Source organism: Amia ocellicauda, chromosome 2 (genome assembly GCF_036373705.1).
Source record: "Amia ocellicauda isolate fAmiCal2 chromosome 2, fAmiCal2.hap1, whole genome shotgun sequence".
Taxonomy (NCBI): domain Eukaryota; kingdom Metazoa; phylum Chordata; class Actinopteri; order Amiiformes; family Amiidae; genus Amia; species Amia ocellicauda.
The window spans coordinates 24,878,063-25,164,469 of record NC_089851.1 but is presented as its reverse complement, the minus strand read 5'-3'; the positions used below and the strand labels follow the sequence as shown (position 1 = coordinate 25,164,469).

Here is a 286,407-nt window from a genome sequence, read left to right as displayed (position 1 = left end):
GAACCATTGAAATGTGTGAAAGTGTTGTATATTGAGTGTTGGTGTTTGTGAACTGGAGAGCTAGTGAATGAGCTACACATTCAAGACCATTGACTGTTTTATTATTTATGTTTGTATTGGTTGAGTGTTTCACTATTTTATTAAAGATGGATTTTATAGTTTTCAAATATAGTTCTTGATTTACAAATTTCAGCTTATTAGGCAGCTAACATCTTGGCAGCAATTAGTTGTAATTTGTGAAATGAAGATATAAAACAAGTAGTAATTGAGACACAACTGCCAAATAACAGACTATCAGATTCAAACTTCTCTATTGTAAATCTTGGGTATTTTTCTCCAATGCATTTACTAGAAACTTGATCAGGTGCGAAGATGTTCCCAGTGTTATAAATCCCAGGACAAGGACTATAAAACCTCAAAGCAATTCATTATAAATTCCTGATATTGAATGCCCAAGCAAGGCTTTCAGTTTTGTGGAAATGTATTTACACTATTTATGCTTTCACAGGTGCAATCAAATCAATCAAATCAAATTCCTAACCAAGCAGTAATGTTAGTACGGGCTACCATATTCCCTTAAAATAAGTAATTCATACTCTTACACCCTCTGTGGCTACCTTGTGAAGGGTGCTATACAAAATAAATTGATTGATTGATTAAACACGTCTTTTGGCAATGAGAGATAGGTATGGTTTCTGAATACTTGTTGAAGAGTGTAGCCTATAGCAGGGGTGTCAGACTCCAATCCTGGAGGGCTGTGTTGTCTTCTGCTTTTTGTTCCAGCCCTGCTCTTGGCTTCTTAGTTTGTCTAATTAACAAGATAGATTTAACACTTTTCTCTAGACTCTGAAATGCTCTATGGTACAATATTTTTTATTAAAATATGATCAGCTTTGAAACTAAAATGTGAAAGTCTTAGATTAGCCTACCTGAGAAAATTAATACATTTAACTGAAAAACTGAGAGCTCCTGACCCCTGGCGTCAGGCATTATTGATATGTACAGTACCATGAAATATATTTAGTCTACTCAAAAATACATATGCTTTGCTCAATAGCAAATGTTCAATACAAGGTAAAATCGTGTTGTATTCCTTAAATAGTCCCTTGTTTATTTTTTATTAGTCTGAAGAACCTTGCAAACATTCACCTTTATAAGCTTATGGAAGATTTAAAAGTCTACGTGAGGGACTTTGAATCCGTGATACTAGGGGGTTAGAGTTTCAGACACCCTCAGAAAGTCTCTGATCAAGAATTTACACATCGAAGGCTGTAGATAATGAATTAACTGTTGTTTAATAGAGGCCTGCTGACACTCGGGCTTCTAGCGATTTAGTACTGCACTTAAAACCTCATTCTGCTTAATAGATCTGAAATAGAATTACTTTCTGGGCCATAGCTGCTTCATTTCTGTGGGGCCATCGGGGGACAGATATCAGAGCAAATGTAGAAAGTTGTCAAAGGAATGCCAGCCGAAGAAAAATTCTCCCCATCACATCAGTAAGATTTCACTCATGGGCTTTAGTTTTATGGAACACCTTGTGAAGATCAGACAGATAAAGCCCTGCTAGGGTTGAAGAAACCAATTTAGATTTCCAAACACAAAATAGAAAAATGGTTGTGCTATAATTACATTCTACAGTATGTTGGCAAAGCAGATTTCAGGATTATTGACTGTATGCTCCTCTTTCAAACCTTGTAATCCTACAGTAAATAAAACTGATTTCTTTAAGTATAACCAGAGTGAATATGAAATATGCTTTTATCACCCTACAGGAACAGTAGTTTAGCAACAAAGGAGAAATTCTTTAAGATACCCAGAATGCTTCAAACTGTGTTGTCTGTATATATAATATTCCCCTAAACCAGGAATAAACTCATTGCTCCTTATTTCCCCACATACCTACAATTTAAAAATATTTTTGCACATTTTATCAATCAAACGTGATGCAGTTACACAGATGTAACGATAGGTTGTAAATGCAACACCGGTTATCTGAAAAAGGAAGCACTGCCCAAGGGGGAGGGGTTTCTGCGCACTTCCGTTGGAACCCAATTGAAACCTCTCGCTTTCAAAGCTGCTATTGGCCTCTGTGCCCATCACTCAAACAGGTCCCTTCCTACTTCCTGTTTGTGTAAAAGGTCTGCACAGGAACTTCCTCTTTTGTCAGGAGACTTGGACTCCTGCTCGACCTTGAAACCCTTTGGCAGTGTTTCCTTTTTCAGATAACCGGGGTTGAATACGTGCATTCACAACCTATTGTTATCTTTCAAGTCGGAAGCACTGCCCAAGGGGGAGGGGTTTCTGCGCACTTCTGTAGGAACCTGTATCAAAGTTGCCATTGGCCCCTGCGCACGTCACTCAGAACAGGTCCCTTCCCACTTCCTGTTCTGTAAAATGTGACGTCTGCGCAGGTTCGTCCTCTTTTTCCATTTCGCTGGACCCGAGAACGTGAGCTCTCTGTGTCTGTGTGTTGCATTAGACCTTAAAAACTCCATATTTCGGCTGGATGGCTTCACTAATAGTATTGTTCACCACTGTTTCGCTACATCTCTGTCTCTATTGTGTGTCTTATTAGTTATAGTTATAGCTGATTTCGATTCTGTCCGTCAGTGCACCAGAGCTTCTGCTGCGTTTTCGGTTTCAGTTTCGTTTCACAAATAGAGCATTTTAATATGTTATATGTTAATATAGTGCCATATATTATTCAATTGCTTGCTGTGTTGTTTTTCATCCTCCACAGCAGGAGCACTAGCTGCAGCAGTAAAATTCGAGGCCTGGCCGCCCGGCCTAAGCCTCGGTCTGTCATAAGAGATCTCGCCCATGAGCAGTGTTCCTCAACCGGCTTGCGTCCACACTACAGCCCGTAGCTGCGGCTGTAGGAGATCTCGCTCTCTCGGCTTGCTGGGATCGAGCTCTGCTGCACTCCACCATCCATGGGCGGGGCCCTGGTTCTAGGCCCCGCAACAGCTGGTGGTCTACTACCTTCGGCCCCCTCAGACCCTGGACTCCACGTCACCTGGTGTCCCCAGAACCCCCGACACTCACAGTGGCCTCGCAGATTCTGGTTCGCAGACCTGATCACCCTCCTCCACAGAGAGCCTTGGCAGCTCCCAGATTGGCCCAGACTGGCCCAGATTGATTGATTGATTGCCTGGGGTCTGTCAGATGTGGTAGTTGCTACTATTCAGTCGGCAAGAGATCCCTCTACGAGGTCGCAGTACTCCTACCGCTGGCAGACTTTTAGCACCTGGTGCCAAGACGGCGATCAAGACCCAATTAATTGCCCCATTGGGGTTATATTACAATTTCGACAAGAGCTGTTGGACCAGGGCAAGTCCCCTCAAAGTGTATCTGGTGGCCATCACCACATTTCATGTCCAGATTGATTGTCTCATTTCCTGGCTGTGCAGTTTCTAAAGGGAGCTCGACGGCTATGGCCTCCTCGAACCCTTTCACTGCCCGCATGGCGCCATGATGTAGTACTGGACACACTTTCCCAAGCCCCATTTGAGCCACTGAACTCAGCTGAGCTGAAGCTGGTGTCACTTCAGACTGTGTTTATGCTGACAATCACCTCTGTAAAACGCGTGAGCGAGTTACACACCCTGTCCATACACCCATTGTATGTCCGTTTTGTTGGAGATGGCTCCAGGGTCACGCTACAGCATAACCCTGCGTTCCTCCCGAAAGTGCTGTCTCCATTTCATGTCAACAGGCCTATTGAGTTGATGGCTTTTCCTCCTCCTACCTTTGCTTCAGAGCAAGAGAGTCGGCTTCACCTGCTCTGCCCTGTGCGGCCCTCAGGTGCTCTTTGGAACGCACTAAGGACATTCCGCGCTCAGACCAACTGTTTGTGTCTTATGTAGTGCGGACACAGGGTGGCCCACTTGACTCAAGGCTCTGTTCTAGCTTGTGTAGACTGGAGCTCACTGCCGCTGTTCCCAGCTGATGGTGCTCAAGTTGTTCTCACTGCCTTACTGTGCATATAGTTCCTTGGTCACCAGGTCTGTGGCCACTCTTGCTGTGTACCATAGAGCAAGAGACCACTGCTGCTGTCCTTAGCGGTAAGCACTTGAGTGGGCTCTCGTGTTCCGCTGTGTACATAGTTCATTTGTCAGCACAGTAGAGCTAATGTTGTCCTGCGTTAGCTGCCACGTTAATGAGTGGAGGGCACACAAGTTGCTTGATTGCCTGCGCGATATATTGTGCAAGTAGATATACAGCCTCGCTCCTAGATGCACTAGTAGAGCAGCCAGCCTTGCTATTGTGAGTGGAGGGCGTAAGAGTTGACCTCTGTAGCCCCGCTTTGTATATGCTGATTCTAGACAGTTCCCAGTAGCGAGTGCAGTCCTTGCTCCTGGGCAGCCCAGGTTGGTCCCAAGGGGCCTCTGTGGCTCCTGCCTGGAGTTGTGCTGACGAGGCCCCCAAGCGGTCACCTCGGGGCAGGCTCTCTTATCAGCTCGCTGCCTCCTCCCTTGCGACGGTTTTGTTATACAGTAACCCCTCCCCCTTGGGCAGTGCTTCCGACTTGAAATATAATGATAGGTTGCGTATGGAACCCCGGTTATCTGAAAAAGGAAGCACTGCCCAAGGGTTGCAGGGTCACTGCTCCCGGTAAAGGAGGATGAATCAGCACTGGATCGCAGAAGATAAGGCACTGGGTCATTTGCAAATTAAATTAATTAGTTTTAAAACAACATTACACACTTACTTTAAACTCGGGCCAGTTACTTGTATCTCAACAAACATGTGCGAACTGGGATTTTCGACTTTGATGAGGTTAAAAACAAAAGAAAGAAACCGACTCAACGGTGCACCTGACATTTTTATCCTGTGACCTGGATTAGAGTGAGATCATGAACAACAGGCAGGCCCACCACTCCCATTAATTATGTGAAACTTACCCAATGGTCTTTTAAAAAAATATATTATTATTATTATTATTATTATTATTATTATTATTATTATTTATTTAAAAACGGGTTTACAAGTAACGTCACAGTCTAATTTTAATTATTACTTAAAGTCAAGCAGTTAAAGCTGGTATGTATCTATTGTGATGTTATGAAAACTCTGTTCAGAAGATACAATTGTTTTGGTTTGGAACATGATTCAGCCAATCAGGTTGCAGATATTTAGCAAACCATTTAGCAAATTACAAGTATTGTGCAGAGTTTGCCTTTACACAACTGTATACACCAGTATGTGTCCTTGCTTTGTTACATTCTTTATCATAGTTCCAAAATATTTCCAAATAACACTTTTAGGTGGCCTGTTGCCTTTCTATCTGTTGTCTTAAGTGTGGTAGGCCTCGGCAACTAAAAGTAGTAGTTTTATATGTTCTATACATAAAACAATTACATTTATTTTTCTGAATTTTTGTATGAAATGTTATATTTGCATTTTTTGTTTGTGCTCCTCATAGAGATAACATGACATAGTTCAGATTCCTTACCTTCTTACCCAGTGCTTCTGCCTGTTACCCTTGTTTGTCTTGCTTTACATTATTTTTTCAGTACTTCCCATATGCATGTTTTGATAGTTTAAGGGGCAGCACAATGTGTTTCAGATGACAAGGCTATGATTCAAAATAAACTGTCAAATCAAATCTTAATATGGATGTCTCCAACCTGAAAATGTAATCTGTTTCCAGGTGTTTTGATCTCCATAAATGCTCAGCAGGTGAGGTTTCTGTGCTGTAGTACCTATCATTTCGCTGGTTGTTGTTGTTTTGTAAGATATTATCCATGTGAAGCCATAAATGAGCTTGAATATGCAGTACACAAATTACTATCGCTCAAAAAAGTAATCTCCAGGGGGCTGTAGCCTCAAGTAATTTTGATTTTATTTATTTATTTAATGTGTCAGATTGGGGGCAAAAACAAAACAAACAAAAAACTGGCTGCACTTTTTACCCCACCATAAAATTATTAAATAATGAATGCATAAATAATTGAATAATAAAAAAGAAAACAAGAAAAACATTGGTAAAATATGAAAGCAAATCAGACCAGACTCCAAAAATTTAATTAGTCATTAAAACTAGTTTGTTTGAAACTCAAGATGTCATATTGAAATGTTACATATATATACTGTTTGTCAACTTAGGTGCACTTAAAGAAAAATGCACAGAGAGGATAAGAAAGTTGTGATTGAGCACCATCTAAGTGTATGATAACAGCATTACAACAACTTCTACCGCAGTGGAGTCAACATTTCAAATCAAAGTGTTTTTTTGTTGTTGTTGTTGTTGTTTTTTTTGTGTTTTCAGAATAATGTTGGTTCCTTCAAACACCAAATATAGTCAATATGCATTTGTCAAAATTGTGCTCATATATGTAACATGTGTGTGTATGCAATGATAATAAATGATGATTGAAGGCATTAATCCCAGAAGTAATGCCAATTTAAAAACGTTAAATACAGTTTAACAAATTGATGTACGGAATTTGAAAGCTGATGCATGCAGCAGGCAAGATGATATCAGACAGAATTACAGTGGAATAAAATATACATTGTCATAATGTCACTGCAAATGACAGGAATTTTAAGGAGAAATCATATATAAATATTTTGGAAACAGAAGTAACATTGTTTTCAGGAAAATGAAATGGAGGCATAAATAGTCATATTAAAGAAGCACCCTGGGATGTACCTGTATGTGGGCCTTAACCAGATTGACTGTTCTTGTAATGGAGAGTGTATTATCAATATGTAATCTAAATAATACAAACTTGAGTCTATCTTTTTAGCTGATAATCTCCTTGTCAAAACTACAGAAATCACAAGCTTGTAATGCTTGTAGTTCTTTATAACTATAACTGACAAACAATTTTTATGTTGATTGTGCGACTGGAGTATGAGAATAATGGTTGTGCAGCAGAGAGAATTGATTATAAAAGTAAAGTTGTATATTACAAAAGCTCATTGTCATCTATCATACAAAAATGTGTTGATATGATACCATTTCCCAGTGAAGAAACTGTAGCAGTCCGTGGTACAATGGACATTCAAAGACTCCTATAAAGTCAATGTGAAAAGAACGGGGGAAAATAATCTTAACAACTTGCTTTGTTGGTAGAATTCATAGTGAGTTGCATTCAATCAAGAAAGAAAAGGCCACTCGTAGCATGCAATTTAAAGAGACTGAAATGTGAAACTAGAGAAGAAGCAGCAGAAATACATTTATATGCTAGTGCACAAAAACCTTTCCAGTCATTCCCACCACTTCAGTAGTCAATTTGGAAATATGAAAATAAAATAAAACATAAAGCAAAGAAAGAGAAGAAAAAGGCAAAGAAAGGCATGATTAGGGAGGGGTGCACGATGCATTCATTTTTCTATAATAGTTATCGATGACAGCCAGAATTACAGCTGCTGAGCTACGTGCTGGAGTTTTGTTTATTTTCTTTAAAAAACTCTTCTGAATAAACTAAAGGTGTGGAGTTAAAGCTAGTACATCTGCACTTTTGGTGCTTTTACAAAATTAACAGCATTATTTTCCATTATTGGATTTAGCCAGTTCAACTAAACAACTGGTATCTGGCACTGGTCAGTACCTATTGTTTTATATAGTTCATGGGATGTGGGGAATATTGAAAGTACGTTATTTTTCAGCAGCTTTACTTTTGGTAATTTATATAGAGGTATGTCAATGTCAATACTCTGACAATAATAAGTGATAACACTCAAATGCAAATCTGCTGTATTTGCATCCTCTGTTTTTCTTGTCAGATATGCTATCAGTGATCACCAGTCGAATACACAGGCAAGAATAAACTGTTTGAACCCCACAAGCCATATCTGTTTGGTTTTGATTACTTTGAGTAACTGGGTCCTGAGCAACTTGAATGTTCCCCTCAAGGAATAATTTTTAGATACATTTTTAAAATGGCTTCTTTTCATTTTGAAACATCTAGTCCTTGTCCTTCCTATCGAACACTTTTCAAATGCAATCATTCTTGACAGAACCACCTGTCCATTACTGACCTTAGCAAAAGTGTTGTCTTCACAAAAAAAGCTAATTACATTTTCGGAAAAAGGAGTAATTTTCAAATTTTATTTGTAGATAGATTAACTCTGTCAGATTTAACCGCAAGACTGGAATTGCTTTTTCTGTGATAATGTTTCCTTTATTGTCTTTTCTAAGTGAATATTGATCTTTAAATCTTATTATTTCAATGTGTTTTTACGTTGTTGTTTTTTTAATTAGAAAGCATTGCACATTTTATATTTTAGGATAATATACTGTAGTTCCAACAGTCCAACTATGTAGGGGTTAGTTGTTTTAAAATTGAATAATTTGGGAATGTATTTACCAAGTCTGAGTGAGTCAGATGTATTATTCTTATTCTTAGTATCTTCATTATTATCAAGAACTTCCTAAATGCAATCACATCAAAAAAATAAAATGTTGTCAATGTCCAGGATAAGTGATTTGAAAGTTCTTTTTGTAAAGGTTTTATTTGAAAAGGTGTGTGATTGCAAGTAAGAAGTAGTGGCTTTCCTAAACTGACTGTTTATTTGAAGTGCCAGTGATACAGAATACACACTGGCCCTGTACCAAATGTTTAGCTCAGTGTTTAAAACACAAAATAATTCAGATTGCAAAACAGGAATGAAAAGGACATTGTTATTTAACACAGAATCATAAAACAAAGAGACCATCAGATTCCTGTATTTTTGAATTTTGAAATGTGTTGTCTGGGTTACAATTTACTTTGTAAAGCACGCATTTCTCTTTTTCAGTTTTGAAGGTGGATTTTGGTATTCATCATTCTTGAATACTCACACCATTGTTAACTACTTTTATATTTTCTTCTGCTTTGTGCCACACAGTGCATCAAAGTGGAAAATAAGAATACAGTTGTATTTGCTACAGTTGGCCATGTAACAGTTTAAAACAGCCTTTCAGTGGCACACTTTATCTTGTGGTATTCTTGTATGGTAATTGGTGTTGCATTAATAGTGGTGTTGTCCCTAGACCTGATTAAAACAGTGCCAGCTCATTCAGCTGCATCCAGTCCCATCGCCTTTAAAATGCAAAACCTTGAGTACACAGTCCTTCTCCAGCTTTGTGGCTAATACATTTCAAATGTAAACTTTCTTAGCACCAGTTACAAAAAAAACAATCTCTCTTTAAGTGAGCCTTATGGGAGAAGCTGCAACACGTTGGAACTTTAAAAATCCTCTTCATTAATTTGTCTGTCCCTTTATTGGGATTAACCAAGTTGGTTTTGCAATTCAGTGGCATATGTTTGATCTGCTTTTTTTTCATTAATAAAAAAAAAGGAGATGGTTTACTGCAGCTTTCAACTCTAGCCATTTATTTCTCTTCTTTTTCATGAACTTTGCCATCATTCATCTTTGAAGCTCATATAAAATCAATATCTTGCAGCATGCAATGTCTGCTTAGTCAGGGGGTTTACAGTTACAGGAGTACTCATGGTTTCCATAACACCTGAACCCAACATGGAAATACACTTTCTTAGAAGGCATTATTGTCCAACAGGATGCACTATGATGTAATCCCTTTCCTTCAGATTAATTAATTCTGCAGTAATAGAGCTAGCCTGGCTGTTTTCCCAGTACATAGATCTCAATGCAGAAAATGATCAGCTGCCCAAGAATCCCAAACCATTCTGATTGTTGCCATGTGCCTCAGCTGAACTGTCTGCACTTTATCTCCATGTGTCTAATTCATCCTGCAACCATATACAAAAATAACAAAACCGCTGCCTGAAAACTGCTTTCGTTTTTTTCTTCTTTGGTGTCACTACTTAAAACACTTAATTAAATAATAGTTTGACACAAATGCTCACCACCAATACATGGCTCTGAAATTGTCATTTTCCTTAAATACCCAACACCCCCACTTGTTATTGAAAATGTTCACTGTAGAGAATTGATTGTTTCCTTTCAAATCCATTGTGGTTGTGTACAGAGCCAAAATGATGACAATTGTGTCACTGTCCAAATATTTATGGCCTAACTGTATATCCTACATGGGTATTGAACCCTTTGTTATCTAAATAGTTGTGATTAATTAGTTAGTAGACTCTGACCTGACACTGCATAAATACCACATAAACAAGTTATTAATACAAGAAAAGCATTTATAACTCTTGCTCTTGGTATGACAGAATCAATCTGCATCAACATGGCTTTTTCAAGGCAAGATCTCAGTTCCTATCAAGCAAACTACACAAAACAAAGCAAATTCTCATTTAAATGGAGAATACTCTTCGCTAAATTGATCCTTCCTCAGCTAAGGCAAATAGCTGAATCTGTCCTTGCCCTTCGGAGGTATATATTCCTGGGGTAATTTAGTGACAAGTTTTGTGTGTGTGTGTGTGCGTGTGTGCGCGAGCTTAAAGGTTTAGTCAATACCAGATTAAGATTTTATTACTATTATTATTATTTTTATTTCTTGGCAGACGCCCTTATCCAGGGTGACTTACAACATAAGTGCAAAAATACAGTAAGTACAAGGCATTAATCATTACAAATTCAATTTAACTAAAACATAGCAATTCAAAATAATACATTTTACAAATTCTAATTTACAATTTACACAATCAAGGTTAAGATTTTAAACAATAAAAGTCTTCACAACTAAGAAAAGAAAAATCACTTGAGGTTTCTCCTAAATAATAATAAAAAATGATTGCTTAGAAAAGCAAAAAAACATTTAAAGGCTTACTTCTATTTAAACTTACAATTGCTCATACTACAAGCCTGTAACAAAATGACTAGTCATTTTGTCCTTTTATAGACTGTTCTTTTGTGTATTGGAAAACAGAAGAAAGAAATGGTATCTAGGGGAAAAACACTGTGTAAGATTGGTCAAGGTAATTTCAATTCTAATAGAAGGAGCACAATTTATTTTAGGCCTAAATTAAAGAAAAATATAAAAGGGAAAATGTTTTTTCCTTTGTTTTGTCCATATGAATTTATCTTTAGAAAGCTGTAACATACCAATAGTTTTTGAATGGAAATAATTCACCCTCTGAATTGCACACACTCAGAATCCCCAGGTACCCGCCTACCTGCTTTATATACCGTAGTCTGAGCATGTGATGCTGTGACTGACTGCAGTGTCTATTTCATTGAAAGGGGAGGTGTACCTCATAAAGTGCCAATCAGTGTGTGTGCTTGTTTTGTAAAATTCCTCAATATGATGAAGTCTTTGTTGTTATTTATCATATATTACATTTTGTTGTATTTAATGTTGAAAAGCTAAGATAATGAGTTTGCAGTCTTAAATACATTTGTGTTAGGATTTCCAACCAATATCAATTTTCTTCACTTCTGATGTAGCTTGAAGGCTTTTGAAATCTAATGGAGAGTGAGAACAGCTTTAATAAGGCACAGTGCCAAGACTGCGGTGTCCATTAGAGCATCCTCTCGTATTTCTGTGGGCACGTCTCAGTCTTCATCTCTTGTTTGGTTTATGTCCTGCTATGCAATGCTGTCATATTGTGGGAACTCAGATTACACATCTCTAGACTTCCTAGGCTTTTTGACCCTATAATGATGCGAATGCTGACAGTCTAGGCAGTTCCAGTCCTCCAGGCATGCTAGGTTCCTGCAGGTTTCTGAGGTGCCTTTCAATCAGCAACTAATTAAGGGCTGGAATAAACAGGTGATTTGATTCTTATCCTAATGATGACTCCAATTAAGTAATTAAGTCCTGAGGTTCGTGAGCAGCTCATGAGGACTAGATTTGCCCACCCCTAGCTTGCAGTCTTCAATAATCAGTATAGTGGTTTTACGTGACAGACAAGATCTAACAGAAATTACTTATATTGGATCATTTTGGACAATGTACCAGTAGCCTAGACTATTAATATAAAGGACATCTCTTAGTACTGGAAGAATGGGGGGTACAGAATATTTGTGTAATTTAGAGGATTTTATTTGCAAATTCTTCACCTATCAACTTAACCTAAAGGATAAGAAGAAAGAGAGTGCATTTAAATGTGTACTTTGTTGGATCAATTGCCATATTCAGATGAAAATTCTGTTGGACATTTGTGTAATGTGATTTGTGCTAGTAAGTTGCTGTGTTTAGCATCATCTCATCTAATCTCACCTCAAACAAGGAAGCACCTCAGTTGTTTACTTCATCTGCATTTTCTTTTCCCTGGTTAGATGAAGTTGTGCTGCTGTGCTTAATGAGGTGTCTTTCTCTGCCTTATTCTGGAGTCTCTGAAATAGCCAAAACTCGGCATCAGATTAATATACCTACAGAGCTATTTAAAAGGATTAGGTAATCACCCCTATTATTAGCAGACATTTTCCATAAAACCATGTGGGGGGAGGGTGCTGGCAATTTGTCAAGTTTGGAATGCTGGAGATCGACTTAATTCGTTATAAGAAATTCTACGAGTGTATATGCAAGATCTTCCAAAATTACATGGGCTTATGGCATATGCCTGTGTATTCCCTCGACTACACCACTGCTTCTAGTGAACTTTAACAATACAGATACGACCGTGCGTGTCTCTTTGATATTAGAAGTCCATTCCTTCCCATTTCATTTCTATGGCTTTAGTAGTTGTCCAAGAGCTATGTTATAGAATACAGAATCTAATGAGTTTTGTTTGTTTTTGAGAATCTAAGGGGGGGGGGAAATAAATCTATTCTCAAAAGAAATGTTCTTTGTACTTGCAATGTTTCTTAAAAGATTTTCTATTACAACAGTCTCTCCTATTGAAAATGCTCCAGCTTTGTCCTGCCCTGGGACTCTCTGTTGTATCAGTTCTATTAAAAAGCTGAAGGCAAAATGTGCGGGGACTTTTACTCCGCCTTTGTGCTGGGCCCGTTTCAGTTGTAAATTCCAGATTTGTTTTTAAGTTATCACAACACTTTTTCATTGCATAAGTATTCAGACCCGTCAACTCAATATTTGGCGGAAGGGCCAAATATGCTTCAAATATACACATTGTTTCTGACTTCAAAGTGTCATGAAGCAATCAAATGTGAAAACTGAGAGAGGGTCTGAAGGTGCAAGGCACTGTATTCTTCTATTAAAATGTTGCTCCAAATCAACTCTGAACCCAATCTGAACATATATTTCATGTATTCTACTCAGTGTCGAGTCCAAATGTTTGTAAAATTAACCAGTACAAATAAACACTAAGAGGAACCTCCAATTCACCAGTAACTAAATCAGAGCCCTCATCAACTTATTAACTGTACCTCCAAACTAAAGGGTCAGCAGAATGTGTGTTGGTGTGAACTATATAATTAATTTGCTACGGACTTAGAGCAGTGGTGCAAATAGATTTTAATTCTTACCGGTACGCCAGCTTCCACCCACCTTCTCAGCTGACAGAATTGGCTCTTCTGTGGCTTTGTGATTTATCTGTTGCTCATCTTTCATCTTCCTTTTAGTTCTACTTGCTGCACATTTGTCTTCTGCTTTACGCTTGAACATTTTTAGTTAGGTTTGTTGCACCAGCATTTATATTGCCTCTTGCTAAACACTAGCACCATTCAATTAATCAATTCAGCCGCCTTGAGTTTCACTCTGGTTCACTTATCTCGTTCACTACAGAGCACCAGTTGGGACATTGCATATTATTGAATGATGCAAATGTATATTAAGAGATGCTAGTAATGATTTCAATAATTCTATACTATATTTGATCTTTAATATGTATGTATTTAAAGTATATGTTATGCAACATAGCAACACATTCTTAACTCTTCATATAGGCCTAGTCTCTTATTGGTATGGCATACTGGCAACAGATGTTTTATGGATGTCTGTATCATACAGCACCTTACGTAACTGGCAAGTCAACTAATTTTACGGGACGCTGGCTTACTTGCACCACTGGCTAGGAATGCAAGGAGGGCAAAAAAGGCTGATTTTCAATTTAATTTAGTGTCATATGGGCGTTGAAACCAATTTTATTTTATGTATTTGTTTATTTTTGCTCCAGTACAAGAACTAGAAAGTGATAAAAGTGTGATTGAATGAGCCAAGGCTCTATCAAATCCCTTTATATTTTTCCATATGTCATAAGGGTCTCTAGTGACCAAGTGAAAGTGACCTGCACTTAACAAGAGCACAAGGCAACAGGAAACACCAAAAAGGTTAACATCATTTTTATCGTTGTGTAGTTCCATCTGTACACATATTTATAGTGGTGTTAGAGAAAATAAAAGTATATAACAGAAAAAAATACTTATAGCCCTGTTCCAATAGAAATGAATGTATAAAACTGAAGGGCACATTTTGACTTTCCTCTCCCGGAAGCCCAAAGACATCCAGTGAATAAATCGTTTAGATTAATAACCCTAAAGGTCTCAAACAAACTGATCAAAGTTTTACATCTCCAAGGAAGCACAATGCCTCCTTTTTTAAGGTATCATAGCTGACAACAGATTGGGTACCAGTTTAATAATAGGCACTGTGGATCTAGAAATAGCAGAATTAAAATACGTAAATTGAAATTGATGCATACAATGAAATAGATGTAATAAAATACAATAACCACTAGAGGGCACTCCCAATATAGACTTTTAGTTTAACACATGTAATCTTACCCTATTACAGTTGAAACATGTTTTAAGTGTGCAATTGTTTATATATCTGTGTGTGTGCATGTATCTTTATATGTAAGTATATATATATATATATATATATATATATATATATATAATATACAATACTGTGTGAAAGTTTTAGGCAGGTGTGAAAAAATGCGGTAAAGTAAGAAAGCTTTCAAAAATAGACATGTTAATAGATTATATTTATCAATTAACTAAATGCAAAGTGACAGAACAGAAGAAAAATCTACATCAAATCCATATTTGGTGTGACCACCCTTTGCCTTCAAAACAGCATCAATTCTTCTAGGTACACTTGCACAATGTCAGGAATTTTGTAGGCATATAGTCAGGTGTTTGATTAAACAATTATACCAAACAGGTGCTGATGATCATCAATTCAATATGTAGGTTGAAACACAATCATTAACTGAAACAGAAACAGCTGTGTAGGTGGAATAAAACTGGGTGAGGAACAGCCAAACTCAGCTAACAAGGTGAGGCTGCTGAAGGCAGTTTACTGTCAAAGACAGGGGTTTCCAGATGTGCTGTACAAGCTCTTTTGAAGAAGCACAAAGAAACGGGCAACGTTGAGGACCGTACGCAGTGGTCGGCCAAGGAAACTTACTGCAGCAGATGAAAGACACATCATGCTTACTTCCCTTCGCAACCGGAAGATGTCCAGAAGTGCCATCAGCTCAGAATTGGCAGAAAACAGTGGGACCCTGGTACACCCATCTACTGTCTGGAGAAGTCTGGTCAGAAGTGGCCTTCATGGAAGACTTGAGGCCAAAAAGAAGAACAAACAAGAACAACGACCCCAAACATACAGCGACAGTCATTAAGAACTATCTTCTGTGTAAAGAAGAACAAGGAGTCCTGGAAGTGATGGTATGGCCCCCACAGAGCCCTGATCTCAACATCATCCAGTCTGTCTGGGATTACATGGAGAGAGAAGCAACTGAGGCTGCCTAAATCCACAGAAGAACTGTGGTTAGTTCTCCAAGATGTTTGGGCCAACCTACCTGCAGAGTTCCTTCAAAAACTGTGTGCAAGTGTACCTAGAAGAACTGAGCTGTTTTGAAGGCAAAGGGTGGTCACACCAAATATGGATTTGATGTAGATTTTTCTTCTGCTCACTCACTTTGCATTTAGTTAATTGATAAATATAATCTATTAACATGTCTATTTTTGAAAGCATTCACACCTGCCTAAAACTTTCACAGTACTGTATAATGTGTGTGTGTATGTATGTATGCATGTATAAATACACATATATGTATATAATAAAAGAAACTAACATTTTAGCAGACTGGGTGTGATTTAGTGATTCTATTTGTGGTTGCCTGAACAGCAGCAGCTGCCTGTTCTAAAGTCAGCACAAAGGTTTGTATTTAATTTGTATTCATCCTTGCATGGATCAGTATTAGATGTATCCAATATTTTTTTGAATGTACATAACATACATCTAATCTTCAGCTTGGTTTAAAGGCATAGCTGTGCTCTACACAGCAGGTCTGTCATAGCTTCAGTTGCCTACACCCATCTGTTATCTGGGGCAAAATGGCAATTAGCCTGGATCTGGGAAATGCCACATCTTTCTTACATTTTTTATCCTTGAAGGGATCTAGAATATATCTTCATCTTATCACACCCTAATTGAGAATGATGGCAGGTAATGTCCTGAACAGGACTGATGCACACATGGACAGACATGCAAAGAACTAGAAACTACTGCAAGACAAAGAATCAACTTCCTAAGCTACTGAAACTTAAATTCTAGCTACTAGATGCGTTTTCCTATTCAGTACATGCTCAGTGGTCAAGCATAATGACAAATTGTTTAAACTTATAAATTATAATTCTGAGACAAAACTGTCTGGTACAAGGATTAATTTGGCAGTGGTTGCTTTTTCTGTCCAACAAGTCAAATGGAAAGGAAGTAATTGGGCATGTTTAAACTGCTTTTGTTTGTGTCTTAGGACAGCATTTGTAATACAATGTTAAAAGGATCATAAGTGGGTTCAGTTTACTAAATGTACATTTCAGAGCCTTCATGTCTCAGTGATGACCACCCAAGATATGCCCCCTCATCTCAGATTTGTTTTTTCCCCAATAGCAGATAATGTGAATTAGGATGAGTATTCTACCTAAACAATTATTGAGATAGCTTGCTCGCTTGAGTGAATCCCAGTATCATATAGCAGCCATGAAACATTGAATGATTGGACATTTTTATTCCACCTCAGTTTAAATCACAAGTAGCTTATAAACCTTTCAAAAAGAGATTAAAATCTATACATTTGGATGTGGCTGTTCCAAAGACCTCTACAGGGATATATTCATGTCCCTTTAAGGTAGTCGAGGGCACCCATCAAGTGTATTTGTACTGTAAACATTACTAATTGAACCAGGGTCTGCCACTCCCCAAAAGCTTCATCTAGCTTCTGCAGAGACCAGGTCCACAGCACATGCACTTTAATTCTGCCCTAAATTACATCTCCCGTGCTTTGATAATTTAATTTCAGTAAGGGACACTGTAGCTCTCCAACAGCAGATGGAGACCGCTGCAATCAATCAAGTGCAACAGAGTGAAAAGTTACTTGTACTTGAATGTATTGAGAAGGAAGAGGTTCTGCTATGAAGCTGTAACCAAAACCTTTCATTTCTGGTCATCTGTAACACTCCTAGAGATGACCCTTAGCTTTGTTCCAAAGTCTAATATTTGTTTTTCAACCCCTTTCAGATAATCAGTTGCTTCAATTTGGAAAACTGGTCAGCACCTCCAATACATACGAGTCCCACGACCCCCAAGAGGGGAGAAAGCTGGTGACTGTGAGGACGGACCAGCCGCTGCTCTGGAGCATGGGCATTCGCAAGAAATAGCCCCCCGAGCTCATTGAGCTGTACTGTGCCTTCTACCTGCCTGCGAAGAAGAACTGTAAGGAATGTCAAAAAAACAACTACTTTTGATTCATTTATTAACACAGCAAAATACAAATATACAATGAATGTAAAAAAACAGATCTCTCTGCAATCCCACACCCACCCCCATCACAGGTGTTCAAATCCTCAGTCGATCCAGTTGGTCAGCCATCAGGTGAAAGATTTAACCTCCACTGAAACAGAAAGGGAAAGGTCCTTTAGTGAAAGATTTACAAGAACAAAACTTATTCAGGTTACTAGCGATTCAGCAAGGTGATGGATCTCCAAACAAGTAGGTTGCCAATGTTTACACAAGGCCATGGTGCAGGATAATCAGACACTTAAGAGCAGGTTAACAATGTCTCTCAGGTCATTTTGTGTTTGTACATTTAAAGCATCTTCCAAGGCTGTCCTGGCTCCTACTAAAATTAATCATGTTCTAGTATTTATACTGAGTTTTCTTCCTTGGAGACCATTGCCTTTGTTGATGAGGTTTTAGTGCCATCAAGTGCAGATACAGTATCAAATGTTGGAAATTGTCTACAAATGTTTAAACTCATTAATAGTACATCTTTAGAGAGCATTTACACATATTCCTGTTTTACACAATAATCCATGGTAAACAATTCCTATTTTTTCCCAGGGACAGGTTTAAAAGTTTGTGCAACCATTTTCTATAAGACATATTGAATTGTTGTGGAAAGACATATACAAAGTAACATCAATAGATAGGTCTTCAATTGGTTTAGTTTTTCACATTGCATGGATTGAAAATGCATAATAAACTAGTTTTGCATTTAATCCCTAAATGAAGCACTATAATAGAATATTAATTTCCTCTAGTCCTCTAACCATAGACACTGCCCCTAATAAAATTGTAAATCCCATTAAAAAGAGGAAAAATATATGCAAGAAAAATGTACTTGTTCAAATAATAAGGGGAACTTTGACAAGGGAAAAGTTAAACATCTTAAAGGTGAACAATCACTTTGTATTTTCTTTTCCATCTCAATCAACGTACTGTGAATCATTAAACTCGGCTGATTATTTTTACAATAAAGAATACAAAGTTTTGTTTTGTTGATAAATCAATCTTGAGAATTCAGCAGTTGAGTCTGCTTGTTCATGTGTTCTTATATTTTGTAAGTCACCTTGGATAAGGGCATCTGCCAAGAAATAAATCATTAGCTTGAAGACAACAATGCTACCTAGACAGTCAATAAATTAATAGAATTTTGATGCCAGATGCACTTACACAATGATGTTGTTGATGGGGATGTGGATTAGTTTGACAAAGAAGCCGATGAATCCCATAATCGCAAAACCAATTGCTGTTGCCATGGCAATCTTCTGGAATTCTGAAAAGTGAAGTTTAAATTTTCAGTCAAGCAAGTCAACATGCCTCTCATTGTATAAACATATATAAATACTGTGCACAATGTAGCAAAACAAAATGAACAGTTTATCAGTTAAATGTTGAAGTTAAATCACAACTTCTAGGACAATAAATAAAATTCATATTAAGTATTTTGTTGCTAGGCAACAGGAAACATCCCAGAATCGGACCGTCTGCTTGCTTGTTTTGGAATCTCATTAAATGAAGTATAGAAATCCAACTCTCCACGAACAGGATTTCCTTTCAACATTTTATGACCATCTTTAAGTGTCAGGGCTTACCTTTCCGGTCTGGCTTGGTACATCTCTTCACAAGCCTTATCGAGTCCTTCACGAACTGCCGGCTGGGTTCAACAAACTGCATCACCTGGTCCATTGTGTCCGATTGAGATTGGCTGCAAAAGGGAACAAAATTAGGCTCAAAAATTAATAAAATGGAATTTGTATAATCATATTAAATTATGCATCTTCATAACATTGAAATACTGTAAATAAGAATGGGTAGCACCAGAATACCGGAGACGCTGCATGAGAATCAGTGCCGCTGAAACGTTCGATTCCGAACACTCCTGAAGGAACGCCCAGCACCCGCGTTCCACAACAAGCGCAGATTCTCTCTCGGGTTCTCTCTGCCACACAATTATGATCTTAACAAGCCAGCGGCCTCTTTGCAGGGCAATTAACTAGTCAGAAATTAAATATAATTCCACTACAAGTTAACACTGCATTTAGAAGACTTGTAGTGTACTTTATTTACTTCGCCTTCAAGCAAATGGGGTACACTTGAACGAATAACGTATCAGTAATCTCCAGTCTTCCCCAATGTAAACCACATAAGTAAACCCCATTACTATTAAAATATAGGTGTTTAATTGAGCTGCTAGAGAACACTTGGGCTGACGGGTTTTAAACATGGGTGTCCGAGAATACAGGGACCCCAAGTTCCCAAAAAAAACGACATACGTGGCACAAAAGCAACTTGTGACAACATGCGTTACCATCAACACTGTGCAGGTCTCAAAATGCACTGAATGTGAATGATTTGATGAAAATAAATTTAGACAAGTCTACATCCGGTGTCCAAGCCAATTTTACCAATAAATCACGACCTAAACAGAAGTACCCCAGTATCCGTTTACCAAACAGCACATCGACTCCGCCAGTACGTGAATTGAACGTATGCTACAGTTTCAGCCATTAACTCGGCAATAAACTCGTTTCAAATCAAGGTAAATGCACAAACCCTAGTTTTATTTTAGAAATGAAAGAAGATTGCCATTTTGTTATCGATTCATAATACAGAATGCAGATATGCAGGACTAGACCTTCGACACTATTAAGAGTATTTTAGTCGTCTAAAACACGGGATATGTTATAACCTAAGCGGTCAACAACACCGATATTACACACAATGTGATCAACTGCACCACCGGTCATTATAAAACCCAGTTACCGAGGCAGTGCGAACTCCGATTTCTCATCTGCTGCTCAGGCCTTAAACTGCGAGTAAAGGCACTCTGATAAATAACATTCATTTGGGTTTGCTTTTAAGACATACTCGCGTATTTCTGTATATTTTACCACGTACCAAACTTGCCTATACATTTCTACAGCCTGAACATCAACAGGTCTTACCTGTGTTGATGTAGAAAAGTACGAGCAGCGTCCGACTCCTTGCTCTCTCCTGCCTAGAAAAGCCACGTCGCTCTGAAGGCTGTTTTAATGCAAGTAAACGCTGACGTCGATTTAGGATACTCCCGTAGTGCGCATGTGCACAACGGAGTTTAACCTGGAAATAATCCTGCTTTCTCCGCGCTTCCTGTCGTGTGCACCGGAAGCAGAACTGTTATTGTTGCTGAATGCCGGCTTCCCATGCGGCTCTGTGCACAGGCAGGCATCCGTGACCGATCACGCGTGAACTGGTGATGTTGTCGGGTTTTAATTGCCTGTATTGAACGTGTCAAAATTAAAACAGTAATGGGGCAAGTGACTGGGACGTTTCAGTTATAGATACAGAAAGGAGAGTAATACCACAGAAATTGCTGATTTACATTTAAAAATTGACTGGATAGGATCCTTGGATCACTTCGATATTAATGGACACCAAACGAGCACGATGGGTGTCAGGTTTTGTCCAGTATGCCACGTTTGTGAAGGGGTACAGATAATGGGATATATTACACGGATCAATCTGAGAAAATGCCTTTACTGACTTAGGCACAGAGACTCAAAATAAGTTATTTTTACATAGAGGAATGGAAAAAAATGCTTCTACACACAGTCATAATAGTGAAAACACAAAACTAATTTTTATTGAAAGGGATATTTACAAAAATATAAAAGCTAGGTTTCAAGATTTGAAACCTACAAATATACAACTACAGCATTCTGCATATCTGTTATTGATGGTACAGAACTGTAGATGCACATTATATGAGAAAAAGCAAGTCTCCAGTCTCCCAATAATAAATTAGAACCAAAACCATGTCTGATGCACGTCTTAGGAGTTCAATACAAGAGCTTTGGTTTGTTTGAAAAAAATATATTCTATTGAAATACAACAAAATGTAAAAGCCACATTTTCTGACGGTACATATCTTATTTTCCAAGTGAACATTAACAATTTTGGATTCATTATTATAATTATTGTGCTCTTTTAAGGAGAGACCTGTACATTGTACATTTCAACCTTTTGAAAAATCAAGCCCAATATAGGTAAATGTACACAGTACTGGTGCAATACACCTTACATGAAAACTGCATTTTGGCTGTCCAAGTCTATACATCCACATCTGTATAAATGATAGTGTTGTAGCTTATCATTCGATTTAGTAAATCTTTGAGCATCTACAATATTAATAAATGCAATTTATTTAAAATGTTGATAGAGTCCTGGTTCTCTGTTATCACTCCCATGTTATTCCAAGCATCTGGCAGCTGAGGTCCCAAAGCTTCTTTGCCATTTCATCATCGTTAGCCGCTCTAGAGCAGCTTGCAGGGGCACAGTCACTGTGATAGAGTGAGCAGAGAAGTGTTTTTGGAGTTAATTTCAAAACACAGTTAATGTATATTTACAACACTTGGGAAAGGTGTGTGTTGTACCGCCATACCCTGAGAAAAAGAGGGGAACAAACATGTACTTCTTTGTGCACCTGCAACCGTCTCCACCAGAGGGCACACTAGCATTAGCATGCAGATTTGTGGTTGATGTACAACATAAATATCATCACTTAGTCGACTGCTTAGCTGTTGTAAACATATTACATTGGCCTGTGTGGAACACTTACATTTAAATGGCATAGCCACATATTATATGATGCGTAATGTGATTTGAACTAGGGGAAAAAAAAGCCACCCCTAACAGAAGTCCTCAGTGCTAGTATATTCTGTGAACACACCTGCGAGATATTTGGTTTTATATTGTGTTGTTGTATGAAGCATAATGGAGTAGCGAGAATAAAGGCAGCAAGTGTTGAAAACCAAGAGCAGCTCAAGATGAAGAGCACCAACGTACCTATAATATCCGCCACTTTCATTCTCCAACTCTGGGGCCACTGCGCAGTAGATGGATGTTTGAGCGCCTTGTACAGAGGTCTTGGTGAAAGGCTTGGCCATTTTCATTACCACCTGCATAGCACCGTTGAGGTGTCTGGCCAGTTCGGTCTGCACCACACCTGGGTGTAAGGAGTACACAGTCACACCAGTGCCTTTTGGAGAAAGAAAGGAAAACCAATTGAAGGTGATCTAAAATAGTAAATATATATATTTAACTATACATATACATTTATTATGCATTTAATTTTCACATTACCTGGGTTAGAAAACAATAAACTAGTATCGCTTCATATTTTTGATGTTAAAGTGAAGGTTTTCATTTCAGTTTGAACAAAACTTGATAAGCAATCATTTCTACAAGCAATAATTATGATAAATCTGGTATTACAACGTATGTAGGTGATGCAGTCACCTCAGGCTGGAGTTTTGGGTCAGCATTTATTTTAAACAACTCTTATTACAAACGACAAAACAAATGACTGTGCACATTGTATTGGAATAAGAGTTATTATTTAGCTTGCAAAACACACTAACATACATTATTGTGCATTAGCCTAGACACAAACCAGCATTAGGCAAGAGGCATGATTCAAAATGTTTCTCCTTTTTTGAATGGGGGAGTTTATTGCACAATTTCCACTGTGTATTAATCTCTGTTGGACAGGAGAAAATAACGTTTGTCTTCTCTGTTTTTCCACACAGTCATGCACACTAGAACAATTCACGTTGTCAGGCAGTATGACTAATACTCAGTTGATCTGACAGTTGATCTGATAATGGGTTGAGTTGCTGCAGGGAAGACATATCTGGTCCTTTTATAGATTTTCCACTATCCAATAAGTTATGACAACATCCTGAAACACTGAAAGAGCATACATGACATCCACCATTACTTGACAAGTTTAAAATTGAGGGAGACGCTTGCCTTGCAGGTTCTTTGCCAGGTACCGTGTGTAGAGGATATTGGCCAGCTTGCTCTGGCCATAGGCCTTCACTGAGTCATAGCTTTTCTCACTATTGATATCATCCAGTCTGATGTTGCCAAAGCTATGTGCCATTGAGGAGACATTGATGAGTCGGGCTGGGGTGGAGCTCTTGATCAGATCAATCAATAAGTAGGTGAGCAAGAAGTGACCTTGAAGAATCAGCAGAAGTTACAGTGTAAGTGGTGTTGCTGGACAATCAAACTCAAGGATTGAAAATTAAACAGGAGAAAGGGTTACATGACACTTTGTCAGATTGTTGTTGTCATATTACATCAGATTCTGAAACTAAACAAAATAGTTTTAAATTATTTTACACAGATTCTTGGAATGCATTTTGTTTTTATTGTTTACATGTTTTACTACTGAATGTAAGTAAGGGAATGTCTGGTCCATAAAAACATTTTGCCTAAAAATAATCTAATTTAAAAAAGGGTATTTTTCAACAGAGAAATATATGGTAGATATTATAAACAAAAACAAAACAAAAACTATACAAGAGGTAGCATTCCATGCATCAATCTTCACTCTTACCCAAGTGATTGACTCCAAACTGCATTTCAAAGCCATCAGCTGTCTTAGAGTAAGGACACATCATGATCCCAGCATTGTTAATCAGTATGTTCACTTGCTTCTCCTCTGCAATACAATTTTAGATGTGTATATCACATGCCACTAATAGAGACTAATGCTAACACCCTTGACAAAATATTTAAAATGTAGACGACAACTAACCAAGTAAGACTCCGAGCCGATACAGGACTAATCCATTTGAACTTCAAAGGAAGGCTTTAAAAAGTACAGATTGGCATTGTTTTTTGAGGCCATTTATTTTTAAATTCTTCATTACACACATCCAAACATTAAAACTAGGTGACATTAGACTTTTATAATGGTTAGTTAATACTACATTTAAAAGAACAAGTGTTTAAAAATAAAGAGCTTTGGACATAATTCGAACCACCCAGTCAGTTTTAATCTAATGTACCCAAGTTTAGTTCATAAAATTAAATGATCATACCATATACTGTATATCATCTGTAACTAGCTTAAATATATTTCATAATATTTTACTTATGTCTACCAAGTAGTCCAATTATTTTAACAAACCAGCAAGTCATATTTGATCTACACTGCTTTATATATAAAAACTCATAGAATACAGTTTAATGGAAATTATGAAATGCAAGTGTTTTATCTGCAGTGTAAAAATATCATTAAGGAGGGTCTCCGTTGGATGTAAAAGCTGAACCACTGAACATCCAAGTTAAGAAATTATCAGACAATCTGTGCAGAGGTTTCCTTAGCTGTAGCATATTCACAGTATATCACAATTCATGTATTGATTTTTGTTGAAAAATAAATAAATACAAAAATGTTAGCTAATGAATTATGTTACCTTAAAGATCTAACTACTATACTATTGAATTTAATAGAAAAGAAAGCACTCAAACTATTGTGACATTCATCTCACTTACCTTTGTTAATTTGCTCAGCAAATTCTCTGATTGACTTGGTATCAGATAAATCCAGTTTCTTAATGACAACATCCTGATTTCCAGAGACTTCTATGATTTCTTTCTGTGCAGCTTCAGCTTTCTCCATGTCTCTGCAGGCCATTATTATTCTTGCCCCTGCAAAAAGATCAGAAAATATACATGATTCAAAGATAGCGATTTGATAAAATACCTAGATGGGAAAGAGACTTAAACAAAAAACACATTGAAATAAGATTAATTGCAATGCAAGTCCAGATCAATCTTCACTTAAATTACAATATGAAAGCAGTTAGCAGCACTTCAAGGGGGTCATATCTTTAAGTTATAATTTCATCATATATAAGCTTATATTGTCCACCTTTCATCCATCCATATATCGCTTCAATTTTTACACACAAACTGTCTTACATTGAGTTCTAGAGATTGTGATTGTCAATCAATGTTGATTTTATCATCCTGTAATCATATGAAAGTCCATTTGCAACCAGCGCCTCAGCTTCTATTCAGATTTTCTTCCAATGTAATACCTAAATATACTTTGGAATTCATCTATCATTTAATTATAACAAGGACATCAAGACTGGGGGATGCAAAGCAAAACCCATACACCTATATCTATCAAAGAGGCGATAACATTCTCCTCTACACTACACTGTGCAAAATGTGTATTTGGATTAGGATAACTCCCATTGAAGTCAATCTCCATTCTTCATAACCAACCAAAATGACTATATAGCATAAAAGGATAACATACATTAAAACACTGCAGGAATGCAACACTGCAGATTATATATAAAGCTTCACAAATACACTGCAAAATGTGGATATATTGTTATCTACGTCATTTTATAACAGGCTATGAAAATACTGACTTCTCCCTAGGTTTGTGACAATTTAGCAACCTTCACATTGGAAATTGTAGCCTCAGTTTGGAGACATGTCTGAATGTTATAAGCACTCCATTAGCTAACTAGCTGCCAGACTAATATATATATATATTTTTTTTCCAATATAATCATTTTAAGTCATAGGTACCTCTAGTCCCCCAGACAGATATCCCTCAACTTGAATTAAGTCACACACAAACACATGGTTAGAAAAACATTCAAAGACAGTCAAGATTAAATCTAATTAAGCTACTTAGGAAAATGAACTTCTTTGCTGACAATCTATAAAAAGACCACGATACAATTATAGTACTATATTTGATGTGGGTTGCAGATATATTAAGCTTGATTATGTCTGGGTAGTTTTTTCATTATTATCAATTGCAGAAGTTTTGCTTTGTCATAGTTATGCAATCACGGTTGCCTAACATATGTTGCAGTAATTTAAGCCCATTTACTCATTTGATTTCTCCGTTACATATTCCTAAACCACAGAAACATTTGTAACTTTAAGTTATTTAACCACATATAAATATAATAACCCCCTGAAACATAATGAAAAATTAAGATCATGATATGTTTATAAAGCCTTACGTTGATGTTTAGTCCTCGAATAACAGAATGGACTCGTCTTTGTACAGCTCATTGTTGTATTTCATCATGTATTACAAAACAAAAGAATGGCCAGAATTCATTAACATTGTAACAGAAGCCAATGTGATTGTCGCAGTTGTTTCTGGTATTCGATCAGTATCCCATGATGCTCTACACTACAATTAAGTGTCTGTGATGGCTCATTTAATTGTGTTGCACAACAAAATGTCATAGGTAGGGAGTTTAGGGATCAGATTATTCCCTCCCCCACAGTTTGAACAGGACCAAAGGCATGCGTAATGTTTAAAATAAGGGGGGCTGATGATGCAACAAGCTCAAATTGCTGGTGAAAACTGGTTATTGAAAACAGTTCTGATTGCATGTCCTTACCTGTGCATGTATAAATAAGATCACTTTCTCATTGTCTCACTGTGCTATAGTTCAACCCTGATACCCAGAAGAACAGGGTTTGACAAGAACCAGTTTTCACTAGCAATTTGGGCTTGTAGCGACTTCTAGTCCATATAAAAATAGAAAACTAAAACCAAGTACTCAATGGTGGCCCTCTTCTAATTGTGTGTAGAGCCGATATCAAGTAAATATTAGTAGAGTGCCATTTGCAAGTTGGTCACATTTGGATTCATTCTGGCCCTGTGGTTGGAAAATGTGTGCAGCACAATACCTCTCTTTGCTAAATCTTTTGACGTTTCCTTGCCAATTCCAGTGTTGGCCCCTGTTATCAGTACAGTCTTTCCTTCAAGCCTTACATCGGAGGACCACTGAGCCCTGAAGAAGTTTCTGGAAAATAAAATACATGCATAAATGTTTCATACATGACCACTTCATTTATTTTGAAAGGTGGATACTAGTTAACTAAAATATGAAACCAGAAGAACCAGTGTCTCCAGATTCTTCCAATAAGATGTGAGGTAAATCTAGGGAAACAGAAGCAAGTGGGCATGTAAAATCCCAACAATAAAGAATACACTGAATTAAATAAGCAATGATTCAGATCAATCGACTAGCTGACAAGCAGGACATATTCAATTTCTAAAGGCATCTTCTAAAATGTACTGAGCTTTCAAAATACAAGATAGGATCCGCTCACTTAATTCAAGGTGTAACGCTTGCCCAGCTGTATCAATGGGTAAAATGGAAAAAAAAAAAGAGAGATATCTTGTAACAATTGTAAGTCACTGTGAGGGTGTCTTCTAAGAAATTGAATCTTGGATTTATTCGTATTGGTTACAGATAACTCTGTGAAAGCGGCGTCTTCGCTGACCAGTTGAATATATGAATTGGCAGTATCCTTACTACACGATGGCGTAACATAATCACAGAAACAGGATGGTATTGAACGGCAAGTTATTTAACACAGAGCTTTTTCTTACGGAGCGTCACGATGTTACAACAAAGTATCCATTATAAGGTTCCAAGTACAGAATGCAACATCAGTACAGACTCTCCGCCACATTACATTACAAGAAAGACGTGCTTTACCTGAATGATTGCATGACTTTGGATTTCAAAAGGAGGTAACGAGTTTCCCTCCCTGCGCTTCCAGCTCGTTTAAACCCACTGACTACAACGCGTTTCTGTTCAATTCAATTCAATTCAATTCAATTCCGCGTCCTGCGGCTCCACAGCTGTTCCGCGGTGTCAACACGCAGGTGACGTCACACCCAGCCAATGAGCGCTCGCCGGGCTGTGCGCCTGAGTGCTGAACTTGAACTGCAGGGGTTGGTTTTAATTGGTGTTGACAGACCAATTCTTACCATTGATAAAAACATGCCAATTTAAATAACACTGTTTTTTTTTTAAGAACTAAAAGCGCATAAAAAGAATCACATATTACAAGAATGAAAGCACTGCTGTTTCAGACAGAAACGAGGGAGGTGGCATAACTGTATAAGGAACACGTGTAATATATCTACAATATAAACTAAATGGCCATCTTTATTATTATATAGATTGAATGATTCAGCTTATTTTCTCTTGATAGTTTAAGACCCTTTTGTATGCATCATGTGCATTCAGTTAATTCAGTCAAGTACAAAAGGCCAAATACATAAACAATAATCGGTATTTAGGCTTGTTTTCTTATCTTGTACCATAATATCCTCCAACAATACTTTATTCTCAGTCATAAACAGAATCAAATACTAGTCTTTATCCATAATAAGAGGGGGGATGAACTACCACATGAACTTCTGGAATAAGACCAAAAACATACTACTGTTATCAATTAATCTGTGTAATAGGGTAAAGTGATTGAACAGTGCTGTGTTATCCTTACTTTAATTGCATTATTCCAATCAACTGATCCGAAATGGCAATTCACCAATTATTTGGTTTGTTGTAAATCCTGGGTTTATTTTGAAATATTTGTATTGTTTTTTTTATATTTGGGCAGCACTGTGGAGTAGTGGTTAGGGCTCTGGAGTCATAACTGGAAGGTTATGGGTTTAAATCCTGGCTGGGGAAGTGCTGCTGTACCCTTGAGATTGCTCTGGTAAAATACCCAGTTGTATAAATTGGTACAAATGTAAGTCACCCTGGATAAGAGTGTCTACTAAATGACAAATAATGTTATGTAATATTTGAAATTGCTGTGTTGGAATTGTGGTTCTTGTATTTGTGTTTATTGTATGGTTGATTGTGGTATTCTTATGAAGGTTACTTGCTGTTAGATTATAACAATTGTTTCTATGTATGAGGAATGAGTCAACTATGACATTAATGGATATTGACTTCTTATGAATTGCCTTTTGATACCATGAGTGTGTTCCATTGCCTAAATTGCACATCATGTACCCATCTTTTATCTATCTGTTTATTAAAGAGACTGTTATATATTCCCTCCTGGCATTTCCTTCTCAACAACTACCTCCAGCTTCCAGGGTTATTTAACCAGACCATCCCAGTAAAAAAAAAGGTGATGGCAGTGTCAAATCCAGTTAGAACACAACCTTACTAGGACAGGTTGAAATATATTTTGGAGATGATATATTACTGACACTCTCAGATCCTTCACACTCCCTCCCAGCTATTCTTGATCTCATTAAATGTTTTGGTTGACTCTCTGAATGCAAAATGAACTGGAGTAAGGGGGACATGTAAGGGCAATGCCACTAAATTCCCATACGCATCGTAGTGACCTGACAAATACTCCTTTCACTTGGAAACCAAAGAGAATGAAATATCTTGGGATCATAATTAATTCCCCTCTAAATTCAATATTTAGTCTGAATGGACCACAAATTCTTAAAAATGTACGGGATGACCTTAAAAGATGGATTGGGCTTCCAATGTCCCTGTGGGGTAGAGCCCAGGTTAAGATGAATGTTCTTCCCAGACTTACATATGTTAATATGTATAACTATCCCTCTTTGCTTCCCACATAACTTTATAATAATGTTCTGATTGGACGAGATCCTTTGATCACTTAGTGATTAATGGACAGCAAACGAGCATGATGGGTCGAATGGCCCAAGCGGTTGATTATGTCACTTAGGGATAGAAACAGCTGTGCATTCAAGAAAAGAACTCCAGTAGAAACTTTGTGGTTTTAGTTTACACAGGTTCATTTACACACTCTGTACACTTTGGTTCTCGTGCTGGAGGTGTGACATGTGCCGCATTCCCATCGCTGGTGTGCTTTTTCCCCAGAGTGGAGTGCGTCTCCTTGTGAGGGGGTTTGGTCTTTTCCACCAGAGGGGGCGGTACCAGCAGTCCAGTTCATGTCCTCCCGTGGAACCACTGGGTGTACAAAGGCAGATCTGCGAGCGACTTCTTCCTCTCGTGGTGTCTGAAATGCAGACCTCTAGTTAATATCACAATATTCCTGACCCCAGTAATAGACCAGGGCCCAGCTTTGGCCGAAGAGCAGCCATGGTGTGTCAACAGGGCCCTGCATTGCGCTGGGCTTTGTAACCAGGTACAACGCAGGGCCTGACCTATGACCCCTGGGAGTCCATGAACACCAAGGACAACACCCAGAGGCACTGTGAGTGTGTACCTCCAGGATGCCCAGGTTTTGCCTTAGAGCCAGCTTAGACCTGCCTTTTGAGGCATGTCTCCCAGTGGGAGTTTCTGGAATGCTTGGGAGAGGCAGACAGGGGGTCTCCAGCCTTGACCGTCCCTACCGTCCCACCCCCGGCTTGTTTCACCCTTGCTGGTGCGTGCGTCCCTCTCAGATGCCTCCCAGGTCACGCAAGCCTCGTCATGAGGTTCGTTCTTGACTGGGGTCTCCTCTGGCTCACGGCACTCCTACAGGGTACAGGGCACCAGCCTGGGGTCACTGAGGCAGCCGATGGAGACAGGCCTGACTCCAGGCCTGGGGGATCACCCCCTCAACCCCCTCACCAACAGCAGCTGGGAGGTGGCGGCCCGGAGCCGAGAGAAGAAGCCGAGGACCCTCTGCCACCTGAAGGGGTTTGTGGCCGTGGCCGGCACCTCATCCTCCACCGTCCAAGTGAAAGCTTGTTGAACTCTGAACTCGTTTCCGTTCAAGTGCCACCGTGAAGCACTGCCCAAGGGGGAGGTTCTGTAGGAACCCGATTGAAACGTCACTCTATCAAAGCTGCCATTGGCCCCTGCGCTCGTCACTCAGAACAGGTCCCTTCCCACTTCCTGTTCTATAAAATGTGACGTCAGCGCAGGTTCGTCCTCTTTTGCCATTTCGATGGACTCAGGAACATAAGCTCTCTGTGTCTGTGTTTGTAATAAACATTCAAACTGCATATTTCGGCTGGCTGGCTCACTTTATAGTGTTGTTCACCACCGTTTTCGCTACACATCGTCTCTGTCTTGTGTGTGTTTAGTTATTATTGATAGCTAATCCCAATTCTGTCCCGTCCGTGCACCGGAGGTCCGGCTGCACTTTCCGTTTCAGTTTCGTTCACAAGAAGAGGCTTGCGCCTGCACTACAGCCTGCGGCTGTGGCTGTAGGGGATCTCGCTCTCTCAGTTCGCTGAGAACGAGCACTGCTAGCCCTCCCGGCACTATGACGCTCCACTGCCGGCTCACGCCGCGCTGGTAGAGCCTTTGGGGAGTCTGTCTGCCCCATCCCAGGAGGAAGCAGGGTTGGGGAGCGGTCTGTGACGGATGTCCTGGAGTTACAAGCAGTACTCCTTGGACTGTCTCATTTCCTGCCGGTCCTGCGGGACAGACATGTGCTGGTTCGGACAGACAACACAGCGGTGGTTGCCTACATCAACAGGCAAGGAGGTCTCCGGTCACGCAGACTGTACTGTCTAGCACGCCATCTGCTTCTGTGGGCGCAGCCACGGTTCTGCTCCATCAGAGCAGTTCACCTCACAGCACCTGTCCAACACAACGGCGGACCTCCTCTCTCGGGGAAGCCCCCCGGTCTCGGAATGGCGCCTCCACCCGCTTGTGGTACAACAACTGTGGAGCCGGTTTGGCAGGGCGGACGTGGATCTCTTTGCCTCGGCAGAGTCCACACACTGCCCACTATGGTTCTCCGTCTGAGACCGCTCAGGAACCCTAGGGATCGACGCGCTAGCCCACATGTGGCCGCACTGTCTCCTTTACACATTCCCACCGTTCCCCCTTCTCCTGGTGCTCCTGGAGAAGGTCAGGATAGAACGAGCGACCCACAGCCCCACAGGGGCCTCGCAGATTATGGTTCGCAGACCTAATCGCCCTCCTCCATGGAGAGCCTTGGCAGCTCCCAGTGAGAGCAGATTTGTTGTCCCAGGTGCAGGGCATGCTTTGGCACCCCAATCCGGGCCTCCGCCAGCTCTGGGCCTGGACCCTGAGTGGGAGTGATTGATTGCCTGGGGTCTGTCGGACACGGTAGTTGCTACTATTCAGTTGGCGAGAGCTCCGTCTATGAGGTCGCAATATTCCTACTGCTGGCAGACGATTAGCACCTGGTGCCAAGACAGCAGTCAAGACCCAATTAATTGCCCCATCGGGGTCATACTGCAATTTCTACAAGAGCTGTTGGACCAGGGCAAGTCCATCTCCACATGTCATGTCCGGATTGATGGCGAGCCTCCTGGGTCTCATTTTCTGGCTGCGCAGTTTTTAAAGGGAGCTCGACGGCTTCGGCCTCCTCGAACCCTTTCACTGCCCGCATGGCGTCTTGATGTAGTGCTGGACGCACTTTCCCAAGCCCCATTTGAGCCACTGAACTCAGCTGAGCTGAAGCTGGTGTCACTTAAGACTGCGTTTTTGTTGGCAATCACCTCTGCAAAACACGTGAGCGAGTTACACGCCCTGTCCGTACACCCATCGTGTGTCCGTTTTGCGGGAGATGGCTCCAGGGTCACGCTACGGCCTAACCCTGCATTCCTCCCAAAAGTGCTGTCTCCATTTCATGTCAACAGGCCTATTGAGTTGATGGCTTTTCATCCTCCTCCCTTTGCTTCAGAGCAAGAGAGTTGGCTTCACCTGCTCTGCCCTGTGCGGGCCCTCAGGTGCTATTTGGAACGCACTAAGGACATTCGGCGTTCAGACCAACTGTTTGTGTCTTATGGAGCTTGGACACAGGGCCAGGCGCTTTCAAAGCAGCACCTCTCGCATTGGATTGTGGACACCATTACCATGGCCTACGAGTCTACCGGGACCCCGGTGCCTGATCACCTGGTGGCCCACTCGACTTGAGGTGTCACCACATCTTGGGCCCTTTTTCAAGGTGCCCCCTTGGCAGACATTTGTGCGGCTGCAGCTTGGGCCTCGCCGCTTACATTTGCCCGGTTCTACATGTTGGATGTGACGGGACCGGTCCCTTCCATTGGGAACCCGGTGTTGGCTGCAGTCGAGCCACAGTAGCCTGCAGGCTCTGGCTCCTGCTTTTCCTCTCCCAGTCTGCCCCTGTAAGTGCATGCTGAGGGAGCTAGTGAACCGTGTCTTTCCCTTCCACCGGACTATGCTTTCCAGTCGAGCACCCACGCGAGCTGCTCCTGGATTTACTGACAGCCCTGTCGATGTGTTCCCAGGGCTTGTCGTGCGGCCTACAGGCATGTTGCCTTACGAGGCCGCCCTGTATATAGTTTGTTCATTGTAATTGTGTTGTGGTGGTGCATGCGTCTGGCCTGTACCCAGCTCTGTATATATTGGTCAGCAGGTCTGTGGTCCGCTCTGGCTGTATTACGCCATGGAGCAGGGGACCGCTGCTGTTGTCCTCCAGCGGAGGGCACTTGAGTTCTCCAGTGCCCTGCTGTGTACATAGTTCATTTATTCACATGGTAAGAGCTGTAGTTGCCCTGCGTTAGCTGCGCTATTCGACAGGTGTCAACTGCTCCTGTGTTCCACGTGTGGCGCATGAGCCAGCTCCTGCACCCCGTGATGTATATATGTGTATATATGTATTATGTGTTAAACAGCAGGACTGTGGCTCCATTCTAAAATTGTTCACTTCCGCTGTTCCCAGCTGACGGCGCTTGAGTTTCGCTGCCTCGCTGTGTATATAATTCCTTTGTTAACACAGTAGAGATAATGTTGCCCTGCGTTAGCCGGTCTAACCAGCAGGCGTCAACTGCTCCTGTGTTCCATGGGCGGCGCATTAGTTAATTCCTGCGCCCTGTGGTGTATATAGTTCGTTTGTACGAAATCTGAATTGTCAGCACAATGGAGCTCTTCCACTCTGTACTGTTTAGTTGAGCTCTTGTACTGCGCGCTGACAGCATGAAGGTCTTGCTGTCACGCAATATGTATATATTGTATATTGGTCAGCTCGGCTACTCTGTTGACTAGCCAGCTATGTATTATGTTGTATTTTTCTCATTGGGTCTGTGGCCCCGCTCCTATTGGATGAGGGGTCCACTGCCATGATATTGCGCGGAGGCCGCACAAGTGCTTGATTGCCCGCGCCAGACATTGTGCAAGTAGATTACAGTCTTGCTCCTAGCTGCACTAGTAGAGCAGCCAGCCTTGCTCTAGTAAGTGGAGGGCATAAGAGTTAACCTCTGTAGCCCCGCTTTGTATATGCTGATTGCAGACAGTTCCCGGTAGAGCGTGACTACGGTCTTCGCTCCTGGGTGGCTCAGGTGCGGCCCTACGGGGCCCCTGAGGTTACTGTCTGGAGTTGTGTTGCCGAGGTCCCCTAGCGGTGCACCTCGGGGCAGGATCCCTTATCAGCTCGCTGCCTCCTCCCTTGCGACAGTTTTGTTATACAGTAACCCCTCCCCCTTGGGCAGTGCTTCCGACATGAAAGATAACAATAGGTTGCGAATGCAACCCCAGTTATCTGAAAAAGTAAGCACTGCCCAAGGGTTGCAAGGTCGCGTGGGAGTCCTGGCTCCTGGCAAAAGAGGACGAACCTGCGCTGACGTCACGTTTTACAGAACAGGATGTGGGAAGGGACCTGTTCTGAGTGACGAGCGCAGGGGCCAATGGCAGCTTTCGATAAGGTTCCTACGGAAGTGCACAGAAACCCCTCCCCTTGGGCAGTGCTTCCTTTTTCAGATAACCGCATTCGCAACCTATTGTTCCCTTTCAAATCGAAAGACAGCCATTACCTAATGGGAAGAGCCTTCTTACCTGCCAATCATTGAAAACATCTACCAAAGCTGCCCAATAGGGGTCCTGCTGTCAGGAGAGACCTGCTCCCGGCGTCTGTGAAAAGTCTCCTCCTGACTCCCTGCCCCTCCTTTCTTCTTTCACTTGCCAGTGAATGTGCTGACAGTTTCCGTTGCGATCCTAAAGCTTGAGAAGTGCACTCCCCTACTCTTTGGAGTTCGGTTCCTCATCGGATTATATCCTTTGAATATTCACGCTATTCGGAGCTCAGACTAAGGTCTTTTTTTGTATTATTGCTGCACTCTATGGCGACTCGACTTCCGGTGGATGAGCATGTTTCCCGTCTCCTGTCTCAGCTGCCACCCCCACCGAAGAAGCGCTGTCCCACGTGGTGTTGCACTCAGGCATATCGGATCCTCCATCCTTTACAGAGGAGACCAAGGTGGCGAATTCCATGTTGGAACATTTTCAAGGCCAGTTTGGAATTTAAAGCCCTGATGAGACGTGTGGCTATGGCAGTGGACATTCCCTGGTGCCCCCAGGAAGAGGTTTCCAAAAACCGGGTTTTGAGGGAGAAGACTGCGGAGCCTTCCCCTCCTTGATCATAAGAGGACATTGTACAGTCCACGTGGAGCCAGCCGGCATTGCTGACTTGCTGCGAGAAGGGGCAAAGGCCATGGGGAGATCCCTCGCATCTATGGTTGCAGCCAGACGTCATCTGTGGCTGACACAGGCGAAGCTCCGGGACAAGGAGAAGTCCACCCTCCTCGATGCTCCCATCACCCCGGGTCAGATGTTTGGGAGACTATCGTGTGGTCGGTGAAGGCAAAGGAGACAGCGTCCAAATATGCTGATCTCCAACAGGCTAGACAGCCGCCATGGCAGCGTCTATGAGGATCCCAGCAACCCGTCAGGCTGAGGCAGTGGAGGCCTCAACCCAGGCCGCCACAGCCTAGTGGCTGGCAGCCTGAACACCGCAGAAGCCAGCCGCAGACGAGGGGGAAAAACAGGTTCCCCAACTGGAAGCCTAAGGGCAAGACAGACACCCGAGAGCCCCCTGTGACGCAGGATTGTACCTGAAGGGACACGTCCACCATCGCCAACCCCACCCCCCCACCAGCAGACCGACCGGACTCGACCAATGGCAAGCCTGCACCCAGGACTCCTGGGTGCGAACAACGATGACCCACGGATACGCCCTCCAATTCCACTCTGCCCACCCACCTTCAGAGGGGTGCTGCCCACTACTGTCGGATGGCCCGAAAGGGCTCAAGCTCTCTCTCAGGAGATCGCTGTGTTGCAGGAGAAGCGAGCGATACGACTAGTGGCCGATGAAGACTCTCGAGCAGGCTTCTACTCGGGGTACTTCGTGGTTCCAAAGAAGGATGGAGGCTTCCGGCCCATTCTCGATCTGAGGGGCCTCAAAGTGCATGGATGCAGCCATGGCCCCCCTCAGGACAAAGGTGATAAGTATCCTGAATTACCTGGATGACTGGCTGGTGTGCGCAGACTCCAGGCTTCAGACAGAGGAACACACAGCGGAGGTCATACGTCACGTGACGCCACTGGGTCTCGCAGTTCATGTAGAGAAAAGCTCCCTCGATCCCGCACAGTTTCTTGGGAATGAAGCTGGACTCTCAAAAAAATGCTTGCCTACCAGTCCGGAGACAGAATCGAGTCATTGCAGAAATGCCTGGTGTAATTCAGAAGGGCATTGATTCTCCAGCTGGTCCATTTTCAAAAACTGTTGGGGCTGATGGCAGTCGCCTTGAATATTCTCCACTTGGGCCTGCTGCGCATACGCCCACTGCAATGCTGGGTAAATGCCCACAAGCTACACCCAGCGAGACACAAACACCACCCACTGACAGTGACCACGATGTGCTGGAAGGCACTGTCCCGGTGGAGAGATTGGAACAATCTGCACCTCGGCTCCCCCCTTGGATGCCGCACAGACGGGAAGTCATCACCACGGACGCCTCCGGAACAGGTCAAACGAGTGTGGAGTGGGACTGAATCCTCAGTTAGTGGAGCAGATCTGGGAGAGGCCGGGACAAGCTCGGGTCGACCTTTTTGCTACACAGGCAATGACCAACTGTCCTCTGTGGTTCTCCATGAAGATGGGAGGCAGCCCGCTGGGCATGGACACTGTTGCTCACCCATGGCTGCTGTATGCCTTCCCTCCACTGCCACTTCTTCCACTGATGCTGGAGAGGATTCGATAGGACAGAGCTTGACTTCTGATCGCTTCCCGGTGGCCAAGACAATTGTGGCACAAACACTGGCACAGATGATCAGCGCGGATCCATGGCAGCTTCCGCTTCGATTGGGATTACTGAGTCAGGCAGAGGGACTGTTGTGGCACCCCAACCCAGCACAGCAGCAGTTGTGGGTTTGGCCCCTGAAAGGCACCATCTGATGTCTCTGGGGCTGCCTGTGAATGTCGTGAAAATGCTGCAGTCGGCCAGGGCCCCCTCCACCAGAGCCCAGTATACTTACAAGTGGTCTGTTTTTCAGAACTGGTGTATAGAGAGGCATGTGGATCCTGTGTCGTACCCCATATCGACAATCCTGTGCTTCCTGCAACAGCTGCTTGAAGATGGAAAATCTGCATCCACGTTGAAAGTTTATCTGGCTGCTAACTCGGCATGTCATGATAAAATTGACAATGTCTCCCCAGGAGCACATGTCCTGGTGATCCAGTTTCTGAAGTGTACAAGATGCTTGAGACCACCGATAAAGGACACAATTCCAGCCTGGGACTTGGAATTAGTGCTGAATGGACTGAGCGGTGCTCCCTTTGAGCCCTTCTCCACAACGGAGCTCCGCTTCCTCTCGCTCAAGGTAGCTTTTCTACAAGGAGAATTGGTGAAATTCACGCCTTGTCTGTGGATAAAGCCTGTCTGATCTTCTCAGGAAGCAACCATAGAGTCACTCTCTGGACGAACCCAGCCTTCCTGCCCAAAGCTGTGTTGGCGTTTCATTTAAATCAACCTATTGTCCTGGAGTCTTTCCATCCCCCTCCACATACATCGGATGAGGACTGCAGACTACACACACACTGCCATGTCCGGGCTTTGAGGTGCTATATGCGTAGGACTGCGCAGAGCCGCAAATCCCACCAGCTGTTTGTCTGCTATGGTTCCACCACCAGAGGGCGGGCGGTGGCAAAACAGAGACTGGCGCACTGGGTGGCGGTTGCGATCTGGCTCAACTATGAGATTGCTAATGTTCCCATGCCTGAACGAATTTCAGCACACTTAATGAGGGGACAAGCCAAGTCGTGGGCTCTTTTTCACGGTGCCACACTACAAGAACTGTGCAATGCTGCAACATGGTCCGGTCAACAGTCCTTCAAAAGGTTCTACCGCCTCAACGTGGCAGACCGGCTGCCCCAGGCTTGGGCTCCCAGGTACTTCAAACTGCTAGCCCTCAGGTGTCCTGAGGCTCTGCTTTCCTTGTCATTGTGGGTTTAGGCTTAGTCAGGTGTCAGGACTTGCGACAGCTCTGGTATAGTCTTCCCATTGGGTAATGGATGTCTTTCAATTTGAAAGGGAACGAGAGGTTATTATCATAACCCTGGTTCCTTGAAAAAGACAGACAGACATTATTCTTCAGGGGTCGCTCGGCCAGACGACCTTCCTGATGAAGAAATGGCAGGGAGCTGCAGTCAGGAGGAGACTTTTCACAGATGCCGGGGGTGGGTCTCTCCTGACAGCAGGGCCCCTATTGGGCAGCTTTGGTACATGTTTTCAATGATTGGCAGTTAAGAAGGCTCTTCCCATTCGGTAATGGCTGTCTTTCTTTTTCAGGGAACCGGGGTTATGATAATAACCTATCGTTTCAATGGCAGTAATACCCAGAGATCACTCAGTACATACTGTTGTAATAGAAACACTACACATACAAACTGGGTCTTGAATCCACAAATAGTTGCACCCCCTGCATATAGGATATAACATTATTTATAATATATTTTTTTAAATAAATATCTCTGTAAAGGCATTGCATCTCTGTAAAGGCCTGGGTCTGTACATGGGCACCCGCAAGACCGGGGACTCACATCGGAGGAAAGGCCGATTGTTAACGTCACCTGCTCCATGGCCGTGTTCCGCATCGGCAGCTTCAGTGGGCCACGGCAGGTGGGGCAGCTCCGCCGGCATCTCCACTTCTTGTGGCAGGGTGCGCAGAGGAGATGCCCGGCCTGGCACTGCATCATGGGCACTGCAACGAAGCCCAAGCACAGGGTGCAGCGGAACAGCTCCGGGGTGGCCGAGTCACTGCGGGTCTGAGGAAAGGTAAGGACAAAAATACGTCAGAAAGGATCATTAGCCTAATTAAGGGAGAAATTGACTCATCGTCAATGAAGGAAAAAAACTCACTTCTTTGAGTTATTGCTCCCCATCTCTTGATAGACGAACAATGCAAACATGTCAAATGTTCTAGACAGAATGACTGTCAGGGTAACCGGGCAGTTCATAAACTAAGCTTATGTTGTGGACATCATTGTGACATCACATTATCGACAGCTTATGATAAAGGAACGTGGTTAACAATATAGGCCTCTTCCTCTTCCACAATCCCAGCAGCCCTTGCGGCAGTCCTGCGTAATCGTATATATTAAGATATCCATTCATTTTAATGAAGGACACTCGCTGGGTAAACTACGTTCCTGCAGTATGTGGTGTTTGTACAGATGATGGCTTTGACTTTGTGCGTGTGAGAATATATTAAATCCATTATTCGATTGCAGTTTAAGAAACATATGTCCGTTTCTGCGTCTGCAGCAAGTGATGAACACACGCCCCACACACCCAATAATTACCTTACAATTAAAGCAAGTACAACGTACTGTACCATTGTTCACGTATTTACAGTATTGCTTGTGTTCATATTTCTGACTATTTGATGAAGGACTTGGCAAGAACATAGACTTGCTATGAAAGCAGAAAGACAGTGAAGGTGTTACACTGTGGAAGCAATCAATCCTCAAGCATATGTACTGGTCGTATTATGTTATACAATGTATTTGTAGGAAATGCACCACAATCGTGTATTCAATTGTGTTTGTCACATATACAAATACATCACTACTTACTAGATTTAAAAGTAAAAAAAAGTTTTTACATCAGACAGGAAAGTTTTCCAAATAATGGGATGTTATTCAAAGGGGTGAATAGCAAAATTTATGGTCTTTTCACAACATTTCACAACATTTTTCATAAATCATTCCTAAATAAAGAAAGAGTTCATGTAAATATACTGAATGTGGGATGGACTAAAAACAAAAAACGCTCTATTCATGTAAAATTACATTACAGCTTTTATTATAACTGTTATATATTCATGAAACAGATATATCATTTTAAAAATGATGTGACACCCATCCCTCAGTGTGGTGCATTGTGTCCCAGCATGTGCAAATTAAATGTAAATAATGCATAATTATATAATTATTTGAATATCAAAGAAGTCCATCCAAATTAGGATATTTTCAAATAATTGTAATTAACAGACAATAGTTATCAAGAAACTGGAAATGTAAGTTTAAATGTAATGTGTTTCAACATTTGGCCTTTTTTTTTTAGATACATAAAGATAAAGATACATCAAAATGTATTTTAAAATACGATACCAAATACCTTCATTTTAAGTGTATCAAAATAAACTACAAAATACAGCAGCCACACCATATATCAAAATAAACTACTGTATTTTTGTATTTTAAAAATACTAAAAATACTTTTACAAGGCAACATGAAATCACTTTCAAACCTACCTTCTATCGGCCTATTTGATCTCTCCCTTCACCAGTAAACTGACTCAGCTGATTAAGTAGACAATGTTTGATAGCAACAGCTTTCCTCTGCCTAACGAGTCGTGCGATAAATCTGACATATGCAACCAGTTAACAGATCAAATATTCACATATCCCTGTGATCACCCAGATGAAGGTTAGTTTTAAAGTAACCAACAGTTTAATGTTTAACTAACAGTTTGCTAATGACTCATAATTGTATCTTAATTTAGTTACTTGGTGTTTGGTAATGAAGGGCCTACTTTTCATCAGCAACACTGACTCAATGACAAACAAGTCATTCATAAGAAGACAACTGATGGCACCTTTATTCATAGCAACTAGTTTCTAAGTAATGAATCATTTGATTGTTAATCATAAATATAATACATTGTGTGTCAGGCAGTCATTCATGCAATGGTATTCAAAATCATGATCCTACTGAACAACTACTTCAATTAGGGTACAATCATTTGCATTCAATTATTTATTTATCAATCAGTGGACACCTATTTGGAGGTTGAAAACAAACATTTTAGCACTTTGTCAACAATTATTAAATGATCAATATGTTTTGATTTTAAATGTAGCCAGAAATGTAATCCGAAAGTAGCAACAGAGCTTGTCAAGGAGTGGCGGATGGGTTGACAACCTGCTCTTTATTGGTGTTGCAGCACAAAGTTGTTAATGACAATAAGGCACACGTGTGTGCATTTAACAAGTTACACCATATCATGGCATTATAATGTAATATTGTACAACACTGAAACGCTTTTATTTTTTTCATGCACAACCAACAAAAACTTAACATAGGCTGAAAGTAGCAAGCTGACGTTAACTGTGAGGGCTGCTACTCGGGTCAAATAGTTAGCTAGAACATTATGTAAATTGGTAAACGATTTAGCCTAGGCTACTAAAAGAACACCAAAACTTAACATGAACTGTTAAAAATTTTAGCAATTTATGCTAAAAATTGATGGAAAGCTAGCAACCTACACATTTCTCACCTTGACCTTCTTCTTCGTATCATAAATACTGCCCATCCCTGCTTAAGTCAAAGCAGCAGACAACATATTGTAAGCCCACTTTCAACAATGAGGCTTTATTTTTTCACAAACAAGCTGTGTTTTGTCAACCATATTATATAATTTCAATAGTAAACAAGAATTGCATTTGACTCAAGTGTATCGGAATGGTTTCACAGAAGATCTGATAATTATCTGCACTCCCAAAGTCTCTAAGGGGAATTGTCTTTGACTAAAACCCTGTCAGTAAACAACATTGAAGACAGGATGACTTGCATCAGCAAACCTAGTTACACGTTTTTATAAGAAGAAAAACATTAAATTAGGTCACCCACTTCTATTAATTTATTAAAGCCGATAAATAAAATGTGTTCAGAAAGTAGAAGCATTCAAAATCCAAATTAATTACTTGTTTAAAGTATTCAGGACCCTAGCTTGTAAGAATTGCTTCCCTTGTCAGGAACATTCACTCATGTGCTTTGTTTAGATATACAACTGTAATAGTGTAATGAAATACTTCAAATACCTTAGCAAAAGAAAAGCTTGTCAAATTAATTTGTATTGTAATGAGTGTGTATGTGTGTGTGAATTGGACAATGTGTTATCTAGTGAAAACAAATACAGGAAATATGGTTTCCAGAGTTTGCTCTCAATCTTCAACATGAGGAAATCCAGGTTGGACTTTATAGGTATTTATTTATAGGTCTAACACAATCAGGGTTGAAGGGAACTGTTTGAAAGTAGAGATTGTGATGTTTGAAGATAGACCTGCCCATGAACATAATGTTTCACCTTTGCCTGGGTAGATGTCTTCTGAGGCAAAGGTCATCTCAGATCAAATTCTTTAATGCTAGGCTAGTAAAATTAAGACTGTAAACATTCATTAGGTGGTTATTATTAATACCTACATTGTAAAAGGTTGCATGTTTATAATGCCTGATTTATTTTTCTATGAGAACAATTAGTATTATTATTTCACCATTGCTACAGCCTTAATAAACACTGACAGTTAAATATACTGAAACCTAATATCATTTATGTATGTATGTATGTATGTATGTATGTATGTATGTATGTATGTATGTATGTATGTATGTATGTATTTCTTGCTTTGTTGTTAACCTACTGTACATACTGGTATACCATATCATATCATCCTTTAACCCTGATTTACTGCATTGGGTGTATTAGGGCTGCAGCTCATTTGCAGGATTGTGGACATTGTATGTGATCACTCACAAAACCAAGAGATTCATTGTATATTTACTACATGAAATGTAATCATTAGGAAAGGAGGTTTCTTTTAAAATAGGTTTTTATTTCATTTGTGACGTTTTCTATCTTCTTTTACTTATTATTTTTTATGTTACATTCAGATAACTCTCTTCATTAAAAGGTACACAGAGTCCTCTAATATTTTGGTTGAAATTTACTTTGCAATGTACTTTTTGTAATTATGACATTAAACATTAGATTTCAAGTTGTCTTAAACTACTACTACTACTACTACTACTACTACTACTACTACTACTACTATTACTACTCATAATCATCATAATAATACATGCTACATTGTTAATTCTACTTATTTTTATAAGAAACAAAACCTGTTGGACATGCTATTAAAAAGAGAAATTACAACAGGCCAAAGGCATTATTTGGTATTTAATTGCAAGTTACAATAATATAAAAACTGGCAATGTTGTAATAACAAATAATGTGTTCATTAAATTAGGTAGATTGTTTATGTCGTTAGTCTGCTCAGAAAGTGGCCCTGTTTTGTAGTTTCTTTAATAAAGTAGAAAGTATATATTGGACGGTAGTTCAGAATATTGTTATTGTCTTCTGCAGGTGTCTTGAGATGTGATGCATCATCTCCACCGTATTCCCAGCAAATGACAGCTGAGGTCCCACAACTTCTTAGCAGATCTGTCATCGGCTGCAGCTCTGGAGCAGACGGTCGGGGCACAATTGCTGGTTTAAGAAAGAAAGACACTTATATAAAGATGTGCTGCACCAGTAAAACTATACCACCTCCTCACACTAGGCTGGTATTCTAAAGAAAGGTTTTCAAAATGATATTTCACAGTTTATTGATTGTGTATGAAAGCTGTATGACTTTGCACAGTAGGGTGGTGGTTTCCATATCAAGCGGTTCAGTGATATAGCAGAGCACACAACCATAGCAATCACTTCTTGGTGAAGCCAGTGAAGCTGAATTCAAAATTCTTAATTTCACATGATCTAACATTAAAGACACATTATTATTTTGTCTAATTTAGGGCTCAAAATTTAAGTTTCAAAATTCTCTACATAAATGGTCCAGTGCAGTGATACAGTACTTAACATAATCCAAAAGAGCCAGAATAGCTTGAATTCATTTTTTGGTGGATTATAATATGATATATACATTTTCAAAAGGTATGATGGAAAATTTTTAGTTTAAATATTAGCAATGTTGTAAGTAGTGCAATTATTAGTAATCACACGTTATTGTGTCTTTTTATTTATTTATTTATTTTAGTTTTCGTTAAGGATAAGCCACACATATCAGAATGGAACATGTCCTCATTTACTTTACCCATTTCTCTTTGATTAATAAAAAAGTGCTTTTTGTATTATTTATTTATTTGTATGTTTTTACCTGAAGTAGCCTCCATTCTCCAGATCTGGGGTTAAGGCACAGTACAGTGTGGTGTAGGCTCCCTCTGCTGGTGTTTTGATGAGGAAGTTAAATGAGGTTATGAAAATCTGGATGAATTGTTTCATGTGTCGGATTGCTTCAGTGTAAACTGCACCAGGATCTACAGCATACACTGTTACTCCTGTGCCTGTAAACATGATAGTGAACAGGAAATTAGTTAGTCATTATTCACCAATAATTTTAACTGATTCACAAGTGAACGAGCAAGTCATAGTTTTGATTTGATTTAGATTAGTATCTTATAAATGGTTCAGAGAGTAAATATATATCTGTAAGCATAGCTACATTATAAGAAACTGTGGCATGCACCTCAAAATAATTGTTTTATTAAGTTTCCAACTCATTCATGTAGAATTAATTATATAGCAGATAAACTTAATGTCAAAGTAAGGATTTCATCATGTTCAAGATGCATGGTGGTGATTTCTATCCTGTAGTACACTGTCCTGTGACATATGAAGCAGTGAATTGTGAATTGCATATTCATATATTCATAACAGTGACAGAAATATTCTCAGGCAGCTATGGGCAGAGCTGTTGATACAACTATTCAGACCTTAAGGAAATAAAAGTAGAATTATATGAAAATGATTATATCTTAAAGTTTCTGTATTCTGCCTCTATTTGATTATCTTTATACAGAGAATTATACAGTATTACATAAATCTTCCCTATAACCATGACAAAGTACAATAGTTTCGATGAGCCTCATTATTCACATTAACAGAGAATCATGAGGACATTCTAGAAGCAAGATGTGACAGAAAACATCATGCATTCCTGATGCTGAGACCAATGAATTCTACATGGATTTAAATCCATTTTAAAGTTGTATATGACCTACTTACACCAATAATTCAGATTGTCCATTATAACTATTAAGTAACTGTGCCACTGGTTAACAAAATTGTACTATTATGTTCACATTGAAATGCCTTTACCTTTTCGTGAAGCAGAAACTTTAGAATGGTGTGAAGCCCCAGTGAAGACAGTTGAAAACAAATGCAATGTGGGATAAATTTGTGGGCACCACAGTTTATTAAACTGTGCCCATTCATTCCAAACTAAGGCAATGTATTATTTGTTGATGGTCGATTGTGATTTATTAATACCTATGCAAATATTCATCAGAATTCAGACTTTTCTCTTAACAGCTAAGGCCCAGATCTAACTCAAAGTTCACCCATGTACCGATTGCAAGTCATACACCAAGAGTTAGCGTAGTAGTCAGGGCTTTGCTCTATAAGCAGAGAAACCTTGGTTAAATCCTAGGTTAGATACTGCTCTTATACACTTAAGCAAGATATTTTACCCAGTTTGTAGAGTTTTGATGCCTAATTACAGTGCTTGACACACAATTCCATCTACTCAGGTTTTGCACATTTACTGATTGTGATAAGTTATTTTCACTCAATCAGCTTGTAATTAGTAAGCCCACGTAACTACAGCCTGGCCAGAGAGCTGACTGTTTTGGTGCAGCAGTATTGTACTCTGGAGATGCTATGATTGCATCCCCAGTTCGGCACAGTGGAGCAGCACCATAGCATTACAATTTTACAATCGGACCGAACTGCCTCCCTCAAGTGTGTTGCTGTGGTATGAAAACCACATGCACAGGCAACATTGGCCTTGGTTGACTACTGCTTGGGGCAATATTCATCTGGATTTTTGCTTCTGTCTCTTAATTTAGGGTAAAGCTTTAAATAAATACCATATACCATAGTGTTTTAAGTTTACTCATCAGAATTAAATACTGATTAAATACTTTTTTGTTTATGTATAACTTTTTTTGTTGTTATTGTTTTTGGTTCCTGACCAGTCATTTTCAAGTATTAAAGGCTTACCGCGTAGCTTTCTCGACAGCTCCCGAGTGAAGAGAACATTGGCCAGTTTGCTCTGCACATAGGCTTTCACTGGGTGGTAATCCTTCTCACTGTTCAGGTCATCAAACTGAATCTTTCCCATGTAGTGTGAGACTGAAGAGACATTGATGACTCTAGAAGGAGCGGACTGCTTTAATAGGTCAAGCAGTAAAAACGTGAGGAAAAAATGGCCTGGGAAATTAAGGAACAGAGGAATGTTTGAGTATCAGCTTGAAAAGAATGATACATTTAAAATCAGAAACACATATCTTACACTACAACATAACTTGTGTAAGATAAATAATCTTTATTTTATTTTTTGCATTGGACTCTTGTAGACCTGGACAAATTAAAACTCTGACCCAGCCATCACTCACAAATGAAGAAAACAATATCTGATTGTGTATTAGCATTAGGTATAAAGAAGAGTCATCTTGTCAATCAAACATCCACCATGAATTATTTTATGGTAATCTCACATTGAAGGGTCATATTTTTGCATGGGAAAGCATGTTCTTCTGCCACCTTAATATGTACAGTTATACCAAAGAGTAATACACCTTCAAACACTAAACATAATGTACATCCTAAACCACTCACAATGTAGATAGATAATCCTACAATAAGCAGTTCCTGATAAATTGACAGATTTATATATATATATATATATATATATATATATCTATATATAAAGAACATCTAAAATAACACTTTTCCATGTGCAACAATAACAAAATGTATTTGCTATTTGCTATTATTATTATTATTATTATTATTATTATTATTATTATTATTATTATTATTATTATTATTATTATTATCATAATTTCTGCTAGTAGATATGTATTTTAAAAGGCACAACTTGACTCCCTTAATGTATTACTCTTTCTGCAGATTTGTAACTGCAAACAACACTTTTTGCTGTATTATTTGTAATTTACTTAGCAGACGACTATAACCAGGTCAAGTTACAGTTGAAACAAATTACACACGTTTCACGATTAATCATACAGTCACGGCACTTCACCGGGTCATGTAAAATCTGTGTTTGGCAAGTTTTTAATACACTCGGATATTAACTGTTTGTGGATTTCACTCCATGCTGCCAGGGGTGTTGCAAGGGGGTAGGCATCCCAGGCAATTGCCTGGGGCCCCAGGCTGGGGGGCAAATGGGAAAACTCCCCCCCCCCGCTCCCACCGGCGAAAGCACCGTCCGCCCCCCCGTCAGGAATTATTTTGCCTGGGGCCCCCACATATTCTAGAACCGCCACTGCATGCTGCTAATAAAACTAATTTCTACAGACGGTGGAAACAGGGCATAAGTAGGCATGGGAGTGGTGCTTAAATGGATATCCCCTTTAATTCAGTCTCTATACTGTACATACCAAGATGATTGACTCCAAACTGCATTTCATACCCATCAGCTGTAGTGGTATAGGGGCACATTGCCACTCCCGCATTGTTAATTAAAAAATGAATTGGCTCCTCCACTGAAAGAAATTGCAAAAAAAGTTGTGCATCATATTTTGCATTATATTATATTATATTATAGGTTTCTGGGGAAATATACATATAAAGTATAAAAATACAGGCACCTTAGGCTAGAGGTCCCGCATTGCCTAGATAATGTAACATAGGCCTTGCATTAACTAGATGAAAGAATCTTCAGACAAACAGCTTGCCAAAAAGTATACTTTTATTTCCAACTGCCATGTAGGATGATGTTCTGATCTTGGCCAAGCTTCAGTTCTCTCCTTGCAGAACTATTTTCAGAGCTGCATTAATTCTGGAAACATAAACAACACTGCACAAATGCTCTTAAACTATAAATATGCAATATCATAGTGCTGTTAATGTCAATATTCTCCAGTATTATCAGCTCAGTTTGTTCTAAAATATGTAAAAAACTGCAATACACATTTAATATGCATTAGTTTTAAATGCCTAAACCAAAGGCCACCTCGGAAAACAAAACAAACACTTACTGTTGTAGATTTGTTCTGCAAATTCACAGATGGACTTGGTGTCAGAGAGATCCATTTTGCACGGAATGACCCGGTCATTCCCGGTTTCTTCTATAATCTCATTAACTGCCACTTTAGCCTTCTCCATATCTCTGCATGCCAGAATCACCCGAGCTCCTGTAGAGGACAAGGGATCTTCTCTAGTGCTAGCCAGTACAGATCATGTATTCTTTACCCGCACTGAAAGAGCAGCTCTAAGTTTACTCTTTTCACATGAAACAGAACAATTTAAAAATACACACAAAGCCACTAGATGATCAGATCAAGTGCTCTATACCTGGAGAAATAGTCTTACAAAGAAAGACATACTGTAAACTGTTCACCAATTATTAAATTGCCTTTTTAAAATGTAATTTTAAGTTTAATTTATTGTAGGTAGGTTATAGGTAGAGCCCTGCATTTTATTTGATTTGCTTTCCTCCCCAGCAGCACAGCAGCTATGGAAATTTAATTAAGGGTACATACATCCCTTTATTACTAAAAGTGTTATTGAATATTATTAGTTACAATGTGTACAAAAATAATGTAAATGTTTTAAAGGAACACATTATTTGTTAATTAAACAGTAAAAACAAGCAAAGAACAAAAAGCACTAATTCCCATAGAATTATATAAAATACTCAATTCATAACATCAATGCTGTAACATATTACAAAGATAATATAAAAATCGAATAATAATCAAATATTCAGCAGTGAAAAGGCTCAATGGAGTACAGGGTTTGTACTTTGAGATTGGAGAGTGAGTTAAATGTTGGTTTAATCTGTGCACTGCATGCTCTGAGATTTACTGAGGTGAAACACACTTACTACCAGGTTAGTGCTATGCGTGTTTAATATTCTGAAGTTGCTCTACTAGCACAATCCTGCTCATTGGAAAAAGCTATCAAGTTCTACTTCATCAACATTTACACTGATCTGTGGTCATCAATGAGTTTTGACCAATTTAATGACTTCTCATATGCATCACACTTACTCTGAAATGTATATGACTGAACCTTTAAGTATGCTGTATTTCAGTCACGTAAAAGATGTAATTCCAAGACAGAAATCTACACATTTCAGTACCTGATAAAAACAAAAGAAAAAAAAATGTGATATGTACCCCTCCTGGCCAGGTCCTTTGCTGTTTCCTTCCCAATGCCAGTGTTGGCTCCAGTGACTATTGCTGTCTTTCCATCAAGCTTGACATCGGAAGACCAGCTCTTCGCAAAAACGTTTCTGAAAGTGGATAGTAAAATGGAATAGGATAAATTACGTAACTGGGACAAATATGCGTTATACTTCAATTAACTACGTTGTTGTTATACAATGTTAATAAACATTTTTGGTAATGCAACCTGAATAATAAACAATATCCTAAATAGGTTACATTAAAAACCACTAAAAGAGGTGCTGCACTGAATTTTACTTATTACAGGAACACTACAATATATAATTTAAAAATGTTTTCAATAAATATTTTGTTTTATATCAGAATGTGATAGAGCTACATATACAATAATTACAATACATTATTGCAAACACATGTTAATAACAAATGAGAATGTGGTTATTATTAATAATAACATAAATACTCATAGATATGTGTTGTTAGTAGTTTATTTGTATTATTTGTAATTAATAAAAACTATTACACAATACCAAATATATACACACACAAGCTTACCTACTGTAGAGGTCCGGTCTACCCCATTAAAATAAATGATTGCATATTTAATGTACTGAATGTCACAACTTTGAAATATCCTCTTACCTGATTGCATTCATCTCTGTATGAGCCGTAGTCACTCTGAAGTAAAATGGATAGATCTTAGCAGAGCCAGTCCCTAATTTAGCTTGGACGATTATGGTTCAATGGAGGAGAAGGAAGAATTTTGCAGTATGAGGGCATAGTGCGTAGAACTCAATTAAGCGACTGACATTTCTGCAAGCTACACACTCGTTTAATATTTTGATGTGAGGGGTGTTTGATACCACATCTTTTATTCTTGCTCAGGACAAGTGTTCTATTATCTCGATGAAGGAAAAGAAACCCCCCTTTGAACATGGAAAATGTGACTAATACTTTAAAGGATATCATTTTATACCCATGAAACTAAGTTAATCCATACACATCATGTGTGGAAGAAAACAGTGTCCTGCTCTGAGCTGAGAAACAGGGCTAGAACAGATAAGGGAGTCTTGGATTCAGAGGATATATTTAGGCTTTTACCTTCTCACACTGAAAACCAGTAGGTTACAGAACGCCCCGGTTCAGTCATCATAAAATAGGTGGAGGTTGATACATACCATCATGAATTTGGCCATTTTACTTTTGTATTAGTATTTGTATTTGTCTGCTTTTCGTCACATTATTCAATAAAGTAATCTAGAATCTAAAAAGCTTACAGCAACTTCATTGCTACAGTCTTTAGTAGTCCTGTAAAAAAAAAATCGTAATATGTTTTTATAATTTCACTAGAAAGTGAAGTCGTATGTAATTCCCTTTTTGTGGCAGGCACGTGGTAATGCATGTGACACATTCTTGGAAATACCACTGGTGTTAGTATAGATGGGATGGGATGGGAAGGGACAGCTCGGCAGATTCCTAGATTAAAATGTTGTGTTCTGCGACAGTGAGTTATGTTTTGTGTAAATGACTCAGACGATGCAGTTTAGTGATTGCTTATATTGTTTTTATTATTATGTTTGTATACATGTATGTATTTTTTGATGAACATTCTTTGCTTTTATATTCCATGTATTTCCATACAGATACTACAAACATATTAATAATCATAGCAAAGTAGAGTTCATTCAGTTTATCTTGCTCATCCAAATTTGGTTTCTAAAGACAAAAGTTATAGTTTGTGAAGCATCAGTTTCCTTCATGGATTCATGATAATGAAAGTTTGTTTTCCAGACATTCAATTTTTCTCCTGCTTATGTATGCCAAAGAAAATGTGTTGGAATTCCTTGTGTACTCTTGCAGCGTTTGTATTCCTGATTTTCAATAAGATAAATTTGTGTCTTCTTGGCCAGGAAGACGCATCCATTCAAGTTCCATTTCTGAAAGAAAATATAGGTGCTATAATAAATAAAGTCAGCTCTTTGTCCTTTAAAAACACTGCCCTATTCATAGGCTGAACAAAAGCTCTGCATCAATACATTGTGGTGCTTCTTGTGTCTGGGTGAATCTCAACAGAGATAGAGTTTGAGTCATACAATCACTGTTCCCCCCTCCAAAAGCCATTGAATTATTGATGCTGATAATAAATCATTGTGCTCAGGGAAAACATAAAAATACCTGAAAGGATTTATTCCCTTCCCTCCTCTGTTTAGATATGATTTGAAAGCATAAGAAGCTTTAAAAAATTATCTAAAACAAATACTTACATATACCAAATACAAAATGATCATAGTTGGAAACAATGCCATTAAGCCTAACGTGCCAACAAGGTACATCCTTTTATTCTGGCTTTCATCCGTCAAGCTTGAACAACCTATATAAGAGAAACAAAAAGTTTATAACAACATAAAAAATACTTAAAACATAATTACAAAAAAAAAAAAACTTTATGAAGCAAAAAAAGCTAAGTTAACTGAAAACACTCCACTCCACTCCACAAATTGAGCACATTCAATTTCTTTATACAAATATGCCTTTTTATAGTTTCAGGGACATTACATTGACAAATCTTACAACTGACAAATGATATCTATTCTTTTCAAATGATATTATTACTATATTTACTACTATGAATATTAGTAGGTATGGTAGTAGTAGTATGAAAACATGTCAGCTCTCATCTCTTCCCATTCATACATAGTATTGACTGTGTTGGCCTGTATGAGCTCTATGTCTACTGCTGGTTACTGGGGCAGAGAGGGAAGGTGTTTAATCAGTCCTGCCAAGATAAGGCCGTGTGTTTACACGATGAGCGCTGTGTGAATCACTGTATGATAAAGCCAAAAATAATAAAACATCAAAGGAATCTGCATTATTTTTTAGCAGTACAATATAGTGAAGTACATGGTCAGTGGCTTATCCAAGCTTCTTATGGTTAAGCTATTGAAATACTTCACAGCTAACATGGAGAGAGACAAATCTCCTTTCACATCCACCTTCATGCTGAGGGAGAGTCTCAGTCTAATCTTCAGAAGGGGGTTTAACACATTACTTCATTATTAATTTAAATAAAGAATGAATGAAGAGAGAAGAATATGGTATTAACTTATGAGAAGTTTAAGAATTAACAACAATCATTTTCATGAATACAGTTTAGCCACACATAGCTGTTTTTTTGTATCAATCTCTTAGTAAAAGAGAACTTGTGTTCTTAGTCATGTGTAATGAACGGATTGACATTTTTACACATCAATTTTGAGTGTACTGTTAGCGACTTCACAGTCATGTTTAGAAAAAAACCCCAGATATTTTCCAAAGGGGCTAATAAGTTGGTAGCAATGTTTTTTCCTAAATCTTCATCCACCTGATTTAATAAACTAGTTTATTAATTTATTTATTTCATAAATCATATCTTTAAAAGTTTTACCAAGTCCACATAAACGAATTTCGACTGCCAGACTTGTAAGGTGATTTCCAAAAAAACATGAACTGAAACTTGAGCCTTTCCATGGTTAAAAAATATATATTATGTGGGGTGGAGGTGGTCTTGATTGCCATGAAAGTACCTGTGACTGTTAATCTGATATCTTCTTCCTTGTTCTGTTGTCCCAGTGGCGCCCACAGTGAGCACCTGTAGATCCCACTGTCTTGCTGGGTCAGGTTTTTTAATTCCATTGAGAAGGCATCCCCTGATGGTAAACTGACTTTGTGTCTGAAACCACTGTACACACTAATTGAGTTGGTTCTCAGATTCAAACGGATTATCCCATTCAAGCCATTGTTTTCAATCACCTACAAATTATACAATAGTACAATAAAAGCACTGGCAACATCAAGTAACAACATTACATGTGTCGAATGTTTATGAAGCCAATCTTATTAACCAAGTCACTTTGCATAAACTTGTTAAAAGGATAATTTTGTATATATATATATATATATATCTTTACACTCCCCATTTTCGCCTGTTAGAACTTCTTAGAGGCGCAAGTCTTTAATATGGACATAATTAGGAATACAGGTATGTGACACCTATGAAATGAAAATAGGCAAACTATTATAATGTTCTGCATAAGTGATCATGATTAGACAAACCATATTACAGTACTACCAAGTTTTTTCACAAAATCATGAATGCGTTTTTAGAAATTTTGACATTTGTGACCATTAAAGTCTGTTGAAATACCCCTTAAATTGAAACTTGTAGAAGTTGTTAGGTGAAAATAGCATACAACATGAAGGAATAATGTGCATTTGAAAGAGCCTAGCCTATGTGTAGAAAAGTCTTGAGAAAAATTGTACCATAAAATTCGCACAAAAGGGCCATTATTGCATTATGCATGTGGGACCACTCAAATGAAAGCATACAAACTACAGAATCAGTTTCTGCATTGTGGATCGTGATTAGAGACACTTTATAGCAACACTATCACCTTTTTTCAAGATAAATAATAGCAAAAGTTTGAATGATGAATTATGACATTAATGATTTTTATGAACATGTTTTGGACAAAATGTTTTGGATCAGACACTGTTTTCTTGGAGTGCTAGTAAAACTATAACTGGGTGAAAAATTAAGGAGTAATAAATTAAAAATACCAATTCTCGAACTCAAGTAATTTGTTTTCCTCTACTTTGCACGATCTTAACAATCTTGCATCATTTGAAAGCCCCACATCTCTAGTTTCCAGGGATGTAAGGGTTGTATCCGGCTATAATAATGCCAGAGTTATTAATAGATATATTTCAACCCACTGGCGGGTTCAAAACAATGGGGCTGAGTGTAAAGAGACATAGGTGATGGGCAAAAAAAAAATCCACAGGCCAATGAAGTGGGAAGGCAGTGGTTCTGCATGGGATGAGAGACTAAATACAGTCCAAGGGTTTGCTGTGACTGATCAGATGTCTGTCTACTAGAATGGCGAGGTTGCCATGTGTATTCTATGTGTGTTTGCATTTCTAAGTTTATATACACAAAAAGTCTAGTTCTATACTCAGTTTCTTGCACCCAGCTCTGGCTTCCTTTCTCCATTATTAGGTACAAATTTGTTTGATAAAATGTATAGGCCTACTGGGCAAAGTTACTTAATTTCAGTTTCAACTCCTTCAGTACATAAATCACACATATTTTCTTTGCATCATTGCTGGGTTGTGCTTTTGAGTCAGTTCAACTTGTTTATCGTTAGTTTTTAGTTTCCAGCCTTGTCTATATAGGGAAAGGAATGATATGTGCACTACAATCACTATGTTTTTTTGGCACATACATATTCATATTAATTACAAAATTTTTCAAACAGGACCTGGGAGCCTGATATTTATTTCCAAAGGGTTCTCCATATTTCATACACATACATATACAGTACAGTGATTTTTATTAAACTGAACCCTTATCAAAATGATAAAAAAATATAAAGTTATATATTTAATTAATCACCATTAAATGTGTGCATGTAATCATTTATTTATTCTTACCTTGTACCAGCTTAATGCTCTGTATTGGATTTGTTGTTCAGACTTCATTGGACAGGTGATTATAGTGTCTTTCCCACAATTTGCAGTTATCTCAGCGATGGCTTTACTACAGCTTAAGAGATACAGAAAAACTACACAAGCACTTATAATGTTAGTTATTGTGAAAGACTCACACAAAAACTATGATATTAATTATATGAATTAGAAAAACTGAGAGAGAGCAACCAAAAAATCATAATTTATTTGAAAATGGTTTAACAACTCATCTGTGTATACAGTGGGTGAAAAAAGTATTTGATCCCCTGCTGATTTTGTACGTTTGCCCACTGACAAAGAAATTATCAGTCTATAATTTTAATGGTAGGTGTATTTTAACAGTGAGAGACAGAATAACAACAAAAAAATCCAGAAAAATGCATGTTAATGAGGGAAATAAGTATTTGACCCCTTCGACTTAGTACTTGGTGGCAAAACCCTTGTTGGCAATCACAGAGGTCAGACGTTTCTTGTAGTTGGCCACCAGGTTTGCACACATCTCAGGAGGGATTTTGTCCCACTCCTCTTTGCAGATCCTCTCCAAGTCATTAAGGTTTCGAGGCTGACGTTTGGCAACTCGAACCTTCAGCTCCCTCCACAGATTTTCTATGGGATTAAGGTCTGGAGACTGGCTAGGCCACTCCAGGACCTTAATGTGCTTCTTCTTGAGCCACTCCTTTGTTGCCTTGGCTGTGTGTTTTGGGTCATTGTCATGCTGGAATACCCATCCACGACCCATTTTCAATTCCCTGGCTGAGTGAAGGAGGTTCTCACCCAAGATTTGACGGTACATGGCCCCGTCCATCATCCCTTTGATGCGGTGCAGTTGTCCTGTCCCCTTAGCAGAAAAACACCCCCAAAGCATAATGTTTCCACCTCCATGTTTGACGGTGGGGATGGTGTTCTTGGGGTCATTCCTCCTCCTCCAAACACAGCGAGTTGAGATGATGCCAAAGAGCTTGATTTTGGTCTCATCTGACCACAACACTTTCTCCCAGTTCTCCTCTGAATCATTCAGATGTTCATTGGCAACTTCAGATGGGCCTGTACATGTGCTTTCTTGAGCAGGGGGACCTTGTGGGCGCTGCAGGATTTCAGTCCTTCACGGCGTAGTGTGTTACCAATTGTTTTCTTGGTGACTATGGTCCCAGCTGCCTTGAGATCAGTAACAAGATCCTCCTGTGTAGTTCTGGGCTGATTCCTCACCGTTCTCATGATCATTGAAACTCCACGAGGTGAGATCTTGCATGGAGCCCCAGACCGAGGGAGACTGACAGTTATTTTGTGTTTCTTCCATTTGCGAATAATCGCACCAACTGTTGTCACCTTCTCACCAAGCTGCTTGGCGATGGTCTTGTAGCCCATTCCAGCCTTGTGTAGGTCTACAGTCTTGTCCCTGACATCCTTGGACAGCTCTTTGGTCTTGGCCATGGTGGAGAGTTTGGAATCTGATTGATTGATTGCTTCTGTGGACAGGTGTCTTTTATACAGGTAACGAGCTGAGATTAGGAGCACTCCCTTTAAGAGAGTGCTCCTAATCTCAGCTCGTTACCTGTATAAAAGACACCTGGGAACCAGAAATCTTGCTGATTGATAGGGGATCAAATACTTATTTCCCTCATTAACATGCAAAACAATTTATAACTTTTTTGAAATGCATTTTTCTGGATTTTTGTGTTGTTATTCTGTCTCTCACTGTTAAAATACACCTACCATTAAAATTATAGACTATATACTATTAAAATAATTTCTTTGTCAGTGGGCAAACGTACAAAATCAGCAGGGGATCAAATACTTTTTTCCCTCACTGTATATATATATATATATGATGTATATATACAAATGGAAAAGGCCCCAGTGTTACTGCAAGTCTAATCAATAATGTCTACTTCACATTCTGTTTTATTTTTAATTTATTTTTTATCATAAGAAAATGAAGTGAGCATACAGGTAATTACATAATTTATTTCAAGGTATAACATCAATTGAAAATATAATACTTACAAAGAAGAAATGACATTCTCAGCAGTTGTGCTTACAGTTACAGGTACAGCAGTAAAATGAAAATGAAATCATTGTGTCTATGTAGTCATATTGAAACTGGAAGAATGTTTGTGGATAACACCGTTTAAATGTAATGTGAGTTACAGAATTCATACTTGTACTGCATGACCTCCCTCATCTCGAGATTTAAATTAATCAACATTATAATAATATGACTGGTGCCATGTTTATTAACATGCAAAAAAATATGTAATTTGATTAATTAAATGGTGAATTAAATAACAATATCACAATTTGGCCATTCTGTTTTGATATACTTGTATTCATTGGATAGAACACATTTTTTAAAATATATATTATTTTGTCAGACTTACAGAACATTACATCCTACAGACAGGGCCAAAATTGAACGTTCTCCTTGGTTGTGAGTGTACTTAATTAAACAAATATCCATCTATCTATCTAAATAATTCTAAACAACCTGACATGTTATGTATTCATATCACACATTTAAATTGCTTGTTATTACTCCCAATAGACAAAAAGGCTAAACAAATATCACATTTATGTTATAAAGTATGACACCTCTGGGAACTGAAAGAGAGTGTACAGTAGTGTAATTTATCTAATATGTTTTACTTTAATTATTCATAAGAGTGCATATGATCTGCCAATGAAAATGTAATAATGCAAATTAATGTTAAGTGATACGAAAGATACATTACCTCCTGAATTTATGGAAATGCACATATGTAGCAATCAGGCATTTTAAGTACATAGTATCTGTTATTTCAAATAACAGATTTTATAGGTTACACGATTTCCTTGGAAACTATAATACTTGGGGGAAAGATAAGTAACGTTCATGGTGTAAACAGAGTATCAAACTGCAAACCTGTCACATATAACCTACTCCAGATTGTGCTGCTGGTGTTCAGAGGGAAATTGTTTGTGCAAACCAGTGCAAACAGTATCACCTCTCACTTGTTTTAAAACTAACATGTACCAGCAGATGGCAGCAGAAGTGTAAAACACTGAGATGTGTGTCAGCTTCATGATGAGTAAACCACTGTTAAAAATGTTAAATATACCTTTCATAACATATTTTAAAATATATGGCACAGAGGGGAGTGTCGACCATGCTCTTAGTCTTGCCAGACAAGGTGCACACCTCTTGTAAACATTAAGTCAAATAACTCACCTTTGCATGTATGTACACTGAATAACATGCATATCTGGAGTCATACATACAATGTGTCCATTTTTATTATGTAATGCTTTTTTTCCCTTTGTGAATATTGCATCAGCCAGTCGAGGAGTTTGAATTGGGGTGGCGGTTCATGGCTGGCCAGGTTAAGCCTAGGGGGTTAAGGGCAGAAAAAGGTTTAAGAATCCCTGCTTCAAACACATCCACCACTATGGCGACAGGAGACACTAAACTGCTACATGATTATTTTTCAAGTGAGAGATTAAATGGGTCATGACAAGTGCTTTTTAAAGACTCCATTCCTCCATTCAAAAGTGTAGGGCTGTACTTCAGGCTTTGTCTGATTCTTATGATTTTCTCTGTAGTTTATTTGGCCATGTAATTCCTCATATCAGCTTTTCTACTGCGTAGTGAAAAGGTAGTGTCAAATGGCAGGTGTGTGTCACTCCATTCATTCATTCAAGGTATTATTATTGAGTACATTATTGTATATGACCTCATTTAATGTATTGTACCGGATTCTTGTAGCTACTTAGTAGTCTTCATGTGTAAAGTTCAGTATAAATGTAACATTTATTCAGTTTTAAGTTACTAAAAATAAATCAACAACATAAAAGAAGTCACAAGCTACACTACACATTAGTAAATTCCCATAATACATAACTTAAAATAAATGTTTACCAAGAATGATACTTCATAGTCACATGCTGTCCAGGAACAATTCCGTCATACCTTCCTGTTTGCTGTACTTCATATTTTTGATAATCTTCTTTACATTTGTAATTAACATTATACAGGTTCAAGGCAGTGATTGTTTGTTAATTGCAATGAAAATAAAACTATTAAGATGAAAGATATAATTGCCCATGCTTTGTTTTTTGATTTGATATGTTTGAACTGCACTGCCACCACTGGGTGCATGCTGCTGTCATTTATTTAACACTAGATACTTCCCAACACAAAACCAGCCCCTTTTTAGCCCAAAACAATAGCGGTTTAGCTGTTTAAACAGCTGTTTCTCTTGAATAGGTCATCTCATAGACCTGCTTAAAAACCAAGATGTTGCAGAAGCTTTTCAAACAGTCAGAAAGTTTCAGAACTGTGGCAAAGAACAATGTGCATTCACACAACATATCAGTAAGTAATCAAATTAAAACAGCATTGACCAAAAACATTTATAAACATTAAACAATACAAAATCAAAATGCACAGCTCTTTGATTTTTCAATGAAGGGATGTGTGAATACCCCATGTCTGCAGTCATGTGCAAGGTTGACGTGATGATTTTGAAACTGTAGTTTTCTACATTTGCACTTTAAACATTTAAAATTACCTTTTGGAGGTTTTGTTCTGGAGGTAGCTTTTTCAAGAACACATTTTCATGGGATTACATCGGGGGTTATTTTATTTCTGTTACTTAAGGCCTTTCCCAATTCTTGGCAGTGTTCTCTTCCCTGATTAAAGGCACAGACTCCACTGAATTTAAAGTCCATTAAGACCAAATACCTCTAGAAACACAGTACATTTTCACTGTACTATTGCAATTGCATATACAAAGCATTCACTCACTTCATCCCACAGTTTTATCATGGTTTACTATAACTCTCCATACCTTACCGATATGTCACACACGGTTACTGCAAATCTTCTGCAGTACACAACAGTAAAACCTTTATAAGGGTTGCTCTAGCACAACTTCAGTTGAAAGTCTATTTCCATACACTCATCTGGGTATGTTTATTTACCTTGTCCAAGTAAAGTTTTTTTGACAGAATGTGTTTAACATTGTATCTAGTGTATTTCTTCCCTGTGACAATTTTAATATGCTAAAGGAATTTACAACAGCTTTCTCAGTAAGAACATCACACTAAACAATTTCATTTCATTGCAATATTTCAATCAAACAGTCATTGATTTGTCAACACGTCTTTACCAGTACTATTAATGGTAAACATAACTGACCTGGAATTACTATATATATATATATATATACATATATACACATTAGCTTCTGTTTAGTAAACAAATGCATAGCATTTAACGTATTTCAAACTTGCCCCTTGAGTTTTAAAGCAAGCCAAAAATAAAATAATATTGTGAACAGAATTTACAAGATGTCCAGGAGTAGGTTCTTATCACAAATTTCCTTCCACTTGCTGACTGGATGTTTTAGAAGCTTCAGTAATGAGTATTTACAAAGCCACAAAAACACTATATCTTAAACGCATTTATGTGGTGTCCATTCATTGCTCTCCTCCTGCACTGGTATTCCTGAGTTCCTGAGGGCTCCTGCTTTCCTTTGCTGTGTTTCCTCTTGCAAAGGGTGGGCCATGTTCTCCTGGACTACACTGTCCTCCTTTGGTTTGTGGTCTTCCATAGGAGTGTCACCATTGCTCTCCTCCTGAACAGGACTTGAGAAGCTCTCTGCTACTCCAGGGCTGCTCTGAGAGTCCCGACTGACGTACACAACTATGACTTCCCCGCTGAAGTTCATAACTTGTCCATTTGAAATGAATGTGGTGTTATTGCTTCCTGTCACGTTGCCTGAAAAACATAAATGACAATTTATAATACCAAATGGATACAGAAGTATTGATAATATTAAACTGTGTAAAGATACAAATATGACTCTTATTTTTATATAAAACATTACTCAACTCCTAGAATTTGAAATGCTTTGAAAACATCAGACACCTATTAAAAAAGAAGAAAATACATAGGGAAAATAATGTAAGGTTAAAATAATAATGCAATTGAATCATTTTATGTTAGCCCAGAAAAAATATAATTTCTCCCCAGGAAAAAATAACTACTAGGAATCCTGTCTTCCACAAAATGCCTTATTCAGCAAAGGCAAAGGAATTGTGTCTCTAGTTTTCAACAGAGATGATTCAACATTTCAACATTCTCCATCAATAAACCGGTTAAAATTCAACAATGAAAATAGGACACGGGGTCATACATCAAAATGACACAGCAGATGTGTCTCTCACTGGAAACAGGAGGCACTTCTTTATAAAAAGGGATGTGGCAATTTATGAATCAATACAAAGTCATGTACGATATTTCAGACTGTCTCTCTGTGTGTCTGGATGAAATACTGTGGTAGATTAGCTACTACTACAAATAAGCATGCAAGTGTGGCTGAATTGCCTTCTCTTGTATGTAACGTGTATTGTGTTCTGTAGGCACTGTAAACCTACACTCATGAGCTTTTGAATTGTGGAAAAATTGATAGGTTGCAAATGCAACCCTGGTTATCTGAAAAAGGAAGCACTGCCTAAGGGGGAGGGGTTTCTGAGCACATCCATAGGAACCCGATCAAAACGTCACTCTATCAAAGCTGCCATTGGCCCCTGCGCTCATCACTCAGAACAGGTCACTTCCACTTCCTGTTCTAAAAAACGTGACGTCTGCGCAGGTTCATCCTCTTTTGCCAGGAGCTAGGACTTCCGCACGATAATCTATTGTTATCTTTCAGGTCGGAAGCACTGCCCAAGGGGGAGGGGTTACTGTATAACAAAACCGTCGCAAGGGAGGAGGCAGCAAGCTGATAAGAGAGCCTGCCCCGAGGTGCACCACTAGGGGACCTCGGCAACACAACTCCAGACTGTAACCTCAGGGGCCCCGTAGGGCCACAACTGGGCCGCCCAGGAGTGTGGACCACTGTCACACTCTACCGGGCACTGCGGGGCTACAGAGGTTAACTCTTATGCCCTCCTCTTACAATAGCAAGGCCGGCTGCTCTACAAGTGCAGCTAGTAGTGAGGCCATAATCTACTTGCACAATATCTGGCGCAGGCAATCAAGCAACTTGTACGGCCTCCGTGCATTATCATGGCAGTGGACCCCTGATCCAACAGGAACGGGGCCACAGACCCACTGAAATACAATATAATACACAGCCGGCTAGTCACAGAGTAGCCGAGCTGAAAACAACAATATGTATCGCGTGGCAACAGGAACATTCATGTGGGGTCCGGGGTACGAGGGAGCCGAGGCCACCAGCCGAAGTGGGGGCCTAAAACCGAGGCCTACACACACTGAAGGGAAGGCGTAGCAGAGCTCGATCCCAGCAATCTGAGAGAGCGAGATCTCCTACAGCTCTGGACATTTTCGAATAGGTTCCTAGTGAAGTGCACAGAAACCCCTGCCCCTTGGGCAGTGCTTCCAACTTGAAAGATAACTATCCATCACATTTAGTATTTACAAATGCTTGACCAAATCAAGTTGGTAATGCAATGAAATTGGCTGCATGGGGCTCAAATTCGAAATTGGCTGCCTGTGAAAAAGCATGTTTATTAATTCCGTTTGGTTGGCTAACCACATTTGATGCTATACATCAATTTTAGCCATTGGTTCAGTTATTAAGATAAGTGTGCTAATATCAGTTACAAAAGGTCTGCATGTGTAAAAGCAACTGCAGTTGTTAATATGGTTGTTGGGGTCACTGCAGCATGCGTGTATGAGTCTAAGACTGTAAATCGATTAACAACATTTAGCAGTTCAATGGAGCTATTTTAGAAACAGGATTATCAAGACAGTATGCCTGGCACTGACCCACAACAATCGTTTTTCAAATCAGTCTTTAAAAATGTTAAATTCAGTATGTATGTGATTTTTTTTGTTTATTAGGAATTCAGACCAAAATCTTTGGATCACTAATGGACATCAAACTAACATGATGGGACGAATGGCCTCCTCTCATCTCTAAACTTTCTTATGTTCTTAAAATGTAGTTATCTTTCGAATCAGGCCTGGGAAAAAAAAAAGTTTTGCTTCCATTCAAGACCATGGATTTCGACATCACACATTTTACTAGGTTCCTGTTTTACTACGCAGACAGAATGTGCTTCCTAAGTTTAATAATATCTATATCCACTCATACAGACCGGCTTCAGAAGTCCAGTGACTAAGTGTTCATCTATTACTTAATCATCATCAAGTGTTTCACAACGTTGCAAAAAATATCCCAGGATGTAGCAAAGTTTGTTCACTTTGCTTCAAGCAAACTCAATATTTTTTTAATATGAATACAAAATGAAGTTTCAGACTGGGTAAACAGGTGACACAGTAACTTTTAGTAAGGCAAATCTCTGAATTGAAAGGTTATGCCAATGTAGAGGAACTAGAAATTAGAAATTAGTGGCTTATTTGGAGTTCAATCAGACACATTTTCAAATGTTACAGCCACAGGATCGGCCTTGTTGAAAATATCCTATTTTCATTGTAATGACCATAAATAATTTCAACACAGAAGCTCACATATTGTATTAAATGAGAATATGGCCGCTTCAAGAATTTTTCAAGCTCTGTTAAGTATTTTTGAAAACAAAGTCAAGGACGTTTCCACACAGTCATCAGGGTCAGCTATTCGAATGCAGCTGCTTGGATTAGTACATTTTGGTAAATGTTATTTGCTGAACTGCCATTATTTCAATCAATCAATCAAAACCTTTATTTATGCAGGAAAGCCCAATTGAGACCGAAACATCATTTTTAGTGGGGCTACAAAGTTAGGAGAGGAATGAAACATAGGCTAGTATAAGGAAATACAACACACAACAGACACATGTACATAAACATACAATCAAGCATAACAAGAACAACTTTGAGTTGGCTATCTAATTAGACCCAAAATCATTCAAGGGAACTAGTTCTGTAGAGCTGCGGATTTTGAAAATCATTTCAAACCCGAGTAGCATTAAAACAGAAGGATTTCTTGCTCAGACAAGAAGAAGAAAATTATATTTAAAAATATTTAGAATATCTGTGATCATTCCAATTTCCAACATGACATTTACATTTGAGAGGTAAAATATGAAGGAGGAAAGAGTAAGCTACCAAAAGAGGCTTGCAGTATAACTCACCACGTGTTGGATAAACTGTGTATGTCTCATGGCCGAACTAGTGTATTTTATGGTTCAGATACTAAAGGGTATTTAAACTTACAAGTTATAATTTGAGTGCCATTGTCAGGTGTCATTCACACTGAGGCTATCTAACTTGTATTATAGGACTGAATAATGCTTATCTGTAATACAATTTGTGAAACTCAAAGTTAGAAAGTACTTACCAGATGCTAAAGGAGGATCTGAGCAGTATTTGGGAAACTGGGAGTCGGGGGCCTGTTGATTACTCTCTGCATGAGGGTTCTGTTCATTGCAGTCGTCAAGGGAAATACATTCAAAATTGTCACTGAGTGAAGACTGAACTGGGCCATTCAGAGAGTCAACGCTGCAGCAGCAGGGCTCATTGTGTCTGTTATTGTTCGCACAGCCTTGACTTGCGACTGCACTCTCGCAGCACAAACTGCTATATAAGCAATCCCCTTGGAAGGCTTTGACTTCCCAGGTCACACTGTCGTTTCCACATGAGCAGTTTCTTGAAATACCTGTCGCCACGACTTGGCTACAGTCCTCATTCTCTCCGACCTCCATGGGCTCTTTCAAAGACAGCACACAGCTACAGGAACTGGACGTAGTGGGAAGTGAGGGTTCAGACGCCGATTGTTCACTGTGGTTTCCTGTCAGTTGTGAATCTTCATCTGGTTGAGCTAGCGCTGTCATTTCATTTAAACATGTGTTTCCACAATTCGGTATCTTCTCATCATTTTGGATTAGGTACGTGTTTTCAGATCTGGAACAGTCTTGAATCCCGTGTTTGAAGGAAGATGATGTCTCCTTTGTAAAACAGAGAACGAAAAATGTCAAATTGAAAGTCTGTCTTGGTCAGAAATGCTCAGTGCTGCTCAATTTTGACAAACTAAGCTGAGTGACAATCAATTAATTGTCAAAGTGCTTTTTTAAAGACTACCTGTTGACTAACCTTTTCATATATTTTTCTTCATAGCAGTCACTTACACATTTTATACCTATGTTTTATAATCATTTAAAAAATCTTTGTTACAATTATAACAAATAATGGGATATCATTGTTAATTAGTTACATTGTGCAGTGTGCCACACAAAATACATTATTTTCATCTACAAAACAGTGACATTATTCATTTTAAGATTTGAAATGTGATGCCCAACAATATACTTATGCTGCAAGGTGCTTAGTTCTTCTTTCTCTCATTCTTTATTTAGTCATGGACAGTATTTTTCTTTATTTGGCTTATTTGAATGTGATTGTTTAACTAGCATTTGCTGAGGCAAACCATAAGATTAAATACACCAATTGGATTTAAAATAGCCTAATGTGTATATATAGATCCAATTATAGATTTGCATATTTCCCTCACCTGTTGTTTCCGGCTTCTTTTCAAATTTAGAACACAGGATCGGAAATTGTCTGTGGGGAAAATAGGTGCAATAATGTCAGAGAAGCACTATTTTGGTAACATACTATATTGCCTGTCAGATTACCAACGAAATGAATAAAACCCTATGCTGAACTTAAGTTAAGTTACAGTTACGTTTTCATGACTTTTATTTTCTTTCATTAATAATAATGAAAACAAAAAACACATATATATAAGAATTATTATTATTATTTGTATTATTATTATTATTATTATTATTATTATTATTATTATTATTATTATTATTACTACAATTATTATTTTGTTTGTTATTTTTCAGTATGTTATTGTTGTTATTGTATTTGTTATAGGATACCACTTACCAGAAAGAGGTTTAAGCTTATAGCAGACTAGGAACAGGATGACCATTGATATCACAATTATCACTGATAAACCTGCCACTAGTCCCCATAATGCTGAGTTTCCTAAAATGAAATGAAGAAAGGAAAATTAAATTATTTTATTATTATTATTTTTATTTCTTGGCAGATGCCCTTATCCAGGGTAACTTACAACATAAGTGCAAAACAAAGTGCAAAAATACAGTTAAGTACAAGGCATCAAACATCACAAATTCAAATTTACATTAAACAAAGCAATTAAAAATGTAATACATTTTAGAACTTCCAGATACACAGGTAAGTACAGTAAGTGAGGTCATACATGCTGGAAAGTAAAAGCTAAGTGCCGTCAAGATGTAGGGTCACAGTCAAGGGCTACGGGAAAGGGAGCAAGGAGGAAAACAATCAATAATACAAGTATTAGTAATGCAAGAAGCATGGTCAAATGCTGTGAAGCGCTATCTTACAAAATGTTATGCTTAAAACATTTTATGCTTTTCAAATCTACAAATACTCATTTAGAGTGTCTGACACTTACGCTGAGCTGTATAACTTCTATAGATTGATATAACAGCAAAGACTTAATAAACAGAAGCATGTGTGGTGACAATGAAACTTGATCCTACCTTTTTGAGTACATATTTAGTCTCCTTTTTAGTTTCCAAGAAGGTACATTTAAAATATATTTTGTACACTTATCTTCTGTGTTATGTTGAAGATACACTTCAATGAAAAGATTACATTTTGGACTGTGCAGATACTCCTCACAGCACCGTATGAGGCGTGATCAATAGGAGTCACGTCATGTATGTTTGCACTTCAGCAATCAGCTAAGAATGTCTCTAGATAGCACCATAGAATGGAGTCAAACCTTTGGAAGCTTTACCACAGTAAATGTGCTTGATAATTTGATATTGGAATTTTCCTAAAGTAGTTTTTATTATTATTATTATTATTATTATTATTATTATTATTATTATTATTATGTTTGTTCCATGTTGTACTATACCTCTATACTTTACAACAAATTCATTTTGCTTTCTCCTACTTGGCATACTACAATGAATTATTCTAAGGAAAGAGGTATCAAATAAAAATGTTGATTATTAAAATAAAATACAACGTATTTAAATAGTTTTCTGATTTTAGTTTTTTTGTTCATCAGACAGAAGTTACAGTAAAAGGACTTGCATTTGGGCTCTGATTCACACGCACTTCATTAAAGACAGGCCATGTCCTCTGTAATAAGCACCATAGATCATAACTGAGCAGATACAAGACACAGGCAAACAAAATGCATACCTGGAACTGGTGGAATGACAGTCCCACATATCACATCTTTTTTTGCATTTCCAGGCTGATCTTCAGTCTTTCCAAGTGCTTTGCAACTGGTGGAAATAAAAAAAAAAATGTGCTGACTTGCCTTTTCTATTTTCATGAGCTTCAATTGTCGCAGTCTGGCATTCACCACAAAAATAACTGGCAAAAACTCTTTCCAGGGGAAGTGGTTCAGTGATTAGTCACAATACCACACAGCGGTAAGTCTGCGGGAGCATTTAAAGCAGTGTTTTCCCTTGACCTGCAAATTACATTGAGGAAAACCAGGCAGAATAAACTACTCGAGATACTTGGTAGTTAAAGTCAAAATGAAGGCAATCTAAAACTGTAGCCGCATTTTGTGTGCTGAAGCAGGTGCAATGAACAATTGCAAATCTGTGATGTTGATCTATACTAAAAAAGGAAGCGTAAAAGGGCACTCACTCAGTCCAGGGTCTGCAGGGCTCTGTTGGGGAGGAGACATTTGAGAAGAAGCCATTGGAACAATTCACACAGCCTGCTGCTGTGGATGAAAAATATGTGTTAGGGGTGCATTGGTTTGTTATTAAATCAGCACCAATGAAGGAAGAACAGCTATTGTCTTTTTTTGGTCATTGTAGTAGATAATGTTTATAGATACTTATGCCAGGTGTCACGGTGTGATGTAAACCATGAGACAGTAGTGTATTTTTGTGACATGCACCAGAACAGTTGATTGCAAGCTGTGTAATGCAAATATTAATGGCAGTAAAATTAATAACAACACACTTAACAGATCAGCACAAGATGCGCCACGTCCCTGAATACAATGACTACTTCAAGATAGCCAGAAAAAAGAGATTTAGAACAGGAAAAATCCCAAACAACTATCATTACCTAAAGCACAATCAAATAAATTAGAAAGGGTTTAATGAAATTTACTACATTGGACAATCAGACATTTTCCCAAAAGCAATTTTCCCATTTGGAGTGAAGGTGCAGATAAGTTTCTCTCTGCCATCTGCAGCTGTGTTGACAGCGTATGGCAGATTACAATAACCCTAATGAGAAGTGGAACAGGCTTATCTGCGACCCAGCAGAAGTGCTACTGTTTGTAAAGAAAAATCTGCACTAAGCTAACAGTAAGCAACTGTAATATGGAGCCATGATATGTATAATGTAATTGCTTTTTCAAGTTAAGTAAAATACCAAGTTATTATTGTGCATTCGTGCCTAATAGTCATCTGCCAAATAGTTTTCCCTTATTTCTTAATTTTTTCTCTGTGACTAATTTTGTTTCACAACTGTTTCAGAATAGTTCATACAGTGGAGCTAGTTGTATTCTTAATAGTTTGTTTTGGTGTTCCTGATAAAAACCTTAAATGTATTAAATGCCCTTTTTCTACAGGACACATTTTATTCATTGTGTAAAAAAAAGTTTACAAAATATTTACATCTTAAAAAGCTGGATACAGTGCAGAGAGCAGGCGTGTCAGTCTGTGCTTCTTCTCATTGTCAAGTACTAATTCATTATTGAAATATATTGCAAACTATCATTTTCAAAGTAAAAGTTTTAAAGTGAATGTGTGTTTGCTTCCAAAAGTATCTAGAAACACAAAATAATCTCTGGGTGTTCTATGAAGGCAAACAGAAAACAATAGTATATTTAAGTAGTTTAAATGGCCTTGCACTATAAATAATATCAGTATCTATCTATATAGTGGGAGTAATCAGTGATCTGTATCTAAACAGAAAACCCCTAAAGGAGCAGAAAAATACCTAAGAACCAGAAGGAGAAAGTCTCAGAAAAGAAAGTGAATGGCCTTGTTGTGCATTACCTCCTTCTGAAAATCCTTGCCCAGGACTGCATGGTGGCATTTTAACACAATACTCGCAGTTGAGATTTTCTGAGCACTGGAACCCTGAGAGACACTCACAGGGCACTGGCGCCGTGCGGATCTCTGTTTTATTTCTCGGCTTGAAGCCCCGTCCTTCAACAGAAAATACAGAATTAAATCAATTCACTCTAACTGACTACAGCCAAGGACGAACCATGCAAATTACAAACATGAACTATATTGCTCTTTAAAAGCATATGTAAATATTTTGGACAGATATGCTATCGACATGTTATACAATTAATTACTTTTTCTGCATAGAAAAATGCCAAATATACATTTGTATTTTCTTGTAATAAATATAGAGGCCACTGTATGTATACAAATATCAGTGCTTAGATATTCTGGCCTGTGACTGGTACAGATGATATATCAGTGTATTTCAATTACTTTAGAATTAAATGGTATTTACTCAAACTGAATTGCACTTCCACACATCTTTATTCCAATAGCATTTAAAAAAAGGCTTAAATATGAACTAAAAAAGAAACCAATAGGTCTTTGCTTTAATTTCAAATCCATAAAAGTAAAAGTATGGATGTTTATTACAATTTTAGAAAAGCTTCTGACTAATCCCACTGAAATTATTTTATAATGGTTGAAACACAACACAATACATGTCCTGGCTGATACTTGGTGGAGATGCCATCATCATTTACATAGCAATTTAAATGGTGAAATCCACTACATATCTGATTACAGATTTAATAAAAATTACTACGCTAATGTTAAAGTACTTTTAAATCCAGTACATGTGTGCTTTTAGGCAGCACTGTGGAGTAGTGATTAGGTTGTGGGTTCTAATCCTGGGTGGGCAGTGCTGTTGTACCCTTGAGCAAGGTACTTCACTTAGATTGCTCCATAATAATAATAATAATAATAATGGTTATGCAAAGATTTTCTAGAAAAGATCATTTTTCTGGTTTTCTTGGCAACTCAATAATCTGAACAGAAGCAGAGAGATCATGTCACTGGACAACAATTACAAGTACAACAGGGACAGAAAGAGCATTTGAACTACTTTATTTAGATGTACATTTACCCTTCATGACTGTTTATTAAAACGAGTTTGTGTGTCACAAGGGAAGCAACCCTTGTCTTGTTGACTTTCTTTCTTGAGAAAGTAGTAAAGGAGTTTAACCGTGGCTGTCACATGACCACTCTATTCCTGTAAATGTCACAAGGATATCTGAAATGTTGATCTCCAGGTCAAGTGATTGAACTTGAAATATGTATATACACTCACCTAAAGGATTATTAGGAACACCATACTAATACTGTGTTTTACCCCCTTTCGCCTTCAGAACTGCCTTAATTCTACGTGGCATTGATTCAACAAGGTGCTGAAAGCATTCTTTAGAAATGTTGGCCCATATTGATAGGATAGCATCTTGCAGTTGATGGAGATTTGTGGGATGCACATCCAGGGCACGAAGCTCCCGTTCCACCACATCCCAAAGATGCTCTATTGGGTTGAGATCTGGTGACTGTGGGGGCCAGTTTAGTACAGTGAACTCATTGTCATGTTCAAGAAACCAATTTGAAATGATTCGACCTTTGTGACATGGTGCATTATCCTGCTGGAAGTAGCCATCAGAGGATGGGTACATGGTGGTCATAAAGGGATGGACATGGTCAGAAACAATGCTCAGGTAGGCCGTGGCATTTAAACGATGCCCAATTGGCACTAAGGGGCCTAAAGTGTGCCAAGAAAACGTCCCCCACACCATTACACCACCACCACCAGCCTGTACAGTGGTAACAAGGCATGATGGATCCATGTTCTCATTCTGTTTACGCCAAATTCTGACTCTACCATCTGAACGTCTCAACAGAAATCGAGACTCATCAGACCAGGCAACATTTTTCCAGTCTTCAACTGTCCAATTTTGGTTAGCTTGTGCAAATTGTAGCCTCTTTTTCCTATTTGTAGTGGAGATGAGTGGTACCCGGTGGGGTCTTCTGCTGTTGTAGCCCATCCGCCTCAAGGTTGTACGTGTTGTGGCTTCACAAATGCTTTGCTGCATACCTCGGTTGTAACGAGTGGTTATTTCAGTCAAAGTTGCTCTTTAGGTGAGTGTATATATTTAAAAGCAGAATCTTCCTCCATCACTAGGACACTTCCCCTTTGAGTTCTCATTTGAATTTCCTCTTACAACAGAGCTTTTCACAACTGCCTTCTTTGCTCAAGGCATATGTATATAGATAATTAGGACACCTTTAGTACAAAGAAAGATTACTGTTCTATAACTTAATTCATGGGTCCAGTACTTTCTATGTATTTATTGCAATGGAAGCAGAAGGGGAAGAGATAAGATGTTTGGCTACTTCCAAGAGATAGAAGAGATTCTTCCTTTGTCTCTAGCCAGTGTCTGAACATCAGGGCTTGGTTTATTATCAGGTATCACCAAAAAGTACTACTGTAAAAAATATCTTATTATAGTTTTTTGAAGATAATGCTTGACTCACCTCCATCACAGTATTTTTGTGTGTGGCATCTCTCTTCTCTGTTCCACTCCGATTGGTACTCATTGGATGGACAAGGAAGGCATTTAGTGTCTGATTTGTTGGTGCACAGTTCTAATGCATACTGCCCTGCATCAAATAATTCAAGGTTATTAGTTTATATAAATTAGCAGAACAATCAAAGAGAACACATATCAAAGCACTATCACTTTGTATCAACTTGCACCTTAACTCCTGTCTATATAGTCTGATCCATCATATCATATGTTCCTCAATAACCTTAGATGTTCCCTTTGAACCATTCCTCAATAAAAACTCATAAACCCTGACATATTGCCTGACATCTTTGCTGTGTTCCATTGTCCCGTCCAATTCATTTCAAAACAAACAAGTGCTTGGAAAAACAGTTGATCGAATTATACCAAATGATATGACACAATTAAATATTTGTAAAAAGTACAATAATTCTCCACAGCTTATTGAATTCTATTAGGTTCCAACATATATAGGGCTATATATGAAAAATCTTGCATTATAGTGGAGTTTTGTTTTGAACTGTTATACTGTTAGTGTGTAAATATGTTCCTGTTTCAATAACTGTTCCTTTTTCTTTTCTAATTCTGTACATAACAGACACAGAACATACAATATTTCTGTAATTTCAAGAAGTTGGAGTAATATGTTGAGCAGTTACGAAAGACTAATGTCTACTGTTATTCATTCTTCCACATGACATGCTAAGCTAGGGCTAGTCTAACCTGCCAGCAAATCGCAAAGTACAAACTGCACCCTATCGCAGATTAATTTGTTTGTTAGAAGTGACTTTATACTATTAATAAATCAAAATGCTATCAGGTACAAATTTGTAACTTGCAATTCACGGGTGGGTCAAAGTTTTCATTTGGTCTAGCCTTAAGTAAAGATACACATCTGTCTGTTTTAAACTTCTAAAACACAGAGACTCCTAATCAAATCTCATCTCCATACTTCACGATTCATTAGCTTACACAGACTTTAATTTAAGTAGACTGAAAGAGCTTCAAATTTAGATCGGTCTACACTTAATGCTTTTCAGCCCTTCTCACTCACATATTGGCTAAAAAAATTGGTTAAAATCGGGCCTTATTATTTCAAACAGACTCTCAGTTATTTTGTATTATACTCTGAATGAAATGTATAGTTTACTTAATAATATGCAAAATATGGTTTAAATGTAATTAAAAAGGAAACAATGTTGTTTTTGATACCTCTAAAGGTTGTAACCTACTGGTTTGTTTAATTTGCCTTATTCATTTTAATCTAATGAGGAGAATGTAATGAATCATCTGCAACAGTGGACAGTGAAGTATCATAATAATATGTGGGAAGGTCTGACTCTTTCACAAACAGTTTTACTGTAGCATTGATATCAGTGTTGGTAGTGTAAGTGCTCATCTGTGAAAAGTCAGATAAGACTGAGAATAAATCAAAAGGTCAAATAAGGTCAAGATAAATCTATCTCAGTTGCAGTGTTGGCTCTGTATCTTCACTAAACTACATCTTCCCATTCTCATATTTTTAGTTCACTGGAATCACTCCTTTCTGTAGACAACACACTCACAACCGCCCTCCTGATCTGAGCTCCTAAACCAGTTAACTGCCCTCATCAGCAACTCACACATTCATAGAAGAACTCAACTTGCAGGAGAACTGAAATACCCTGCGATGTTTCAATATAACTTTCGCATCAATTCTAATAATTATGTCACGTCTTTTACAATACATTTTCCTCTTACCCAATAAGGGAAATTACAACAGTCCTCAAACCACAACATACGTATTTTAATTTTTTTACATTATCGTTCTATTTGGAATAATAGGGAATGCTGGTAAAGATATATTAACTTCACAAATGACTGTAAATCTTCTCATACCATTCAGATTTTTAAAATAATGTATCTGATGGAGAACAGGACAGACCAGTTAGTTCTGCTAGTGTATTTAATGTGGAAACTGCATGGATGGAATTCTTGACATTCATCCCCTGTTCAAGGCAACAATGTAACCCAAGTGTCAGACAGTTTACCTGGTTTACACTTGCTGCAGCACTTCCTGCCATGCAGATATTGGAACTGGTTGCAATCTGGATTCTCTGGGTTTGTCTGGAAAACAAGATTTAAAAAAAAGCATAAACTAAGTGATCTATGTTTATTTTTTTTCCTTTCAGATGGGGAAAAATGCATGGACAAGTGTACAGTAATGATACATGTAAAACTGTACTATTTCAGTACAGTTGCAGGCTGCGGACTGTGTCCTGTTGCACACTTATCTTGGAAAAACACTGTGTGTATTTGGTTGCATGTTGACATAGATAATATATTTTGTATTCAAGTTGAGTGACGCCCTAAAGGAGGCACCCAGCATTTCTAGTTGTGTTAGACTATTAATTGACTACATTTTTTCCTCAGCATTCACAATAAATACATTAATGATTAGATTTACATTAGCGTGAGAAGGCTAATAAGATGTATAACAACACAATGTTATAAAGACTCCACAGGCTAAAAATAATCCCACATTTTTTCACATTTGAAGACACTTATTTTTTTATTTTTAATTAGCCTTGGCTTCCAAGAAATACATTTTTGTTTCGTATCTTCTGAAAATTTAACAGACGTAGTGTGTGTGTTTTAGTGGATACAGCTATTGAGCAATGGCAATGTTTATTTTATAGGTTATTAAAATAGACCCTAAAAAACAGGGCTATTGTGTCTCTGAAAGATGTTAACTCTGCCATGTAGTATGACACCATCTTCAAGATATCAGAGAGCTGTTGCATTCATTCATTAAAATGAAAATAAATTACTCATACTAATGAAAAATGACGATTTACATATTTAAAAATTCAGCCCTACTACATGCTTTTTTGAAAACTTAAACAGACTTTTAGTGCAAATTGCATCTACATAGCTTCTCCCATAAGTACACAGATTTCCCTTTCAGCAGACTTTACTCAATGCTTTGATGATAATTGAATTGTTTGTTCAGACAGAGTGTGTGGCTGCGTTGGCTGGCAGACTAAATACTTTTCGTCAAGGTTTATGAAAAAAAAAGAAAAGAAAATACCAATCAGAAGGAGTACCGTGTAAAGGAATGAATTGCTACCATTCACACCCTACGCCATCTCCTTTCACAAGAGCAATCATTTCAGGAAATTTTGAGAGTATGCAGACATTTTTTTTAAAGTATTTTAAGACTTCCTTGTTGCCATTAAATCATTGTATGTTATTTAACATTGATAAGAAGCTAGTTGAAAGTTTTAGAGATTTTGTTTTAGAGATTTACAATTGTTTAATTAATCTTAATGAAGCTCAAAACATCACAATGACATCCCAAGACCACAAAGGAAGATGCTGCTAACACATTTGTTTTCTTCAATTGGGCTCCAACTGGAAAGGTTCACATCTGCACTTCAAAACAAGCGAAGACAACATGGCTTTCGATGTCCACGTCTACTCTGTGTGTTGTGAAACTACCCTCAATTTCTATATCGTAAATCTTTTTTTTGTCAGTTATCTGTGCTAAAGTGGTCTTCGTTTGTTAATTAAAACAGGCGTTGCTCTGAATGGTTTGCGGTGGGCTGCAATCCCCTTCAGATGCATAATTTCACTCAGACAAGACAGTCTCGACAACACCGCAACGCCTACAGCTGGCGTGTTTTTTTCCTTTCTTTTGTTTTTTAAATAACTACGATTGTGAGACTTAGCTCTTATGTATGTATATATATATATATATATATATATATATATATATATATATATATATTGCATAGACTATAGAAGAACATTTTCATCACCATTTGTTATTTTATTGGTTTCACATTTGGGTTTATTTTGAGCGAGTTTCACAATCGTGTGTATTTTGAGCCATAGCTTGCAGCAGACTAAGTACTGGTTCTCAACAAGGAAGTGGCAACTAAGCAAGGAAGAAGCTGGAATGACAGCGATCTAATACATTACAGGAAACCAAAACGACAGATATGAACAGGATAATTTTCCAAGTGCCTTTCTGATGTACAGATAAAATATGAACCAGCTGAATGTGACTAGACTGCCATTATTTTTAGAAAGTACATTATTTTCTGCTTGTATCGCTATAGAAAAACAAAGGCCGAGAAATAATTATTACATCTGAAACATGAATCAAGTTATATTTTACAGGTTTAGACTGACATGGATTTGAGTTATATATATATTATTTATTTATAACTTGTAAAATAATTTCTGAGATCCAGTCCCATAAAAACAAGTGCTACTCCACTAGACATCCCCCAGGCCTCTTCCTGACTATTTTTTTATACTGATTATTGAAGATACCATAACCATTCGGAAGTAGATTCTTCATTGCCACCACAAAATAGTTTTCAGCCAACACATTTGTAATGTCTTTTACATGCCAATAGGCATTATACACATCTCTTTTGATGTCTATAAAACTCTATACCCTATTTTTTTCTCTCTTGAGGTTTCTGTAAAACTATATAGTCTACCCAACCGCAACTGAGAGAGAAATACAAAAATATTGTACTGCTATGACACATGATAAAGGCTTGTATAATAACAGATCAAAACCACCTTCAACACAAGTTTAAAAATCCATCTGTCATAAAATTTATACATTTCTTCCTCTCATAGCCACTGTTAAAGTAAACTATTCCTGGGGATTTCTAGAAAAGGACTGTAGTCTCTTTCTTTCGTGGAACTGAATGAGTGATCTTGGTTTCCATATCACGCATTTCATTCCTAGAGTCAGATTAAAACCAATCTGCAGTTTTATTCCTCAAATTCTACACATCATGAGAGAAGTATTTTGAAATACTTGGTTTTAGTTCTGCTTTTTTATCATTTTGTTTCCACTAAGAAACATGTAAGCAAATATAAGCAAAGTGAATATTTGAAGAAAAAATATAAACATCATTCAAGATATCCAGGAATTTAAAAAATGCAATTGCACAATTTAAGAATAAATACAATGACAAATATAGGAATATTAAGTTTTACGTAATATCATATTCAATATTCAGTTCAATCAATATTAACATTAACTGTCTCGGGTTCTATAAACAAAATACTTAAAGGGAAATCAGCTGGGATGCACTATAGAGAAGAAGTTTGACTATTTCTAAGAACCTAGATATTTTTTTTGAAACTGGAAACTAATTGAAAATAAATCTACCTACAAAATAAAGAGGTTATTTCTTAGTGTCAAATCTGTTCATGCTATTCCTTTAAGAAACATAAGGCATACAGTTGCCCATTAAAGGTGTTGTGGCTATTCAATTAAATATCATTACTTCTATCTTATAAAAGAAATTTTTGTGTGTGTGCACTTTGCCTGTGTTTTTGAAGTACATTTTGTTAATGATTTGCAGACATGCAAATGAGTTTCACTTCAGAAATGTCATGGAATGTTATGCAAAATAGAGGGAACTGGAGTTAATAGACATATTTTCTGACCTTTGACACAGCACAGTAGCCCACGTTCTCTTTTATAGTCAGTTCTGATTATTTTCTCACAAGCTATGATTAAATACAGGACACCAACATGAATGTGGAAGTCAGTAAATACGCATAGTTCCGTGCTGTGAAATGTTTCTGATTCAGTAAATATACAAGGGCATGGTTTGTGACGCCCATAATAATTACATGTTGGAGTTTGTTTCTAGGACACCAAGATTATATGCAGACTTGAGATGGTATTTTATGCCTTTGGTCTGGAGAGTTAAACAATGGTTATTTCTGAAGTGCATAATGTAAATCTCTAGTCCGTTCTTGGATCTAAGATTACAAACCCCATACAAAACAAAGTGAGCAACCTTTTGTCTTCCATATAGCAAACAAATATGATTTACAACATGCAAAAGAAATACTGTTAACAAAGATTCTCATTATATTACAGTGTCACGTCAATATTTGTGAATGATGTACCAATTTATTTATGTTTATGCCATAGAATGTCTTATGCCATAAAAACTGTATAATACCTCAATTGCAGATTTCTTAAAAACTCTCAATGTGTTGTCAAATGTCTCTGACTGCTTCAGTCTGTACACAACAGCTTTATTTCAAGATCAGGAGTTGGGTTTGATTCACAGATTGGGTCAAGGTTGAGTGTAGAGATCTGTAGATACTGCAGAAGCGTGTGATACTCCAGGACAGTCCTGTGACTGAGCAGAAGATCATAGAAAGTGCATGCCACGTGTTTTAAAATAATCAATGCTATTAAGATTCCTGGCAAGCGGAAACGCTGCGGACTGGGCCTTTACCCTACGTCTGGCCTTTGTAAAACAGGGAGAGACTAGGTGTCTATTTGAATTTCAGAAACCAACATCTGCAGACAATACCAAAACATTGGTTTAAATTAACTAATTATACACATAGGCCTATATTTTAAAAGTTACATTTAAAAAGCAAAGTGTTTGTAAGGGTTTTCAAGAACCGCTTCTGATAGAAATACATTAAAAAACTGCACCTCAGTCTTAGCCACTATACACAACCATAATTGTAACTGTAAAATGTTAGCTATCATTATCACTTAGGGGAGAACAACAAACTTTAAGTTATAATCTCATAGCTTCCGACATATCAAAACAAGCTTGGTCTGGGACAGCGACAAATTCTCTGAAATAAAATCTGAGAAAATCTGAAGTCCATCTGCCCTGTGGGTAATAACTATTCTGAGCAGATAGTACTCAGGTCTTGTATATTTCCATATTTATGAAAATAAATATACTAAAATACGAATTATTTATTTTTCATTAATAATATTCTTAGGTTCCAGAAAAAATAAATAAGAACATTCAAAATAATAAAACAGATTTCATCCAATGGTTGGAAGTTATTTTGCAAATCCAATTGTAATGGTCATCTAAGTACTTAGAAGCTTAGAACAATACAGAATCATTATGTGAAGTGAAATATATAGAAATAAGAAAATATATTAGTACTGATTCTAATGACAACAACATGAAAAGATGGATAAAGTACAGGTTATATACCAAAGTGCAGGTATTAACAACCAATTAAAAAAGTTGAATTTATATTTGCTTGGAGTTTCCAAAAGCACATAGATTAATTTCCATTGGGTCTAGTCATCAAATTATTTAATTCACAGCTCTCATTTTACACTTTCCTAGCTTTTGATAATAGCAGTTAGGAAGCAGCAATCATAGAAGCAGTAAAAAAGGTTGGAGATCCTTTTGTCATTAATCACACTGTCATATGGAAGAACAGTCAAAGAAAGAGTCTAAGGTTTTCTTGGATGATAATTTGCATAACTGCCATAGCTGTTAAAACCTGGCAAAGTATATCAGCTTAACACTTTGTCAAATATGACATGACTATTATATGAAGGTTGTCATTATAACCCATTTTGCAATATTATAAATTCATACTTCACTCATCTAAAGTGAACAACAAATTTAATTGCATTAGTTGTAGTTATAGGTGTGTGTATGTGCTGTCTGAATTTGTCATAAACCCATCAGACATAAAATGTTCTTATTCATCCTATTATTATTATTACTACTATTATTATTATTTCTGAAGAATAAGGTCAAGTGAAGTTTCTACCAACACAATATCAAATCATTTTAATTGGGTGAAAAGGGAAATGTTACATTTGCCTATAGTCAATAATGAAAATGTTAGTATATAAGTATAACAGCTATTTTTTTTTCTCCCTAGTTATACAGGCTGTAACACGCACAGCAATAAACTGATATACAGCAGGCCTCTCTTATCATGGGACCTTTGGCATGAAGACAAACGTCAGAGGAGCACATACTTCTGAAACCTGCAGCACTGATAGCAAGTTTAGCAGATCACATGATTTCTGCGAAAATACAGAGCCAAGAAAGTGGTATATTCGTTTCTAGATATTTCCTTTTTCAAAGTGAATTGTTTAGAAAAATAATAGATTTTTATAAACCATCAGTCATGTCTCCATACCATATATGTGTCGTTTCTCAAACAGGTGTATAGTTATGTCTCAAAACTGTGTTTCAGACAGCCTTGAGTGCTGAAACTGCAACACTGCAGTACATTTTAGTTACAGAACAGCTATTTTGACACATTCAGGAACTATTTGGTATGTCTAGTAAATGTATTATTATTATTATTATTATTATTACTACATTGGAAGCCTATTATTATTTTAATGGCTTTCCAAAGTTGTAAAATTATTCTTAATTTCTTGTAGTTATTGTATATATGGTGGTACACATTTTAGCTATTATTGTTTCCTTCTTGGACAGGCATAATTCAGTTCTGGTTTCTGTGATTGTGGACACACTAAAAGCAAATTCAACCAAACTGGAGACATTTCTTAGGAATAAGACAGTTGGAACAATACACAAAAAACATTCTGCAATAGTAGGCTATACTTATTTACTTAGAGTAAAAGCTAAAGCACAACACAATTCCCTATGTGTAGACACTGTTTAAAAAGAACCAAAATAGTATAACTCGCATCTTGTGAGGGCCACAAGGACCACAGACAAATCATGAAGATTTATCAAGCAAGAATGCAAACAAAGAAAGTCACCATGTTGTGCTCGGGAAATTGGCTGGATTACTAACCACACATACTGTATAAAACCAGAACAAAACAAACAGAAATGCAGCAACATCTCTGAACAGCAGTGCGAGCCGGAGGTGGCGGTCAGAGCAGCTCCAGCACAGACGCGCACAGCAGACGTAAACATTGCGTGCAACGGGGTATTTGAATGAGCTGAGCACCTTCAAAACTAAGACAACAAGTCCAATATATATATATTTGTATTTATTTACATGATTTATTTATTGTGTATGTGTTTATTTTGTTTGTATGATTATTTATATTCAATCTGTAAATCCCTCTGTGGCCACCCTGCGAAAGGCGCTATACTAAATACAAATCGATTGATTGATTGATATAGGCTATAGGTTTCCACTACAGTTTATATACCACACTTACTGTATAATGTATACAAGTATATATATATATATATATATATATATATATATATATATATATATATATATATGTTAAGCAACACAGTCGGACACTTTCATGTTAGTACACTTAGCAAAACAGATGCACATTATCTTAATACACACGTTTCATCATTCATAGTCAATTTACCTGTGCACAAAGAGCCACCAAGAAGTACGTAATCCACCCCCGGAATATCCAGCTGGCTGTAAGATCCACTCTCATGTCTATTCCTTGACGCAAACTGTCCAGATGAAATAGTGACAGGCCGAAATATAGTGTATATTTGCGTGTGTGTGGCGTTTCGATGCTGCCTCCCTTAATGTAGAAACGGACACGAATCTTCCCCGAACAGCCCACTGTGAGTATCTGACAGCCGCCGCGCCTGCGCCGTCCCGCACTGCGCTCTCCACGTCCTCTCCACACTCCCAGGACAAGAGCTGCTCAGCAGCCTGCTGGTGAAGGAGCTCCTCCTCCCAGTCTCTAGTGTCATGAAACAACACTTCCTTTGAGCAATTCCAGATAACTATGTCGTGTTTTTTTATGTTTTTATCACAGTTGTAAAGGGCACTGTAACTGTAAGGTGATGATATACATCAATATGAGTAGTTTACACAAGGCTGAGTATTGAAAATAATAATAATAATAATAATAATAATAATAATAATAATAATAATAATAATAATAATAATAATAATAATAAGGGAATAGGTCACTCCTGAAAAATAGTGTCTAGAAAAATAAAAAGCAGAACTGAGTCCTGTGACTTAAAGGATTTGTCCTGCTTTCCAACTATATTTTTAATTAAACAGCAACAACAACAAAATCATTGTGACTTTTATGTTGTATAAATAATGGTTACACTTAGATCTAGATATACAATTACTTAAATTACTTAAACGTATAGATTAACAAATGCAGGTTTTGAATAGCATCTTACATGTTACTAATCTAAATGGGAATTGTGTAGTTTATATTTGATATGGAATGTATTCATGTTTTTTTCTGATTTCTTTTTTTCTGTCACTGTATGAGGGGGTTGTCGTCATCTGTGCACTGAAGCACTCGCATGCTGGCGCACAAATAAAGCAAATCTCTGAGACTCCATCTGAATTATGTAAGGTCTTTTAGTCTCCATCTTTATGGAAAGAGTGACTTTCATAACATGGAAGACAACAACAACATCAACAACAACATACTGTACTGCCATTTGGTGGTAGAACAGCTCTGCACTGGAGGGCTGCTGCAAGTATTAGTATAATCGAGACTGAGGCATGATGATGGTCCCATCTCCAGCTTCTGGACTAATGGTGGACTAGTGGACATGGGAGAGGGCAGTGGCTGTAGGTAAATAGTTGTGGGTGTAAAGTTGGTGCTGACCTTTGCCTGTCACATCCTATGACAGAAAGTGTCTGATTCAGCCCTTCTATCTTTCCTCTGCATCTCAGAAGTCAGTCTTTCTCAGAACCAAGGAAGAGCAGGTTTCTGGGGAGGTCCTTTTGAATGCCAGAGTACAGCGTGTGTTCTGTGTGCATTCAAAACTATTCTTTTTTTTTTGCTATTTGTGAATATTACTGCTAAAAGAGAAAATGTATTTCCTGTTTATAACAAAAGCACAGCACAGCATGCACTCAGACACAAAAGTGCATTCTTATCGTTACAATGCACTTCCGGCAATTACTCAAGACACACCTATTCAGACTGTACCTGTAATTTAATTATTTCCCTGTGTGGCTCATCTCCTGTAAAATTGCACTTTATATCTAGTTTTCATTGTACAACTTGCTTTTACATTGCTAGTACCCGTGTTGTTTATATTGTTTGCCCCCTATGTCCCCTTCCCCTGAGCTATTAACTATGACTTGTCTGCAATTATTAGCTCACAATCTAGGATGTGGGAATTAACTTATATGCTAACTGTATAATGATCTCTAATTTTATACTGTATTGCACTTTTATAATGCTCATGTTGTAAGTCACCCTGGATAAGGGCATCTGCTAAGAAATATATAAATAATGCTACTAATAATAATATACCAAGGACATGTGAAAAATACCACTTAAATTGTATTTTATTTTTCTCATTTGTGTTTATTTAAAGAACAAATGATTCAAGAGGCTACTCAAAAGTTGCCCTGAAATAAGGCACTGCAGCATCAATATATTCTACAGCTAACAAACATGCCAGGGAAGAAATTCAAGACCCATTTATTGCAGATTAGTTTAGGTGACCTTTGGCATATTTGGGAGAATTTGTTTTTCAAGGGACTATTTAAAGAATTACATCTTTAAATCTAATACTTTTACTTCAAATGCATTACAATGCATATTGCATCACTGACAATATTGACAATATCCTGCTCCAACAAAAAAGATGCACCTTGTAACATCCAGATTATGACTCTACCACAATTTTATTAGTTTTTAGCTGTTTTCAAAAAATGAACAGCTCTTCTATATAATATCACTGTCTTTTGATGATGCCAGTTACAGGAGACTGGAGACTGGAGACAATATATTGGTGTGTAGTCTTTGTTTGGTTCTTTGCTTTAATATGGGTGTCTAGGAAGCGATTAATTCAAAGGATATTGCATTACTTGATTAGGACTGGCTGAGCACTTATCCACAGGACAGGAAGCAGAAAAGTCTCAGTGAAAAGACAGTGCTAATTCTTTGAGAAATAACCTGACAAGTTAAAGCATTTCTAAATGATCTGTGATCCAACGCTATCAGAATTCTGCTGCATGTGTCTTTTATGCAAAGTACGAGGGAACGATCCCACAGTGATTTTCAGAACATGTCTTGATAAGTTTATACTTGTTTGCCTACCTTTTTCTTCTTTTCTCAGAACAGAAATGACATGTTTAAAGTTAAGAACCCTAAAAGGAAGTTACTCAAATTACATGACATAGTTTGCATGGTAATACGGTCCATCTGAGTGCTGCCAAATAAACTTTTTTAGCCATTTTAAGAAAGGCAACAGATGCTGTTTCTATCATTTAAACTCATTCCATACATCAGAAACATCTAGAATGATAGAAAGATAGAATTCAATTCAGCACCCTTAAATCATGCATCATATAACATGTCCTTTTAGACCTCAAAGAACAAATTTCCTAAAACTGAAGTGGAAACATTTTTAATGAGAGGTGTAAGTGACAGATGTGTACTATAGCTGTGAACTAATATTTCAAATGTTCCTTGCTGTTAAGTTTCCTCCACAAAGAGGCCATAAATATTGCAGTTTAAAGCCATAATTTAATTAAATTTCACATTTCCTTATTTGTATGCATTTTGTTATAATGCAGGAGAATAAATAAACCTGTCATTGCCTCCTATACATTGTGGTTTGAATAGCAGCCAACATTTAAATGATCCCCTGTTGGTCACATGCTCCCGTGAGTTCTTTGAGATGGTAGAGCAGCTTTCCACAAGCATTTAATGTTTTGAATAACCGTCAACTCAGCTTTCCATTGCCCTTTTCCACCCTTGTGACCATTTATTTTCCTCTCAGTTTTCTCTTTAAACCACTGTATGCCATGATGCAAATCAAACCCACATTTTTCACTAGCACACCATCCTACAGGGTCTTGCACATTAGCTACTTATTTCCTGAATGATTTCTCCCCTGGCTGTTATACACAGTAAGGATTTACAGCCATTCAAACATCATTATCTGTATCTTATATTCTATAAACACTTTTTTTCACATTATCATTATTTACTACTACTACTTTGTTAGAGTAATAATAAGGTGAAATAAAATGAGTATATACAGGACTCAGTCCCAATTATTATTATGATGATTATTATTCTGTTCTGACAATGTATGATAAATAATTAGAACAATAAAAACAATATCAATGAAAATAATAATAATGCTTACATATACTTATACTATCTTAAATACTATCCTGAAAAACATACTGCTATTATACCACAGCTAACCTACTTAATTTTACATAACTTAATGCAAACTACTTCTAACCTAAATTATATAGTACATGCATAGTGCCATGAAATAATACAAATCCAATCATGCACAATTACTGTCACATACAGACACAATACCTTCAGATACTGTAAACTATGATTATTAGTATAGTAGATTACTTTTAAAAAGAAATGTCAATTAATACATTTTTGGTGATTTACACATAAATGTAAATCAAGCAGTTTGAAGTCCATTCTGACCATGAAATGTTTAGATGTTCAGATGTCAGTTCTTCATAAACAAAGGGGTTAGATGTTCTTAAATATGCACTATGAGTGTTATCACAGTAGATAAAGGAAATCTTACGCTTGTCCTGGGACTGCTGCACAAGTACATGTCAATCTTTTTGCATTAAGTGAAATTATGCAGCTGTTCTGTTCATTGGAAAAATGTTACAAAAATTACAGTATTTCTCTTATGTTGCATTTCCAGTATCATCCTTTGGATTTATCACATCGGCACAATCCTAAATGAAAAAGGGGAGTGTGTTTTATTGTTGGAGCAAAAAGATGTTAAAGTTGCACTGTTAGAATGGAATGCTCTGTTGCACAAAAATGAAAAGGTAAAATGTAAAATAGTGATAAACTCCAAATATCTGGGGAGAAATAATCTTATTGCATTATTCATCTATCCCTGTATAAACCCTATATTTTGGTAGATTTGACTTGCGTAATGTTATGTACAAATGGCTTTACAATGTTTCAAATTTTACATATTTCTTTATCTTACTCACAGTTTGTTACTTACTCACTTTTGTAGGCTAGCCTTACTCTCTGACTCATCCCGATTACCCATGTTTCTTTATGACTCAATAATTCCTCCCAACTGTATATTAAACTCTTGCCAAATGTAACACCAGATAGTGATTATATTGTATTATTCAAAGGTCCATTTTGCCAATAATTTCCACCTGACTCCAGGCGGTCAGCATCTCCTAGCTTCAGGTGACAGGTGACTTGTCGAGCAGGTTTTTGAGCTTTAGCGTTTTTGTTGGATTTGGCTTTATAGCATTGTGTTGGCAGCATTGTCCTAAGTTTGTATCCCATTAGAAGCTCTGAAGAGCTGACGCATGTTGCAGTGGAGGGTGTAGATTTTTTTTTTTTGCACTGAGGTTGATGTGGGCTGGTTGTAATGTCAATCATGCCACCACAGAAGGGTACCCTGCAGAAAGAGGATGTACCAAATTGAGTAATGTGTTCAATCTCACACGGTCTTGGTGCAGATAAGCTAGCATCTTCCAGTGCAGAGTGGACTATTTCTATGCAAAGCTTGGAAACAATCCAGCTTCTGTACATGCATTATATGTCGTCTAAAGAGAGTATTATGATTATTATACTATTTTAGAATAAACTGTTTGCATTCTAGTATTGGAACAGCTGTGGATTTCCAACAGGTCATTGGCTGGTGTGAGGTTTTTGTTAACCTTCTAGCTTTAATCAGGTCAACTCTTCCAAGACTATTCTCACAATGAAGGAATAGGCATACCAGAGCACTGCCAATGGCTAGCTTGTTCCAAACTCAGATTCTTTAGCTAATTTAAATCAGCTGAAAGATTTGTAATTTGTGTGATACTGGATATGGTATAAACATGAGTATTCTTTCGAAATAAAATGCTTTGTATGGTAGCTCAGTGAGGTATCTCCCCTAGTATTTAACAGAACTGGAAACTAGGAAAAACATAATTGTATTTGTGAGGAGTTGAGCAACATGGTACAGAAAAAAATGTTTCTCCACAACTACACTTATTTGCCTGGTCTCAGTATTTGCATAACCTCATGCAGTTTGCCAACCCATGCAGTTATGCAGTGTGGACTTCCAAAGTAATTTTTCTTCCTTTCTTTTTTTTTTTCTTTAATTACATGCAATAATCTTCAACAATGTAGTGTGTTTGTTTTTGATTCCATTGAGGAAGGCTGGCTGTATCGAATTGTGAACACATTTCCATGATGCTCTTTTCACATCCTATCTTGTCAGGATGAATACAAATTTCGTGTTGTCAAGCAATGAGGGAGGTGTTATCTACACAGATCAGCCATAACATTATGACCACCTGCCTAATATTGTGTAGGTCTCCCTTTTGCCACCAAAACAACCCTGACCCATCGAGGCATGGACTCCACTAGACCTCTGAAGGTGTGCTGTGGTATCTGGCACCAAGACGTTAGCAGCAGATCCTTTAAGTCCTGTAAGTTGCGAGTTGGGGCCTCCATGGATCGGACTGGTTTGTCCAGCACATCCCACAGATGCTCGATTGGATTGAGATCTGGGGAATTTGGAGGCCAAGTCAACACCTTGAACTCGTGATTGATCAGACCAGGCCACCTTCTTCCATTGCTCCGTGGTCCAGTTCTGATGCTCACGTGCCCATTGTAGGCGCTTTCGGCCAGCCTTCGCTTCCCACGTGCATCAATGAGCCTTGGCCGCCCATGACCCTGTCGCCGGTTCACCGCTTTTCCTTCCTTGGACCACTTTTGATAGGTACTGACCACTGCAGACCGGGAACACCCCACAAGAGCTGCAGTTTTGGAGATGCTCTGACCCAGTTGTCTAGCCATCACAATTTGGCCCTTGTCAAAGTGGCTCAGATCCTTACGCTTGCCCATTTTTCCTGCTTCTAACACATCAACTTTGAGGACAAATTGTTCACTTGCTGCCTAATATATCCCACCCACTGGCAGGTGCCATGATAACGAGATTATCAGTGTTATTCACTTCACCTGTCAGTGGTCATAATGTTATGGCTGATCATTGTACACTGTAAGTAATATCAATCACCAAAGAGAATAAGACAATCGTGTCTTGGAATTCTAGCCAATTAAATAAATGCAATTACTTTTTCATTAAAAGATGTGAAATTATTCTGCAGTCACAAAGAATTCCACTAAGCTATTATTTTGCTTTATGTAGGAATATCTCGTCATCTAATGACAGGGGTCTAACTTTCTAACTTTGACCTATCAAGACCATCTCCTTTGAGTCCACCTAATAGTCAGACTTTTCAAAATAAAAATGTAACTGATATTTTCCCCCTGAACTTTAAAGGAATAAGGCTATGCAGTATATATTTTTTATTTAACATTACAAGTTATAAAAAACTCAACGGATGGTGGATTACATTAAATGCAATATAATTATTCTGTTACGTGAGTTTTTCAAAGTTGTCAGAAAACACACCAATTTGAAAAAAACACTATAAACCAGATACAAGGCAGAAAATAAATATAAAAGAAGCAGAGCATTAGAAACATGGTTTAAGTACACAAGTGTTCTCCACTTTTATTACTTCATGACATTTACTTCAAATTTACATTATATGGGCACCATCCTAATAATTCAGTGTATTATACAGATATTTACTTTTAGAACAAATGCAAAATCCAAACAAAATAAAGAATCCCAAAATATTACCACCCACTGTTAGAATAAAAAAACAAAAACAAACAGGAGACACTGCAACACAAAATTAGCACAGGACAGGTAGGAACTTGATTTAAAAAAAAAAAAAAAAAAAGGGGAAGTGGGTAAACAATTATATGAAGTGCAAATTTCTTTGGAGTTTGGAATAAAATGGTAACAAAGGAATATAAATTAAAAATAAAACACAAAAAGACCAAAAAAAAAAAGGCAATGATTGACTTCAAGTATGAGGTGGTAAGGTGTGGGCAGTCCTTCCTAGTGTCAAGCTGGGCCGGGCTATTTTTTTCGCTGGAACACATTGGCCAGCATGGCTCCTGAGGTGGTCAGCTGCCCCATCTTGTTTAGGAACTTGGTCTTTGCATCTTCACTCACAAGACTAGCAGCAATTGACATTGAACTTCAAAAGGGAAGGAAGGAAACAAAAAACAACATCAAAAGAGCACAAATGACTCAAAGGGAAGATATGTGATTATAGTAACATCTCAGCTTCCTTTTGCCAGTTCATGCTGTACTTGACCTTTGATAGATGTTTTTATTTTTTATTCTAGTCATTAACAGAAATTGTTAATGGAACTTACCAATAGCTAACAAAGGCTACACATTATTTAAAAGACTTTATAAAGACAGTCTTTACTAGTTTGCATGTAAGAGAATATTAACATCATGTAATTAAAAAAAAAGTGAGATTGCAAATTATTTTGAAATTAACAGTAACACAAAGATGCTCAAAGAAATTTGTAACAGAACTAAACATTCGTTAAATAAGCACAAAGGAGAAGAAAATGACTGACAAGCTGGTAGTCTTGCTCTGAAAAGGAAATTAGCAGTTGTGCCTCATATATATAGAAAAGGAGTAGAACATTGAATTATCCAAAACCACAGGGCGGGGATACTGGCACAAACAAAGAGAATTTGAGAGAAAATGACCCGAGTGCTTGTCAGTGTTACTCACTCCTGTACTATGACTTGCTCACACATGACTTATTTTATTCATATGAAATGACATCTCTGTACTACTCTACTTTTACAATTTCCTATATGTCTATCAGTCTGAGGTTATACCTGATAATTCTAGTTTACTATTGCAGCATTCCAGCACTGAGCAAAATGTCAAGCTGAAAAATCTGTTGGTTTTCAATTTTATTATTCAATTGAAGTGACTGACAGCCAGATGTATCCTAACACAGCAGACACTTAAACAGCCTCACAGTTGTTAACTACTTAAGGCCGATGCTAAAACAGATTTACAATCCAGTACCGATTAGAAGAACAAAGTTTACAAATGAGGACATTCGACCCATTGTGCTCGTTTGGTGTCCATTAGTATCTAAGTGATCCAAGGATCCTATCCAGTCTATTTCTAAATGTTCCCAAATGTTCAGCTTCAACCACATCGCTGGGGAGTTTGTTCCAGATTGTGACAACTCTGTGTGAAGAAGTGTCTCCTGTTTTCTGTTTTGAATGCCTTGAAGCCCAATTTCCATTTGTGTCCCCGGGTGCGTGTGTCCCTGCTGATCTGGAAAAGCTCCTCTGGTTTGATGTGGTCGATACCTTTCATGACTTTGAAGATTTTAATCAAGTCCCCACGTAGTCTCCTCTGTTCCAGGGTGAAAAGGTTCAGTTCCTCAGTCTCTCAGTAGGACATTCCCTTCAGACCTGGAATAAGTCTGGTTGCTCTCCTCTGAACTGCCTCTAGAGCAGCGATATCTTTCTTGAAGTGTGGAGCCCAGAACTGTCCACAGTATCCAGATGAGCTCTAACTAGTGCAGTACAGTCTGAACATCACTGCCCTTGTTCTCAATTCTACACTTTTGACAATATACCCTAACAACCTGTTTGCCTTTTTTATTGCTTCCCCACATTGTTTGGATGGAGAAAGTGAGGAGTCCACGTAGACTCCTAGGTCTTTCTCATGCGTTACTTCATCTAGTTCTATTCCTCCCATAGTGTAATTATAGTGGACATTTTTGTTACCTGCATGTATTACCTTGCACTTGTCCACATTGAATTTCATCTGCCAGGTGTCGGCCCACAACTGAATATTATCCAAGTCCCTTTGAATAGCCTGTGCTGCTGAGATTGTATCTGATGAGCCTCCTATTTTAGTATCATCTGCAAATTTGACAAGTTTTCTAACAATCCCAGAGTCCAGATAATTAATATAGATTAGAAAAAGCAAAGGCCCTAGTACTGATCCCTGTGGAACTCCACTAACAACCTCACTCCAGTTAGAAGCAACTCCTCTAATCGACACCCTCTGTTTCCTATACATCAACCAGTTCATAATCCATCTACTTACATGACCCTGAATGCCTACAGCTTCCAATTTGAGGATCAGTCTTTGGTGTGGAACCTTATCAAAAGCTATTTGAAAATCTAAATATATCATATCATATGCTTTCACGTGATCTACAGCTGCAGTTGCACGAAAAAACAACTAATACAAACAAAACAACAACAACAAAAAAATTGGAAATCAATATTACTAACTTGAGGCCTATACACATCCTAAATTATGTGAGGTCAGGTCCTTATTAATTATGATCTTTAATTGGTACATGTATGCTCCTTGAGAAGTGTACTTACCCCTGTGGCTCCTGTACAGTCTTGTTTTCCACCTTCTGTTCACATTCCTTAATCATGGAGCTTAAAATAACCTGCAACAAGAAGTGCACGAGATTAAGGATTGAAATAGTTGTCTTGTCAGTTTTTTTTATTTTATTCTCTCTCTCAAAAACAAATCCCATCCAGCCTTCACAGCAGTGGTCAGTAGTCATCTGGTGATTAGCTGGCATGGGAATGTGGCCATGTGATTATTTTCTGTATAAAATAACCAGGAGTCTCAATCGCAGATCATTAATATTTTAGTTATTGGTTTAGCTCTAAACATGGTTCTGCAACGGTTTTATAGTAAACAAAAAGCACTTGCCAGGGAAATATGCATCAAGATTCAACACTAACAATTTACTTGTATTAATAATAATAATAATAATAATAATAATAATAATATTATTATTATTATTATTATTATTATAATACACAATTGTCACAATATACTTGTCAAAGAACTCAAATATGGTAAAGGCTTATTGGCTGCTGATGAGCAAGTACAAAGACATCTACAGCCTGCAATCCTGAAAACAAAGCTACAAAACCTGTTCCTGAGAAGTTTCAGTTTGGACAGTTATTTAAATGCAGAAAAGTGTCGCAAAAAATTAATCCCATAAATACATGTCACAAATTAAAACAGTAAACAAAAACACATTCATAGGCAGTTGTGCCTTATAATAATACATACAAATACACTTATTTTTTAATTCATTATTTAAATCCCGTATTCAATTAAATACAGAGTAGTGTATTGCAAAAACTCAAACCTAGGTGTAACATATTGATATGCAGTATATAAAAATAAAGCTTTTTTCCCCATTCCTTAATGCATACACACATTTTGTAAGTTACTATTTTTAATTAACCATAAAAAAAAATCACACAAGATATTAAACCTTTTAATCAATGCCTCACTAGAAACAAATCTCCAGTTTCTAGTCTCTAAATACCAGAATGCTAAAACTAAGCACTGAAGGCTGCAGAGAGGAAGTACAGTTGAAAAGCACTGTTTCAATAATATCTCCTGACTGGGCCCTCCCAGATTACCACAAAACATAGTGACCACTGATGAATGTTGCAGCAGGTTTAACTTTCTTAACTGGAGACAGATGGCTCAACTGCCCAACTGAGCTGAAACGGGCTGTTTTTGTGAGTGTGTCCTCAAGGTCACCTGCAACCAGGCTAGAGCCGCAAAGTCTGGTAGGATGTGGTATGAGAGGTTTTAACATATGACATGTGTGGCTTTCCTGACAGATTTACTAGCCATCTGAAACTGTTTTACAGAGGCCTATGAAAACCATTACATTCATTAATTTATTGGCATTTTCAAATGTATTATCTCATTCACAGTGAATGGCTCTTCTCCACCAAATTGTTTTTAACTATATTCCCTTCTGGGTCATTCCACAATATCTGTAACTTTTCATAATAAAATACAGTAGCCACAAGTTTAAAAATGAAGGTTAAAGTGAGGCCTGACTCACAGTAGGGTGAAACACACTTGACCCGTGGCGTGAGGTGACGCACCTTGAGAAGAATGGGAGCGCGAATCCAAGAGCAGCGAGACACAACAGGAGCAGGAGTAATGTGGGAGGAATCCTAAAATGCCAACGTTACCACAGGTTGCCCCTGACATTCAGTAGCTGAAACATTTTCACAGGTTTAAATGTACTTACTTCGTGCTCAGGGGAGAGGTGCTCCATGTCGGTTCTTAGACACCGCAAACCAGGCAAAAAATGGTTCACCATCAACTCCTCTGAAATGACTGAAGCACTGCTGTTAAGGGAAGGCAACGTGAATCTATTCCACTGGTTAACACAAAAAGAGCTGCAATAGCAATAAAAGGAAAAACAACAACAACATGCACAGTATTATTTTTCAATTTTATCAGTAAAACAGTCATTGCAGTCTACACATTAAAATCAAATGCATGTATTTAACATGATCATTGGAATGTTACAGAGTGTTAGAGAGGTCGTATCTAGCTAGACGTTGGCTCTGCTTACTGTTAGTTCGTTATGATATCAGTCATATCTAAATCTTGTAATAATTACACAGAAAAACAAGGCTGGGTCCTGAATGATGCAACAGCCCCACATCCTCTGTATAAGGGACAACTAAAAAACAATTTGATCAGCTGGAATACTGTAGGAGTTCTGGAGAGCTTACAATAAAATTACCAAGTCCGCCACACAGCTATTGGTAAACCTCACACAGCTGTGTGCCGACCAACATTGCCAACTGCAGAGTTCATTACGACCTGTCAGGGGTTTGCTATTTTGTGGAAAACCTACACAAGGCTTAATTCTGGGAAATCTGACCAAGAAGACAGTCTTTTCCTGCTTTTGAAGGGCTCTCCCATATAACTAAAAAACATCACAGAGTATTTTGTTTTGGATTTCAACGTCAACCCTGCAATTTAGTATAAATATACGTAGAGAGAGAGGTTTATTTTCACTTTGCTGTCATGGGACAGTTGAGAACAACAACCAAAAAGGCATCTTATCTCAGCTGGCATTTGTTCTGACATCCAGTCAGAGATTGAGGCAGGGCTTTAGAGTCCATGGTCTGAATGTATAAAAGCAATGATTTTCATTTGCAAGTCACAATGTATTAGTATTATCATAAACATGTAAATTAATAGACATTTATCAAAAAATTATAGACTCAGTTGAAATATATGATGTAGAGATGACAGCTGGCAAAGCTGGAATGCTCCATCAGATACTATTTTGAAGTTTTACCTAGCTGTATGTTTACTAAATTCAAGTACATATGTAATATTTCTAAGAATATCAATATACCATTGGCTTCCTGTTTGTATTGTTTCTCAGTTTGTTATTGCTAGTTACCATGATGCAAGGAATTAAACATTTATTTTGGGTGTGGGCATCTCAAAGACAAATTTAGATTGATCTAATTTACATGTTAGAAAAAATATGTCAAAATTACTACATATTCTTAAAAGGAAAGCCTCAATTAAGCTTGAAGAACTTCTAAGATTAATGCTCAATTGTACACCACATGCATATATATTTATTGAGAAGTTCTTAAATGACACTTCAGGTTCCACAATTATAACTTGAGACTCTGAAGTTTCTCTTGTCCGTAGACAAGACTGCTCAATGAACCAGACACAGAAGGATACAACAGCAGGACAGAGCACTGTAGGCCTCAAACAGTTGTGTGGCAATATCTAGTCTCTTGGTTTCCACAGTCTGCATGTTGTTACCCAGTGCCAACTTGTGCAAATGAGGAAGAACAACTGAAAAACAAAAACTAAAAGTTAATTACAGATGATCTATAGGACACAAGTTCTCCAATAATTACACCAATATGATACCATGACTTCCTTATGAAACTAAAACACAAAGAACAAGATTGTCTTCAATATAGTAGAAGAGCAAATTGCTTTGTGTGACAATGACAAAAGCTACTGCCAATCCAAGCTTTTATTTATTTACACTCAATATAAAATTGGTAATTAAACCCTGGTGAGACTGGAGTGCACTGTACCCTAATGATTATAACCAGTTGTATTTCAGAACATATCTGCATTCAAAATGGCTATTTCTCACTTTTGTCATTCTAGCCAGGTACATTATGTCACTTTCCAAACTGCATCTTCATGTTTTTAAATTTTCTGTTCCTGAGGTTTTGAAATGGTTAAAAGAACACCTGCAGGAAGTGAAAGTTCAACAATCACTTCAGTGTGTTTTATTTGTGTAGATATTTGTTCCCTCTGCTAATATATACACTCACCTAAAGGATTATTAGGAACACCATACTAATACTGTGTTTGACCCCCTTTCGCCTTCAGAACTGCCTTAATTCTACGTGGCATTGATTCAACAAGGTGCTGAAAGCATTCTTTAGAAATGTTGGCCCATATTGATAGGATAGCATCTTGCACTTGATGGAGATTTGTGGGATGCACATCCAGGGCACGAAGCTCCCGTTCCACCACATCCCAAAGATGCTCTATTGGGTTGAGATCTGGTGACTGTGGGGGCCAGTTTAGTACAGTGAACTCATTGTCATGTTCAAGAAACCAATTTGAAATGATTCGACCTTTGTGACAGGGTGCATTATCCTGCTGGAAGTAGCCATCAGAGGATGGGTACATGGTGGTCATAAAGGGATGGACATGGTCAGAAACAATGCTCAGGTAGGCCGTGGCATTTAAACGATGCCCAATTGGCAGTAAGGGGCCTAAAGTGTGCCAAGAAAACATCCCCCACACCATTACACCACCACCACCAGCCTGCACAGTGGTAACAAGGCATGATGGATCCATGTTCTCATTCCGTTTATGCCAAATTCTGACTCTACCATCTGAATGTCTCAACAGAAATCGAGACTCATCAGACCAGGTAACATTTTTCCAGTCTTCAACTGTCCAATTTTGGTGAGCTTGTGCAAATTGTAGCCTCTTTTTCCTATTTGTAGTGGAGATGAGTGGTACCCGGTGGGGTCTTCTGCTGTTGTAGCCCATCCGCCTCAAGGTTGTACGTGTTGTGGCTTCACAAATGCTTTGCTGCATACCTCGGTTGTAACGAGTGGTTATTTCAGTCAAAGTTGCTCTTCTATCAGCTTGAATCAGTCGGCCCATTCTCCTCTGACCTCTAGCATCAACAAGGCATTTTCGCCCACAGGACTGCCGCATACTGGATGTTTTTCCCTTTTCACACCATTCTTTGTAAACCCTAGAAATGGTTGTGCGTGAAAATCCCAGTAACTGAGCAGATTGTGAAATACTCAGAATGGCCTGTCTGGCACCAACAACCATGCCACGCTCAAAATTGCTTAAATCACCTTTCTTTCCCATTCAGACATTCGGTTTGGAGTTCAGGAGATTGTCTTGACCAGGACCACACCCCTAAATGCATTGAAGCAACTGCCATGTGATTAGTTGTTTAGATAATTGCATTAATGAGAAATTGAACAGGTGTTCCTAATAATCCTTTAGGTGAGTGTATATATAACTATACTATTTATAACACATAGCATAAAATTCAAGCCATAGGTTAGAGATTGACATTGCCTTTAAACATACAAGTTTAAATTTAGTTTTTATTCTTTCCTGCCAGTGACATTACACCATCAGTTATGTGCTTCTGGTTATTGACATGAAGTTTGTTTTCACTTGAAATTAATTATCACCACATATCTTTCCTCCCAACATCAAATACCAAATTAAATAACTTTCATCATAATAACACATCAAGATGCTAAACAAAACTATCATGTATATGTATCGTCCAGTTCCAGAAAATGCCTTATACATACTTATTTTTGGATTTATACAGTACCTAGATACACACACAGATAAACAAAACACAGACTGATATCATATCATATTTATATAATCTACAGGAAATAAAAAAAGTGAGATGAGGCTACATGTTTCTCTTTAAAATATCTATTTTCAAAACATGATTTTTTTGGGGTAAGGTTATTAAATATTAATACATTTTGAACTTTTGCTATTATACAAAAAATAATAAAGTATCTCTTGGAATAATAAAAGGTACACAGACTTACATTCGTCTCTGAACCTGGGCTCAGCATTTGGGCCAACCCTGCCAAATGTTTTTATAATCTCCATATGCAATGAATGTTGATCTTGATACTGAGGATCTTCCAAAAAAGAAGCTAGCTGCATCTTCACTCTTTCCAGCAACTAAAAAAAGGATGTAACCATTTTACATATATACTAAGTTTTAAATATATATTTTTGCCAATATATTCCATCCACCTGAGAGGTGTGGCATATCAAGAATCTGATTAAACAGCACAATCATCACACAGGTGCACCTTGTGCTGGGGACAATAAAAGGCCTCTAAAATGTGCAGTTTTGTCACAACACAATGCCACAGATGTCTCAAGTTTTGAGGGAGTGTGCAATTGGCATGCTGACTGCAGGAATGGCCACCAGAGCTGCTGCCAGAGAATTGAATGTTCATTTCTCTACCATGGCCGCCTCCAATGTTGTTTTAGAGAATCTGTCAGTACGTAGAACCGCCTCACAACCACAGACCACGTGTACCACGCTAGCTCAGCACCTCCACATCCGGCTTTTTCACCTGCGGGATCGTCTGAGACCAGCCACCCAGACAGCTGATGAGTCTGTGGGTTTGCACAGCCGAAAAATGTCTGCACAAACTGTCAGAGACCGTCTCAGGGAAGCCCGTCTGCGGCTCGTCGTCCTCACCAGGGTCTTGACCCGACTGTAGCTCTGTAGCTCTGTAGCTCTGGTGGACATTCCTACAGTCAGCAGGCCAATCACACGATCCCACAAAACTTGAGACTTGAAATCCATAGATTAGGACCTAATTCATTAATTTCAATTGACTGATTTCCTTATATGAACTGTAAAATCTTTGAAATTGTTGCTTGTTGCGTTTATATTTTTGTTCAGTGTATATATAAAATCAGAAGTTACCTATAATTTACTAACAGTATTTTAAACAAACCAATCTTAGCTTATTTCATAATCAATATTGTATTTGAAACAAAACCTCTGACAAATTAATTGTCTGAGATATGTACCTCTTTTTGTGTTACGGTTTCCATGATTGTACCAAAAGCAGGTATTGTAGATATCCTTACAGAACTGAAAAAATAAACAAACATGAAAAACATGTGTAAACATATTACTTGCAAATTCAAGAACATAACAACAACAAACAACAACAAAAACATGATACAACCAAATACTTAACTGTAATAATTAGTATGCAAGCATGGATTCAGTTACATGTTCATTCAGATGTCAGTAAAATTATAACCAAAACAATGCTCAAGAAACAGGTTGGTACTTAAGGTCTTGTGTCTGCATTAACTCACAATTCAGGACCACTGGACAAGGTAATAAGGGCCGGGGCTACTCGCTTGTCAATTAAGGCTTCGCTCATGCCTCGTAGAATCAGCTGCAACCAGTCAAAATGCAAAAGAGAAACGGGTGGGTAAAAACAAATGAGCGAACACCTGGGTTTGCATTGACTGCAGGTTGGCTGGCAGACTCGCAGCCACTCATGCGAGGTGTGGTTCAATGCCTAACATGCATTCGCTTAAGCCGGTGGTTTAGTAGGGGCGCTACCTGTGAGAAATATTAGTTGGTACATTACAGCAAAGCCCACTCCCTCCCACCTTGGCTTCAAAGAAGAACTCGGGGACAGACCAGCTCCAAACATGGCAGCCCAGGACTAGGGGTTTGTCTTCAGGCTGTTAGGGAATTGGGTTCATAGACATTTGTAACCTGAATATACTTTAAGATTACTTTTTCCAAACGGTCTCCAAAAAAAAAAAAAGTTTACATGGTCAAGAAATGGGGACAGGTAGCACCTAAATTTAGTTATTTTATAATGAGTGCATTGCTCTTTTTAGACCAAGAATACAAGGTCAAAGCATTTATCATATCGCTCTACTTAAGTATATACCATATCAACAAATGACTGTTTAGAATAGGGTGTAATTTAGTTTATTATTAAAACAATAAATGTGCATTAAACACCTTTGATGTAAACACTATTTGTGCATGCTGGAGTTTTAGTTTGGTATTAGCAAGACTTTTTTTTTTTTTTTTTTTTTAAAGTAAGTGTTTCTTGCTTCCAGAAGTACATAGTGTGAAAGGGAGAGTCGTTTCTTAAGAAGCCAAGGCTGGAGGAAGTGCCAGATGAACAAGGCAGGAGTAGACTTACATTTCAGGATCACTGGAGAGAGTAATAAGTGCAGGAACAACTCTCTGAGCTACTAGAGTTTCATTCACCCCCTTCACCAACAGCTGATTGGTCAGAGCAGGGTGATGTCACACAGGATGCATGGAAAGAGCGAGCACAGTGTCATGGCACACCGCAGAGAGAAAAGGAAAAAAAATAAAAAATAATAATACAATAATAAAACAAAATTACTAAACAAAAGTTCAAATCAAACCAGAACAAACAAAACTAAAACATAAGCGAAAGAATAGCAAACAAAAAATAAACTGAGAGGCCAAGCAAATACTTCTACGCTACGGCTCAACATGGGAGTGGGAACATGTGGAAGACTGCCATTCTCTAGCACTCCTCCTCACCTTTCATATCTTTGTTTGGGGGATGTTGTTTAGAAAGGGGTTGGTTTTAAAGAAAGTAGCAAGCAAGTGCTGCAGCCCACACTCAAAATAACCTCTGTGCTATTACATCAATTCACTTTTTAGAATATGCACTCTCAAAAATAAAACCATTGCATGAATAATGGCTGTATATAAAAAGAACATGCTAACAGATCTGATCATATGTTTATCTTCCTTCTTCCCATGACATGATCTATTCCTCAAGAAACTGACCAGAAAAGGCAGGTATAAAGAAAATCCCAACTGAAAAGCCAGAGATAGGAGACTAAACACTTTGGTACAGTAAGTAAGAGTCACTGTTCAAGCTAGGTAAGCACAATTTTAGTCAGCCTTCTGGGATAAAGCCCCAAAAGGCATTGTTGTTTTCAATTATTTTGTACACTTGCCATTTCTAGCTTGGACACTGACCTCCCAGATGATAACTATATATATTTATTTCCTTATTTCAGGGGTATATACAATGCAACATGCATTAGGTGTAGGCACCAGCCAGTGGCAGCTATTCAGCACACTATAGTGAGTGCTCTCATGAACAGAAAAAAACAAAAAAAAAACATTTTGTATCTAATTTGTATACATTAGAAACTTTGTCACATAGTGCCTCTTGACGCTGACAGGTTATTGTATGCTTCAGTGCAGATACAGTATAGGAGACATATTTATAGACAGACTTATGTAAGATTATGTATATATAATACTTATGTATATTAATTAAATATAATTTAAATTAAACTGGGGTTTAAGGTTTCAAGCCAAATGCTCTATCATACAATATAAAACCAACATATATTTTAAAATATAAAAATGTAGTAGCATACTAACTTAATAGGCATGTTCGATTAAAAACCTTTAATTTCAACTAGAAAGCCCCTTACTGTATACTGCTTTATAAATAACAAATGATGATGTAACGACTTACCTCAAACATTCTAGCTGCAGTGCAGCGAACGAGAGCGGATGTATGGACTACTCCATACCAAAGGACAGTTAAAAGTAACTCGTGATAGGCTGGGTTGGCGCTAAAGAGCAAGGGATATAGTTGTTAATTAAAATTGTATTTATATAAAGGACACATCCAAGATAATGTTGAATTAAAGGTAAACCGCAGTACTACAGAGTTCTCAACAATCCTGTAAGTAGGAGCTACAAAACATGGGGGTGGTATATCAATAAAATGGGAAACAACCTTGCATCTTGTTGTTGGGCTCTAAAACTAAACCAAAATTATTTATAAAAGTAAGTTGTACATGACAAAAACGAGATTTTAAACTAGATGAGAACATATCACCACCAATGCCACCTGAAAGTTCATGAAATAACAGGGATCATTACCCCAGCTCCACAAAGGATGCTTTGAGGCTGTCCAGAGGTGCATGTGACAAAGAAAGCATTGTCATTACATCCTCCAAGAAGCCCACTAAAAGCTTGCGATCTTCTTCCTAAAAGAGAAAACATGAACTATGAGTGCTTGATTGTCCCTTTGTCTTATGGCATTTTGAATCACTGGTAGAGGCCTCTTTTTACCTGATTGTAGCATGTGAGAACACCCGTTGCATAAATGGGTACTGTGGCCTTTGTTAGAATACCATTTCCAGCTGTCACATCTAAAAAATAATATTAAATAAAACAATTAGCAACATTATTGATACCTACATTTTGGTCGCTGTAATTGCTGCATAAATAAATACTCACCTGAAAAAGAATAGTGCATAGTCTTGTTTTACTAACAGCATTGGGCATAATCTTGCCCCTAGTGGGTACCATTGGAGTTGGTTTAAATCAACACCTTGCTTTTTAAAGCATAGTTGCATGTTTACAAAGAACTAAATACTGCATGGAAATCATAAGGTTTCAAATACACTCAATGTTTCAGAACCAAATATCTGACTTAGACATTCTCTTAATAGGAATAATCGTTTGAATGCAGAAAAAAAAAAAAAAAAAAAAAAAAAAAATTATATATATATATATCTGTACCCTGACTGCACTACACAACCTTCACCTGTCACTGGCAATTTTCGATATAAAGGTTGTCTATTTTAAAACTGCTTACTTTAATGTTGATCAGTATTTACATCCTACTTGAACACAACACAACGATAGGTTGCAAATGCAACCCCGGTTATCTGAAAAAGGAAGCACTGCCCAAGGGGGAGGGGTTTCTGCGCACTTCCGTAGGATCCCGATCGAAAACGTCACTCTACCATTGGCCCTTGCGCACGTCACTCAAAACAAGTCCCTTCCCACTTCCTGTTCTATAAAACTTATCATCTGCATAGATTTGTCCTCTTTTGCCAGGACCCAGGACTCCCGAGTGACCTTGCAACCCTTGGGCAGTGCTTCCTTTTTCAGATAAATAGGGTTGCATTCGCAATCTATCGTTATCTTTCAAGTCGGAAGCACTGCCCAAGGGGGAGGGGTTACTGTATAACAAAACCATTGCAAGGGAGGAGGCAGCAGGCTGATAAGAGAGCCTGCCCCGAGGTGACCGCTAGGGGGCCTCGGCAATACAACTCCACAGTCACGCTCTACTGGGAACTGTCTAGAATCAGCATATACAAGGCGGGGCTACAGAGGTTAACTCTTACACCTTCCTCTTACAAGAGCAAGGCCGGCTGCTCTACAAGTGCAGCCAGGAGCGAGGCCGTATCTACTTGCACAAACTATTTGACACGGGCAAATCAAGCAACTTGTGCGGCCTCCTTGCATTATCATGGCAGTGGACCCCTGATCCAACAGGAGCGGGGCCACAGACCCACTGAAAACAACATAATACACAGCCAGCTAGAAACAGAGTAGCCGAGCTGAAAATCCAACAATATAGATCGCGTGGCAGCAGGAACATTGATGCTGCCTCCGCGCAGCACAGGAGCATCCTACTCAACTGAACAGTACAGAGTGGAAAGCTCCACTGTGCTGACAACTTAAAATTCCGTACAAAGGAACCATATATACCACAGGGAGCAGGATGTCATGCGTCTCCCGCGAAAGAGACCTGTTTTGAGTGACAAGTGCAGGGGCCAATGGCAGCTTTGATAGTGACATTTTCGATCGGGTTCCTACGGAAGTGCGCAGAAACCCCTCCCCCTTGGGCAGTGCTTCCGACTTCAGAGATAAATGCAGCTTTTCAATTCCTTGTTTCTGTATAATTTTAAATTGCCTCTTATATTCACTTACAGATAACATATATGTGTTAAATAGCATCTGCACTATATTACATTGTGTGCAGATTTCAGCATAATCATATGAGTTAAGTATTATTTTGAGGTCTCATCCATTAACATCTATGACCGGTAGCCTTTATGGTTACATGAAGTAACAATATTAGTACTTACCAACATTTTCTTCAGAAAGCCTGAGAATTTCTTGAAATTGTGGTTTTACCTGAACAGACAAAGAACCTAGACTTAAAAAAATCATGAATAGCAAAATACTTCTTACAGAGCAAGATTCCAGATTAATTGTGGGGATATGCAAAAAGCAAATAGTAAACATTATAAATGCTTAAGGAAAATACATATACAGTAAATAGATAGTATTATGTGATATTATGTGTAACTTTTCAAATTAGAAACTTGTGGCTACAACACAAAAAAAAGTCACATACCTTAGTGTTTGTAAAAATCTTGCCAAATGTTCTACATAACCTCCAGAAGAACCTGGAGAACTCATGGACGCAGGTTGTTGAGGCGACATTGATCCTGCCCACTATTTCTATCAGCTGTGGCAAACTGTTGATAAAGCATAAAGAGGTTTAGCAACTCAGAAAATAACACAAAATGAATCTGGATGGACTGAGAATGTCAGGGTCTATAAGAACTGATCAAATATTTATGAGCATCCAGAAGACAAACTTGTGAGTCACCTATTTTAACAAAAATAATTAGGCTGAAGCACAAACTTGGTGCTCCGATAGAATTAAATAGTTATTTTTGATAACAAATAGCATTAGAGATCCTGGATTTCTTTCTTTTGGACTGATATTATATTGAGGTTCTAATTGGATAACTTTAGAGGCTGCGACACACTAACTGTCATTTCACAGAAGAACAATCTGAGAATGTACCCCAGTTATCCAAGTGTTCACATAATTATCCAAGACTCAGATCTTCTGTGTTATCTCCACTTACAGCTGATTGACCACCCACAGCAGGCTCTCCCAGCCTGTGGTTCCCTCGTGTTCCAGCTGATGGTCGTACAGCTGAAGCAATGCTGCCAGCTGCTCCCGGCTGCCGATGATGGTCGCCACATCCTGGAGAGGGGAGGCAGGCCGCGGGAACCTGGTGACTGAAAGAGAGCGCCGGCAAAGCAGAGGTCAAAGAAATGTTCATTTTTCATTTGAACTGTCCTGTGTAGACAGACAGCCCTACACATCAGTAAGACAGCCCAGCTTTGCTTACCTTCTATGGGCTGTATGTCTCCCTGGAGCTTAGCCCTGCTGGTGAAAGGGGCGTTTTGCAGCACCACAGCAAATAAGGGTGGGATGAGCGACTGCAGAGCAGACAAGAAGATGTGGAGCTTGTGCTCGTCGAGGCTGTGCTCTCCTTCCTGAAAACCACAAACAAATGCTTTCATTCCTGCTAGCCTAGGATACATTTTCTAATTAACGGTCACCACAGAAAGGTCACAATCACGGTAAAGCGGTTCTCTCTGGTTTCAGACAATGCTTACTGCAATGCAAATCAGCTGACATTGAGGATCACTTAGGAAATCAAGCAGGACAATGAGAAAACTATTAGAAGCCTGTTTTTTTTTTGTCTTTGGGCTTCACTGTTAGAGCGAATCCTTCTGTGCCTACAGCTGTGATTGGGAATGTGTTAATGTTTGGGCAGAACACCAGCCTACCCTAAGCAGCTTCTCAATCCTGCTGAGCAGCGTGGGAATGAGCTGGGACTGCAAGTTCCCCAACTCCGTTGTCCAGGCGGCAAAGGCCGGGATAAACACTTGGTGGACGGCACTGATCACTCGCTCCGAGGGGTCCCCCAGCGCCAACAGCATCAGCTCGAAGCCCTGACAAACCACAACAAGGAGGACACTTACACACTCTTACTCGGAGAACTCAATGTTGAACAATACAAATTCTTTTAAAATACAGAGGCCAGATATGCAACAGGCAGGAGACTAACTGGTGTGGTAAATTATTCCATTGAAACAGAAATTATTACGTAATACCATGGAGGATGATTGGACACCTACTGGCGAGTATTTGTCAGGGTCGTCAATGTATCCCATGATGATCCCCAGGCTCTTGACCACAGCTTCTCGCACCATGTCAGCTTTGTCTTCCGCCAGCATCTGCTGCAGCATCGACAGGACCAGCGAACTGCGGATCTCCTTCTGAAAGACCAATTACGGTTAAAACTTCAGGTGATTCACCATTTCTGAGGAACACAATGCTCAACACTGGATAAACTGAAGTAAAGTTACACCAGTATGGGAAACAAAAAATGCAAGCTTGGGCAGTCATGGAAAGACAGTCAGTGCGTCAACAATGTAGAAGCCATTTTCACTACAACGGAAGGCTGTTTCATAAGTAATGAAAATATCAGACTGATATGCAAGTTATAGGGTTTATTACTCTGTGCGGAACTCTGTGCGGAACTCTGTGCGGAACTCTGTGCGGAACTCTGTGCGGAACTCTGTGCGGAACTCTGTGCGGAACTCTGTGCGGAACTCTGTGCGGAACTCTGTGCGGAACTCTGTGCGGAACTCTGTGCGGAACTCTGTGCGGAACTCTGTGCGGAACTCTGCTTCAAATGAAAAAAATAAGGCTCAGCTGAGAAAGGGAAAAAGCAACTTGAGACACATGAAAAAGGTTTTCCCCTCATGCACTTTGGTGTAAACCCTTGTTCAATCAATCCAGGCAGATGTTCTTACAGGCAAGTACGGCGCAAGAGCCCCACAGGATTCAGCCACCAGGAGCCTCCTCTCAGGATACTTGTGGTTAATCTGAAAGGGTACATTTATAAGAATGAAATTGCAGTACTTTCCTGGAATGTGTCACATCGATACTTTCCCTTGAGGACTGACAGTAAAGTATATAGTGAATCACCCCCCAAAACATGCACAACCCTTTTGTCTGCAAACTTTGAAGAAAGTAGTTATTTCTATTTAACCTTTCTTAATTATATATATATATATATATATATATATATATATATATATATATATATATATATGTACACACACATATATTCATTTCATATACCTTGAATATATTTTCATTATATATACCAGAGTTGAATGGGTGATATGTTCCACTGTCCTAGAATAGAATTATGACAATGGAAAATAATAGAATATTGACCACACAAAAGATTAAAAAAAAAGTAATACACACATTGGAAATTCTTATGAACACTCTATTAATACACTCCTTAGCACAGCTGTCCTCCTGCAAACAAGAGCATACTAACTGAAGGTCTTTGTAAGCTCCAAAAAAGGGGAATTAAAATAACTTTCCTGTTATCTATATCTTTCATCAATTCTTTGGTTTTAAAATGGAGTAGAAAATGTTTAACCACATTACTGATACTAATTAATCAATACTGACCCTAACTAGTCTATTTCTTTATTAGTACTAAGATTTTGTCTTGTACATATAGTATATGTATTCTAAGTGTGCAACATTATTGTCAGGATCCAGAACATTAACGGGTTAAAATAAAATAACATAAAAAACAGGGTCAAGTTAAAGTCATCACTTTAATTCAACAACAAAATACATTATATGCTAATATGAATACTGGCTAGTTCTATGTAACAATGGAGAGATTTTTTTTAAATAAAAAGTAATATAAAATTATACAGGTATATGAAACTGTCTATAAAACAATAATAATCATGATAAAGTAAGGAAGAGCAAGCATTAATAAATACATGTTGATGATACTAGAAAAAAAACTGCTCTGAAGTTGTGATTCAATGTTTCTTACTTGTTCCCAGCATTGTGGCAGGAGTTCTGCTTCAACCCGTGTTGGTCCTACATGACGAGCAAAAGCCACACAGCCTGTCAAGATCATCTGCCTGGGAACACAGTGGCATTCAGGTGAGCTCTTATTGAATGTGTAGGATGAAACAAAACTGGTGATGGCCTATACATCTAAAATCATCTAAAAGAACAAAGATGAACAAATACTGTACCCTATTGATTTCATATATATATATATATATGTTGTCTTATTTTTTTATCAAAGTATTCACATATGCACGTATGTGGAAGTATGTTTAGGTCTAAAACTGTTCCCCATCTGTATTAATCGCGAACATCACTACCCTTGTATTCCTCAAGCCCAGGAATGTGAAGTGGGTGGAAACCTACCATCTCTGCTAGAACACAACAAAAACATGCGTAACCAATTAATAAAATGCATCCTAATTCAAAGTATAGAATAAGAAACAAATAGGCCTACAGAGAGTTGATTTATAGACCAACTTAAAACAAACCAACAGACTTAAAATACTTGAGGAGACCAACTTTTTTTTTTAAGCCCCTAAAGGTTACGAAGGAAGTAGTACGAATAAATATACAATATCCAGTCTGTATAGGTTGAACAAATCCCCTCACCTCTGTTCATCATCTGGCCTCTTGATAAGATTAAACAGGATGTGTAGAAGCTGATCTCTTTCCTTGGGCTCAGGGTGAAGGCAGGCAGTGCAGAGAATAAGTGGGATCAGTTCCTATGGAGGAAGATGGGATTAGTGCACACAAAACTTGACAGATCATCAGTTAGATTAAAAAAAAAAAAGTGTCTTCGGGGAAAGCTGGCAATAAGGAAGGGGAGCATCTTGGGCACAAAAGGAGATGGCCTTTAAATAACTGAATATTATTGACATGTACTTGATTAAAATGAAATGGGATCATCATTGATCATATTTCTTTTGTGATTTTACCAAAGGGATATGTGTGCGTGTGTGCGTGTTTGTGTGACAATTTGACGTTTGTTTTCACTTGTATTTAAAACTGGCCCCAGTTCCTGTCATTCACATTACTGCTTTTTGAAATAAAGACTATTTTGCGGAATCTACTGAATAAAAAACATAAAACAAAATAAAACACACAAAAAATTAGGAAGCCCTAAAACCTTATGGGTGGAAACAAAGGAATTATGGCCAGAGAACAAAATGAAAACTCAAGACACTGTTTGAGCTGGAAATAAGGGTAAGTGTACCTTATCTGTCTGTGTGGAAGGCTTATGTGAATGTTGGCACTCCAACTGTGAAAAGGCAATATGCCTGGTTGTTTGCGACAACTGGTACATTACTGACCCTTAGCATTAACCATTTGAAGTTTAACACTGCTTCCTTAGATTTTTTCATAAAATAATATAGCAATTAATATGCATATATTTTACAGCTGTTTAAAGATTTAATCAAGGGCAGGATTAAATCAAAAATGTTCACAAGGTGCGAACGCAAAAAGTCGCAGAAGAGTTGCAGGAGGAATCTCGCAGCTGAGCTTCTTGCTGAATTAAATCAATATGAGGAGCTGCGAGGGGGAGGGGCCTGTTATGAGGGCGTGGCTTCCTGGATGGGCGGGCAGCGCGAGAGAAACTGCGAGCCAATCACAGTGTCTGAAACTGAAGAGACACCGGGGGGCGGAAGAGCAGGACGGGCTGCGAGAAGCAGCGATGGGTCAAAAAAGCAGAGAAACCCAGCGATCTGCACTCTGTGCTGTGAATCCACAGCATTAATCTCCCTGCTGACACAAAACTACAAGCCTATAGTTATTATTATTATTATGATTATTGGCAAACGCACTTACCTAGATAGAGCGAGTGGATCAATGGTGTGTTGGGTGAATAACAGATCAATGTAAATATTTTATTCAGCGTCCACTTCCCAGCAAACACACAACGTTGTGACAATGTGAATCACACTGCAACAATGTTGTGGAAACACTGTGTGTTAGCTGGGTTGTGTGTAGTGGTGCAGATTAAAAACAAACTGACACACCATCTAAAAAACTCATAGTGATTATATGTATTATTGGAAGAAATTAGTAACTGAAAATAAGCCGCAACTGTTCATTGGAAATCAGCTGTTTCAGCCGCAATTTTGGAGTTTCTATGTGAATGCAAGTCTCCTGTTTTGACGTCCGAATTCATAAATAACATCAACAGACATTGGTGTGAGTCCTTATGTACAGGTGCGCTGCCATAAAGGCTTCTTCTGTCATAGTCATAGTTTTAAGTAGTTTTAGCTCACTGAACATAACTTGTAATATGAGCACATTACAAGTGACATAACCCTCCAAATGAATAAGTACAGTGTTAAGCCACCCACTTACACATCTGCCTGATTGGCCTAGCGGGTGTGACAGTATCGGACCTCTGAGTGCCTGAGGTAGCGGTTCGAATCCCGAGAGGGGAGCTCTGTCTGTATTTATTTTTTCAAAATTGCCATGGCGCTTATTAAACTAATGCCAAATGTATCATGCATGGAAACACCCGCCCCTTATATACGATATAGGCTGAATATACAGGACTTTGTAGTGAGTACGAGTGAGAATTAATATTTACTCGATAGTAGGCACTACTCCCACGAAAGACGTGTAAAGAAGGAAACCATTTTTAAGACATCACATTTTTTTTTCAGAACAATGAACAAAGAAACAGCAGAATAAATTAATGAGTGAATTAAACAAATAAGTCATGAAAAAATACATAAAAAACAACACAAATGAACACTGACACATTACTGAACAAAATTTAATACAGCTCTGGAAAAAAATTAAGAGACCACTGCAAAATTATCAGTTTCTCTGGTTTTACTATTTATAGGTATGTGAAAAATTTACATTTTTGTTTTATTCTATAAACTACAGACATTTCTCCCAAATTCCAAATAAAAATATGACTGGAATGGAATGGCTGCCATACATGTAGAGATGCTGAATTAAGAAACAATTGCAGTGGTCTCTTCATTTTTTACAGAGCTGTATAAAATGACATTCAATAACATATATTCTCTCTGTGCATGAACAATAGGCAACATTTTGTTTGTATGGACGTTTTTTGCAACATCTAACTGTTACCTGCACTGTACACCTGTATTGCGGTTACTGTAGCAATAAGCAGTTATTTCCACTGAATGGAAGCACGTGAATAAACCCAGAGCAGCGCCTGTGCAAACCTGTGTCAAACCGGCTTTCTTTAGACTTTGCCACAACCACGAGAGGCTTTAGACAACTTCAAAATCCAGAGAGAGCATTTTCAGGTTGTTTTCTTGCAGAAACGTAATACAGTTAAAATGTAACCACTCCCACTGTATTGTTGGGTGGGATTAAATACAACTTTAAACAGCTGATAATAGCAAACTACAAAACTGTACATCATGGGATTTACATTAAAAATTAGAAGAGAGTAGCATCTAACTAAACATGAAAGCACGAATGAGTGGTGTACAGTGGTGTAGTGTTGTAGTAGTGGCTGTGTGAAAGCTGCGTTTTATTTTCTCGCGTTGTGCAAGAAAGGAGCTGCGAGAAGGTAATTTTGCAGCGCATATCGGGTCAGATTTAATACCGCGATAGTTTAGCAGCGCGATTTTTTTATTTAATCCTGCTCCAAGTATCAATGCAAACTAAAAAAGAAATTAAAATAAAAGAGTTAAACCTAAACATTATCTAAGTGTTAGGTATATGTAACTACAGGTAAACACGAAAGTGAGGGTTATTCATTCAGGATTATTAAACATACAAGTAGAAAGTGGTAAACCTGTTAGTTTTTCCTACCGTGTTGGAAATAGTTGACTGCTGTAATTATTCCTGCTTACACAAACTGATTTTTTAAAAGATCATTCAAATCTAACAGTCTATTTAAATTAAAATGTAGAGTTGGTTACTTGCAACTCCTGTGTCCTTTGTTTACTCTTTCACTTAATAGAAGCAAACTTTCTATTCAAAGTCTAAGTTCAAAAACAACAAATAATTGTAATAAAGTTTGTCTGCCTGTGCAGGGCTTGTTCAGCTGTTTGCCCTGATCGAATTAAATACTTTTTAAATAAGAATTTTTCTTCAAATGTTTTTTTCATACATAAGAATGGTTTTCATATGTATTACAAAGGTTTGACACTGACACTAATGAAAAAACCAGGCCTACATGTTGACTAAATATAATAAAGAGTAATTGTCTTATCTATTGTATCAAATTCAAACGGTTTACTGATTGTTTTTTTATTGATTATTTTTTAAAAGTTAAATCACATTCATGGTAAAGTAATAACTAATGTAGTTCCACCTTCATACTAACTGCATGAGTTAGTCACATTCTTTCCTCTCTGTGCTGAGAACAAAAGCTACTGAACTATTGAGCTATATAACACTTTAATTGTTAATTATTAGAAAAGCACACTTTGTATTTTGTATTACTATACTCTAATACAAAGCCAGTTCTGCAGTGCCATAGTGTCTTTACATTTACATTTATTCTATTTTGTTATTATTTATTTCTTAGCAGGCGCCCTTGTCCAGGGCGACTTCCATTTGATCTCTCTCTACTTCATTCAACTAACTAACTAACTATTGGGTTATTTGGACCAGTTAAGTAACATTTCCCGGTTCTTTACGTGGTGACGATAGACAGAGAACTATAAAACCTGGTGGAATATTGCTCTCCAATACTGACATTTAACACTACTGGCTAAACAGGTTTATTTTCTAGTTCTATTGAGATAGTATTGAGCATCATCAACGTGCATCTTCCTCAGTACATTATAATTCAAAATTATGAATTTATTTTGCTAGTGTTATGCTAATGTCATAATGCATTTTCTGCTGTTTATCAAATTAAAAAAAATAGATGGCTCAGAGAAAAAAAAAAAAATCTGCCACATATTAAAGGCACAGCAGTGAAAATACATTTTAGCATTCAGACTACATACCAATATCACATTGTACAAAGGCAGAACTTAAGGAACTCTTTTCCCAGTGAAAAAAATGTAAATGTTCTGTCAGCTTTAATTTTGATGTAAGATATTAATGATAAGGGAGATCCCACCTGGACACCACTGAAAGAACCACATTATTCTTATCGTGACCTTGTCAATTACCAAGATTAAAACTCAAATTGAATGAGAGCTTTAAAAGGGAAGTGGTTCCAGGTCCCTTAAAACCTTTAGGCAAGATAAGCATAAACTTATGCTTGTAAGTGGAATGTATACAGAGACCCTATTGTAGCAATATCACCTCTGAAAGGAAACTTGTTTTGAGAAAGCCTTTTTTCAGCAATATTTGCTTTGGCAGTTGAAGTCAGAAGGGTGTCTAATTACAGTGCTATTGACTATTGTTTCAAACCAAACAAGAGCTGCTGAAGTCACAGCCAGGCTAATCAACTTTTACCCAGTGAGGCATGACAAAAAGGGAACTATGATGCAAGCTTTGAACAACACTGAAAGCCACACCGAGATTCATGCTTTGAGATATACAACATCTGCCAAACTAATTAAGCTACCTCTCACATTTGATACAGAGGGTAATAATTGTGCCAAGAAAATGTATAATCCATATTTGGAATATAATTGAAATAAATAAATACAAATGCATATGGTATATGAGTTTTGCTTGCTCTAGTAAGTGCTAAGAGCTTTTGGAGTACAATATCCATGAGGCATGGTTTAAACAGATGCATTTTCAATTCCTGATTATTTATTTATAAATAATGGTGAATATTTTTTCCAATACGGTTATTATAGCTATACAGAATATGTCCAAAGTGGTTCAGATAATGTTTCAGTCTAGGGTGTGCAACAACATGTATACAAATAAAACACTACAAAATAATTTTACAACTCTGCCGAAGGCTGTGCGTCAAACACAAATAACAGATATTTAGGCATTTCTGAACACACTAGATTTGTTTATACAACTCCAAGAAACATATGCTCCCATATCTGATATACACTAATCAAAACAGAAGAGATGCAAAAGTGAAGAAAACTGAACTGTTGACTAACATAACTGACTAAATTCCATTTCCTAACTCCAAATCCTATTCCTATCCTAGAGTTTTCCAAAGAATATAGTGTACACCGTGTGCTTCTACAGCGCCAGGAATGAGGAAGTTTATTTAACTCAAAAAGGTCTGGTACAATTCAAGCCCTTTTTTAAACTGTCACTTACACTGAAAAACATTTGCTATGCAAATTCTCAATGCTGCTCGAAGCGCTCTGTACACTGTTTTGTTTTGCTATAGTGATTCAAAACATTACTGCTACATTAAATGGTTGCTAACGTGCCTGTAAGATACATTCAGGGGATTTGCTGAATACATTTCATAGGCAGCAATAAACTGTAATTAGTTGCAGTGCCGCAGGTTAATGTTTTGCATATTTTTTTTATTTGATTCATTTGAACTAGAAATAGACAATTTTCTTCATTTAAAAACATATATATATATATATATATATATATATATATATATATATATATATATATATATATATATATATATATATATATATATATAAATATTTTTATAGGTCTATGGGTAGCAATTCAGTTTCTACAAAGAGACCACTTAGATGAAAACATGAAATTCTACCATCCGCCAAGTCTTAGGGGTAGTGATCACATTTTCAGAATTAAAATTGTTGACTGCATATATTGCAAGTTATGTTATTAATGTTATTTATTCCTAAACTAAATTAGTATCTATTTAAATATACTAAATTAAACAAACAGGGTTTATTTACATCCTATAGATGAATATTACTTTTGGAGTATTAGATCATATTTCACTAAAACTCATTCAAAAAAACAAATCTATCAGAGTCTCCTAAGATTAAATGTTCTATGAATATAAATAGACACTTGTTAGAAAAAAAAAAAACATACACAAACTACCAATAATAATAAAGATTGATTTAAGCAAGAAACATCTTGGTTGTTTGTTATTATGAAAACCAATTCAAACTTAACTAAAATGTTTCAACAAATACAACCACACATACTACTAACATCAAAATTAAAACAATAACATAAAAATAATATTGTACCATTTACAAATACTGTAACACTACTACTAATACAACTATGACCACCACCACCACCACTACTACTACTAATAAGATTAAGAAGTCGAGTCTGTACATTTGGCTGTTCATATTATTTATTGTGTTAATAATAATACTTCAATATAGATTTTGTATATGGTATGTACTCAGTACAATTAAATGACAATAAATGAACACGTCTGGAATGGTAAAATAAAGTAAGATGGACTGATGAGCAATGCACACAGAAGAGCAGGAATGCAGAAGGCCTCTTATTAGTTAAGAGCAGGATTATGATGGAAAATATATATTTTTTTAATAGATGTATTTTAATAATAATAAGTACTGTAAGTATTACTATTGGCAGTAATATATGTATGGACATTAATTGGTATGAACAATATTTAGTTTTGTTATATCATGTTAATTTATATTACAGACTAATTACAAATATGACATTTGTAATATCCGCATTTCAAGGATCTTATGTTGTTTGTTTAGGTTCAAAGACTTTTCCTTTTCTTTTTGACAAAATACATAAAAATGAATGTGACTAAAAAGTAGAAAGGGTAAAAACACTTGTTGGAAAGTAAGTTTATTGTAATTTTGGGGATGTAGTCAAATACCTGCAAATTTCATTAAAAAATGAATAAGTATTAGAGAATTATATTACACTTAGTTTATAAGAATTCAGCTATAAAGGGACTCTGATTTTAACAATACACATTTGTTAAATTAATTATAACGGTATATGCGCAAGAAAAAGTTTTCTAAAAAATAACACTGAACATGCAAAATAGTCAATCAAGACTTCCAATTACAAATATGTATTAATTGGAATGATTGTTTGTGTAAATATTTTGTGTACAGCCAGATAGTGGAAAGGGATGTGTTACATATTGTAGGCAATTATAAATAGTTATTCTATAAATTAGTATGTTACTTGTGCTTGCTGTACTGCTTGCAGTACTTCAGGCAGTCTTACTTACCTAATGATGCAAATGGATTTTGAACTTCTTTATTCAACCAAGCTGTGTTGGGATTGTATTTTAAACCTGTGATATTTAATCTCAAATAACCAAGGTGCCTTGTGTGAACAGAGCCTTCGCAGGTAGCTTTCACAAGTCAGCCAATTAGCACACACACAAAAATGTCAAATGGGGTGTAATCGCTTTCCTCTAACTATTGTTAAATATTTATTCTATACCGCACAATTATTTTTCACAAAAAACAATACAGAAGGCTGTGTCTTATTAAAATAAGAAAAAGTGAATTGGGGGGCCCCCTTGTGCTGCACTTGCTTAGTCTGCTTACACCTAGCGCCAGCTGTATGTGTTTGAAAGTGAAATATGGCTGTATGATTGATACAAATTCTGCAATATGTATACACATATATACATATGCACAAATGTTTAATTTAAGTACATACATATATATATATATATATATATATATATATATGGAAAATGATGAGATTTTAGACTAAAGCTTGGTTGTTCAGAACTTTGATTTGGCCAACAGCACACAGATAAGCATTAAATTCAAAGCAAAGCAAAATGAGAGCATGCAGTTGTGTTGAACTCACCTGACAAAGATGCACAACCATTCTCTAGGAGCAGAGATGCATGCACAAAAGTAAGAATATGATTGAGAGTAACAGACTCACAAAGTGGCGAAAAAATGAGCATAGGTGAAACAGTCAAATCAATGCAGATTGCAAACTAAAGATATAAAGCCAAAAAGAAAACAAACAAACAACAAAACAAACCAAAAAAAGTGAAGATTCAAGGACCGCTTGAATTTACCTCTCGTTTTGCTAGCAGCACGTTGGGTACGATGTGTGGCAGGCAGCGGCCCAGCATCAGCATAACGCTCTCTTCACTGTCAGCAATGCGAGACACCTGCATCGGGAAGAAAACATCAGCCTGGCAGACACTGTCACACACAAGCAGGTGAGTGTTGTGGAATACTAAACAGATAGCAGGCAGATTCAGCATTACACTTCTGTTCCGAAGGGAAGTAATTAATAATGTAGAAGAATAAAGTAATACCTTTATTATTAATATATTATGTCCTGGTTTATTTAATGGAGAAATGAGTTGCAATGTAAACAGTTAAAATTAATGTTCATAGCAGATTAAAGCAAAAAATGTAAACTAGGGTGCCCAACCTCAGTCCCGGGGTGCTCCAGTGCAGCTAGTTTTATAGGTCACACTTAAAATAAATGTATAAATCGTTGGAAACATTTAATTTGGTTCACTCTTACCAGCAGATAAGATGAGTTGATCAATTCTGTCATGTATTTGGAACAAACACCTGCATATCCAATAAGCATCAGATTTCCCTTAACTCACTGCTATGAGTCACTGCAAGAGCAGGGGTTGGGCACTACTAATGCAACCCTATCAAAGATGATGACCGATGACCTAATGACCGAGGAAAAGATAAATAACATTCAAGATAATGCGGATTTCTGATTCTACTTTTAGATAGTGCTGAATCACAAATTCCCCAATTATAGATTTTCAAAACATGTAAATCGGCATGTTTTATTTAAAGTTCCATAGATTTTCATCTGCTTTCAAACAGACTAAATTTGTGCCACCATTTTTTTTCAAGTGCAAGATGCATTAATGCACCTCCGGCTCTGCTTGTAGTTTCCATGCCAACACCCCACGCACATTCATCTATCCTGCTTGAAATTAATCAGGAGGTGTTAAGCTGTAAAATGTTTCATAATAGAGATGTATGCACCAAGGCCGCAATTAAGTCTTTCAAGACAGTTCTTGGCTGCTGGACTAGCACAAGGGTTTTATGTGCAAAGGATGTACTTGACTTCTATCAAAGCATGAGCTATAAATCAGAATAAGGTCATACGTTAGAATAAACTGACTGATAATAATAGATTACATTGTATTCAAGCATGTGGCCAACAGCTGAACTGTTAACATGAATATAGACTTTTAATTCTCCTTCAAATTAAATGCATTGCTTGAGGAAAGAAATGGAAATGCTTTAGCTGTGGAGCACAGCACGGGGAGAAAACAAAGCTCAGAATAAAACTGACATTAATTGCTCATTTGGAATTTTAATTCAACACTTCCAGCTGGCAGAAGAACCTGTTGGGAAATGCGGTACATTAAAGCTTGAAACATCTGAAGTCTTTTTGTCGTACCTCTGAGCCAAGCCGACTGTCAGCAGACATCCTACAGAATGATAGCAGTGCTTGGTGGAATGCAGGAGACAGCTTCCTACAAAGCAAAGCAGCATTTATTGTCATCAACGGCAGTTCACGTCATTAGATATCAGAAATAATTGCAAATGCTACTATTGATCTTGCGCATACATGCCACATTAACAGTTTTACTAAGGGAATAAACCAGATTGTTATAAAAATAAATTATTCTCATTCCTCTATTCAAATATATCACAGGAAAGAGTATTGTCCTCCACCAACTGTTAACCACCTTAATAATATAGCATGGACTTATTTGGCATTCCCTCTCAACTAGGGTGTCCTTTTTGATACCAGTATCATCTTGTATCATCTTGTTTTAAACCCTATTTGTTATGAAGCACAATGTCTCCCTCTAGGGGTTTGTCTATAGATTTAATTGTTCACTAAGGGTTTCACGTGGTAGACCTAAAGCATGTCTGAAGATCATAACAAAGGATCTCAATGAATCTGAGATCTGGCAGAAGGAGAAGAAGGATCAGAAAAAGAAGAAACAGCAGAAGGGTTTGGGTTGTGCCAGTTACACAACAGTTTCCCAGAATTCAAGGCAGAAAGAACCACCTACTCATAGCAGGAAATTGACAAATAGGGTATCCACTGAAGAAGAATAAATAAAAACAAATTATAGCAAATATATGGTACTACTATCTAACAAAACCACTGGGACTATCTTCAGCTCCTATAATCTCTAACATCTTACCTGTTCGGCCGGTCAAACTGAACGGGCACTTTACTCTGCGATGCCTGACTTTTTAACTTTGTGTAGTGTGTGGACTGTGTTTCAGCAGGAGGAGGGGTAGAGTCCATATTAGTGTTTATCACTATGGAGTTTGTGACACATTCTTGTTGAGTTGTCCCCTTAACAGAATCAGTGCCTCGGATATCCAGGTACTGTCCATTGTCCACATGGTCTGGAAGAGACACTTCATCTGATCCAGGCTTCTCTGAAGGTGGGATGACAGGTACAGACGCGTGATTCTTCTTCTTCAGTGCCTCAATGTCACTGAAATATAGGAGAAGATATGGAATAAAAGTGTCAGGCCTTCACAAAATAGACTGAAAAAGATCCTTAACATTTCCCTCAGCTCTCCTTCTAGATCAGACACTGTGAACCAACTCAGTTATATTTGCCAATAGGAGAACCAAATTTGCACATTCATGATTTATTTAGAAGGGATGCAATTCCATAACCTTTCTAATATCATTATAAAAAATTGGATCTTTGGAAATGTGTCCAACAGTTCCAGAGGAATCTCTGAAGGCTGTTCTCTGTAATGATAATAAAGTGTGGTTAGAGACCTCCCATGACGGAAAGAGACTAGGGTGGATGAATGCAAGGTTTAATATAAATTCTGTAAATAACTGGAAGTCAACTTTACTAGAACAAACCCTGTTGGCCTAAATACAAAAACCACAGTACCACTGTGTTCAAGAGCGCCAGAGTGTGTGAAAGTGGATGGTTGCCTCCCAAAGTAGGGTAATCAAATTCAAATTCTGGATCTCTGTGCTCAAATTCTAAAACTCAACAACCAAAAAGTCTTAACTATATGCAATACCTACCTCTGAAGCTTTTTGATTTGCTCTGCCAAACACTGCTTCTCACTGTTCAAAAGGCTGATCTGGTATTCCAGCTCCTGGACAACAGCAGTTGGCTGAAACCAAAGCAAAAGACCTATTATTAGTGCACAACGATACAGTGAGGGAAAAAAGTATTTGATCCCCTGCTGATTTTGTACGTTTGCCCACTGACAAAGAAATGATCAGTCTATAATTTTAATGGTAGGTGTATTTTAACAGTGAGAGACAGAATAACAACAAAAAAATCCAGAAAAACGCATTTCAAAAAAGTTATAAATTGATTTGCAGGTTAATGAGGGAAATAAGTATTTGATCCCCTATCAATCAGCAAGATTTCTGGCTCCCAGGTGTCTTTTATACAGGTAACGAGCTGAGATTAAGAGCACTCTCTTAAAGGGACTGCTCCTAATCTCAGCTCGTTACCTGTATAAAAGACACCTGTCCACAGAAGCAATCTATCAATCAGATTCCAAACTCTCCACCATGGCCAAGACCAAAGAGCTGTCCAAGGATGTCAGGGACAAGATTGTAGACCTACACAAGGCTGGAATGGGCTACAAGACCATCGCCAAGCAGCTTGGTGAGAAGGTGACAACAGTTGGTGCGATTATTAGCAAATGGAAGAAACACAAAATAACTGTCAGTCTCCCTCGGTCTGGGGCTCCATGCAAGATCTCACCTCGTGGAGTTTCAATGATCATGAGAACGGTGAGGAATCAGCCCAGGACTACACGGGAGGATCTTGTTAATGATCTCAAGGCAGCTGGGACCATAGTCACCAAGAAAACAATTGGTAACACACTACGCCGTGAAGGACTGAAATCCTGCAGCGTCCGCAAGGCCCCCCTGCTCAAGAAAGCACATGTACAGGCCCGTCTGAAGTTTGCCAATGAACATCTGAATGATTCAGAGGAGAACTGGGTGAAAGTGTTGTGGTCAGATGAGACCAAAATCGAGCTCTTTGGCATCAACTCAACTCACCGTGTTTGGAGGAGGAGGAATGACCCCAAGAACACCATCCCCACCGTCAAACTTGGAGGTGGAAACATTATGCTTTGGGGGTGTTTTTCAGCTAAGGGGACAGGACAACTGCACCGCATCAAAGGGACGATGGACGGGGCCATGTACCGTCAAATCTTGGGTGAGAACCTCCTTCCCTGATCCAGGGCATTGAAAATGGGTCGTGGATGGGTATTCCAGCATGACAATGACCCAAAACACACAGCCAAGGCAACAAAGGAGAGGCTCAAGAAGAAGCACATTAAGGTCCTGGAGTGGCCTAGTCAGTCTCCAGACCTTAATCCCATAGAAAATCTGTGGAGGGAGCTGAAGGTTCGAGTTGCCAAACGTCAGCCTTGAAACCTTAATGACTTGGAGAGGATCTGCAAAGAGGAGTGGGACAAAATCCCTCCTGAGATGTGTGCAAACCTGGTGGCCAACTACAAGAAACGTCTGACCTCTGTGATTGCCAACAAGGGTTTTGCCACCAAGTATTAAGTTGAAGGGGTCAAATACTTATTTCCCTCATTAACCTGCAAATCAATTTATAACTTTTTTGAAATGCGTTTTTCTGGATTTTGTTGTTGTTATTCTGTCTCTCACTGTTAAAATACACCTACCATTAAAATTATAGACTGATCATTTCTTTGTCAGTGGGCAAACGTACAAAATCAGCAGGCGATCAAATACTTTTTTCCCCTAACTGTACACAGAACAAGTTCACATCATGGAGAAACATGCCCCTTACTAGAGAATGACTTAACAGCAACCCAACACATGCAGCAGACATTTTAATTTTTGATGGCACTGGGTTGCTTTTTGTAAGGTGAGCACCACTTCAAAGCACTTTAGAAAGTAATGTTCCAAAAGGGAATATCATTAACCTGATTCAGAGATCAACAGCATATGTGCATATAAAACATATTGCAAATAAGGCACTTACTAAACCCCAAAACAGGAAATAACTGAAATAAACTTAAACTGTCTATTAATCCAGAATGACTGAGGAACTCCCAGCTTGTGCTAAAGAAATGGCTGCACAGAATTATGAGATTTAAGCAGAGAAACACCTGTGTCTGCTCAATGGTCTGCGAGGCCTCTTTGGTGGTGGACAGTTCAAGCAGGTCATCGGCCTCCATCCCAACCGCGATGTCCACGGTTTCCTTGGGGGAACTCAGGCAGCTCCCACAGCTGCGGTAAAGCTGCAGCAAGTCGGGGGGCTTTGGAATGTTTAACCCAACGTCGTCCCACAGCTCAAAATCCTGTCCAGAATTTTTTTTTGTACAAAGACACAGAGTGACCGGGTTACATACATTTCTTTTCCTGGTTTTAAATCTTCCTCCATTTTGAGACATTTTTCAAGATTGTAAACTGCATTTAGAATTGATGCACCTCACACAAAACAGCTTCATAAAGCCCATCTTTACACAGTGTTATAAAGATATTTGGCAGATTTGTACATGAAAGGACATTTTTAAACTAGGTCTATGAAACAAGCATTTTTCTGACACATGTAAAAGAATATATATTTTTTAACATTACAGTAAAAAATTATATTTGTATCAACAGCAGAAACCATGAACCCCTAAAGACAGGCTTTCCTGTCTTCTTAAACAAAAGAAAGAAAATCACTGTATCATGTAACATTACTCTTTATCATCTTTATAAATTGTGTCAATGTTAATCAGAAGTAGGAATTTTATAAAAGCAAGTAGAGTACAAGTAATAACATATTTCTTATCCTCAAAGTACGAGCTTTCTAGGTTTTTACAAAACTGTTCACTGGCAATCAAAACCTATTCCTAAATACCTGAAAAGATCAATAAAATGTGGCGATGTATAAATGGCAGATTACCTGATCATCATTTTCATCTGAAAATGTGATGGATGACAGTTTGTGATTATTCTTTAATAAATATTCATTCACTAGAAAGTTCAATGCTCTTTTTTCAAGAGGTCGGATGGGTTCCTGGAAATAAAAACAGAAATTAATAAATTAAAATGGTAACATTTTGTATTTTGGGAGAATGTATTTAATTTAAAATCCAAAGGCCTCATTTTTTGAATATATATGATGAAGAAACTCTTAAAACAAATAATTTGTTTTTCTATTTAAAATAATAACGCACCTGAATTTCAGGACTGGATTTAAAGTTCTTTCGTTCCTGCATAGGAACCTCACTCTCTGCAAAATAAAAGACAATATATGTGTATGCACTCGCCAGACTTTCACCCAGGGCTTCAGCGGTTCTCAAAGCAGAAAGACTAAAGAAGTAAAAGTATAATGTACGCCACCTGCTGCCTGAGTCAAGTTGGCACGAAGCGCCTGAATGGTCTCCTTGGCTTTCCGTAGTTCAAACTCCAGGACTGGACAGGGAGTGGATTAAACACACACAGGCATCCAACCAAGAAAAGGGAACAAACAAATAATAAAAAACAAGGATGGCCATGAAAAAAATAAATAAAAGAAAACAAAACAGTCTATTGGAAACAAAAGCAAAACAACAAGCTAAATAAACAGAAGAACATGCAAACTATGAAACTCATGAACGCATGCAGCAGAGGTTATTTGAAAAGCAGACTGGTGATAGTTTTTCCATACTCTTTGACATGACCCTCAGCTTGCCATTATCATCAACATGTTCAGCTGTCTGACAAGGGATCTCTGCATTAACTACCGTACAACAGGGTTCAATTTGTGCTTCTCAAACAGAAGGCCAGATTGTAGAACTGTATTTAAGAAAGGTCTCTGGCTGTTAAGCTTTTATTTTGTGTAAATGGATACAGCAATCCCGAAGATCAGTCTGTGATGTTTGAATGAAAAAAATCCAAGCCACTTCTTTAAAGTTGGAATTGCATACATTATCCCAAAGTATTAACTGATGATGTCAGCACCATGTCCACAATGTACCAGGTGCAGTGTGCATCAGTGCCAAGGGCTCAAGTTCCTGGCCATGGAAAGGTGATAATCATGGCAAGGGGCTTGCGTGTTTGGCCTCCATTCTTCCCTTGCCTTAGGGAGGCACTGGGTAGAGTTGATTTGCATAACAGAAAATCCAGCTACATGGGTGTCTCTTGTATGCATGTGAAAAGCATTTCATATTTCTTTAAGGCTCAACAGGTTGGCAACATCTGCTACTTTGAGATTGCCGTGTGAAAAGAGGAAACATTTCGATATTCAGCTCGGAGAAAACCCACCTTCAACTTCATTCATTCACAACTGAGGGATTTAAAAGCTTTTAGTTTATTTATCTAAAGCTGGCAAATTATCATTGAGAAGAATTTTAAGAATTTTAAAGGTTCAGTTTCTGAGTGGGTGAAGGAGGTTAAAATCTGTACAGCCTATAACATACCACAGAATTCTTATCACCACTTCGTTTTCAGTGCCATTTTTATATTATTTATTTTATTATGAATACACTCTTTAATGTTTGTTTTGTTAAGCTTCATTCTACTTTATCAAACATCATTGGTGTAGTACTTTGATCCTTTCCCTTAGTCAGCACTTGCGTTACTAAGCAACGTGCAGTAATGCATAGGGGATAAAACAAACAAATAATAATAAAAATCATAATAGTAATAATAATAATCATAATAATCATAATAATAAAAACTTCACACAGTTTGCTTTTTCGTAGTTTTTGAATGGCACACAGTTATATTATAAAGATACGCAGAATGGGGACAAAACACTAAACACTAATATGCTGGAAAGATCAGAAAACTTATTTAGAAAGCATGGAGAGCATAGCACACTTTGCATGTCTGTGCACTGATGATCTGCAGCCAGTCGCAATTCACTGTTACTTAACCCAAAGAGGCCACCATTCCCCTCTGTCACCCAAACACTGCACCACAAATGTTGGTTATCGCATTCATAACCAAGTTTTATGCAAAATGTTAAATGTTTAGTTTAAAATGTCCTTCTTAAAAGGTTCTACTGCTGCACAAAAAGGTTTAGATGCCTACACAGTGACATCTAATGGCTAGAGATCTTTAATTCTTGAATTTTCTTGTACAGCAGCAAAACAGGAATGAGGCCCGAGCTTCATCGTAAAGGTGGGATGGATTGTATAGGCTACAGCAACTTACCCTCCTTTACACAGATCAAGACTGCACAAAATGCAAATGTAAAAAATGGCACAAATTTAGAACAAACAAAAAACAGTGGTTGTTAGCAAAAGGATTGCCAGCCTGTATGGTGTGTTGTCCAGTTTTGGAAAGAGAAACAGTTAAAGACTCAGAAAGCCAGAAAAACCCAAGTCAGACAGCCAGGGAAGAGGATGGAGAATGAATAGCAGCATCTCTTTTCTACTAAAAGAGAACAGTTTGGAGTTGAGGTATGGAAGCACCATACTGCTTTCAACTACTAACCTGAAAGGCTCTCTGCTGCATGGTTCCTAGGCTAACTTTACCCCTTTGAGGAAAATCAAAATTCACCAATTCCAACTGACATTACTTCTACCTTTATTAAAATCATGTATATCAATTTCAACATGTTGATTATATCAAAACCCCAATCTTTAATGTTTTTCTTCATTTTACCTGAATTAAGTTTAATAGCAACTGTACCATTATTGTATATACTCAGTATTAAACAGGGCTGCAAGGAAGTTGACTGTGAAAGGCTCAGAACACTTTACAGAAGGTTTGCATGTTTGGTTCACTTGAAGTTCAATATTGATTTTTTTCTTTTTTTAATTATGCCTATACTGTGATTTCTACAGTTGTTAATTTGACTATTTTGTTTTTTTAAATAGGTCATCACATTTAGAAAGCCTATTGCTGTTTTGTCAGATGCTACAATACACTGGTTAAGGGAGTCTAAGAGAATTGCTTATTAACATTTTAGAATTATGAAATGTTAAGTATTCAATGTATCCATACAAAAGAATGTCTTAGATGGATGGAAATCTCAAGGTTGCATTTAATTTTCTATCCATACCTTAAAATAACCTTTCTGAAAAAACAAGAAAAAAAAAAAAAGGCAGAATGTCTCTTGAGACATAGACAAAGCTATGCTAACTGGACATGCCCAAGTTGTGAAAGTCTTTAAGACAGAAACCTTCTAGTGAAGCCACAAAAACAGCCACAGGATTACAAGAAAGAGATCTCTACACTCTTGAACAAGTAATCACATGCATTCTAGAAAAAAAACTTTGACCATTGCAACACTTCTTGGAAACCGAATGTAAGAGAGGCTCCGAAATGGTGTTCTGGACCATGTGATTGATTCACATGAGATTCTCAAAGAATCAGTCACTCAGATGATTATTTGAATCAGCTGATCATCTTTCTGAAAATGTGAGCTTTCTTTCTGCAGAGTACAGAAAACTCCACAATAAATATCCACAGTTTTTCATTCTGCTACTGCAATACATGCAAATAAAAGGATAATATGATCTGTAATATTTGAGATTTGCATTTTGAAGCTTTAAACTGGATATAACCCAAGTATAATAATGGAGCTTCTATTTTAAAAGTTCAATTGCCTGCTCTCATTCTGAAAGTGCTGTTCATTACTGTTATGTTTGAACATACATGTCCGTTTCATGTTTAAAATATTTCAAATCCTTGCCAAAACTGAAATATTAATATTACAAAATTCAATATATAGTCCTACTGATATCCACGGTACCATTTACCATGTATTTGTGAGTGGGTGAACCATAAAGTAAACAGTTTCAATCGGAGTCAAAAATGTTTTGCTTTGTCATGTCAGTAGACCTTTAAGACATAAAGCCAAATCCAAGTAATGTCCATTTTTTTCCCCCCGCTCAAAGCATCTACCAGAAATGATGTAAACTGTCAAAATCTCTTGATATATGCTTATGCTATTAACATTGTAATGGTTTAACAAATTTCCCCTTTGGGCCAACACACAATGCATCTGCGTGAAGGAGCACATATTTTAACTTTATGTAACACCACCACAATTTCCATTAGGAACCAAAATTAAAGCATTTTCTCTTTTCTTATCTATTGTAGTGAGAAAATTTACTTTTATAATGTTCTGTATATTATTTCTATATTATTAATTGTTTCATGTTGTTATAGTATTAATTCTTTCAGTTTTGTCTATGAAGCAATCATTTGTTTGTATTTACCCCTTAGTGGGAACTACTTTAATTATTAGTTTTCATGCAAGAATGCTACAGAAATCTACCTAAGTAATTTCACCCTGCCTCCCCATCAAGGTTAATTGTTTTTTGGATTGTATACAAAACAATTGTCACTCTGCCTCTGCCTTAAGGCTCAATGTTTATTGAATATATAGGCGTACAGCTATTGTCTATTGAATACCTGATCAACAACTATCAGTATGCATGGGGTAAATTGAACTCGTACAGCTGGATTGAATTGGATTTGCTGTAACCTATTGTCTATCAAAGATACAAAGGGGCTTCTTCCAGCTCACATCTCTAGATCTTTTCCTCACTTCATGTGAGAGGAGAGCTCCGGGTTAACCTGTATTTATGTATTGTATAATAAACTTGTTAATTTTTCATCTGTGTTTCCTGGGATTTACTGAAACCAATACACTATTATGCAAACGGTGACAATATCCAACAGGAAAATGTATCTTTAAGCTAATATTTATTGTACTTTAGAGAAAATGTATGTTCAGACATCACACTAAAAGAAAATGTCAGACATCAATTTTTAAATGCCACATGTATGTCATTATTTCATTACAAAGTAAGTGACAAACCCACTATGCCAAAAGACAAATTTCCCTCACCCAGGGGGTTTGTACATTTTCTATTCTTCTTAAATTCTACGATAGTGCCATCGCCTTAGCAGGTTCTTATACCCCGAGCCTTGTTTCTACGTATCCATAGTTTATATAGGCTGACTTCAACCTGGCTTCCACTTAAACTGCCGTCATACACTATATCAAGGATAGTTGAGTATTAAACCACAATATAACTTATATTGTAAATATACGATGTAGCATGTACTGTAAGATTTGGTCTGGATTTTGTTCTGCGGATAGCAAACTCCACAATTACTAAATATTAAGTAAAAACAAAACAAAAATGAACATAGAATGACATGGATTTCTAAGGCCATCAGGCATATAGTAAGTTAATATAAAGAAACCTTTGGGAAGGGGTTTTAAACAATTTTTTTAATTCAAATGGTCAGTGGAGAAGCACCATCATTAAAAAATAATAATTCCATGACAAGCACCTTTGCAGTCCTTTTCGTTGTGTGTCACTCATGTTACCACTTCAGGTAAATCACTGTGCACATTATAGCCTCTAAAGCTTCTGTTGTATGTACACTTACCAGTTAATTACAGATATGTTGCTTACCTGCAACGCGTTCATCTGTTTCCCGGTTTCCATCATCAGAGTAACGTGCAAAATCCAAAGAATCCAACGTGCTGATGCTGCCCGCGCGGTCTGAAAGACAGAGAACAAAGATATTCACACCCTGGGTCCTGGTAGATGCCAGTTACATGGCAATGAGTTTAAGCACAAACTTTTAGACGTTAAGCATGTAGCACTGAAACAAAGAGAATATCCACAATATAGGAGGTATTTGATGGTACCCCAAGAATTTGGGGTATTTATTTTGCCTGAGAAGGTTTTCTCACTGTGTGCACAAAGGGAACTTGTAAGGATGTCAACATGGAGTACTCAAAGTGGAGTGCACTGCCTGTGACTGTCCAGTTCAGGTTTTCCTATTAGCTTTTGATTATGCTACCCATTTATCTTAATGAAACTTCAAACCTCATCTGTTACCACACAGCTAGACAAGCTTGCCAACAGCTATTGACCGGTTTAAAATTAAATGATCCATCATGTGGAGGAGGTATTAAAGTGATGCACTGTCCACACTACCAGCTGTAGATACATTCAGGAATGCTGGACAAGAACAAGAATATCTCTGTATTCAAGATAAAGCATATGCAACACAGGCCCATAGACTATATATTGTAACTTCTCCCAATTAATCTACATTGTTCCATTATACTGATTGTTATACTGTCAGACTGTGGTGTTGTGAGCTGCTTAGAAATGATTGTGAAGTGCTATGAAAAAGACTAATGTGAAAAAATAACAAGATTAATCTTGGTTTCTGTAGCAAGGTGTAAGAAACTGCAACTTTGTTTAAAGAACAGTCGAACAAATAAATTCAGCAACTCGACAGTCAATAACTGTGGCTTGAAGGAAACTTTCCAGGTGACTCCTGCTTTAAATCAGCAAGCTTACTGTAGTCAATCTGGAAAGATCTAAGAATAAAAACAACAAAGCAACCATAGCAATAAACAACCTTTTGGCACCTGTGACTTAAAAGTACCCAAATAAACCTGTGCTCTTCATCATAATGTGCATTTACATGGAAATGGTACATTTTTCCAGAAGACACTAGTTTCCAAGAATAATTCCAATATCAAAAGTCAACATTTATGCCATGCATATATAGTATACCCTGTTATCCACTAGATAACATGACCTGTTTATATGAAGAATGCATTTTGAAGATGGCATATGCCAGGAAAGGGAGCAGCGCAATGAAGACTTTGGAACAGATAAGAGAAAGGATAAGAGGTCAGTGGGGAAAGCAAAACGGAGCTTAGTAGAAGGAATACAAAGCAAGCAAGTAGGCTAGTCAAACAAGAAAAGGTTTGCAGTGGTCAGTCCAGACAGAACTAGGGCCACGGACAAGAACGATAGGAAAATATACTGAGTTGGTCACATAGAAAGGTGATGTTAATTAAATCCAGGAGGAGATTGTGGAGAAATGGTTAGAGATGTGTGAAGACATAAAAGACTAAGAGAAGGAAGGTCTAAGCATCATCCGCATCAGAATTGATGGGAGAAGCCGGCGGTGGAGATAACAGAATCCAGGGAGTAGGTTTAGACAGACAAAATGAGTTCCAACAGCAATCCCTAATGAAAATCTAACGTTATCTTATAGATAAAGAGAGAAGTGAAGAGAGACGCAAGGTGATATCTGGAAGAAGTAGTCGGAGAGGCAGAAAAAAGGCCAGGCAAGGGTAGAGCATCAAACCGAGACAGGCAAGGAAAATACAATGGTTGACTATATCAAAGCCAGCTGAGAGGTCAAGGAGAATTACGTCAGCGGGGGAAGCATGAGCCAGAGAACAGAGAGTGCATGAAAGAGAAGAAGAGTTTCTGCAGAATGTAGAATGTACAGTTCAGATGCAGAATGGTGAGGGTGTGAAGTGAAGTGCTGACAAAGCAAGATGGAGAATAACTGGCAAAACATAACAATTTAGATAGCATGAAGAAAAGACATGGAGGCATAGTCTGGGAATATGGAGGTCAAAGACAAGACTTCTTGAGGAATGGGGTAATGCAAAAAGTCTTGAAACCAGTTGGGGAAACAGCCAGAGAGCAGAGGGACTAAAAGAAAGAAGAGCAGGATCAATAAACGAGTGTATGGACTTGAAGTCGAGTGACTTGTTATCCAGGAGCAGAGAGCAGAGGTTAGACTCAGACAAGGGGATGGAGGAGGAGGGGACAATTATAGTGTACACTGATACAGGATTAAGGATTAAACAATAATCTTAAGCGGTTTAAATGCTTACATGATTTACTGTGTAATTCAAATGTAAAGTGTTTGTGACAGGCTCCTTCTTCGAGTCCCTTGACTCCTTGTATTTGGACATGACAATTACTTTCACTCTCGCAGAGAAAATGGATAAGATCCGAGGGGCACACAAAGATCTTTCAGTAACAGGATACAGCAGGGAGAAGCAGTAGGGACTGAAATTAAAAATGTGTTTCACTGGTTTTTACAGCTGATTTACTTTAAATATTTTTTAAATTATACAATCAAACCACATGACATCTCCTGATCCACTAAATGTGTGAAGTAATAAAAAAAATAATTCTTCTGCATACATGTGGGAATAGTGTGATCATTTTAGCCATTCTTAATAAGACATTTTGAATAGCATTCGGATTAATATGGTATTTTTAAAAAGCATAATTGAATCCATTTTAAATTTGCGATAAAAAATAATGTTGTGCGAGTGTGAATTACAATTTGGTCGTACAGTGTGAATACAATTTTCGAACTCTATAAGGAAATTCAACATTGACATGATTTGTATAAAATGTCCTTATTATCATAATCATTACGGTATCAAATGAGGGAAATGTAGTTCGGTTGTGGTTTATCACAATTATCCGAGAAGGGAATGAAAACTACAAGTCCTATGAATTACATTTATGGCCCAGTGTTGATGTGGTTCATTGGGCACGATATCCTACTAACTGGTGTTAGCCGCCTCGTCATTAAAACACACTTACAGATACAATAGTACTCAACGACAGTAGGGCTGCAAGAAATAATTGACAACGTTGAATATTAAAATCTACTAAAACCTTAATGTAATTCATCATCAATTAGTTGGGTCTACCTGGGGTGCAGCTACAAAAAAAAAAGAAAGATGGCGGAGGCTGCAGTTACACCCGTGGGAAGTATAAGAGCACTTTACATTGAATTTACACTGAAGACAGTTTGCTACAACATGTGCAAAGCTGAACTCGCATAGCGCAAGCATGACAATGATGCATGAGCACATGAAGAGAACATGCATCGGAAGACGCTCAGCTGGTACAGGCTGTTGCCTCTGGATCCAACACATAATTTGTAGTCCGTCATCCAAAAAGTTGTCCGTCAAAGATGGCAAATTGGATCCGTTAAAACCGCACAAATTACTCCGCCTTTCCCGTTTCTTGAACTGCGTCTTGCAAGCTACGCCCGTTTCTTTACCTCCTCAACTACATTATTATTATACATTTTATTTATAAAGCACTCTTATTATACCCATGCGCTACACTCAAGCAACAGTCAAAACAGACAGTACAAAGATGCAACACAGCAGTGCAGTACACACAGACAACAAAATAAGAAAGAAAAACAGCTAGGTTAGCCAATAAAGCGGAGCAAGAAATAAAAAGGCTGAAAAGATTTTAAAGTGTAACTAACAGATCCTTAAAAACTTTTCAAAAGTGATTAAAACATTTCTTTAAAACAAATGGAAAACATTTGATTCATTTTCATTTTGCAACGGGGCTGCTGTGTGTGCATGTATTTACACTGGGACGTGCAGCGGTGGGGGAGTTAGGGGTGCCCCTTTTCTTTCTCCTGACCTTTTTTCCGCTGAAGTGCCCTATATGCCTGACTGGCACCCCCGGACCTCACTTCACTGGCACACACTACATAAAAAAAATGTAGGGGCCCAGTGCTCCTAAGGAAAAAAGTAAGCGTAGAGCCCTGTTAAGGCAAGGATGGTACTGAATAACTTCAATGGAACATGAGGATTATACTACCCTAGTGCCAGAAATAATAATTGAACTCTGCTTCAGGGTCCAGCAGTACAGTAAATCAGAGAGAATAATTTTCCTCTGAGTTATAGGCAGCTCAAATGATTATTCAAAGCATTTGAATGATTGAAAAATAAAATTACTCCTCTCATATTTTTTACATTCGACTATTCACTAGAGTTACAAAATGGTGGAAGGTGAACGAGCAACAAGTTACTCTGCAGAAAACAAACCTAAACACAAAAGCTTAACAGTCTGTAATTACTTCAAAAAGGCATTTAACACAGTATCTTGTTCACTTTTTAAAAAAAGAGTTGTCTTTTCACAGTACAAGTTCAATGTTAGAGCATTTTAAATCAAAACAGCCATACTCGGCGGTGGAAGTGATTTGGAGGCCTTTCTAAGCAAGGTTTTTTTTTTTCTTTTGGTAAATTACTTTTGCATCAGTTTTGACTAACAAATTTACTATGTAACTTCATGTTGTTGTATAATACAATGGGAGCATATTAATGCCAACTGATTAGTGCCAAAATACTGCAGCCATGAAAGATTTTTTTTCAGTATATATTTTTAATAAATTGAGTTTTAAAATCCAAATATAAGGTAGGACTATATACATTTCATATGAGCAGCTGGTTTGTTACTTAGAGGTCCTGATTTATCATGGATTCACCCTCATGTGATTTCAGTGATACGGTCTTGTGCAGCACCCAGTGTGACATTAAAATCACAGGTCAGCATGTGAATCCAGCATAACCACTTCAGATGAAGCGCATCGTTGTGTCAATGGAATGCTGTTGAACAAGCCATACCTCCAGGTTTGGTGAAGGGCACAGCAACTCCAATTTTTACACAATGCATTCCAACTCAAACAGTGTAAAAGTAGTAATCTAACATGTACCTGGAACGGAACGTCTCTTCTGATCAGTTACACAAACAAAGAACAAAGCTGGGCTGTGCTTGTCTGTTGAATACAACACAAAGCTTTGTGCTCTGTGCGGTAAATCATTCACTCCTGATAACAACAGAATATTAACATAGTATTTCACTTTTACGGTGACAACTTTGATTGCTGGCCGCTATTTGACAATTTCTAAGTTCCCAACTATGTAGAAGGAACTTCAACAAATTCCTTCTAAGAAACAAACATTTTACTGATGCACTATTTCCTAAATGGATACTCTAATGGTTTTGAGCAGATTATAATTAAACGTCATATATCTGACAAATTAATTATACTTTTCTCTACAAAAAGGCTAATATTGACAGTAGAAATCAGCAACCACCACACATTTTTGCAAAATCCATGGAAGATTATATTGGGCCAAAAATAAAAAATAACATACCAGCTGTTATGTGTATTGATCTTTTTTTTTTATAGGCCTGGTGGAGGGGCTGGATTTATTCCCACTTTATTTATTCATTTTAAAATGCACATTGCTTTGTCGCTCTTTGGAAACGGAGACCCAGGGCTTAGGGCTTCCATTTGTGGCATGGCACAGCTCTCCATCTCTAGCATATTACTGTTACATCATTAAATTTTAAAATAAACACATTTGCAATAATTCATGTTGTATCGTTGCAGTTTGATGTCAGCACAGATTGTGGCTATTGAATCTTAAGCAGAGGTATATCAAAGTACATCACACAACACGTTAGTGTGTTTATAGACTACCACAGTATAGCTTACTACACTATCTTTATTCTTCCCTACAGTACACCACTCTATACTTCTGTGTTTTGCCACTGTGCAGCACACTACATTTTATCATGTTATGCCAGTGCACCATCACACTTTACTCTGACCTGAGCATAGTACACCACTCTACTTCACTGGGTTTTTACCACAGTACGTCGCAACTTCAACTGTGATCACATTAGGCTAGTACAGACAAACCATAACCATAATTTCTCAGGGAATATTAGTCTTATTACTTATACTCTCACCAGCCGTAAGATAAGAACAAGCTATCATTAGTAGTGCAAGTATTAATATTAATATTAGGATTATAACGGGAAACGTGGTTTTAGGACTGCAATGGGAAATCACGGAAAATTACTTACAGGGAATGGACATGAAATGGAGTTTCTCGAAGTTCAACTTCATCGTCAAACCAGGGCAAGTGGAATTTATTTTTTAATAGCTGAATATTTATTTTATTTGTGAAAATCCATGAGCATCGATTGCCAACATTTTTCATCTGATTCTATGTCGGAAACTAGTGATCAACCCTGTGGTTTTCAGGTGACCGCTTCCGTTGTCTTGTAATCACTGGAAATATTACACTCCAATTGGACTGTAACGTCCCATAGATAATGAGTGAACGAAGGGTGTTGATTTGGCAAGCCGAACACATTTGAGATACTAGCAAATTCTGCGGGAGCCCGAGACATCCATCCTGTGTTTGAAGCCTGTGGAAACCTCAGGGTGCATCCTTAACATCCCCATCTGTCATTGCAGCAGGAGGGCTGACGCCTATCTCTGTTGTCAAGAGCTAAATATGGAACAGAACACAATACAGCAGCTTCTCAGAGTAGAAGTTTTCTTATCTTATAAAGAGCATGAATTATGGTGTATGCTATATATACTGAGCTAGTATTGAATACGTATTATCCTGGTTTCAGCACAATACTGGTAAAAAGCAGAACACAATAGAACATTATGGTTAAAAAGTTGCTATGATAAGACATGGGGCACCACTATACACATTAACAGCATCATGTTGCAACCAGGTGCTTAGACGGGGGCGATTACTTAACCCAACCCTGGAAATACGATCAGGCTCCAATGACAACAAAGAGCGTGGTGTCCCAGTTTCCAAGGCAACTATATTGTAGCAAGCCCTAACCCTACCAGTGTGACTCAGGCCTTATTCTCCATCACTCAGTGTGGCTGTTCACCATCTGCATCTAGAGCAAATGACAACTTGCTTGAGGGATGGGTTTGACCACAATTCTAGGAATTCCAACAAAAAAACATGTCTTGCCGATGAAAGGGTTTTTGTTGTGTAAGCAAATTGAAACATTGTTCACCAATATTTAAAAGATTAAGCTCAATGTATTTTCAATAATTCCCTTCTATGCTTTGTTCTCCTGGTTTTATGTACAGTCACATTATATTATATGTTCAGGAGAAAGGTTTATTAAGGAAAAGCAATCTCTGTGTCGCACTAATGAGATCACCCTGAAAACCACACAATTATGAGAAGATGAGATACAGGCTGCAACTGAAAAATCTGTTCTTTGTAATTGCCATTCATGCTTAAACTGGGCTTTGCAAGATTTAACTGGTAATATCTGTGGTCTGATCAGAGCTCACGTAAGGTTGTGTACCATATGTCCAAGCATTATTCACAGAGCTTGCTCTCTCAATCTGCATGTTGTAGGTTATTAATGTCATTGACAAATAATTGATCTGTGATTATGCATTAAAAAAAAAAAAAAGGTTTTATGGGAACAAAAAGTTCTTCTCAGGAGAGAATAGTTTCATAGCCCAAGGAGTTCTAGTTTTTCGATTTATTTAAATATGCTCTGTAACTGGATTGAAATTGTAACATTTGTTTCCCTTTACGTGGTACATTCTCTAAAAGTACCTGTATCTGCCAGACCTTGAACATAGTTTGTGCCCATCCATGCAAGAACATTTTACTATGGTTTGATTGCTGACCTTCCCCAGAGGTGGGATCAGTCAAGAAAGCACAGAGGTGACATGGCAGGTTTCCCTAAATTGTTCTATCAAGATGCTCCCTTCTGTACAGATTTCATTAATAGGAATGTGTTCACTTCAACAATACTGTTAGGGAGGGAAAGGACAGAAGTGTAGTGTCAGTGTGCTTTGTTCCTTTGCGTTACATCCTTCATTAAAACAAGTTGCTCTCAGTGCTGGAGACCAATATCCATCATGTTGTACATAAGGCTGATAATAATTGTTCCTTATTTCACAAGCTGTAGATACAGAGCACAGTGCTAAACACCTGGGCACCTAGTTAATTCTTTCTAATTTACAATTCAAACTGTGGAATGATTCCCGATGCCTGTAGCCCAAATATTCCTGCGTACTGTAGTTTGCAAATTCCTTAAAAAGAACTAATACAAAACAGGGAAACCAACTAATCAGTTCCAACTCTTACTTTCTTATGTTGAATTGCTCTGTAGTCTTCTGGAGGCACAAGGAAGACATGTATGCATTGGCATTTGAAATCTTAAATTACCACAGTCACACAAAAATAACAGTTTCTTTAAGTCAAATAATACTTTGGAACCATTAAGTTAAATAAAATAGTGACATCATAGTAGGGTGGGAGCTTACAGAGAAATAACTCACCACTTATTTTACCAATCTGAAAGGGAGTAGGTATTAGTAAGCGTCTTCCTTCTCCCACAGAGCTCTCTCCAGTCTGTCTACAGATTGCCCTAATTGCAGTTTTCTTTAAACCAAATATAGCTATGGCACTTCAACCCAAAAGGCATTTATGCACAATAACAAGACCAGTTAGCCATGACCTAAATTCAGTGAAAGCAGCAAGGGTTTTAAAACATGGAAATGTAATTGAATGAATGTCTATAATTCTAATTTTCCCTCAACAGAGCATGAGACAGGCTGCAGGAATCATGATCCTTACGGGAGTGAAGGAAAAACTAAAGAATCTAAACAAGTGAAACGCAGGAATTCTAGTCACCAGACAGGAGGAACAAAATACAAAATATTACTGTACATATTCAGAGGGCCTTTGGGTACTTTAATGCAATAATCAATTGCATATGATAACCATTTCAAAATTAGTTCTCCCTCAAAAAGGCTTCCTACAGTGCATTAAAATTGGTCTGCTAAGCTATTTTTAATGCTGATTTTTTTTGTCAGAAAATGTGTTTATTATGCAAATCTCTCAGTTTGGGTGTGATATGCAGTAGTGTTTAGGCAGAATGCAGATGCCCCAAGAAAGTAGTGAAAATAAAATGTAGTAATCTTTATACAATGTATGAGCAGCTGTGTGCACAGAATTATCAATAAAACACAAACTTTATAGAGTGTACGGGCAATGCCACCCAGCTATGCCTGTGCATTTTATGCTTTTTAAGTTAGCACTCCCTTACAGCAAGCAGCTCAACATGATACTTTACCTTCAGGGTATTTGGAAATAAATACATCTCATGAGACATAATCCAGCAAGAGAAACATAAAAGTGCACCAATACTAAACAAAACTACCATTTTCAAAACTGCATGCATTATTCTCTCTGCCCCAATTTGCACACGCTACTTCACTGCTCCGCTTCCTCCACTGGCTCCCGATAGCGGCACGCATTCAGTTCAAGACACTGACCCTCACCTACCGCTGTCTCGATCACACTGCACCAAGTTACCTTCAGACACTCGTCTCTCCATACATCCCCTCCAGACCACTGCGCTCTTGGAATTTGTAAAATGTATTATGCCTTGAATTGCACTGTATTATTGCACTTATTATTGCTCTTATATATTGTAAGTCGCCCTGGACAAGGGCATCTGCTAAGAAATAAATAATAATAATAATTATTATTATTATTATTATTGCTATGCTATAAGACATCCCATACTTTTACTCTACCTGGGGCTACTAAAGTGCCAGCACACTGTACCATCCCTGACAATATGGGGATTTTGATACCGTTCAGCACCTCAGCTGTCTCTTTCTCTAGTGTCACCATTTCCATTCTTCTAAATAGCATCTTGATTGCAATGCATGTTTCTCTCTTCAATTGACAACAAAAAAAAAAAGTTTATTTTTTGCCTCCCAGGCACTGCGTTATACCTTAGACAATTTGTATTGTTGCATCAAGGGCAAGAGCAGTAGTATCAATTTGTCTTAGCAATAAATAGTATGAAAAACTAATTTCCTTTTCACAAGGATAGAAACCAAAATATTAAATTCACTCGATCAGAAAATTGAAGGTATGTTTTAAAACTGCCTTCTGTTTTAAGCTTTTGACAATTGATTTGTATGTTTGAACCATCTGGAATTCCCTAGCCAATTCTCCCCTCCCCCTTTCACTGTTGATGTACAGGGACACCCTCTCATGTGGCTCAGCTGGTTTTCAATGTCTTAAAGTGATCTCTCATATAAGTTAACGAGCTGGTCACTGATTGAGGTGTAGATAGTCTATTAAAATATTTGGATATGTGGCTTTTTACAGTCTATTTAACTTATTTTTATTCCTAAATTAAATGTTGCATCTATACTCATGTAATATATTTTATGAATTCATATGAACAATATTTTATCATTACAGTACTGTCATTGGCCTAGATACACATTTAGTAGGTGAATGTAAAATTTAACAGCAGTAATGTGTCTCAGCCAATCAGCTTTCTCTGTTATTAGTTTTACAGATCTCTCCTCATCATTAAAGCATAGACCCATCTCTAACAAATCTCAAAGACATTTAGGTTTTTTTAAAGGGGGGGGGAATTTTCAGCTGCTGCATTTGAAAGAGAATGAATAATTCAAACCAAAATGTGGCAGTTGCTTTAACTTTTTTTTTGGTATATTTTTTTCTAGGACAGCTCTATCTCTGTCTATCACTGTAAGTAGAAGCAAGTCCTCACAGGGGAGAGATACAGTACACGTAAGGTAAATTCAATATGCAATGTCAGTGGCATCAAGGCCTTGCATCTCTAGTGCTTTATACAATTCACTCCTCTAATCATCATTCTCACTGCAAGCCATGTGCATCTCTTCTGAACTCACCCATTAGCCTGTGCCTCTCATGAGTCAAAGGAGTGCAATAATCCAAACATTTTAATCTTAGGAGTCTTGAAATACTGTGAAAATGTTGTATAATGTATCAACTTGGCCTATTACCAGACTTTCTCCCGGGGACATAGGAAATCTACTACAATAAGAGGTAGATTAAGGGAATATGAGTTTTCAAAAAAAAAAACAAAAAAAAAACATATCAAGAGTAATTCTTCAAGATAGGTTTAGGTATTCAACAATTTGGAATCTAAATGCTATTATTATTATTATTTCTTTTTTAAACGAGAAAAACTTCTGTTTTCATTCAATTACCAATTTGAAATTGAAGCCACAGTTTTTTAAATGACAGAAGTATTGTAGTTTTCAATGTGATTAAATAAAAAATCAAGCACAGCGTCTTTAATGTTGGTAACTATTGGTAACACTCTGCACCAAATTACTCCCTTTAAAAAATAATTACATTGATGGGTATCATTTTCCTTAGTCATGAAAATGAGACATTGTGTTCAAACACAAATCCGTACTTCTCTTTTTGCCTGAGATCTATCGTACATCAACTTTCAAGTTGGAGTCTTTGAAACAGAAAATGTTTCTGCTTCAACATATTCCAGTTTCCTGTAAATTAATTGATATGGAGATAGACAAGGATAGCATCTAAGGAAAATTACATATTCCAAATAAGGTGCTGTTATTGGAGAACACATTTATTTCTGCATTGAGCATAAAATCCATAAACCTCTAAAGTCCAAGACTATTTCTAACCTGGGTTTGTGAAACCAGCCCTTTGAATATTATAATAATATATTACAATTATTAGTAGTATTAGAATAATATACAAAATTCATTAAACATTTGTGAGCCTAATGTTTAAAATCTGTCTTCATTATTTTGGGCAAAGAGCTTTTCTTATAAATATATAGTCTACTCATCCATTGAATTTCCTCATTGCGTCAATGTCCCCAATTCCACAAACAGTTTTATATAGAAAGTCACAATATGCCAAGCCAAACTTGTATTCACTGCAATTAAAAATACACAGTATGAGAACTGAGATCAGGAATTATACCTTATGAAGACCAATCATATACTACAACCTGAGGACAGTATTTAATATTATATATATATTTTTTTTCAGAAGAACAAATCAATAGGCCTATTGATTTGTTCTTTCTAAAGAGATAGGGGTCTTAGTTTTTTTGAGTTAACTTCAACATTTTATAAAATCATTCCAAGTTAAAAATAATTACTACTTTTATCATTATATATTTCTCAATACATTCATGTGTGGAAAACAAACAAGAAAAAAAAATGTTCATGGCCTGTTTTTTATAACCGTTTTATTTAGATAGGAATGATTCACAAAGAGTACCATACATGCAAAATATTTTGCAGATCCCTTTCCCCTTTCCAACCAACCCAACTCAACTGGCCTTTTCAATCTCCCTTCTATCTAACCTTCACAAAACATAAGTCTGTTTTGTAACAGCACATCTGATTGCACTTGCAGAAGAAAAGCCACAGTGATTAGCCCTATTAGGATACCAACATACCAGACCTTGCAGAAAGCCTCATATTTGCACAGTTTGATACATGCAATGTCACAGTGGTAGGCAACAATGTGGAATTTAAAGCATATTACAGCAAGCACATAATGTGCACATATGTTTTGAGGGTATCACACCTCAGGCAATCTTTCCTGTACTCATGGGGAGAGCAGTTAGAGCTGAAATAACATGTTTCTGAATTGTGAGTACTTTTCTTTTTTATTATTATGTAACACACTGCACAGAGAATGACCACAGCATGATAACTGCTTTACATATATTGAAGTTGTGTCATTATTTCTAGACAACAGCATCTAATGAATAATAATGAGGTTCTTCATCTTCATCTAAGGACCTTCTTCTTCAGTGCACGGAAAATATAAAATCAAGGCTATGGACATACCAGCCTAGGAAGTATTTCCACACCCTGGGACTCATCTAGAATCCATTCCAAAATCACAGTTCTTGCAAATCTCACGCACACCATTTATTTCAGCTAGCACTCCACCTACACTTCTGACACCTGCTCTGGATGTGGCGTAATAGTCACCAGACAACCGAGAAGCGAGACATGCAAGTTGAGACAATCACCTTAAAATACACTGCACACCTTGGGACTGGGACAGACACTGTGGAAACTGTAAAAGGTTTCAATTCAAATGGCCACAGCACAGAACATAGATAGCCACAATCCAATAGGATGTTCAATGATTGTACCCGTGACGTTCACAGTGGATGCCAAGATTGACAGAGGGGATCCGAGGCCATATCTACACCTACAATCCCTCTGATGAAAATAGACGTTTATTCAACAGAAGTGCAATTACATAACTTGGTCACCTTGCTCGTATCTTGTTGCTGCTTTAACCCGTTGCATTAAACAATGGGAGAGTGTATAGCTCTACATAAGCACTCAAGCTATGGATGCCAAAGACAGAGGAAGGTTGTGCAAACCAGACAAACGCATGATCGTACGCGTTGCATCGTCGGTGTTTGCACGGTATAACACGCACTGTAAGACAGGTACTCACTCAGCGGTCCTCCTTGTCCGATCCCCGGCTCCTTACCAGCGGGCGGAGTCCCACTCTGCCTCTCGAAGTTGCCGGGATTGGAGAAGTAATCGCGGAGACGAGGAAGCTCTCTCCCGGCCTCCAGCAGCTCGGTGTGCAACTCCAGGGCGGTGAGGATGTACTGATCCCGGAGCAGCTGGGACGCGATCACATCCACGGACACCCGTGCCTCCGCACCGCCTCCCATAGCGGCTGCGGCAGAGACAGAGACCCCTTCCACACCGGGGCTCGTCCTGTGACCGGACAGCATCAGTCCCCCCGGCTCCGAGTCCACCTGCGGGGAGAGGGGACCGCCGCGCTGACCCGCCGTCCCATCGCCAAGGCTGCGCTCGCCGTCGGCTCCCTCCGGCCTCCGCTCAGCCTCCTCCTCGGAGTCGCTCAGATTAAACGGGTTGACGCTGCCCGCCGCCATCTTTCCTCACTGAAGGGTTCAATAATATTTCTTCCCGTCTTCCTGTATAGCTCCGATCGATAAAGGAGAACGCGAGAGTTGGTGGGCTCGACCGAGACGCGCATCCCGAAGCCCGCCTCCCGCCTGCGGCCGGCGCGGAGAGATTGGATGCGGGACGGGCTGGATCGGGCGAGTGGGCGGGCCTGCGTTGACAGCTGGGAGAGGCATGTAGGGAGAAATAAAACAGACACAATGCAGCTTCTCCTATGCTGAGATATTATGGTTTGGTTATTGTGTGTTTGTTCCCCCCAATAATAATAATAATAATAACAACAGTAAGAATCCTGTAAGAAAGGGAAGCTTGAAAATAAATAAGTATCCAGTTTTGGTTTCGAATCGAACATACACACAAACAGCAGCGGTGACGTTCCATACTAGACAATAGTATTTACAGCTGCAGTCTTATAGTGCTTGTAAACTGTATACAGGTCTGTTTGGCAGTTTAACCGTGAATCGATATTATTTATGCTGCTATTATGTGTGTATGAATAAAATAAAAAGGCACCCAGCTATTCAGGTCATACAGACAGTTTCGTCTAGAAAACGACAACTCCCAGAAATACGTCGTGCGTGACGTCAGAGGCTGCGAACCCGGAAGTAGTTGAACAAATCCAACGTTGATGCTAAGTAACTTGCTTCTTAAGTATCGAGTATGATAATATAGTGGTTAAGTTTAGTATTTGTTGTTAAATATAACCAGCTTCTTCACAGGCGACGCGTTATTCTCCTACGAGCATTACATGTGAAATCAGCGCCCAGATCTCATTCATTCATCGGCTCTGGATGTCAACAGGAGTTGAGCAGGTGTGTTCAGCCCTTTATTACTAGCAAACCTCTCCTTATTTATGGTGAATACTGTATGTTGTATTTCGCAAGCACCTTTTTTGGTTTGTTTTTCAGATATCAGGAAACGATTATAAAATGTAGTCCACACCACGGAAGTAATGCAGAATGTTGAAGCTAAAGTTGCATACAAAATAAATGTGCAATTCAAATGTGTAGCTTGCTGCTGTGTTTTGCTTGTTTTATTATTATGATTTTGATGACGATGGTAATGATTTATTAGCTAATTTGTAACTAGTTCCCGATGTTCACTGCAGGATCCTTGGACAGCAGTGCCTTGATGGACATGTTGACGTTCTTCATAGTGGGGCTGGGGGTTCACCTGGTGTTCTTCTCCTCAATATTTGACATCTACTTCACCTCTCCTTTGGTACATGGCATGAGTCCTCAGCAAGTGTCTCTGCCACCTCCAGCCAAACGCCTTGTGTTGTTTGTTGCTGATGGCTTGAGAGCAGACACTTTCTACAAACCAGATTCCAACTTGACAAGTCGGGCACCATACCTCAGGTACAGCTGGGTGGGTGTATATAACAAGAGGTTCAGTTTAATTGTTTTGTTTATGATGTTAGAGGACTTCTGTGAGACAAATATCAGTTTCTGTCAATCCTCTGCTGGATGAAAGCACATCTGGTTTTGGGAAAGATGTGTTGCAGAATGACCCTAAATCCTCATGAACACAACAAAACACATTTCTGGAGAGTGAACTGAATCAGAATGCATGCTTTCTGGATACTTTGTTTGTTGATACATTTTTCGTTGTTATATCTCTGTCAGGAGTATCATTGAAGAAAATGGCAGCTGGGGTGTCTCCCATACTCGTGTTCCCACTGAATCCCGGCCAGGCCATGTAGCTTTAATTGCTGGGTTTTATGAAGATGTAAGCGCAGTTGCAAAAGGTTAGTGTAAAATCAGTCTATTTAACTTATCTGTCTGGCTGAGGGCAGACTACCAGCAGCTAACTTTTAAGATGCTTCCTAATTGTCCTACTATGAGTCAGGACAACTTTAAACCATAGACTGTCCCTATCAAAGTGGGTTTTATGAGATCAATGTGTTACTAATAGATAGTTTGAACAATATGAATAAGGCCCTAAATGTGGATATAGCCATTGTGAATGAAAACCATATGAACAACACATCCATTAAGTGGAAAGACAACCCCGTGGAGCCACTTCACTCAACTAGTTTCTTTGAAGACTGCATTTCTGCTGACTATTGTGCCTGCGAAACTCGTGAACAAGTTCTATGCACTTTTTGGTTTTTCCCTTTTGTGCTTTCTTTGCTGGTGATGGGTTACACTTTGGCCTAACCCAGCTACTTTAAGCAAGCAGCTTTGTTAGAAAAATCATTTGTATGTTCCCCATGGTAACATGCAGTGTCCCACCCGCTTTTGGGTTTGTATTCTCTTTTTCAGTTAACCTGGGTTGTATTGGAAACCTATTGTTTCATATGAAGTGTATGAATATTTTCCACTACAGCTGAATATATATGTGTGTGTATGCATGCTTTTGTCTGTACACATCTGTATTTTTTTTTTATTGTTTTCTTACAATCTGTAAGTTCAGCCTTTGACATTGTGCGGAGGTAAACACAGGAAGGCTACTTTTCCAGAAGTTTCAGATGGGAGTGGTAAGCACAATGTGGCTGAAAATGTCCCCACAGTGTATACTGTTATTGAACTGTTACACAGCACAGACATTGTTTAGACAATGTTTTTAAATAAATGCCTTGCTGACAGCCTGGAAGGTATCCAGGCAAGCAAGGCCAACATGGAAATCAGTCAAGATGATTACAGCCATCACAGATTTAGCGTGGGCTGGATTAATTGCACTGTGTCACTAGTAAGACGGCTTTTCTCTACATAAACAGGACTCCAGACAGAAAAAAATCACGTCAGCAGACAAAATACAATATGTTGGAAAATATTGTATGTATGTGTGTGTGTGTGTATATATATATATATATATATATATACACCGATCAGCGATAACATTATGACCGCTGACAGGTGAAGTGAATAACACTGATAATCTTGTTATCATGACACCTGTCAGTGGGTGGGATATATTAGGCAGCAAGTGAGCATTTTGTCCTCAAAGTTGATGTGTTAGAAGCAGGAAAAATGGGCAAGCGTAATAATCTGAGCGACTTTGAAAAGGGCCAAATTATGATGGCTAGACGACTGGGTCAGAGCATCTCCAAAACTGCAGCTCTTGTGGGGTGTTCCCGGTCTGCAGTGGTCAGTACCTATCAAAAGGAAGGAAAAGCGATGAACCGGCGACAGGGTCATGGGCGGCCAAGGCTCACTGATGCACGTGGGGAGTGAAGGCTGGCCTGTGTGGTCCGATCCAACAGACGAGCTACTGTAGCTCAAGTGGAGTCCATGCCTCGATGGGTCAGGGCTGTTTTTTTGGCGGCAAAAGGGGGACCTACACATATTAGGCAGGTGGCCATAATGTTATGGCTGATCGGTATATATATATATATATATATATATACACCGCTCTGGAAAAAATTAGGAGACTCTTAACATTGATTTCTGGTTTCTTAATTTTTTTCGAGAGCTGTATATGCATCTATACCTTTTGTTTCTTGCAGGTTGGAAAGAAAATCCTGTAGAATTTGATTCTGTTTTCAATGAAAGCAGATATACATGGAGTTGGGGGAGTCCAGACATACTGCCTATGTTTGCAAAAGGTAAAGTTACATTTTATTCACTGGCTGCTTCCTCTAGTCTCTCTCTCTCTCTCTTTTTCTCTCTTTCCCTCTCTCAGTGCATGCTGGGAGTGTGTGAGTGAGTGTAGTCACTGCTGTCTGTTTCTTTCCAAACTTTTTTTTTTTATGCAACTTTTTGTTGTTGTTTTGTTTACATTATAGGTTACATTCATAATACATACTTACAAGTTGTTGTTTAGTTTACCCTGTGGGCCAGTATGGCCTCCCTGGGGGGTAGATCTCCATTGGGGATCAGTTTTGAGAAACTTACGAGGAGAAATTGATTAAAGATTGTGCCACAGGACCAGGTGACAGTAGAGGAGAGTGCACTGGCTGTAGGGAGCGTTGTCGGCTGTGAGAATATCGTCTCTGCGGCTCGCATGAATAAAGGTACCATGATTTTTTTTAAATCTGAAACTCTTGTAAACCCGGTAGTAGAGCAGGGTTTGATGTTGAGAGATGCTTTCCTGACCATGCTCCCCCTCGCTACCCCGGCTGTGAAGGTTACAATTTCGAAAATGCCTCCTTTCCTGAGTAATGAGATGCTGATAGTTGATTTGAATCGGCATGGTAAGTTCATTTCGGCTATTAAGTGCGTGCCGCTGGTCTGCAGTGCCCCGGAGCTAAAACAGATCATGTCATTTTACAGACAGGTGTTTATGGTTTTGGTCTGGCGTTGAAATACAAAATTGACGAAGTGGATTATATCGTTCGTTTCGTCTGATTCCATGAGGTGCTTTGGCTTTCCTGCTAACTCTTCAGGTAATGCCATGACTTGTAAGAAGGCGTTGGTGGAGTGGCCTTGTGAAGAGGTAGTGAAGGTGGAGTTGATCAGTTGCATCCCGCAGTCAGTGGAGCCTCCCCAGGCAGTGGATTCTGGTTAGGGGGGATCGCAGTCTCAGATCACAGCTGGAGCGTGATCCTCTCGCCAGGACTCGGAGTGCATTTCTGCCGCGGAAGATAGCGGTGACTCGGACAGTACAGGGGAGGGAGAGGTGATGGACGACTAGGGGGAGATGGAAGACAGTAGTGAGGTAAGCGGCATTGGAGGTCAGCACACAAGTCATTAAACAGTTTCTAGCACAGACAAAAGGAAAAAGGTTGGTTAACTGGGAAGTTTTTTTTCCTCATCTTGAACAATTAATTGTTACTGGGAAGTCAATGCTGGTGAATACTACCCTAGCTGATGTTAGTGATGCTGAGTGTTTTAGGTTAAAGAAATGGCTGAGTAATGCTCGTATCATCATTAATAAGTAGTTTTCATGGCCAAGTTAATTAAAATAGCGCTCTTCATTCCATTTGTTTTTCTGTTCGTCGCTTTGTGAGTCACTTGTTTATGTTACATCCTCTTCACTAAACATGTCAAAAATAAAATGTGGGAGTATAAATGTCAATGGGGCTAGGAGCAATGTGAAGAGGGAGTCTTTGTTTCAGATTATACATGACAATAAGTTAGATAAGTTTATTTCTCTGAGGCAGTGGTGGGACATTGGAAAGATACAGGTCAGGCTCTTCTGTCAGCAATACACTGAAAACAGGACAGGCAGCCTCTATGAAAGAGGCTCTATGACTCTATGAAAGAGCTGGAGAGAGAGATCCTGGAGCTGCAGGAAGCTCTGGGGTCTCGAGGTGATAGCAGGTTATTAGAGTATCTCAAAACTAAACAGGGTGCATTGTCTGCCCTGCTGGGTACCAAGGCATAGAGGTTCCAGAACATGACACAGGTTGAGAAGCCTACACAAGCCTTCTTTGCGCTGGAGAGAGGCGCAGCAAGGAAGGGTGATGAGTGATCTGAAGACCTCCGAGGGGGGAGTGGTGGAGAGGCCGGAGGAGATCCGCAAGGTTGCTGCAGACTTCTATTCAGCGCTGTACTTGGTGGAGGCTGGGTGTGGGCTAGAGGCCATGTAGCGGTTCCTGCATGGTCTGCCTCAGGTCCCACAGGAGCAGGTGGGAGGCCTGGAGTCCCACTTCACTCTAGCAGAGCTTACTGCTGCCCTACAGGGGCTGAACATTGGCCAGGCACCAGGGCTCTACAGTCTGACTACAGAGTCCTTCAAAGAGTTTTGGGGCACGTTAGGGCCAGACTTGGTCTCTCTGTTCCAGGAGAGGTCTATTTTTGACAATGTGTTTTTGATTAGGGATATATTGGCAACCTCCAAGCTCTTCAGTTTTGAACGTGGTCTGATCTCACTGGATCAGGAAAAGGCTTTTGAGCGGGTCAACCACCCTTACCTGTTTAAGGTGCTCCAGTCTGTGGGGGTGAGCCCGTGCTATATAGAGCTTATTCAGTTGCTGTACTCAGTGTGTTCAGTGTGCTAAAAATCAGGCGGTCTGAGTCAGACCATCCCCATCAACAGAGGCATACGGCAGGGCTGCTCCCTGTCTGGCATGTTGTATGCATTGTCCATAGAGCCCCTATTGCACAAACTGAGAAAGCTGGACTACCCATCCCTGCACACCCATCACAGGCAGTCAGGTTGCCGTGTATGCTGACCTGACTGCATGTGTATTCAGTCAACAGGACGTACAGGCTCTCTGCAAGTACCAGGCAGAGTTCGAGAAGGTCTCCTCTGCAAAAATAGATTGGGAAAAGAGAAGTGCTCACCTGGTGGGGACATGGGGTGGGGTCCCCCTCCCTGCCCTCCCTGGTGGGTTGAAATGGAGCTGGTCCAGCCCCAAGGTTTTGGGGTGTTCCTAGTGGAGCTTGTGGAGACTTGTAATAACTGGACTGGGATGCTGGGGAGAGTGCAGAGCAGGATTGAGGGGTGGCATTGGTTGTTGCATCAGCTTTCTTAGGGGCCGAGCGCTCATTATTAATAACCTGGTGCCGGTTGTAATAACAGGATCAGAAAACAGGATCAGATCCGGGTTCACTGGATCCGGATCATGAAAAGCCCTTGTACGAAGCAGATCAAGATCCGGCTCTGCTGATCCGATTATTAAGCAGCTCGTGTGGTAACTCAGGAGTTTCCTTTTGACATAAACTGGCTTGTCAGTCTCTGTGTGGGTATTTGAACATCTACCGCCCTAATGATTCCATGACAATCATAAACCTTTCAGAAAACTATACTGTGCTATTGCTGATGACTTTATTAATTAAATAAGCTTAGTTGTTCACTACATTTCCCAATGCATGTCAATCTCAGTGTGCCTATCGTTGCCACTGGATCCGACATGATCATTTGTAGTCCGACATACTTGTCTACATCGATAATGTTACCTACTATTTGCTCAAATCTGCCGGTTGCAAAACATCTCAATGCTAAGGCATGACTGCGTTTCGATGTAGATCCTAAAACAGAATCAGTTATGTCTGTGATTTAAAATATGCTTCATGCTGTTTATCTATGATGCTTTTATACGTTTTTCTCAAGAAAAACCTGTAAAGGCTTCTGCCTGTCTTTAAATACCCGCGGTCTGCATGTTTGGCGCCGGCGAAATATATGAAGTGTAGAGAGTTCCTGCATTTTAAAAAGTCGGTTCAAGCGCTGATCCTGATCAAAAGCAGGATCATTTGAGCTCGGATCTGAGCTCAGATTGAGCCCTGATCCATTTAGTACAGCACAATTGAGATCAAGATCAAGATCGGATCCCGTTAGTACAACCCGCACCTGGTGGCCTCCCTGCTCTGTCCCTGGTCACACAGATACAGTCAGTGCTGCTGGACTACTTCTGGTCTGGTTTGCACTGGGTGCATAGGACTGGTAGAGGGGCAGGACCTAATTAAATCAGCAGCAGGCTGGCAGTCTGCCCAGAAGATTTTGTACCCCCCTGACCCCCCCCACACAAACTTTGGACACGTTTGCTGTTGCTGCCCTGCAGGGTGTGGGGAAGATGGAAAATGACAATCACTTGCTTTTAATTCACACCCCTTTGGTTGACCTGTCAGCCCTTCCTCTGTTTTATAAGAACCTTTTGTCTGGCAACTTAGCAAGTTTTTAGTATTCAGAGGAGCGTGGACAGTGATAATCTGTATTGGTTGTTGGAGGAACCACTGGTTTTTAACACCTTGTTTAATTCAGGCCAGTTTTTATCTAAAGGTTTTGTTGTTGCTTTAGTTAAAGCAGGTGTAACCAAAGTAAAAGATTTGATAGATGGTCAGGAGTTTGGGTGATTCAATGCAGAGAGCTTGTCGGAGCTGACAGAGTGCGGTCAGAGAGAGTGCTCACCAGGCTTCTCTCTGCTTTGTGCCAGGCCCTGCCTCCCGGTGCTGTGGAGAGGCTGAACCAGGCTTTCTCTCAGTGACGCTGACCAGTTGATCCTGACGTGACCTTTACTTCTTTGTCTTTGTGTGTTTCCCCAAACCTTTCCTGAACTCTCGGGCCGTTTGTTGGTTTCTCACAGTCTGTCTAGTGTGTCTTTCCCCACAGCTAAGCAAACACAGCTATATTTGTTTTGTGTAAAGCCGCTCCATTATCAGCAATTGCAGCCCCTCACTGACATGCCGTGGAGGGAACACCTAGTGGCAGAAGGGAGTAGCAGTCCTGCTTGGAGCAGCCTGTACAAGCTCCCCTTGTCTAAAAGATCAGGAGATCTGCAGTGGAGGGTTCTCCATACGGCTGTGACCACTAGTGCTTTTGCCCACACCCTGACCCTGAGTGTGGCCGACACCTGCCCCTATTGTTCACAACGAGAGACTGTCTTCTACTGCTGCCGCTGTTCTGTGTGCTGGGGAGAGTGTTCACTGAGCTGGGCTTGCTCTTCTCCCACACCGTTTTAATCTTTGGACTGCAGTACATGCAGCGTCACAGACACAAGTGTCAGCTGGCTAACTTCCTGCTGGGGCAAGTGAAACTGGCGATCCTCAAAAGCCAGATTGCAGGAGTGGGGATACAGAGTGCAGAGGAGGTGCTCAGGATTCTTGTGCGCTCTAGGATACAGTTGGATTTGACCTTTTATTTTCTTAACAAAGACTTTGATGCTTTTTTAATGGTCTGGGCAGTTGGGGGGGCTCTTTGCTCCAATGACTCTAATAATCTGCTGGTGCGCCGCAGTTTTTTTTAGCATTTTGTTTTGTTTCGTTGTTGGTTTTAATTGATGTAGAGTTGGTGTAAAGGTGTTTTCTATATATTTAATGTTGGGTTTTATGTGCTGAAGATTTGGTGGTAGTACTTTATGGAAAATAAAAAAATGTAAAATCTCTCTCTCTAAAAAAAACCCCAAAACAACACCTTTTGCTTGCTCTCTCCTGGTCAATATTCATGTGTCTGTTTTTTCAGGGGCCAGTGGGGATCATGTCTACACACACACTTACCCTGCAGAGAAAGAGGACTTTGCAGCTAAAGATGCTTCAAAACTGGACACTTGGGTTTTTGATGAAGTCAAGGTATTTTGCTTGCTTTTGCTATTCTAAATCTATTTCTCAGTACAGAAGTTAACACATACATTGAAAATGTTTAGTAGTTGACAACACTGAGAATGCTGTCTCAATAATGGTTGTGTTTGGATTGCTATTACCAGAAGGGAAAAGATAGTAATCTGAAGTCTTAAAAGGAGCAATACACTGTGGAGGGCTTGGCTCTGTAAGATGGGGTCTAGGAAAGCATGCTTACACACAGCAAGGGATGTGGTGTTCAAAAGCAAATGTTTGTTAACAGCACTCAGTTATGTTATATTAGTCTCTCAGTGCTTCCACCAGATATTGAATTTAGGGGTCTGACAACCACAATGCTTTACCATTGGTATGAGGTTCTCAGTAAGGAACGCAGAGTTTGGTTTTCACCAGACGTAATGGGGCCCATGTCAGCCACAAAATTCCACTTTAGACCCCTCTGTCCATAGAGCACTGTTCCAGAACTCTTGAGGATCGTTCAGGTGCTTAACTGCATTGCATTCATTATTGTGTCAATTAATGTGACTGCAACCATAAAGGCCACTAACAATGCTGTACAGTTGCTTATAATGACAGACCACTCAAAAGGAAACCCAAATGTTACCCTGAGTTTGGATTGATATAATGGAATTTTTGTGACTGGAAGAGACACTGATCAATATTTATCTTCAATGTTTTAAACTGCTTTTTGAGAATATGATATACTATGTGGTATTTACAATACCAATGATGTGACATAGTTGACACTCTCTTGGTCTGGGGATGGAATTGTGCTTTGTTCACAGCTATACTGTGTATTATTTGATTTGCCACTTATTAAAGGCTGTGTATATTTTATCTGCGCAGTGCTTGTGTGAAGCTAGACCAGGCATTCCTTTCAGCATTAACACATTTTTAATAACCTATAATAATTCAGTGTAACCATCATCGTGCTTCCTGATACATGTGTCACAACCTCTACTAATGGAAATCTCTGCACAGGCTTTCTTCAACTCTGCTAAAGAAAATGAAACGCTACGGTCAAGATTACATGAGGACAGAATTGTTTTTTTCTTACATTTGCTTGGGCTGGATACAAATGGACACGCTCACAGGCCAATGTCAAGGTGAATGTTTATATGAAATTGATTTCTTTATTACACATCTCTTGTTGTGACCAATGTGAATTTAATTTATTGGGACTTAAAACCTCCCTGTATTTAAAAATAAACTTTGGATGACTTAATGGATAGTCTTCCTCAAAAGCAAATAGAAAACATGGCATTATACCATTTTAATGTGTTGCTTCAGCTATTAAGTATGTATTACCTGTACTGTGTAGTGTCTAAATAGCAACAGGGGAAATTATTATATAATTTAAGGAGTGAAAATGACCATAATTTGTAATAAAGATTTAAAATGTTTTTTTTTTTATAAGAAGAGACATGTCTTTATTTTTCCTTCTGCTCACTGCAACATTTTAGCGCCATCTATTGAAAATATAACCAACAGCAGAAAAATAAATAAATGAGGCTTCACATATTTGAATGAAAAACTCAATTATATTATATTTTTCTTTCTGTTTTCTAACCTCATTTAGGGACTATGTGGACAATGTCAGAATTGTTGATGCTGGTATTGCAGACCTAATTTCTTGGTTTGATGAATTTTATGAAAATGATGGAAAAACAGCTTTTGTTTTTACTTCTGATCATGGCATGACTGACTGGGGTAAGAACATGCTTACTATTAAACTTCTATCCTAGAAGAGAAGGAGATTATTAATTATTGATGCATAATACATCATTTTTGGAACGTCTTGCAGTAAAAATGTATTAATTTAAACAAATGTTCTGTATCGTATTATGCTTGTGTCAGAGGTTATGTTTAATTATATTAATAAGCAATACACAAATAGCTTGCAAGAATAGTCAGAGTGTAGTTGCAGGTCCTAAAATAAAAACCTAGAGGAGAACACTTTGTAAAAGCATTAATTTTTCAGAATACTAGGTAAGAATAACTATGGAGGAACAGTTACGTAATAATAGCACTAACAACCAGTGGATGCTGTTTTAAGGTTGTTGTTGTTGTTGTTGTTGTTATTGTTATTATTATTATTATTATTATTATTATTATTATTATTATTATTAATTTTGCAGATGCCTTTGTCCAAGGTGACTTACATGATTTTCCAAAAGATAATCAATTTACTACATATAAACATTACCAGGATAACATCACTATAGAAAACACCCGCATGTTAGTTAACATTAAGATAGAAGAAAAGATCAGAAATGTGTATGTGTGTAATTTAAACTGCTCATTGCACCATTTTGGAGCAAGAATGGAGAAGTCAAACACCTAAGGGAGGAGATGACTAAGTGACTATGATTGCATGTGTTGAGAGTCACTGTTTGCAATTTTGGCCCTTAAAAAGTGGCCTTCCAGTTACACCTCTACAGTATAATTATTTGTCAAGTTTCTAAAAGGATTTCAGTACTGTCTAATTAGTTGTTCTGTTTAAGAGTATCTTATAGCGTTTATGGTTTGCTTGGTGACAGGGTCTCATGGAGCTGGCCACCCCTCAGAGACCCTCACCCCGTTGGTGGCCTGGGGAGCAGGAGTCCAGTCAGCACAGACAGTGACTGCCCAGCACTTTGATGACAATTTTTGTCAAGGTATTTTAATTAGCATTGAAGATGTTTAAGACACAATTTTAAAAAGTCCAGCTACTAAGACTGGCTTGTTCCACTCTATATTAATGTGGTGTGACACTTTTCATTTTAAATGACTGATTACTGTGCAATTAAATACTCCTTATCAACCTCATTTACAACTGAAATGCTACAATGAGACACATGGTCTCTTTGGAACTGTCAGAGTGGAAGTTACTCTGCTGTTGTACGGTAAATGGTAAATTCTGCATTTTTAACATTTGTTTCCTCTTTTCTGTTTTCAGAGTGGAAACTTGAGAACATAAGGAGGTTAGATGTCAGCCAGGTGATAGCCTTCATTTAAGTAATTGGTGTTTTGTGGTATATCTTCTGTCCTGATATTTTCCAGTATGCTTATCCTAAAAATAATTTACAGTTAATATGGTATTTAACTGTGTTACACTAACATGAATTTAGACTATGTGGAACATACTTGATATTTGAAATCATGGAAAGCTATTTTATTCTTGTTTAGGTTGTTTTTTTTTAATTTGTGCAGGCTGATATAGCACCCCTGATGTCCTCTCTAATTGGGGTGCCCATACCTTTGAATTCTGTGGTATGTTTGAACCAAGTTTTGAGTATTTGAAGAATGCATCTCCCTTACTGTGGTGTACTATGCTAGAAATAGCAGATATCTTACATTTTATATTTGTTACACTCATTATGGTTTATCTTCTATATTAGCTCAGCTCATACTAGAATATATTTCATGCAATGCAAACAATTTGCAGTCTCTGAGAACAGTCAGTGTATATTACTGTGAACTACACACAGACCACATGTAATACTAGAGAAAAACAAACCCACAATGTGTTATGAAAACATACTTTCACCATTTGGCTAATGCTACCTTCCCGAAATGAATTAATTTGTAATTTCTATGTTTTATGTCTCAGGGTATCCTTCCATTGCAGTATTTGAATAACAGCAATCACTTCAAAGCAGAAAGCATGTATGCAAATGCAATTCAGATTCTGGAGCAGTTTAAGGTATGAAACACAAGTAGCTGGTAGCTGGTATTTCTGGTTTCATGAAACCCATTAGTTACCAAACTTGAAATGACCATCTCCTTCCCCTCTAAATGTGTAGAAGCTGCTTCATATACTAACCCCACAGTGGAGTTGAGCATCTGTTTATGTGTTGTGAGTGTCAGTTCTTATTGAAGTAAATACAGATCCATAATTAAAGAATGCCCTGAATCTTTCTTATTTTCTACAATGGAACTGGTCTAAATACTTCTGTATGTTGCTAATGGGTAAGGGATTGTGCAAAACTAAATTCTGCTTCCCCAATATAATCTCTGAGGCTAAATTACACAAAATTGATATTGCAATATCTTATTCCTTATGAAATTTCAAAGGCTTTATTCATATGTTGCAAAACCTATTCCAGATTTTTAAGTCACAATATTTTCCCTCTAGGTTAAGATGACCCAAAAAAAGGAGACCACTCTGACATTTCTTTTTACTCCATTTCAGTAAGTTGGTTTCTTGTGTATGGTCATGCACTTAATTTCTACTGAATATAGATTAAAGAATGTAGTTCGAGGCGTCCACAGCAGAAGCACACTGGCATTAGCAGTGTTAATAATAATAATCTGGAAAACCTTTGTTTTGTTTGTCAAGCCTTACCAGCTGGATACAACATTTTTGCATTATGCATCGATTTATCAACTTGAGAATTCTAAGTTTACAACTGCTTTCTTAATCATCATGTGCATTAGACCAAATAATTGTACATGTTCCTCTTTTATTGTATTGTTTTAACCCCTTAAAAATACTAATATCACATGTTTCAGACTCGATTCAGGTTAAACCTTAATTGCCTTGAGTTATAGATTACAAAATTGTAGATTTAGATTTTTGTTTTTATTTTAAAGAAGTTTCAATGTAACCTGCATTTTCAGTTTTTTTGAATGAACACTACTTAAATAAGTATTACGCCCAATCATTGCATTTAAACATACAATATATATGATTAGTTAGACTTAAAATGTTTACAAATATAAAGTTAAAATGTTAGGATGCAAAGCAAACCACTTCAGTATTTTACCACAATGGGAAATGTGTCACACATGTGAGAGGTTCCGAGACTTTCTGTGGGAGATGGAGAAGTACACACATTAACCCTGCTACTTCTCTCATCATGAGAACATAAGAAAGTTTACGAACGAGAGGAGGCCATTCGACCCATCGTGCTCGTTTGGTGTCCATTAATAACCATTAAGTGATTCAAAGATACTATCCAGTCTGTTTTTAAATGTTCCCAATTTTCAGCTTCTACCACATCGCTGGGGAGTTTGTTCAGATTGTGAGACTCTCTGTGTGAAGAAGTGTCTCCTGTTTTCTGTCTTGAATGCCTTGAAGCCCAATTTCCATTTGTGTCCCCGGGTCTGTGTGTCCCTGTTGATCTGGAAAAGCTCCTCTGGTTTGATGTGGTCGATGCCTTTCATGATTTTGAAAATTGAATCAAGTCCCCACGCAGTCTCCTCTGTTCCAGGGTGAAAAGGTTCAGTTCTCTCATTCTCTCCGAGAAGGACATTCCCTTCAAACCTGGAATAAGTCTTGTTGCTCACCTCAGCAGTTGGAACCTGTTGGGCATTTCTAGTCTGTAAGGGTTGTGCGCGCCCTTTTTTGCGGTTACGACCTACTGTAACCCAGCAGTTCTCTACACATTCCTGCTCTAAGGTATCAACTCTCTAGGTTTTGGCGTGCACACCATCTCTCTCATGGGCTGATTGACTAATTCTTCTATATCACTAATGCAGCGCAGATCAACAAGCTGAGCCTCAAGATCACGAACCTTGATCTCTAGGATTTCAACATGCTGACAACATTCACAAATAAGATCTTCTTGGATGAGTTCATCCAGGAAGGCAGTCATTTTGCAAACATGACACTGTAGTGTCCACATTCTTCTAAATTTTGCAAGTTTCTTTGACACCAAGAAAAACAGCACAGCTCTTTCTCAACAGCAGCTTTAAGTACCCTTTGGTCTACCTGCCCCCAATTCACACCTAACCGGCTCCAACTGGATCCACCTGGCACAGCTCACTTAACAGAAATCCTGCTAGTCCTAGATTAGACCAGATCAACCCGACTTCAAATGGAAAGAGAACAATTATTAGTACAATTGCTATATTAGAACACAGATTTTTTTTTATTGTGCCATATCTTGTGATATAATATTGCTTACAACATTTAAATACTGTTGTTAAAGTGGAACTTTTAGGTTAGGTGAATATTTGTTGTTATCACCTTCAGTATCACACCAAGTTAAGTGGCCTCCACCTGTGTTAAATTGTAGTGATTGACATGATAAATTCATCAATTCCTGTAGGTTCCCTCTGCTGGGTTGTTCATTTCAAAACATAGACTCAACCATGAGCATCAAGGAGCTTTCAAACGAACTCAGTTGAAACTCGGTTGAACTAAGTTGTTGAAAGGCACAGATCAGGGGATGGGTATAAAAAACAAATAGAATAGAACTCAGTGACCCTTAATTAGTTGTCAGAACTAGAGCAATTTTTCAAGGAAGAATAGGCAAAAATTACACCATCCCACTGTGCAAAGCTTGTAGAAACCTAGCCAAAAACCCAAAGGTGCTTCCACCAAGTACTGACTAAGGGAGCTGAATGCTTATACAATCAGTAAATTAATTTTAAAATATTTTCTTTGCAGTTTTTTGTGACATTCAACTTCCTAACATATAACGGTGTTAAGTTTGATAATTCGAATTTTTAATAAAAAACATTTAATTTCTTCTAGTTTGCTGACTGACTCAGCACAGGTGGATTTCATGCATGATGCAAATTCACTGATCCAGCAGGAGAGATTTGATGAAGCTGTAAGTACTGTTGTAGCCGTTTCAGTCATGTTCTGTTTCAATAACTGGTTGTCTTTGACTTGCTGCCGACAGAAACAATAAATAAATAAACTGGGAATTGAGTTGTAGAATTATTTTAAAAGATCTAGCCATTAGTCCATATGTATTCACATAAATTGGTTAATTAAGTAATATAAAAGGTATCTATCTAATCTTTCAGTAGATGATCACCAAACAGACATATTTTACAAGACCTTGCTTACTGACCTTGTACATTGTATTTTCTACAGATTACTCTATGCAATAACCTAATTGTGCAAGCAATGGAGGGGCTGACCTACTACCACAAGTATGACCGATTCTTCCTGGGATGCAGTGTGGTCTTTGGCTTCGTGGGCTGGACATCCTATGTCATCCTCATGATCTTGAAGACCCACACCGCTCTCAGGAAACCACCGGTGAACAGAGATAAGGTAACGTGAGAGTCAGACCAAAGCAGTCTGGCATTACCACCATTTATAGATTAATTGTGTACCATCTGATATTTGCCTCAGCGTTTCAAGGAAGGATTGATACATTTGCCAGACCATTATGTCACATAAAATGTAAGACCTGATTCTTTGTGTTTAACAAGGTGTCTGTCTGACAGATTAGCTTTTGTTCTTGTGAGCACATTGAATTTAGGACAAGAAAATATGTTGTGGCATTCTGTAAAGTACTCTTCCACAGAGTCATTCAATCAAATATAATAGAACTAATACTTACAGCTTAAAACCTGTAAAAATATATGGGTACCGTATTTGAGTACTTCCAATAATGTCTTATGAAAGATACCTTGTGCCACAGTAAATGTATATTTCATCTATATACAACAAAGGAACATTATAAAATGCATCGTATTCAAACATTTGTATATTTTATATTATGTGATGACAGATGCTAAGAAACACTCTATACTGAAAAGTCAGTTTTTCAGTTGGTATCAAATGTGTGCTAGTGCTAATACAAATCATTTTGAGTATACTTTTTTTACCAAAATTGCAAATATTTTTTATTAAACAAGGTGTAAGACACACTACACAGCTAATATCCAAACTGTAGACAATTTTCCGCATGGCAGATGTATTCAATGAGATATGTTATTATATGATTTAATCTAAAATGTGTCTTGGGCACTTTAGAATATAATTCAGAGTTGCATTTAATTACATGCTTGTTTCCTAGATATCAAGCACTCCTCTTGCCGGTGCATTTGTCAGCATTGCTCTGCTGATATCATGGTTCTTGCTGGTCCAAAGCAGTCCCTGGACTTATTACATTTACTGCTTGCTTCCAGTGCCTGTGTGGTACTCAGTATTTAAAGAGTGAGTAAGAGAAGTATATATTTTAATATATTATTATTAGATTTTTACACAGTATTACTGTTACCAGGCCAATGTGATTAAACTGGTTGTGCGTTATGTATTGCAGAATATGAGATATATATTAGCTCCTCTTTCACTATATTGATAACCTTTTTCTAGAATTATGGAATTTATACACCCATAGGCTTTGAATTTCTATGATGAAAATAGTCTTTGCATTGAAATATATATGACTGTTACGAAACTTCCTTAGCAGAGCCCTTTTAATTTGTAAAAAAAACTACAAAAAAACAACTAGTAATTCCATCTCTCCATTATGTTTATGATGCATCTTACTCTTTTCTCGAGAAAAATAATAGGATAAACATGGAAAAACAAGGGTACTGTAAATGGCAATCGAGAGCATCATTTTAATAGTTTAATTTGGGCTTTCTTTTAGGTTTGGAACTTTTATCAGTCTCATCAATTCAGTTTCTTCATATCCATTAAGTAAGCTCATTGGATTTGTGTTGATATTCATCCTTGGAATAGAGTTATTGGTAAGTACTCCTGAACCTCCAGAATTGGTATATATATTTTTATTTTATATATAAATATTATCTGTACTCACTGTGCAGCTATAATACAAGGCTTGTTCTGAATATTCTGAGCCTAATACAGCTGGGAACCTCAGAGACTATTATGGATGAAGCTCGGGTTCAAGTATGCTCAAAAAGCAAGTCACAGTTTTTCTTTTTCGTAGACCGTAGTTGACAACCTAAAATATAAATGTTGTCTAGGCACTAGATAATGTATTTAATCCAGTGAAGCACACAACAATAATATTACAAAGTCATTGAGTGTAGTGTTCTTTGCATCATCATTTATCATGTATTCAATTTACAGGTTGTGAGTTTTTTCTATCGGGCTATGTTAACTCTTGGACTTTTGGTGCTTGCGGGGTGGCCTCTCTTGTCTGAACTTTGGGCACAAGCAAAGGTAAGCCTAAACTGAAGCACACAATAGTTTTATGATAGACACCATCAGATCATGCCTGACTCATCAGGCCCCTGAGCCGTTTCAGGACTCGATCCGGAGTTTGAAAAGATTGACGAAATTATAACTGCTTTCCAGCTCCCTTTGTTTACAGTCTGGAATTGTAAGAGTGAATTCACATTGTAACAGCTGTTGAATAAAGCAAGTTCCTATGTTTTTGTGTTTTGTAGATGATGTCCTTCAGCTGGATCTTTGGGTGTTTGTTCCTGGCCACATTCCCCCTAATGCCTGTTGTGGGGAGGGAGCCGAATATGAACCTTGTGTAAGGCTCGCACCACATTTCTTTACAGAACATTCCTTATGTTTTAGTCCAAAAATACATGTGCACTTAGGAGCTTCCCAATCTTTCAATTTTCTGTCAGTAGTTTTAACACAGAAGCTTATAACTTTATAATTTCACCTGCTGTATCACCCATACCAACTGCATGTTTTCTAAGTACCGATAGGTTATAATCATGGCCCCGGTTCCCTGAAAAAGAAAGACAGCCATTACCGAATGGGAAGAGCCTTCTGACCTGCCAGTCTGTGAAAACATGTACCAAAGCTGCCCAATAGGGGCCCTGCTGGCAGGAGGAAAACCCGCCCCCGGAGTCTTGTGAAAAGTCTCCTCCTGACCGCATCTGCCTGACATTTATTCATCACGAAAGTCGTCTGGCTGAGTGACCCCTGAAGGGTAACAGCTTTCTTTCTTTTTCAGGGAACCGGGGTTATTATAATAACCTATCATTCCCTTTCAAATTGAAAGACAGCCATTACCTAATGGGAAGACTATACCAGAGCTGTCGCGAGTCCTGACGCCTGATTTAAGCCCCAATCCCACTATGGCAAGCATAGCAGAGCCTCACGGCACCTGAGTGCAAACTGCTTGTAGTACCTGAGTGCCCAGTGCGGGACACAGCCGGTCCGCCACGTTGAGGCTGTAGAACCTCACGAAGGTCTGTTGACCAGACCAGTTTACAGCATTACACAAGTCTTCAAGTGAGGAGCCATGAAAGAGAGCCCACAATATGGCCTGTCCCCGTGTTGAGTGCGCTGAGATGTGTTCAGGTATGGGGACTTTAGCGCTCTTATAGGTGAAATCAGTCACCCAGTGCGCGGCATTTGTTGTTTGGAAACAGCCCACCCTCTGGTGGTGGAAACGTAGCAGACAAACAGCTGGTCAGATCTGCGGCTGTGCACAGTTCTCTCCATGTAACACTTTAAGGCCCGGACTGGGCAAAGTGTGTGTAGTCTGCGGTCCTCATCTGACGCGGTTGACGGGTGGGGAAAAGACTCCAGGACAATCGGTTGATTTATGTGAAACACCGGCACGACTTTGGGTAGGAAGGCCGGGTTCTTCAAGTCCTCAGACGGAGTGACTCTGTCGTTGCTTCCTGAGAAGATCAGACCGGCTTTACCCACAGACAAGGCATGAATTTCACTAATTCTCCTTGTCGACATTATCGCTACAAGGAAGGCCACCTTGAGAGAGAGAAAAAGAAGCTCCGTTGTGGAAATGAGCTCAAAGGGAGCTCCGCTAAGCCCTTGTAGAACTAATTTCAAGTCCCAGGCCGGAATTGTCTCTTTTACTGGTGGTTTCAATCGTCTCACACCCTTGAGAAATTGGGTCACCAGGAAGTGAGCTCCTGGAGAGACATTTTCAATGTTATCGTGACATGCTGAGATAGCAGCCGGATACACCTTCAGCATGGATGCAGATTAACCTTCCTCCAGCAGCTGTTGCAGGAAGCACAGGATGGTCGACATGGGGCACGACACCGGATCCACGTGTCTGGCTAGGCACCAGTTTTGGCAGGCTGACCAAAACTCACCGGGGGGCGATCAGGAGGACTTGGGCTCCTTCCTGGCGAATCCTCTCCAGTGTCAGTGGAAGAAGTGGCAATGGGGGGAAGGCATACAGCACTTTCCGAGGCCATGGGTGAGCGAAGGCGTCCACACCCCCGGGGGCCCCCTCCTGTCTCCAGTGAGAACCACAGAGGAGAGTGGGTCATCGCTTATGTAGCTAAGAGGTTGACCCGAGCTCATCTCAGCTTCTCCCGGATCTGTTCCAACACTTCAATCTCCATTCTGAGCTGTCAGGACCTCCCTGGGAGAGAATGTCCTCCACCGTGTTGGACACACCTGGCGCGTGTATTGCCCTTAATGATCGGAGAAGTCTGCATGCCACACAATGTAGTCTGGGGTTACGCAAGCCCCCCTAGTGGTTGATATAAGCCACTACTATTGTGTTGTTGTCAGAACTAAGCACTGCTTGCAGCTCCTGTGCGTTGATGTGACCGCTCCACATCCCCGTCACTCCTGTTCCATTCTAGACAGCACACCACCCTGTGTTTGAAGTATCTGTGGTAATGACTTACCTTGTGTGAGGGCAGCCGAGGAGCAGGTTGTTGGGGTCACTGTCAATCTGTGATGTTTGTCTTTCGCTGGGTGTAACCTGTAGGCGTTTACCCAGCGCTGTAATGGACGCATGTACATGAGTCCAAGGGGAAGAATGTTCGAGGTGGCCACCATCAGCCCCAACAGTTTTTGAAATTGGACCAGTTGGAGAGTCCATGTCCTCCAGAATAATGCAAGGCACATATCCAACGATATGTCTTCTGACAGATTTTCAAGCATGTTCACGGAGTCTAGCCGCATTCCCAAGAACACTACAGTCTGTGCGGGCTTGGGAGAGTAAACGGAGAGACCCAGTGCAGTCATGTGACATGACCTCTGCTGTATGTTCCTGCGAGTCTGGGCACACCAGCCAGGTAGTTCAGTATCTGTATCCCCTTTGTTCAGAGGGGGGCCAGGGCAGCATCCATACACTTTGAGAATGCACAGGCACCAAAGAGAGGCTGAACGGCAACACACAGAACTCATACGCCTAGCCCTGGAAGGCGAAGCACAGATATTTCCTGTGCGCTGGGAGGATAGCGAAGTGGAAGTAGTCGTCTCTAAGGTCGATTGACGTGAACCAGTCGCCCTGGACAGACGGACTGGAGGATACGCTGCGTAGTCAACATGCAGAAGTTTATTTTCTTCAGAAACATGTTGAGGCCCCTCCGATCGAGAGTGGGCCTGAAGCCTCCATACTTCTTTGGCACTAGGAAGTATCCCGAGTAGAACCCTGCAAATCAGTATAGTAATAACAGTGGTCCCGCATCAGCAGAAACAACTCGGTTTATTTTTGAGTAATCTCATTCACAGCTGTAGTTTATGGGCTCAAATTAGTCAAATGTCACTACAATGAACACAAATGATCAATCACAGGGACAAATATCAGTTATCATTTGTTATGGTAATCGACAGGATGATTCTAAAAAGCTACTATGGGCTCAAATTAGCACCATAAGTATCGCATTCAAAAAAAAAAACGAGAAAAAATGTATGTTGCGATCAAAAAAAAAAAAATCAAATGCAAAATTTATAGAATTGTAAACAAAAAAAAATGTATCGAAAGCAAAAAAGAAAAAAAAACGATAGCAAAACTCACCTGCAGGTCTTTGCAGGTCTTTTGCAGGTCTTTGCTTGCGATGCTGCAATTTTTGCTTTTGCCACCAGTTTCTTTGCTTACGAGTTTTGGCACTGTTTTGTCGTGAGGGCGGGATGTACAGAGAGGCATGGATCCTTGGTCTCCATTGGTCCAGTAGGTTTGAGTGACGGTTCTTCCTAACCCAGTCAGTGAGCTCGTGGGCTGGTCTGGTGATCTCTATGTGGGATTGGAATCCACTGTCTCGGTTTCAACAGCAGCGCCGATTCAGCGACTCATTAAACCTCCTGTGTGCGCAGAGACCTGCAGTCAAGAGCTGCACAATCACTGGATCCCACTTCCATTTGAGCCCAAATATACAGCACTGAAACACAACACAGGATTCACCTGCTACGTGCACAGTAACATGTTTAATATCATGTTCATATTAATGTAATGTGCAGAGCACTTTAATTCAGCTGCTCAGATAACACAGCACCAGACTGATGTAGATCACGTCATTTAGCAAGAGGCAAATGGAGGGGCATCGTATTCATTAAGAGCATGTGATGTCCCAGTTTATGTTTAGGTAAGAAACGCACACACACATACATACACGCATACATACATACATGCACACATACACACTATATATATATATACACTCACCTAAAGGATTATTAGGAACACCTGTTCAATTTCTCATTAATGCAATTATCTAACCAACCAATCACATGGCAGTTGCTTCAATGCATTTAGGGGTGTGGTCCTGGTCAAGACAATCTCCTGAACTCCAAACTGAATGTCTGAATGGGAAAGAAAGGTGATTTAAGCAATTTTGAGCGTGGCATGGTTGTTGGTGCCAGACGGGCCGGTCTGAGTATTTCACAATCTGGTCAGTTACTGGGATTTTCACGCACAACCATTTCTAGGGTTTACAAAGAATGGTGTGAAAAGGGAAAAACATCCAGTATGCGGCAGTCCTGTGGGCGAAAATGCCTTGTTGATGCTAGAGGTCAGAGGAGAATGGGCCGACTGATTCAAGCTGATAGAAGAGCAACTTTGACTGAAATAACCACTCGTTACAACCGAGGTATGCAGCAAAGCATTTGTGAAGCCACAACACGTACAACCTTGAGGCGGATGGGCTACAACAGCAGAAGACCCCACCGGGTACCACTCATCTCCACTACAAATAGGAAAAAGAGGCTACAATTTGCACAAGCTCACCAAAATTGGACAGTTGAAGACTGGAAAAATGTTGCCTGGTCTGATGAGTCTCGGTTTCTGTTGAGACATTCAGATGGTAGAGTCAGAATTTGGCGTAAACAGAATGAGAACATGGATCCATCATGCCTTGTTACCACTGTGCAGGCTGGTGGTGGTGGTGTAATGGTGTGGGGGATGTTTTCTTGGCACACTTTAGGCCCCTTAGTGCCAATTGGGCATCGTTTAAATGCCACGGCCTACCTGAGCATTGTTTCTGACCATGTCCATCCCTTTATGACCACCATGTACCCATCCTCTGATGGCTACTTCCAGCAGGATAATGCACCATGTCACAAAGGTCGAATCATTTCAAATTGGTTTCTTGAACATGACAATGAGTTCACTGTACTAAACTGGCCCCCACAGTCACCAGATCTCAACCCAATAGAGCAACTTTGGGATGTGGTGGAACGGGAGCTTCGTGCCCTGGATGTGCATCCCACAAATCTCCATCAACTGCAAGATGCTATCCTATCAATATGGGCCAACATTTCTAAAGAATGCTTTCAGCACCTTGTTGAATCAATGCCACGTAGAATTAAGGCAGTTCTGAAGGCGAAAGGGGGTCAAACACAGTATTAGTATGGTGTTCCTAATAATCCTTTAGGTGAGTATATATATATGCACAGTCACCTACAAAATTACTGGCACCATTGATAAAGATGCGAATAAAGGCTGTATGAAATAAACACATGTAATATGTAGAAAGCGATTGTCCACAACTTTTATTAAAAGCATGCTTTGTTTATAATTAAATTTTGAGGTCATGTAGTTGCTCCTCTCAGTCTATGGGTCAATCAGCGGTGAAGTCAGATGTGTTGCAGAGAGGTGACAGCCCACCCTGCTCACTGATTGGGTTAGGAAGAACCGTCACTCAAACCTACTGGACCAATGGAGACCCAGGATCCATGCCTCTCTGTAAATCCTGCCCTCACGACAAAACAGTGCCAAAACTCATAATTGAAAATAAATAAATCGAAAGCAAAGAAACTGGTGGCGAAAGCAAAAATTGCAGCATCGCAAGCAAAGACCGGGACTGCAGGCGAGTTTTGCTATCGTTTTTTTTTTTTTTTGCTTTCGATACCTTTTTTTTGTTTACAATTCTATACATTTTGCATTCGATTTTTTTTTTTTTTTTGTTTACAATATTTTTTTTTTGAATGCGATACTTATGGTGCTAATTTGAGCCCATAGTAGCTTTTTAGAATCATCCTGTCGATTACCATAACAAATGATAACTGATATTCGTCTCTGTGATTGATCATTTGTGTTTATTGTAGTGACATTGAAGCAAAAGATGTATAGAAATATTAGCATTCAACTGTGAAATGTATAATCAGCGGGGTGTTGCCCTGAAGTTGTTCAGTATGTTTTGTTGATTTGCAGGAGCTGTGCAGCAGTTTTGACTCTTATCATGTCAGCTTGGTTTGTATGGAAGTCCAAAAGCAAAGCACCTCAGCGCTGGAGAGCTTCTCAGCTGTATGTCATACAGGTCAGTTGACCCCTGCTATCAAACAGCAGTTCAAGTCCTTTACTGTTCCGGGAAAGCATTTACTATCTTTCTCTCTGACACGATGAACCAACTCAGCAATCTATTAAATGTGCCTTTTAATGGGAAGGGTGAAGTTTAAATTGTGAGCTGTAGAATTTTAGTATTCTGATTGAATTTGTTACTGGGATATCATGTTTTTGTTTTTATTTTTTAAAGACCAAATAACTTATCAATCTAAATGGAGAATATTATTAATACAAGGCGATATACTTCTTTAGAACTCCCACCAAAAAATAGAATTAAAAAACAACAAATTTGTATTTTTGTCATGCGTTTGTTCTCTGATTGTAGATGCTGCATCTGACCTTATGTGCCTATGTGCTGAACAATACCCATTCCAGTCTACGTCTAAAGCAGGGCTTGCCTATTTTCAATCAGCTCGTTAGCTGGACAACACTAGGTAGGAATGAACCTGTAATACATACATTCTGGTATGTATTGTCCTTGTGGCGAGTGTACTGGTGCATTTATTTCTCCATCTCCCTCTTGATATACAGTGAGGGAAAAAGTATTTGATCCCCTGCTGATTGTGTACGTTTGCCCACTGACAAAGAAATGATCAGTCTATAATTTTAATGGTAGGTGTATTTTAACAGTGAGAGATAGAATAACAACAAAAAAATCCTGAAAAACATATTTCAAAAAAGTTATAAATTGATTTGCATGTTAATGAGTGAAATACGTATTTGATCCCCTATCAATCAGCAAGATTTCTGGCTCCCAGGTGTCTTTTATACAGGTAACGAGCTGAGATTAGGAGCACTCTCTTAAAGGGACTGCTCCTAATCTCAGCTCGTTACCTGTATAAAAGACACCTGTCCACAGAAGCAATCAATCAATCAGATTCCAAACTCTCCACCATGGCCAAGACCAAAGAGCTGTCCAAGGATGTCAAGGACAAGATTGTAGACCTACACAAGGCTGCAATGGGCTACAAGACCATCGCCAAGCAGCTTGGTGAGAAGGTGACAACAGTTGGTGTGATTATTCGCAAATGGAAGAAACACAAAATAACTGTCAGTCTCCCTCGGTCTGGGGCTCCATGCAAGATCTCACCTCGTGGAGTTTCAATGATCATGAGAACAGTGAGGAATCAGCCCAGAACTACACGGGAGGATCTTGTTAATGATCTCAAGGCAGCTGGGACCATAGTCACCAAGAAAACAATTGGTAACACACTACGACGTGAAGGACTGAAATCCTGCAGCGCCCGCAAGGTCCCCCTGCTCAAGAAAGCACATGTACAGGCCCGTCTGAAGTTTGCCAATGAATGATTCAGAGGAGAACTGGGTGAAAGTGTTGTGGTCAGATGAGACCAGAATCGAGCTCTTGCCAAACGTCAGCCTCGAAACCTGAATGACTTGGAGAGGATCTGCAAAGAGGAGTGGGACAAAATCCCTCCTGAGATGTGTGCCAACCTGGTGGCCAACTACAAGAAACGTCTGACCTCTGTGATTGCCAACAAGGGTTTTGCCACCAAGTACTAAGTCGAAGGGGTCAAATACTTATTTCCCTCATTAACATGCAAATCAATTTATAACTTTTTTTAAATGCATTTTTCTGGATTTTTGTTGTTGTTATTCTGTCTCTCACTGTTTAAATACACCTACCATTAAAATTATATACTGATCATTTCTTTGTCAGTGGGCAAACGTACACAATCAGCAGGGGATCAAATACTTTTTCCCTCAATGTATACACTACTGGTCAAAAGTTTTAGAACACCTCCATTGTTCAAGTTTTTATTGAACATATGGAAACTGTAAATCAGATGTGTTTGAGAATGAAACACGCTGGCAGCCAAGAGAATAAGCTTTCAAACCATGTGTGCATTGTAGGAATATAGTGCACCTTCCATGCACAGATAATGCTTAAGAGGGTGTAGTAACACAGTATATAACTCTGAAATTAGTTTTTGGTAACCTAAACTACCTCTGGTAGTTTACCACTTACCTTTGTACCATTTCAGGTTATTCACTGGACTTGAATTGCTTGAACTTCAGTACAAACTGGAAAAATGGGGGTGTTCTAAAACTTCTGACCGGTAGTGTACACACCTCAGTAATACAGTAAAAAGCGAGTTCTGTGTTGGTCAGTATTATGTTTGACCACCATCTGCATTAATGACAGAACATGCATGCTGTAATATTGGATTTACAAGAGGGGCAAACAAGTCAAGTTTCCAACCCCTACAACACCACATGTTCTGACAAATCACACACATGCTCAGTAGACTTTAGTGTATAATTTAGTTTCACATTATGCAGCGTAGACGCACATAATCTTGCATCCATTGAATGCTTTTGATTTGTGAGTTGGAGGCCAGAACCAATGCATCGTGCTTATTTCTGGAGTTAAAAATGGCCTTAAAAGCAGATGTACGCTTCTTATAAATAACCTTATTAAAGGTTACATGTTGACGCCAAATGTAGCTAACCACACAGTTGACCATTGCCATAAAAGCGAAGTGTAAATGCCTTATAAAAGGACTGCAAACACTTCATATATTGAGGAAGGTGTTTATGGTCTGTGTCGGTGAATGGAGGAATTTAAAATGTACCTGGTCTAATAAGAATATAAAAATGTAGTTCAGTGCAGATAGCAAATGGAAGACTTCTGAACCTGTCAGTCACTAATTTACTTATTTATTTTGTACCCAGTGGTTTAATTTTTCAGTCTGTCCCTGCAAGTCTTTACTTTGACACCAACTGCTGAAAAGAATAACAAATGCCCCTGCAGTGCAGCTGATGTGAGATTCCAGCCCAACCAAAATCAATGCAAAAGTTTACAAGCATCCCACTGTTTAAATATCAACTGGAGCATCCATTAACTTCTAGCATGTATTTCTGTCAATTTTCCATTATTGATCAATCATTGACGCACTTTGATTTAAAGACACAAATTAAAGGGTGAAAAGCAACAACAAAAGCATACATTGACTATACTTTATTTGCTTCTTGCCATCTTTGTTTTATCATCACATCACATTTAAGACTGCAAATCTTTTTGGCATGTCACCTGCTCATTTCACACACAAGTGTGCAGAGATAATAAGGTTTTATACTCTGGTCTTTCACACAGTTTCATTAGTTTGGAGAGGAAATTGCTCTTAAGGTGAGAAATGTGTTGTGGTTATTATGTAACCAATGCCCTTTGACCTCTGTTCCAGCCTCCTCTTTTGTTGTGCCTCTGCTGAGTTCTACTCACCTCTTCCAGCGCCTGCTCAGCCTGTTCCTTTCGCTGGTATCAACTTACCTCCTCCTCAGTACAGGGTAACCTCCTTCTGCTAGTAATACCACACTGATGTTCCTTTGCTTATTACTAGGGAATTTCAGATTTATCAATAGATTTTTTATAAATATACTAACTTCCTAATGTGTTACATTATTAGATTGATTGTGGCATGTTAAACTGCATACAATGTTTAATCAAGTACTACAGATTGAGTTTGGGAATAGAATGATCTTTTGCATTGCTTATCTCTTGCGTTTTAAATGGATTTTCATTTTGCATAATGTTTTAATTAGCTCTTATTTCCCTGATAACATGGAAATTGCCTTATTGTGACAGAAATAAATGTCCTCAGAAACAGTTAAAAGGGTCAGGCAAGAATAATTGTACATAATTGGTAATTATGTTATACAATTTATACATTGAGAGCAAACCCAAAAGCAACTTTGTAAATGTATATTGGTTGTCATGGTATTTGCTATGTTAAAGCTGATGGCCTTAGGTAAAGCTTCTGACATCATCCTAATGCTGAGGAAAAAGTAAAAATAAATGAATATGCAGGTAGCAACTAATTAAAGCAATACTATTAATTGTATACACTATTACAAAAAATATCCAATTATAATTATCACTGTAAGCATACTGGTAGAAAGTGCAATCAAATACTTCTAACAAAATGACATTGTGTCAAACAGACAACAGTTTGGATGGACCTGGGTATGGGAAATGGGGAAACATTGAAACAACAATTTCTTCATATCTCACAGTACTTTAGAATTGTAGCTTCTCTGAAGAACTTTTAGCAGATGATGTTTTGACACCCGTATTGGATCGCAGATTATTAGTTTGTGGACAATTACACCACTTTCATTTCTGTCATCGTAATGGAGAGAGATGATTTCCCTCAGCTCAATCTTCAAGCTGCTGTGGTCTGAAATTGCCCTGGTGTGTATCTGTGACAATGTACAGTGGGGGAAAAAAGTATTTGATCCTCTGCTGTTTTTGTACGTTTGCCCACTGACAAAGAAATGATCAGCCTATAATTTTAATGGTAGGTGTATTTTAACAGTGAGAGACAGAATAACAACAAAAAAATCCAGAAAAATGCATTTCAAAAAAGTTATACATTGATTTGCATGTTAATGAGTGAAATAAGTATTTGACCCCTTCGACTTAGTACTTGGTGGCAAAACCCTTGTTGGCAATCACAGAGGTCAGACGTTTCTTGTAGTCGGCCACCAGGTTTGCACACATCTCAGGAGGGATTTTGTCCCACTCCTCTTTGCAGATCCTCTCCAAGTCATTAAGGTTTCGAGGCTGACGTTTGGCAACTCGAACCTTCAGCTCCCTCCACAGATTTTCTATGGGATTAAGGTCTAGAGACTGGCTTGGCCACTCCAGGACCTTAATGTGCTTCTTCTTGAGCCTCTCCTTTGTTGCCTTGGCTGTGTGTTTTGGGTCATTGTCATGCTGGAATACCCATCCACGACCCATTTTCAATGCCCTGGCTGAGGGAAGGAGGTTCTCACCCAAGATTTGACGTTACATGGCCCCGTCCATCGTCCCTTTGATGCGGTGCAGTTGTCCTGTCCCCTTAGCAGAAAAACACCCCCAAAGCATAATGTTTCCACCTCCATGTTTGACGGTGGGGATGGTGTTCTTGGGGTCATTCCTCCTCCTCCAAACACAGCGAGTTGAGTTAATGCCAAAGAGCTCGATTTTGGTCTCATCTGACCACAACACTTTCACCTAGTTCTCCTCTGAATCGTTCAGATGTTCATTGGCAAACTTCAGACGGGCCTGTACATGTGCTTTCTTGAGCAGGGGGGCCTTGCAGGCGCTGCAGGATTTCAGTCCTTCACGGCGTAGTGTGTTACCAATTGTTTTCTTGGTGACTATGGTCCCAGCTGCCTTGAGATCATTAACAAGATCCTCCCGTGTAGTTCTGGGCTGATTCCTCACCGTTCTCATGATCATTGAAACTCCACGAGGTGAGATCTTGCATGGAGCCCCAGACCGAGGGAGACTGACAGTTATTTTGTGTTTCTTCCATTTGCGAATAATCGCACCAACTGTTGTCACCTTCTCACCAAGCTGCTTGGCGATGGTCTTGTAGCCCATTGCAGCCTTGTGTAGGTCTACAATCTTGTCCCTGACATCCTTGGACAGCTCTTTGGTCTTGTCCATGATGGAGAGTTTGGAATCTGATTGATTGATTGCTTCTGTGGACAGGTGTCTTTTATACAGGTAACGAGTTGAGATTAGGAGCTCTCCCTTTAAGAGAGTGATCCTAATCTCAGCTTGTTACCTGTATAAAAGACACCTGGGAGCCAGAAATCTTGCTGATTGATAGGGGATCAAATACTTATTTACCTCATTAACATGCAAATCAATTTATAACTTTTTTGAAATGCGTTTTTCTGGATTTTTGTGTTGTTATTCTGTCTCTCACTGTTAAAATACACCTACCATTAAAATTATAGACTGATCATTTCTTTGTCAGTGGGCAAACGTACAAAATCAGCAGGGGATCAAATACTTTTTTCCCTCACTGTATATATATATATATATTTTGTTTAACAGGTATGAGGCCCTTTTCCCTCTCGTGCTGTCGTGGCTGATGTTTGTGTGGATTAACATTGAGCAGGAGACTATACAATTTAAGGGCACATCTACCAGACTAAAGGTAACCACTTTACACTGAGAGCTGTGTAAATACAGAGACTCAAAACTCAATTCACTATAATATAAATGTCAAGGGTGCTTTGAAGGGAACGATATTAAAATAAAATGTAGAAAGCAAGTGGGATGAAGTCCAAATTAAACACAGATCATTGAGACTGTACCTTCTAATGTAAAGGTACAACTATTGCAGATTTTTTTTTTAAATGGTCAAATGTTGTTTATATGATTTCCATACTGATTTCTTCTGTTTCCACAGCTCTCCAATATTGACTTCTCTGAGAACATTGACATATCAAAGATCAGGCAACTGAAGCTAGACGATATACGAAGATCTTACTTTTTTGTATCCTTTTGTGCTTGTTCTTCATGAATTCTTGCTTTATGAATATAAACCAACAGATGGTGCTCTGTACACCTCATTTGAAAATTGTCTACCATGCTGAAAAAAGTTAAACAAAAAGCAAATCTGTAAACTGCTCAGCTGCTATTTACATTTGCCATCCATTCATCTTTTTTAATCTTACTGAATCCATTCAATATAAGCTTAAATTTCCCTGATGTTACATTTTTGAAGACCACTGGAACTTTCTGAATAGATTATTATTTATTTGTAAAGAAAAACATTTAATATAGACAATGTCTAGCTAATCTGAACCAGGTGAATCAATGTAGAATGTGTTGTGATATGGATAGTTGCCTCCCTTCCCTTCTCTGGAAACCTGATATTGAGGCAGCAAGTGCAGACAGGTGGTTTGAAACATGCAATGAGGAAAAACCTGAAGCAATCAGTGCTGGATATGTTTTGGGAGAGAAAGCTCATGTGATTCTGTTTAGCATGTGTTTTCTTTCCTTCTCCTTAAATGGTTTCTTTTACCATAGAGTGCAGTATTTAAACACCTAGATATGAACACTGCATACTATCAACATTCAATTAATTTAGTGTCTCAAACATATACATACACACATATATACTGTGACAGTGTGGGCAGTCGATCCAGCACTGCCAGGGCTCTGAGGCATTATTAAAGACACCAAGGCTGGGATATGGGTGTGTTTAGTTTCAGTGCTCGGTGCGCAAAACAAAATAAATCAGTCCTATCTGTAATCCGAAAAGCAAAGTCACATTATCTAAGCAATTTGTCTTGTTTAATATTCAAACCAAAAACTCACTCTTCAGCTCTCCTCCTGCCTCTCTACACAGGAAGTACGATACGTCCCCGTTTTATCGAGGAGGCGAGCAGGTAATTGGGCTCCGGGTCACCTGGGTTCGGGGAGTGCCGGAGCCTCATGAGCCAGTCCTTCGGCATGGTGCCTGGCACAGCATCACAATACATACACAACTCCAACGTGTTTATAATATATACATATGTTTAACTGTATAAATATCAAGTTTCAATGTATATTCAACTTTAATCCATACTAAATTTAACTGTGTGTGTGTATATATATATATATATATATATATATATATATATATATATATATATATATATATATATATAAAATTTGTATCTATATATAATGTTGGTTTCATTGTATAAATATCAAACGTGTGTGTGTGTGTGTGTGTGTATATATATATATATATATATATATATACACTCACCTAAAGGATTATTAGGAACACCTGTTCAATTTCTCATTAATGCAATTATCTAACCAACCAATCACATGGCAGTTGCTTCAATGCATTTAGGGGTGTGGTCCTGGTCAAGACAATCTCCTGAACTCCAAACTGAATGTCTGAATGGGAAAGAAAGGTGATTTAAGCAATTTTGAGCGTGGCATGGTTGTTGGTGCCAGACGGGCCGGTCTGAGTATTTCACAATCTGCTCAGTTACTGGGATTTTCACGCACAACCATTTCTAGGGTTTACAAAGAATGGTGTGAAAAGGGAAAAACATCCAGTATGCGGCAGTCCTGTGGGCGAAAATGCCTTGTTGATGCTAGAGGTCAGAGGAGAATGGGCCGACTGATTCAAGCTGATAGAAGAGCAACTTTGACTGAAATAACCACTCGTTACAACCGAGGTATGCAGCAAAGCATTTGTGAAGCCACAACACGTACAACCTTGAGGCGGATGGGCTACAACAGCAGAAGACCCCACCGGGTACCACTCATCTCCACTACAAATAGGAAAAAGAGGCTACAATTTGCACAAGCTCACCAAAATTGGACAGTTGAAGACTGGAAAAATGTTGCCTGGTCTGATGAGTCTCGATTTCTGTTGAGACATTCAGATGGTAGAGTCAGAATTTGGCGTAAACAGAATGAGAACATGGATCCATCATGCCTTGTTACCACTGTGCAGGCTGGTGGTGGTGGTGGTGGTGTAATGGTGTGGGGGATGTTTTCTTGGCACACTTTAGGCCCCTTAGTGCCAATTGGGCATCGTTTAAATGCCACGGCCTACCTGAGCATTGTTTCTGACCATGTCCATCCCTTTATGACCACCATGTACCCATCCTCTGATGGCTACTTCCAGCAGGATAATGCACCATGTCACAAAGGTCGAATCATTTCAAATTGGTTTCTTGAACATGACAATGAGTTCACTGTACTAAACTGGCCCCCACAGTCACCAGATCTCAACCCAATAGAGCATCTTTGGGATGTGGTGGAACGGGAGCTTCGTGCCCTGGATGTGCATCCCACAAATCTCCATCAACTGCAAGATGCTATCCTATCAATATGGGCCAACATTTCTAAAGAATGCTTTCAGCACCTTGTTGAATCAATGCCACGTAGAATTAAGGCAGTTCTGAAGGCAAAAGGGGGTCAAACACAGTATTAGTATGGTGTCCCTATTAATCCTTTAGGTGAGTGTGTGTATATATATATGTGTATATATGTATATATATATATATATATATATATATAAATATATATGTGTTCCTGTTCACCCCCCATAAAATATATATAGTCTTCTTGGCAATGTATGAAGACATTACCATTTTAATCTAGAATTAACGGATATCATTTGGCTGTATGACTAAGCTAAAGCTAAGAACACGATATCCCCCTGTTACATAATTAGCTTGGAAAATGTATAAAGGTAAGGTGATGGTTATTGACTGTTGTGTTATTTCCTGGTATTGCTAAGCTAGTATAAATATACAGATGTGCTCAAATTAGTTTGTACCCTTACAGCTCATTGAAATAATGCTTAATTCCTCCTGAAAGTGATGAAATTAAAAGCTGTTACATCATGTATACTTGCATGCCTTTGGTATGTCATAGAATAAAGCAAAGAAGCTGTGAAAAGAGATGAATTATTGCTCATTCTACAAAGATATTATAAAATGGCCTGGACACATTTGTCGGTACCCCTTAGAAAAGATATTGAATAACTGGAGTATAGTGATATTCCAAATGAATTAGTTTCTTTAATTAGTATCACATGTCTCCAATCTTGTAATCAGTCATTCAGCCTATTTCAATGGAGGAAAGTAGTCACTGTGCTGTTTGGTATCCTTGTGTGCACCACACTGAACATGGACCAGAGAAAGCAAAGGACAGAGTTGTCTGAGGAGATCAGAAAGAAAATAAGACCATCTCCAAGCAGCTTGATGTTCCTGTGACAACAGTTGCAAATATTATTAAGAAGTTCAAGGTCCATGGAACTCTAGCCAACCTCCCTGGGCGCGGCTGCAAGAGAAAAATCGACCCCAGATTGAACAGAATGATAGTGTGAATGGCAGAAAAAGAACCCAGGATAATTGCCAAAGATATACAAGCTGAATTCCAAGGTGAAGGTACGTCAGTTTCTGATCACACCATCCGTCGCTTTTTGAGTGAAAGTGGCCACCATGGAAGAAGACCCAGCTTTCAAAGAAAAGAACGCCATACCTACAGTGAAACATGGAGGAGGCTCGGTTATGTTTTCAGGCTGCTTTGCTGCGTCTGGCACAGGGTGTCTTGAATCTGTGCAGGGCACAATGAAATCTCAAGACTATCAAGACATTCTGGAGTGAAACGTACTGCCCAGTGTCAGAAAGCTCTGTCTCAGTCATAGGTCATGGGTCCTCCAACAGGATAATGACCCAAAACGCACAGCTAAAAGCACCCAAGAATGGATAAGAACAAAACATTGGACTGTTCTGAAGTGGCCTTCTATGAGTCCTGATCTGCATCCTATTGAACATCTATGGAAAGAGCTGAAACTTGCAGTCTGGAGAAGCACCCATCAAACCTGAGACAGCTGGAGCAGTTTGCTCAGGAAGAGTGGGCCAAACTACCTGTAACAGGTGCAGAAGTCTCACTGAGAGCTACAGAAAGTGTTTGATTGCAGTGATTGACTCTAAAGGTTGTGCAAATAAAATATTAGGTTGAGGGTCCCATTGTTTTTGTCCATGTAATTTTCATTTGTTTTATTATTTACAATATTATGTTGAGAAACAAAATCAAAAGCAAAGTCTGATTTCTATTAAATATGGAATAAACAATGGTAGATGCCAATGACTTTTGTCAGTTTCATGTTATTTCAGAGGAAATTGTGCATTCTTCATTTTTTGTGGAGGGGTACCAACAAATTTGAGCATGTCTGTATATAGCATTTGGGTGCGTGGTTTTATAAAGTGAAGCTGAGGACAACTTATAAGCAGGATACTTGCCTATATTGCTAACAATTGGAATACAAGTATAGAAGTCGGGTAACTGTTATTGTTCTGATGTTGATAAACTAATATTAATTGATATCAGCTGGCTGTATGATTATTTAAGGTGAAGCTAAAAAAACTTTTTGCTTTTTTTTTCGGCAGTTTTTCAGTTTGCTCACAAAATCATTTAACTGCTCTAGATGGCTATACATCGATAATAGTGAACCCCCTGAAATAACAAGCATTTACCCCAGTCCCATGGTGGATCATTACATTGAAATTAGAGTGCACTAAAAAACTAAAGTTATATTCATATTTAAAATAATCAAATGTTTTAAATAAAATTATATACATATTAAACAGCATTAGTAAAAGACAACTAAGCATGAAATGCCAGAAAGCAAAGATAGATAATTCCAGTCAATACATTAATGGAGTTCTACATTAAAGTTTGGGTGGAGCACAACCTCCTAATCTCTGATAATCAATCAGATGCACCCTCACGTACAGACATTATCCTAAATACCACGTAATCAGTTTCCTTTCCTCTGTGTCTGTAGCTTCATTTAGCATCCCAGCCATGTTCCTCTTGCTTAAAACATTTAGAACAACATCCTTCCGCCTGCTGCTGAAAAGAGTAAAAAATGCCCCTGCAGTGCAGCTGATGTGAGAGTCCAACTGCTTTACATTGCAGCTGCCCCTTGGCACCGTTCCCTCAGACAAGCATGTAAAGGCCAATTTAACTCCAGGACTTAATCAAAACTCTCTTCCACCTGCTTGTATAGGGGGTTGTCTGGACTACTGAAACATGTTTAGCAAAGTTTTAAAATTTGACACAAACTTCCCCCGGATTTCACACATCTGGTATGTATGCCGAAAACACATTGAAGTGCACAGTCTTCTTTTAACAACTCCGAGCTGATCAGCATTAGCTGTAGTGTACAGTGATATAATATTGGTACCAGACAAAAGTAATGTAATATCAAGCTGTGATTCTAGATGAGGTGTATAACTCTAACTGCATGATGTTGATTAACTGGAAAAAGGTTCAGCACTATTTTGCATTTCAGTTTTGATCCAAAGTCTGTGTTTTTTAATTTTAAATGTCAGCATTACAGTTGTTGATCCTACAAATGACACAAGCATGAAAGTTAAAAGTTAACTTGCTCTCTTTGATTCATGCATTTGTGGGTTATGAAGGTCAGAGCAGTAAGAGAAGGCAGGAACGAAGCAGTAATACAGTAATATAGCTGTGTTGGACAATGAAATTATATGTTACTTTTGTTGTATAACTTTTTGTAAGGAAGACCTATTAATGAATGCATCTGTGTTCCCTGTATTTCGGCGCTATAAATAATGTTTTTGATTCTTGAGAAGGACAGACTACTTAACAGGAACTTGGTCTCTATTTTTGTGGGGTTATATTGTCAATGTTTTGCATAAAAAGGAGGAGTATCATTTCAAGGCTGCTGCTCTGAGCATAACGATGCTAAAATAAAAGGAAAGAAAAAACTCATAACTGATAGTGAAGAAACTTTGCTATTTCACCTAAATTACTTCTATAATCATCACTGGGGAGTAGTCCTTATTAATACATTAGTATTAATAGTAGTTGTAGTAGTATTGTTGTTGTAATTACTTGTATTCACATGGATTATCAATTATTATATATTACAATACTTGCATTCTTAATTGCCCTTCTGCCTCTAAAGTCTTTATAAAGAATTAAAGGAAAATTGATTTCCTTGGCTGTAGATTTGAATCACTGTTTTATTAGAATGAACAAAGTTTTCCTTAACTTTCTCCCAAGGTTTTCTTCATAGTAACAGCATTCTTTGGCACTGGGAATATAGCTTCTATCAACAGGTAATTTGTGAGACTTTTCTCTTCTAATTTTGTATGTTAGCAAATGCATTGGGTCATGGGAAAACAGGATAAGCGTATATGACTAATATTTCCCCTTTTCCCTTTGTAGTTTTGATCCTGCTTCAGTGTACTGCTTTCTTACAGTATTTAACCCCTTTGTTATGGGAGCATTGATGATGTGGAAGGTAGTGTGATTTTAATTATATTTTTCTTGTTTTACAAAACTATGTTAAATCATATATATTCATTAGACGCATTTACACTGAAATGCATCGGAACTTTTCATCACGATCAGTGTTGTTGCGTTTACACTGCCATTTGATCAGGATCAACTTTTAGCCGCCACAGGGGCCCTCGGATGCACACTAGCACACAAGACCAAACTTCATTATATGCATATATTACATTATTATTATTATTACTCATTTTCTTAGCAGACACCCTTATCCAGGGTACAATTGTTACAATATATCACATTCTTTACATTTTACCCATTTATACAGCTGGGCATTTACTGGAACAATCTAAGTAAAGTGTTGCTCAAGGGTACAACAGCAGTGCCCCCCCCACCTGGGATTAATCCCACAACCCTCCACTCCAGAGTCCAGAGCCCAAACCACCACTTCATACAATAGAACATGGCTATATCAATCAATAGGTCATTTCAAATTATTCTAACAAGTAAAACCAACGCACTTGCATATTTTTCGCAACCGAAGCATTTTAAACACATATACAACATTTTTTTGCAAACATAAAATAAGTTACTTTTCGCAGCCGAAGCATTGTACATTAAAATACAATTCTATATTGTTTGCTAAGATAAAGTAACAAGCCATTTAGTGTTCATTTTAACAATATTTTATTTGTAATAAGGGAAGTAGGGAGGTGTTCTCTTATCTGCTTCACTGATATAAAGGCTGTTTGTCTGCCCCGTCTCTGAAACGGCCGCCGCCGAAGTGCATGCTACTGAGGCATCTGATCTGGATCTGTACCATCTCCCTGAGAGGTGCATTTGATCCAATCGCCAAGCGTTTACCCTGCAATTTCTGATCCTGATCAAATGTGCCTCATGACAGTGTATTACATTCACAAGCCTTGCTTATTTGTTTAAAATGTTTCCCCACTTGACTTACAAAGACACTGAGGCAACAATGAAAAACTTTTTATGCACTCACATCTCAAGGGTAACCTAGTTGAAAGACAGAGCAGAGGGGAAGAATGAAGAAGTGGTTGATGGTGAAGTTGATAAGGAGGAACGCATTTGCGAGTCAAGCACAGTGACACATAGTGTTTTCACATAATAAAGCTGGGAAACTTGTTTTTAGTGTCTAGGGATAAATTTAACTCATATCAACTGATATACATACATACGTCTGTGTGTGTATGTATTTATTTATTAATTCTATACGTCTGAGCATGAATAAATTAGCCAATTTAAACTACATGGCTGGTTTATATATATATATATATATATATATTCAAACTAAAATATCATTAGTATTCAAAATAAGGTTAATGCCTTTAAAGAGGGCCTATCTTTTGAAGTGATTACATGTCAATATGTTGAGTTACTTATGTTAGTTATTTAAGTTTCTGTCCTAGGGTCTTTTACAGTTAGGGTCTTTGATTCAAGTTGACTCCCTATAAGATCAGCAATTTTTTTTTTTTTCTTATCTAGCAAATATAAGTATGATGTAAAGAGAAAAAAAGTAATTCATACCTATACACATTTTCAAAGTAACTATCTTCTTATTAGAATCTGTATTACATTTCCAATGTGTAACTTAATTATCTTTGTGCTATATATATTTGTTGCTTTCTCTACAGATTTTAATACCATTTGTGATTGTGATGTGCACATTTGAAACCATTCAAGTGGCGACCCAGCTTTCTTCAAAAAGGTACTCTGGATGATATCTGAAATTTTCTTGTGTTGTAAAATGCATATTGTTTTCCATCTTAAAATGGGAATGTAAAAGGACTGGCAGAACTAAAACCGTATGTATTCTACACATGAATCAGAAGTGAAAACCTTGCTTTAATTCTACATAAGGTTACACTTAATGCAAGAAGGCCTAAGCAATACTAGAACGACGCCAATTGAAGTATTTTCCACGTTCAGATAATGCCATATATATTTTAACAATTTAATTTGTTTTTGTATTTTTTCAGCCTGTTCCTTATTGTGCTTGTCATCTCAGACATTATGGCATTGGTAAGTGTGAGGCAATATAAATGATAATGTCCTTAAAAATAAAGAAATACAATAATGTGACGTATACTTTAGCAGGAGAATAATTATATTTAAATTAGGCACACATACGTGTCAGAAGTAAAGCAGTACACACAAAGGGGTTAAAGGATGCAGATGATTTAACTATAAATGTGAAGGTGTTGCAATTCTGGCCTCTAGCAACACGGTTCAATGGGGGTTGGGGGAGAATACTATACAGAGGTGCCAACAAGTCATTATTTTGCAAGTCTAAGTAAGTCCCAAGTCTTTTTGTTTCAAGTCCAAGTAAGTCCCAAGTCAGTATTATGCAAGTCCCAAGTCATTGAGCTACAAGTCAAGTAAAGTCTCAAGTCTTAAATTTTGAGCTTCGAGTCTTCAAGTCTCTTTTGTATTTAATTACCAATTATGATCTTTATACTTTAAGTAATATAATACATAACACAGCAGATTATCAAAAACATTTTTATTGTCCATATATCACCAACATAATGTGCAATAGTAGAAATATATAATATGCATATTTTAAGCAACTTCAGCATTTTATGACTCCATTTAGAGATAACTGGCTATCTAACTACTGAAATAAACACTACCTGATTGTTCTAGAATGTAGAAAGTTGCTGCTTAGCTAGATAGGTGATCATGCTTGGGACAACGAGGACGCGTTAGCTAGTGGAGGAGACGTCACAGGCATGCGCCTGTGCTGTGGTCCCGTTCTTCTAAAAGTTAGCATTTTGTTAGCTTTTCCTTGCTGTCGGTCAGTTTGTGCTTCAAGACCTATAATGGCTGAATGTATTGAAAGAGGGTAACTTCCACAATGTATAAGATGGCCTAAGACTGTGTTGAATGTAGACCTTATTTGAGTGATTTTTCTGAATCTCTGTTGGGAAAAATGAATGGGATTTTGCGTTAGGAACCGGAAGTTAATTTGCATACGCTAGCACCTACAAAGTGACGACACCACTTCAGCTCTCTATTGTCTCTTGTGAGAGTCTGTGCCCAAGGACACATAGTATGACAGGCTCAGACACAATTAGTGTCGTAATTATCTGTTGACTGCCGCGCATCCATTTGAATGTAACAAAAAATGTACAATAACAAACAACATAAAATAGTTTTTTTTCAAAGTCATGCCAAATAAAACACCCGCAATTGTTCTTTTGCCCATCTTAATCCTTTATTTTTATTGGCCAGTCTGAGATATGGCTTTTTCTTTGCAACTCTGCCTAGAAGGCCAGCATCACGGAGTCGCCTCTTCACTGTTGACGTTGAGACTGGTGTTTTGCGGTACTATTTAATGAAGCTGCGGACCTGTGAGGTGTCTGTTTCTCAAACTAGACACTCTAATGTATTTGTCCTCTTGCTCAGTTGTGTACCGGGGCCTCCCACTCCTCTTTCTATTCTGGTTAGAGCCAGTTTGTGCTGTTCTGTGAAGGAAGTAGTACACGGCGTTGTACGAGATCTTCAGTTTCTTGGCAGTTTCTTGCATGAAATAGCCTTCATTTCTCAGAACAAGAATAGACTGACAAGTTTCTGGCCATTTTGAGCCTGTAATAGAACACACAAGTGCTGATGCTCCAAATACTCAACAATTTCAGAAATGTTACATGATGAGGTAGGGCTGTAAAGTTTGCTTGATGTTTGATATTAATTTGATATTCGACTCGCGCTGCCTGACATTAATGAAGTTGTATCTCCCCAACCACGACAGCTAGTGTTTTCAAACCAATTTTCACATAACGAAGACCATTTGTGAATTGTTTGAAAGCCTTTGTTTTAATTGTGAATCATAAGAATAATTTGTCCACATCCTTATCTCTCTTTCTCTCAAACATTTTTCTGTTAAAAAATAAAATTTTATGCATGTTTGATGGCCCCATCACCCTATGTTTCCACTTTAAGCTTAACTGAAAATCAGTTGTGTAATTATTGAGTTACCTGGTCATGAAACAAAGCATTGTTTTTACAAGAATGGTACTCGCTGATTACTAGTATCGTGTTATTATTTATGCTTTTGGACATTGGGTTTCTCTTCAACACAGAGCAGGTCGACAAATATTATAACAATGTGAACTGCTGTCATTTATTAACGCAACACCCAACTTAATAGCTTATAGCTTGTTAACAATGCTTTTTTTAATACAAATTAATTGTACAATATAATTTGTATTGCTGATTTAGGCAATTGTTTAACTTGAAAAGAGAGCACTCTGCATCTTCCATGCGTCTCTCGCTACAATGCGTAATAAGACTGAAGTGTGCATGTACTAATATCTGTATCTTTACACGCATTACTCCACGCTAATTTGGAAAGAGAAAATTAGTTGATTGATGCACACACAAGGACTAACCAATTCAAATAACATACCCTGCCCTTCATGTTTTTTTGTTTGATAAATACAAAGTCCTTCCTTTTGAACAAGACTTGTGGGGTAAACATACTGTTTGTTTAAATATGTGGTTTAAGTGCTGCACTGGTGTTCCTATTTTGCAGCTACTGCTTTTCTGAGTTTGTTGATTTATCACATTATTAAATGTTTCGATTTAAATTTCCTGCAAAATACACAATGTCAGCCTTGCTTACTTCATTATATATTTTTTTTTTATTTCACAGCACTTCTTTTTCTTGGTTAAAGATTATGGAAGCTGGTTAGATATTGGAACTAGGTAAGCAGTTTTTATATCCTTTAAAAAGTCATATTATGCTGCTTTGTCTCATTGTGTTTTCAGAACACAGTCATAGTATCTGTTAGTGTTTGAATGTTAGACCTTACTATGTATTTGGTATGAGAATGAATTATATGAAGTTCATGCATTTAAAACTGTACCACCATAAAACTTTGATTTCCCTTTATCTTAAAAATAAAAATAAAAAAATCACTTAATATATACTCTCATTTGCTAAAAGGGTAATCAAAATAATACTGTTGACATTTAAAAAATATATTTCACTTCAGGAATGTACAGCTTTGCCATATATGGAAGATGCATATGTCTTGCAAAATTGTTTTCCATGCTATTTGTAATGAAATATGGTATTATATTTGATTATTGCAGCATCAGCCATTATGTTATTGTGATGTCCATGACGATCTTCCTGATGTTTCTGAGTGTCCTGGCACAAGTGGTGACGTCTAAGAGAATCCATTTGGGTAGAAAAAATAAACTGCACTTCACATAGTGTGGATATAACTGTGCTGACACAAAAGCTGCAGTTCATTCAAAACAGCAGACATATCTGATATGTGTACATTGTTTTATATGGCATAAGATGCTAATTATGAAACTATTGAATTATACATTATATTATTCCAGGTGGGCTCATGTCTTTCTGGAAGTCTTTTAAAATATTATTTTAAATATCCCAATGTCATACTGTCTCTTCTTTACAGTCAAAACTACTCACTTTCTTTACAAATACATTTCTGTAGGACTACATTCACTTGCACTATTTATTTGTGTTAAATGGTATTTAGAAGGACTGTGGCTAAGGATTGTATTTCTTTCTTCAAAACTATTTTTTTCTCCTTCAAGCATTATGAATTTTTCTTCACAAATAAGGTGGAGAATTAGGTGAGGATGCCATCTCACATCATAATAAAAGCATGCACTGTCCTGTAAACTGGGCAGGGCAGGAACACAAACACTTTTAATTACATATTCATTGTGGTAGTTTCTCTCAATCTGTCCATTTCCTTGTTTCTTTAACTCTCTCTCCATCTGCCTTTTAACCATCTATCCCATCAGTGTAATAATACAGCAGAACTGATACACCACCTATTTGAGCAGAATTACAATATGTGTCTTTCTTTTTTATTTATTAATGCAGTACTGCAGTGACAGCCCCATACATTCAGTATTATATTGCTATTGACAGGCATTCAAATTGACCGCAGAATATTCCAGCTTTTGTCCTACAGTGGTAGTAAATGTATAACATATCATGTGCTTCTTAAGATAACATTTTAGGTTTTTATGCAAGAAATTGTATTTTTGTTACATAAGATGTTAATGTATTACAATACACACATTCTTCAGTTTATCAATTTTCCAGATAACGGAGGATATTTAAAGTTTGTGTTATACTTTCAACAGACAAGAGGAAGTTATTGTTTTAGTTCCTTTTTTAATATGATTTTTTCCCATACGAACATAATATATAGACCCAATACAGTGTGGAACTGAAGAGAAGTAATTATAGTCAAGGCAGAAGTATTTTGGGAACATGAAAAGTCACCTGTGAACACAAGAGGCAGCTATCTTAAAGGGATTTTGTTTTCAAATACATCATTATAAGTGTATTCATTAGTTTTATGATTTGTTACAAACCAAATACAATGTAACATGTTTACTGTTCTAACAATAAGTGGGTGGTCTATGAGTTTTAATTAAAGGTTTGACATGATATTGACTTGCTTTAATTGACATGTATGAAATGCAAATAAAAGTTGATCACGTGTATTGATTACTGCTTTATGTTTGTTCTACATTTTCTGTTTGTTTTTTAATTAATCATTTTTTGTACAATGAGTCAGAAAATTCTTTCCATTGTTCCTCAGTAAATGTTACTTTTAATCCTCGTCACAATGGCCCATTTGGCAGATAATAAATACATTAATATTACATGCAAGTACAGTAAGTGTAGAAAAGTTGGTCTGGAAATGTTGCTCCTGTTTTTTCTTCACACTGATTCTTAACTTTATCAGTGCAACACGATTATAATTATAGTTACATATTTTCTGTTAACTTGAACTGCAGTGTGAAGCATTTTCAGCAATATATTTCTACAGTTTTCCTCACATCTCTTATTAATTTGCTGCCATTGATATGCTGTTATAATTTACTTTAAAAATCCATACCAATATATGCAAATACATCTAATTTCATACCACAATCTAATACGTGTGAAGTAGGTTGGATAAACAACTGACAGGGTCCTTGTGTGAGGAACTATTGTGGATGCTAATTTACAACAAAACAAAGAAAGTGCTGTAGTGCTTCTGGGTCAATTGCAACAAACCAAAAGGATGTGACTAGCTGTGGGTGATCTTGTAGTTACTCCTCAGTTAGTGTGCTATTAATTCCCATTTGCAACAAACATAATCTCCAATTGTGGACTAAAATGTTAAATGTTACCAATGCCAACGATCTCCAAATGCTCACGGCTGTCCCATAGAAGTTTCTGATATATAGAGGACTAAATTAAACCATCAAATGAAGTCTAAACCCCAGACTTACTGTATTTACTTCAGTTATGTGGTTAATGCAACACTGCTTTAAAACTTTACATTATCAATTAGTTCTATGAAAAATAGATGTTGTACCATAATCAGAGCTTTCAACAATTTCACATTCAATTTGCAAAAATGTAAAGCCATTAAATGATAGTACAGATGTTAATGCTTTCAATTACCAAAGTGCAGTTCATATACATACAGCCCTTTAAAAGAGACAAGTTTCAATAACATTGCAATTGCAAGTATGGGTTATTACAGGACTGTTCTGCAAGTGGTAAGAGTTCACTCTAGAACAGGGGTGTCAAACTCAATTTGATCAAGGGCCAAATTGTAATTCTGTGTCTCACCCGCGGGCCAAGAAACCCCCCAAAAAAACTCCCTCAACCAAATAGGCTAAATAGTGTTTAATTAAAATCAAACAACTATAAACCATTATAGTGCATTAACTGTAGTTTACTTGGGACTTTACAACAAAGGATGCATGTTGCAAAGATGTTGAGTTGTGTTGTCTTCTGTTTCTGTTGTCTTTTAGTACTGTTCTTGTTGTACATTTTCCATGGTGTTTAATTATTTAATTATTATTATTTTTATTTCTTGGCAGACGCCCTTATCCAGGGCAACTTACAACATAAGTGCAAAACAAAGTGCAACAATACAGTTACATACAAGGCATCAAACATCACAAATTCAAATTTACATTAAACAAAGCAATTAAAAATGTAATACATTTTAGAACTTCCAGATACACAGGTAAGTACAGTAAGTGAGGTCATACATGCTGGAAAGTAAAAGCTAAGTGCCATCAAGGGTCACAGTCAAGGGCTACGGGAAAGGGAGCAAGGAGGAAAACAATCAATAATACAAGTATTAGTAACACAAGAAGTATGGTAAAATGTTGTGAAGTGCTATCTTGCAAGAGAATAAAGGACTAATATTACAAGTACTGTCTGAAAAGATGTGTCTTGAGTAAGCGCCGGAAGGAGGTCAAGGATTCTGCTGTTTTGACTTCGGTGGGAAGGTCGTTCCACCATTTAGGGGCCAGGGATGAGAAGGAGCGGCTCTGGAGGAAGGGGAACGGAGAGGAGGCAGAGTTAGTCTTCTGGCACTGGAGGAGCGCAGTGGTCTGGAGGGGATGTCTGGGGAGAAGAGGGACTGAAGGTAGGTGATCCATTTTAAGCACTTTGCCACAAAGAGACTCTTGATGAATAATACAATGGTATGTTGTTAGCGACTCAGGGCAATTCTCCTAAAGCCACTTTTGTTTCACAAACCCGACTAACCCACTTCTCTCGCCGCACATTGCCTGTTGTAAGCCCCACTAATTTGTTCCATGGCAAATGCATTTTATTCATGCACCTCTCCGCTTGATGAAAAATGTCCTTCCCTGTGGTTGTGCCATACATGGGTGCAATGTCCAACAGCTCCTCAGTGACCAATAGATCTGGGTTTACTCCCCGGATAAAAATTGTCAGCTGGGCTGTGTCATTAATGTACTAGCTAGCTCATTGGCTTTCTTTGCCACAGTATTTCTGGACAGACTGATGTTCTCAAATTCTTGTTTCTTCTCCGGACAGAATACCTCACAGACTTTTACCATGCACTGCTTTAAAAAAGCACCCTCCAAAAAAGACCTGAACGATTTCACTGTTTTGTAGCATGCGATAAAACTCGCTTTTACAGTAGCACCTCTCTGTCTTTTGGCCACTGTGAACATATTCTGTTGTAATTCAAGGGCTTTTTTTAATTCGCCTGCTTTTTGGCGCTTCTCTTCATGACTTAGGTCACCATATTTGGCTTTGTGTTTGGTCTCATAATGGCGACATACAACCCCAATTCCGAAAAAGTTGGGACAGTATGGAAAATGCAAAAAAACAGTCATTTGAAAATTCAATTCACCCTGTACTATATTGAAAACACATTATTAACTCATTATTTGATTTTACTTTGTGAATTTAATTTATTTTTGAAAATATACACTCATTTCAAATCTGATGACTGCAACACACTCCAAAAAAGTTGGGACAGTCGACTGTTTACCAGTGTGTAACATCACCTTTTCTTTTAATAACACTTATTATGCGTTTGGGCACTGAAGACACCAGTTGGTTAAGTTTAGCAAGCGGAATTTTCCCCCATTCATCCATTATGCATTTCTTCAGCTGCACAACTGTACGGGGCCATTGTTGCCTTATTTTGCGCTTCATAATGCGCCGCACATTCTCAATCGGAGACAGGTCAGAACTGCAGGCAGACCATGCTAGCACCCCCACTCTCTGCTTACGCAACCATGCGCTTGCAATCTGAGCAGAATGTGGTTTGGCATTGTCCTGCTAGAAAATGCAGGAACGTCCCTGGAAAAGACGACGCCTGGATGGCAGCATACACTCACCTAAAGGATTATTAGGAACACCATACTAATACTGTGTTTGACCCCCTTTTGCCTTCAGAACTGCCTTAATTCTACGTGGCATTGATTCAACAAGGTGCTGAAAGCATTCTTTAGAAATGTTGGCCCATATTGATAGGATAGCATCTTGCAGTTGATGGAGATTTGTGGGATGCACATCCAGGGCACGAAGCTCCCGTTCCACCACATCCCAAAGATGCTCTATTGGGTTGAGATCTGGTGACTGTGGGGGCCAGTTTAGTACAGTGAACTCATTGTCATGTTCAAGAAACCAATTTGAAATGATTCGACCTTTGTGACATGGTGCATCATCCTGCTGGAAGTAGCCATCAGAGGATGGGTACATGGTGGTCATAAAGGGATGGACATGGTCAGAAACAATGCTCAGGTAGGCCGTGGCATTTAAACGATGCCCAATTGGCACTAAGGGGCCTAAAGTGTGCCAAGAAAACATCCCCCACACCATTACACCACCACCACCAGCCTGCACAGTGGTAACAAGGCATGATGGATCCATGTTCTCATTCTGTTTACGCCAAACTCTGACTCTACCATCTGAATGTCTTAACAGAAACAGGCAACATTTTTCCAGTCTTCAACTGTCCAATTTTGGTGAGCTTGTGCAAATTGTAGCCTCTTTTTCCTATTTGTAGTGGAGATGAGTGGTACCCGGTGGGGTCTTCTGCTGTTGTAGCCCATCCGCCTCAAGGTTGTACGTGTTGTGGCTTCACAAATGCTTTGCTGCATACCTCGGTTGTAACGAGTGCTTATTTCAGTCAAAGTTGCTCTTCTATCAGCTTGAATCAGTCGGCCCATTCTCCTCTGACCTCTAGCATCAACAAGGCATTTTCGCCCACAGGACTGCCGCATACTGGATGTTTTTCCCTTTTCACACCATTCTTTGTAAACCCTAGAAATGGTTGTGCGTGAAAATCCCAGTAACTGAGCAGATTGTGAAATACTCAGACCGGCCCGTCTGGCACCAACAACCATGCCACGCTCAAAATTGCTTAAATCACCTTTCTTTCCCATTCAGACATTCAGTTTGGAGTTCAGGAGATTGTCTTGACCAGGACCACACCCCTAAATGCATTGAAGCAACTGCCATGTGATTGGTTGGTTAGATAATTGCATTAATGAGAAATTGAACAGGTGTTCCTAATAATCCTTTAGGTGAGTGTATGTTGCTCCACAATGTGTACATATCTTTCTGCATTAATGGTGCCCTCACAGATGTGCAGGTTACCTATGCCATGGGCACTGACACACCCCCATACCATGACAGACGCTGGCTTTTGGACCTGATGCTGATAACAGCTTGGATGGTCCTTTTCCTCTTTGGCCCGGAGAACACGACGGCCGTTTTGTCCAAAAACTATTTGAAATGTTGATTCATTGGACCACAAAACACGATTCCACTGTGCTACTGTCCATCTCAGAGGAGACAGTGTTGATGTATGGCTTCTGTTTTGCATAGTAAAGCCTTAACTTGCATCTGTGGATGCAACAGCAAATGGTGTTGACTGACAAAGGTTTACCAAAGAATGCCCAAGCCCATGTCAGGATATCCATTACAGACTCATGACAGTTTTTAAGACAGTGACGTCTGAGGGATCGGAGATCATGCGCATTCAGAAGTGGTTTTCAGGCTTGCCCTTTATGCACTGAGATTTGACCAGATTCCTTGAATGTTTTAATTATATTGTGCACTGTAGAAGGTGAAATGACCAAAATCCTACCGATTTGTCTTTGGGGAATGTTTTTCTCAAAGTGTTGGATTATTCGCTGATGCATCAATTGGCAGATCGGCGAGCCTCGACCCAATCTTGCTCTTGAAGGACTGGGCCTTTTTTGGAGGCTCCTTATATACTATGACTACACGATTGCCTCACCTGTTTCACATCACCTTCTTATTTCAACTTGTCACATCGCTATTAGTCCTAAATTGCCCTGTCCCAACTTTTTTGGAATGTGTTGCATGCATCAATTTCAAAATAAACATTTACCTTCAAAAAACTATGCATTTGATTAGGTAAAACATCAAATACCTTGTCTTTATACAAGTTTAAATACAAGTGCATTTACAAATCACTCCTCTTTGTTTTTATTAGCATTTTCCATACTGTCCCAACTTTTTTGGAATTGGGGTTGTACATTGAATTCTTTTGGCACTGCCAAGTTTTCTTTACAGATAAGACACATAGACCTCTCTCGATGCTCCACAAACAAGTACTCTGTCTCCCACCTCTCCTGAAACACTCTTCCTTCTCTGTTGACTTTCCTTTTCTTTGCCATTCTTTGTCCACATTAGCAAGTCAAACAGTAGCATGGATCCTTCTGCTATTACTTTGGAAAGAGGAACGAACACTAGATGTCATGTTCCCATGGTGCTGGCACTTCTCACGTAGCACTGCATGATGGGATTTGAAGTTAAATCTTAAACTACTATGTTATTGTGGGCCAAATCGTATGTGTTTGGATAATATTTAAGAGGGTCATATGAAAGAACAGGCAGGGCCTTAAATTTGACACCCGTGCTCTAGAAGATCAGGATTTCAATATCGCCGCCTTCTTTATCCCTTTATTGTATACAATGAAGGGCTGTTTTATAATATTGTATATTGTCAAAAGTGTAGAATTGAGAACAAGTGCAGTGATGTTCAGACTGTACAATGCACTAGTTAGAGCTCATCTGGATACTGTGTGCAGTTCTGGGCTCCACACTTCAAGAAAGATATCGCTGCTCTAGAGGCAGTTCAGAGGAGAGCAACCAGACTTATTCCAGGTCTGAAGGGAATGTCCTACTGAGAGACTGAGGGAACTGAACCTTTTCACCCTGGAACAGAGGAGACTACGTGGGGACTTGATTCAAGTCTTCAAAATCATGAAAGGCATCGACCACATCAAACCAGAGGAGCTTTTCCAGATCAGCAGGGACACACTTTGGCTTCAAGGCATTAAAAATGTAAAACGGGAGACACTTCTTCACATAGAGAGTTGTCACAATCTGAACAAACTCCCCAGCGATGTGGTTGAAGCTGAAAATTTGGGAACATTTAAAAATAGACTGGATAGGATCCTTGGATCACTCAGTTATTAATGGACACCAAACGAGCACAATGGGTCAAATGGCCTCCTCTCGTTTGTAAACTTCCTTATGTTCTTATTCTACCATCCGTAGCTTATAATGTAGTTTGCCAGTATTCAGTATGTGTTTTTTGCAAGTAAAACTTAGGGTCAGAAATGTTTTGACTTCAAATTGACCACATCTCATGCTACAGACCACACAGGAAATATGAACTGTTTTGTATTGTTTATGACAGTATCAGTTCAAACTGAATTGCTATATATATATATATATATATATATATATATATGAAGAAACAGCATACTGTAGAAAGGAAATCTACTAATTAGCTTGAAGAGAAAAGTATTTGATCAATGCATAATACAAGTGTTCACTTATGGCTGTGAAACCTGGTCAGTTAATGCAAGAATGATATAGAAACTGTACATTTAAGTTGATTTATTAGTGCCGAATGTCAATACATTTCAAGTATTTTTTGCTACACCAGTCCATCACACTTTTTATTTTTATAAAAGCCACACTAAGTTTCCTGTGAAGGGAAGAAACTGATACTTTGTGGTCTAGCTCTACAAGAAAGATATGTCACAAGTGGGAGTTTAACAGAGTTTTAAAACAATCATTGTTGCAAAACATTTCAAGGCATGCCAAAAGCCCTGACTTCTGTCTTATAAAGTACTTGTTGGGTGAACTGCAGCGCAACAGAAAATGAAACTGCAGAAAATGTGCTTGCTTTTCTGTAGCAACTTGTGCCACTTGAGGAATTGCCCATGTTTACTGTTATACCTGAGTGTAAGGAAGAAAACTGTAGATGGGCTTTAATATATATATATATATATATATATATATATATATATATATATATATATATATATATATATATATATATATATTCATATGTCAAAAGAATAGAAAGGGATATTCTTCAGTAGACACTGCTAGAATCTGCATTCTGTCTTTAATGGCTTAAGAAAATTACAGAACTGTATTAAAAAAGGTTTGCTTTCATAATTAGGAAGTGTGGCAAGATGTTTCTCAACCATAGAGAGTGAAGATAAATGTTTTCAGAAGGGGTGACAATACTTTATTTCAGCTGCAATTTAGGCAAGATAAACTTGTTCAATAGCAATTAGTCAATTACAAACTCCCAAGATCATATACACTACCGGTTAAATTCTGTAGAACACCCCGATTTTTCCAGTTTTTATTGAAATTTAAGCACAGTTTTTAAGTAGTTTCCTACACCATCAAAATGCACTTTGAAACTGGAGGAAACTCCAGACCCAAAGCCACAACAGAATCAGAAGACAAGTTTCTGAGAGTCAACAGCTTGTGTGATAGGCGGCTCACAGGAAAAGTGCTTCCAGCACAGCTTAACACTGGGCGAACTAAGCAAGTCTCAGTTTCAGCTTCAGTTTCAGAAAAGACTTCGAGCTGCAGGTTTGACAGGTCGAGTGGCAGTAAGAAAGCCATTGCTAAGATGGCAAAATAAGAAAAAGTGGCTTGCATAGGCCATGAAGCACCACCAGTGGACTAATGAAGATTGGACGAAGGTCTTATGGACCGATTCATCTTCGGTTCATCACGCAGGGTTTTTGTTTTTGTGTGACGCTAACTATCAAACACGGAGGAGGTGATGGTCTGGGGCTCTTTTGCTGGATCCAGAGTCGGTGACTTGCACAGAGTGAGTGGCACCCTGAACTAAAACGGCTACCACAGCATTTTGCAGCACCATGGAATACCCTCTGGTATATGCCTAGTTGGTCAGGGGTTCATCCTACAGCAAGATAATGACCCAAAACATGGGATGAACTGGACAGAAGGGTGAAAGAAAAAGCAACCTGCAAGTGTAACACATTTGTGGGAATTTCTACAACAGTGTTGGGAAGAACTTCCAGAACAATATTTGATTTCCATTGTAGGAAGAGTACATTGAGACATTAAACTGCATCAATTTCAATAAAAACTTGAAAAAGTGAGGTGTTCTAAAACTTTTGACATTTTTTATTTAGGCCAGTCTGAGACTCAAGCAAGTTTTGCAACTTCTGCATTGTTGAATGCATTTGTGTGATAAATCAAATTTTAAATTAGGAGGCAAAACTGGTCCAAAAAGAATCAACTAACAATTATTACAGACACTAAAGGTAAGCTTACATCTAACCCTAAAGATACTAACAACATCTCAAGATCATTCCCACACACATTGTATATCACGTTAACTGATAGGCAGGCAGATTAACAATAGCTATTGGAAAGCTATATACACTCACCTAAAGGATTATTAGGAACACCATACTAATACTGTGTTTGACCCCCTTTCGCCTTCAGAACTGCCTTAATTCTACGTGGCATTGATTCAACAAGGTGCTGAAAGCATTCTTTAGAAATGTTGGCCCATATTGATAGGATAGCATCTTGCAGTTGATGGAGATTTGTGGGATGCACATCCAGGGCACGAAGCTCCCGTTCCACCACATCCCAAAGATGCTCTATTGGGTTGAGATCTGGTGACTGTGGGGGCCAGTTTAGTACAGTGAACTCATTGTCATGTTCAAGAAACCAATTTGAAATTATTCGACCTTTGTGACATGGTGCATTATCCTGCTGGAAGTAGCCATCAGAGGATGGGTACATGGTGGTCATAAAGGGATGGACATGGTCAGAAACAATGCTCAGGTAGGCCGTGGCATTTAAACGATGCCCAATTGGCACTAAGGGGCCTAAAGTGTGCCAAGAAAACATCCCCCACACCATTACACCACCACCACCAGCCTGCACAGTGGTAACAAGGCATGATGGATCCATGTTCTCATTCTGTTTACGCCAAATTCTGACTCTACCATCTGAATGTCTCAACAGAAACCGAGACTCATCAGACCAGGCAACATTTTTCCAGTCTTCAACTGTCCAATTTTAGTGAGCTTGTGCAAATTGTAGCCTCTTTTTCCTATTTGTAGTGGAGATGAGTGGTATCCGGTGGGGTCTTCTGCTGTTGTAGCCCATCCGCCTCAAGGTTGTACGTGTTGTGGCTTCACAAATGCTTTGCATACCTGCATACCTCGGTTGTAACGAGTGGTTATTTCAGTCAAAGTTGCTCTTCTATCAGCTTGAATCAGTCGGCCCATTCTCCTCTGACCTCTAGCATCAACAAGGCATTTTCGCCCACAGGACTGCCGCATACTGGATGTTTTTCCCTTTTCACACCATTCTTTGTAAACCCTAGAAATGGTTGTGCGTGAAAATCCCAGTAACTGAGCAGATTGTGAAATACTCAGACCGGCCCGTCTGGCACCAACAACCATGCCACGCTCAAAATTGCTTAAATCACCTTTCTTTCCCATTCAGACATTCAGTTTGGAGTTCAGGAGATTGTCTTGACCAGGACCACACCCCTAACTGCATTGAAGCAACTGCCATGTGATTGGTTGGTTAGATAATTGCATTAATGAGAAATTGAACAGGTGTTCCTAATAATCCTTTAGGTGAGTGTATATCAAGCAATGCTAAACATACAGAAAGGTTCAGGGGAATTTCCTGTGTAAGATTGTTTTATCACAAAAAATATTCAAATAAAACATCACCACACATACTCCACCCTGAATACCAACTTCTGTCCACATCTAGGCTATCATGAAAATGGACAAAGAGCTTTTTTACTGCTGCAGTTATCACCTTCTGTCCTTAGTAAACTTGACCAAAAGTCATGCATCACCTGTAAAATGCTGACTTCCTCCAAGGAAGATGTTCCTGTGTTAATGCCGTGGTCTGCAGACACCTGTTTAATTTGTTTCTTATTGCGTTAAAACAAATCCAGGCTCACCGCTGTGATCTTGGTCACAGAGAAGGTCTTTACCAAAGTTTCCCTTTTGATGTGTTTTAATGGTTTTGAGTTTGGCAACAATTTTATTAACTGGATGATATAAAGCATCTGTGAACACAAATGATCGGATTCTGAAGCCATTTTCTACATAAATGAGTACAAAACAATGGTTCCCACTATGAGGTTAGGCATGCAAAATACCACATTAGACAGAGTTAGGGAAATGCAATGCTTTACATAGAACTTGCATCTGAATTGCTGCAAATTGCAGAAATGTAGCATACCTAACACCATACATTGACCCTCATGTACCGCTGTCTCAACCACACTGCACCAACTTAGCTTCAAACACTCGTCTCTCCATACATCCCCTCCAGACCACTGCGCTCTTCCGGAGCCAGAAGACTAACTCTGCCTCCTCTCCACTCCCCTTCCTCCAGAGCCGCTCCTTGTCATCCCTGGCCCCTAAATGGTGGAATGACCTTCCCACTGAAGTCAAAACAGCAGAGTCCTTGACCTCCTTCCGGCGCTTACTCAAGACGTATCTTTTCCAACAGTACTTGTAATATTAGTCCTTTTAATCCCCGTTAGATAGCACTTCATAGAGTTTTATTATGCTTCTTGTGTTTTTGATTGTTTTCCTCCTTGCGTAAATGTAAATTTAATTTGTAAAGTTTGATGCCTTTACTTTACAGCACTTTGTTTTGCACTTATGTTGTAAGTCGCCCTGGATAAGGGCGTTGGCCAAGAAATAAAAATAATAATAATAATAATACACCACCATCACCACAGCATTAATGTCAATCCCACAATCTAGGACAGACACAAATAAAAAGTAGAACTGGTGAGACAGTGAGACCAATGAGAGAGAAGTTATGGTTTTCAGAAAAAGGTGTTTTGTTCTGCAATGTTTCCTGTTATTTTATCATTTTGACAATCTTTAAGGTTGGTTTACAAAGGGAAAACAAAAGCTAAAAAGGTCACAAAGGTCTAAGTATCTGATTATTTCTTGGTGGATAAAAGGAACGTACAGTGAGCAATCTCTATATATCTATATAAGGTGGGTATATATTTTTACAATATTTAGTAGAAGCAAGTGAATATAGGCATTTGCTGGTAGTTGAACAAATTATCAGTTAATGTTATAATGAAGTGGAGTACCATAGATGATTGGCATTTTTTGTTTTGAAAATATTTAAAAACCAAAGGTTTATAGATCATATTGTCAGCATTTAGAAGTGCTTTAGAGACTAATTATATCCATTCGAATACCTCAACATTTCAATATCATCAATTTCATAATCGGAATAAAATCAAACAGGATAAGGTAAAAGCTGGCTGCAGTGGATTAAGGTAATGACGTATTAAGTTGACAAAGTGGAAAAGTAAAATTATATAATCAGTCAAAATAAGTATGTTAATACAAAACATTTGAAGTTTTAAATATTATTGAATCACAACGAACAGTCAATATTATAATAATCAAAATGTTTACAGCACATTTATTTTGGATTTGATTGAAAAGATAGCATTGTAAAATTATTATTATTATTATGTGCATCAAATGTTCAACTTTATGTTTAGAAGGCCATTTATGCGCGATGTAAAATGTCTGTGCTCTATTTGGATGTGTTTAGTTTAATGGAGTGTGGAATGCAATGTTATTCAAGTCCAGCAGGGTCTTTTTTTGTGTTAAACATTAAAATATTATCCTCAAAAATCTTGAAACAACCTTGAAACATATGATGTAATGGTCAAAGTCTGGAGTTTAAAGCTGCATGGTCAGTGTTATAAGATGAAACATTAACTATTAGGATATTTAGAATACTTCCTTCTTGTTACATGTTACTTGCTGATTTGGTTAAGCAAACATATAATCTTATAAATCAAAGCTTTAACAAAATAATACTTCATGTTTCATTTTGGTGTATGGTGCAAAACATGCATAATAAACTATGTATGCATTTAACACTCATTTAAGTTTAACTTTACCTAATGCTTTACACAGTTTAAAATGTACTCTTGGATATTCCTAAGCAACAGATAAATCAATAAATAACAACAACAACAGCAAACAACAATAACAAAAACAATAATAATAATAACCCTCACAAATTGGTGACCTGTAAGTCACACTGGATAAGAGCATTTGCCAAGAAATAAAACAATAGCAATTGGTAGAGCGGTGTAAAACACTAACTTACAGGAACAAATCCTTAACTTTATCAGTAACAACATCACCACAGGGACAGATTCGTTGGTCAGAAAAAACTGCCACAAAATGGCAGTTAGATCAGCTGTTGATGCTTTTACTGATCTTGCAATACAGTTTATTAGAGGTTAATATTTGGTTCCAGGGTCTTTTTGCAGACAACATCAATACACTTTTAGCACATCAGACTCTTCTTATAAAACCCATCTAATTCTTCTAGCTGCTGTCTGTAAGCTCAGTCAGTGAATAATAGATCGAGCGTGCAGGCGAATGTCTAGCTATTGCTTCAGTGACACACGTGATGAAATGCACTTATATCTACCAATCAGTGAGCTCCAGACACCAGAAGGGAACCCCTGTGCTAGTATAACATGAAACAGACAGTTTATTTTACACGAAACATAAAAGATTAACTACTTCCTTGTGCTAAGGTATTGTTTTCATTATTCTATTCTTCCTAAAAAGCATTTTCTTCTGTTTCTCTTTGTTTCTTACTTATGTTACTCAGTTTTTGTCAAAGCTGCAGTATGTCTGACTTTGGATTCCCTTTCATAAAGGCAGTTATAACATTAACATTAACAATACTAAGTAAACTGAGAAGAATGTTAAATATTGAGTTAGGTTAGTAGGTTTGTGAATACATTACTTTTCATTTTATCATCTGTTGGACTGTGATAAAATAACAGCAATGTAGTAATTTCTTGTATGTGTATTCTTGTGGGGGAGAGGCCAATAAGATGATGAATTGAAAAGCATTTTAGATTGATTTTCTAAAGTTGTGTTCAAATAGAAACATGTTGAATGACAGAGTTGTGATCAGCACTTGTGTGATTAAAACTAATAATAAACTATTTAGCTAAGAAAAGTATCAAACTTATTTTAACGATTAATGCAAAAGGGAAGTCTTAAATTACATTTGTTTTTTTTGTTTTTTTACCAGGGTGCACAAACAACATTGTGGGATTATATAAATATATACAAACTATGGTGATGTTATTCACTTTGCAACACGTTAAAAGAGTGAAGTTAAGTTCCCTTAAGTTCTTAAATATAACATATGTTAAGTAAAAGTGTAATTATAATTTTGCTTATTTTCTCAGTCTTGTGATAAAAATCTTTCTATTACTTAACTCACAGGGAAGTTAGATGTTATACGTATGATGCAATACGACTGATGTAGACTATATGAGAGAATGTGTCCCTATGAGATGTAAAGTGGTCTGATATGGCTTTTTTTTTGTAGGATGGGAGAAAATAACACGTCAACGGTCTCTAACATAACGGAGCCTTACAGAACTGCTTTGATTATAATATACAGCACTGTGCTAATTGGTGGCAGTGTGGGCATCATACTGGTGATTTTCATACTGAAATCCAACATAAGGTCTGTCACAACAACAGCCGTCCTCAATCTCATTGCAGTCCACAGCATCTTTCTTTTGACAGTGCCTTTCCGCATCTACTTCTATGTGGAATCAGTATGGAGTCTGGGACGTACTTTCTGCAAGCTGGTCAGTGCTATGATACATGCCCACATGTACATTGCATTTGTCTTCTATGTGACAATTTTGGTGATTCGATATCGTTCTTTCTACAAGGGGACAGACAAAGTGGAATTCTACAGAAAGCTCCATGCGCTAGGAGCCAGTGCATTAGTCTGGGCAATCATGCTGATTATTGTTCTTCCTGTCTACATTATCCACTATGGAGCCTCGAATAATTCTTCTTCAAATACCTGTTTCCAGTTCCAAAGTGAGCTGGAAAAAACATACGTGATTGCAGTGAACTACACCATCATTGTCATTATATTGGGAATTGCATTTGCACTCACCTGCTGCCAAATACATATTATTTGGAAAATCTCAAGGAAGTATAAGACTGCTGCTTATGCTCACCAAGAGTTTTGGGCACAAATTAAAAGTCTTTCGTTTGTGTTGGTCATGTTTTTGTGTTTTGTTCCATACCATGTGTTTAGGATATATTATATACAGAATCTTACAGGAAAACAACATCTGTTCCAGCCAAATGAAGTATTTCTTGCCCTGACAGCTCTCAGCTGCTTTGACTTGCTGACCTTTGTGGGAAGGGGCACTTTTGATAATTGTAATCAACTGTACAATAATTGTAAGAATATATTGCCATGCTGTTAAAGTGTTTATATGGATATATGAATTGGGCTACATTTCAGATTAACCCAATTCCAAACTATGGCCATTTCAATGAATATGAAACTCTTTTAGCATAACAAGGCAGCATATGGATACTTATATTGAATTCCATGGTCAGAGTTTTGTGTTGTTTGATATTGCTAAGTGACAGCTCCAGTCCTCCCAATAATCAGATTACTGATATTCTGATATATCATTTGGAATGAATTTATCAATTCTATCTTTATTTGCAAGATAAATGCTTTATAATAATAATAATAATAATAATAATAATAATAATAATAATAATATGTTTTAATATGTAATGAGAATAAAAATAGAACACCTTTGACATTCTATTAATGGAATTAATGAGACATGCAGTCACAGAGCTCTGCATAAGTACTCAGCATTGGTTTGAATAGCACATGGAAACTGAATGTGTAGGAGGGAAAGAAGGTTACATTTGTTGGTTTGTCAATTGTAAGACATTTAGTTCCTGTGGCTGTAGCAGCACTGGTAAATATACATGTTCAAACCATTCATCCGCCTGATCAAGTCTTAAGGTGTGCAACTAAGATCTTATCACTTTATGGAAACTGTCACACTGAAAATGTTGGAGCTAAATGGTGCTGATTTCAGCATTTAAAGTTCAATCTGCCAATTACTCAAAAACATAAGCTTGGAGCCAAAGCTCAATTTGACAAATTCAAGGATTTCTCAGGCTCTCAGTATTAAATGTAATAGTTTTAGGCTTCCTTAGGTGAATCAATTAGATGTTATCTAATTGTTATTAGATGTTGTTCTATTTTTTAATCAATGAATTACTATTATTATTATTATTATTATTATTATTATTATTAGTAGTAGTAGTAGTAGTAGTAGTAGTAGTAGTAGTAGTAGTAGTAGTAGTATAGTATTATTTCTTAGCAGACACCCTTGACCAGGATGACATTAGTAAAGTAAAGCTATGTTGTGCCTTAGCTATGTGGAGGTAACAAGACACTTACGAGAACTAGTATTGTAATCATACCCAGGCATCGTGGTGATGTTTTGTTAAAAAAGATCCTCATCAACGCGACTGCATTCTTTTATGTGAATTTTACTCAATATATCTCATGGAAAGAATAAATAAAAAATATCTTATTTTTGACCATTGCAAACCTGATAAGTAAAATGTATACACTATTATTATTATTATTAAGAATACAATTAATAATAAGTTTCAATTTATTCACTTTAAACTGAATAAAGTGCCATCTTGTGGATAAATGCTGTACTGTACCTAGATGCTGCTGTAGTTGCAAACCTTTTATTTGTAGATTTAAACATGGAAACATACTGTTAGTTATGTTATTTGTTATTTTTTTATTAATGAACCATATCATGGTATATACGTACATTTGTAGGTTTGGAATAACAAGAACACATGACAAGTTGTTAAAATGGCAAACCTGGAAAAGAGACAAATGTAAACAACTTGGGGATGTTTTTCCATGCATCAGAGAATTGATAAAGTCTGTATTGACATAAATACATTAAATATTGTATGTATTTAAGAACATAAGAAAGTTTACAAACGAGAGGAGGCCATTTGACCCATTGTGCTCGTTTGGTGTCCATTAATATCTAAGTGATCCAAGGATCCTATCCAGTCTATTTTCAAATGTTCCCAAACTTTCAGCTTCTACCATATCGCTGGGGAGTTTGTTCCAGATTGTGGTGACTCTCTGTGTAAAGAAGTGTCTCCTGTTTTCTGTATTGAATGCCTTGAAGCCCAATTTCCATTTGTGTCCCCGGGTGCGTGTGTCCCTGTTGATCTGGAAAAGCTCCTCTGGTGTGATGTGGTCGATGCCTTTCATGATTTTGAAGACTTGAATCAAGTCCCCATGTAGTCTCCTCTGTTCCAGGGTGAAAAGGTTCAGTTCCTCAGTCTCTCAGTAGGACTTTCCCTTCAGACCTGGAATAAGTCTGGTTGCTCTCTTCTGAACTGCCTCTAGAGCAGCGATATCTTTCTTGAAGTGTGGAGCCCAGAACTGTCCACAGTATCCAGATGAGCTCTAACTAGTGCATTGTACAGTCTGAACATTACTGCCCTTGTTCTCAATTCTATACTTTTGACAATATACCCTAGCATTCTGTTTTCCTTTTTTATTGCTTCCCCACATTGTTTGGATGGAAAAAGTGAGGAGTCCATGTAGACTCCTAGGTCTTTAGTGGACATTTCTGTTACCTCCACTTGTCCACATTGAATTTCATCTGCCAGGTGTCAACCCACAACTGAATATTATCTAAGTCCCTTTGAATAGCCTGTGCCGCCGAGATTGTATCTGCTGAGCCACCTATTTTGGTATCATCTGCAAATTTGACAAGTTTGACAACTATCCCCAAGTTCAGATCATTAATATAGATCAGAAAAAGCAAAGGCCCTAGTACTGATCCCTGTGGAACTCCACTAACAACCTCACTCCAGTTAGAAGCAACTCCTCTGATTGACACCCTCTGTTTCCTACACATCAACCAGTTCATGATCCATCTAATTATATTTCCCTGAATGCCTACAGCTTCCAATTTGAGGATCCAATTTGTATGTCAGACCAGGGTCAAATACCATTACATATTTGTATTTCTGTGTTTTTTTTTTTCAAATACCATTTCAATTTGGTAGGAAATCCTTTTGTCTCCAGAACAGCCTGAATTCTTCACAGCATGGATTCAACAAGGTGCTGAAAACATTCCTTATGGATTTTGGTCCATGCTGACTCGACAGCATCATGCAGTTCCTGCAGATTTTTCGGCAACCTCCCGTTCCACCTCATCCCAAAGGTGCTCTATTGGATTGAGATCTGGGGACTGTGCCGGCCATTGGAGTAAACTGAAGTCACTGTCATGTTCGTGGAACCAGCTTGGTATGATGTGTGCCTTGTGACATGGCACAATATCTTGCTGAAGTATCCATTGCCAAATGGGTAGACTGTGACCATAAATGGATGCGCATGGTCAGTGACAATGCTTAGGTATGCTGTAGCATTCAAATGATGCTCTACTGGTAATAAGGGGACTAATGTGTGCGAAGAAAACATTTCCCACAACATTACACCACCACCAGCCTGGCAGGATGGATCCATGGATTCATGCGGTTTACGACAAATCTTGACCCTACCATCTGCATGTCACAGCAGAAATCAAGATTTGTCAGACCAGGCGACGTTTATCCAATTTTTGGTCATCCGGTTTTGGTGATCACGTGCTCACTGTAGCCTTGAAGAGTCGCAGAAATCCAAAGACAGATGCACCTCCAATCAAAGGTTTTTTATTACAAGCAGCTGCATGGAAGAGGTTCAAGAGGCAATCTCAAGAACAGTCTTACAGAAGTTACAAACTACAGGCACTTTTATGCAGACCAGACAGGAGAGAAAGATAACAGGCCCACATGTCTGTCCCGTGATGAGTGTAAGTTTGGTTCTGCCTGACAACTCGTTTGGAAAAAACATATATGGTTAAACCGGGGAGAATTAAGGCGTACGTAATGTTTAATATAAGGGGGGTTTGTATGATGTATCAAGACCAAATTGCTGGTGAAAACTGGTTCTTATCAGACTCTGTTCTTCTAGGTATCTGGGTTGAACTATAGCACAATACTGTAGCACAGTGAGACAGTGACCATGTTTACACAGACACACAGGGAAAGAAATGCAGTTCATCAAGCCTCATCTTCTGTTCTTAACTGACAGGAGTGAAACCCGGCATTGTCTTCATCCGCTTCAGGGTTTGTGTTGTTCGTTCAGAGATGTCCTTCTGCACACCACTGTTTTGGCTTTTCTGTCAGCTTGAATGAGTCTGGCCATTCTCCTCTGACCTCTCTAATTCAGTGTTTTCACCCACAGAACTGACACTCACTGGATGTTTTTTTGTTTATCACACTATTCTCTGTAAACTCAAGAGACTGTAGTGTGTGAAAATCCCAGGAGGTCTGCTTTTTCTGAGATGCTAGAACCACCACGTCTGGCACCAACAATCATACCACAGTCAAAGTCTCTTAGATCACTCATCTTTCCCATTATAATGTTTTGTCAAACACCAACTAAACCTCGTGACCATCTCTGCATGCTTTATATATAGAGTTGCACTCACATGATTCCCTGTTTGGCTATTTGCATTAACGAGCAGGTGTACCTAATAAAGTGGCCTCTACAACACAAATGTGACCACAACATGACAGAGAGGGTAGAAACTTCTGCAACTCAGCATTTACTTTCAATTGGAGTCTTTATGTGTTGGTAATTGTAGAACATCTTTGTTGTTGTGCTGAGTTTGCTACAAACAAGATTGTATTTTCCAATACAACCCATAAATTGAAATGCATATAATTGAAAACACAGAATATCAAATACTTGCAAAATACATGCCAATACTTTTAAAAGGTCTTTCAGATACATTCAACTAGTAATTGTGAATCAGGATACAATTTATATTTTCTAAAATACAATTTTGGAGAATTGGAAATACATAAAATACATATCTGATGTATGTGTGTGTGTGTGTGTGTGTGTGTGTGTTTAATCTTCAGTGTACATTTACCAAGTTATAATTTATTTTATTATTTTCTTCATTTTAATTTATTTTCACAATAGATATTCTGCACATACAGTGGAAGTTGTATCCCCTGTTTTAATGTTCAATTGTTTTTGAATGTATTTTTACACACTTTATTTGAAACAATTATATATGGTGATAAATATACAAAGTGTAAAATTAATTATTGTTTACAGTTTACTCTAGATTAAATCATTCTTCATTCAACGCATATCTGATCAATTATTTAGCTCAGTTTACAATTTGTATTAAACAAAATGTATCATCAAATTGTTTCAGATAAATCTCTCAAAAACAACAACATAACTAAATATTATATATCATGAACCAGGGCCGGCCTTTTCTGAGACTATCAATGAATCTGTGCAATGCAATGCTGTTTCGCTTTTTAAATATGGAGAATATTAGAAAATGACAAACAAGACAGTCACAATTTCATAAAATAATATCAACAATACATGTAATGTATAATTATTATGTTGTATATAAAAATGATTGATATGGTTGTCAGCCATGTAGTCAATGCAGATATCAGTAATAGTTAAAGGGTGTCACTGCCACCTGCTGACAGGAAATAAGTATTGTATGTATATAATTTCTAAGGGATTCAATAAAAAGGCAAACTGTAACTGCCATGTAGTTGGTTTCTCAAAGGCAAAACATCAATATACTAATGTCATTAGTAACAAATTGTGTCTGACAAAAGCAGGACATGAAACATGTTCAAATGTATACAGGTGTTTGTAATCAATATTTAAATAAATAAATACATACATTGTTGCATTACAAAATATGTGGGTTTGGTTGTTACTTAATGTATTACTTAATGTTACTGTTACATAATGTAATATATGCAAAATATATTTGACAAAATGTTTGGCAGATTATTAAGATATAAACCACCAATCCACTAGCAATATTTCAGTCTGAGGGCAGCAACAATCTGAATTAAAATCAACAGTTATTGTGTGAGTAATCACTGCCCTGATTTAGATGAAAGTCACAACTTTATAGCTGTTTTCTATTGGGTAGTAACACAAAGTCTGTGATTCATAAAAATCCACCATCATTAATTGTTTATTAATTAATCACTATTCGGTTAATTGTAATTGGTGTGTCACTCAAATTTCAGACTAAATTCAGACCAGAGACAGTGATGCCATCTGTATCTGCACAACATAGTATATAGATTGCATGTCTTTGTGAATAGTAAACATTATATAAAATTGAATTAACAAACTTGAACATGCCAATATAATAGCCAATAGATATAAAATGCTGGTGATATTTGCAAGATATGGGTTAATTTCTACATCTAGAAATGTCCAGAAAAACAACATAGTGACAAATAACAGGCAGTATCAGAGCAATGAATGAAAGATCTCAAGCAATTGAGATTATATTCTGTTAAATATATTAAATTGCTATACGATCTGACACCTATATCATCGTGGTGTACAATTTCCAAGCTAGAGCTGGGATTAAATCAAAACTTTGACCCACCTGCTTATGGAAAACTACTTGTACTCTGATGTGGCTTTGTTTTTAGTGAGATGCTATGTTCTTCTAATTATAAATGTAACCGGTATGATGTACAGGTTTATAGTCTGCTATTAGTGGGTGGGTCAATGTTTTGATTTAATCTGGCCTGGAAGCTCAAACACAAACACACATTTACAGATACCATCAGGAAATCACCGACCACAAGAATTTCTAAGAGATGGCAAAATTAAAACAACAAAATTGCAGAATGCAAGATGTGGATGAATCTCGGAGGTCTTAACAGTGAATGGAGAAATGCTGAGTGTGATGATATATCTGAGAAATAAGCACTATATACAGATACTAGGTAAATATATGCCTCAGTTTGGACATATTTTTGGGTTGTTGTTCAGGAAGCATACATCACATTGGCAAACCATAAATTGGATGACAACTTTATAGCGCAGATCTCTACATTATGCAAGTTACCAACACATTTAGACAATGTGTGGATACAAGTTACGTGTTTTAATTTACTATTTTATATATTTTTTCCTCTTAGGAATGGCATTATATAATTTAAGAAGAAAAATGTAATGTTTATTATGCATGTGTTATTCAAGATATTGACTGCCGTAAAGTAAAAATCTACATTTTAGTGAACATGACATTTTATTTGTAATTGTGCATAGTTGTAGCACATTAGTGTAAATTATTAACACAACATCAACACACACAGCCATTATTGAACACTTCACAAAAAAGAAAGGATAAAATACAAATCAACAATCATGAAAAATAAATTCTGGTAGCAGCATGGATGCCTGCCTGAAACTTATGTATGTATGTATGTATGTATGTATGTATGTATGTATGTATGTATTGTTTATCTTAAATAAAGTTACAGAAGTTGTAAAAAAATACGACTACTACTACTACTACTAATAATAATAATAATAATAAAATACTGCATATGTATTATAGTTCTTGTAGTGCATTCTTACGTACAATTTTAAATGTGATTAACTTTGGCCTTGGCCATAAACTTTTAATTGTAATTATTAGTCAAGTTAATTGTATATATAACCCGTATTTTCCCTAATACGTGCTGTGTAATAAACTTGCTGAAGATACAGTTGAGAAAGCATTCATTTTGTTTTTCCATTTCTTTTTCTTTTTTTATTGCAGGTGGTTACTGTTTAACATCCCCACCCAAGTCTCCGTTTGCTCAGTAAATCGATTTCATGACAAGCTCCCCTGGCGCCGTCGACGGGGGCGAGTATATCATCGCGTTGCGTCCCATATGTTACCGCCACAGAAATCACTTTTCCACTGGCAGTCCCTCCTCTGCCGTAGATCAACCGGCGCGTTTACTGGAGAGCAATGACTGATGCCAGACCGACGGAAAACCCGTGACTTGCTTCAAGGTAAGATTTAAAAAAGTTATTAATTTAAAAAAAAAGCGCTGCGCCGTGCGTCTAGACACAATTCAAACACACAGACTAGTAATGTATACAGTTTATGTCCCGCTAAAACGACATTTCTGCGAGGTAATGGTCGGTGGGAAGGTGAATTGGGTCGGGGCGTCAGGTGGTGCCGTGGCGGCGAGCTCGGTCAATACACACACCTTTGCTTTCAGGTGTGCGGGTTCAAAAACACTTCCTTGAAGATACAAATGAGCCCCTTGCATATTTAAAGCGGCCCGGCTCTTTGACATACCTGTGGAGATGGCACGTCCTCTTCCAGGAAATTGTCCTATCGGTATTTCGCCGGACCTTTGGCTTGGCAGTCGGTGAGGCAATGCGAGACAGGGCAGAGGGAGACCCTACACACGTGTATGTGTATTTTATATATTATTATTTGCTTATTTCCTGCAGCCATCATAACACTCCAATATTAAAATAATAATAATAATAATAATAATACAATTCTAAACTGAAATCCACTTGGAATATTTGTTTCATTTAACTTAATGTGCAAATGCCCTGCGCTTCTTAATAAGAATCCTAAAACACTTGAATCTGAGGTATTTGATGGTCAAATTATACATTTATTTTTCCATTTAATGGGCAACTTTAAACATCTGTCTGTGTAAGCTATCTTTTGTGTCCAATGTCATTCAATTATGAGATTCCATTTTGAATAATGAAACCAGGTGGCCTGCTAGATAGGTCCTGTTCAAACATATATATATATATATGCTTCCATGCAAAACATATTTTTGCATACTGAATTGAAGTTGCATTTCTTCCACTAATGGTTTCAGATGTGTACATGTTGTGTATACGTGTTTCTTACAGTAAAGGAGAAGTATCTCTAGATGTTCACCATTTGTAGTCCTCTCTCTGATGTTATTTTGGCTTTGTCCTTAAGATGACTGAATGTAGACCATCAAATATTAGGAATCTCTCAAAAATAAAATCTGAGAATAACAAAAATGGCTCTGTGAGATTTATAGATATTCCTACTACTGAATTATGGTTGTGCAATAATTACAAGAGTTTCTTTATTACCACAACAACCAACTGTAATGATTTCAATTAGTTACTGAGGGCTTTCATTTAATTAGATATAATTAGATATAGCCCTTAATCCTAATGGAGATGGATGTTACAGTTATAATTCATATACCATAACCAAAACAAAAATAGAGGGCAACTTAAAAAAAAAAAAAAACGGGCAAAAAAACAACAGAATTTATCGAGGAGCTGTTAACCGTGTCTGTTATACAGTCTTTCCTGGAATATTTATGGACTTGAAAGATAAATAAAATCATCACACCTTATTATAAAGAGATACAGACCAATTGGCCCACAGATGTAATTATACATGGAATAAGATGTTTTTGCATCACTTTTTCACAAGATTTTCAAAAAACATTATTCATATTGTAATACAGTTTCATGCAAAAAAAACTGCCATTGTTAATAAATATATTTATAAAGTGATCAGTTACATGTGTTGATTATTTCTTCTATACATAACATGCATACAGTTATAAATACCAAATGTTCTCTATTATACACTAATCTGCGCAGGAGTGCTTAAAATTAAGTCTCAACAGGTTTTTAACTTAAACTGGCAGATCTGTCTAGTCAGGTGATTAGATACTTATTAGCCATAAAACACTTTCAAGTGTGTATTGCATTCCATGCATTTGGTCAAAAACCTGTACAGTCAGGAAGCCTTACGACTGTGTGTATGACAAATTTACTGGAAATTACCTATTAGATACTATTGAGGTGTTATAAAGAGCCTACTCGGAAAGAGGTTAGGAGTTCAGAATTGGATAACAGTTGCAAGTTGTGCTTGACCTCAGTAATACAGTTCGGATGTGAAACAACTTTTTAGAATGTAAGTGGTACAGTATCTTAATTAACCTAAGACACATGTAAACATCCCAAGTGTGTATCTCGTCTTCAAAAACTGCAGTGTAAAGAGATAACAATATCTGGAATATAGTAAATTAAATTGTAGGTATTTATACTATCCCCTTGAGAAACAAACCATGAAATAATAAACATGTATCCTAAAGATACAGACAGTCTTCAAATAACACAATCATTTGTGGTATTTCTTTTAGCAATTCACAATTGTAATGCACTATAATTTTTGGATGCCTAACTGGTGGATTTTAACAATGTCACAGGTACTGCATTTACACTTTTAGGATGGTTCTGTGCAGACCAAGGGCAGTGTAAACACTACATTCATAACCAAAGCTGACCTAAAATCCAACCTAAAATTGTCCAGCTCAAAAGGCACCCCTGGGACGGCTTAGGTCTGTCCTAACTGCAGTGTAAACGCAGCCGGCCTTGAGAAGGTTAACGCACAACTTGTGCATCTCTTGACAACACCCCCATGACTTTAGCGTCACTTTAGACAACTCCCCCAGGCCAGAAGAAAACAAAACAATAAAACTATTATTTTGTTTTCGAAAGGAATACTTATTTCTCTAATCACTAACTGTTGTATTTGGTGAGCAATAATACATATTTTATTGATTACATTTTAAAATAATTGGATTTGTTAGAAAGGGCTGCAAATCTCTTCTAGAGTGCAACTAAAGTGACAAAATAACATAAATTGGTCAATAACACACTTTAAGCAGGTCTATTTGAGCAATTTCTAAACAAGGGAGTATTGTTTCTGCATTTGTGTCCAAACATTTTGTGCTCATTGTGTATTTATTAAACTCCTTAAAGTATTCAACAAGGATAAGAAATGTACTGATGTCTTAAACATGACATTCATGCCACAATGCAGACCTGCACAAGTTTTGACAGTGTCTTTCATTTTCTCTTTTTTGTTTGCTCTTTGCCACTTTCGTTGGTTAATAGTGTGTACAATTACCAAAATTTGTCTTTCAGAGTGTGGTTTTACTTCCCCTTAGATCACGAGTATTTGTAATGAATGTACTCAGATTAACCTTTAGAAGACAACTGTGACTTTGCCAGGTTATTATTTTTGTATCCTTCCGTCAAAGATCTATCCTGTTCACAGAGGATCTTTGCTTCTGTCTTTGGGGGAGGAGAAAAAACTGTTGTTCATGGGGAGTGATTATGACGTAACCTAGGACGTATTGTAATTAGGAGGTATGTGTACAGGTCAGACCTAAGGTGGCCTAGTGCGGCTGCAGTGTAAACGTGGCACACAATGTTAAGAGTCATGATGGCAGTCAGACCGAAGACACTTCAGATCTTTTGAGCTTTTTACTAAAGTATGTATAGTGAATAGTTCATATTTTCCTGATTTTACCAAATACTAAGAACATGTATGCTAGACAGAGTTTGAAAGACATAACATTAGAGCTCAATAAAAAAGTTATTCAGCTGCTGAATTAATAATAGCTAACTAAGCACTGACACACATTGCACAGCCCAGCTGCTGAATAAACAAGTTCTTAGAAAAACGTATGAGACTTTCTACAACACTCATCAATGGAGGTTAAAGCCATTTTGTAACAAGCTGTCAAGTGTTTGAAGGCAGTAGGATGTTTAACACACAACCAGTTTACAATACGGATAAAGCTATCACACTGTTATAATCCAGTCCATACTATTTAAATACAGAAATGGAAGGACTTTAAGTGTATATGAAGGTTTTGTGTTTTATTGTTTGTTTTGTTTTAGTTGAATAATATAGGTCTTACCCCTCTGCTGGTGAAATACATTACTAGTACAATCTGATATGTTATGCAAAAATAAAATTATCAACTGAAACCTTACAAGTATTAATTCATATGGGTGAAATCTGTGAAATATTATGTTAAACTATTAATATATTTGATCTGCTAATGTAAGATTATAGTAATGAGATGAAAGATGAGATAATACAAATTAACAGGATTTTGTTGGCAATGTGTTTTTCCAAAAGAGAGAAGAACACATATATTATATATATATTTGATAGGGGATCAAATACTTATTTCACTCATTAACATGCAAATCAATTTATAACTTTTTTGAAATGCGTTTTTCTGGATTTTTTTGCTGTTATTCTGTCTCTCACTGTTAAAATACACCTACCATTAAAATTATAGACTGACCATTTCTTTGTCAGTGGGCAAACGTACAAAATCAGCAGGGGATCAAATACTTTTTTCCCTCACTGTATATATATATGTATAACTGGTTGTATATTGTATAGGGTACAGTCATCCCCCGATGATGTGTCGTAATTGGTTCAGAGACTGGTGATGTAAGTTGAGACAGATATGGAAGCAGAAGCGTCCCTATTCAAAACCATTGTGACAATTCCAGAGTAAACAGTAAACTGTTAAAAAACAGTTATTAGGGAGCAGAGAGATGATTTTGATACAAGCGCTGACTGCACATTGAAGCTCTGGGCCTGCTCAGTGCAATATTGCCGACTTAAGCATGGAAGGGTGTAAAACGAGATGAAGTCAAGGGATTATTGTATATGGAAATGTGAGCCAAGGAACACTAAATATGTCTTTAAACTTTCCTGAATTGGTATTAAAAAACACATTTCCAAAGGCCACAGAGGCCACTGTTTGACTGTTCCTGCAATGTATGAATGTTTCAAAATGAAGTGAGAAGGCATATATGCAATACAACATTTTGTTGTGTAGTTTACTGTGATAATTCAGAATATAGTCCAAACAGGGTCCTAAATATTTCCAAGCTCACGTTTTTCTGTCTAGAAATAGCATGGCACAGAGTGGGCGTTACTCATAATAAAACTGATAAGATATCTCTGTTTGCTGAACATCCATTGCTTTCAGGGTAATAAAATAATAGCAATAATCCAAAATCTGCTTGTATAGTCAAGGTTAATACCTCTTCTTTCTGTCTGCTATGTTGCTTGGTGGTTAATGATACGCAATTCATCTATGTTTCACTCCGTTTATTTGTACATGGACATTTGCTATACATTAGTGTTTTACTTATTCATACAGTATTCCCATTTTCTGTCACCTGTTCCAGATACAAAAGAGACTTTCATTTTCTGATTTCAGTTTTGTGTGTTACGGTAATTAGACATAAATACGAGTTCATGCGGAAGATGTCACCACATCATTAGTTTTCCTTATCTTAACTTCATTGATATTTCATGCATTACTTTAGATACATTTAATTTCAAAATCACATCAGGCTGAGATTTCTGATATGACTAAACTTGTAAAATGTTCACTTGGCAAACTAACTCCACATAAATAGTTTTTTTTAATTTCTGAAACATAGACTATTGATTAGTTTTATTCCTTTTAAAATGAAATACAGTTTCTGCATTTACAGTCTAGGCAATAAGCAAAAGAAACAACTGCCATGCAGGCGGCATTTGACTTACTGTAGATATAGAAGTACTGATGTGAAATGTTAAAATACTTTGTATTCCATGTATACTGGATCCCAACTGAGAAAGTACTTGAGGTCAGTTTAAGTCTTCATTGTAGTCTTATATATATGTATGTGTGTATGTGTGTTTTACCTAAGATGCCATAATTAGCCTAAAGCATCTGATGACCTAATGATTCTTAAAATGTATAAATGCTTTATATGTATTGGGGGAGTTATCAATATATGTGCTGTTTTTATACAGCTGCAACATCCAATGTGTAAAATCTTTTAGTAAACAGCTGAACACATCCAACAACTGTACACCTATTGCATGAGGGCTGTATAATACAATTCCTTGCATTGTAGAGTTTGGCATTGTAGGGTCCTCAGTGAACTCAGCACATGCAACTCCCATGGATAATTTGCCAGTGATTATTAACCTGGATGTATGCGAGGTCCATCTGTACATATTTTCCTCTTTAATTCCACACAATTCTCATATGCAAAGAGAAATTGAAAGTGGAAACCTGCAGAAGTCAAATATCAAAAAGTATATCAAAATGAGATGTTATACTCCATTTGTTTCTCATGATTAGTCTGTGGCAGCAGTAACAGCAGAATTAAAGTGTCAATTTATAGGTGGAAATGCTTGATGCTTTCAAGTATCGCCAGGTACGAAGGTCTCCATCACTGTCATTAAGGAACAAAACTAAACAAACAGCTTGGTATATGATCACTTTATTGCTGCTCACTCATAAGGTTTAATTTTTATTGCCCTAGTGGTTAGTGACCTGGAGATTGAGTATGCAGCTTTGCTATGTGAAAAAGTGTTTTGAAGTAAATCATAGTTGGACAGAATCAGCGATTTATAACACAAATGGTGATGCTCAGCTGGTTAATTTTAAATCATTAGTAAAAGTACTTTTGGGCAGAACGACTTTGTACTGTGCAATGACAATACATGTACAAGCCTTGATAAACTACTCAGTCTCTGTTATATTCTTTAAAAATGAGTGTGGACTAAATATAAATGTGCTATGCATTGCAAATATATCACTTCAGACAAAGGCTGATAGTCAGGGGACATGAGAAGAGAAATACGTATACCACTGACCTGGGCTAACACCCTAAAGCCAACCATGTGAGCTCTTTTATGGTCATAATCTACAGGCTGACCTGAAGTCCCAATCATTTTGTGTAATCCTATCCATGTACAACACAATGAGTAGAGTCTATTAGGTGAGAGGGAAAGGTATTTGGAATTCTTCTCTGCATGGATGAAATAGTGTAGTAGCAGAGAACAATACTGAGGTGAGAGAAACACTTTTTATACAGAAGCAAATGTTATTATTATAAAATACTTTCATGGGAATATTAATACATTACTATGCTCTACACACACCCAAACTTTATAGAGTTGTGGACAAGTGTGTGCTTGCCTAAATAATAAGAAGAGGGGGTTGATGAAGCCTAAGTCAGATCTGGAACAGTTGATTTGATTGATGAGATGATGTGATTGTCTCCAGAAGATGTGTGACAGGCTAATAGAGCTCTGAGAAGATATGTGAGGCAAAGGAAGACAAGGAGAGTAAGATGTAAGCTTTATATGTACAGAAATGGTAGATTAAGCTTAGTGTAAGGTAAAGGGATGTTAAAGAAGTAAGAGAGAGGGAGTAAAGAGAGACCGGTGTGCTTAGCGGATCAAATCCATGTCTAAATTCACTGGATAATATAACAATGGCTCATGTTTCTATATACTGAAGTTTTCTTTATAACTAATGCATAACCTTCAGTCTTCCAAGCAGGAATTTGCTAATTATAATGAAAACACATGTTTCGTAAGATGTAATCACTATCCAATAATACACTTGCCAATCAATAAGTACCTGTAATGGCCACAACCTCCCTTGCCCTGTTTATGGCTTTCTCATTGCTCCACCAAGGCCTCTCAAGAACAAGTGTGATAGGAACGTTCTTGATAAATTCTTCAGTTGAGTCATTTCGTATCAGTTTCTTTGGCAGGGTGTATTTTGCTTTCATCAGCTGTTTAAAAAAAAATAAAAACATAATGTTGTTTTAGTCTTAGAATTGTATGTTTCCTGTAACCTTCATTGAAGAATGACCAATTGTGCTCAGGTATACATTTTAAGATAGGTTAGAAACAGTTCAGAAAATGAGTATTGGAGAATAAATAGTGTAGACAGGGTAGAGTTGAGGCTGGGTTTGGTTCTGATATATAGGATTATTTCTAGCTGACATATTTTTTACCTAAAAGTATATGGAAACATATTTTATTGTCTTTTGGTTGCTGTCCATGGTACTGAATTTTAACAAAGACGATGCACCTGTAATTGTTTCATTTCACAAACAGAACACCAACCTAATAGCATTGTCTGAAACAATAGAAGTGGTTTTGACTGAAAGTACATTATGTTTTAATCCCCTGAAACTCTGATTGCGATCGCTTAACCTTTTACTTTCACATGTCAGATACTCTATAAGCTCATTTAATTTCACTTTTGGTTTCATCTTTGAATTTGGCAAATAGAGGAACCCCCCCTAAAAATATATTATTATGAATATTATATGTTCTGTATTACTTATTGTTTCTGTTGCTGAAATATGTTTTGGTTTCTGTGAAACTATGGATTCTGTGGAGCCTTTATAGAATTATATATATATATACACTCACCTAAAGGATTATTAGGAACACCTGTTCAATTTCTCATTAATGCAATTATCTAACCAACCAATCACATGGCAGTTGCTTCAATGCATTTAGGGGTGTGGTCCTGGTCAAGACAATCTCCTGAACTCCAAACTGAATGTCTGAATGGGAAAGAAAGGTGATTTAAGCAATTTTGAGCGTGGCATGGTTGTTGGTGCCAGACGGGCCGGTCTGAGTATTTCACAATCTGCTCAGTTACTGGGATTTTCACGCACAACCATTTCTAGGGTTTACAAAGAATGGTGTGAAAAGGGAAAAACATCCAGTATGCGGCAGTCCTGTGGGCGAAAATGCCTTGTTGATGCTAGAGGTCAGAGGAGAATGGGCCGACTGATTCAAGCTGATAGAAGAGCAACTTTGACTGAAATAACCACTTGTTACAACCGAGGTATGCAGCAAAGCATTTGTGAAGCCACAACACGTACAACCTTGAGGCGGATGGGCTACAACAGCAGAAGACCCCACCGGGTACCACTCATCTCCACTACAAAAAGGAAAAAGAGGCTACAATTTGCACAAGCTCACCAAAATTGGACAGTTGAAGACTGGAAAAATGTTGCCTGGTCTGATGAGTCTCGATTTCTGTTGAGACATTCAGATGGTAGAGTCAGAATTTGGCGTAAACAGAATGAGAACATGGATCCATCATGCCTTGTTACCACTGTGCAGGCTGGTGGTGGTGATGTAATGGTGTGGGGGATTTTTTCTTGGCACACTTTAGGCCCCTTAGTGCCAATTGGGCATTGTTTAAATCCATGTCCATCCCTTTATGACCACCATGTACCCATCCTCTGATGGCTACTTCCAGCAGGATAATGCACCATGTCACAAAGGTCGAATCATTTCAAATTGGTTTCTTGAACATGACAATGAGTTCACTGTACTAAACTGGCCCCCATAGTCACCAGATCTCAACCCAATAGAGCATCTTTGGGATGTGGTGGAACGGGAGCTTCGTGCCCTGGATGTGCATCCCACAAATCTCCATCAACTGCAAGATGCTATCCTATCAATATGGGCCAGCATTTCTAAAGAATGCTTTCAGCACCTTGTTGAATCAATGCCACATAGAATTAAGGCAGTTCTGAAGGCGAAAGGGGGTCAAACACAGTATTAGTATGGTGTTCCTAATAATCCTTTAGGTGAGTGTATATATATATATATATATATATATATATATATATATATATATATACATACATCAATTATTAAAATATTAAATACTGAAACAAAATATATGCATTTTGTCTGTACATGTATTCTAGTGTGTTAACCATTTCCTTACCCAGTCAGCAGATGTTATATTCACACCAGGTGATTTCTAAAAGGGTGATCCTATGTTTAATTGTACAGGGCATGCTAGATACAACATGTTCTTTGTTTTACATTCAAAATTCAAGAAGTATTTTGTTAGTTCTTAATTTGTGTAATTTATTAACTCATTGATTTTAAAGCTTTTTAAAGCATTGACATTTCGATAACTGATATACAAAAATTGTTAGTGTAATTAAGGGGTGTCAAACTCCAAGCCCCAATGGTTTTAATCCAGCCCCTGTAAAGGTGATTTATTATAAAGTAATTTGTCCCACAATGACAGGAAATTGTGTGTGAAGACTACAAATCCCTTCAGCCATTTTGAACATAATAGAAACCAGTGCGAAGAGTTCAGGTTCTTTCAGCACTCGGGGAAAAAAGCAACGTTAATAATTAATATATATTAAAAATGGCCCAGAACAGAAAAATCCACAATGAAAGGAGATTGTTTCTGGGAAGGTGGGAATGGGAATATTTGTTGAGCAATGAGAAAAACTATTTTGAAAGAGAGCATAGCAGTGATGAAAGAATTCAATTGAATGTGGCACCATGTGACTAAACACAAGGAAAATTATGGTGTTTAGAATGAGACCAAAGCCTGGAAAAAGTAGTTGAATTGGAAAAAAGCCTTGAATTACTGTAAAATGTGTTAAAAGGGGCAAAAAGTGAGAATCATGCTGCAGTAAAAGCAATTACATGGTGTCAGAAGAAATTGCTAAAACTTTCTCAAGCCTTTCTGAGTGGGTGTTTTTTAAAAGAACTGTATGCTTTAAGTCACCGTAGTAATGTATCCAGACAAAAAGTAAATATTTGCAAATATCAGTCTCTCACAAAATACTAAAGCTTTGAGAGTAGACCTGGCAGCCAATCTCAGAGAATATCTTTCAGAAAAAGAGAGTGGTTGCATTGCATTTTTACAAGAGCACTGACATAAATGACACAGCACAGTTATCGATTTTTATCCATGGAGTTAATTCAGATTTAACTGTTCCTAAAAGCTTTTGGGTGTAGCAACCATTCACGTCACCACGGCAGGAAATAACATTTTTCAACAACTCAAGTGGGTCTGAACACTGTTGGAGCACCAGTGATGTGTGGTAAAAAACAGATCTGGTTGCTCTGGTGTGAAGTAGGGGTGGGCGTGAATGATACAAATGTATCCATGATATTGTTTGATAGAGAATCGGGAGTATTGGAGTACAGTTTTACGTTACAAGCTATCAGTTGTGCTTTGACTGAATGATAAATAGTTGTCTCAATTCATTTTTCTGTATTGATTTTAAAATGACACGGCAGAGTATGGCTGCATGAAATATTGTATGCGGTTGCCTATTGGTAAATGCCTGCCGGCCTTTTTTAAACCAATCCACCAGTCTGATTTGTGCATTCACTAAAAGACACAAATAAACCAATAATAGCAATGAGTGGGTTGTTGTGCCTTGGACTTTAACAACATAGCGGCATGGCTGATGACATTGAGGAGTTGGTTCCAAAAAAAAAATCTACCTCGGTAATATGGAAATACTTGGGATTTTTGCAAAGCAATATGGCGCAAACCAATGTAATTTTGTAGGCATATAGTCAGGTGTATGATTAAACAATTTTACCAAACAGGTGCTGATGATCATCAATTCAATATGTAGGTTGAAACACAATCATTAACTGAAACAGAAACTGCTGTGTAGGAGGAATAAAACTGGGTGAGGAACAGCCAAACTCAGCTAACAAGGTGACGTCAGCGCAGGTTCGTCCTCTTTTGCCTCTTCGCTTGACTCGGGAACGTAAGCTCTCTGTGTCTGTGTTTGTAATAAACATTCAGACTGCGTATTTCGGCTGGCTGGCTCACTTCGTAGTGTTGTTCACCACCGTTTTCACTACACATCGTCTCTGTCTTGTGTGTGTTTAGTTATTATTTATAGCTAATCCCGACTCCGCGTCACCCGGTGTCCCTGGAAACCCCGGCACACATGGTGTGGTTAAGCCTACGGGCCTACGCGGCGCTTGTATCCAGCACCTGGTGCTTGGTATACACATTATTCAGTCTGGCAACAGCAAGGTTGCGTGTGGTTGGTGTCGCAGCCCCCACGTGTATATAAACGTTGCCGGGTGGAGACGCACTTACAGTGGCGGGCCCGCTAGGCCCTCCACTTGTTGCAGAGGTGTTCCAGTTGTTGTGTGCCCCCGGTGCAAACACTGACCGGCGCCTCCGCTGCACATTTCCCTGTGCACGTGCGTGTGTGCTCGGTGCTCGGCGATGAGCTCTTTTCGCCCCCGCCACTTTGCCGCTTGCGGCCACCGCACCTTGCCTGCCTGGAGTGGGGAAGTCTTATGCCCCGTCTGTCTGGGCACCGACATTGGGTGCGATTTGGCCGCGACTTCTGGGTCCGCTGCGGCGTGCCCGGAGGTCCGCCATCTTACCCGGCGATTCCCCACTCCGGCGAGTGATGGGGTGCCTCGGGGGCGCTGGATCTCCGCCTCTCCCCGAGCCCCTCCGTCCCCTCCTCCACCTCCTGTGCCGGCGTCCCCACCTACTCCCGCTGCTGCGCCGGCTGTCGCCACACCTGCCATGGCAGCTGCCCCCCCCGCGACAGCCGCGCCGCCCCAGCCTGACGTGCCCGTGGTGTGCGCCGCTACGGCCGCGTGCGCCCCCCCATGTGCACGGGAACGATGAGGAGGAGTGGTGGAGCAACACCCCTGGGCTCCCTACCCCTCTTCTGAGTCTTCGCTGGCCTCCTCCCCGCCGCGCCATCGGCGAAGGAGGTCAGGCTCAGCGTACAGAGAGCGCAATAAGGCCATCCTTGCTCTCAACAGCAGGTTGGACCAAATCTGCACTCTCCTGGCTGCTCAGGCAGCGCAAGCAGCGCAACAGGTGCCCCCCCGCCTCACCATGATGCCCCGCCGCCGGCTCACACCGCGCCGGGGGAGACTGAGGGGAGTCTGTCTGCCCCATCCCAGGAGGAGGGCAGCAGACGGGCCACCTGGGAGGAGGACCGCCTGTCTCTGGGTCTTCACCGTGCTCCAGATTCGAGAGGGGTCAGCGTGCACAGCGGCCCACACGGGCCCCCCCGCTGCTGCCTGACCTCCTCGAAGAGCTGAGAGCTACCTGGGACCATCCGGCAACAGCCCCCGCCCTAGCCAGGAGAGGGGAGGCTTATGCCAGGACCCAGGGCGCAGCAGAAGCGGGCTTGGTGGATTTTCCCCGCGTAAATAACACGATAGCCGGACGTGGACACCCTTATCTGCCCAGGCTTTACCTTTGGCCCCTCTGTGGAGGAGATGCTCTCGCGCACCCTCCAGGAGAGGGAGCAGTCCCTGCAGCTGGCCTGAGTGTACCCGGTGGCACCTCAGGCTCAGGCCCCCCGACTGCGGCTCCCAGGCCACAGCCCAGGCCACAGGCCGAACCACAGCCTAGGTCACAGCCCTGCCCACCTGCCGATCTCCGCCAGCGTCTCACTTGCAGGCAGGTGCCCCCCCAGGCTCACCGCCCTGGCCCCCGGTGGCCCACGACAGCTCGTGGTAGGAGGGGACCCGGCCCGACCCCGCCTCCTCCACCACCCGAGCCCCGCCCCTGAGGCATTCCAGCAGCCTCTGGCCCATCTTTACACCCCCCAGCAACTCTCCAATTGGCAACACTGCACCCAAGACTATTGGGTGCTCCAAATTATATCAGTTGGCTACTCCCTACAATTTCAGACACGTCCACCCCCCTTCCAAGGCGTGGTGTGGACGCGAGTGAGGGACCCATTGCAGTGTGCGGCGCTTCGCGTCGAAATCGCCGCTCTCCTGGAGAAGCGAGCAATCCGCGAAGTGCCCCCGCCAGGGCAGCACGAGGGGTTTTATTCCCCATACTTCCTTGTGCCCATGAAAGATGGCAGTTTCCACCCCATCTTGGATCTGAGGCGCCTGAACCGCCACCTCAGGGTGCTGCGCTTCAACATGCTCAACCTGCGCACCATGTCCCAGGCCATCAAGCCTGGCGACTGGTTCACCACAGTGGATCTGAAAGATGCTTACTTTCACATCCCCATTGCGCAGGCGCACAGGAAGTTTCTCCGCTTCGCCTTCGAGGCCTGAGCGTTCGAGTTTGCTGTTCTCCCCTTTGGCCTGTCGCTAGCGCCACGCACTTTTTCCAAGTGCATGGACATCATGCTAGCCCCCTTGCATTGCCAGGGGGTCCGTGTCCTCAATTATCTAGACGACTGGCTGATTTGTTCTCACTCGAGGGAGCAGGTTTGGATTCACATGGACCTGATTTTAGGCCGCCTCTCCGAATTGGGCCTTTGGGTCAATCGAGAGAAGAGCCGCCTGATGCTAACTCAGCAGGCACAGTTCCTCGGACTGCGCCTCGATTCCGTTGCCATGCTCGCCACGCTGGCACCAGAGAGAGTTGCCTCAATACACACGTGTCTCTCCCTCTTCCGACTGAGAGCTCGTGTCAGGGTGTCCCTTTGCCAGACCCTCCCCCTCGGCCTCCTCCAGTTGAGGCCGTTGCAGTGGTGGTTCAGGTCTCTCAGGATGCACCCTCGCACCCTGAGTGGGAGCGATTGATTGCCTGGGGTCTGTCGGACGCGGTAGTTGCCACTATTCAGTCGGCGAGTGTGTTCCTGGTGGCCATCTCCACATGTTATGTTCGTATTGATGGCGAGCCTCCTGGGTCTCATTTTCCGGCTGCGCAGTTTCTAAAGGGAGCTCAATGGCTACGGCCTCCTCAAACCCTTTCACTGCCCGCATGGCGCCTTGATGTAGTGCTGGACGCACTTTCCCAAGCCCCATTTGAGCCACTGAACTCAGCTGAGCTGAAGCTGGTGTCACCTCTAAGACCTCTGCAAAACGCGTGAGCGAGTTACACGCCCTGTCCTTACACCCATCGTGTGTCCGTTTTGCGGGAGATGGCTCCAGGGTTACGCTACGGCCTAACCCTGCATTCCATTTCCATTTCATGTCAACAGGCCTATTGAGTTGATGGCTTTTCATCCTCCTCCCTTTGCTTCAGAGCAAGAGAGTCGGCTTCACCTGCTCTGCCCTGTGCGGGCCCTCAGGTGCTATTTGGAACGCACTAAGGACATTCGGTGCTCAGACCAACTGTTTGTTTTCTTGTGGAGCGGGGACACAGGGCCAGGCGCTTTCAAAGCAGTGCCTCTCGGATTGGATTGTGGACACCATTACCATGGCCTACGATTCTACCGGGCCTGATCACCTGATGGCCCACTCGACTCGAGGCATTGCCACATCGTGGGCCCTTTTTCATGGTGCCCCCTTGGCAGACATTTGTGCGGTTGCAGCTTGGGCCTCGCCGCTTACATTTGCCCGGTTCTACAGGTTGGATGTGATGGGACCAGTCACTTCCATTGGGAACCCGGTGTTGGCTGCAGTCGAGCCCCAGTAGCCTGCAGGCTCTGGCTCCTGCCTTTCCTTTCCCAGTCTGCCCCTGTAAGTGCATCCTGAGGGAGCTGGTGAACTGTGTCTTTCCCTTCCACCGGACTATGCCTTCCAGTCGAGCACCCACGCGAGCTGCTCCTGGATGTACAGACAGCCCTGTCGATGTGTTCCCGGGGCTCGTGTACATAGTTCATTTATTTGCACGGTAGAGCTGTAGTTGTCCTGCGTTAGCTGCACTATTCGACAGTTGTCAACTGCTCCTGTGTTCCACGTGTGGCGTATGAGCCAGCTCCTGCACCCCGTGATGTATATATGTGTATATACACTCACCTAAAGGATTATTAGGAACACCTGTTCAATTTCTCATTAATGCAATTATCTAACCAACCAATCACATGGCAGTTGCTTCAATGCATTTAGGGGTGTGGTCCTGGTCAAGACAATCTCCTGAACTCCAAACTGAATGTCTGAATGGGAAAGAAAGGTGATTTAAGCAATTTTGAGCGTGGCATGGTTGTTGGTGCCAGACGGGCCGGTCTGAGTATTTCACAATCTGCTCAGTTACTGGGATTTTCACGCACAACCATTTCTAGGGTTTACAAAGAATGGTGTGAAAAGGGAAAAACATCCAGTATGCGGCAGTCCTGTGGGCGAAAATGCCTTGTTGATGCTAGAGGTCAGAGGAGAATGGGCCGACTGATTCAAGCTGATAGAAGAGCAACTTTGACTGAAATAACCACTCGTTACAACCGAGGTATGCAGCAAAGCATTTGTGAAGCCACAACACGTACAACCTTGAGGCGGATGGGCTACAACAGCAGAAGACCCCACCGGGTACCACTCATCTCCACTACAAATAGGAAAAAGAGGCTACAATTTGCACAAGCTCACCAAAATTGGACAGTTGAAGACTGGAAAAATGTTGCCTGGTCTGATGAGTCTCGATTTCTGTTGAGACATTCAGATGGTAGAGTCAGAATTTGGCGTAAACAGAATGAGAACATGGATCCATCATGCCTTGTTACCACTGTGCAGGCTGGTGGTGGTGGTGTAATGGTGTGGGGGATGTTTTCTTGGCACACTTTAGGCCCCTTAGTGCCAATTGGGCATCGTTTAAATGCCACGGCCTACCTGAGCATTGTTTCTGACCATGTCCATCCCTTTATGACCACCATGTACCCATCCTCTGATGGCTACTTCCAGCAGGATAATGCACCATTTCACAAAGGTCGAATCATTTCAAATTGGTTTCTTGAACATGACAATGAGTTCACTGTACTAAACTGGCCCCCACAGTCACCAGATCTCAACCCAATAGAGCATCTTTGGGATGTGGTGGAACGGGAGCTTCGTGCCCTGGATGTGCATCCCACAAATCTCCATTAACTGCAAGATGCTATCCTATCAATATGGGCCAACATTTCTAAAGAATGCTTTCAGCACCTTGTTGAATCAATGCCACGTAGAATTAAGGCAGTTCTGAAGGCGAAAGGGGGTCAAACACAGTATTAGTATGGTGTTCCTAATAATCCTTTAGGTGAGTGTATGTATTATGTGTTAAACAGCAGGACTGTGGCTCCATTCTAAAATTGCAGAATGGAGTTCACTGTCACTGTTCCCAGCTGACGGCGCTTGAGTTTCGCTGCCTCTCTGTGTATATAGTTCCTTTGTTAACACAGTAGAGAAAATGTTGCCCTGCGTTAGCCGGTCTAACCAGCAGGCGTCAACTGCTCCTGTGTTCCATGGGCGGCGCATGACTTCGTTCCTGCACCCCGTTGTGTATATAGTTCGTTTGTACAAAATCTAAATTATCAGCACAATGGAGCTCTTACACTCTGTACTCTTTAGTTGAGTTGGATGCTCTTGTGCTGCGCGCTGACAGCATGAAGGTCTTGCTGTCATGTGATATGTATGTATTGTATATTGTTCAGCTCAGCTACTCTGTTGACTAGCCAGCTATGTATTATATTGTATTTTTCTCATTGGGTCTGTGGCCCCGCTCCTATTGGATCAGGGGTCCACTGCCATGATATTGCGCGGAGGCCGCACAAGTGCTTGATTGCCCGAGCCAGACATTGTGCAAGTAGGTTACGGTGCAGGGGCCAATGGCAGCTTTGATAGAGTGACGTTTTGATCGGGTTCCCGCGGAAGTGCTTCCTTTTTCAGATAACCGGGGTTGCATACACAACCTATCGTTGGCCAATATTTGGGCCAACCTACCTGCTGAGTTCCTTCAAAAACTGTGTGTAAGTGTACCTAGAAGAATTGATGCTGTTTGCAAGGCAAAGGGTGGTCACACCAAATGTTGATTTGATGTAGATTTCTTCTGTTCACTCACTTTGCATTTTGTTAATTGATAAATACAATCTATTAACATGTATATTTTTGAAAGCATTCTTACTTTACAGCGTTTTTTCACACCTGCCTAAAACTTTTGCACAGTACTGTATATACACACACACACAATGTCTCCAGATTGCGTATTTTTTACGAATTCTGTGATTTATTGCAATTGTATGTTTTAAGATGAATTCCAAGTTCCTATTTTGTGTGGTAAAGATTGGTGAAAGATAAATTAATATAAATAGTGAATAATTTATTAATAGGGAGAATCAAAAATGTATGCTGCCTTCAAATAAAATGTGAGGTTATCATATGGCCCATGTTAAAATTGAGTTTGACACCCCTAGTGTAATTGATTGTGCTTTTGCTAACCTTTTACAACCACACTCAATTCCGTTATTCAAATGCAGTATTCCATGTTTATATCTGTAGTTTTTGTGGATAGTCTGCACATTTTGCCTGTCACATATTAGCACTAATCTGATTCCTTGTGCTTCTAGTGGATCTCAAGACATTTCTGTAATCCCTGAATAAATTAATACAATTAATATACAGTACAACAATTTTAATTAACATCGGGGCTAAGGATCTTTCCGTTTTTTTTTTTTTTTTTCGATTATGCTTCAAACCACAATCTCCAAATGCTGATAGGTTAAATCAACTATGACTTTCAAACAAGGAAATTATTAGAGTATGACGAGTTATAACGATAAGGAAACCATACATTTCTCATTTAGTTTTTTAACATAATTCTGTGATTACACATGTTTTTACAGATCACTTGTGGGGTATACAAGTTTAAGCAATACTGTATCATGATGTATTGGAACAGCATTGCTTTTAAAAGGCTTCACATTTTGTTGTTTAATCAAAATGTATGTGTATTCCTTATATACTTACACAAATTAAGGTTTATTGGGAACCCAGGGCATGCTTGTTTAACAATAGCATATACGTTAAAGGCTTCCATGGTTTACAGAAGATCACACACCTGTGGACAAGAGCTTATTTTACTATTAAACTACTACTTATTCAAGAAAACACAACTATCTAGTGATTTCGAATAGCCATGTAGATTATATTTTATTGAAAGATATTCCTTTCCTCATTGTTTAAAATTATGCTAGATTGCATTTTATCAATGAAAGGTATGCACATAATAGTGATAAAGATAAGATACTGATTGCTATATAATTATGTAACATAAGATATTTAAAGCAATAGGGCACAGATATATTACTAAAGGTCTTTCGAACCAAAGCTGACATGCTATCATATGTCATATGCATGTGACTGGTACTAAATGATTGGGTACTGAACCAAAATTGTCCCTGAAACTCGTATCAGGTGTATGTACACCTTTATTCTTTATAAAACATGTTTTGATGTATCATTTTAATTTAAATTTTGCTGTGAAGGGGAGTGGTTCACATTTTTTTACCAATTCAAACACACTTTTGCAGCTGTTGAAATCTATCATGAACTTTTTATTTGACATGCCCACTTTGGCAGTAAGATTATCTGCCCCTTTTGCAAGATGGAGAGAAGCATTGTTTTAGAAGCATCAATAAGAAGTTGCAAATTAGGATCCTGCGATTTTGTTTTTGCTGGAGGGATTCAGGTTTTAGTTTGGTTTAATGCTTATAACATAAATAACTGTAAGTACCACTTACCTGTGTTTACTACTGGATGTTTTGAGCTTTGTAGTTTAAGCAATCAATACAGGTCTAACATTTGTATAATTTTCAATGGATTCATTATCATTCACAATGAGCACAAGATACAATTTGCATATGTAGCCTATTTGATCACATCTATATTTGAAGACTAAAACTATACTTCAATTCAATAATTCAAAACAATCTATAATGCTACCTGTAATGGATAGCATGTAATATTCACTTTTTGTAAACCTAATCTAAAAATAAAGCAACAAAATCAATGCATGTTTATCACACAAAAATATAATTTTCCCATAAAACCAGACTCATTGATACACTAGTTGCTCAGTTTGTTGTACACCCCTGTAATATGTTAAAAGTATGTCATACATTTATTTCTATGTTTTTAGCTTTCATTTTAAGAACAAGACTTTAAGAACAAGAACAAGACTGGCAGGGCCCTATTGTAACATGAACAGTTTATTGTTGAACTGGAAGATATCAGCATTTCAGTACTATAGTAAAGAACATGTGAGTGAAGAAAGGGCAATCAGGAAGCCAGGAATCATTTGCAGAGCTCCTCCCATTTCATCACTGCGAAGCCGTCAGACAAGCAGGGAGAAACGTAACCCCAGGTTAGCGTTTGCAGAACATGTGTAAAAGAGTAACTGAAAAGTGCTCAACGGGAGGAAGAGCAAAACAACTTCTGAGGCCACGATATAGAATGACACTCTCCAAATCCCTTTTGGACATGGATGTACCAAATTACAGTGAAGGACTGGATCCAACTTATACCACACTGGAGTTTGAAAATGCACATGTGTTTTATGGAGCAGGTGAGTTTCAAAATAGTGCAGTTGGCCAGCAGTTCATCTTGTTTGCGTAAGCTGAGAGCCAATAAAACTGCTTTTTCCCATGCAAGGGATTGTAGATCCTTGCTTTTGACAAGTATCAGTCATTCATAGCAGAAGAAGATGTCAAGTTATTGAAAAGGTGATTTCAATACCCATCCCAGTCTTTGAAGACTGTAAAGAAGGTGAGATACATGGTAGAAGTATTGTTGTAGGCATATCTAACATGTTAAACTGATAGTTTACAGTGATGCTCCATACAAACCTTCTTCAGATACAAAACGTTTCTTCTGTGTATTGTTTTTGTAAATATGTTATTTATAGAGATACATTTAACATGTTTCAGAAAATTCCAAATCAAACTCATTTGTTAATGTAATTAAGAATAACTCATTTTTAACTTTCTAGAATACAAATAGCTTAAATCAAAACAGCCATTGATGCCAGTATTCCAGTGGCTATGCAGAAATTTGCAGTAAAAACATAAAATTTTCGGTTAAATTATTCTTCCCAAACTTAATCTACAACATCTTGTGCTATCAGTTACAAGCTAATGTTTAGCAAATGGCAATTCTTGCTCTTCAGCGGGGTTGAAAAATTAACTGCGGGTCATTTGAGTTCCTTAACAATACTGCAGTATGTTTCTTACTGCCGGTTTCACAGACTAGCACTCGTCTTAGGCTGCTCTACTTAACATACTATTGTATAGTCCAAGACTTGTGCTAGTCTGGGTCTGTGAAACCAGCCCTTAATGTTTTTAATTAGATGATTGATATGGACTTGACAGAATTCATGACATGTTCATTATTTAAATTATTAGACAACTGGGGATGCCACTGTGTCAGTTTTTAAAACCTGTTTTTGATTTATGTAATTTAGGTTAAGCTTTAATATTATCATGTTAAAACCCAAACACTTAAGGTAAAAGTTGCCTTCCTGGTAGTATTGGATAGACAATTTTCCAATTGTACCATTGTCTCCTGTTTGTGCAAATCCAGAAACCTTCTTGTTATCACCTATAACATATACTGTAGCCTCTACCCAGCATTCAGACAATTTCTCCTCTGGTTTTCTTTCCCCACACCGTTTTCCCTTGAAACTAATATAATCTGTTCATAACACTTTTCTTTATTGCTTTGTTGACAAAGCTGTTTCCTCATCCTACAGACCTTTCTGAGCTGCAGCTCTCCTTTTCATACATGTTCTTGGAAGTTAACTCTGTACTTTGCTTATGTTCGTAATTGCTGTGGAATTCAAATCAGAAAAAGTGTGTTTTGGATAATCTTTAAAGATCAGTATCTATGACCTAAGAGATCTCCAAGAAGGACTGCAATATGATCATTCAGTTTTATTGAACAATGCTTTAACTCAATGTTTATTACTTTATTTTACCAGATGAAAGAATAATATAGACTTGCATTCAAGTTTCACTTTGCACATCCTTCTGTAAATGCCTGACCACCATTTCCTTGGAATACTGTTGGGGAGGCACCAGTGATTAGAAATGCATAGAACCAATGAAATACTACTTAGTATGTATGTACAAAGTGACTATTTAGGTGGAAAACATTACCACTTGTTTAATTGTATCCCTTTAGACACTATGCCAGCCAACATGAGTACGCCAGAGAATGGACTGAGTTCGCTTTGCTCGATTTGTGGGGACAGAGCAACAGGAAAACACTACGGGGCTTCTAGCTGTGATGGCTGCAAAGGTTTCTTCAGAAGAAGCATCAGGAAAAGCCATGTATATTCCTGCAGGTACATTATTTAGAAAATGAACAACATGTGTCAACGATCAGTATTTTAGGACACAGGGCTGGTTTCACAGAGAGTACCACTGATCTTGGACTACCCAATGTTATCTTAGGTAGGGTATTCCAAGATTAGTGCTTATCAAGGTCTGTGAAACCAGCTGATAGTCTTGTAAATTGTCCTCCAGTTCCCTGGCTTATAAACCTGTTGCACCTTTATAAATGATTGATGAGATTCTGCTGGTAATATGGTGGGGAAAATAAACTTAAAAATACAGTGTACCTGTCATTGTGATTCAAGACACTGATAAACTGATAAACTGTATTAACCCACAAGTGAATTATAGGTAGAGTTTACAAATTGTAGTATTCCTTATTTAAGTGATACACCATCAAGTCGATTTCCCATAGAAACCTGGTGCATTGAAATGCTTAGAGCATAGTGAAACCACCTTAGGAAAGTGGGTTGTCCATTTATTAAAAATAGTTCAGATGCTGGGGGGGGGGCTTCTCAAAAATAGTATGAATGGTTTCAGGCCTTCTTTTCCTCTTTGACCAGGTTCAATCGTCAATGTGTTATTGACAAAGACAAAAGGAATCAGTGCCGATTTTGCAGACTGAACAAATGTTTTCATGCAGGAATGAAGAAAGAAGGTAATGTAAATATACATAACTCACTTTTACATATACAAATCATTGTTTCCTACAAATAACACAACCACCACACATGAAATCTGTTTTATATATATATATATATATATACACACACACACAACTTGTACAATTTCTAAATAAGAAGTGACATAGAAGAAACTAAATGTGATTTTACTTATACAAGCAATGTACAATTTATTGGAATCATAACCTTGGTTTTGTGGTTTATGACTGATGATTGTGCATTTTCTCTCCCACCTCATCCATCTATATAGTTGAAAGCAATAATAATAGTTAAAGTTTTACTTATTTTTGCTTAGCTGGTATATATTGACTCAGCTGGATCTGATCCAAGTATAGGATATGGTTTAATATTGTTGTTTTAAATTAAAATAAAGGGGAGAAAGGCGAAAACACAATCAAATTAGTTGATGGTTATTTAAATTTCTTTAAAAAAATTGCTATGCAGGTCATATACAGACATGTTTACCCAACCTTTTTTTATGCAGCCTTAGTCTTCATTTTGACAAATTACACTCAACTAGTATTTTAAAGAAATAACATGACTTTGGCTATAGTACATGGAGTATACAATATCTGAAAACATATCAATTGTAAAGAGAAATAATACAGCTTTAATTGTCAAAAAGGTAAGGGAAGACAAAGGAAATCCACTTTTCAATCAATGAAGCAGATCATGTTTGTGATTACCTCAGTGTTAAGACAACATCGTGTTAATGATCGTGTATCCACTAGGAATACAAGCTTCACTGAATAAGCAATAAACAAACACACACGTGAACATCTCTGTAATGAAGCAAGGCTATCATTAGCTTTTAATAAGTTAAATGGTTTGCTTATTTTACAGCTGTACAGAATGAAAGGGACCGTATAAGTTCCAGGAGAAGCACTTATGACTCGCACAATCTGCCCCCAATCACTATGCTGGCTCAAGCCGAAAGCCTCTCACGGCAGGTAAAGACATGGCCGTAGCTCACCTGACTGTTCACAAGCCTCCAGTGTATCCTGCTCTAGCATAAATAACAATAAAAGTAAACAATGTACTGACCTATGTTAATTAAAGACACAAACAAGTTTATAGATATAAGTGTACAAGCAAAACAGGAAACATATAATTGTAGATTTACTAATGCCTCGATCCATTTTTGATAAAGATGTATGTATTAAAAGGAAATTATTCTACAAAAAACATTAGAAACCTAATGAAATTTGCTTGAAGTGTTAAATGTTTTTATAATTGGCAACTGAGTATTATGTTTCTTTTTATAGGTAGAGTTAATGCATTTTTTTGTAATGGTGGGACTTCTTAAAATGTAAAACTATTAATGACTATTATGTGCAACGACAGTTGCTAATTTGAATGAACATTAGTCTCCACTGAAACGTAGATAATGTCATTAAAATTTTCAATTATTCGCATGGCTGCTTATTTGAGTTTACTTGGGAACAGCAACAGCCTGTGAAATAATTAATGCTTCCTCAATAGTAACTTAATTTAAACTTAACATTACATTTCTACTTAGATCAGTGTGCCTAGCCCGGGAGTATCCACAGATATATCAACTAAGAAGATTGCTAGTATAAGTGATGTCTGTGAATCTATGAAGCAACAACTGCTAGTGCTGGTAGAGTGGGCTAAATACATCCCAGCTTTCTGTGATTTGCCACTTGATGATCAGGTAATTATTTCATGTTCAAGTGACATGATTATCTTTTATTAAAATTAAAACAATCTGCAGTACATGTTTGATAATTGTGATCAATCACTTTATTAGGGAAAGTGTGTTTTCTTCCTTTTTGTTTGACTGTTTATGAGATTAATTAAAAATGTGTAATTATCTACCACCAATACTATTACTTAAAATAGTAGTAAAAGAAAAAGGAACGCTGACCAACTGTCACCTGGTCTGCCTGGTAGCAGGATTAGTGCATCACTTACGTAATGCTATGCAAATTAGGCTGATATGTTATCCATTCACAGAACATAATAAACACATTTTATATACCAGTTCATGCAAGACGTCATTTATAAAGATTCAATATGGATTGTATTCTTGGGACTTTCCCCCAAAACAATTAGTTATTTTGTTTCAATTTAAGATTGATTTCCTGTTAGCTCAGAGGTCACTTTTTCACTCTTTCAAAGTGTCCACAGTTCCACAGTTGTCAGTGCATTTGATTTATAATTGTTAGGTCGAATATATTAGTGAAGTGAAATTATTGGTTATAATTGTTTATAATAGTTTATAAGAGATACATTTAACCACTACAGTAATGTAGTTTTCCCCTTAAAATACACTTTTCCAAAAGGATTAAATCATTTGAAAGCTTGTGTTATTTTTGTTTGGTTGACAGTTCCAATCACAGGGCATATAGCCTGATATAGATAATATCTGGTCAAGTGAAGATTCACTCCAGTGAGTAATTATTTTAACACAATAATTTGAAATCATGAATATATTAAGAATTAAACTTATTAAATCTATTAAGTATTAGATATGATAAGCAGTCAGTCTTTGATCACAAAGGAGGTGAATAATGAAGCTTCTCCCTTTAAACGGTATACCATTGTCATCAGAGTTTTTTTTTTTCTTTCATGTTATCTAGAATGATGTCTGCTGTTAAGAACTAATTGGACTATGCATCTCTGATCAATTAAGCTCCTATCAATTAAACTAAGCCAATTAAGCTCCTATCTGCAGACACACATCTTCGCCTTAGAGCAGATCTTCCAAATCCCAGTTGTCTTCTCACTGATCTCTCAATTATGTAATTTAACTAATCGTTTGCTAAGACCATTTTAATGTATTTCAGCCTTGAAACTGGTGAAGATGTCAATTTACTTTAATTAATAAGTAACTTGAAATATGTTACCTTTCAGTAACAGTAGTTGAAAACATAAATGTGTATAATTATCTTTATATTATAGTGTTTTAAGATACACAAACATAACTTATTGATTTATATTAATATATATGTGAATTATATATATTACTAGAATTGTCCCACATGTATCATACCAATTGTTTTACTTTTTTAAATTATTTCATTACAATTTAATATTTCATTATATTTAATTAATTGAAAATGATTTTACTTTAAATCATCGTATGTCTTCTTAGAGAGCTAAAGGATCCCAGTAAGCCCACTAAACATTATTCCCCAGTCTTCCGTGAGCTTAAAAACAATAATAATGCAAAATCATAGGCTATTTGCAACAATGTAAATATTGCAAAGTACTGTAGATTTAAGATAAGCATTGGAGGTGCATCAAATGTGTAAGGCTTGCTAATGTTATTATGTAAGTACATAATATAATGAACTGCCATTCTAAAGACCATTCGTGTAATTACAAATATGCTTACAATATTACATTTACAATTAAATCTGTATGTAGCAAATCAGTCATAAATATGAGACGTTCCTTTTTGGTTAGAAATTATATGCTTTTCTTTTTGAGATTAAATTAGTACTTTCAAATGTATTCACTATTTACTAGCATTTTAGAGTCTTCATTTCAGTTTGACAGCAAAAGTGAGGTTGAACAATAGTTAACAGTCACAACTGACATATTTTCTAGAAAAAAACATTTAGCTATACTACTTGTAACCTAGCAATCCTGGACAAATTTTGCTTCAGTGTCACCAGCTATTCAGTTGTTGTTGATGTTTAATTGTTTGACAGCCATCTTGTGGGTCCTAAAGATAATGATGTTGAATCAACACTGGGCCAAAGTGGCAAGATTATCTTGGTTTTAGCTCAAGATTTTCTAATTTTGTGTTCAGGGTATGCTCCTCGTGTTTGCACTTTACAGGGACCATTCTGTCACATTAATGTATTTCAGCAGTTAAAAAGGTGGTAAAGCCTCTATACCATTGACAACCCTTGTTTTGTTTTATTTTAGGTGAGTCTATTACGTGCTCATGCAGGGGAGCACCTTCTGCTAGGCGTGACAAAGAGATCAGTGCCGTACAAAGATATCCTGTTGCTCGGTAATACATTATTTTGTCTTTCATTTCTAAAGCACTATCACAGTAAGCAAAACTGGTGGAAGGGATGTTTAATTGTATTATTTTCATACATACACATTTTGTGTCATACTCCTAACCAGTGTGCTTTTTTCTCATGAAGGCAATGATTATGTTATCCATCGCAACTGTCCTGAAGTGGAAATCAGTCGAGTGGCCAATCGGATTTTGGATGAACTGGTTGTACCGTTTCAGGAGATTCAAATCGATGACAACGAATACGCATCCTTGAAAGCAATTGTTTTCTTTGACCCAGGTCATAATTTTTTTTAAGATATATTTTTTTAAAATGAATGCACTTTTTTTGTTTTTGTTGAATGTTTATGCTGTTTGGAATTTCACAGATGCTAAAAGCCTGAGTGATCCTTCAAAAATTAAGAGCATGCGCTATCAAGTGCAGATGAGTTTGGAAGATTACATCAATGACAGGCAGTATGACTCCAGAGGACGCTTTGGGGAGCTGCTCCTCCTCCTGCCGACGCTGCAGAGCATCACGTGGCAAATGATTGAACAGCTCCAGTTTGTCAAGCTCTTTGGGATGGCCAAAATTGACAACCTGCTGCAGGAAATGCTACTTGGAGGTAAGTTTCTTCCTTTCCCACAGTGCGGTTCCATAATACTTAAAAACTAAATGTCTTATATTCTTAGAATTCTTAGAATACTTGAGATCGTTGTTTTACCCAGTTATCAATTTTACCGACAGTTTTCTACATGCATACATTCCATACTTATAAAATACGTGTTTATGTTATGCAACTTTGCTTTATCTGTATATGCTTCTCTGTGTACAGGGTCAGCAGCCGAGCCCACACACCTTCACCAATCGGTCCATCCACATGTAGCTCAAGACCCCTTGACTGGGCAGACTATTTTAATAAGCACCTTGCCCACTCCAGTGCACACTGAAGCAATTGGTAAGAGATAAATCCTCCAAATGTCAAGAAAAAAATATGTACAGTATGTACAGTCCCTTCTTAGATCCACTGACTTTCAAACTGTATTTGCTTCTCAAATTAAGTTAACTATCTCATGACAAACTATAGGAATTGATGAGGAAGCTGTCTTTGCGCATAATAGCAGTGTGATGTGTATTTGTGTTTGTTGTAAAATTAGATTACTTTTTCTTTTAGTTTTTTCCTGAAAAGATGGTTGTCATTATTTGAAGTATGTCAGAAATTTTAATGAACCTATTATACTGTATCTCTATTCTTTTTAATAGGCTAAAGCTAGGTTTTTGTAATGCTTTAATTGTGTTGTTACATCTTTCATAAGTCCACTAGCAGTGGATGAATCCTGTACTTTTCTTTGCTGTCATCTTGATTGTTAACATAATTTAACACTTATTTTTAGCAACTCCTGAAACTCCCTTGCCATCACCTCCACAAGGATCTGGGCCAGACATTTACAAAGTTACTACAGGCCAGTCTATGGTGATCTCTGGACAATCAGTAGTCAAACAGATGGTCTTGTGACACCAAACTATTGCAACTATCCAACTTTCACATTTAATGTACAACTTCCATGGCCACTTTAGCAAGGACACGTTTTTCAGGCCATGATTAATGGAAAACCTGTGAAAATATCAACACACACTGCACTGGGAATTTCATTGGATAATCGGATGACTACTAAAAGGAAATGCAGAGTTGAACAATATCATTTTCTTTTCTCTTTCTGATTGCTTTGAAATGGTGTGTATAAATATAAGCCATGGTGCTTTTTAATTAATTCTTATAATTATGTTCATAAGAGCTTTGAATACTGTGAGTGTAAATAAATCAATGCACATGAGTGTTCCAGAAGCCAAAGAGGGGTTTTCAGGATATATCTGTTAATCGAAAAACTGTAACTGGGAGCTTATTAAAGTTTTCTCTATAAGACTCAACTTTCACGTTTTAGTAGAATAGATCTGTCTGGATTTTATGTTTAAATCCTATTAATTGTGAATTTTCTGTGAATAATTTGATTGGAGTTTATTTGCTTTCAGCTAAACGGACTTAAAAAGTTTAAAGATTTGATAGGTATATATTACTATTAAAGAGTAATGTTTAGTTAAGATACATATTTACATATTGTCGCCCTGCTTATTGTTTTTGTTATGCTTTAAATATCTGCAGTATTAATCATATTGTGATTTTATTATCTTAGTTTTTGTATTCCAGAACTTTTTTTTAAGTGTAAAGGATAGATGTAAATGTTTCTTCTAGATAGTTATGCACCTGCCATATACTTATTTTTTTAGAGAATATGCTAACACCAATTTAAATAGTGTGTATGTGTACACACAATGTATATATTGTTGATTTTAATTTATTGTGATCAACTTATTAATTTGTAAACTTAATTATTTTCTATATCCATTTAAATCATTTAATATTTTATTTTAATACAATTTCAATAGAGCAACTGTTTTTTTGTTTGTTTTAATACCAAATATTGTATCAATTTAAGGATTGAATTTACTCAACATTTTAAATATTAACTTTTTAATTGTAGTAACAATTATAAGAACATATTTTTGCATTTAAATGGGTATGTGTTCCTTTGATTTACACTAACTACTCCACACTGTCAATGCCGGAAACAATAAATGAAAAATTAAACCTGTAAAGTCTTTGTTAGAAAACCATTTATCCTCTTCGAAATGACACTAAATATGCTCAGGTGCAACCAATTGCCCTTAGAATTCACACAAGAAGTTGAATGGAGTCTATCTGTGCAGTAAAAGTGGTTCAAATGATTTCAGATTAAATACATCACATCTCACAGTTGGGTAGCACATTCAAGACATACATTTTAAATTAATTAAATAAAAAATACTGATATATATTTCAGTAATTTTTGATAGATGTATATTTTCAATGACAATTTTAAACAAGTAATTTTTAAACAGTTCTGGGAAAAATTAAGATTAATTTTTTTTATTTTTTTTCCAGAGCTGTATATTTAAATATGTACCTGTTTTTTCTGTAAGTCTTTCTAAACTTGTAGAAAATTGTTTTACAATTAAAATGAATAAAAAATAGTGTGTGCGTGATTTCTATAGATTTATTTTTAACTACATATTTATCTATTTGGGGGAGGGGAAGCAGCTAGTAATATTTGACAGATAGATCACAATCATCATCATTTTCATCAGCTGTTTTCGCTGGGTGAAGACCCTCCAAAGATTTTACAACTTGTTTGTTTTGATATACAGCATCTCTTTTCCAGGTCCCACCAGCAAAGCTTCTGTTTATCTTTTATGGGTTTGCTTGGGATCCATTCTGTAGCTTCTTTTGTCCATGTTTGGTCTGTTCTTCTTGTAATGTGTCCGGCCACACTTTCACTATTTTGCACTTTATTGTTGCATTGGTTTAAATATATTATTATTTTTTAATTATGTTTCAAGTTCATAGTCACATGTATAAATAATGTAATAGAGCCATTGACATTTGTATCACAGTTTCTCCTTCTAATGGCATTTTTGTATCTCAAAGGTGGCAGCCCTATCCAGACCTCTCTATATGCTTTACCTAAATTACATATGGGAAGCAGTTCATGTAAATGTTATGGGAAAAATAAAAAAATTATATGTTCATATCTGTAGACATACAACAAATGTATGTACATACACACACACACATACACAGATACAGACATTTATATTGTGTGGATTCCTATGTTGGAATCTCAATGTTTTAAAAGACAGATAATTCATTATAAGAATAACATGACACCCACAGGTCACAATGGTTATTGTTCTTTTAAGATTTTCACCCTTTAAATGTTGTACCGTTTTTTAATAATATTGACTGAAGAAACAGAAACCTCATTCCAGACAATGACCTGAATGTTAAATTCACCAGGAGTGAATTAATCTCAATTTGTAATGTTAAGGCACCAATTAAAAGAAAAGTCATGTTAGGGGTAGTCAGTTACCTCCGATTACTAATGAGTTCATTGAACTATTTCATTAATGCAAAGCTGCATGTGATAGATTTAAACAGCTTTTCTGGATAAGATCTCTGGCTTAAAGGCATCTTTGTAATAGATACAAATTAGCCACTATAAATGCCAAATAGAAACAGTAGCATGCCTTATAAAATACAGAACTAGCCCCATTCTGAAATAAATTATTGATAATGTAGTATACACATATCACAAGGGTAATTATACATTATGTATTTTAATCCATATTGTGTCTAAATACTTATACAAAATCTGATTTCTATCTCTTTTGAAGTAGTTATAGTTTAATTAAATTGACACACATGCATTTTATATATATATACCACCTAAGTCATTATTCTATGAAGTACATTAATTATTTGCATTGGAACAGAAAATCAAACAAGACTGACACAAGGCAAAGATCACTGTAAAGCTGCTGAAGTTTGAAAGAATATGTAATGGTTATTGTTGTAGTGGTTTTAGTAAATCCCAGGATACACTGATGAAGAAGTAACAAGTTTATTACAGAAAACATAAATACAGATTAACCCAGAGCTCTCCTCTCACATGAAGTGAACAAAGAACAAAAGAACAAAGATGTGTGTTGGAGAAGCCTGTTTGCATCTTCAGATAGACAATGGGTTGCAGTCATCTCGATCAGAAGTGATTACATCTCATTAAACTACAGTTGTACAAAATAGACTTACCACATGCATAATAATTAACACAGACCTAAGTTTGTTACTGTTGTTGAAGTGTTTGATAGGTTGATTGGTGCTGGTCAGCATTCTTCAGGCAGCAGATGTTTATCAAAGACATTGTTTTAAGTCCTTAACCAAATACCTGTGCCCCAAAACACACAATCTTTATACTGTTTAACTGTTTTAGCTGATTTAATATCCTAGAAGGCTGTGGCTGAATGAATCAATGTAAAGGCCATAACTGATTGAATCATTCTTAAGACAATAGCTGTTTGAGCAGACAGAAATGCATTAAGAACTAATAATTAATGTAGCCCCCAGAACAGAGTAAATACAACAAATGATTGTTTAATAGACAAAACTGAATTAACAATATGAAACCATTAATAATATAAAGAAAATAATAAATGTACATTTCCCCACTACATTGTATACATTATGTGGGTATAACATAAAAGATAGGAAGATGAAAAAATATGTTGCTGGCAAGACATAGAAAACAGAAGCTATAGATCAAAATAAGCCTTCATCTAGCAATCAATCAATAGGCTGAGGATGACGGCTGTGTTAACTGTAAGTCACCTGTAAGCTTAACAATAAGCCATTGGGGTGATCGTCTTGGTCGAGGGGAAACAAACTGGCATCAAACCACCATCTGTGGCAGCCAGAACATTCAGCCACTCAGTCGCCAATAGTTGCCTTTGGAGAAGAGCCGCCCAAACAGCAAGAAAATTGATGACCAGGTTCCCCCAAATGCAGAGAAACATTTGCTCTGTCACCCAACAAAGCCATAGGTGGCAATGCCCCAGTCCACTGCTGGTCAGGTTATGTGCGCGCGTCAGGAAGCTATGGGCAACAGATGTAAGCAATGGACTAGTGAGAGGGGAGAGTCAGTAATTCGTGCCTGGTGGCAATGAGCCATACGGCCTCTCTGGAGGGAGAAGCAGATTGATACATTTCTTAAAGAACTGAACTTGAAAGAAGTTGTGCACCAACCAGTACATTTTACCTAAAACTGACTGGTCTTATCTTGTGGATTGACCTTCATTTGTGTTTTTATGTTGAAGGAAAGGATCAGAAGCTTCCTTGAAAATGCAAAGCATATGCTTACAACCTGGTGCGCACTGGCATCATTATACCATGGCAAACACACCTGGGTAGTATTACAACCTAAACCCCTTTGGCCTACGTTGACCTTATCCGGTTTACTCCATTTCTATAAATATTTGTATCATTTGTATTAATGCACTTCCCTTTCAGATATTCTGTCTGAAACAAACACACTTTTCAGTAAAATCTTAATATTCACATCAACTAACCCATTTCAATGCATACGAACATGGATGCGCTCTTGTAGGCTGACCTTTATCATTAAAAGCAGGAGAGAGCATCTATTGTACAGCGGAAACTTGCAGCAGACACAAACTGAATCTGAATGCAATCAGTACCTAACAATGAGTCAAATCAATTGCGCACTGCCTCTTTAGTAGCTCTTGTAATTTATTATTTATTTTTTAAAAGAAAAATCTTTTAACCAGAACTTGCCGTAGGTCATAACTAAGCATTTTGTTCTTTTGTTTACTCTACAGAGACCCATTGTTTCAGCAAAAAATCAATTACTGTGAACATTGTTTTCAATCATAGTATTTAATTCATTCCATCTAAGTAATGTCTTTGCTTCACGTGGTACTTTTGTTCTTTGTCAGATTTAGACAGATTTATGCGAATCAGTCTCATTTTGTACATAACATTTAAATATCAATTGTTCTGTTTTCCTACAAGAAGCTAGATTTATTCTAAAATAAGACTTTAAGAATGTGTATTCAATTAACATAATGTATCTGTGCAGAGCCACTTAATTTAATATGAACTAAAGGCAACATACTCTGGAGAATATTTTTCAGAATTTACAAAAAATCTACAGTCTGACTTATTTAAATAAATATATCATTATAAAAATAAATCAATCTTGAAGGAAGTATGCCCTAATCAGGGTTATCTTGAGTGGACTGCTTGCAATGAGCATCATTTGTCTTTGAGCTGAACATTTTACATGTGGTTGGGTTGCTGCTGTGTTTTGTTTTTCTTGTCTGTAGGAATCTGAGAAGACACAATGTGTACTGGCTTTTGTCGCTCTTCCAAACTATTTTAAATAGGCTAGCCTGCTTGCTCCCATAGCCTGGAAACATATGTCTGATTTGAATGAACATTTACAGGATGACTACGATGGACAAATGTCAGTAAACAAAATGCACTGGAGGCCCTTTATATGATGTAAAGGGTTGATTTAAAGTCATTTTTACTTTCTTTAGTTGAAGAGGTTTCTTTTACATGCAGGGGTTTGAAGTTACAGCACCAAACCAACATTGGTCTCACACTTACTGGGACCTATATCTGTTTCAACAATAAGTCAACTGTCAACTTTTCATTCATATACATATAGTGTACCAAGTTAAGAAAGGTGCAAAGCAGGTGCCTGATATGAAACAAAAGTCATCTCGGCATTAGTTCCTTGTCATAAAGGGACTGTAACCGGCTGCCACTGTGTACTGTTTTATTCCAATCTTGCGGTGATGACACAGTGACACTTAAAGGCATTGGTTCACCAATTCCCAAGTGCCTCCCGTAATCTTGAACAAACACATTCCTATCCCATTCAAAAACTCCACTTGCCTTTTTTTTTACTTCTTCATCCTGAAATGTCCTTGAAGTTGAAATGATCAATTTAAGGTCACTTCCATTGGGAAAGACATATGATAAGTGGAACTACATGCAGAGATTTTTAATGAAATGAAATCACAACTCTAGATATTATTGTGCGAATGTATAAAAGCTGCCTTAATCATTCAAGGCACAGCTTTTATTCCTTAAGCACTCAGCTTCTTGTGACAAGCCCAAATTAAGCCCTGGCGAGCTGTTAGTATACAGTCTCGACTGGCGAAAATAATTGTTTCCTATTCTGGGCTTCGTGTGAAATAAAATGACACACAGCAACACAGAATTTCAATGATGGTGAGGGGGTTTAGAATGCTCTTTGATCAAAGCTCACACCAACATAATCTATATGGATTGAAAACTGGTTTGAGGACATTATCCAGTATAGATGTTGGACAGTGTTTTGTTTATTTCTGGCATGACACCAGGTGGGGGTCAGAGAGTTCAGCAACGTCCTCTACACTGAAACCTGAAAAGGAAGCTACTGTATTTCTGCTAAAGGGAACCTCAGATATAAACAAGTGGTTATATGTCTAAGGACCAGCACTGCTTATATTATAACTCACTGGAGTCTGCTTTTTGCACCAGCAGATGTCAGTAAAAGTCTGCTTTCCTCAGAACTGTGCATGATTTTACACAGTTGTTGTTCATGAGGAAAAAAAAAACAAATGTATTGTCCGGTTCAATTGCAGCACATCATGGCTCTGCACTGTGCATGTTTAATTCTTTCAAATGCATTTATTAAATCTAAATTCATGAACCCAGTTACCCCTGTATTTTCCCCATCATGCACAGATTCGAACAATGTAAATAAACAAACTGTACACATTACTGCTCTTGACAGATTGAACTACGTTTAGGATAACAATGTATTAAATGTAGTAATGAAGACAATAACAAGTTTGAGGGATTTAACACTGAATGGTGTATAGTCATTTCACTGTTAAGTAGTATTCCTGAAAGCTGACACCCATTTGAACCGCATTATTTAAAGTGATTATATTTTACTAAAATACCATGTTGGTGAAAAATAACATTGCATTACTAAAAGTTAAAAGTTTTCATATTGTTTTACAGTTTTTGGCAAACAGAATAGAAGAGAGTAAGTATTTAATGAAAACAAATCTTGGAAAAACTGCCTGGGGCCTATTTAACAAGCAATGAGTTTATCGTAAAAAAGAAAGACGAACAAGAAGAAAAAAATAACATCACGAGGCTTGTCATATTTCTTTGGTTAATGTTGCAGCTGTGTTAGTGGCATGTGTTTAGTGAAGGTTGTCTTTCAAAGCTGTCAAAGGCCTCAGGGAGAGACACAGAAAATGTTTTTCAGTTGTATGTGAGCAGCGTAAAGGGAATACACCATTATGAATAGTTTGCAGGCATGTGACCCAGTGCTTAGGGTACTGTATGAGAATACGGGATCAATCTGAAATCTCAGATCTCTGAATGTATACAATCATCTGATGCTTATTTGTTTATTCATTTATTCTCCCAATATCAGTGATCCAATTTCAACCCTTTTCCTCATTTAAGAATGTTAACCTTTCTTCCCGAGGTTTATTTCAGCTCTGATATCTCTTCTTTTTAAGGCTCCACAGAGAGACTGCACCAATACCCTGTCACCTTCAGCTGTGTGTTTTCCAGCTCTCAGAAATGAATTTCGATTGCATCTGTTCAGCACTCTGAAGGGGAGGCTCTGGCAGCGCTGACATGTTTCTTGTTCTGTATTTTCAGGAGCCACAATGTTATTCTGCTGGCTGTCTCTTTACTCTGGTCCGGGGATGGCCACCCTTCGGCTGCAAAGCAACTGTCCAGTTGGTTTCGGACATCACTCTTACATCATCACTTTCTAAACACATGGTCCGTTTTCATTTAAACCTTTCCAGCAGGTGATTTGTTCAATTAACTCATTTCAAGCCCTTTGGAGTAAAGAATGTGAATACCCCTGCAGCCTTGCAGGTCCCGAGTCATCCACTCCTGATTTATTTGAATACATCACTTGCCAAATTGATCAAATCTTTCCATTTGTTCTATGTCTGTATATGCTGATTTAGGATGACCTATAAACCCTTCTGGATTGTGGCTCTTCAGGACCAGGACTGGTTCTAGACAGTGATGAACCTTAACATAATTCACCGTGCCGTATTATCCGGCACTATTCACTGCTAATAAAGAATTCCAAGGTGATGTTCCTATCTTACTTTGCTTTCCTGATGCCTCTCAAAATTATGAAGAATACCATGATATGCTAAGTTGACTTTGATCCAGAATTGTAATACTCAGGTGAACAGGTGTAGTAATCCTAATGCACGTCAAAACATTAGGGAATAAATTGTGTATTCTAATCTTTAAACCTTCATGCTATTTATAAAACAGGTTTTATATTTTATGTATATATTCAGGGAGAAATGTAAGCAGTTGCTTTATTATTAATATGAATATGGTTATATTCTGACTTTAATTTATAGTAGGAACAGGGAAGTGGATGCAGAAATAAAACGTTCATACTGAAAATGTAAACAGTCTTACCAGAACATCTCATCTAGATGAACTACATAAAACAGTGTGGTATTGTGACATGTAATACATTATATATGTATATATAATTCATTCTACAATCTCTATAAAATAATTCCATTAATTTCTAACACTCATATTATCCATACATTAAAGTATTCAGACTATTTGATGGTTTACCTCTACAAGCAATAACTGACAAACCTCTAATTATGCAATTAACTGTCATAAAAATAGTTTCCCAGCCAAGAAGATTGTGTTAACAACATGCTGTGCTAATTACTTCCATAATGAGAAAATACTAGAAAACGATACACAGCACAAACTAAATCATAATTCTTACAAGACAGTAAACAACATAACACTCAAAACATTCAAGAAATGTCAGATATGCAAGATACAGTAATATCAGTTCTTCAGAATACAATATGGAAAATACCCCCCTGCAGACCAAGTGTAAAAGCAGTGGTCTTAACAAAATAAATGCATGGACAAAAACTACTGGTACCAAACAACTGGACACATTTTGAAATATCCATTCATAAAACAACAGCACAACAATGCCTGAAACTAATCAGTTAATGGATTATCGACACAATTAAGGGTGTATAGTTGCCAGTGTGTGTAAAGACAGGCCTAACTACTTAACTTAACTTACTTAACTACTATATAACAGGTTATGGAGGTTATTTTCTTTCTTTCTTACTTTCACATTTTGTATTGTAAATGAAGTACTATTGCACAGTATTAGCAGAACATATTTGAATAATGTAATAAAACAGTAGAAGCATGAAGGCATTCATTTTTGAGGAATATTTTGGACATTAAAATGTAACTGAAATTAGCAATTATGCAAATTGCTGTACTCCATTTAACATTAACATCTGTCTGTATTTTGGAATCATTTGGTTTCATGCTGTAAAATAATAATATTGCACTATTCTTCAATGTTATTTGTCTGCTTTTATTGAGACTAAACCATATTATTATTATTGGTAATATAAAGTTTGTAAATAATTGCAAAACCTGGTTTAATTGTGCTGCATTTGTTTTGCAATGTTTTGCATTTTCTTTCATTCAGGTACAACATTTTGTAATTCCTAATGCAAAAAGGATGCAATTTTATGTTAAGCAAGGAAAACAGAGGCAAAATGAACAATTCCAGGGAAGATAGTTGGTTACTGATGTATTATTGTATTTGTTTTTGTTTCATATTATATATTTTGGTAATTAAAATTGTTTACTTTAAACAAAATTATATTATATTACATTTCTGATTTAAGAAGAAGGGTAATGTAAGTAAAGTCTTAAAATTAATGATAGCTGTCAGGGTTGGGACCATCCTGCCATTCTGAAGGAGATTAAGGGCAAAGATTGTGCCCCATCATTTTTCACACATGCATTTACTCATAATTCCTGACTGTCTCTGCTAGATCAACTAAATTTCCCTTGAAAGATTGAGAAGGTATATGGACCAACTCACTCTCAACCCAGGAGAAATTCAGTTATGAGCAAGTATGAATATATTCAATGGTGCTTGCTTTATATATATATATATATATATATATATATATATATATATATATATATATATATATATATATATATACTGCACATGTTGTCAGTTTTCACTTCCTGATGGACTGTTAAAAATAAAGAAAAATGAAAAAAACAAAACAAACAACAACAAAAAACAAATCAACATAAAATAACGAATTCCTGAAGCTATTTCTGTACAAGAAAAAAGGACTGCACAAACAACGAAATGAAGTGCTTGTGGAAACTAATATTATTCACTATAGTCTTCAATGACACTATGAATTTTCACATAATGTGCAGACCGCATCGTATAAAATGCCTGCAAAATTTATTCAATTCAAATTAAATAGATGTAGCACAGAGTAATCTTTCTCTATTAAATGTGTCACTTTTTGCAATTGTTCCTTAATATCCTTTACAGCTTCAATCTAAGATTAGTACTTTCTTTGCTGCCACAGTTTCAGTAACCTACTGAATTATTCACTGAAGCATAACCTTCAGATATCAGGTTAGAAAGACCTTGATTATAGCAGGAAGTCAACTGTATAAAGCATTCTCCTTTAAAGGAAATGTTTTCTTATATAAAAATTTGAATAATAATTTTGAAATATACACATAAATAGTAATATGAAATGAATTATATTGCTATACTGAGATCCTTTGTACATGCAAAGCTCTCAGTTCTGATTTATGAAGAAATAATTATATAGATATTGAACTCTCTTATTAAAGAGTTGCTTTGAAACTGAAATGGTAGATATTTCCCAGTTCTATTCATTAATATGTACAGAATGATACATATATAATTGTCTTTAAAAAAATCCCTATTTTAGTTACAGTTCTAATAATCAAAAGTCAAAACTGATCACGGCCCCCAGGACACTATAATATCCTTGACTCTGTGGGACTCATCTGCAAGCTGTTCTAGAAGCACTTTGCAGGAAATGAGGCAAATTGAATGCTGACGGTTCGTGCACCTAGAAATTGCAGCCCTACATGCATTTTCAATAAAGTCACTATAAATGGGTTTCTCGTTATAATCTCTGCCTATCTTGCAACATTCCTGATTAGAGAGGTTACAATAGTAAGTAAATTTAAACTTCGGAGGGACAGTAAGATCCATATTTTTCAGAAATGGTCAAAAGGTGGGTGTATTTCCCTCCTATTATTATATATGATTATATTTAAAATCTAAATGTTGAACCATTCATGCCTCCTTCGCTAAATAAACCCAGTGGTTCCTGTGGAATAAGCTAAGACTTCAATCTGGGTACAGACTGACAGGAGAAAAATGCATGGCAAATGAACCAATACACACTAGACAAGCTGATTTGACTTTGTAGTTCTCTATATTCTCCACTGGGTCCTGTGGTCTGGTACGGTGCATCAAACAAAAGCTTTGGCAAGATGGGAGTTAAAATAAGTACACTGATCATCCAGTATGGCTTATTTACATTAATAAAATAGTGTTTGTTAAATACAAACAATCAACATCAATTGTATCCCAAGAATATATCACATCTCTGCAATTAGCAGGTACTGTTGAAATACCTGTTTCCTTATTGTTGTTTAAATGTATTTCCTTATTTCTAAAATTGGTTGATCTTTGTTAGATCTCTGTAATGGTGAAGTATGTATATATATATATATATATATATATATATATATATATATATATATATATATTATCAATCTGTAGTAATTATATCTCTTTAGATCAAATTACATTTTTGGATTCTTTATAAAAATGGTATCAAAAAATTGAAACATAAACTCTATCATCTAAATAATGAATACATTGAATACTGAATACTGAAGAGCTAATATCTCTAAATATATTGGGTATTCAACCCTAAAATACTCAGCAATGATAATAAAGCATCTTCTAAATCAATCTTAATAATACATATTATGTTCACCATTAACAGATATCAAATCAAAATGGCATTATTCTTTAAAAATATTCACTGTCCATGTTTTATTTAGAAGTGACTGTATACATTTCAATAGAAGGAAAATTGAGAATTAATGTATTTTATTATTTAAGAATTAAAAATAATCACAGATGATAAAAAAAAACATGTTTTTCTATAACAATGATTTTTTCATTTGAAATTAATGTAAAAATTGAACTGGGTCATTTTATTTTAATAATCCTAATGTTTTGCTGAACGCACTTCAATATGTCTATTTCTTTATTAATCGTAGTGTTTTTTTTTTTCTGTCCCTATATGCCCTGCCATTTAAACACACCCAGCCACTTATATATTTGGAGTCATTGAGACTTTGGCATACCAGTGGTCATAATTTCCATATGTAAACAGGGACTTTATTTTGATATCTATTAAATATAAATTACCCTTATATCTACCTTACTACATTCAGAAAAAAAAAAAAAAAAAACGTCTAAACCAGTTTGCACATCTGAAGTTCCTGCATAGAAACCCCTTTAATTCTGATGTTAATATTTATATCATTATTCCATTAACAGAATACCAATATTTAAATATTTTCCCACCCTGCCCAAGTTTCCTTCTGAATAGGTATCATGATCCAAAGATCACAAAGCTGTATTTCTTTCTGTTATGCATAGTGTACATTTTATTTTCAGTTTGCCTCCTATAAACATTACCTATTTTCACAGTACGAGCCAATGAAGCATGATGGTGTCAAAGGATTTTATAGAAATATAAGAGCTTTCACTTCCTATCTTCCATGTTGACTGCGAAATAGGACTCCGTTTCTCATGACATATCTGCTCGTATTGGCATATCTTTCAAACAGACTTGAATATGTACAGATTAATGAAAAACACTCAAACGTAACTGAGGTTAAGTCTGGAGTCCCACAGGGCTCAGTCCTCGGACCTATACTTTTTTCATTGTACATGCTCCCTTTAGGTGATATCATTCGACAACATAATATTTACTTTCACAGTTACGCAGACAACACACAATTATATTTGTCAGTTAATCCTAACAATACCGTACACATAGAAACACTAATCTGCTGTCTGTCCGAGATTAACACATGGATGACAAGTAATTTTCTTATGCTTAATTCTGACAAAATGGAAGTCCTAATTTTAGGGGACAAAAATCAAACTATTCATCATACACAGAAAAAACTCAGTAATGATAACTATAATTTGATGGCACGAACCCTGGGTGCCATCTGTGATCTAAATCTATCCTTTGACTCACACATTCAGAATGTGTCAAGATCTTCTTTCCTCTAGCTTAGAAACATTGCTAGACTGAGACACGCATTTGTTTTTCTAGATTGGATTACTGTAATGCCAGTCTGCCAGGTAGCACAAACAGAGCTATTTCTGCACTTCAGTTAGTCCAAAATGCTGCTGCAAGAATTCTCATTAAAACAAAAAACATGAACACATCACTCCAGTATTGGCTTCTCTTCACTGGCTGCCCGTGCACTACAGGATAGAATTTAAAGTTCTCTTACTAGCATTTAAAGCACTTAAGGGATTGGCACCTCCCTACTTAAAATATCTCCTTATCGAATACACTCCAGGTCGATATCCCAGGAAGCCAGTTACTTAGTGGTCCCTAAAATACACAAGAAAAGCGCAGGTGGTAGAGCATTTAGGGCCCCGAAACTGTGGAACGATCTTCTGGCCAATGTAAGAGATCTGTCTTAGCCTTTAAATCACGGCTGAAGACTCATCTGTTTAGTCTGTCTTTCTAGCACATAGTGCCACCGGTGTGCCATGGACATGCAATGCACACCTGTTTTGGAGATGTCCTGCATTGCATGACCAGTATCTGAGCAGAACTGTCTTTTTGTCTTCCAGCAACAGCCCCCTCTGAGGGTCCGATGAGGCACCCTGTCCCCCACCGTGGAAGCCCAGCGAGGCACAACCCACCCCAGAGGCACCCCACTACGGAAGGCTAACGAGGCACCCAAACCCCAATGTCTGATGAGCCATCGCCACCCAACAGCTGTTGATAGTCCCACCCCCCACCCCTGAGGGCTGGCGAGAGGGCCCCACCAGAGGGAAGAGCACAGCCAGCAGCACCGATTAAGAACTTTCTGATCTCCTTGCTGCTGTAACAATTATACTGCCTGGAGGGGAGGCAACCAGTAGGCCTAGGCCTTTAGCCGTGGACCCCCAGAGATTTATTTTCTCCTACATGCCATCCATAGGAGTTTTTTATTTTTCTCTCTTCCGTGCCAAATGTTTTATTTATTTAAATGTTCATTTACATTATTTGACATCACTTAAACTGTTAATGGTCTATTTTTCTTTTTACTTTATTCTATTATGAATGTATTATTTTATTTTGCTGTACGTTTGTTGTATGTTTACCAGTCTGTAAAGTGCTCTGTGGCTACCCTGCAAAAGGCACTATACAAATAAAAATTGATTGATTGATTGATGATCGTATTGTATCTGAAAGGAAAGAGGAAATTCTCTAGGCATATTTGCATATTGGATTGCATGCCAGCAGTAACAACTGGTATACCATAATATAAAGTATGAACCAGTGCAGTATTATTGGCAGAAATGTTCAAATCCATCATTGCACTGAGAAAAAGCAGTATTAATGCTGCCAAAGCATCTGCCTTCGGTTCCTGGGCCGAACACAAGGACTGATGCTTTGCCTTCTGTCCCACATGCCAATGCTTGTGGGAAACTGGCATGCTTGTAAATCAGTGTTGGCAAATTTCGCTTTCTGTTTCCAGTAATGACTTTCCAGTACTTCACAAAGAACAGACAGGGTGGGGTGCATACGGATTTAGTGTTGACTTACTGAAGAGTCTTGCATCTAAAAGCATTGAAAGTTGTGGCAACACAGACATATAATGGTGTACTACTCAGGCTAACAGAAATAATAGTTTAATGTTTCATTCCCAGCAAGACCTCTTTCATTACTAAACTAAATCCCCAAAATACCTGGTTACCTGTGAGGTAAAAGTACCTGCATGTCACATTTTGTGTTAAATAAAATAAATGGGAAAAATATAATAGAGAAAAAATGCTTTCCACTTGCAACAAAACAGTTCTTGAACTGTCTGTTACTGTCCCAATGAAAATGAATACCAGGGGTAGCTATTAAAACCAGATGACATTATGCTGCTTGTCTGAGATTCCCAGGCTGTAGGTCCTTAGTGTTTATCATATTTTTTAAGTGTAGAAAACTTGTATTACTACATTGTGTTACCTCTGTAACTTAACATTTCTGCACTTCTGCATTATCTGTAGTAAACCCCAGCATGTGGAGTCAAAGATTTGTCTCAATGGCTTTATTTAAACTTTTTTTGTTTGTTTGTTTTCTGCTTTTCCTGTTCCAAAGCTTTCTGTACTTCATTTAAATTCTGTATATATTTGTAAGTGATATATATATATATATATATATATATATATATATATATATATATATATATATATATATATATGTATTGGGGGGGGGGGTTGAATTTTGGCTGTGGCAATGACTTTTCTAGGAAGACAGCCCTCACACATGCTCAACAAATTTTGACTGGCGAACACACACACACACACAAAGAATAATGAAAGCAAGATGTAGGAAAGCGAGAATGACGTTTAGAATTAGAATGGCTTTGCTAACCAGTGTTCTGGGTCGGCCGCCAGGCTGTGTGAACTAGCTTACACTTAGATGAATTTTAAAATGTCTTCTTCAACCTCTTTGAGAAGCAAGTTCATACGCTGTTCACCAAATTAATAGGTAATATCTATATTCCTGACTTATTCTTGTTTAGGAATAAGCATTTAAATACTTTTCACCTAATCCATTAACCACACTATAACACATTGTGCACAGGAAAAGAAACAGCACATAAACACAAAGTTTTCTTGATTGGTTGTATCAGATGCATTATTAATTGAAGGTAGCCTGACAAAGCATAGCACACCAGTGTCCCTGTTATCCAAGCCATCTGTTGGTCATGACTTGTGTGAGGCTACATTTTCTCATGCCTGTCTTACTGTTGCTTATACAGGGAAATAATATACCCAACAGAGTATGCAGCAGGTCTGTACAGGCCAAAATTGTAGCATGACCTCAGGGTTCACTTTTCTGACTTTTCTGTAGCCAAACAGGAGAGTGAAAAATCCAGGTGGGCCAAAAAAAAAAAAAAATGTTTTATGTATTTACACACTAGTTTTCTCCTGTGAAAAATAAAGTAATAAACTGTCACCTTATTTTTAAGGATGGCAGAAATTACTGTTACAAAACCCCATTACCTTGATGATTTTACCAAGTAAACATTTAAATGAATACAATACTTTCGTCCGACTCTTTTTAACTGTGCTGTTAGTTTGGCCAGGGATAAGGACTTTGTAATGATTCAATATGTAATTTTTCTATCATACTCAATTAATACAAGAGGAAAGTTCAGTCACACAAATGCCAATCAGTGTGACATTTTTAATTAATGGTTTGCAATATTTCGCTCGACAGGAAGGAAATTATTTGCTTTCGGTAGTGCAAGGTGTTTGTTTGCTTTTGAAGAGCTGGGCAATACTAATTTACCAGGTTGTTACCTGGCTGAAAGACCTGGGGAGAATTCTTGACCTATGGTATGTAGGAGGGGCCAGTTCCACACCAGGCAGGTGAGCATAGTGATGAGACAGGAGAGTGTCACTAGGCTACCAAGACTGTTTGGAAGATGCTGCTTTTTGAATAAATGTGCACAATTTATAAATAAACTTTCCAAAACCAGATAAAATAGTAATGTATTTAAAGGAAAATAATTTGGAGGCTAAATGGTTGGATGTAACTGATACCCTTTTCTAAGACCATAAAATTATATAATATATACATATCTTCTGTCTGCAAATTAAATCATATTAAAGTAAAGGAAGTATAAGAAATGCACTATTGATGGTCAAGAGAAGCATTTGTTAATTCCCATACAAAGTTATTAACATTTTGGTGATTTCCTTACCACTTAGGAAATATGGAAATGTATGTATGTGGTCTATGAGTATATATATGTAGAGATTTTTACAATTAAATAGTTTATAAAATATATTCATGTTTCAAGTGCTTTGTTTCATATCAACCGATTTAGAGGATTTACACAAAACATCTTCACGAGATTGAAAACCAATTTTGGTGTACATATGGTACTATTCCCCAAGTGGTAATCATATGTGTGAATTAAATCATTTTGGATTACAGAGGTAGTGAGGAGTGGGAACTTTTGTCCATGACTATATTTATATTGAGATGAAAAGCAGGTGAACTGCCCCTTGAAATGTAAGCATTATTTCAATAACAAGAAAAATGTCTGTTGCATACGCTGCCTACGAAATACTGTACATGTTTGTGTAACGAAGAATGAAACTTGGCTTAAAGTGCATTTGTGTATTCACTGAACCAAATTCAGAGGCTTGTGTCTGAGGGAGATAATCACAAATAGCTACCCTGGTACGTGTTCAGGAGTCAAATAGACTACCTGGCAGGGGAAGATTGTAGAACCTGCTTGGTTGCTGATAGACTTGATATATCAGGGGGCTAGCTTTAATTTGATGGCTGTAAAAATGTAACAGGTTAATTCAGCCCAGCATTCACTGAGCACGTACACAAATAACCTGCTAGTTTGCTGCTGCTACCAGCATATGTAATAATATTTAAAGTATTGACTTAAAGAAAGCAGCATAGTTCTGCTGAGAAACATGTATGTGTGTCTAGCTGTATACAGTCACGTCTGAATTGTGAATAGCTGGTGCTTTTTTCTGCATTGCAGGATTGGAACTGGATTTTAATATGCTTAATGTGAAAACAATTAAATTAATTATAGAAAAGAAAGAAAGAAGGGAATACATAATTCCCTAATACAGATTGGGTTTGAAGATTTCAGAACCTGGTTACACACACCGTGGATCGGTGTCACAGGAAAAAATCAGTAAGTGTAATCCATCGATATGTTTATGTGCACACAAAGCACCCCCCATTCCCAACCCACTAGAGGGAATTAAACTGGGAAACTGAGATAATCCATCAAAAATGTCCATAATGGTGTTCTCCGGGACACCCCTCAGTACTCCCGTTTGTTTCATTTGCCGTTGCATAGCCAGGTGTTAAACAATGATACAGTCCTGATCCGCTCCCACTATTCTATTGGAATTTGCTTAATTTGTTCATGTGAACTTCCTATAACCCGGCATGTGCAACACTTATCTTGTGTATAGGAGACAAAAATGAAAGAAGTCCATCATGTTGTCCCAGGAATAACTCCCTGCATGATGCAATGCCATGCCTTCATGAGTGTTCAGACAGCTTAGATTAGATACCCCCCATACAATTTCAGCTGGATTCTAGATGGTTTCATTACCGTGCAACCATTTCTGACTTTTTACAAGTGTGCACCTCTGGATTTTGATCAGCGGCTGTGGTTTCATCAGACTAATGCACTTTTTTTTTTTTTTTTTTTTTTTTTTTCCCTTTTGGTCCTGAGTTCCAATCTTGTGCTGATATGCTCACTTCAGTAATTTCATTTTCTTAACCTCCTTTAATAACAGTTCCTTCTTGGTTTCTTGAAGGTTTAGACATTTTTTAACACTGTAAATCATCTGCTTTCCATGCCTGTGAATGCTCGTTGTGTGTTTAATGCTGGGAAGCTTCTGAACTAGGAGAAATCTAAGTGATAGCCTGAGATTGAAATCTTAGAGCGTGGGGCTTGCTATGCCCTTTGCCCGGATGAAATTTATACCTGCTTGTTATAATGACTTTTTTATCCAAGGAGATATGTGAGATATGTGTGTTTATGTGCCTAGACACTCACCCTTGTCCAAAATTAAACCTAACATATGATTCAAATAAATAAATAAGTAGTCTGTTGTATAATTTTCTGTCTCTGATTCGGATAATTTGATTAGGTTTGCTACTAAAAATAGAGACCTAATTCAATTTTATTTTATTCAAGTGCAAGATTACTTTAATTGTGTAATTATCACAAGAACATCACTTGGTATTCAGTACTTCTCTCCTGCCAGCCTGCATGGACAAATTAATTCACTTGAGCAAATTCTGCTGTTTTTTCTTGAGCGTTCCCCCTGCCCTGCCTTCAGCTACTGTCCAGCATTTCAGACTTATTTTTTTCTGTTGTTTTTGTTCATACCTGTCTATGTCGGAACTTGGTCTTTAGTGAAGTAGTTAGGCTTTACCAACATTGACTATCAATGCCTCACACATTCCACAGGTGTTAATTGTAATTGAAACAAAGAACTTGTCAAATGACTTACAGACAAAACTCTGTCATGGGAATTGAGAAGCTTTCTCCCCCCTTCAGTTTCATTATATATTTTTGCTTTTTTCTGGCTGCAACCACTGTTCTTCCTTCATTCTTCTGGGGAATGAACCAGAACTAGATAAAGAGTAAACCACACCACTATCTGTTTCAAATATTTTTTTTTCCTTCAACTAAGGTTATATTTTCATCCGCACTAGTGTGTAGATACTGGTGTGCCATTTGAACTTGCTTCCCTCAGCAAAACATTTTCAACAGGCAGGTTCTGTTAGGTATTCTCCCTGTGGTTTTCATTACCTTTGTGTGATAGATGTTCAAAGGAAAGTGATTCTGTTGCATATTTATTTTTTATGATTTTATGATGTATTGGTATGAATAACAATAATATTAAAATTAGCTTCATTCTGACAGAGAGAAAAAAATCTACTGTAGCATTACACAAACCATAACTATTTTTGGTATGTTTCAATTTCTTTCCAAGACTTCAGATTAAGAGAGTCTCGCTAAAGATCAATTTTGATGTTCTGAGCGTGGGGTCATTCAAATAAATACATTTCCCAGATTCCTTATGATCACTGAACAAGGCATTGAAATGCATTATTAATTATTAGTTACTACTTGCTGAGTACAGCATGAGAAAAATAAAAGCCACCATGTATGATCAAAGGAAGGAAGGTTTTCTTCCCTGAAGTTGTGCACAAATAAGTTATCGGTATTTAAAATGCAATGCTCATCCTTGATTTAAACAGCAGCAAATTATATGCAAATTATTTCTACAACATTCTGTATAGTTAACGTTAAGATTCTGCAAAGTCGAAGCCCACACTTAAGATGTTGCCCAACCACAAGTTTAAGCTGGAATTGTCCTTGATCTAAATAATACACCCAAAATAACTATGCAGATGTGTAGACCATTTTAATTAAAAAGGGTCTACTTTGTGTTGTTATTGTTTGTTTTGTTTTTTGTACATGGACAGTGCATTTGTAAATATGTTGCCATTTTTATTACTAGTCTTCTTTTTCTAACCACTTTAGGTTTTTGAAAAATAATTGCTTCTTCAAAATGCAGATATATTTTATTGTTCTTTAACACCAGATACAAGTTTGAAAAGGGCTTTACAGTGGACACTTTACTAATCCTTTTAGTGAAACAATACTTTTCCAGTTACATCACTTAACTGTAGTAATTTGTAATTTAAAAGTCATTAAATTGTGTTAACTTCTTTTGATTGCTGGCATGTTGAGACTTTCAGTTTCAAGCATGCAACTCCATAATCTATCTTCTAACTTAAAAACACCTGTTACTGTGCCTATTATCATGCATGTGTTTCAATGCCTTTCTTTTACTTCGCTTTTGCCTTGCATTAACTATTTGTTCCATTTATGTTGACTTGGCCAAATCATGGTGAAGCAGAACCATGTCTTAATATTATGTATTTATTTATCCAGAAGATACATAAGCATATATACATACATAAGCACAATTTCTAATAATACTGAAAACATCACAATTTCAGGTGAATTAACACATGTTTACTGTTCTTAGTTCCTTACACTGTTTTTACATCATGGAAACTTTCAGAACATCCAAATAAAAATATCCACATGCAAACTGGTTTCTCCTCTACTCTACTCAGTTAAGGACTAAAGGTGTGCCTTTTATTCCTTTATTATCCCCATAAATAATCCTTGTTAGCAAAACCTTAGATCCCATTGCAAAACTGATTGAAGTATGAGTGTTACATTTCCAGGATACACATATGTGGGGAAACAAATATATATATATATATATATTTTTTTTTGTTCACTCTTTGTAAATATATTTAAATTATATTTTATAAAATGGTGACTTTAAAGTACCTAAAGGGCACTTGATATATTGTGAAATAACATTTGCAAAGTTCATTTGGTCATGAAACTACAGAACTCACTATTATGACCTTTATAATCTGTGCTGTCTTTCTTTGGCTAACAGACGTTAATAGCATTGGTCAACTTTGTTACACAGATGTGTACTCAATGGGTCCCACAGCTATTTAAAATCGCTCTTACGACGGCATGCATCGAGATCCCATTTTAAAATCTCAAAGCTACATACATTGTGATTCTGGCAGGGCTGAACTCATTAATTACAGACTTTTTTTCCAGGGAATTTCTGCCATTTCATTTTTTCTGTTGTGACTGTGGCATGTCATGTTGTTTTAAATACGTTAAACACTGCAGTGATAGGTAGTTAAAAACTCTCTCTATATAACTTATCAGTGCATTTTGAATGTGCTATTTGAGAAGCCTACTTGTTTAGTTCAGTTGCTTTTAAATTCAGTTTTAAATCTGTACTTAAACTGAGAACAATGATTTCAACTTCATTAAGATATTTTGCCAGGAGGAACATGTTAAAATGTTTGTTAAACAGTATGTCATCCTGAAGCTTGTATGTTTGATGAAATGGTAATTTCAAGAAAGCAAACATCGCAAAGGAAATTGGTTAAAGGGCATGCAGGTTAAAATAATCTGCATAACTGTTCCACTAGTTAAATTACAGCTTGTTGTTCTGTAGAATACACTTCAGTGCTCATATGGTTTTAAATTATGGGCAGATGCCTGCAATTGTGAACTACCTACATTGTGGCTGCCTGCTCTCAGGCTTCATCAACCCAAGCTGTCCAATGGGATTACTGTAAGCCTTCACAGCAGTCTGCCAGCCACTGATCAGAAATTCATATCCCTGGATGTTAGATTGCTCTCTTCATTCTGTCCTTGTGACGGCTGTGATTGCTGTCATGGTGTCAGGCTAGAAATTAGCATTTTGCGGCCCAAATTTTGCTGTCCAGCACATAATCAGAAAAGAAAGTAGATGAATAGTAATTCCATCTGTCAGAAAATAGAAATTGCTATGCCGTGGCAGAACAGTAGTCTAAGAACACTTGGTTGAAAAAAATATATATTGTAGTGTCTGTGGTAGCTGTTTTTTGCACTCTACATGCAAACAGCATTTATGGTGTTTTGCTTTTTGCCCCCCCTTCTCTAGACAGAAGCCCGCCATTTGCAGATTTTCTTCCCTCTCTTTTTGCACAATGCATTAATGAATTCCAGACTTTGTATGTTATCCTAGGTAAGGTTTAGAAAGTCAGGGAATTAAAGAAAAATTGCAGGGATGTCTGGTAGATAGTTTCAAGGACATGCTGAATTAATCACAAGAGGCTGGTTGGCAGGAGGTCATTGAGTAGCTTCTGAGCATCATTTTGGGTCATATGTCTAGAGGCGATGGCAGTGTGTGTACTATACTGTAATATCCCCTTTCTAGTTTACTTGTCTGAGTCCAAAAGGATGCACACACACACAGTGAATAGGGCGGTTGAAAGGAGGGAAACACTCTGGTAAATATCCACAAGCCTTTACTATGTCTTTTCACTATTCAGTCCATACATAATCATGCTATTTTGATAAATGCACGTAACTGTTTTATACATTTTTTTGGTTGGTTTGTTTGTTTAGATTTTTTTTACTTCCAAACATTGTGTGTATTTTTTTTTATTATTTTATCACGGACACGTTCTGCCATTTTGATAAAATCATTGGGCTGTATAATTCTTTCTTTGTACAGTGATTCAGCTGTTACTATTGTAGGTGCCTTGTGCTAACAGGCTGAGGCAATGGTGAGAACATTTTAATATACAGAAGATGATCAGTCTTTAAGGAATGCCTTGTTATTCACCTTAGATTAATCTGCAGGCGTTAATTCTCCCTGTCATTAGCAACGAACATGCTTGAAGCATTTTGACATTTAAGGTGTGCAGATTTACTGTTAGCAGCCTCGATTTTTATCCATCCAAGCTTATCCATCGTCTTCAATCATGCAAAAAGCAGGATTACTTCATCTACACATTTTATTAGAAAAGAACAGAAAAGATTTACATTAGAATGAATGACGTGCAAGAAAAATATACTCAAAATAATCATCAAGAAATGTAATTTGGAGACGGTAGCTCCACTGGTTTTGTGATGCTCATTTAGAGTAATGATCTGCTAAAGTCACTGCATTAAACTGAAGATGATCTTGCCTGCTGAAATGTACTTCCCAACCTGCATCTTAATATGTATCCCATCTAAAAGACCTCATCCATTTCCAGGCATGTAAAAGGGTTTTGTAAACATGGTCTCATTGTACCATTAGTGAAATATTAATTCAATTATATTTTCCACATTGTTCTTGTTTTCGATTTATGTTACTAACATGATTCACCTAAATTAAAATGGTTCATATGCAATAGCTTTGCCTTTATTACGGTGAGCATTTTTATATTATCTAGGTGCTGTATAATTTTGTGAATACACCATGAATATTGTATGAGAAAACAAGAGCATATCCATGTCAGTTAAGCTATGTTTCTTTCTAAAGTTAGAATTTTAAAGCCTATCATTTGATAGAAAATGTGTTTAGTTTTTGCCTTGCTTTGTTTTTCATGATTTTTTCTGTTTTTGCATGGGAATAATATTTATTATGATGGTTTTATTTTAATAATCCAATGGATCTATATTTGTAAATTGCTTGAAACATTTAGGATATATCAATTATTTTATGGCAAATGTAAATAAATACATTTTTAATTTCAAATGATTTTGGCACTAAATATAAACAATATCAGTTTACATCTTAGTAAATATGAGAGGGTATGTTACAGTTAATTAGTTATTTATTCAGATTAAAGCAAATTACATTATTTATTAATCTTGCAATTTTCTAAAACAATTTTAGTTTTCCTTATATCAGGCCTACAAAGGAAAGTTTCTTGTGCCTTGTGAATATGTAAATATTTTGCATGACTTGAGCTCTTAATGTCTGCCATGATGACATCTGTTTTTGTTTTGAATCGAAATACAAACTTACAGGGTATCTTATTAGTCTAGATGCAGGGCATTTGCAAATATTTTTTTAAGTGGAAGCAGATGTAGAGAAATACCACCAATTTGACTGATATTTCTGGACTAGCATGTTTCATTTATTGGCAAAATATGAAGACAAACAAGCAAATAATACAAATAAAAAATGAAAACTCTTTGCCTGGTTTGACATATTCTAAACTTAAAAACAAAAGACAAACACAAAAATGTCTAGGTTATTTTCTGAAACAAGAAAACAAAATCAAAAACAACAACACGTTTAAACCAGTGTAGATCTGATCTAGTTCTGTTGAGCAAGGAGGGCATTTCTCTTCAAAAATAATTTTGTTTAAATAGCAATAATGTTTAACTCAAATTTATTACTGTTTTAAAAATATATTTTTGAATGAAAGCCTACGAATTTTTAAAGTGTAACACATTATACATTTATAAATGCATATCTGCAATAACCTACATTAACACATGCAAGAAATCATCATCTTGCATACTATCTGAACAGTTTTTAGAACAGTAGTTTATGACTAATCCCTGAGGTCTCGTATGTATTCTCTTTGATAGGTGAATTCTTTGTATACCATCATGGCTTTTTATTCTTACTAAGTTACACTTTTGCTTTGAATGCCAGAAACATTGGTGTAATTTAAAACTAGTAGGTAAAAAAAGAAAAAAATGTATATAGAAAAAATAAAAGTTGTCATTCTTTGTGCAGCACATTGGTAATGAAAACAGTATGTAGCCCTTTACTGCTACTTAATTCAAAACAAGTCTTCAGAAGATACATTGACAGTTTTTGACATATGTATGATGCCTGTGTATGTTTGACTATGGGTTAATGTGTAACTATTACTATACATTTCAATTTGAGAAAAAAATAAATAAATTATTGCTATAATTGCTGAAAAAAATATGTTAAACACAAGGCAGTGAAAGCAATAATAAAACAATATATAGTGTGTATATATATATATATATATATATATATATATATATATATATACTTGATTTATATTACATGCATTTTATTACTCTTTGGAGTTGTTATATCTAATGTGGAAATTGTAATAGTGTTACTGGGATATTATTATTATTATTATTATTATTATTATTATTATTATTATTATTAATATACTCTAGTTCTGATAGTTCTGATTATGTTTTAAAGACTAGTAAATATAACTAGTGTGTTGTGTGAAATTCATATATTGTTACTAATGTAAATGTTCTGTATATACTGTATCATATGTGAGTGTGTGTATTTGTATATATATATATATATATATATATATGAAATGTATGAATGCATACGACAGTGAGGTTACTTACAAATCTAGTTATTTGTAATTTATAACATTTTCTGTGATTTCCAATAGGTGTCAGTGTTTCCTTAAGCATGTTTCTTTTTCATATATATTATAATGTCATTCAAAGATGTTAGGAATAATGACACTTGTAATTATTTTTTAGTAATTTTACTTTTAAAATAAAATGTAAAAGGATATAAGCAAGAGTTTCTTTAAGGTCAATTAAGAATATGTGACATGTTAATCAAATTCTCTGAAAGTGCTTAAGTGTGAAGGTCTAAGACAGTTTGTTTTTCTCTCTCTACCGCTAGGTGTAAGTTTAGCCTTTTCCTTACTGTAATAAATGTAAATGCCTGTAGGAGCAATAGTATTACTGAGATGCATAAAATGATTAAATATATTTTTTAATTCCTCCCATGCAAATATTGTATAAAATATTAGTGGGGGATATCTGAAATACCTGTTTTTCAGAGCTATTCTTAAGAACTGATTTTGTGAAAAGTATTATTTTTTTCCCCCTTTACTGTTTGATGCAGATTAATTTATGTTATTACAAAACAGGTTTCAGATTTAACACCATAATATTCATTATGTTGAGTGTCCACATTGAATCTTTTACTTTTCATATTTATTATAGAACTAAACTAAAGTCATTTTGAAGCAGTCCACTCGGCTGATGTTTTCAAAATATTTCCTTCTCGGGCAAATCTGCTTATTGTATTATATGAATACAAATTATTATGAAGTCACAAAATAATTAAAATTTCCCAGAAAAAAGAATCGTTGTACTTATAATCATAAAGATAGCAGTTGATTAAAAACACTCAGCGTTTCAGAGGCCATAGTCACTTTGCATCATCAAATCCATTTCTAATTTTATGGATTTTGTTCAGGCTGTACCAAGATTGACCCTTAACTTTGACATATAATGTTCTTAATATCCAGATTAAATTTTCTTTAATCTGTTCTATAACATGTGAAATGATTTCTGAAATAAAGTACAATTTCCTGATATGCAGCTGATTTTATTTTTGTAACTACATACTGAGCAGTGCAGATGTGGTGTTTCTACAATGAACATGCAATTAGAAAGTGAAAAGCAAGAAAAGTAATAAGAGAAGATTTCATATATATAAGTAGTTAATGAAAATAGGATATTAAAGTATTAAATATAGTTTTAAAATTGATTATATATAAATATAGCACGCATACCATTTGCATAATTAAAAGCTATAGGTGTGTATGCCTGTGCGTGTATAAAATGGAAACATTACAGAGAAGTTCAACATGTGTACTGTACCTGCTCCCATTCTTCTCAGTAAGAAATAAACTCCATGTGTAAAACACAGACTACTCTGTTTTTAATTGAAACAGCTGCACCATGGTTATTTTGAAAAGAAAAGGGGGTTTCAAACAGTGCTTGACTGAACTTTACAACAACAGAGGAACATGCAACCTCACACACATCTGTTACTAGCACAGTAATGAGTAAAGTAACACTGAGATATCCCAGTACTTTTTGGACTCAGTTTTCACCATCATTGGTCTGAATTTATATGTTAATGTGCATACCAACAATATCTGTAATAGGATGAGTCAAGAAAATGCTTACTGCTTGGCAGTAGATTTCAGTATTTTCATATTACGGTTTGAAAAGTAAAGTGGTAAATGATAGATTATGGCACATAATACAGTTTATTCTTGGGTCAAGAGCATATTTGTGTTTAGGTTGATATAAATGGAAAGAATTACTGCACGATTAGAATTATTTCAGAAATAAAGCATACATATTTGTGCAATATACGATTTCTTGTCCTGTTTTTCATTCAAGTTTCCAATGAATTCTCATATTTCTTCTGAAGCCTTACTTGAGATGGGCCTCTGCTTTAGGTTTTTTCAATACATATCTTGCTCTTGTGGGTTTATTGTTTTTTCTATTTTATATGATCTTACTAATGGTGCTAAGCTATTTTATGCATTTTACTTCAGTGGAAGCCTGTTCGAGATATATATATAGACTCCACACAGACTTTAAGGCGATTTAGAGCTGGAACTGGGTACAAAGAACTTTGATAAACCAACAAATTATGATAAGATTTTACATTAATACCATTCTTGGAAATAAGCACATGCTGATATATTTTGTAAAATAAAGTAAATTCCATACTTTACAATGATTTTTTTCTTCAGCAAAATATTAAAGTATTATTAATGTAGAGAGGCTTTTTAAGCAAGGTGATAAAGAGTATCTTGATGTTGTACAAAGCAAATTGAAACTGAAGGTTTCTTTCTCATAGACTTTTATCTTAAAGCAGTAAAACAAGTAGCTGTGACTACAACTGCAGGTATTGATTTTGTAATTTCAGCAAATTAAGAACAAGACAGGAAACCTATTAAACCTTTCACTGATTGCCATTGGTACTTTTTGGTGATGCTGGGGTTGACGTTTAAATTAGACCCATGGCCTTGTTAGAACTGACTGCTTGCTTTCAAATAGCATGTTTTAATTAACCAGGTGAATTATATTTTTTGTTCATTTCAAAATGGGAAAAAAATTACCATGAATTAAAAACAATATATCATGTTATTTACCTGCACTGATATTTAATAAATTATACAGTTTTTGAAAGGCACAGGATTTTGTAATAAAGAACTAAGGCCAGCTTGGTAATAATATTATCTGTCACAATATTATGAGTAATGATAATATAAAAATCTGTATACCAAAGATTAGTGGGTTGGGTGATTAAATTATAGTATTTTATATGAAGGTATGAACAGCCATTGTAAGATTTCATTAGCACACAGAGAAGACATTTTTCTTTAAGGTATTTTAAGATTATTTTCTTGAAATTGTAATTGAGTTTACTAGAAGTAAAATATTTAAGATCTTTCCAATTACATTGTGTGTTTTTTTCCATGTGAACTGTTTTTCATGCTTATTTTCTTATTATACTTTGAAATTGCATCTTGCAATTCTGCGTTGTGGGTTGAGACTGTTTAATACCTTTGTGTAATAAAATATGTCAATTATGACATATACATTTTCTTTAATTTGTGCATTTTCTATGGATATTGGAGAAAAAGTACTTTTTAATTGGAGGAAGTTTAATAAAAAACAAAAGAGCATAATTTTGTTTAGTGACATCCCTTCTGTGATTAATATTTATGCAGATATTAAAATGAAAAGGTATCTGTATTATTATTATTATTATTATTATTATTATTATTATTATTATTATTATCACTTATCAGCAACTGCTAATATATTAATCATCCTTTGATAATGTAGCCAATGAACAATCAGAAAAAACAACATATTAAAGATAAAATATATTTGTTTCATCACTGATGACAGTTCCAATTTTACTTGTTAAAATGAATTTTAAATAGGAGCACCAAGCCTGCAGCAGAACTCTCATGAACAGAAAAAGGTGTGACAAGGTTTGCAATTCACTAAGGGATATTAGAAAACCTAATTAGCCTAAGTGCAAATGAATTTTTATTTTATGCATTAAAAGTGTCATTGTGAAGAGCTGGTTTAGTTTGAATGCATTGAAATTGGCAGTGTGGGACTGAAACTGTGGGAAAATCACAAGCTAATTCATTGATTGCCCCTTGGAAATTATGGCTGTTAATTGTTAGGTAATTAACATGGAGCTGCAATTATGTTGGCCTTAGGGGGTGATTAATGTTTCAACATGTCACATTAGCAGCGACTGGGTTCTAAAAGCCTTCCTTTTACACAGGGTTTAGAGACAGATGGCTTATTGTCAGTAGCAAAAATGTTTTGTTTTCCTGAAGTTCGTAAGTGCCAAGGGAGTTGTCTTTTTGTATCAGCTTCATTAATTAAACGCTACTATGCTGTAATTATTTACAAAACCACACTTTGAATGGAGACATAAAGTGACAAGATTGCTACATTTACTATCAGTTTGTCGGTGTATTCATTTCTGCAATTTAGACTGAAACAAGCTTCTTGAATGCAGGCGTTTCTTGTCATGCTCTGATTTGTTTTATTGCATGATTCTGAATTACGAATTCTGAATACGAATCTTGTACTCAACTGAGGACAACCTCTGTTTGCATCTAGGAAAGTTAGAAGAAAGTTGTTGTTATTATTATTATTATTATTATTATTATTATTATTATTATTATTAATAATAATAGTATTGCTCTTATTTTGTAAGTTGACCTGGACAAGGGTGCCTGCTAAGACATTAATAATAATAATAATAATAATAATAATTATTATTATTATTATTATTATTATTATTATCTAAATACAAACTGTTGACCTTTCATAAATATGTGTAGTATTCATTAACCTGTCCATTTTACAAATATAAAGATGCATTACCTAAAGTATGTCCCAATGTTCACAAAACATTTAAAACCAATACATGAAAAAAAAAGTATTGGTTACATCCGTAAATAATTCCACATACGGCATTTTAGAAAGTGTGTCCTTCTTAGAAAGGTACATACATTTCTTAATACTGACAAACCTAGCTTTAAAAAAATCAAATAAAAAATAACCTAGCCTTTGTTAAAAATGTATAGCTTTTATTTTTCATGCTTTTGATTACTAGGTGTCTTTGTTCTTTTAAAGGTCAGCGATGAATGAAAACAGTTAAGTAGCCAGAGTCTTTTTGTAGTTTCCTATTTCCTTTTTTTCCAGCTATGGAACTTGTCAATATATTTATGAAACCCTTCTGCGCTGTGTTTCTAGTAAGGCTTCAATCTGACATTGATAAGATTGGCAGTGAACTAGCTTTGGCAGTATCCCTAACATTAACACCTCTGGCTAATCGACATGACAGAATTTAGACCTGACCTAGAAAATCTGATAGCTTCTCCAGAAGGGACTTGATTGACAAGGCCACGACCTATTAAGGTCACATTAGCAGGAATTGTGTGCTGTTGGTACAAATATGAGAAATGAAAATGTACAATTTACATTATTTTGTGCAGGTTTTGAACAGGAACAAACTCACAAATGTTCATAGAAGAGGAGAAAAAAGGGATGTTTATGTTGTAGTCTTTTCTCCAGATAGTATTATGAGATTCATAAGATGGAGCTAATACATGACTAAATGTAGTATGCAATGTTGTATTCCTTTTAAGGTTGAACTGAATTGACATGTTTACAAATAAATATAGTAGCTTTGTGTTTCTTGGCATTTCAACAGTGGGGTATGTATGGGACAGTCACATTTGTAAGGGCATATTCTTTGCCGTTTGAATGATAAATATACTATTTTATTAATATAAGCTTGTGTTATACAAATTCATGATTTAATATGTACAAAGAGATAAGGGCTCTTACATATTCAGAAGTGTACTGTACATACAAGGCTTTGGCTTTCCCTTCTATTCAATTGTGGATTTAATTTCACTTGGCAGCGTCATGCTGTGGTCATTTTGTCTGAAGAGACGTGTCGTTATCTTGATTTGGCCATAACAACTGCAAAATGATCACTCAGCATGCAGAACCGCAGTTGCTTTTAAAAAATAGAAATAAAATAATGCAGGTTCCTCTCTTATCTCCAAAGGCAACATGCAGAATTACCACTATAATTATGCCATGCATCATATTTATAACGCCAAAAATAAATTAGTTTCAAAGGTTTTTCAGACTCAGTTGTACTTCATGTACAATTAACTGCAGGAGCCTGCTGTTTGCCGACTGTCCAGCTGCACTTCAAGGAAAATGTAGCAATACAAATGTCTTCAAAAAATGAAATAATGTTACATTGTCATAGTAAATAAATTTAGTACACAGGACAGAAATGTTGCAATGAGAGGTGGTTAACAATCACTGTTACTGACCTTGTAAACCTAAGGCCTCTTTTAAAGTATATAGATTGTCAAATCATCTTTTCATTTTTCCCTTTTCACATTTCATATATATATATATATATATATATATATGTATATGTATATATATATATATATATATGATATAATGACCAGAATGTCAAATGTGTTACTTGGAGTGATGTATTAACTATGTATCAATTGATATGACTAATATCAATTTCATACACTCTTCACAGCATATTATATTCTGTTTTAAGAAGAGCAGTTTAAAAAAAATGTAATTTTTTATAGAGAAGTTCAAATTACTTTATGTGTATACTCTAAATGAAAATTATTTGAATAAAGGTGTGTATCCAAGGAAAAATAATAAAATGAGATGTTAATATTTAGTTGTTGCATCAGTATTTTAAATAATATATTATTATGTATGGAGGCCTAGAACCAGTTTTAAAATATCTATTTTATTTAGGTTACAGGCTACAGAGATGTGTACAAAATAATTGTATTAAATGTGTTGTTCTTCAATTTCTTAGAGGTTTTCACACATAATCCACACGAGTAACAAATTAAATATTGACATAAATATTTTGAAAGCATTCTTACAGTTTTTTTAGCACTGCAGTGATTTACATAATGTAGAAGCTTATTTTTTCCCCTGTAAAAGTTAATATGACTGAGTAATTAAAATGTATAAGATATTAAATGAAAGTTCCTTTAGATGTCAAAAGATTGAGGAAAAAAGGTCACAATAATCAGTATTTACATTTTAATCAGAAGAAAATGTGGAATACAAATTATGGATGTAATACCAAGTTATTTTTATACTGCACAAGACTTATACTTTGTCTGTCTAAGAGGCTTAAAATAGGGTAGAATTCATGCTGGTTACAAATGAAAGTGTTTCAGTTTATTTACAATGTGGATAATGTTAACTGCTGTTGCCCTAAATTGCTTTAATGTAGTTTTCATTTTGACACCCCCAAATAATCATGTAAAAGAGGAATGGTTTTATTTATGAAAGAATGGATCAATAATGTCTGTAGTAGTCTTTGATATTTATTTGCCCCCCAAATAAATACATATTTGTGTTTTGGAAGTGGATCATACCTTTGTTAATTGTACTGATATTCAGTACACTATCCCTTTTGCATTTCCCCACCTTTACTGTCCTTGAACTTAACGGCTCAACAAACAGAAACATTGTTTTTTGTTGGCTTGTTTTGGTTTAAACATTTCAGAGTTTTTTTTCCTTCCCTTTCTTTATTGCAAAGCCAGTCTACTTCAGGCACAGCAGGGACCTGCAGCTGTGCAGAAAATGGGGTCAATAATTTACCTGAGCTGCTTCACAATAGAAGAACTAGGTGACGCATCTAACTTAAATTATTACAATAAGCATTCATGCACAGCTGATATATGTCAAAAGAAAGAAAGAAACAGCTGCAATTTTTTATATTATTCTTTTTCAGATTTTGCAGAAAATTGGGTCCTTAGTGCCTTTGTAAGAATAGCACAGGCAGATTTTTTTTTTAAGTGGTAATATATGTGATCATCCCCCATCCATTTTAAATGTATTTATAATGTAACAAGCTCTAGTACATTGCATATGGTAAGTGTGATATGTTTTGCATATGAAATATCCTGTCTATATTCTAACAATGAACAATTTATTAAGAAAAGTGCTGAATTAATGATGGCTGGATCTTGTGTTTTAGAAAGAGTGCTTGATGATTGTGGTCTGTTAAACACTTCTAAAAGGAAAATACCTTCAGATATATCTTAGGTTAAAATAAAATTGTCTTTTATATTGTAACATTGTCTTAAATATGATTGAAATAAAGACACATTTGCAATTCTCTAATCAGAACACCTGCAATTCTGTACTTAGTTTATACTGTTACATCTTCTCTTAAGTGAAGGATGGTTGATAACACAATGGAAAAGTTTAAATGTAAATTAATATAAATACATTGTATATAAGTATTAATAAAACAATTATTTTTGCTACAATTTGCTACAAAACCAAATTTTGGTACTCAAGAGCACAGATCTCTAATGTACTGCCGAAAATTACACATTTTATTTCTGACACTTCGCTCTGGTGACAGAATAATAAATTTTATACAACCGCGTCCTGCTTTTGATTCAGGTAGAGTGCACCATGAAACACAATTGTGACAAAAAAATATTAAAAATGAAGGCTGCGGTAGTATAATGTTCAATAGGAAAACAAAATATACAAATAGTAATCAAACCAGAAATTAAACTGCAATAAATAATGTAAGCATACTATTAAATCAAAATTTGACAGTGGAAATGTCCTGTCAGACTTAGGGTTTGGTCTTTTTCCTCTCGACTCATGCATATGTGTTCTCTAAAAATAATGTATATACGTATATGTTTTTGTGTGTGTATATATAAATCACTTGGTCGAGTGATTATTTTAATATTTTGGTTTACTGCTAGACCCACTTTGATGAATATTTTTTCATTGAAAAGAGCTTTGTCATATAATGTGCCTTTAATAATGACTGGTTTAAAGATTATATTTGTTTTGTTTAGTAATGCTTTGTTTCTTGAAAAAAAAACAACCTTATATTCAAACCAAATATATTTGTAAGAAACTACATTTTTAACTGAACACTTCAGTCAATAATAATCCCTTTTTTACAAGTTGTATTCTCTTTATAAAATAAATGTAAAAAATGTTTTTTTGTTGGCAAAAAAGACAATGCTTCAAAACAAAACACATGTTTTGTTCAGTATCTTCTGTTGCTGAAGCAGCACAAATACAAACGTATAGTCTGTATGGCTGTTAATTGGTTTTACGCTTCTTCTGACAGATTGGAAAAACAGTTTGTTCTACCAAATTTAGCAATGATATATCATTATCACAACTTTCGGAGGCAATCCATAGGATCAATAAGTTTGTAGCCTAACTAGGATTTGGATTGCTTACATGCTGAGCTGGTGTTGCACCACAAGTCAAGTACATTGAGCCACAGGCAACCGCAGGCCAGCATACAGCTGTCGTTTGTCGTTACTCTTCATTCAAAGTAGAGAAAGTAAGCTCATCATTTTATTGAGAGATGTTCATCGCAGTGCATTGGGAATCAGATTGTATGAACAGGGAAGACTTGGATTTCCCCAAGAAAGGTGACCTGGGTGTGTTATTTGAATTGCAGACTTAAGTGCTTAAATTCCAGGTTGTTTTACTATTTGTTTAATTGTATATTTTTCATATTGTAAATGACTTCAGTTTGGTGCAATTTAGAAGTCCGTAGTTAATGTTATATCATGTTATTAGGCATACAAAGAAAGAAAATTGCTTTATGTTGGCAATTATTAAGGGGGAATGTAGATATAAATATAGTAGGTATTTGTGGCTACAATTTAATATGAGTTTTTACTTTTATAATGTATAAACTTAATTAAAGTGACATTTTGTAACTATCATGGCAATCTATTGCTTTTGTAGATTTTACATTTTGAAAGTAAACCCCTTCATCTTAAAAACAGAAACCTTTCAAAACATTTAAAATGATTGCCAACATACGTGCTTAATTTCAGAGAAAACAAACAAATGTACATAAACGGTAAAATGCACTGAACTTCCCAACATCAGTGGCATTATAAAGCTCAGTGTGAGAACTGCAGTACTGTAGTTCAACACACTCCTTCTGGGAGGAAGCTGATTGTGAAGAAATTCAAATTATAATAAGATCGTAACATAATATCTTCCCAAGAAATGCTGAACTGTGTTTTCAGTTGTGAATTAGATTTAATGTAAGTTTTGTCTATCTATCTATCTCTCTCTCTATACTGCAAAGCAAAAATGAAAAAACAGATCTGGAATGCACTGAGGAGCAAGTCCTTTTGTCTACCTCAACCTTGCAGCATTACTTTACATCGCTCTGGGTTTGCATTCTGTGCTTGAAGACAGCCTATGGGATATTGCACATTAGATGTATTTATTTATTTGTTTGGTCCCTCTAATCTTGATCAATGTATATGTATTTGCATAACAGTATTTTATGTCTAGCGCTGGGTATTGACATAAATATTTCCTGCTCATCCCGAATCAAAATCTTTGTTTTTCCAAAGTAATTACTATCTGATAAACAGGTCAGAAATGAGTTCAGACACAGCTGTTGTTGTTTGTGATAGCAGACACTTCAACAGCTAAGCTGGAAGTATTGATTGGGAGTCTGTGACATCCCTTAAGCCATGTCACCCAAGTGAAAGAAGACTCCAAATTGACCAATAATAAAGTGTTGGAAGTTGTAGCTGCTCCCTCCTGGGACTTGTTCATGTGGAGGATAGGAGACCCATCCCCCTTGACCATCAATCCTCCCTGAAGGCTCAATATAGTGCTAAATTAGCCAAAGGGATAGTGTAAAGCCTACTGGACATCTGTTACAGATCCCTGACATACTTTTTTCCCTATGTAAATATTGTGGTAAAACAGTCAAAGCCTCAAGGAGTATACTAGGAAGATCTGCTGTTAAAAATGGTTTGATTCAGTTTATCTCCTAAAGCCCCACATGATAGATCTGTAAGTATCACCTATCCCATCCCTATGACGAATACAAGACAGCAGTCCAACCCAGCTGAATCAGGCTAATGATGCTGGTGAAGGTTGTTCTGAGAGAAGATCTGATACTATGGGGCATCTGGACTGTTGGGTCAGGAGTTATGTTTGGAACAATATTTACATTCTACAGAATCTCAAGGATAATGTCTCTCAAACTGACATCAGTCTGACATGAACTGAATTACAGGATTCATTGCTAAACTAATAAATCTGAGCACCATTAAACTATCCCAGTTTACTGGAATTTAAATGTATGAAAGGTGAATAAGATTGTTAGAATCAAAAAATGGGATCAAAATGTATTTAAAATTGGTGCAGAAATGATGTGAAGAATGCAATTTATTGACATATACTCTCCATTATATTTGATGTTTACATTATGAAATGTATGTATGTATGTATGTATGTATTATTATTATTATTATTATTATTATTATTAATAATAATAATAATAATATTTAAAACATTCCAGAAGCCACTCACACCTTTCACAAACTTCTAAGCTGGTTAAAATGCTTTACATTTAAATGCTCTTTATTTTCTTCCACCGGGACAATAAAATGCCAGTAATTGTTAGTCATTCCAGGTTGATTTTCTTGCGGCTCTGATTGCACAGTCCTTTCCTTTCATGGGCCACTGGCCATTCAGAGCATCAGCTGACTTTATATCAAAGAGCAACAAGCTCATGGAAGTTGTTGGTGTTAGTGCACTGAAAACCAGTGACCATAAATATTTAATCCATCAGGGCTACTGTAGAACCATTGTTTTGTCTGGCATTGTATTATTTATTTATTTCTATATTTATTTATGTATTTATTTATGATATACAGGTATTAAGTGGATGCATACACATTTCTTATTCAAATGTTAAAAGGCTTCCTTTTCCTTCGTCACTTTTGAAAATGTAGATTGATTTGCTAAAGTTTTTCATAGGACTGTAGAACTTGAACTACAGGCACATGTCACATTTATGTAAGAAGTATAATGGGGATTGTTTAGTTGTGTCTACAAAATGTTATTTAAATGATACGAACATAGATCTTATTATGTCTCATTATAAATGATCAGTGAGAGTTGGGAACTCACAAATCCCAACCTCAGGGATTGAAAACCCTGGTAGTAGAACTTCCATTACAGGTTTAAAATATATTAAAACTTAAAGGGTCCCAGAATATGATGTTGCACATACACTCACCTAAAGGATTATTAGGAACACCATACTAATACTGTGTTTGACCCCCTTTCGCCTTCAGGACTGCCTTAATTCTACGTGGCTTTGATTCAACAAGGTGCTGAAAGCATTCTTTAGAAATGTTGGCCCATATTGATAGGATAGCATCTTGCAGTTGATGGAGATTTGTGGGATGCACATCCAGGGCACGAAGCTCCCATTCCACCACATCCCAAAGATGCTCTATTGGGTTGAGATCTGGTGACTGTGGGGGCCAGTTTAGTACAGTGAACTCATTGTCATGTTCAAGAAACCAATTTGAAATGATTCGACCTTTGTGACATGGTGCATTATCCTGCTGGAAGTAGCCATCAGAGGATGGGTACATGGTGGTCATAAAGGGATGGACATGGTCAGAAACAATGCTCAGGTAGGCCGTGGCATTTAAACGATGCCCAATTGGCACTAAGGGGCCTAAAGTGTGCCAAGAAAACATCCCCCACACCATTACACCACCACCACCAGCCTGCACAGTGGTAACAAGGCATGATGGATCCATGTTCTCATTCTGTTTACGCCAAATTCTGACTCTACCATCTGAATGTCTCAACAGAAATCGAGACTCATCAGACCAGGCAACATTTTTCCAGTCTTCAACTGTCCAATTTTGGTGAGCTTGTGCAAATTGTAGCCTCTTTTTCCTATTTGTAGTGGAGATGAGTGGTACCCGGTGGGGTCTTCTGCTGTTGTAGCCCATCCGCCTCAAGGTTGTACGTGTTGTGGCTTCACAAATGCTTTGCTGCATACCTCGGTTGTAACGAGTGGTTATTTCAGTCAAAGTTGCTCTTCTATCAGCTTGAATCAGTCGGCCCATTCTCCTCTGACCTCTAGCATCAACAAGGCATTTTTGCCCACAGGACTGCCGCATACTGGATGTTTTTCCCTTTTCACACCTGTCTTTGTAAACCCTAGAAATGGTTGTGCGTGAAAATCCCAGTAACTGAGCAGATTGTGAAATACTCAGACCGGCCCGTCTGGCACCAACAACCATGCCACGCTCAAAACTGCTTAAATCACCTTTCTTTCCCATTCAGACATTCAGTTTGGAGTTCAGGCGATTGTCTTGACCAGGACCACACCCCTAAATGCATTGAAGCAACTGCCATGTGATTGGTTGATTAGATAATTGCATTAATGAGAAATTGAACAGGTGTTCCTAATAATCCTTTAGGTGAGTGTATATCTCACCACCCAATCATAATAAATGCATACTGTTCCTCAGAGGGAAGTCTTGGTCCCTTTCTTTAATGTTTCTACCTTTTAAATATCTTCATAAATATGTGCTAGTTCAATTTTTAAAATCCTGAATCCTATTTATACAATGTGAAAATTTTAAAATATATGTGTGGCAACTGTAGAAGTGCCAGATGCTTGTGGCTTTACTGTCTGCAGGTTTGGAATCAGCCTTTATTTAGATTTGAAGATGCCAGTTTAATTCATAATCAGCAAAATGGCAACTTGAATTTAGTGCGATGATAACTCAGTTTCTTCCTATTGATTTTATATTACTGCTAAAGACATACCATGGTCCTCCTCAACACTGCACAGCTCCGTGGGGAAAAGAACACTGGGGAGCTTTGATACATTGAAATGATGCTCAGAAATCAATTGCTTTGTCTTGCATAACATTTTTGTATCAATTTTGTGTTGCTTTCTCAGTTTCCATTTGTCTGTATTGTGCTTTGCAAACTTAAGGAATCTCATTAGATCAGTGTAAATAAATTGGATCAAACAATTAACATTCTTTGCATTATTTTAACACAAACATATTGATTATTCCAAAACATCCTTAAGGCATAAATGTCTTAGACATATTCTTAGTGGAGGTTTATCCTTCTTCTAAATTTGTTTTCAGATCTCTTCAAAGAGCTTCATGAAGGTGGAAGAAGTAATACGTTTTAAGACTTTTGGGGTGTTAGATTAATACAATAAAAATGTTGTGGTATCAAGACCATTTAAAACATGGGCATACAATAATTTGCCTAATACAAAATAAGCTAAATATGTTTTTGATCAATTTCAAAGTTGTAATATCCAGATACTTTGTGTCATTTATTGCTTAAATACAATAATAAATCACAGATACAGATGCAATGCATTATTAAAGCACAAGGACATCTAATTCAACAAAAATCTAAGAACACTATGGCACTACAGCCATGCTTGATGAGGATAAATATATAACATACAATATTAATTTACAATTCACTTAGTTCATTTAATTTTTTTCTTTAAGTTAATAATGTATATTTTTACTTTTTTTATTTTTCTCATGCATAAACTACATCATTATTGAATCTGATATCTTAAGGCTTGCTTGGGGTCATATTGATTGACTGTCAAGTGCTTCATGATAGGATTATATTGGTCAACATGCTTATAACTAATTTTAAAAGTGATTAGCTCCCGGCAACAGCAATGTACCAAATGCATATAGAGTTCTCTACTGTAATCATTCTTATTATGATACTGTATTAATAGCTAATTTTTGGAGTGTCAGGCTTTTTGAGGTTCTCACATCGTGTTATGATCCGTGTCTTTGATGTGCACAGAGGCTTCAATTGTGATGCACGGTCACATGTGAGAGTAAACTACATAGACAAAGAGTCCTACACGACTGGTAAATCAAACACTTTCAATGAACTGTCTGTGTGGATTATTAAGGCCATTTGCATAACTTTGAAGTATTTATACTGCAGCAATTACAGTAATTAAAATCACTGCTGTGTCAATTGCATGATGCCAAAAGGCACAGTAATTATGTATATGCAAATTAGACTTTGATTAAGCTTTTAGAGAACAATTACATTATTTGACTTATGTTGCTTATGAGTCTGGCAGATATCTTCAGCCTTTTGCCAAACCTAACGCTCCAGTGCATTTGTTTTCTCCTTGTCTCAGTAACGTTACCAGTGGAGAGACTCGGACCTCTGACAGATGTCAATCAATGCCACGAATGTGTTAGTACAAAACATTAATACAAGGAATACTAAGGAAGTGTTGAGTGTCAAATTACTTGAGTAGTTACAATGAACTGACAGTCATTGGTAGGTTTTTAACTTTCTTCACACCACTGGATTGGGGTCTGGAGTCTTGAGAATCTTAATTGCCTTTATCTTTCAGAACATTAATTAATGGAAGTCCTATTATTTTCTTTGGGAACAGACCATTTATTTTATTTTAGTGATAGCATTTACTTTGTGAACCTGCACCTCATTATTAGTACATTTTGAGACCAGATGGAGTCTCAGTCTTTGACGGAACAGATGTGAAGCCAGGTATAGACACAGCTGAAAGTTGCACATTGTGCTGCAATATGTTGCAGAATACAAAAAGCAGCCAACAGTACAAGTGTTGGGCATTCTGAAAGAAACTGTGTCCACATACATAGAAGTCATCTCTGTGCCCACCAGTTCTCTATAAAGGCCATAGGCATATATCAGTTTGTAGTAAGCATAATGCATGATTGCATCTAATAACCTTTTGTGCTGCACACTATAAATTGTGGCTTTAAAGGGACACATGCTCGCTAACCAAAAAGTATGGTTTTATATATCCCTCTTCCGGATTGATTCAATCAAATAAACAACTTTTAAAACTTTCAAATGTTAGACTTACCAATTAATTGCAGATGTCAAAACCCAGCATCTTTGCTCATTTGGAGTTTTAGCATGTGTTGTGTCATAACTTCCTGGGTAGTGGAAAAATTACAAAATTCCTGGATTTGTCTTCCCCATGGCAACTCGAGTAATTATTATTAAGTGTAAGTGTTTCTTATACCATATGCTTGATGGTTATTATAATTTCTATAAACAGCATGAAGTATTGTAATATCCATGATTAACTGGGAAAAGTTATTGTTATTTATATTATTGAGTATATTTGTGATGCTCATGGACCCTGGCACAGTGGTTTGTATCCCTCTGCTTGGTACACACTATGGTTGTTAATTAACTTCCTTAACCAGTTGTGTGTGGGCCCTCTGGCTGCCATACTTCCTCACAACAGTTGGGCACATTTTCTGTATATTTGATGACTGTTGTCAAATTGAAATAGAACTTGAGGTTGCAATGCAACCCTGGGTCTCGAAAAGAGAAAATAGTCACTAGTCTCCAGTAGCCATCTGGCTTAACCCTTTGAGCAGTGATGATCCAGTGTTCAGTGATCCCCTGGGAGTGAGGATGTGCCAGTATGTCCTGCAACTTTAAATCATGATTACAGAGCAATTAAAACTCCGGATAAGATCATTTCATAAGCGTAGGTTAACATAATCCCTTTTTATTGCTTTCTGATCCCCTCTTCAGATTTTGCCCATACTGTCTGTTATTTTTACTGAAACAATAGGCTTGTATATGAAAAACAAAAAGTCAGTTCAATGTATACTGAGGCTGTGTTCTGAGAGATCAGAAATATATCACACATATCAGGGTTTATTGTTTGTGATCAACAGTTACGTCTAGGTTTTGAATCTATTTCACCCCCACAAAAATCAGATGTCAGTGAATGTGTTAGTGAAGACATGAATACAAATGTACCTTCAACAAGTGAAGGGTGTCTGGCAGAGTGGCACTCAGTAACTAGAGATAGTGTCAGGATTCACAGGGACCTGGAATCACGGTAACTTCACTCTTTTAGTATCATTGCAACTTAATGTTTTCTGTTAATATGAATACTAAAACAATATAAACATAAGAAATGAGATTCTTATATCAGAGTATGTTTTTTTCTAATTAAACATTAAAGACAGAAATTAAGAAAGCAAATCAATGTGTTAAGAGTCCATAAAGCAGTGTTCCACCTTTCTTCATCATAGGGCACAACAAAATATGACTTTAAAAATAAAACTATACAAATATGTATTATGTTTTAGTTTTTCATTGTGTGCAGTATCTCTGTCCATGAAAAAAAACATAACTAAATATATTATAAAAAATTATAAAAAGTGAATGATTCCGCTGATAAAACAATTTGAATCGTTAAGGTCATATTTGTAAAGTAATGATATATTATCACATCACATCTTTGCCAGATCTTTTCTTTTTTTCTGGAAAAAAGGCTGTCAGCGGCCTCAGGGGTACAGTGAGTTCAGTCATTAATCTCCTCATGACAGCGCTTGACAGCATGTACCACTTCCTCTGCAGACTATAGCTTCCGGATAAGATTGCGGATTCCATTCAGAAGATGATGGCATATTCCCAACCTTTTAAAACATCTTAGCTTGAAACAATTTGAAGTGGAACTTGTTCAATGACTGATATTATGCTTGTATCAGAATATTACCTGTTCCTCAGAATTGTGCTGGCAAATGTAATCCCAGAAAGCCTATCAGTAAAGTTTGCATCTTCATATCATTAAATGCCCTGAGAGGATATGGAACCCAAAAACCTAGCTTTAAATCTCCACTTGGATGATCTGCCTTTTTCGAAGTCCTTAACAAACCTGTTCCAGCTTTACATGTTCTCTCTGTTGAGTTTCAGCTGATTAAATATTAGGACCTAGGCCCTGTCAACTTTGGTTTAATCCTCCATTTTGGGTTTTCCTTTTGACAACTTGATTATTAGACCACTTTCATATGCAAAACTACAAAATGCACTTTACCAACTGGTTCTTATTTTTCTCTTTCAAGTTAGCTCACAGAGCATGCTTTGATACAAAGGAATTATTCCGTTTTATTATGCAAGACCTGCATAAATCACATGATGTCAGCTTCAGATTTGCTCACACCTGTCCAGATGACGTGATCTGGTGCAATTCACTGTCGGACTTCATTAAACCTGCTTGGTAGTCACTTGTGTGCAATGTTTTAATCATGCTTTGGGTTTGTAATTATAAATACTTCTAAGTATGCAAATCAAAGCAGCTGATGGAATTCAAGCCTATGGGTATCCTTAGTATCTTTGAAAGTTGCCCAAAACATCAAAAGACACCCCTCTTTTGAGGTATCCATACTGCAGTGTTTGCATATACCTCTAAGGCTTTTTGGATTGAGCAGCAAGGTCAACATTTGTTGTTTGCTCACAGAGTCAGCAGAGTCCTGTATAGCTTGATACTAGAGGATTAATACTCCCCTTGTAGTAGTCCCCCAAACAGGAAAAGGATTTAAAATGTACCCATAACATCTGAAGGCAACAGCCCTCTAAAGATCACATAGCTTACATTACTGTTGGTGTCTTCCATCGAATATTTTTTTTTTACTTATGTCCTAGGTTTGAAAGTTAGAGGGTGGTTTGAATTAATTTATATTTTTTATAAAAATAAGTGTTTCAATGCCTTATTTTGTATTTGTGCTTTACATTATATACATTTTTGTGTTTTAAAATGAAAGTCTACAGTTACAAAAAAGTAAAACTAAAATGTTTCTATCTCCCTGCTGTGGTTGTATTTAATCATTATATAATAAAACTGTGTAATGTCACAGTGCCAATTTAGCAAACTTTCTAGGAACCATCTAACACGTCTTGGTAGTACCAAGACTGTATACTGACGTCAGGTCCTGATGTTTACTGATACGCACCCTAAAGCAGTATCATGGGTACATGACATACAGAATCTTTCCAGTTTAGTTGAATGCTGTGTTAGTGATTATGACACTCACAAAAATGTGTCTCATTAGCATAAATATTAATATTTAGATCAGATGAAAAAAGAACAGCATTTGATACAGGACGGGATTTGAAAGCTGCCATTATGATCGCTGGAACAAACTGATGAAAATAAGGCATTATACTTAAGATGAATATTGGTGCTTAATTTTGGAGCCGACATGTAACACTGATCAGCTGTTCACTATTCTGGCTACAGAGCAAATTGCTGAGCAACCCTTCTGATGTGATTGAGAGAGAACTCACAATTTAGCTTTTATAATTGCAAATTATTAATAATTAACAGGAGATAAACAGCTACTTAACCATATTAATAATGGAAAGCACAAGGAAGATAAATACTTGGCGATACAAATGTGTAATGAGTTTTGATTTGTTTTATTTATTCTACTGCATTGGGACCCAATTTAGTAAATGGTATACATCATGTTATTTATGATTAAGATGTTAATGTTTTTCTGTTTAAAGGCAACTTTACAGTCAGTTTACATCTCAAAGTGATCCAATGAACATGAAGCATATACTCACCTTAATAAATTTCTAGCAAAGTAATATAATACATAGCCATATTATAAGTACTGAAAATGTGACAATTTAATTTTGTCCAAATGATTTGTAACATGTTTATTATTATTGTTTGAAACTTTTTGTGTCAGGAATTTAAAAAATATATAAAAACAAATAAAAATAAAAGATTGGTAAAGTGTGTATTTATTCAGTTCTGTTGCATATAAATAAATAATAAAGAGCCAACAGAACCTCTACCTTGATTAAAATACTTACAATTGTTCATATGTCAGTATTAAATATATATATATATATATATATATATATATATACACATTACTGATAGAAAGTTTACACCCCTTTTAGAAATGTTCACCTTTTATTGCCTTATGGATTTAAAATGCAGTTAAAACTAAATAATGTATCTACACATCCTACTCCACAGATTCCAAGTGATTTTTTTTTTCTAGAAATGTGTAGAACATTTATTGAAAATAAGAGCTGAAATAGCTTGATTGGATAAGTGTCCCCTTGTAATATAAATCTTAAATTAGCTCAGGTGTAAGCAATTGCATTCAAAATCACAAATCAAGTTAAGTGGCCTCCTCCGGTGTTAAACTGTAGTGATTCACATGATTTCAGGATAAATTCAGCAGTTTCTGTAGATTCCCTCTGCTGGGTATATAGTGCATTTCAAATCAAAGACTCACCCATGAGCGACTAGCATATTGTCTTGGTTTCATGAATAAGAATAAGTGGTGATTCATTAACTCTTCTCCCTCTCCAGATCTCTGATGCTTCAGAGTCTGGTCAGTTCTAGCAGGTCATAAAACAAATAAAAGATGTGCTGTGTTGTCTTTAGGTCCACAGTTTATGGGGGATACAGACATCTTCATAGAAAGCCATTGTTCAGGAGATGGGACTTTGTAAATTGAATTAAGCTAGCTGCTAAAATGTGTCTGAGTTACAGTCAAACTCTTATCGTTGTTACAATAATATAATTGGGGGGGGGGGGCATATTTTCATGTTTTAACCAATTTAATCAGATTTATACCGCCTGGATGTTTATTTCTGCATTTGGGTTAAAACTGCCAGAATTAGTGGTAAACTTGCACAGCTGTCTGCCTCAAACACCAGGGGCCGGATTAAATCAAAACTTATAGAAAACTACAGAACTATACTTAGTTGCGGCTGCATTTTTAATAAGATGCCACTTTCTTCTAATCATAAATGTAACTGCTATGATCTACAGGTTTGTAGGTTGCTATTAGCGGTTGGATCAAAGTTTTGATTTAATCCGGCCCCAGGGAAGGCGATGGCATTGCTAATGGTAAACTGATTTGTACATTGATATTATTATTTTGTTTTCAGTATTAGGACAATGTAGCTTATTTTACTTAAATTTGTTTATTTGGATAATCAGTTAAAGACAAGCACTTTAGATGCTGTCCACTTAATCATTTTTAATTTTAAGAAGACCTGCAGTTATACCTGCATATCCTAAAAAAAAAAAGGAATGGACAAATCACTCCCAATATGGTTTTCTAGGTAAGACTTTGTTAATAAATACCTCCCTTTAATTATCATTTTGTTGGTCATTAGTTGTGTCCTACACATTTTGAATCCATTTTGAATTTGCATTTTTTTCTTAATCAGTTCCATATTTTTATAATAGTATTTACTCTTGATATTTAAAATATTAAAAAATATCTTCTATATATTTTTTATAGATTTATTTTTTATTTATTGTATACATTCCTACCATAACACACACCTTATTTGTATCTATTTAAATGACAGAGATGTTCAATAATATATGTTGCTATAAAGAGTAAGAAATGTGATGTTTTTTTGTCTTTCATTATGATACATTAATGTTATTTAATTGGTGCAGCTATACTAGGTACACTTGAAACCATGGTGCTTCTAGAGTTAATTTGTTCAGGTTAAAATCTAAGTAAAAAAATATATTTTGCTATTTATACTGTACAATTAAATTAGCTAATTATAAAAGTAAACTTAGTTATATTCATTTATAGTTCATTATACTCTACCAATTTGAAAAAGAACCAATATCATTATACTATATAAAATTTTATTATGTTATGTATAAAATTAATAATGTTATTCACAACTGGTCATTTGAACCATTGAGGCACTACTAGGTATGAGTGAAACCATGACACTTATAATGTTGTTTTGTTCAGATTCATTTCTAACAATATATATATATATATATATATATATATATATATATATATATATATATATATATATATGCATGATTCATTTTTCAAATTAAAATATATGCACAATTAGTTTATAGTTAATTATAGTCTACAGTTATCTAAAAGATAACCAATATCATAATGCTCCACAATGACTGTTAATTGGAGTTAATTTAATAAATTAAAGCACTTAATTATATTCTAGGATGTAATGAAGCTTATTCTGCTATCATTTGGTTATTGTCGGGGTTATTGATATGCCTGATAAAATTAAGCTTTGATTCATATGTGAACAAAAAAGTACTGATAAACATGTTCAATACAATGTGTGATGTCCATATTCTATCCCTCCAGGGTCAATCAGGATTTGAAATTTCTGTTTCAAATTACACCTTAATGCTGCTCTCCATGCATGAATCAGAAATGCTGAAGATAAGTGAGGTTGCTCCTATTCCATCATCTTAAATGCTCTAACTACTAAATTTAATTAGTCAGTATTGTTGAGCTGAATCTAAAAGGATGTGGTTCGTTTTGATTGGTCTGCAAGGGAGCATCTAAGTACTAGGGTCTGTTCTTCATCCCCAGGTGAATTTGTCCGTAATCTCATCCCGCCATTATGTAGTGATGTCATTGTGGGACTAATACCTCCAGTTTAACTCTTTCCCTCTTCAAATAGACATCTCATCTTCTCTCAGCCACACCATGCATTAGTTTCCTACATGAATGTTCAACCTATACGTTTGTGCGAGTAGCAAGGACAATCTGTGAGCAATGTGAAACGGCTCTATTCAGTGTGTTTTGTCAGGGGGCTCCATTCTGTGTTAATGCTGCCTAGCTCAATCCCAGTCATTAAAGTTCACTTAGAAAGAGTCAGTAGAAGTGATAACTGTGGGAAATCTGTTATAATCATTAACTTGCCTCATTAATTAATTACAAAGCTTCTTAATAAAATAATTCATATTATTCAAATAAACATGGGAATAAGTCAATTATTACTTAGTGTCAAGTGCAGAACTTTGCAGCTCTACCTCATTAGAGTAAGCAGCAAGTGGTGATTTAACATTGAGAAGTAGATGTTATACACACACATACAGTGAGTGAAAAAACTATTTGATCCCCTGCTGATTTTGTACGTTTGCCCACTGACAAAGAAATGATCAGTCTATAATTTTAATGGTAGGTGTATTTTAACAGTGAGAGACAGAATAACAACAAAAAAATCCAGAAAAACGCATTTCAAAAAAGTTATAAATTGATTTGCTTGTTAATGAGGGAAATAAGTATTTGATCCCCTATCAATCAGCAAGATTTCTGGCTCCCAGGTGTCTTTTATACAGGTAACGAGCTGAGATTAGGAGCACTCTCTTAAAGGGAGTTTACCAAATCTCAGCTCGTTACCTGTATAAAAGACACCTGTCCACAGAAGCAATCAATCAATCAGATTCCAAACTCTCCAACATGGCCAAGACCAAAGAGCTGTCCAAGGATGTCAGGGACAAGATTGTAGACCTACACAAGGCTGGAATGGGCTACAAGACCATCGCCAAGCAGCTTGGTGAGAAGGTGACAACAGTTGGTGCGATTATTCGTAAATGGAAGAAACACAAAATAACTGTCAGTCTCCCGCGGTCTGGGGCTCCATGCAAGATCTCACCTCGTGGAGTTTCAATGATCATGAGAACGGTGAGGAATCAGCCCAGGACTACACGGGAGGATCTTGTTAATGATCTCAAGGCAGCTGGGACCATAGTCACCAAGAAAACAATTGGTAACACACTACGCCGTGAAGGACTGAAATCCTGCAGCGCCCGCAAGGCCCCCCTGATAAAGAAAGCACATGTACAGGCCCGTCTGAAGTTTGCCAATGAACATCTGAATGATTCAGAGGAGAACTGGGTGAAAGTGTTGTGGTCAGATGAGACCAAAATCGAGCTCTTTGGCATCAACTCAACTCACTGTGTTTGGAGGAGGAGGAATGACCCCAAGAACACCATCCCCACCGTCAAACATGGAGGTGGAAACATTATGCTTTGGGGGTGTTTTTCTGCTAAGGGGACAGGACAACTGCACCACATCAAAGGGACGATGGACGGGGCCATGTACCGTCAAATCTTGGGTGAGAACCTCCTTCCCTCAGCCAGGGCATTGAAAATGGGTCGTGGATGGGTATTCCAGCATGACAGTGACCCAAAGCACACAGCCAAGGCAACAAAGGAGTGGCTCAAGAAGAAGCACATTAAGGTCCTGGAGTGGCCTAGTCAGTCTCCAGACCTTAATCCCATAGAAAATCTGTGGAGGGAGCTGAAGGTTCGAGTTGCCAAACGTCAGCCTCGAAACCTGAATGACTTGGAGAGGATCTGCAAAGAGGAGTGGGACAAAATCCCTCCCGAGATGTGTGCAAACCTGGTGGCCAACTACAAGAAACGTCTGACCTCTTTGATTGCCAACAAGGGTTTTGCCACCAAGTACTAAGTCGAAGGGGTCAAATACTTATTTCCCTCATTAACATTTAAATCAATTTATAACTTTTTTGAAATGCATTTTCCTGGATTTTTTTGTTGTTATTCTGTCTCTCACTGTTAAAATACACCTACCATTAAAATGATCATTTCTGTCAGTGGGCAAACGTACAAAATCAGCAGGGGATCAAATACTTTTTCCCCCACTGTATATGCACCAAGTGGACACTTTATTAGGTACACCAACCTAATAGCGAGTTGCTCCACCTTTTGCCCTCAGAACAGCCTGAATTAGTCAGGGGATGGACTCAACAAGTCCAATGCCAAATGCAAATCACAGGGATGATGGCCCATGTCAGCTCCATAGCTTCCCATAGTTGTAGCAAATTGGCTGGTGGTGGATCTGTACTCTGAAAGGACCCATTCATAGATGGAAACACTGTTGCCATGAAGTGTTGCACCTGATAGTCACCGACGTTCAGATATCCTGTGGCATTCAGATGTTACTCCACTTGATTCAAGGGAACCAATGTGTGCCATGAAAACAAGTTTTGTTCAACATATCCTGGCCCTTCCATCAGCATGAAACAATAGGTAACAGGATTCATTTATTTATTTTCTATCCTCTATTGTCCAGTGTTGGTGTTCCTTAGCCCATTGCAACCACACTTTCTTGTTTTTCGTGGATAGGAATGGAACTGGGTTAAGTCATCGGCTGCCATACCCCATCCGTGACAAGGTACAGTGATTTGTGTGTTCTGATATGCCTCTGTCTGCACTGCTGTTGTACTCAGCCCATGTGTTACTCTGTACAAGTCGTGTCAGCCTCCGTAGGACTCTTTCATCAACAAAATGTTTCCGACCACAGGACCGCTGTTGGTTGGATGGTGTTTGGGTGGTGGATCATTCTCGAAACACCCGTGACACTGTCATGAGTGAAAACCCCAGCAGGGTTGCTGTTTTTGACATACTGGTGTGTCTGGTTCCAACTATCATGCTATTTTCAAAGTCGCTAAAATCTTTTGGCTTACCCATTCTCCCTCTGAATTGCACACACTCACAATCCCTAGGTACCCACTTACCTGCTTTAAATAGTCTGGACACTTAGTGTATATTTATACGTGTGTATGTGTTAGTGTCACTGCTACAGTTAAATAAGGATTACATGTTTGGGGTGACATTATAGCGTTGTGTATGTGTAACAGTTCTAGGATCATTAATCATAATAGGTTTATAATGAATAATATAAAGTACTGTTTTTATACATAAAGATAAATGCTCTGCATATAAAATCTGTAAAAGTATTTGTCTCCAATGCTCTTAACACATTTCATACGTTTAAAAAAACAGCTGTGTTTATAACTAGTATGCAGTAACTAGTATAACTAGTATATTTCAATTGTTCCTACATCCTGTATATCGACCAATGCATTTTATTTTACTGAACTTTGTCTATCGTTTTAATTTAACTTCCAGCAGCAATTAAGTGACATGTAATGTAGAGTTAAATCTTCTTTTTAGTAGCACTTTGCTAAACAAACAGCAATGTCAATTTATGCCATGTCAAAAAGTAGGCCAGGAACTATTAGAATAATCCTTACCACAAACCCAATCTGGTACATCTGAATAGTACGTGATTAATTCTTCGGTATTAATCATGTAATTCTTTCATATAAAACAAAGCTTAAGCTTTATTTGCTAAGATATTTGACCTTGTGAAAGAGTTAAGACATTACAGCTTGGATTTAAAATGCATCTAAAGATTAAAAATGATGGTTGACTATTACCAAGGATTATAAACCAAGTAAAATTGCTTTTCATTTTGAAACAAAACTGATTTTTAAAGAAAATAAGGAGCAGGTGGTACATTACATATTTTCTGATAAGAATAAGGTTAGATGGAAGATGTACTACATATATTACTTTTTCATTAAGCTTCTCCCCTTCTTTTAGTTGAACACACAAATTAAAATAATACCTCATCAAAAGCAACAAGATTTGTTCCAAATGTATGCTTCACAGCTCCAGGCAATGTAGTTACTGAAAAGAAGAAAAAAACAGTGTTTGATCTTCACACTTTCAAGCAAATTAAAAAACTATAAAGCAGGTTTCACTTTCTTAAGTGTATCTTGTTTACCAATAGTACTGTAGTATGCTTTATGTTTGTGGATGAGTATTACTCCAGAGACAACTTGATGTTGTTTTTAGCTGCTAAAAAAGTATTTTTATTTGGTTTCTATTGGGTTTGGAAAAAATCAAGGCCATGCTCATGGGTCATTTTATCATTCATGTACGATACATTACTTTTAGATAAAACGCAAGTAACATGAGTTAGGTAATGGTATAGATAAAGGTAAAGATATCAAGCTACATTTCGTTATATCTCTTTATAATAATGTAAACGATGATAGTAAAGTTAAATAATTCATACATCATTTTCACACAAACTGTGCTAAGAAGTCAATGTGAATACAGAGACTTATGGAGTGCTAGGTGTGACATACAAAGACCTGTACGTTTCTATGGTTTAAATATTACGGTTTTTAAAGTTTATTTGTATTACTTTTTTGAATGGGAAAAGGTTGAGGTGTATTTACACGTATTATTATTAATATTTATTAAACTATATCATGCTCTTTTAAACAATTTCACTTTGACTTTGCATCTGTATGTACTGTATTAGGTTAACTGTATTAAATACTCTCCCCCACCCCCTTATTTCTAGTGAACAAGCCAAAGTGACTTTGGAGAACTCCATTGTCAGCACCAGCCATGTGCAGCACTGAAATTCACAGTTGATGCAGAGCCTTTTTTCTGAATTCTCATTGAATCAGTGTCAGGTGAGAGAAGGTCCAAGCTGATGTAGCACCAAGACAAGCAGAAATCCGGACTCCGCAATATATTCTGTATTCTTCCACAGTTTACGGTGAGTAAATAATAATTTCACACCTCACTTTTCCATATTTATGATTGCCCTGGAGGGCATTTTTTATTTATGCTGACTTCTTCTATAAAGTGGACAGCAGAATTTTTCCCATGTGTCAAAACAAACTGTTTTATAATTTATATGATTTATGATGTATCACAAAACTAAGCAATTTAAAAAAAAAGTATTCACCAAGAAAGTCTAAGTATGTCTTACATTTCATAATATAAAATTGGATATATGAATTGTATGAGGCATGTATTAACTTATACATATCCCCTTTGCTGTGAATTTTAAGTCTGTGACATTTAAAACATTCTAAATTAGAATATTTTTTTTTTCGTGGCACATATGATAAAGTGTATGCAGCAACTGGTTTTTAATAAGTCAAAACATATGTCAGAACTGAATTTTATGGAGAGTTAAGTAGCACTTTAATATGCAGTAAGTATGAGACCACGAATAAATTAGTTTATACAGAGTAAAGAACTTTTTCAAACATGGGAATCAAAACCAATCAAGATCACATTTCAGCTCCAAATATGGCATTTCACATTGATTCATGGAGGATTTAAAAAATGTAGATGCAGAAGAATTGTGTTTATCATAATTTTAATTTTACCCATGAAGTAAATGCAATATTATGATCTGTTGGGTCATGTAGGCATTGTGTCAATGGGTAAAACATGCAAGATCAGATGTTTTAATAATAACCCTTGACATTATAGAAAGTGTTAGATTACTTCATGACTGTGTGATCTGCCACAATTGGGTGAGTCATCCATTTCAGACACTGTTTATGAGAATAAAAGCATTGAGTGCAGCTTGTCCAACTGGGATTGCTTCTCGTAATGAGACAGTCGCATCTAATCAATAGTCAGATTCCTCTTATCTATGTTTGCTTACTTTTCCTGAGAACCCTGTACTGAAATTGCTTACATGCAGCTTTCATGTATCAGGGAAAACTGTATGGCACCGTAAGGGTATGTCCACAGTGCTGGGCAGGGACATGGTGTAAAGGATTATAATGAGTCTTGTTCTCTTACAAAAGCTTTATTATTATTCTTCCGTTTGTCCGGACTGTTGTAACTCCTACAACGTACAGACTGCAGATCCACACAGAGCTTCATTGTGATGTCAGGTTGCCGGTGCTGTTTGTGCGGCTGGATCGATATTTACTGAGATCTGATCGATTAAAAACCCGAAAATCCCATTGGCTTGAACGGTGGAACGGAATCTCACGCACAAAACGGACCAACTGAATGGCCGGCAGCCAATCAGCGGTGTTTATGCAAATCACGCCCAGTCTGTAACCAATCAGCGGTCTCGATTCCCATCATTCGATTCCTCTTCTGTCTCTGGTATACTCTGCGCTTGCGCGCTGCACTGTGATTTGCACTGCGGTCACAGCTGTATTATTGATTTCTGTATTAAATATTGTATAATTATAATACTTATACCACTGCTGCTACTAATAATACTTATACTACATTCAATGTGTGCATACGGGGCATTAATAAGGATTATTTGTCATGTTATTATTCCATATTATTCAGTCTTGTCACAACACTGCGCTACGAGACTTAATGGTATGTTTAAAGCACGTCATGAAAACAACGATATAACAGTAATAGTTTATAAGAAAGTCCCCACAAAATAGTGCCAAATATAACATTAGAGAGCCCTTCCTTCACAATCCAGCAGAGCATAGTCGAAAAAACAATATATATATAGAGAGAGAGGGAATGAAAAACCCCTACCCGACTACATGTGCTGCAACAAACGCATTTTCACTTCCTAATTAAACCACGCCCCTTCCCAGTCTGCACTGCCTTATAGTGCCAGTATAGTAATACATAGTAATTACATAGTTTTGAAATACGTTTTTGTCATACTTACAAAGGCCAACTTAAAAATAATAATAATAATAATAATAATAATAATAATAAATCATCATACAACTTTATATAGTGCCCCATACCATTTCATATCATTTTTTCATTGTCAATAATAAATGCAACCTAAACATATGACTTATAGTATACTGTAGTACCTTGTCATGTACTATAGTATAACAAGTACTACAGTTCTACAACAAATACTATGGTAGAGTCTTATAGAGTATACTGTATTACTTTGTGATGTATTATACTAATTACAACAGCAGTACAACACATACTGTATTATACTTTATACCATAATACACTATTATACTACAGTATACTGTTGTAGCTTGTGATATACTGTAGCACACTGTTATACTGTAGTATACTGTAATATACTACAGTTCTACAACACATACTATGGTACAGTGTTGTATAATATAGTATATTTAATTACTTTGTGATGTATTATCAATATTACTACAGTACAAATAATATTATAATACACTGTTTTAAACCATATTACTCTTTTATACTATACTATACTGTAGTATCTTGTACGTACTACACTACTAGGTGTATAGT

General features: G+C 37.5%; 9 protein-coding genes across 20 annotated transcripts in view; 4 read left to right on the top strand and 5 right to left on the bottom strand.

Moving 5' to 3' along the window:
- The window catches only part of tpk1 (thiamin pyrophosphokinase 1), a 127,089-nt gene extending 108,498 nt beyond the window's left edge, over positions 1-18,591 (top strand). For all 3 annotated transcript variants that reach the window (XM_066721878.1, XM_066721885.1, XM_066721871.1), the window contains one exon: positions 17,312-18,591. In XM_066721878.1, coding sequence (XP_066577975.1) covers positions 17,312-17,451 — 140 coding nt within the window. In that variant the 3' untranslated portion in view covers positions 17,452-18,591. The remainder of the gene's footprint in view (positions 1-17,311) is intronic.
- sec61g (SEC61 translocon subunit gamma) lies at positions 17,530-20,663 on the bottom strand. Its single transcript, XM_066721897.1, has 4 exons — positions 20,521-20,663; positions 19,168-19,280; positions 18,746-18,848; positions 17,530-17,684 (listed from the first exon to the last, which is right to left on the bottom strand). The coding sequence occupies exons 2-4, from the start codon at positions 19,259-19,261 to the stop codon at positions 17,675-17,677; spliced, it is 207 nt and encodes a 68-aa protein (XP_066577994.1). The 5' UTR covers positions 19,262-19,280; positions 20,521-20,663; the 3' UTR covers positions 17,530-17,674.
- Positions 20,664-21,169: 506 nt separating this feature from the next.
- Positions 21,170-28,071, bottom strand: LOC136767822 (retinol dehydrogenase 12). Its single transcript, XM_066721845.1, has 7 exons — positions 27,904-28,071; positions 27,086-27,201; positions 24,902-25,057; positions 23,958-24,062; positions 23,366-23,575; positions 22,400-22,592; positions 21,170-21,894 (listed from the first exon to the last, which is right to left on the bottom strand). Exons 1-7 carry the CDS (start codon positions 27,915-27,917, stop codon positions 21,792-21,794), a joined length of 897 nt encoding a protein of 298 aa, XP_066577942.1. The 5' UTR covers positions 27,918-28,071; the 3' UTR covers positions 21,170-21,791.
- A 14,981-nt stretch (positions 28,072-43,052) lies between these two features.
- LOC136767826 (retinol dehydrogenase 11) lies at positions 43,053-50,238 on the bottom strand. Its single transcript, XM_066721859.1, has 7 exons — positions 50,061-50,238; positions 49,410-49,525; positions 48,267-48,422; positions 47,667-47,771; positions 46,264-46,473; positions 44,360-44,546; positions 43,053-43,689 (listed from the first exon to the last, which is right to left on the bottom strand). The coding sequence occupies exons 1-7, from the start codon at positions 50,072-50,074 to the stop codon at positions 43,587-43,589; spliced, it is 891 nt and encodes a 296-aa protein (XP_066577956.1). The 5' UTR covers positions 50,075-50,238; the 3' UTR covers positions 43,053-43,586.
- An 8,450-nt stretch (positions 50,239-58,688) lies between these two features.
- Positions 58,689-80,884, bottom strand: tnfrsf11a (tumor necrosis factor receptor superfamily, member 11a, NFKB activator). Of its 2 annotated transcripts, none has more exons than XM_066721824.1 (10): positions 80,604-80,884; positions 73,507-73,582; positions 71,445-71,570; positions 68,916-69,068; positions 67,543-67,621; positions 67,084-67,169; positions 65,764-65,865; positions 65,381-65,430; positions 64,211-64,817; positions 58,689-60,678 (listed from the first exon to the last, which is right to left on the bottom strand). In XM_066721824.1, the coding sequence occupies exons 1-10, from the start codon at positions 80,676-80,678 to the stop codon at positions 60,353-60,355; spliced, it is 1,680 nt and encodes a 559-aa protein (XP_066577921.1). In that variant the 5' UTR covers positions 80,679-80,884; the 3' UTR covers positions 58,689-60,352. The 2 variants fall into 2 exon arrangements, with proteins under 2 accessions (XP_066577921.1, XP_066577929.1); XM_066721832.1 differs by having other exon boundaries at positions 67,543-67,618.
- Positions 80,885-87,500: 6,616 nt separating this feature from the next.
- On the bottom strand, positions 87,501-139,595 carry relch (RAB11 binding and LisH domain, coiled-coil and HEAT repeat containing). 5 transcript variants are annotated; one of them, XM_066721761.1, is made up of 30 exons: positions 139,016-139,595; positions 125,712-125,801; positions 120,688-120,759; positions 120,522-120,577; positions 120,248-120,361; positions 119,463-119,654; positions 117,376-117,467; positions 116,516-116,818; positions 115,756-115,831; positions 114,386-114,481; positions 106,159-106,271; positions 105,527-105,617; positions 104,800-104,856; positions 104,469-104,540; positions 103,788-103,928; positions 103,437-103,601; positions 102,992-103,139; positions 102,722-102,878; positions 102,199-102,322; positions 101,927-101,975; positions 100,116-100,195; positions 99,924-100,030; positions 99,511-99,610; positions 98,179-98,261; positions 97,028-97,091; positions 96,019-96,157; positions 93,623-93,739; positions 92,151-92,239; positions 90,451-90,521; positions 87,501-88,261 (listed from the first exon to the last, which is right to left on the bottom strand). In XM_066721761.1, exons 1-30 carry the CDS (start codon positions 139,464-139,466, stop codon positions 88,141-88,143), a joined length of 3,630 nt encoding a protein of 1,209 aa, XP_066577858.1. In that variant the 5' UTR covers positions 139,467-139,595; the 3' UTR covers positions 87,501-88,140. The 5 variants fall into 5 exon arrangements, with proteins under 5 accessions (XP_066577858.1, XP_066577866.1, XP_066577873.1 ...); XM_066721769.1 differs by lacking the exon at positions 98,179-98,261 and adding an exon at positions 97,325-97,407; XM_066721776.1 differs by lacking the exon at positions 104,800-104,856.
- Positions 139,596-139,616: 21 nt separating this feature from the next.
- pign (phosphatidylinositol glycan anchor biosynthesis, class N) lies at positions 139,617-182,661 on the top strand. Of its 2 annotated transcripts, XM_066721805.1 has the most exons (29): positions 139,617-140,309; positions 140,606-140,855; positions 141,123-141,244; positions 142,946-143,044; positions 148,282-148,388; positions 149,376-149,500; positions 149,974-150,104; positions 150,935-151,051; positions 151,333-151,373; positions 151,587-151,646; positions 151,987-152,079; positions 152,512-152,567; positions 154,858-154,936; positions 155,206-155,388; positions 156,140-156,279; positions 156,719-156,818; positions 157,165-157,257; positions 157,485-157,576; positions 163,421-163,526; positions 163,878-163,986; positions 166,756-166,858; positions 169,401-169,503; positions 169,759-169,845; positions 175,911-175,966; positions 176,076-176,151; positions 177,797-177,870; positions 178,142-178,184; positions 180,817-180,869; positions 181,260-182,661. In XM_066721805.1, the coding sequence occupies exons 2-29, from the start codon at positions 140,629-140,631 to the stop codon at positions 181,381-181,383; spliced, it is 2,799 nt and encodes a 932-aa protein (XP_066577902.1). In that variant the 5' UTR covers positions 139,617-140,309; positions 140,606-140,628; the 3' UTR covers positions 181,384-182,661. The 2 variants fall into 2 exon arrangements, with proteins under 2 accessions (XP_066577902.1, XP_066577910.1); XM_066721813.1 differs by lacking the exons at positions 140,606-140,855; positions 141,123-141,244.
- Positions 182,662-195,317: 12,656 nt separating this feature from the next.
- On the top strand, positions 195,318-198,644 carry gpr141 (G protein-coupled receptor 141). Its single transcript, XM_066721748.1, has 2 exons — positions 195,318-195,394; positions 196,207-198,644. The coding sequence occupies exon 2, from the start codon at positions 196,208-196,210 to the stop codon at positions 197,111-197,113; it is 906 nt and encodes a 301-aa protein (XP_066577845.1). The 5' UTR covers positions 195,318-195,394; position 196,207; the 3' UTR covers positions 197,114-198,644.
- Positions 198,645-204,440: 5,796 nt separating this feature from the next.
- hnf4g (hepatocyte nuclear factor 4, gamma) lies at positions 204,441-233,761 on the top strand. Of its 4 annotated transcripts, none has more exons than XM_066721716.1 (10): positions 204,441-204,615; positions 225,866-226,028; positions 226,581-226,675; positions 227,544-227,650; positions 228,220-228,375; positions 230,601-230,688; positions 230,828-230,980; positions 231,069-231,305; positions 231,516-231,638; positions 232,075-233,761. In XM_066721716.1, exons 1-10 carry the CDS (start codon positions 204,579-204,581, stop codon positions 232,194-232,196), a joined length of 1,281 nt encoding a protein of 426 aa, XP_066577813.1. In that variant the 5' UTR covers positions 204,441-204,578; the 3' UTR covers positions 232,197-233,761. The 4 variants fall into 4 exon arrangements, with proteins under 4 accessions (XP_066577813.1, XP_066577832.1, XP_066577804.1 ...); XM_066721735.1 differs by lacking the exon at positions 204,441-204,615 and adding an exon at positions 204,942-205,023; XM_066721707.1 differs by lacking the exon at positions 204,441-204,615 and adding an exon at positions 224,033-224,252.
- Positions 233,762-286,407: the final 52,646 nt, after the last annotated feature.

What these genes read in the sequence shown, in the direction of transcription:
- hnf4g (XM_066721707.1), top strand. Translation starts at nt 224,069, where the DNA reads ATGTGTAAAAGAGTAACTGAAAAGTGCTCAACGGGAGGAAGAGCAAAA. An exon ending in TGCAGGAATGAAGAAAGAAG is followed by an intron (nt 226,676 to 227,543) that starts GTAATGTAAATA and finishes CTTATTTTACAG; the next exon opens with CTGTACAGAATGAAAGGGAC. An exon ending in CAAAGATATCCTGTTGCTCG is followed by an intron (nt 230,689 to 230,827) that starts GTAATACATTAT and finishes TTTCTCATGAAG; the next exon opens with GCAATGATTATGTTATCCAT.
- relch (XM_066721761.1), bottom strand. Translation starts at nt 139,466, where the DNA reads ATGGCGGCGGGCAGCGTCAACCCGTTTAATCTGAGCGACTCCGAGGAG. An exon ending in CAAATCAAAAAGCTTCAGAG is followed by an intron (nt 116,819 to 117,375) that starts GTAGGTATTGCA and finishes CCTATATTTCAG; the next exon opens with TGACATTGAGGCACTGAAGA. An exon ending in AGGCCAGATGATGAACAGAG is followed by an intron (nt 105,618 to 106,158) that starts GTGAGGGGATTT and finishes CTGTGTTCCCAG; the next exon opens with GCAGATGATCTTGACAGGCT.
- sec61g (XM_066721897.1), bottom strand. Translation starts at nt 19,261, where the DNA reads ATGGACCAGGTGATGCAGTTTGTTGAACCCAGCCGGCAGTTCGTGAAG. An exon ending in TACCAAGCCAGACCGGAAAG is followed by an intron (nt 18,849 to 19,167) that starts GTAAGCCCTGAC and finishes TTCACTTTTCAG; the next exon opens with AATTCCAGAAGATTGCCATG.
- gpr141 (XM_066721748.1), top strand. Translation starts at nt 196,208, where the DNA reads ATGGGAGAAAATAACACGTCAACGGTCTCTAACATAACGGAGCCTTAC.
- LOC136767826 (XM_066721859.1), bottom strand. An exon ending in TGCAGAACAAATCTACAACA is followed by an intron (nt 47,772 to 48,266) that starts GTAAGTGTTTGT and finishes AATTTCTTTCAG; the next exon opens with TGGAGGAGCCAATTCATTTT. An exon ending in GCTGTCGAGAAAGCTACGCG is followed by an intron (nt 44,547 to 46,263) that starts GTAAGCCTTTAA and finishes TCATGTTTACAG; the next exon opens with GCACAGGAGTAACAGTGTAT.
- LOC136767822 (XM_066721845.1), bottom strand. An exon ending in AAAAGATTTAGCAAAGAGAG is followed by an intron (nt 25,058 to 27,085) that starts GTATTGTGCTGC and finishes ATCTTTTTGCAG; the next exon opens with GGGCAAGAATAATAATGGCC. An exon ending in CCTGGCAAAGAACCTGCAAG is followed by an intron (nt 22,593 to 23,365) that starts GCAAGCGTCTCC and finishes TTTCTCCAAAAG; the next exon opens with GCACTGGTGTGACTGTGTAC.
- tnfrsf11a (XM_066721824.1), bottom strand. Translation starts at nt 80,678, where the DNA reads ATGAGAGTGGATCTTACAGCCAGCTGGATATTCCGGGGGTGGATTACG. An exon ending in GCAAGGATTTTCAGAAGGAG is followed by an intron (nt 67,622 to 68,915) that starts GTAATGCACAAC and finishes TTTCATCCACAG; the next exon opens with CAGCAGGCTGTGTGAATTGT. An exon ending in AAAGAAGCCGGAAACAACAG is followed by an intron (nt 64,818 to 65,380) that starts GTGAGGGAAATA and finishes TGTTTTACAAAG; the next exon opens with GAGACATCATCTTCCTTCAA.
- pign (XM_066721805.1), top strand. Translation starts at nt 140,629, where the DNA reads ATGGACATGTTGACGTTCTTCATAGTGGGGCTGGGGGTTCACCTGGTG. An exon ending in TGGTACTCAGTATTTAAAGA is followed by an intron (nt 156,280 to 156,718) that starts GTGAGTAAGAGA and finishes GCTTTCTTTTAG; the next exon opens with GTTTGGAACTTTTATCAGTC. An exon ending in TACGAAGATCTTACTTTTTT is followed by an intron (nt 169,846 to 175,910) that starts GTATCCTTTTGT and finishes CTTTCTCCCAAG; the next exon opens with GTTTTCTTCATAGTAACAGC.